This window comes from Jaculus jaculus, chromosome 2 (genome assembly GCF_020740685.1).
Source record: "Jaculus jaculus isolate mJacJac1 chromosome 2, mJacJac1.mat.Y.cur, whole genome shotgun sequence".
NCBI classification, from domain to species: Eukaryota; Metazoa; Chordata; class Mammalia; order Rodentia; family Dipodidae; genus Jaculus; species Jaculus jaculus.
Window position 1 is genome coordinate 7,795,675 of NC_059103.1, and position 285,069 is coordinate 8,080,743.

At 50.7% G+C, this 285,069-nt stretch overlaps 2 protein-coding genes across 9 annotated transcripts; both read left to right on the top strand.

The window, feature by feature from the left end:
• Positions 1-16,808: 16,808 nt before the first annotated feature.
• Prkar1b (protein kinase cAMP-dependent type I regulatory subunit beta) lies at positions 16,809-205,626 on the top strand. 4 transcript variants are annotated; one of them, XM_045144389.1, is made up of 11 exons: positions 16,818-16,952; positions 19,128-19,326; positions 59,203-59,373; positions 70,163-70,254; positions 150,765-150,826; positions 151,961-152,007; positions 163,718-163,876; positions 174,266-174,326; positions 179,900-180,021; positions 201,740-201,821; positions 204,103-205,626. In XM_045144389.1, the coding sequence occupies exons 1-11, from the start codon at positions 16,921-16,923 to the stop codon at positions 204,273-204,275; spliced, it is 1,200 nt and encodes a 399-aa protein (XP_045000324.1). In that variant the 5' UTR covers positions 16,818-16,920; the 3' UTR covers positions 204,276-205,626. The 4 variants fall into 4 exon arrangements, with proteins under 4 accessions (XP_045000326.1, XP_045000327.1, XP_045000324.1 ...); XM_045144390.1 differs by lacking the exon at positions 16,818-16,952 and adding an exon at positions 17,073-17,131; XM_045144391.1 differs by lacking the exons at positions 174,266-174,326; positions 179,900-180,021 and having other exon boundaries at positions 16,809-16,952.
• Positions 205,627-230,098: 24,472 nt separating this feature from the next.
• Positions 230,099-254,289, top strand: Pdgfa (platelet derived growth factor subunit A). 5 transcript variants are annotated; one of them, XM_045144468.1, is made up of 7 exons: positions 230,099-230,145; positions 233,913-234,009; positions 239,345-239,449; positions 242,167-242,354; positions 250,910-251,036; positions 251,440-251,508; positions 253,219-254,289. In XM_045144468.1, the coding sequence occupies exons 1-6, from the start codon at positions 230,128-230,130 to the stop codon at positions 251,493-251,495; spliced, it is 591 nt and encodes a 196-aa protein (XP_045000403.1). In that variant the 5' UTR covers positions 230,099-230,127; the 3' UTR covers positions 251,496-251,508; positions 253,219-254,289. The 5 variants fall into 5 exon arrangements, with proteins under 5 accessions (XP_045000403.1, XP_004666393.1, XP_045000400.1 ...); XM_004666336.3 differs by lacking the exon at positions 230,099-230,145 and adding an exon at positions 231,975-232,581; XM_045144465.1 differs by lacking the exon at positions 230,099-230,145 and adding an exon at positions 233,488-233,617.
• Positions 254,290-285,069: the final 30,780 nt, after the last annotated feature.

The window sequence follows — 285,069 nt, forward strand, 5'->3', positions numbered from 1 at the left end:
GACCATCAATCATAAGAGGAGGAAAAGATCATGATATCAAAATAAAAGAGAGACTGATTTAGATGGGGAGGGGATATAATGGAAAATGGAGTTTCAAGGGGAAAGTGGGGGGAGGGAGGGTGTTACCATGGGATATTTTTTTATAGTCATGGAAGTTCTTGATAAAAATTTGAAAAAAATAAACTCCAAGAAAAGTCCACACACCAAGATATCATCATTACACTTTTCTGTTTATTAATATGGCCTATTTATTTATTAAACAGATGTGGTCTTTTGATCTTTGACCCCCAGATCCACCATTCATAACTCACTCAAACTGATTTTGTGTTGAAAATACAGCACACACCCTATCATCACCTACTGAATTCGTTTATTCATACTTGATAGTTGAAGCAGAAATTTCAACACTGATGTGATGGTTGGTGTTCATGAGGGAAGTACTTAAAAATGAGAAGGATAAAGTGAGGTTTCCACATTGCACTTAAGGTCATTAAACATACTAGGATAATGCTGCATAACTTACTTTTATTCATTGACAATTTCATAAGGTTAAATTATATTTTGATCATATATACCCCCCCCCATTAACCTCTTACTCCCACTGAACTCCTGCTTCCTGCCACACTCCTAGTGGCTACACATGTGAAGAGCATGACTCCCCACCTCTCCATAATTATTAACTGCCATTAACTCTTCAGGGAAGGGTGGGGCCCCATTAGCCCCTTCCCCATTCATGGTGGAATGTTGCTGGGCCCCACTCTTGTGCAAATCTTAGCAGTTAGCCACAGCTGTTTTGAATTCATGCATGCAATGACCATGTGTTGTAGACAGCTCCAAGTCTTATCTGAGAATCAATACTATCTCTTAACTGTGAGTCCTTTAAAATCAAAACAAGTTACATACTTCTAACACATAATGACACAGAGTAAACATTTCCATTGTTATCAGGTGTAACCGTTAGGTAAACATCCTACACCTGCAGTTCAAGTCCAACATCCATAGCCAGTGACAACAGCCTCCAGGTTTTTTTAGGTAGGGTTTCACTCTAGCCCAGGCTGACCTGGAATTCACTATGTGGTCTCAGGGTGGCCTCGATCTCATGGTGATCCTCCTACCTCTGCCTCGCAAGTGGTGGGATTAAAGGCGAGTGTCACCATGCCTGGCTTCTTTTCTCCTTTTTTTTTTTTTTTTTTTGAGCCTCTAGATTTTTGATTCCCATCCCTCCAGCTGGACTGTGTAGGCAGAAAACATACATCTCGATGGAACCACTCCACAGTAGCCCTGGTACAGTCCTGTAATATCCAAAACATCTTTGGGTCTCTATTGCAAACCATGGTCACACATGTGCACAAGGTGACACATGTATCTGGAGTTTGATTGCAATGGCTAAAGGCCTCACTGGCCTCTAATATTGAACATTTCCCTGTTTGACTTGCCTGAACCTCCAGCTACTGCAAACACACTCCAAATGCATGTGCCACCTTGTGCATCTGGCTTTTGTGGTTCCTGGGGAATTGAGCTTGAGTCTTTTGGCTTTGCAGGCAAGCACCTTAACCACTAAGCAAGCAATCTTTTCAGCCCTATAATTATATTTCTTTGTGGTTCAACGATAGGCATTAAGTTAGCAAACATAAAACACGTTCAATGGGGTTTGCAATGCCCTATTAGTACTTTAAGAAAATTATTTTACTGGGCTGGAGAGATGCCTTAGCGGTTAAGCGCTTGCCTGTGAAGCCTAAGGACCCTAGTTCGAGGCTTGATTCCCCAGGACCCACATAAGCCAGATGCACAGGGGGCACACGCATCTGGAGTTCGTTTGCAGTGGCTGGAGGCCCTGGCGTGCCCATTCTCTCTATCTAGCTCTTTCTGTCTCTGTCATTCTCAAATAAATATATAAAAATAATAAAAAAATTTTAAAAAGAAAATTATTTTACTTCCATGAGTACAGATCTTTAAAAAATTGTTTTTTGGTAAGTCTTTAATATTTTATTTTTGGGCTGGAGAGATGGCTTAGCGGTTAAGCGCTTGCCTGTGAAGCCTAAGGACCCCGGTTTGAGGCTCGGTTCCCCAGGTCCCACGTTAGCCAGATGCACAAGGGGGCGCACGCATCTGGAGTTCATTTGCAGAGGCTGGAAGCCCTGGCGCTCCCATTCTCTCTCTCTCCCTCTATCTGTCTTTCTCTCTGTGGCTGTCGCTCTCAAATAAATAAATAAATAAGTTTAAAAAATATTTTATTTTTATTTATTTGAGAGAGATACAGAAGTAGGCTGAAAGAAAGAGAATGGGCATGCCAGGTCCTCTAGCCACTACAAATGAACTCCAGATGCATGCACTCTCTTGTGCATCTGGCTTATGTGGGTTCTGGGGAATCAAACCTGGGTCCTTTGGCTTTGCAGGCAAGCATCTTAACCGCTAAGCCATCTCTCCATCCCAATAATTGGTTTAATTTAAAATATTTAGATTTATTGGGCTTTCAAAAATTAAGTATAATCTTTACATCAAACTACCTGCTAAAATAATGAATGACTTTATAAAACTATTTGCAAACAATATACAAAGTTGCACGGGTAGTTAAAAACAAGAATTATGACAATAAATCCATACTGTTTTCCAGTAACTTAAATTCTTGTCTAATAACAAGAATTGATTTACATGGGCAGTATGATTTATTGCTTATATGTTTAGTACAAAGTCATAGATAAAGCTGTTAATTTGGCCCATCTTTTATTTTTTAAATTTATTTTTTAAATATTTATTTGAGAGAGAGAAAGAGAGAGAGGCAGATACAGAGAGAGACAGAGAGAGAGAGAGAGAGAGAGAGAGGGAGAAAAAGAGAGAGAGAATGGATGTGCCAGGGCCTCCAGCTGCTGCAAACGAACTCTAGATACATGTGCCACTTTGTGCATCTGGCTTATATGGGTCCTGGGAAATCTCAATGAAAGTATATTTCAGACAGGTGTGGCGGTACAATAATCCCAGCACTTGGGAGGCAGAGGTAGGAAGATCTCTGTAAATTCAAGGACAGCCTGAGACTGTATAGTGAATTCCAGGTCAGTCTGAGCTAGAGTGAGACCCTACCTCAAAAAGAAAAAAAAAAAAAAATTTCGCTGAGCATGGTGGCACACGCCTTTAATCCCAGCATTCGGCAGGCTGAAGTAGGAGGATCATTGTGAGTTTGAGGCCAACCTGAGACTACATAGTGAAATGTCAGGTCAGCCTGGGCTAGAGCAAGACCCTACCTCAAAAAACAACAAAAAGTATATGTGATGTGAGGTCTATGCCTTATCTTAGTAAATACACTGAGCCTTAAAAATAATCCTGCGCTCTTACTATACTTAATAAAATAGTTTAATACTTCAACAGACTTAAATGGTTTCTGGTATACTTGTAGTCACTGCTGTTTTTATCTTAGCTGCTTCCATCATGACAGTGACAAAAGTCACCTAATCTACTCTAACAACACACTTTGTATATCAAACTATGTAACTATACAACACGAAATAAACAAAAAACTATTAATCTGAGTACAACTACTGAAATCAATTATAAAACATGTTTAGAACCAAATTTAAGCCACTTGGCTCCAAGCCACTTTAAATTGTGATTGGAGACATAAATCCATATGTATGACCTGATATCTTTACTAACTACACATGGGACAAAGTTAATAAATATCTTCAAGGGTCTCTACTTAATTATATTACTATAAATATTAATTGATTACAGGACCAAATTAGTCAAACAGTACTTGTCTTACAAAGTAATATTAAAAAGATATCTTGACAACAGGATTTTGCCAACAGTTTGCCTTGACTTAATCCATCTTCTTGATTTTCAAATACGTAGATTTCCACTTTAGTAGTCCCTGGGTTAATTTACTTTGTTCTTTGTACAGTTGGAGGGATCAACCTAAAAAATACTTACTCTCCAGCAACTACAATATGACTGGTTCATCAGACCACTTTGTTAAAAATAATATTTTATTTTACTTTTTTAGTTTTAATTTATTTATTTACAGAGAGAAAGAGGGAGAGAGAATGGGTATGCCATAGAATCTATAGCCACTGCAGACAAACTCCAGACTCATGCACCACCATGTGCATCTGGCTTACATGGGTACTGGGGTATTGAACCTTGGTCCCTTGGCTTCGTGGTCAACCACCTTAACCACTAAGCCATCTCTCCAGCCCCAGACCACTTTTGTTTTTATTATTTATTTTTGTCTTTTTGGTTTTTCAAGGTAGGGTTTCGAGTTAGGGCTAACCTGGAATATACTATGTAGTCTCAGGGTGGCTTCAAACTCACAGTGAGCCTGCTACCTTTGCCTCCCAAAGGGATTAAAGGCATGTGCCAGGCTACAGACCACTTTAAAAAGTGTTTATTTTTATTTATTTATTTATGAAAGAAAATGGGCGTGGCAGGGCCTCCAGCCACTGCAAACAAACTCCAGACACATGCACCACCTTGTGCATCTGGCTTACATGGGTCCTGGAGAATCAAACCTGGATCCTTTGGCTTAGTGGGTAAGTGCCTTAACTGCTAAACCATCCCTCCAGCCCTGGGTGAAGCTTCTTGAACACTGGAAACTCACAGCTTTTCCAAGGATTTCCTGGTAAATATAAACAAACAACTGCTGATCTGATCTGGTACAGACTCATGATCTGTCTTATGCTTTAACTCCCACTGGGGTTATAGGCATATGCTGCCATGCCTGGCTTTTTACATGGGTGCTAGGGATTGAACTCAGGCCATCATACCTGCATAGCAAGTGCTCTTGCTCTTGACCCAGCTCCCACCCCACTGGGTGCTTATTGTAACATAATTGTAGATATGCCTGACTGGGAGCTCTTTTTTTTAAATTAAATATTTTATTTATTTGTTTGAAAGATAGAGAGGAAGAAAGAAGCAGAGAGAGAGAGAGAGAAGATGGGTGCACCAGGATCTCTAGTCATTGCACATGAACTCCAGATACTTGTGCCACCTAGTGTATCTGGCTTTACATACCTGGGTGCTGGGGAATTGAACCCAGGTCCTCCCTCAGGCTTTGAAGGAAAGCGCCTTAACTACTGAGCCATCTCTCTAGCCCAGGAGCTGCTGCTGCTGCTGCTTTTAAAAAAATTTTTTTTGGCTTTTTGAGGTAGGGTCTCACTCTAGCCCAGGCTGACCTGGAATTCACTATGTAGTCTCAGAGTGTCCTTGAACTCATGGTGATCCTCCTAACTCTGCCTCCCAAGTGCTGGGATTAAACACATGCGCCATCATGCCCGGCTGCTTTCTTTCTTTTTGGTTTCTTAAGTTTATTGTTTTAAATATAACACAAGGAAGGTGTTAAAACTGGTGTATTAGCTCAATAGAATAAGTATTCCAGGTTTTGGAAGGGATGAAGAGGGAGATATTCAGAACCTTTCACCAGAATCCCCCCAACTTGATCATAGTGGATTAATGATGTGCTTTGTGGATATGGTTAGTCAATGACACCAGCTTGAAGGATCTTTCTTTCTGCACCAAATGCCATTGAGTTATCTGGTCCCCTTGGTTGACGAAGAACCATTAGGCGAGGAGCACTGGCATCATCCAGGGTGATGCTCTTTAAACGATTCACCAACCTGTCAGGTCAAGGAGCTGCAACAGCTTCGGGGCCCTCACAGACTCCCCAAACGTTGCAGGCGGCTTCTTTCTTTGGTTTTTCAAGGTAGGGTCTTACTCTGGACCAGGCTGACCTAGAATTCACTATGTAGTCTGTAGTCTCAGGGTGACCTTGAACTCATGGTGATCCTCCTACCTCTGCCTCCCGAGTGCTAGGATTAAAGGCGTGCACTGCCATGCCTGGCTTTTTTTGTTGTTGTTTTTCGAAGTAGGGTTTCATTCTAGCCCAGGCTGACCTGGAATTCACTCTGTATTCTCAGGGTGGCCTTGAACTCATGGCAATCTTTTTATCTCTGCCTCTTGTGTGCTGGGATTAAAGATGTGTGCCACCATGCCTGGCCTTTTTTTTTTTTTTTTTTTTTTTTTGAGGTAGGGTTTCGCACTAGCCCGGGCTGACATGGAATTCATTATGTAGTTTCAGGCAGGAGCTTTTATTCTATTCTATTTTATTTTATTTTTTCGAAGTAGGGTCTCACCCTAGCCCAGGCTGACCTGGAATTAACTAGGTAGTCTCAGGGTGGCCTCGAACTCACGGCAGTCCTCCTACCTCTGCCTCCCGAGTGCTGGGATTAAAGGGTGCACCACCATACCCGGCAGGAGCTGCTTTTTTTTTTTTTATTAGACTGGCTGACCATGGAACCTCAGTGACCTGTCTCTGCCCCTCACCCCACCACTGGGGTTATAGGCATATGCTGCCATGCCTGGCTTTTTACATGGGTGCTAGGGATTGAACTCAGGCCATCATACCTGCATAGCAAGTGCTCTTGCTCTTGACCCAGCTCCCACCCCACTGGGTGCATATTGTAACATAATTGTGGATATTTTAAATTACATTTGAGCCAAAAATGTAACGGCTGGCTAAATTTCTATCTAGTCAACTCCCTACATCTTTTATTTCATTAGAAAAAATTATTTATTTGAAGCCGGGCGTGGTGGCGCACGCCTTTAATCCCAGCACTCGGGAGGCAGAGGTAGGAGGATCGCCGTGAGTTCGAGGCCACCCTGAGACTCCATAGTGAATTCCAGGTCAGCCTGGGCTAGAGTGAAACCTTACCTCGAAAAACCAAAAAAAAAAAAAAAATAATAATAATAATAATTTACTCGAGAGAGTAAGAGGGAGAGAGAGGAAGAGGCAGATAGAATGGGCACACCAGGGCTTCTAGCCACTGCAAACAAACTCTAGATACATGTGCCACTTTGTGCATCTGGCTTATGTAGAGACTGGGGAATCAAACTTGGGTCCTTGGGCTTTACAGGCAAGTGGCTTAACAGATAAACCATTTCTCCAGTCCCCCTCTTTTAAGGTAGCAGTCTGTAACTACAGAGTGAGTTGCAGGACAACGTCCATATTTTAAAGAGCCACAAAAGGCAAGGAAAATTGGTGTTCAAGTGCCTTCCAGGGGCCTGCCTGTCCAGCATCTTGGTGACACTAGTATAATAAATGGATTCTAGCAAATGGCCCTTCGGTTTCTTCATTCTTTCCCCTGACAAGTGTTTCTCAAGGGGTGGCACTGCTGGGCCTCCTGCAGACACAGTTCCTCCTGCTGGGGAGTTGACTGCCCTGTGGGGAGACAGTTTATCGGTTGATGGGATGATAATGCAGAAATGTGGGGAACCCTGGGACAGGCATGCTTCACCAGGTGGAAACATTGGAAGTGGGTCCTGAGGAATCAGAGGAGCCCCAGCCTGAAAGGAGGGGGTGTTATTCCAGTAGGGGGGTGGCCTTGTGGAAAGGGAGCTGGGCTGAAGGTCACATTCCTTTGGAAAGGTGGGAGCCGTATGAAGCCCTCTGGGGAGGACCAGAGAAGATACATGTTACAGTCAGGTTCATATTGCTGGCAAACACCTAACCAAGAGCAGCTTTTTGGGAAAAAAAAATGTTTATTTTGGCTTATAGATTCGAGAGCAAGCTCCATGATGGCAGGGGAAAACGATGGTATGAGCAGAGGGTGGACATCACCTCCTGCCCAACATCAAATGGACACCAGCAACAGGAGAGTGTACCAAACACTGGCAAGAGGAAGCTGGCTGTAACACCCATATGCCCACCCCTACAATACACTGCCTCCAGAAGGCTTCAATTCCCAAATTGCCATCAACTGAGGACCTAGCATTCAGAATACCTGAGTTTATGTCCTACTCACAGTCTCTGAATCAGACCTCCACAATACATGACTTTGGGTGCTTACCCAGGAAGATGATGCTTAGATACTTGTAGGAGGTATGGGAGAGCTATTTTGTGAGTAGCAGACAGAATCTGGTCACCACCATAGGGCTGAGGGGAAGGTAATGTCACAGAAGAGTCTGGCTTACACCCTGGAACAAAAGGAAAAATCCATCACAGAGAAATACTGGCAAAGGGGGAAGACCACCCCTAGTTTGGGACATCATGAAATTGAAATAGGTTGCTGATTGGCAACTCTGCTTCACAGACCATTACAAAATGCTGCAACTTATGGAAAAGATTTCACCTTGTAAATATGTTAATTCATACAAAACTGTCTTATATTTTTATTTATTTATTTGTGAGCAGAGACAGAAAGGAGACATATAGAGGGGAATGGGAAAAAATATGGGCATGCCAGGGCCTCTGGGCACTTCAAATGAACTCTAGATGCATGTGCCACTTTGTGCATCTGGCTTTACGTAAGTACAGAGGAATCAAGCCAGAGCATTGGGCTTTGCTAGCAAGAACCTTTAATCACTGAGCAATCTCTCCAGCCTCCCCAAACTGTGTTATATTTATATGTAATATATATATATATATAATTTTTAAAAAAGTTTTTCCAGGTAGGACTGATCTCACTCTAGCTCAGGCTGACGCAGTCTCAGGATGGCCTCAAATTCACAGCAATCCTACCTCTGCCTCTGAAGTGCTGGGATTAAAGACATGTGCCACCATGCTGAGCTCTGTGTCATATCCAACTCCAGATACTTGCACCACTTAGTGGGCATGTGCAATCTTGTACTTGGCTCACTGTGCATCTGTCCAGCATGGGATCTGGAGAGTAGAATGTGGGATTGCAGGCAAGTTCCTTAGCCACTAAGCAATCTCTCCAGTCCTTCTTTTTTTTCTTTTTTGGTTTTACAAGGCAGGGTCTCACTCTGGCTCAGGCTGACCTACAATTCACTACGTAGTCTCAGGGTGGCCTCAAACTCACAGCGATCCTCCTACCTCTGCCTCCTGAGTGCTTGGGATTAAAGGCATGTGCCGCCATACCTGGCTTTTTTTTTTCTTTTCTTTTTGAGGTAGGGTTTCACTATAGCTCAGGCTGACCTGGTATTCACTATGTAGTCTCAGGGTGGCCTCGAACTCACAGCGATCTCCCAACCTCTGCCTCCCGAGTGCTGGGATTAAAGGCATGCACCACCACACTCAGCCCTTTTTCTTTTTTAAATTCTTTTTGTTTGTTTATTTATTTATTTATTTTTGAGAGCGACAGACAGAGAGAGAAAGAGGCAGATAGAGAGAGAGAGAGTGGGCGCGCCAGGGCCTCCAGCCACTGCAAACAAACTCCAGACGCGTGTGACCCCTTGTGCATCTGGCTAACGTGGGTCCTGGGGAATCGAGCCTCGAGGCTTCAGAGGCCAGCGCTTAACCGCTAAGCCATCTCTCCAGCCCCCCTTTTTCTTTTTTTGAAAGATACTCCTACAGCCCAGCCTGGCCTTGCACCTACAAATCCCCTGCCTTAGCCCCTCCCCCGCCCCACCCCACATACTAGCTTTACAAGTGTGTACCATCATGCCCTGCTACATTGTTTTGAGGCAAGCCCAACAGACTGGCCCCCTTTTTATGAGACAGAGAGAGAATTGGCACTCCAGGGCCTCCAGCCATTGTAATTAACTCCAGGCATGTGTGCCACCTTGTGCTCATATACAACCTTGGGCATATGTCACCTTGCACGTCTGACTTACATGGGATCTGGGGATTTAAACATGGGTCCTTGGGCTTTGCAGGCAAGTGTCTTAACTGCTAAGCCATCTCTCCAGCCCCAGCTACATATTTTTTAATTGACTTTGGATTTTTTTTTTTCAAGGTAGGGTGTTGCTCTATCCCAAGCTGGTCTGGAAGTTTGTTGCCCAGGCTGACCTCAAATTCATGGTGATCCTCTTCTTACCTCTGCCTGGGATTAAAGATGTGCACCACCATGCCTGGCTTTTAACATTTTATTTTTAAAATATTTTATTTATCATTATTTGTTTATATGAGAAAGAGACAGAGGGGGGAGGGGGGGAGAGAAGAGAATGGACATGCCAGGGCCTCCAGCCACTGCAAACGAACTCCAGATGCGTGCGCCACCTTGTGCATCTGGCTTATATGGATCCTGGTGAATTGAACCTGGGTCCTTTGGCTCTGCAGGCAAGCACTTTAACTGCTAAGCTATCTCTTCAGCCCTATTTTTGTGTGTGTGTGTGTGCTGCAAATATTTTAATGATTATTGCTGAGTATACATTTTGGAAATTTACTTCAAACTGCAACAGGTTAAATAAATGTTTGCAATATACAAAGAAAACACAACCAAACATAAAAGTTGCTTTCAGTGTGCCCTGCACCTAGACTAGTGTTTCCCCTCTCTTAATATATGATTTTTAAAGAGATAATTCTATCGCAGATCTTTTTTCTTTTTTGAGGTAGGGTCTTGCTCTAGCCCAAGTGGACATGGAATTCACTATGTAGTCTCAGGGTGGTCTTGAACTCAAGGTGATCTTCCTACCTGTGCATCCTGAGTTCTGAGATAAAAGGCATGTGCCACCATGCCTGGCCTTTTTTTTTTTTTTTTTTTTTTTTTTTTTTGAGGTAGGGTCTCACTCTAACCCAGATTAACCTGACAATCATTCTGTAGTCCCAGGTTGGCCTCGAACTCATAGTGATCTTCCTACTTCTGTCTACTGAGTGCTGGGATTACAGGCATGCACCACCATACCTGGCTATTGTAGATCTTTTTTTTTTTTTTTAATTTACTTATCAACTGGAGAAATGGCTCAGTGATTAAAGGCACTTGCCTGCAAAGCTTGACAGCCTGGGTTCAATTCCCTAGTACCCAAGTAAAGCTAGAAATACCAAGTAGCACATGCATCTGGAGTTTGTTTGCAGTGGCAGGAGACCCTGGTGTGTCCTACTCACAGGCTCTGCCTCTTTCTCTCTAATACATAAATAAAAATATTTTATTCCAGCCTTTCTTCTCTTCTTTTTAAAAAGGATTTATTTATTTATTTGAGAGAGAGAGAATAGGCATGCCAGGACCTCCAGCCTCTGCAAGTGAATTCCAGATGCATGCGCCACTATGTGCATCTTGCTTATGTGGGACCTGGAGAATATGGGTCCTTAGGCTTCACAGACATGCATTTTAACCGCTAAGCCATCTCTCCAGCCTTTTCTTTTTTTAAAAATAATTTAACATAGGATCTCACTATATAGCCCAGGCTGGTCCTATAATCCTCTTTCTTCTGTCTCCTGAGTGCTGGGATTAAAAGCATATGTCACAATACCCAACTTGGAATTTTTTCTGAGACAGATTCTCACTGTAACCCAGGCTTACCTGGAAATCTCTCTGTAATCCCAGGCATGCCTTGAACTCATAGTGGTCCTCCTGCCTCAGCCTGTCAAGTACTGGGCTTAAAGAAGTGTACCACCATGCAGACATTATTTATTTATTTATTTAGTTAGTTTTTTTTGAGGTAGATAGAGTCTTACACTAGCCCAGGCTAACCTGAAAGTTACTATGTAGTCTCAGGGTGGTCTCAAACTAATGGTGATCCTCCTACCTCTGCCTCCCAAGTGCTGGGATTAAAGGCATGTGCCACCACACCTGGCAAGATATTTTTATTTTTATATTTGCTTTTTATATTTTTACTTATTTGTGAGAGACAGAGAGGGCTTCTTGTTGTTGCAGATGGACTCCAGATGCATGAATCACTTTGTGTATCTGGTTTTATGTAGGTACTGGAAAATCGAACCCAGGCTGGCAGGCTTTGCAAGCAAGTGCCTTCAATCACTGAGCCACCTGCCGAGTCCACATTTATGTATTTATGGCTTATTGATCCTGTATTATGGTTAAAGAACACCCTTCCATTTCAAGTGATGTATTTTCCAGCCACTGTCACTCTTTCTTTTCTTCTTCTTTTTTTTTTTTTTTTTTTTTGAGTGGGGTCTTGCTCTAGCCCAGGCTGATATGGAATTCACAATATAGCCTCACTATGTGGTCTTGAACTCATGATGATCCCTATACCTTTGCCTCCCAAGTGCTGGGATTAAAGGCATGTGCCACCACACCCGGCTTGTTTTTTTTTTAAATATTTATATTATTTATTTATTTATTAGAGAGAGAGACACCACACACAGAGTGGATGGGCGCTCCAGCCACTGCAAATGAACTCCAGATGCATGCACCACCTTGTGCATTTGGCTCACGTGGACCTGGAGAACCGAACCTGGATCCTTAGGCTTCACACGCAAGGATCTTAATTGCTAAGCTATCTCTCCAGCCCTTGGCTTTTGTGTGTGTGTGTGTGTGTGTGTGTGTGTGTGTGTGTGTGTGTTCTTCGAGTTAGAGTCTCACTCTAGCTCAGGCTGACCTGGAATTTACTAGGTAGTCTCAGGGTGGCCTCAAACTCTCAGCGATCCTTCTACCTCTGCCTTCCTAGTGCTGGGATTAAAGATGTACACCACCATGTCTGCTGCTTTTTTTTTTTTTTTTAAATAATGCTGGGGTTGGGACTCAGAGCCTTGCACATGGTGGGCAAATGTTCTACCCCTGATATGCCCCCTGCTCCCAGCCCATCACTGTGGGAGTCTAGGCAAGTACTTCAACATGGAGCCATGGGAATCGAACCTGGGTCCTTTGGCTTTGCAGGCAAACGCCTTAACTGCTAAGCCGTCCCTCCGGCTCAAATAAATAAAATCTTTAAAAGAAAAAACTTTAGCTGGGCAGGGTGGTGCACGCTTTAATTCCAGCTTGGGAGGCAGAGGTAGGAGGAGCGCCATGAGTTCAAGGCCACCCTGAGACTACATAGTAAATTCCAGGTCAACCCCGGCTAGAGCAAGACCATATTTCAAAAAATAGTAAATCCTCTTGCTACTTTGTGGGTGGAATTTCTTACTGGCTCCATAATTCTGTACCCAACTGAGCTTGGCAGCACAAATCTGTCATCTCAGGTATTTGGTAGGCTGAGGAGGAGAATCACAATTTCAAGACCAGACTGGGCAACTTAGTGAGAACCTGTCTCCAACTTAGATGTAGTTCAGTGGTACAGTGCTTGGCTGGAATCCCCCAGTGAGGGGCTGGGGGCGTGGCTCAGTGGTAGAGCTCCTGCCTAGAATCCCCCAGTGAGGGGCTGGGGGCGTGGCTCAGTGGTAGAGCTCCTGCCTAGAATCCCCCAGTGAGGGGCTGGGGCGTGGCTCAGTGGTAGAGCACCTGCCTAGAATCCCCCAGTGAGGGGCTGGGGGTGTGGCTCAGTGGTAGAGCTCCTGCCTAGAATCCCCCAGGGAGGGGCTGGGGGTGTGGCTCAGTAGTGGAGCTCCTGCCTAGAATCCCCAGTGAGGGGCTGGGGGCGTGGCTCAGTGGTAGAGCTCCTGCCTAGAATCCCCCAGTGAGGGGCTGGGGGCGTGGCTCAGTGGTAGAGCTCCTGCCTAGAATCCCCAGTGAGGGGCTGGGGGCGTGGCTCAGTGGTAGAGCTCCTGCCTAGAATCCCCCAGTGAGGGGCTGGGGGCATGGCTCAGTGGTAGAGCTCCTGCCTAGAATCCCCCAGAGTGGGACAGGAGAGTGGTTGGTTTATCAGTAAAGTGCCTGCTATACTTCTCTAGTGAGATGCTGGGGACATAGTTCAATTGGGCAGCACTTGTCTAGAATCCATCAGTGAGGGGTTGGGGGTTGGCTTTGCAGAAGAGTACCTCAAATTGCTCAGTGAGGGGCCCCGAATGTCACTCAGAGGTAGAACATTAGCCTAGAATCCATCAGTGAGGGGCTGGGAGTGTGGATCAGTAGGTAGAACACCTGCCTACAATCCACCAGTGATGACCTGGGGTGAGGCTCAGCGTGGAATGCCTTCCTAGAGTTCCTCAGTGAAGGGCTGGAGGCGTGTCTCAGTAGTAGAATGCTTGTCTAGCATGTCTGAAATCCTTTCCTCTCTCCCCCCTTGCCTGTTCTGTCCTCCCTCAGCTTTTCTCCCTCCCTGTAGCCTCATCTGCATACTCACAGCCAGCCCTATGGCAGGCATCTGGAAAAGGGTCATGTCATTCCCAGCCACAAGGAGTGGTTAAGGTGTTACAACAACACAGAGGCCACTTGACTCCTCCTGACTCAGGTTCTGATACATGGTAAAGTAAAAACTGTATGCAATGCCCCTAGCCTAGCCCACACCACTCACAACAACAACAGCACGCTGTGGGGTGGCAGTGGTCTCCATCCACAGGAAGGTGACAAGGAGCTGTAGATACCATTACTGCCCAGTGTCAGAAAAGCGCTGGTGGCGCATGACTTTAACCCCAGCACTCGGGAGGCAGAGGTAGGAGGATCGCCGTGAGTTCAAGGCCACCTTAGACTCCATAGTAAATTCCAGGTTAGTCTCGGCTAGAGAGAGACAAGGCTGAGGCTGGACAGTTGTGAGCTCAAGGCTGGCCTAGTCTAAATAACAAGACCCCGTCTCAAATTATTAAAACAAAACATAAAGAATTTCACCACAGATAATCCAGGAAGAGGTAACATCTCAGCAAAGAACTATTTCTATTTGACTAACATTGATTTCATCCGGTCACAAAGCCAAAAATCTGATGTGGGAATCTTTGGCCATGCTTTTTTTTTTTTTCCTGAGGTAGGGTCTCACTCTAGCTCAGGCTGACGTGGATTCACTCTGTACTCTCATGGTGGCCTCAAACTCATGGTGATCCTCCCAACTCTATCTCCTGATAGTGCTGGAATTAAGGGCGTGCACCACCAGGCCCAGCCTCTTTGGCCATTCTTGCTCAGTCCACAGATGGCTGTGCTGTGCTCTGCACCTCTCTCGGCTCTGGCCCCTCAGATCCTCATATATTCCGCCTTGATCTGAGCATTAGGTAGCCTCTCCCCTGTGGGGGCTGCAACCCATTGAGCATCAGTCTTCACAAAATCCCCAGCATTTCCTCTTGTTCCTGCTGGGAGAAGTGACATGCCTGGGCTGGAGCTGGGGCTCACACCCATGATGTAGGCAAAGGCAGTTCCATCTCATAGTGTCATACTCTGCAGCGCCCCCTCCCCAACACTGGGATGAATGACTCATCTTTCTCTTTTTCTTTATTTTTACAGAAAGAGAGAGAGAGAGAAAGAGAATTGGTGTGCCAGGGCCTCAGCCACCACAATGGAACTCCAGACGCTTGCACCACGTGTGACCTTGCGCTTGCCTCACCTTTGTGCGTCTGGCTGATGTGGGATCTGAGAGTCAAACATGGGTCCTTAGGGTCCTTAACCGCTAAGCCAGCTCCGCAGGCCCCGTCATTTTGTCTACAGCCCCCAAATATTTGCATGTTCACCTTGCCATGCTGAGTGAATAAAAAAATAAGATTAATGCCACCCGTCTTAATACCCCCATTTTAATATTTTATTTATTTTATTGTTAGTGTATTCGGTGTGTGTGTAAGGTGCACCTGTACATATGTTAGTGTGCATGTGCAGGACAGAAGCTCATGTTGGGCTTCTTACTCTCCACCTTATCTTTTTTTTTGTTTGTTTGTTTATTTTCATTTATTTATTTGAGAGCGACAGACAGAGAAAGAGGGAGAGAGAGATAGAGCGAGAGAGTGAATGGGCACACCAGGGCCTCAAGCCACTGCAAACGAACTCCAGATGCATGCGACCCCTTGTGCATCTGGCTAACTTGGGTCGTGGGGAATCGAGCCTCAAACTGGGGTCCCTAGGCTTCACAGGCAAGTGCTTAACCACTAAGCCATCTCTCCAGCCCATCCACCTTATCTTTTTAAAAAAGAATATCATGTATATGTATGTATACACACACACATATACATATGTGGTTTTTGAGGTAGGGTCTCACTCTAGCCCAGGCTGACCTGGAATTCACTAGGTAGTCTCAGGCTGACCTTGAACTCATAGTGATCCTTCTACCTCTGCCTCCCAAGTGCTGGGATTAAAGGCGTGCGCCACCACATGGCTCACCTTGCCTTCTGCGACAGTCTCTCACTGAACCTAGACCTCACCAGTTTGGCTAGCCAACAACTCTGAGGGATCCTTCCAGCTCTGGAACAGAGGCTATTGCCACACCTGGATTGTTTTTTTTTTTTTCTTTTTCCTTAAAGGTAGGGTCTTGTTGTAGCCCAGGCTGACCTGGAATTCACTAGGTAGTCTCAGGCTGGCCTTGAACCCAGGGCAATCCTCCTACCTCAGCCTCTCTAGTACTGGGATTAAAGGCATACACCACAATGCCCGGCTCATACCTGGCTTTTTGTGTGGGTTTTGAGTTTCAAACTCAGCTTCTCATGCCTGGGGAATGGGAGTTTCTTTTTATTTTATTTATTTTTGTTTTTCGAGACAGGGTCTCACTCTAGCCTAGGCAGTCCTGGAATTCACTATGTAGTCTCAGGGTGGCCTCAAATTCATGGCAATTCTCCTGCCTCTGCCTTCCAAGTGCTGGGGTTAAAGATGTGCACTACCACTTCTGGCTAATTCTTTTTGCTTTTTATTTTTTTTTTAGACAGTTTCATGTAGCCCAGGCTGACCTCAAACTTGGGGTATAGCTGAGGATGATCTTGAACTCCTGATCTTCTGCCTCTACCTCCTGAGTAGTGGAATTACAGGTGTGCACCGCCACACCTGCTCTTCAAGCTTCTAGGCTGCAAGGAAAAGTTGAGGCACAGCCATCCCTGGTGGGAATATGGGCCAGGCCAGTGGCCATGTATTGGGCATGTGTACCCGGTGAATGTGGCAAGAGGCAACTGTGAAACAGGAGGATGTGTGGACAGGTGAGGGGCAGGGAGTGTGGGCAGGTGAGTCGGGGGACAGGTGAATGTAGACAGATGTGTGCAGACATGTAACTTTTGGGAGCGTGGCAAGAACAGGTACGGGGGAGCAGGTTGTGGACAGATGAGCGTGAGCGGGGACACAAGTGAGTGCAGGAGCAGGTAGACAGGTGAGGGGACGAGGACAGGCTAGCGTGGACAGGTGATTGGGGCGCAGGTGGGGCCGGGCCAGGGAAGACCCAGCAGATAGATGCCTTCTTGCCGGCACGAGCGCTCTTCTGGTGCTCTGACGGCTGGGGCAAAGGGAGAAGCGGATTCTGTCCCGGCAGATGGCACACAGCGTGGCGCCGGGCGGCAGAAGGTTGGCGCTGGCTCGGCTGCCCCGGGGGGCGGGCGGGCGGGGCCGGGGCCCGGGCCGGGGGCGGCGCGGCGCGGGGCGGGCGCGCGGAGGGCGGCGCCGCGGCAGTGCGGGTCCCCGCTCGCGCCGTCCCCGCGCCCCGGCTCCGGCCGCCGCCTCGGGCCTGGGCGCCGCGTTTCCAGGTACGCCGGCTGGGCTGGGTCTGCCTGGCCACGCCGCGCCGGCCCGGGCGGGGGCTGCGGGAGGGTCTCGCGGGGAAGGTGGGCTTCGGGGGGGGGGGGAAACCGGCGAGAGAGAGAGAGGACCGCCCCCGAGGAGGGCCGGACGCCCCCCGGGACACCTGCCGGGGAGCCAGGCCTGCGCCCCCCGCCCCGGGCGGCCCCCATCGCGGGCCCCGCGGAGCCTGGGGTCGCCTCGGAGCCGAGGTCGGGCTCAGCTCGCCTCTGGGTGGCCCGAAAGCCCCGGGCTTTGTCCTGTGGCCGCAGGCGGTGCGAGGCCGTGGGAGGGGGGGTTGTGTACGGGGTTGGGGGGTGACCTGGCCGCCGTGACTCAACCCTGAGCAGGTGCACGCTGCTGTGATCCGGAGCATTCTGGGTCCACCCTTCTGCAAGCCCCCCATCCAGCTCGTCCCCATTGTTTCCCTTTCCTTTCCTTTTGTCTTGTCTTGTCTTGTCTGTCTTTCCTTTTCGCTTTTCTAGTGAAGCAAGCCGCCTTTGACAGCGCCCCCCCCCCCCGCCCATCTTCATCTTAGGCCAGGTCGTGACAATATTTACATTTCACACAATTGTGTTTCCTAAAAAAAGGGGAAGGGGGCGTGTGAAAATGAGATCGTCTCAGAGCTTTGGTTTCCATACTGGGAGTGGGAGGGCAAGCATCCCATTTCTTCCACCTCTTGTTTCTCAGAGTGGCAGAAAGGGCTTTGGGGATCACATGCAAATTCTCCTTCATTCTTTCCCATCCCTGCAAGAATATGTTAAGAGGTAAGGCCTTTGATATATGAACCGACTTGTCTGGCCCCTAGTGAAAAACTTTTGACCCAAGCAGAATAAATGAGTTTTTCTGTGTTACACCCTCCAGTGGATTTGATCACCAGCTCCAAGCTTCCATACCTGGCTGGTGGTGCTGCGTGCCTGAGCTACGTCCCCAGCTCTTTTTCTTGGTTTTTATTTTGGGCCAAGATCTGGCTAAGTTGCACTTTGAACTCATCCTTATTTTTATTCTGTGCTTGTGTAGGATGTGTGTGGTATACACGTGCGTGCATGTGTGTGCACACGCAGATGTGCACATGCATGGTGAGGCCAGAGGGTGCTTGGTGCCCTCTCTATTGCTCTTCTGCCTGATTTCCTTGAGAAAGGGAAACCTGGAGCTCGCTTGTTTTTCTTCCTATTTTGTTCTATTTATTTGAGGGGTGAGGAGAGAATGGGTGCACCAGGGTCTCTAGCCTTTGCACACGAACTCCAGATGCGTGCGCCTCCTGTGCGTCAAACTTTATGTGGGTTCTGGGGCATGAAACCTCAGTCCTTTGGCTTTGCTGGCAAGTGCCTTAACCACTAAGCATCTCTCCAGCCCAGGAGCTTGTTTTCTCAGCTAGACTGGCTGATCTGTGCACGCCAGTAATCCTTGTGTCTCCTCCCTGCTTCAGCACAGGTGTGTGTGGTCATGCCCTGTTTTTAAAAATATTTCATTTTTATTTATTTATTTATTTTATGAGAAAGAGAGGGAGGGAGAGGGAGAGAGAGAGAGAGACAATATGAATATGGGCACACCAGGGTCTCTATCCACTGCAAATAAATTCCAGACACACAAGTCACTTTGTGCAACCGGCTTTCACGGGTTCCGGAGAGTTGAACCTGGGTCCTTTGGCTCCATGGGCAGGCGCCTTAACTGCTAAGCCATCTCTCCAGGTCTCATGCCCGGTATTTAATGCGCATGCGACCTCAGGTCTTCTTGTTTGCATAGCGAGTGCTTTTACCTGCTGCACAGACCCCCAGCTTCTTGAACTCCAGCTGTAGCTCGGGCAGGCCTTGAATTTCATGATTTTCCTGCCTCAGTCTCCTGAGTAGCTGGAATGATAGGCCAGTATCACCAAGCTCAGCTCCTGTGCATGTTTATAAAACACAGTGGCATGTCCCTGGCTTGTCCTGTGCTTCCTAAGGCCAGTCCCACTTTCCTCTGCAGGAAGGCAGAGCACAGCCCGATTATGGCCTCGCCATCGCGCTTCCACGCGGAGGACGAGGACAGCCTGAAGGGATGCGAACTGTACGTGCAGAAGCATGGCGTCCAGCAGGTGCTGAAGGAGTGCATCGTGCACCTCTGCATTGCCAAGCCGGACCGGCCGCTGCGCTTTCTCCGCGAGCACTTTGAGAAGCTGGAGAAGGTCAGAGCTGCCCACCCTCTTGCTCCCAGTGCTCTTTTGTAGGTGTCCTGGGCTGAGCTGGTTCAAGCTCCTCCTTGGAATGCAGGGAGAGCCATGTACTGGCATCTGATAAGATGCAGATCAGGGCTGGGAGTGTGGTGGAGCGCTGGCCCAGCATGTGTGAGGTCCTGGTTCCCTCCCTAGCACTTGCACACACACACACACACACACACACACACACACACACACACGGAGCACTGCTGACTTGGGGCTACTTTTTGGCTTTGGGTTTTGGGCTTCAGAATCCGAATTCAGTGAGGTGCATGTGGTGGCACACACCTTTAATACCAGCACTGGGGAGGCAGAGGCAGGACGGTTGCCTTGACTTCAAGGCCTCCTGACTACATAGTGAATTCCAGGTCAGCCTGAGCTAGATGGAGATCCTACCTTGAAAAGCCAAAAACCAAACCAACACAAAAAGAATCCTCTTTTCACTTTGGAGGCTTAAGTCTTTAGAGTGCTCATGGCATCTGTAGTTAGGTGATGAAGTGGAAAGTGGGGCTAACTAGAGGTTTTCAGCTTGGGGTAAAGAGATAGGACAGAGGTCTAATTTATTTATTTATTTATTTTTGGTGTTCTGAGGTCAGGTCTTGCTCCAGCCTAGGCTGACTGAGAATTCACTATGGAGTCTCAGGGTGGCCTTAAACTCATGGTGATCCTTCTAACTTTGTCTCCTGAGTGCTGTATTTTTAAAAATATTTTATTTATTTTATTTGACAGATAAAGAGGGAGGGAGAGAGAGAATGGGTGCGCCAGGGCCTCCAGCCACTGCAAATGAACTCCAGACGCTTGTGCCTCTTTGTTCTTCTGGCTAACGTGGGTCCTGGGGAATCCAATCTGGGTCCTTTGGCTTTGCAGGCAAATGCTTCAACCGCTAAGCCATTCCCCCAGCCCTTCTTAATTTTTTATTTTTTTTTAATTTTTAAGGTTCTCATGTGGTTTAGGCTGGACTCAGACTCATTAAGCATCCAAGGATAACCTTGAACCCTTGATCATCCTGCCTTCACCTCCTGAGTGCTAAGCTGCAGGCATGTCCCTTTCCTTCAGTGCTGAGGATGGAACCCAGGGCTTCATGTATGCTAGGCAAGCACTTATCTACTGAGCTACATCCCCCTCCCCTCCTTTTTTTTAAAGACAAAGTCTTACACTGTAGCCCAAGCTGTCCTTGAGCTTGCAGCAATCTTCTTGCCTCAGTCTCCCCAGTGCTGGGATTACAGACCCACACTGACTGGCTCACTTAGTTATAGATACCATTGGTGCATGGGATAAAAATAAGTAGCTCGGAGCTGGAGAGATGGCTTAGCGGTTAAGTGCTTGCCTGTGAAGCCTAAGGACCCCAGTTCAAGGCTCAATTCCCCAGTACCCATGTTAGCCAGATGCACAAGGGGGCGCATGTGTCTGGAGTTCATTTGCAGCTGCTGGAGGCCCTGGCGCGCCCATTCTCTCTCTGTCTCTCTCTCTGCCTCTTTCTCCCTCTGTCACTCTCAAATAAATAAATTAATTTAAAAAAGGTAAATAGCTCCGATCATGGTCATGCTGATGATGTGGTCCAAGTTCATGTTTACCTGCATCGCTGACTTGGCGTCTTTGATAGAGGCAAATGTCCCATGTGTTTGGTGGGGGGAGGAGCACGCACCTGCGCGCTTCTCTCTTTCTCATCTTACTAAGAACCACAGGCTGGCCTCAAACTCACGATCTCCTGCCTCGGTCTCCTGAGCGGTGGGAATATGAGAGCGAGCCACTCACTCCCCATTTAGCTCTATTCTTGAGGACAGAGCTCCTCACCACTCATTCCTGTGAACGATAGTAAGGGGAAAGGAGGAGGGGAGAGAAAGAAAGACCCTACCTCAAAATGAGCTGGAAGGCGAGGACTGACACCTGACAGTTGTTCGCTGACTTTCCACACACGTATCCACAGCTCACCCACATACGTCACACCCTCCCACAAGGAAAATTTGAAAATTAGAAAGATATAAAGTCCTCTCCAGTCCCCCACCTCCGCCCAAGTGCTGTGCTTTTTAAAACAGCGTCTTTAGTCATGCATGGTGTGCACCAGGGACAGTTTTATATTTGTATTTTTCCATTTGTCACCTGCTCTGCGTGCATGTCCCTTCCAGCGCCTGCCCAGTGTTCCGCAGGGAAGATGAAACTTTCCTCCTTATCCTCAGGATTGCACAAACTGGATTGTTTCCAGCTTTTGCTAATATTAAATGTCATGCATACTGGCCCGTTTCTACTCAAGTCTTCTGTCTGTATGTATGGCTGTTCAGAATCGCCTTTCAGAACGGAATCCCTGGGCCAAAATAATTGTGCTGCTGGTTAGAGCTTTGCAGGTGGACCTCAGCTCACATCGCACCAGCGGACAGTAGGGTTCAGCCTACTCAGCCTCATCAGCGTCGGCTGTTTTAACTAATTAATTAACTAACCTGTTGTGTTGAGGCTGGAATGCAGGGCCATGTGCATGTCAGACAAAGTACTTACCTTGTGTGTGTGTGTGTGAGAGAGAGAGAGAGGTGGAGGGAGGGAGAGGAGTGTGCCAGTGAGCTTGTGGGTGTGGCAGTCAGGTTGCTGGTCTATGTCTTCTGCCTTGTTCAAGGCAGTCTCTCTCGGTTGTCGCATGAACACACGAGCTGGCCCTTGTGCTTCAGGAGTCTCCTCACTCCTCCTCCCATTGCTGTAGACACCTGCTACTTGTGTCCCACTTTACATGGGTTCTGGGGATCCGAACTTGATTGTCAGGCTTGCCCACCAAGGACTTTGAACCACTGAGCCATCTCCGCAGCCCCAGGAGCATACCATGAAGCTACAACCCTCAGACTGGCTGTTTTAATTGTAAAGTGTGTGTGTGTGTGTGTGTGTGTGTGTGTGTGTGTGTGTATAGCTTCAAAAATTTTTAAAAATATTTTATTTATTTGAAAAAGAGAGAGGGAGAAAGAGAGCAAGAGATTGGGGGTCAGAAAGAGAATGGGGCTGGAGAGATGGTTTAGTGTTTAAGATACTTCCCAGCAAAGCCAAAGCACAGAGGTTTAATTTTCCAGTATCCATGTAAAGCCAGATGCGCAAGGAGGCACATTTGCAGTGGCTAGAGGCCCTGGTGCTCCCATTCTCTCTCTCTTTCTATCTGCTTCTCTGTCTCTCTCTCAAATAAATAAATAAACAAACAAACAAATAAAATTTAATTGAGGAGTCATGGTGCCTGTCTTTAATCCCACACTTGAGAGGCAGAGGTAGGAAGACCACCATGAGTTTGAGGCCACCTTGAGACTACATAGTGAATTCCAGATCAGCATGGGCTTACAGTGAAGACCCTACCTTGAAGCCCCCCAAACACACACACACACACATATATAAAGCAAATGGACATGCCAGAGCCTCTAGCCACTGCAAATAAGCTCCAGACACTTGTACCACTGTGTACATCTGGCGTTACGTGGGAACTGGAGAATTGAACTCAGTCCTTAGGTTTGCAAAGTGTCTTAACTGCTGAGCCATCCCTCTAGCTCTAAAGGTTTTTTTTTTAAATTTTATTTTTTATGTTTTTATTTTCTTGTTCATTTGATAGGTGGAAATGATTATGTAATCTTGAGTCATGTTTACTCATATTCTGTCCCAGGCACAGAAAGAAAGACCTGAGAGACAAGAGAGGTGGAGTGTTTCTTGCACGGTAGAGGGGAAGCCAGCAAGTCCTTCTCATCTCAAATCCCATCTTCTACAGAACTTGTTTGGCTTGGTGGTTCAGGCCTTGTACACCAGCTGCTCAGGTGGCTGAGGCAGTAGGTTCTCAAGTTCAAGGCCATCCTCGGCAACTTTTGGACTCTGTCTCAAAATAACAAAGAAAAAAGAGAGGTCTGTGATGTAGCTCAGTGGTAGAGCACCTTCCAAGAATCCCCAGTGAGGAGCAGGGAGCATAGCTCAGCATGAGCACTTGATTGGCCTGTGTGGGCCATGGGTTCAACCTCAAATATGGAAGGAAGAAAAATACTGGTGTTAATTGATTTTTTTTCCACTAATGATCCTGGTCAGGCATCCTGTCCTAGGATGTGTTCTGGGCATGATTGGACCCACAAGTCTGTTTTGGGTTTGTGGCATTGTGGCCTAACCCAGCTCAAGCAGCAGAGGACAGCCTGGCTCCTGATGGGGCATTTTTGGTTGTTACCTTGGGGTGGGTTTTGTCATGTAATTTTTACATACAGGGCCTAGTCTGGGGTGTGCTAAACTTTTTACAGGACGTCCCCCTCCTCAGGGAGTTATCTGCTCTCCTCCCCCAAGTTCCTGTAGTGCTGAGTCTAAGAAAGGGCAGGACCCCCAGATGACTGGGATGCACGGGCAGGACCAGTGGTGGCGGGGTTTGGAGGGATGGTGTAGGTGGCTTGGGCTCTGTGTTTTGGTGACCAGATCTAGGTCTTGCTGACTATGCACATGGGGTGAGGGGAAAAGGGCTTAGAGTGTGAACCCTCACAGAGCAGACAGCTTCAGGTTCACTGAGATGAACTTCCAGACCAGGTATAGTTATGGAGGAAGGGATATTTATTGAAGCTTACAGATCCAGAGGAAGTTGAATAATGGCAGAAAAAGCGGAGAGAGACTGCAAGCCAAAAGCACAGTACCCTTCAGGAACTCCAGGTGGAACTAGGCACTTTGCATATCGCTAGGTTGGAATTTCAAACCCACCACCACACCTTAAGATCCACCCAGTGACTCCTCCTCCAGCCAGGTGGCTGCAGATGCAAATTACAAACTAATAAAACACTCAATACATTGGAGGCCATCTATTCAAACTACCACACCCCTATCAAAAAATATGCGTTTGGGCTGGAGAAATTGCTCAGTGTTTAAGGTGCTCGCCTGGAAAGCCTAAGGACCCAGGTTCGATTCTTCAGGTCTCATGTAAGCCAGATGCACAATGGTGGCACATGCATCTGGAGTTCGTTTGAAGCAGCTGGAGGCCCTGGCATATCCATTCTCTCTCTCCCTCTCTCTGTCTTAAATAAATAAATAAATAAATAAATAAATAAATAAATAAATAAAAAGTACACACCTTTAATCCCAGCACTTGGGAGGCAGAGGTAGGAGGATTGCTGTGAACTCAAGGCCAGCCTGAGACTCCATAGTGAATTCCAGGTCAGCCTGGGCTAGAGTGAGACTCTACCTCGAAAAAACCAAAAATAAAATAAAATAAAAACTTTTTTAAAAAAATATATGTTTGCCAACCCTGTGTTTCCTGAGCACTTGTGGTCTTCCGCACACACATATATACACGTAGGGAATTTCAGCAGATATGCATTTTGTTTGATTTTTCTTTATAGTGGTATTTTGTTTGTTTTTGAGATAGAGGTCTCTCTGTGCAGCCCAGGCAGCTTTGAACTCATTCTCCTGCCTTAACCTGCTGAGTACTGGGGTACAGGAATATACCACCACACCTGTCTAGCAATATTTTTCATAAAGAATTAATTTACTTAACAATTTTTATTTGTGTATAATGTATTTTTATCGTGTTTACTCTCCATTATCCTCTCTCATCCCTCAACCCCTTCCATTGAACCCCTTCTTTTTCCCAATTATTTCCTTCTATCTTCATGTCTATTTTTTTTTTTCAAGGCAGGGTCTCGCTCTAGCCCAGAGTGACCTGGAATTTACTATGTAGTCTCAGGGTGGTCTTGAAGTCACAGAAGTCCTCCTACCTCTGCCTCCTGAGTGCTTGAATTAAAGGCATGTGCTACCACACCTGGCTTCATGTCTTTTTATTTTATTTTATTTTATTTTTATTTACTAATTAGACACAGAGAGAGGGGAGAGAGAGTGAGAATGGGTGCACCAGGGCTTCCAGCCACTGCAAACAAACTCCAGATGCATGCAGCACCATATACACCTGGCTTACATGGGACTTGGACAATTGAACTGGGGTCCTTAGGCTTTGCAGGCAAGTGCCTTAACCATTAAGCCATTTCTCCAGCCCTTCATGTCTTTTTTTTGTTGTTGTTCATTTTTTATTTATTTATTTGAGAGCGACAGACACAGAGAGAAAGACAGATAGAGGGAGAGAGAGAGAATGGGCACGCCAGGGCTTCCAGCCTCTGCAAACGAACTCCAGACGCATGCGCCCCCTTGTGCATCTGGCTAATGTGGGACCTGGGGAACCGAGCCTCGAACCGGGGTCCTTAGGCTTCACAGGCAAGCGCTTAACCGCTAAGCCATCGCTCCAGCCCCCTTCATGTCTTTTTTTAAAATATATTTTTTAAGCTGGGCGTGGTGGTACACACCTTTAATCCCAGTATTTAGGAGGCAGAGGTAGGAGGATTGCCATGAGTTCTAGGCCAACCTGAGGCTACATAATGAATTCCAGGTCAGCATGAGCTAGAGCAAGACACTACCCTGGAAAAACTAAAAAAAAAAAAATTATTCTAGAGATAGTAGGAGAGACAGAGAGAGAATTGGCATGCCAGGGCCTCAGCTGCTGCAGTTGAACTCCAGATGCTTGCGCCACCTAGTGGGCATGTGCCACCTTGTACTCGCCTCACTTTTGTGTGTCTGGCTTATGTGGGATCTGGAGAGCTGAATATGGGTCATTAGGCTTCACAGGTAAGTGCCTTAACTGCTAAGCCATCTCTTTATGTGTTTTTTTAATGACTCATTGAGTTCATTAAGTTTAACATGGATAGGGGTTATTTACCGGCATATGGGCAGCTTACCAGTAGCTACACTGCTGAGGAAAATGTCTCCCTTTCCCAGGGCAGCCATTAACTGCCAGTATCTCTTCAAGAAGGGGTGGGGCTTCACAAGCTCCTCTCCCATCCATAATGGAATGTTGTTGGCCTAATATTGGACATGTTTATGTAGGTAACCACAACTGCTGTGAGTTTATGAGTGAAAAGGCTTTTTTTTTTTTTTTTTTTTTTTTGAGGTAGGGTCTCACTCTAGCCCAGGCTGACCTGGAATTCACTATGGAGTCTCAGGGTGGCCTCGAACTCATGGTGATCCTCTTACCTCTGCCTCCCGAGTGCTGGGATTAAAGGCATGTGCCACCACGCCTGGCGAAATGGCCTTTTTTTTTTTTTTTTATGGGCAGAAGACAGCATTCCTCTTTTTCCTCTAGCTCGTCCATTTTTTTCTGTTCCCTCTGGTGTGCTGTTGAGCCTTGGAGGGGCTGATGTAATTGTCTCATTTAGGGCTGAGCAGCAGTGGTCACTTACTGTCTGTACTTTGGTCAAGTAGGTAGCTCTGTAGTACTTGCTGCCCACTGCAAAAAGAAGCTTCCTGACTCATGCCGAGAGTGGTGGTAATCTGTGGGCATAAACACAGGTACTTAGAAGGAAGTTTGACAACGCATTTGTTTAGAAAAACAATAAACGTAGTAGATCCCCCGGGGCCTGTGGCCTCCCTAGCCATGGGCTTTTGACCTGGTTTACAGGACTGGGCATGGGTTTCCTTCCTAGAATTCCCTCAGATCCAATCAGAAAGCAGTAGGTTGCCCCGTAACAGTGATGTCACTATTGTACCAGTGGGTACACTTTTCTTGGAAGGTGAGTATTATAGTATGCTTGGCCACTGCTGGGTGAGACCCTTGATAGCTTTTCTTCCCAGCAGCCTGCATAGCAACTTCTGACTCTGCGACAGCTAGCTAGCCAGCAGGGAGGCCTCCAAATCAGTTCCTCTGTGATTTCTCTGCAAGAGAAGCATGTGGTGTCTTCAGTGGAGACTTACCATTTGGTTCTGTAGACAACCAGGCATTGTCAATAGCTTGTATTGTTTTGAGGCCTCAGAGGCTTCCCTGACCAACAACTCATAGGGAGATAACCCACTCTTGGCACTGAGATTTTTTTTTTTTTTTTTTGGTTTTTCGAGGTAGGGTCTCACTCTAGCCCAGGCTGACCTGGAATTCACTATAGAGTCTCAGGGTAGCCTGAAACTCACGGCAATCCTCCTACCTCTGCCTCCCGAGAGCTGGGATTAAAGGCGTGCACCACCATGCCCGGCTTGGCACTGAGATTTTTATTTAATAACTCATGGCTTCTGGGAGCAGCGTTATCCACCTGTGCAAGGTATCTCCATTCAAACTCTCATTTTAAAAAATTACAGTTTTTTTGAGCTGGAGAGATGGCTTAGTGGTTAAGACATTTGCCTGCAAAACCAAAGGACCAAGGTTCATTTCCCCAGGACCCACGTAAGCCAGATACACAAGGTGGCACATGCATCTGGAGTTCATTTGCAGTGGTTGAAGACCCTGGTGTGCCCCTTCTCTATCTGTCTCTCTCTCTCTGTCTCTCAAATAAGTGAAGTAAATTTTAAAAAATTAAAAAAGCTTTCATCTTCAAAAAAAAAAAAAAATCACAGGTTTTAGACTGGAGAGATGGCTTAGCAGTTAAGGTGCTTGCAGGCAAAGCCAAAGGACCCAAGTTCTAGTCTCCAGTACCCATGTAAAGGCAGATGCACAAGGTGGTTCATGCTTCTGGAGTTCATTTTCAGTGGCTGGAGGCCCTGGCATGTCCATTCTCTCTCTCTCCCAAATAAATTAGGGGTTTTAGTTAGCTGACATAGTAATAGGTTTCCTTATAACATGAGAAATATTTTTAGGGTTGAAGAGATGGTTAAAGGCATTTGCTTACAAAGCCTGATGACCCAGGTTTGATGCTCCAGTACCCAGGTAAAGCCAGATGCATGAAGTGGCTCATGTTTCTGGAGTTTCTTTGCAGTGGCAGGCGGCCCTGGTGTACCCCCTCTCTCTTTCTCAAATATTTTTTTTTTCCCCGAGATAGGGTCTCACTTCAGCTCAGGCTGATCTGGACTTCACTATGAGCTACAGAGTGAGTTCCAGGTCAGCCTGAGCTAGAGTGAGACCCTGACCTAGAACTCACTATGTCGTCTCAGGCTGGTCTTGAACTCTGTGATCCTCCTACCTCAGCCTCCTGAGTGCTGGGATTAAAGTTGTGTACCACCCACACTCAGCTTAAATTTTTTTTAAAATTTTTATTAACATTTTCCATGATTATAAAAAAATATCCCATGGTAATTCCCTCTCCCCCCCCCCTGCCACACTTTCCCCTTTGAAATTCCATTCTCCATCATATTACCTCCCCATGGCTTAAATTTTTTTAAAAAATATTTTTTATTTATTAGAGAGAGAGAATGAGAATAGGTACGCCAGGTCTTGTTGCCACTGCACACAAACTCCAGATGCGTGTGCAACTTTGTGCATCTGGCTTTTCATGGGTACTGGGGAATCAAACCCAGACCTTTTGCAAACAAGTGACTTCAACCGCTGAGCCATCTCCTCAGCCCTCCATAGAGCATCTTTTCTTTCTTTCTTTTTTTCTGAGGTAGAGTCTCACACTAGCTCAGGCTGACCTGGAATTCACTGTGGAGTCTCAGGGTGGCCTCGAACTCATGGTGATCCTCCTACCCCTGCCTCCCAAGTGCTGAGATTAAAGGTGTGCGCCACTACACCCGGCTGCATTTTTTTATTGTAGGAAAGTATACATAATTTAAAATTTACCATTTTGAGGAGAGTAGCTTGCTGGCACTTAGCTGTCTCCTTAGGAGCATGCTTATGGCATTTTGGGCTCATGGGTCATTGCTACTGTCTTCTGGTCTGTGTTAGATGGCTTTCAGGGTTTTTGTTCTCTCCTCAGAAAACACTTGTATTAGTCACTTGTTTCTGTGACCTTTAAAAACCCACAAGCAGCAGCTTAAGGAAGGGAAGGGTTTGTTTTTGTTTACAGTTCCAGGGGTAGAGTCCAGCATGGCAAGGAAGGTGTGATAGTTTGAATGTTTGGTCCCACAGACTCAGGCATTGTTTTTTTGTTGTTTGTTTGTTTTGTTTTTTTGAGGTAGGGTCTCTCTCTAGTCCATTCTGACCTGGAATACACTATGTAGTCTCAGACTGGCCTCAAACTCATAGTGATCCTTCTACCTCTGCCTCCTGGGTGTTGGGATTAAAGGCGTGCATCACCACGCCAGCTGAGTCATCTTTGATTAAACATCCTACTTGAGCCCCTAACAGGCAGATCCCTGCTGCAAGGGGACATTTTCCTGGGGGTGTATTTTAGAGTCCATCCTAAGGAGTGTTTGGGAGCGGATCTTTATTCCATCCCAAAGGTGTGTGGAGAGCAATTTGAGCTCTGGGAGTAAGTGTTTGTCAATAGTGCTGGCTGTTTGGATGTTTCTCTCTGTTTGGATCTATGAATGGGAGCCAGCTTCTTTTTTTAAATGATTTTCGAGGTAGGATTTTACTCTAGTCCAGGCTGACCTGGAGTTCACTATGTAGTATCAGGCTGGCCTTGAACTCATGGTGATCCTCCTACCTCTGCCCCCTGAGTGCTGGGATTAAAGGCGTGCACCACCACGCTTGGCTTGGGAACTAGATTCTTTGGCCATTGATGGAACTTCCACTTGATGTGTAACTGTGAAATAAACCCTTTAATCCCATAAACTGTGTCTAGTTGGATGCTCACCTCAGCAACATGGAGCTGACTGTGCTACAAGGCACGAGGTATCTGGTTATACTGCATTCAATCAGGAGCAGAGAGTGAACAGGAAGTGGGCTGGGCAACAAAACCTCAAGCTCCTCCCTATTCAATGACCCACTTCCTCCAGTGAGAATCTGCCTCCTGAAGGTTCCACAGTCTTCCCTAAGGTCTCTACCAGCTGGTCACCGAGTGTTCAAACACACGAGCTCATGAGGAGCATTTCACATTTAAACGCTAACATTCTTGCACTAAACAGCTATAAACAAAAGGAGCAGAGGTGTAGAGTTCAGGAATAGACTAGGGAAAGCTTATGAATTTTTTTGTTTTTTTCATTTTTCAAGGTAGGGTTTCACTCTAGCCCAGGCTGGCCTGGAATTTACTATGTAGTCTCAGGGTGGCCTTGAACTTACAGCCATCCTCCAACCTTGGCCTCCTGAGAGCTGGGGTTAAAGGTGTGTGCCACCACAACTCGTAAGTTGCTGAATTTTTTTTTTTCTTTTGATTTTTTAGGGTAGGGTCTCACCCTAGTCTAGACTGACCTGGAATTCACTCTGTAGTCTCAGGCTAGCCTTGAACTCACAGCAATCCTCCTACCTCTGCCTCCTGAGTGTTGGGATTAAAGGCATGCACCACCACACCTGGCTTTGAATTTTTTAAAATATTAATTTTTACATACACACACATACATATATATACATACATATATATATATAGAGAGAGAGGGAGGGGGAGGGGAAGGGGAAGGGGAGGGGAAGGGAAGGGAGGTAGGGAGGGCTTCTAGCCATTGCAAATCAATTCCAGACACATGAGTCACCATGTGCTTACATAGGTCCTGGTGAGTTGAACATGGGTCTTTAGGCTTTGCAGGCGAAACCACGAAGCCATCTCTCTAGCCCAATATTTTTCCTTTTTGTGGTGCTGGAGATTGAATCCAGATCCCCATGTATGTTAGGTAAGAGCTCTTCTGCTGAGCCACACCCCACTCCCTCACTGGGGATTCTAGACAGGTGCTCTACCACTGAGCCACACCCTCAGCCCCTCACTGGCAGTATCTAGAAGGCACTCTACCCTTGAGCCATACCTACATCCCTCTCTGAGAGATTCTAAGTAGGTACTGTACCACTGAGCCATGCCCCCAGCCCCTCACTGGGGGATTCTAGGAAAGTGCTCTACCACTGAGCCATGCCCCCAGCCCCTCACTGGGGGATTCTAGGCAGCAGCTCTACCACTGAGCCCAGGCCCTTAATTCCTCACTCAGGGATTTTGCTGAGCCAAGCCCCCAGCCCCTCACTAGCAGGTTTCTAGGCCATTTCTCTACCACTGAGATATTCTCTAGTTCCTCTCTGGAGAATTCTACGCAGGCATTCCATCATTAAATCACACCCTGCCCCTTACTAGGGAATTCTAACAAGTGCTATACTATCTAACTGTATCCTCAGTTCTTTCCTTTTTTAAAATAATTTTTTCTTATTTATTTTTATTTATTTATTAGATACAGAGAGAAGTAGGAGAGAGAGAGAGAGAGAGAGAGAGAGAGAGGGAGGGAGGGAGGGAGAAGGAGAGGGAGAGAAAGAGAGAAAGAGAAGTGGTTTGATTCAGGTGTCCTCCATAAACTTAGGTGTTCTGAATGCTAGGTTCCCAGCTGATGGAGATTTGGGAATTAATGCCTCTTGGACACAGTGTATTGTTGGGGGCAGGCTTATGGGTGTTATAGCCAGTTTCCACATGCCAGTGTTTGGCACACTCTCCTGTTGGTATTGTCCACATTATGTTGGCCAGGGGGTGATGTCTACCCTCTGCTCATGCCATTGTTTCCCCCTGCCATTGTGGAGCTTCCCCTCAAGTCTGTAAACCAAAATAAACCTCTTTTTCCCAAAAGCTGCTCTTGGTTGGGTGACTTCTGCCAGCAATGCAAATGTGACTGCAACAGTAATGTTGGTACCAAGAGTGGTGTTGCTGCTAGACATCTGACTGTGTGGCTTTGACCTTTTGGAGCTGATTTTCAATAGGAATGTGGAAGGATTTGAAACCTTGGCCTAAGAGATGCCTTGCGGTGCTGTAAGTACAGCTTGATGGACTATTATGGTCAGAGTAGAAAGACCTGGAATGCAGTAAGAACTATGGACTGTGAGGTTTGGCTTATGAGGGTGAGAAGGAGCTTTGCCTGAACTGGACTACAAGCAGTTTGTGTGAGAAGCTTGCTGTTATGCCCATGTCCTGAGAAGTTGTGCAGGGTTACATTGCATAGAAATGGGCTAGTGTGTATAGAGGGATATGGCACAGCAAGAATGAAATCTTTGGACCAAAACTGCTGCCTGTTCAGCTGCAATTATATGAGAGATTACAACCTTCGAGATTGGGCCAGCTGGCTTGCACTGGGGCAACAGGAAGAATGTAGACTCTTTTGAAGGGGCCTGAGTGCTCAAGGAGTGTCCTGTTCTTCAAAGTCTGCTTTATCCCCCCCCGCCCCACCGGATTAACAAATTGTCACCCTACCTGGTGTTGTGGAGTATAAGAAATACAGGAAAGAGACAGTCGTTGAGTTTGCAACACGGTCTTGTGTTTTGGAAACGGCTGTGGGCAGTGTGAAGCAGGTTTGCTGAATGCCTGCATGGAGACCCGATGGAGCTGTGAGGATGGACCGTGGGTTGCAGTGGACACCCAGTGGAGATGCCAGGACCATGAGATGGCTGCTAAGGAAAGCTACTGGCCCTGATGAAGTTTTCCAGAGTTGTGAGTTAGCTTAGCTGGAGGGGCGGAATTGGAACTCCAGAGACTTGTTGCTGGTTAAAATAATCAGACTTGGAGATTGGTCACTGGCTAGAGTTGGTGGACTTGAAGATACAGAGTTTGATGTTTGCCCTGGTTGTTTTAAATCTTGTACTGGTTGAATATTTCTTTGCTAAGCCTAATGCCATCTCTTGCAGTGTGAATGTTTATTCTATGCCATTATGGTTTTTTGTGGGGAGGATTTTTTTTTTTTGTTATTATGGTTCAGTTGAAAGACCTTGGATTATGGGGCTGATTAAACATCACTAGGTTTGATAAAAACTATGGGGACTTGAATGCTTTGAATTTTATATCATGTATGGATATCAGTTTATGAGGGCCAGAGGTGGAATGTGGTGGTTTGATTCAGGTGTTCCCCATAAACTTAGGCGTTCTGAATGCTAGGTTCCCAGCTGATGGAGATTTGGGAATTAAATGCCTCTTGGAGGCAGTTTATTGTTGGAGGTAGGCTTATGGGTATTATAGCCAGTTTCCCCATACCAATGTTTGGCACACTGTTCTGTTGCTATTTTCCACTTTATGTTGGCCAGGGGGTGATGTCCACCCTCTGCTCATATGTTCCCACTCTGGCCCAGGCTGACCTGGAATTCACTATGTGGTCTCAGGGTGGCCTCAAGCTCAAGGCGATCCTTCTACTTCTGCCTCCCAAGTGCTGGGATTAAAGGCGTGCGCCGCCACGCCTGGCTCGGGCCGGATGGTTTTGTGGTCTCCTCACATGCACTGTCACTGCAGTTCTGCCAAGCAAGCGCCGTTAACTGCTGAGCCACCCTCCCTGCTTGCTGTCCTCCCAAAGCCTTGCCAATACTGGCTCTTCTGATGACTGCTTGATGAATCAGTCACTTGTCTCATTGCTATGACAGAATGCCAGACATGGGCAGCTGCGGGGAGGGGTAGGGGAGTTCATTTCTGCTCATGGCTCATGGAGTGCAGTCCCTTAGGGCAGCGATGACACGGCAGCTGGAGCAGGTCTGTCCACAGCGGTAGAGCTTGTGGAGTAACTTGCTGACATCATGGAAGGCCAGGAAGTCAAGAGCCAAGGCTGGAGCAGAGGTGGCTACTACTTTCAAGGTCTGTCTCCACACTTGCTTCAGCAAGGCTCCTGAAGGTTCTGCACTGTCCTAAGATAATACCACTAGCTGGGTTATAGTATTCAAACACATGAGCCTGTGGGGGAATTTTCACATTGAAATCATAACAGCTCGTTGACAGCTCATTGTCCATCCCACTGTTTTCTTTCTGTTTCTATTGGAATTATATTTCCAAACACTGATTCAGTGACAAATTTTCTCTTCAGAAGTGGATGACCCAGGCCGGCTATGTTTTTAAAAATTTTTTAAAATTCATTTCTATTTATTTATTTAAGAGTGACAAACAGAAAAAGAGACAGAGACACACACACACACACACACACACACACACACACACACACAGAGAGAGAGAGAGAGAGAGAGAGAGAGAGAGAGAGAGGGAAAATGGGCACGCCAGGGCCTCCAGCCACTGTAAATGAACTCCAGACGCATGCGCCCCTTGAGCATCTGGCTAACGTGGGTCCTGGGGAGTCGAGCCTCGAACCGGGGTCCTTAGGCTTCAGAGGCAAGTCCCTGGCTATGGTTTTTAAACAATGGACATGTGACGTGGCATCTTACCTTTGGAATGTAGGTACAGTTCCTGAGGGCCGCAGGCTTATAATTGGCTGTCGTATGAGGCTGGTGATAGTGTGAAGTGCGTTGCAGGTCCTGGTTCTTAGTGCAGGAGAGCCCAGGACCCCCGCTCTGGGACGGGTGCAAGCATCATCTGAAGGGAGCGGCTGTGAATTCCCAGCCGTCTTGGAGGGGCTCATTGGTCTGCCATCTCTCCACTGTCAGCTAGAGAAAGTCAGGTGTCTGGGTTCTAAGGTGAGTCTTAGGGATGCAGTGATGGGAGTGCTGGGCAGGGAGACACCGGGCTGCTGGCAACATGACCCTGAACTTGACCTGTGCGTGTGCATGTGTTGTACACGGGGGGGGGGGGAGTGGTTGGCTTTCCCTTGGGAAGGGAGGATGGGGAGATACCAGTCTTGATTTGTACTTTTGAATCTAATTTGATAGACAACTTCTCTTTCGATTGATATGTTTATATCATTTACGTTTAAAAGAAGATATGCCAGGGGATGGAGAGAAGGCGCAGTGTTAAAGGCACTTGCTTGCAGAGCCTGACGGCCTGGGTTCAATTCCCTGGTACTCACATGAAAACAGATGCACAAAGTGGTGCATGTGTCTGGAGTTCATTTGCAGTAGCAAGAGGTTCTGGTGTACCCATTCCCTGTCTCTCATTCTCTTTGCTTGCAAATAAATAAATAAAAATATTTTTGAAAGATAGGCTGTTGGGTGTGGTGGCACATGCCTTAAATCCTAGCACTTGGGAGGCTGAAATTGGAGGGTTGCTGTGAATTTGAGGCCAGCCTGAGGCTACATAGTGAATTCCAGGGGTCAACTTGGGCTAGAGCAAGACCCTACCATGAAAAACCAAAAAAAAAAAAAAAAAAAGAAAGAAAGAAAAAAAATATACTGTTTATTACTATACACACAGAGAAACATTAGCTCATTTGTAGACCTTATGCAGGAAATGTAATTAATGATATAGTTGATTTACGCCTACCATTGAATTATTTTTCTTTGTCTTCTCTGTTTTTGGTAACTTTGATCCTCTTCCTTGCCTTCTTTTAGCTTCTTTATTATCATTATATTACTATTATTATTATTTTGTTTTTCAAGGTAGGGTCTCACTGTAGCCCAGGTTGACCTGGCACTCATTCTGTAGTCCTAGGCTGACCTTGAACTCACAACAATCCTCTTACCTCTGCCTCCTGACTGCTGAGATTAAAGGCATGTGTCACCATGCCTGGATGCCTGGTTTATTGCTTTTTTTTTTTTTTTTTCCTGGCTTCTAGCCACTGCAAACACACTCCAGACACATGTGCCCCCTTGTGCATCTGGCTTACGTGGGTCCTGGGGAATTGAACTGGGATCCTTAGGCTTCACAGGCAAACACCTTAATCACTAAGCCATTTCACCAGCCCCTTTTTGTTTTGTTTTTCAAGGTAGGGTCTCACTCAAGCCCAGGCTGACCTGGAATTCACTATGGAGTCTCAGGGTGGCCTTGAACTCATGGTGATCCTCCTACCTCTGCCTCCTGAGTGCTGGATTAGAAGCGTGCGCCACCATGCCCGACTTCTTTTTTAAATTTCATTTTGTTTGTGTGCATACATGTGTTCAGTATGCACGTGTATATGCATGTTTGCATGCGTGTGCAGGTGAGTGTGCACATGTACACATGCTTGTGAAGGCCAGAAGCTGACATTGGGTGTCTTCCTCAGTCACACTCCACCTTGCTTATTGGGACAGGGTTTCTCACCTGAGCCCAGAGCTCACAGGTGGGCTAGTCTAGCTAGGCAGCGTGCCTGGGAGAGTTCCTTTCTCTGCCTCTGAGTGCCTAGACTGCCGGCGGCCGCCATGCCCACATAGCGTTTACGTGGGCACTAGGAATCTGAATTCCTTTCTTCACCCTGTGCAGTAAATGCTTTATCCATGGAACCATCTCCCCAGCCTGTTTCCCCGTTTCTCCTCTAAGCTTGGTCTCAGTGGTCAGGTACTCTCCCTTTTCCTTAGCTAAGTCCTTTATCCTTTCCAGCCCTCAGTTTCCCTGCGTGTAACAGTTCACTCCCAGCTTTCTGACTGGGATACTCCTCCTCTCCAGGGTGTCAGGATTCCTGCTGGAGCTGGCCCCCATCGCACCGCTGTCCTGGAAGTGCCAGTTCTGGTTCTCAAAGGAAACAGTGTTTCCTTTAGAATTGGGGTAGTATTGGGTTTGGACAGACAGCTGCTCCCGGGAGATGGCCAGCACACGCCCTTCAGGACTGCCTGGCCCTGGGTGGGCGCTCTTCCGTGGAAGTTGTATTCCCTCCCTGGCTCTGTACCACCCGAGGCACAGCGGCAGGCTGCCGTCAGCAGCCCATTCCCTTTGCATGGAAACCTTACCCTCCGAGTCAGAGAAGTGGGTGAATGGTAGGACTGAGGAATTCATCCATCCCCCAAGGGCTGTGGGTTTCTGTCCGGAGGGGAAACTTTTTTTTACTCCTTCCAGAAAACTCTTAAGATTCCAGCCCACTGGAATGTTTTCTTTCCTTTTGAGTTTGTGGTTTGATCTTTATGTTAGGAAAACTAAGGTTAGGGTAAAGGCAGAGAATGTCATTCAGATCCCAGGAAGTTGATAGGCCTCTGGGGACAGAATAGGGACAACCCCCCCCATGATTCCTGGGCAAATTCTGGCAGAGCTTTCTGGGAACTGTTCCCATACTTGTTATGAAGATTCCTTTGGCTCAGAAAGCCTATTCTAACCTTTGACCTTGACCATCCCATTTCAGTGTGAAAACAGGAGACAGGAAGTAGGATTTTTAAAAGCCAGAGGTTTTCCTGGAATCCCTGGAGGGGAATGAGAGGGTCACTATTCCTGAAATGAGGAGTGGCATTTTAAAGTGATTGCCCTGGCTCCTAGCCCCTCCCTGCTTTCTCCTCGAGACTTCTGAGAGGCTTTCGCGTTATGGAAGACCTGTGTCCCGTCCAGCTTGACCTTGTGTCTTCTGAAGATGGAAAATCATTTTCTTTATTCTAAGTAGACACTTTGCATGGGTGCATCATGTGGTGGCGTCATTATTGCCCTCCTCTCTGCCCAGCTCTGCAGGAGACAGACACTGAGGACACTCAAAATGCATCAAAGCAGAAGCCCAGGGGCTGCTGAGAGCTCAACAGTAAAGGAGACTTAATGCATACCTACGAAGGCTCTGGAAAATCATCTTGTGCCAAGATGGGCAATACCCATCCATCTCAGAGTGAGGCCTCCACTGTGGAAGAGAAATGGCGCGTGCGCACACATGCGCACACGCACCTCTGAGGTCCTAACCCACTTGTGTGTCCCGTTTAAGGACACAAAACTACCTATGAAGCTCTAGCTGTTTACAAATAGCTTTCCAGCTGCTACCTCGAAAGCCACTTTGATACCATGAGCTCTGGTCCTGCTAGCCAAGGGCTCTGAAGTGTGCCTGGAAATTCTGGGCCTCCCATGTGAAGATGTCCTTGCCCTCATCACAGAACCCAAGGCCTTGGTGATTTAACTGGTGCCAACAATGTCTTGCTGTGGGGAAGTGCGCTACAGGGTTCTCACATAGACAAGTTATCTCTGTCCTGAAAGCTTTTCAGAGATCCCTCATCTCGGGGCTTCCTGTGACCTCTGCATCTTCATCCCTGTCCCCTGTCACCATGGGGTGGCTTGATATGTTGCAGTGACGGGCTGTTCTCATTCATTCACTCCAATCTTTTCAGTAGTACTTGCAGTGGTCTGGCTGCTGAAATGGGGTGGGGATCACACTCAAGCGGGTATCAGCCAGCTGGGGTCCTTCTGCTGTACCCAGGTAGTCACTGTGGGTAGGAGATGAGAAGGTTCTCCATGGCTGGAGTGCCCAAGGCCTAGGACAGGATGGGCAGACCCATAGTCTTACACCCGCACGCCCTGAGAGCCAGGCTCTGTGACTCCTGCCTTAGGAGACGTTGGCTTGTGGCTCTTGGTGCTCATGTTGGAGGCTCATTGCTCTGGGCTTTAATCACCAGGGAACCTGGCCATGGGCAGCTGCCGTCACCGTGAGCTTACAGCAGCAGGCAGTGGTGGCAGCGGGGGGCAGCGTCTGCTGGCTTCCGGGTGGGCTTTGGATGGCGAGACCCTCAGCTACCTCACCGGCCAGCGCCACGGCTCTCGGGCCCAGGGTGTCGCTCCTCGGTCCTTACTCTCAGTGGCTCTCTAACCTTTCAGTGACAAGGGTTTCCAGTTTGTCACCTCTGCTTGTCCTTGTTTCTCTGGTCCTCAGGTACACTCTCGTCACTATAGCAGCGGCCACTGTCACCTTTGTTGCTGCTGTCTCCTCAGACATCACCAGCTCAGCCCACTCCAACAGTGTTAAACAGCAAAGGTAGGCGAGAGGGCTGGGGAGATGCTCCGTGGTTAAGATGCTTGCCTGTGAAGTCTAAGCACCCAGGTTCGATTCCCCAGTACCAACGGAAGCCAGAAGCACAAGGCGGTGCACACGTCTGGAGTTCGTTGGCAGTGGCTGGAGGCCCTGGGGTGCCCATTCTCTCTCTTATTTTATCTACCTCTTCCTCCCCCCTCTGTCTCGCAAATAAATAAATAAAATATATAAAAGAAAAGTAAGCAAGAAAAGACCATTGGAGGGCTGGAGAGATGGCTTAGCAGTTAAGCACTTGCCTGTGAAGCCTAAGGACCCCGGTTCAAGGCTCGATTCCCCAGGACCCACGTCAGCCAGATGCACAAGGGGGCGCATGCGTCTGGAGTTTGTTTGCAGTGGCTAGAAGCCCTGGTGCACCCATTCTCTCTCTCTCTTCCTCTCTTTCTCTCTCTAGCTCTCACTTTCAAATAAATATAGATAAAACAAAACAAAAAATAAATAAATAAAAGACCATTGGAGCCTGGCATGGTGGTGCACGCCTTTAATCCTAGCACTCAGGAGGCAGAGGCAGGAGGATTGCTGTGAGTTCGAGGCCGCCCTGAGACTCCATAGTGAATTCCAGGTCAGCCTGGGCTAGAGTGAGACCCTACCTCGAAAAACCAAAAAAAAAAAAAAAAAGGAAAAGACCATTGGAGAGAAGCCTTTTGTTGGGACTTTTGTTGGGACTGATGCTGCCACACTGGAAAAGTAGCCAAACAGCCTCCTTATACTGCTAGTAGTAGTGTGTGGTCAGAGTGTCTGCGCCAACCTCAGAAGTGCCCTCCGTGCCCATGAGCTGACTGCATTTACTCCAACAGCAGCTGTGCATCGTGCAAATGAGCCCTACTGACCCCAGTCCAATCGCTGGCCTTCTTCTGGGCGCCAGGGAAGGGGCCTCCCCGCTGGCCTCCGTGAGAATGGCGGCTGAAGTTCACAGGGGCCTGTGATGGCAGAAGGTCTAGTGAAAACTGCTTGGGACTCGCTGTGCTTTGGCCGCAAGTGGCTGCGGTTGCTCTGTAGCTTTCTCACAGGCGGCTGACGAGCGTCCAGAGGGCAGGTGCTGACCATGAGGCCTATGCAGCTCACTACATGCAGCCACCAGGGGAGGCTTTGATAGCTGTCAGTTGGGAGTCAAATCCCTCCCTGAGTTTCCTAACACTTTGTATATGAACAAAGGGGGAAAAATGGGCTGGGCGTGGTGGCGCACGCCTTTAATCCCAGCACTCGGGAGGCAGAGGCAGGAGGATCTATGTGTGTCCAAGGCCACCCTGAGACTACACAGAGAATTCCAGGTCAGCCTGGACTAGATTGGGACCTTACCTCGAAAAATAAAAATATAATTAAAAAAGAAAAATATTTAAAAATATATATATATTTAAAAGGATGGGCTGGGCATAGTGGCACATGCCTTTATTCCCAGCACTTGGGAGGCAGAGGTAGGAAGGTTACCATGAGTTCGCGGCCACCCTGGGGTTACATAGTGAGCTCCAGGCCAGCCTGGGATAGAGCAAGACCGTATCTTGAAAAATAAAATAAAAATATTACAAAAAAAGGTGCTTACAGTAAATGCCTATTGTTGACAAGACCTGTTTTTTAATTTTTTTTGTTTATTTTTATTTATTTATTTAAAAGTGACAGAGAAAGAGGCAGAGAGAGAATGGGTGCACAGGCCTCCAGCCACTGCAAACAAACTCCAGATGTGGGCGCCCCCTTGTGTATCTGGCTAACGTGGGTCCTGGGGAATCGAGCCTCGAACCAGAGTCCTTAGGCTTCACAGGCAAGCGCTTAACTGCTAAGCCATCTCTCCAGCCCTGACAAGACCTGTTTTTAACAGGTTTTACTCTTAGTCACACCCTAGAAACTTAGGTCATTTTTTATGTCTCAGTGTCATAAATTATGTGAATAAGATGCTTTAGAGGTAGTGGAAGAAGAAGAGGGCCATTGAAAAGCTTCTTGCTGGAGATGATACTGAGCTGGGCCTTGAAGTTCGCATAGGAGCTCACCAGATAACACATAATCAGAAGGAAGCCCCATGCTTCCCCCCACGCCCTTCCTTGGTTAGCTCCATTGGCTTCAAAGCAGTAGGCTTGTCCCTGTCCCAGACCATTCCTTTATCTGGATCTCACTGTTGTCACAAAGCCAAACGTGTCCTAAACCAAGCATCTCTTGACCACATTAGAAATAAAAACCAAATAGAAAATGACACATTTGCTGGTGAAGACCATGGAGACATTGGGACCCTCATGGTGGCTGTTGAAAATGGAAAAGGGTTCATGTATCATGGAAGACAGTTGGCCAGTTCCTTAAAAAGTATGGTAAAATAGTTACCATAACTGAACAACTCTGCCTCTGAAAAGGCCCTGAAGATCTGAAGACAGGTGTCCAGACACGTCTATGCACAAAAGTCCACGGCCTGAAGGTGGAGAGCCCTGACTGTCCATCAGAGGACAAAAGACTGAAGCAAAGGCTGGTGCATCTATACAGTGGAGTTTAATTCTCAGTTACAGAGGAAGACACGGATATGTAACCATGGAATGTGATTCGGCCACAGCCAGGGACAAGACATGGATAGGCTACAGTACTTCGGAAATATGATGCTGAGGGAAAGAAGTCAGACACAGACCACACATGTGCAGTTCTGTTGATATGACATGTCCAGAACAGGCGAATTCACAGAAGCAGGAAGCATATCGATGGCAGATTGGCTCCTTGGGAATTTGGGAGATGGCTCAGTGCTTGCCATGCAGTCATGAGGACCTGAGTTCACATGTCCTGCACCCACATAAGAGCCAGGTGTGGTGTGTGTGCCTGTAATCCAGCCCTTAGGAAGGCTGAAGCAGAAGAACCAGGAGTTCAAAGTTATCCTCTGATACATAGCAAGATCAAGACCAGACCTTATCTCAAAAAAAAAAAAAAAAAAACAAAAAATTCTAATGAGCCAGGTGTGGCAGCACAGACCTTTAATCCCAGCATTCAGGAGGCAGAGACAGGAGGATTTCTGTGAGTTCAAGGCCAGCCTGAGACTACAGAGTGAATTCCAGGTCATCCTGGGCAAGAGCGAGATCCTAACATGAAAAACCAAAAAAAAAAAAAAAAAGTCCTCATGGGATTGGCAGCTCAGCTGGTCATCAAACACTTGAATACGTAGCAATTACCTTCTTGTTGCTGAGAAACAGCCCCAGACCAAAAGCAGTTTGTAGGAGGAAAGGGTTCATTTCAGTTTGCAGAGTCCAGGAGCAGTTTCATCATGGCTGGACATCATCACGTCTTGTCATAGCAGCAGGGAGAAGTAGTCCAAGCGAGCTGTGCTCGTTAGTGAGCACCCACCAGGAATGTACGTGTAAACCCCAGGGCCTAGTCCCAGTGACACGCCTCCTGTGGCAAGGCGCGTCTCAGAGGCTCTTGACTGCAAACACATGAGGCCATGGGAGACATTTCACATTTAAACCACTACATCATACCGGAATTTGGATCTACAGCACCCACGTAAATGCGAGGTGTGATGGCACATGCTGGAGAGGCGGAGACGGGTCCTGGGACAAGCTGGGTAGTTAACCTCGCTGAATGGCTGAGTTCTGGTTTCAGCAAGGGGCTCAGGTAAAGACTGATTGAGGAAGACACTGACATTGACCTCTGGCCTCCACACACGTGCTCACACACATGCATGCACAACACACACACACACGCAAAACACCCCCACAAACATACAACATTTCAAGCATTGCTTATCTGTTTTTGGTCTTTAAAAAAAAATTTTTTTTTATTACATCAGGACTTTTTTGGGTGTGTTTCAAGATAGGGTGTCACTCTAGCCCAGTCTGTCCTAGAACTCACTCTGTAATGCAAGCAGGCCTTGAACTCATGGTGATCCTCCTACCTTAGCCTTCTGAGTGCTGGGACCAAGTGTGTGTGCCATCACACCTGGCTTACATCAGAGCTTTTTTTTTTTAGATTTTTTTTTGTTCATTTTTATTTATTGAGAGTGACAGACAGAGAGAGAGAGAGGGAGAGAGGTAGATAGGTAGAGAGAGAGAGAATGGGCACGCCAGGGCTTCTAGCCACTGCAGACGAACTCCAGATGCGTGTGCCCCCTTGTGCATCTGGCTAACGTGGGTCCTGGGGAATCGAGCCTTGAACTGGGGTCCTTAGGCTTCACAGGCAAGCGCTTAACTGCTAAGCCATCTCTCCAGCCCAGAGCTTTTTTTTTTTTAATTTTAGTTTTAATTTCTTTATTTGAGAGGGACAGACAGACAGAGAGAGAAAGAGGCAGAGAGAGAGAATGGGTGTGCCAAGGCCTTCAGCAACTGCAAATGAACTCCAGATGCATGCGCCCCCTTGTGCATCTAGCTAACGTGGGTCCCGGGGAATCAAGCCTTGAACCAGGGTCCTTAGGCTTCATAGGCAAGTGCTTAACCACTAAGCCATCTCTCTAGCCCCTTTTTTGTTTTTTTAAAAATATTTTACTTATTTATTTGCAAGCAGAGAGGGATAGGAGACAGAGAGAATGGGTGTGCCAGGGCCTCCAGCTACTGCAAATAAACTCCAGATGCATATGCCATTTTGTGCATCTAGCTTAACGTGGGAATTGGGGAATCAAACCCAGGTCATTAGGCTTCGTAGGCCAGTGCCTTAACCGCCAAGCCATCTCTTCAGCTCCTGGTTTTTGTTGTGTATGTGTGTGTGTGTGTGTGTGTGTGTGTGTGTGTGTGTGTGTGTGTGTTTGAGGCAGGGTCTCACTCTAGCCCAGGCTGACCTAGAATTCACAATGTAGTCTCAGGGTGGCCTCAAACTCATGGCAGTCCTCCTACCTCTGCCTCCTGAGTGCTGGGACTAAAGGTATGTGCCACTGCACCTGGCACATCAGAGCTTTCTGGGGAAAATTTCTAGTGGATTCCTTTGCCAAAAATAATGATAGATACCGAGGATGGAACATCTCCTGCACTGTGCCCTTTTCTCAGTACTTTATCTGACCAGCTCACTATTCCACAGCAGCTCTGTGAAGCTGGACACATTGTCATCTCATTTTACAGGGAGATGTGGCTCAGCTAAACTAACCCACGCTTGTAATCCCAGATTTGGTGGGTAGAGGCCTGGGTTGGGAGTTCAGGATCAACTCTGGCTACACAGTGAGTGAGGCCATGTTGGTTGTTGACATGCTTTGATGATTCAAGGTGTGGAGGGATTTAAAAAAGTGACTTCACGGCCTTCTCAGAGGTTGTGACTTGGCTGGTTGTCACGGCAACAGGAGTGTTCTGTTGGCCGGCCGGGGGTTCTGGAGCCTGGCGCTCAGAGTGGGGTGAGGCGGCCGATGCTGGCAGAGCGCTCACGGCCTTCATGAGCTCAACCCCGTGTTCGGTGCGGCATCACGCTTCTGCCACGCTTGATGAATGCTGGCCCTTTCTCAAGGAGCCTGCCTTTTGGGTGTGTGGCTGGTGGAGGCGTCGTTTCTGGGACGTGATATTTATGTTAGCGCCGTTTCTGTCTGCACAGTGGCAAACACAGGCTTTATTTTCACGATGGTATGGCGATCCCACCCCATAGATGCTGTGTCAGCAGTGAGGGGGCAGCAGGAGGCCCAAGACCACCCCCCCCCCCAAGGCTGCTGTGAGCCTCAGAAGTCTTTTCTTTCGGGTTCTTTCCTCTACCACCTCTTTTCCCTGTAGCCTTTTGTAGACTTGTGTAATGTAAGTAAGAGAAGGGAACTGTTTCTCATTTTGTATTCTGAGTTACTTTATGACTTTCAAAATAATACTTTCCAAAAGAAAAAAAATGTTTTCCCTCTTATTCATTTTAAAATATTTATTTATTTAGAGAGAGGGAAAGAGATGAGAGAGAGGAGAGAGAGAGAGAAAGAGACAGAGGATGGGCACACCAGGGCCTCCAGACACTGCAGACCATCTCCAGATGCGTGTGCCCCCTTGTGCATCTGGCTTACGTGGGTCCTGGGAAATCGAACCTGGGTCCTATGGCTTTGCAAGCAAACACCTTAACTGCTAAGCCATTCCTGCAGCCCTTCTTTCCTTTCAAAAAAATCGTGTGTGTGTGTGTGTGTGTGTGTGTGTGTGTGTGTGTGTGGAAACATGTCTACCACAGCACATGTGTGGTCTGAGGACAGCCCCAGAGTGTTTGTCATCTACACCTTGCTTGAGACAGGCTTCGCCTTTCTTTCTTTTTCTTTTTGGTGGTGTGTACCTCCATCTGGCTGGCCCTGGAGCTTCTGGACTTTTCTGTCTCCTTCCACTGCCGTAGGTGTGTTGGAATTAGAGGCCTGTGAACTACTTTGTGCCCAGCTTGCTTGCCTGTCTCTCTCCTTCCTTCCTTCCTTCCTTCCTTCCTTCCTTCCTTCCTTCCTTCCCTCCCTCCCTCCCTCCCTCCTTCCTTCCTTCCTTCCTTCCTTCCTTCCTTTCTTTGTTTTTGAGGTAGGGTCTTGTTCTAGTCCAAGCTGACATTGAATTCACTATGTACTCTCAGACTGGCCTTGAACTCATGACAATCCTCTTACCTCAGCCTCCCAAGTGCTGGGCTTAAAGGCATGTGCCACCACGCTTGGCTTCTTTTTTGGTTTTTCAAGGTAGGGTCTCACTGTAGCCCAGGCTGACCTGGAATTCACTATGTAGTGTTAGGGTGGCCTCGAACTCACAGCAACCCTCCTACCTCTGCCCCCCTAGTGCTTGGATTAAAGGCATGCGCCACGATGCCTGGCCCTGTGTCCAGCTTTCTGTGGGTACTAGGGCATATAACTTGGGCCAGCAGGCTTGCAATCAAGTGCCTTTGACTGCTGAACTATCTCCCCAGGTCCACTTATCACTTTAAAAATCATACAAACTGGGAGTGTTGGTGCACACCTTTAATCCCACCACTTGGGAGGCAGAGGTAGGAGGACTGCTGTGAGTTAAAGGCCACTTGGAGACTACAGAGTGAATTCTAGGTCAGCCTGGGCTAGAGCGAGACCTACCTTGAAAACCAAACCAAACCAAACCAAACCAAACCAAACCAAACCAAACCAAACCAAACCAAAACAGTAGCACAAACCATACAAACCAGTTGCTGAAGCTCATTCCTATCATTCATTCCTATAATTCCTATAATCTCAGTACTTAGGAGGTGGAGGCAGATAGATTATGGAGAGTTCAAGGTCAGCCTGGGCTACAAAGTGAAATCATGTTTCAGCAAACCAAGAGCTAGGGTTAGCTCAGCAGTAGTGCACTTGCCTAGAATCAGGGGGCGTGGCTCAGTCGGTGGCAGAGTGCTTGACTGGTATGCATAAGGGCCTGAGTTCCATTCCTAACACCACAAAATACCCACTAAAACCAAAACCAAAAAAGGGCTGGAGAGATGGTTCATTGGTTAAGTGTGCTTCCTGTACAAGCTTGAAGGCCCAAGATTGCCTGAGTTTAAATGTCCAGATCCCATGTAAAACAACTGGGCATAGGGCTGGGCACCTGTCACCCCCGTCCTCTCTCTCTCTCTGCCTTTCCCTCTCTTTCTCTCTCAGAACAAATAAGTAAATAAAGGGAGCAGAGACCTGAGAATCGGGAGCGCTACAGGGTCTGGAATCAGAAAAAGACTGGCTCAAAAAAAAGATGAGGTGGTGCCAGGCGTGGTGGCACACGCCTTTAATCCCAGCACTTGGGAGGCAGAGGTAGGAGGGTCACCTTGAGTTCAAGGCCACCCTGAGACTTCATAGTGAATTCCAGGTCAGCCTGGGCTTGAGTGAGATCCTATCTCAAAAAGCAAGAAAACAAACAAAAAGAACAGGGGCTAGAGAGATGGTTTAGAGGTTAAAGGCACTTGCTTGCAAAGCCTAATGGCCTGAACTTCATACCCTAGTATCCATGTAAAGTCAGATGCACAAAGTGGCACATGCATCTGGATTTTGCAGAGGCAGGAAGCCCTGCCTTTTTTTGTCTCTCTCCTCTTATCTCTGTCAAATAAATAAATAAATAAATAAATAAATAAATAAATAAATAAAGTACTTTAAAAAAAAGTACTTTTAAAAATACAACAAAAGGGGCTGGAGAGATGGCTTAGTGGCTAAGGTACTTGCCTGCGAAGCCTAAAGATCCAGGTTCGATTCCCCAGGCCCCACATAAACCAGATGTACAAGGTGGCACGTGCATCTGGAGTTTGCTTGCAGTGGCTGCAGGCCCATTCTCTCTATATATGCTTCTCTCTCTCTGTCTCTCAAATGACTAAATAAAAAGTAAAATAAAATTAAAAAATACAACAAAAAAATTACCTTTAAAAATGCATTCATAGCTAGGTGTGGTGGCTCACACCATTAATCCCAGCACTCGGGAGGCAGAGGTAGGAGGATCACTGTGAGTTTGAGGCCAGCCTGGGACTACAGAACAAGTTCCAGATCAGTCTGGGGTAGAGTGAGACCTTGCCTTGAAAACAACCAAAAATAAAGAAATACATATATATCTAAACATATGGGCCAGGTGTGGCACAAGCCTTTAATCCCACCACTCAGGAGACAGAGGTATGAAGATCGCCATGAATTTGAGGCCACCCTGAGACTACATAGTGAGTTCCTGGTCAGCCTGAGCTAGAGTGAAACCCTACCTCAAAAAACCAATATCTATCTATATATGTATATGTGTATATACATACATACATACATACACACATACATATATATACATATATATATGCACTTACATACATGCTGGAGAGATGGCTTAGTGGTTAAGGTGCTTGCCTGCAAAGCCTGCTGGCCCAGGTTCGATTCCCCAGCACCCACGTAAAGCCAGATGCACGAAGTGGAGCGTGCCCCTGGAGTTTGTGGCAGAGGCCCCAGCGTACCCATATTCTCACTCTTTCTGACTGCTTGCAAATAAATTAATTAAAATATCTTTTAAAAAAATATAAAAAAGATAAGGGCTGGAGAGATGACTTAGCAGTTAAGGCATTTGCCTGCGAAGCCTAAGGATCCAAATTTGATTCCCCAGTAGCCAAGTGAGCCAAATGCACAAGGCGGCGCATGTGTCTAGAGTTTTGTTTGCAGTGACTTGAGGTGTTGGCACGCCCGTTTTCTCTCTCTCTCTCTCTCTCTGCCTTTCCCTCTCTTTCTCTCTCAGAAATAAGTAAATAAAGTAACACAACACATGAGAATACATTTGTGGGACTGGGGAGATCGATCAATCAGTGGGTGCAATGCTGGCTGCATATGTATGAGCCCCGAGTTAGAATCTCCAGTCCCCACATACAAGACTGGATGAGGTGGCCGGTATATGTCATGGCTGCCACACCCACGGATGCCAAGGGAGGCAGAGACAGGAGAGTCCTCAGGAAGCTTTGGGGCCAGCTCGCCTGGCAAATGCAGTGGCAGCTGAGGACTGACAGCGGAGCTGCACTTCAGCCCTTGTGTTGCGGTTTTTTGTTTTTTTATAATTTTGTTTTGTTTATTTTTATTTATTTATTTGAGAGTGACAGAGAGAGAGAGAGAGAGAGGTTGAGAGAGAGAGAGAGAGAGGGAGAGAGAGAATGGGCACGCCAGGGCTTCCAGCCTCTGCAAACGAACTCCAGATGCGTGCGCCCCCTTGTGCATCTGGCTAACGTGGGTCCTGGGGAATCGAGCCTCGAACCGGGGTCCTTAGGCTTCACAGGGAAGCGCTTAACTGCTACGCCATCTCTCCAGCCCGTGGTTGCGGCTTGAAGAGTCACCTTTCCCACGTTTGCTCTTCCACACGGGGTCCTGGGCCCCATGGTGTATTCTCCCTCTCCCTGGCCTGGCCACTTTCCCTTCCTTCCTCCTTGGTCCTTGAACCCTGGGCCTTTCCTTTCCCTATATCCCTGGTATGTTTGAATAAAAATATGGTGATTTTAAAATTAAATGAGTCACCTTTAAGTATTTAAAATGAAATATATAGCTGGGTGTGGTGGTGCACATCTTTAATCCCAGCACTTGGGATGCAGAGGTAGGAGTATCGTTGTGAGTTCGGGGCCACCCTGAGACTATGGAGTGAATTTCAGGTCAGCCTGAGCTACAGTGAATCCCTACCTTGAAAAATCAGAAAAAAAAAGTGACATCTAATATTTGCTTCAGTCTCACTTGCATGGGTTTTGTTTCTGGATGTGTGAGTGTTTTAGTGAATGTACATTCACATGTGTGCATCTGTTTTGATCATTGGTAGACCACAGCTTTGGGAATCTGGTCTCATCATATTATACTCTCTGCTTTTGCACTTTCTTGAAATTTTTCATAATGAAAGCTAAGCTAGGCTGGAGAGAAGGTTAAGGCACTTGCCAGCAAAGCCTAAGGACCCAGGTTTGATTCCCCAGGACCCATGTAAAGCCAGATGTACAATGTTGCACATGCCTCTGAAGTTCGTTTGCAGTGGCTGCAGGCCCTGGTGTGCCCTTTCTCTCTCTCTCTTTCAATAAACAAGCAAAAATAAAATACATTTTTTTTTTAAAAAGCTAAGCCGAGGGGGCAGTAAGAAGCCATGTAGAGCCAGGAGTGGTGGCGCATGCCTTTAATCTCATCACTCGGGAGGCAGAGGTGAGAGGATCGCTGTGAGTTCGAGGCCATCCTGAGACTATATAGTTAATTCCAGGTCAGCTTGGGCCAGAGTGAGACCCTAACCTGAAAAACCAATAATAATAATAATAATAATAATAATAATAATAATAATAAAGAAGCCATGTAGAGAGCCTGTTAGTGCAGGGCCTCCTGGCCCGTGGTCTTATTCTTGCTTGACCTTTGACCTTCCTCACATGAGGTCCACCTGTGGATTCTGTGAGGCATGGTGCTCTTTTTTCACATCCAGAGAAATCTGGGTCTGTGCCAGATTCAGCATCGGAGTCTTCTGTTCATTTTCCAAGAATATTTTCAGATCTCTTGATGGAGTCTCTCCTGTTCTCCTTGGTGGTGCAGATTTATATATGCACATATTTAATGTTACTATCATTGGAGTGGAGTGTCTGTAGGGATAAGACGCATGTCACCCACCTGCTGTCTTCTGGCTGGAAATTCTGAAAAAAAGATATTTTTAAGCAATGCATGAAACTGTATTGAACAATCATATCCTTGGTAATTTCCTCTTGGGTGTTTAGGATCTGCAGGTGTGAGGTGCTATGAAGGGTGAGGGGCTGTATCTTCTGTTGTGGTGCTGATGGGACTGTGAGAAGGGGTTCTGTACCAGCCCATTGGAAGTGGGTTTCTGTCCTGCTGCATATTGCTGGTCGAGTAGATGAGGAATGGGAGTTCCGGACAGTGTTGACAAGGCCTAGTGGAGTCCTGCCCTGATTGTGGCAGCTGTGTCTGCTCTAGTCTGAGTAGAGTGCTTCCCATGTTCACTAGCTTCAGCACAAGGTTGCATCTTCCACTTACAACCTTCAGTTTTCACAGGCCTGGGAGGCTCTAGGAACCTGGACAGCTGCGTGTTCCCCGAGGTAGCAGGATAGGAACGTGGACAGCTGCGTGTTCCCCGAGGTCGCAGGATAGGAACCTGGACAGCTGCGTGTTCCCCGAGGTCGCAGGATAGGAACATGGACAGCTGTGTGTTCCCTGAGGAGCAGGATAGGAACGTGGACAGCTGCGTGTTCCCTGAGGAGCAGGATAGGAACGTGGACAGCTGTGTGTTCCCCGAGGAGCAGGATAGGAACGTGGACAGCTGCGTGTTCCCCGAGGTAGCAGGACGGGAACGCGGACAGCTGTGAGTTCCCCGAGGTAGCAGGATAGGAACGCGGACAGCTGTGAGTTCCCCGAGGTAGCAGGATAGGAACCTGGACAGCTGTGAGTTCCCTGAGGTAGCAGGATAGGAACGTGGACAGCTGCGTGTTCCCTGAGGTAGCAGGATAGGAACGTGGACAGCTGCGTGTTCTCCGAGGTAGCAGGATAGGAACGTGGACAGCTGCGTGTTCCCTGAGGTAGCAGGATAGGAACCTGGACAGCTGTGTGTTCCCCGAGGTCGCAGGATAGGAACGTGGACAGCTGCGTGTTCCCCGAGGTCGCAGGATAGGAACATGGACAGCTGTGTGTTCCCTGAGGAGCAGGATAGGAACGTGGACAGCTGCGTGTTCCCCGAGGAGCAGGATAGGAACGTGGACAGCTGCGTGTTCCCCGAGGTAGCAGGACGGGAACGCGGACAGCTGTGAGTTCCCCGAGGTCGCAGGATAGGAACCTGACAGCTGTGAGTTCCCTGAGGTAGCAGGATAGGAACCTGGACAGCTGCGTGTTCCCCGAGGTAGCAGGATAGGAACGTGGACAGCTGCGTGTTCCCCGAGGTAGCAGGATAGGAACGTGGACAGCTGCGTGTTCCCCAAGGAGCAGGATAGGAACGTGGACAGCTGCGTGTTCCCCGAGGTAGCAGGATAGGAACGTGGACAGCTGCGTGTTCCCCAAGGAGCAGGATAGGAACGTGGACAGCTGTGTGTTCCCCGAGGTCGCAGGATAGGAACGTGGACAGCTGCGTGTTCCCCGAGGTAGCAGGATAGGAACCTGGACAGTTGTGTGTTCCCCGAGGTAGCAGGATAGGAACGTGGACAGCTGCGTGTTCCCCGAGGTAGCAGGATAGGAACGTGGACAGCTGTGAGTTCCCCGAGGTTGCAGGACGGGAACGCGGACAGCTGTGTGTTCCCCGAGGTCGCAGGATAGGAACCTGGACAGCTGTGAGTTCCCCGAGGTAGCAGGATAGGAACCTGGACAGTTGTGTGTTCCCCGAGGTAGCAGGATAGGAACGTGGACAGCTGCGTGTTCCCCGAGGTAGCAGGATAGGAACGTGGACAGCTGCGTGTTCCCCAAGGAGCAGGATAGGAACGTGGACAGCTGCGTGTTCCCCGAGGTAGCAGGATAGGAACCTGGACAGCTGCGTGTTCCCCAAGGAGCAGGATAGGAACGTGGACAGCTGCGTGTTCCCCGAGGTAGCAGGATAGGAACCTGGACAGCTGTGTGTTCCCCGAGGTCGCAGGATAGGAACCTGGACAGCTGTGTGTTCCCCGAGGTCGCAGGATAGGAACCTGGACAGCTGCGTGTTCCCCGAGGTAGCAGGATAGGAACGTGGACAGCTGCGTGTTCCCCGAGGTAGCAGGATAGGAACGTGGACAGCTGCGTGTTCCCCGAGGTAGCAGGATAGGAACGTGGACAGCTGTGTGTTCCCCGAGGTAGCAGGATAGGAACCTGGACAGCTGCGTGTTCCCCGAGGTAGCAGGATAGGAACGTGGACAGCTGCGTGTTCCCCGAGGTAGCAGGATAGGAACCTGGACAGCTGCGTGTTCCCCGAGGTAGCAGGATAGGAACCTGGACAGCTGCGTGTTCCCCGAGGTAGCAGGATAGGAACCTGGACAGCTGTGTGTTCCCCGAGGTCGCAGGATAGGAACCTGGACAGCTGTGTGTTCCCCGAGGTAGCAGGATAGGAACGTGGACAGCTGCGTGTTCCCCGAGGTAGCAGGATAGGAACCTGGACAGCTGCGTGTTCCCCGAGGTAGCAGGATAGGAACCTGGACAGCTGCGTGTTCCCCGAGGTAGCAGGATAGGAACCTGGACAGCTGTGTGTTCCCCGAGGTAGCAGGATAGGAACGTGGACAGCTGCGTGTTCCCCGAGGTAGCAGGATAGGAACGTGGACAGCTGCGTGTTCCCCAAGGAGCAGGTAGGGAACGTGGACAGCTGTGTGTTCCCCGAGGTAGCAGGACAGGAACGTGGACAGCTGCGTGTTCCCCGAGGTGCAGGATAGGAACATGGACAGCTGCGTGTTCCCCGAGGTAGCAGGATAGGAACGTGGACAGCTGCGTGTTCCCCAAGGAGCAGGATAGGAACGTGGACAGCTGTGTGTTCCCCGAGGTAGCAGGATAGGAACCTGGACACCTATGTGTTCCCCAAGGTAGCAGGATAGGAACGTGGACAGCTGCGTGTTCCCTGAGGTAGCAGGATAGGAACTTGGACAGCTGTGAGTTCCCCGAGGTAGCAGGATGGGAACGTGGACAGCTGTGTGTTCCCCGAGGTCGCAGGATAGGAACGTGGACAGCTGTGTGTTCCCCGAGGTCGCAGGACGGGAACCTGGACAGCTGTGAGTTCCCCGAGGTCGCAGGATGGGAACGTGGACAGCTGTGAGTTCCCCGAGGTCGCAGGACAGGAACGCGGACAGCTGTGTGTTCCCCGAGGTTGCAGGATAGGAACGTGGACAGCTGTGTGTTCCCCGAGGTCGCAGGACGGGAACGTGGACAGCTGTGAGTTCCCTGAGGTAGCAGGATAGGAACGTGGACAGCTGTGAGTTCCCTGAGGTCGCAGGACAGGAACGCGGACAGCTGTGAGTTCCCCGAGATCGCAGGACGGGAACGTGGACAGCTGTGAGTTCCCTGAGGTCGCAGGATAGGAACGTGGACAGCTGTGTGTTCCCCGAGGTCGCAGGACGGGAACCTGGACAGCTGTGAGTTCCCTGAGGTCGCAGGACAGGAACCTCGACAGCTGTGAGTTCCCCGAGATCGCAGGACAGGAACGCGGACAGCTGTGAGTTCCCCGAGGTCGCAGGACGGGAACGCAGACAGCTGCGTGTTCCCTGAGGTTGCGGGAAGCCAGGGCTCCGTGAGGACTCCAAGCCTGCTGTACTTCCTCCACCTGGCTGTGCTATGTGACCTCTTCCCTTGAGTTTTCACACTTGGACGGCTGATTTGAAGTGGGTCAAATGTTTGAAAGGGCAACGTTTGAAGTCAAGGCAGGAGAGTCATGTTCAAGGGAAGGGTGTCCAGTCTTGGCCTCACTTGGTGTTGCATTATTCTTCTCCAGGACCCTAGATGCATGTGCATCTGGAGGTGGGCACCTTGAAGCCAGGATCTTAGTTGCAGTGGCCTGGGTTCTGTCTGGAGCCATCAGAAAGCGCAGATGGAGAAGTAGACAATCTACCTGAATGCACCCATCTCCTGACCCATAAGGACGGTCACAAACCCAGCCTGTTGCAAGACTTCCTCCGCTCTGATGGTCACGGAGGACTCAGGCAGAGGTGTCCTGAGTGCTGACCGGAGTTGAAGGGCGAGTGGAGGAGGGCGGGAAGTCTGTAACTCCAGCAACTTGGAGGCTGAAGCAGTAGGATTTTGAGTTCAAAGCCAACCTGAGTTACAGATTGAGTTCAGGCCTAGTCTTGGCAACTTAGTCAGAACTTATCACAAATGAAAAGTAAAAGAGGACCAGGGCCAGGTGTGGTGGCGCACGCCTTTTATCCCAGCTCTTGGGAGGCTGAGGTAGGAGTATCGCCATGAGTTCGAGGCCACCCTGGGACTACATAGTGAATTCCAGGTCAGTCTGGACTAGAGTGAAACCCTACCTCGAAAAACAAAAAACAAACAAACAAACAAACAAAAAAAGAGGCCTGGGATATAGCCCACAGGTAGAGCACTGGTTTAACATCCTCTAGTGAGGGTCTGGGGCTTGGCTCAGTAGTTTGAGTGCTTGATTAGCTTGTTTGAAGCCTGGATTCCACTGGCATCACTGCAAAAACAAACAAAAGACAATGATAAAAACAGAATAAATCAATGTGACTTAGTGGTTAAAGCACTTGCCTGCAAAGTCAGAGGATCCAGGTTCAATTCCCCAGGACCCACATTGCCCAGATGCACAAGGTAATGCACACATCTGGAGTTCGTTTGCAGCAGCTGGAGGCCCTGGTGCACCCATTCTCTCTCTCTCATTCTATCTGCCTCTTTCTCTCTCTCCCTCCGTCTCTCAAATAAATGAATACATAAATAAAATCTTTTTTAAAAATAAAATAAACCAATGCCTTATGAACTATCTTGTGTGTCTGGAAAAATGATCAACTTATATTTTCAGTTTTGTATGAATAAATTTATTAGGGATATAGCAAACAAAAGTAGAAGAAGAAAAATGATCAACATATATTTTCAGTTTTGTATGAATAAATTTATTAGGGATATAGCAAACAAAAGTAGAAGGATGGGCTAAAGAGATGGCTTAGTGGTTAAGCGCTTGCCTGTGAAGCCTAAGGACCCTGGTTCGAGGCTCGGTTCCCCAGGACCCACGTTAGCCAGATGCACAAGGGGGCACACGCATCTGGAGTTTGTTTGCAGTGGCTGAAGGTCCTGGCGTGCCCATTCTCTCTCTGTCTCTCTGCCTCTTTGTCTGTCACTCTCAAATAAATAAAAAGAAACAAAAATTTTTTTTTTGTTGTTGTTGTTCATTATTTATTTATTTATTTGAGAGCTATAGACACAGAGAGAAAGACACATTGAGGGAGAGAGAGAGAATGGGCGCGCCAGGGCTTCCAGCCACTGCAAACGAACTCCAGACGCGTGCGCCCCCTTGTGCATCTGGCTAACGTGGGACCTGGGGAACCGAGCCTTGAACCAGGGTCCTTAGGCTTCACAGGCAAGCGCTTAACCGCTAAGCCATCTCTCCAGCCCAACAAAAAATTTTTTTAAAAAGTAGAAGGAATGGTAAGGTGCAGATAAAGAAGAGAACATCAAGCTGGGCACTGAGCAACATCCGACAGAAAGTACTGGAGCAGTCATACGGAAAAGTGTAAGAACTGATGGCAAGCAGCAGATCCGTAACAGACATTAGATCAGGTGCTTACAACATCCAGCAGACACGACTGGGGAAGCCTGGAATAGCCGGAGTTCATGATGGATCAGCAGTGCCAGGCCGCGGCTTCTCCTCTGGTGAAGCAGTTCTCACAACAGGCATTTTTACACCACGGGACAAAGGGCTCAAGTCTTTGTCCTTTATTTAAGTCTTAATGTTTAGGGGCTGGGAAGATGGCTCAGCAGTTAAAGGTGCTTGCTGTACAAGCCTATTGATCCAGTTTAATCTCCAGCATCCATGTAAACCTGGATGCAAGGTGATGCATGCGTCTGTAATCCCGTCATGTCTAGGGCAGTGGGAGGTAGAGCCAGGAGAGTCCCAGACTCACAGGGCAGGTAGACTAGCTTTCCCATTGCCCCCCCCAAAAAAAACACAAAAATTAGAAAAGAAAAGGAAAACAGGGGCTAGGGATATGGCTCAGTAGTGAAAAGCACTTGCCTGTAGTGCCTGCTGGCCCAGGTTCAATCTCCCAGCTACCCGAATGCGCGCGTACAGTACATAAATAAAAATTTAAAAATAAGAAAGACAGCTGGGCGTAGTGGCACATGCCTTTAATCCCAGCACTTGGGAGGCAGAGATAGGAGGACTGACGTGAGTTTGAGGCCACCCTGAGACTACATAGTGAATTCCAGGTCAGCCTGGGCTAGTGTGGGACCCTATTTCAAAGGAAAAGAGAGAGAGAGAGAGAGAGAGAGAGAGAGAGAGAGAGAGAGATACCTTGTCTCAAACAAGGTGAGAGGAGAGGATCAATACCCCGAGGTTATCTTTGACCTCCACACTTGCATCATGCATGCACATGTGATCTCACACATATATATACATACATACACTTACAAGTTACAAAGATTTAGTGTGGGGTGCCAGATAACCTGGGAAATGGTTTTCCTCCTAGATTCTCAAGGGCATTTTGTTTTCAGTTCTTGTAAACATGCAGGGGAGGAGGGGGCTTACCACTTTCCCAGAGCCATCAAGCTTCAACAGCACATAACAGTTTACCAATATAACTTATTTATCGGGAGCTAGGGAAATGGCTCAGCGGTTAAAGGCAATTGCTTGCAAAGCCCGCTTGCCCAGGTTCAACTCCCCAGCACCCACACACAACTAGACACACACAAAAATGGCACAACCATATAGCATATGGTGGCAAGAGACCCTGATGCACCCCCCTCACACATACACATAAAAATATGTTTAGGTGCTGGAGAGATGGCTCAGCAGTTAAAGGTACTTGCTTGCAGTGCCTGTTGGTCTGGGTTTAATTTCCCAGTACCCATTTAAGCTAGAAGCTTGAAGTGGTGTGTGTGTCTGGAGCTCATTTTCCGTGGTAGAAGGTCTTGGTATGCCCATACTCTTTTTTCCATCTCTTTGTCTTGCTGTTATTTTATTTTATTTATTTGAGAGAGAGAGAGTGAGGAAGTGAGAAAGAGGCTGGGGGGGGGGGAGAGAGAGAGAGGGAGGGAGGAAGAAATTGGACGCATCAGGGCCTCTAGCCACTGCAATGAATTCCAGACACATGCGCCACTTTGTGCATCTGGCTTACATGGGTACTGGTGAATCGAACCTGGGTCCTTAGGCTTTGCAGGCAAGTGCCTTAACTGCTAAGTCATCTCTCCAGCCTTTTCTGTCCCTCTTAAATAAATGAATATAATTATAAAACATTTCTTTTAGAATGTGTTATTTCTGGAATTTTCCATTTAATATCTTCTGACTGCCATTGACCAAGAATGACTGACACTGGGAAGTGATGCTGTGGCCTGGGGGAGGAGGGAGAGGAGGGATGAACTCCAGTGGAGGCGTGCACGGCTCCTCCTGTAGCCTGTCTCTTCCTGCAGGGTTGGTCTCAGGGTAGACAGCTTCTGCAGCCAGGGAGCCGCTACTGTAGACTGAACAGGACAGATCTGCATGCTTGAGCAGAAACTATCCCCCTTGGCTTCCCTTCACGTCCTTTCCCTTCTCTTCTCATTTCTCTTCTTCTTTCTTCTTTCTTCTTTCTTCTTTCTTCTTTCTTCTTTCTTCTTTCTTCTTTCTTCTTTCTTCTTTCTTCTTTCTTCTTTCTTCTTTCTTCTTTCTTCTTTCTTCTTTCTTCTTTCTCCTTTCTCCTTTCTCCCCTCCCCTCCCCTCCCCTCCCCTCCCCTCCCCTCCCCTCCCCTCCCCTCCCCTCCCCTCCCCTCCCCTCCCCTCCTCTCATGTCTTGGGCTTCTTGTTTTTTCTGGGGACTTAGGGCGGAGGCTCTGGGCATGCGAGGCAGGCAGAGCTGCCAGTTCAAAGGACCCGGTGCGGGAGTGGGATCAAGGGGAGCGCCGAGTGGCTCTGTGGCTGGAGGACAGAGAGCACTGCTGGTAGGTCTCCCTGCTGGCTCCCCGTCAACAGGACCCAGGGAGAGCAGAACCGTTCCTGGACCGTAGATGGCCAGTGCTGGTCTCAACCTGAGGCCTTGAGGTCTGGCACCCAGAATAGGCCCTGAAATAAACTTTGCTCAATATATCAATGAGAAGAGAATCAGGAGTGAGGGCACTGAGGTCAGCAGAGCTGTCCAGCAGGGAGCAGGGGGATGTAGAGATGCCCGGGACCTGGTGGGTAATGGCCCGATGTCTGGAGGGAAGGTAGAGACATGAGCTGACTATAAAGCTATCTCTAATAAGAAGATCTTCATGATGAGCGGTTGGCAGGCAAGACGATCCCCTAGGAGTGATGGTGACTGGAAAATGTAGGATGAATTGTGAGTCCCTTGCCTTGTCCTGTGTGGGGATGCCTCCTCCAGCCACAAGGACTCTCAGGCTAGGCTCTGCTCTGTCAGTCTACCCCACTCCTCTCTCTCATGTGTGTGCCTTCCCCTTCTCTTCCTCCTCCTCTTGTAGTAGGGCTAGAGCTAAGGGCCTGGAAAATACTAGGCAAGTGCTCTACCACAGAGCCACACCCCCAGCTACTCACTGGTTTCTAGACAAGCACTCATCATTGAACCACACCCCCCTAGCTCTTTATTGGGGAGTTCTAGCAAGCTCTCTACCCACTGAGCCATGCCCCCACCCGCCTCACTGGAGTATTCAGGGAAAGGGCTGTACCACTAAGCCACACCCAAGCCCCTCGCTGGGGATTCTAGGCAGCAGCTCTGCCACTGAGCCATGCCCCCAGCCCCTCACTGGGGGATTCTAGGCAGGAGCTCTACCACTGAGCCACGCCCCCAGCCCCTCACTGGGGGATTCTAGGCAGGAGCTCTACCACTGAGCCACATCCCCAGTCCTTCACTGGGGGATTCTAGGCAGGTGCTCTACCACTGAGCCACACCCCCAGCCCCTCACTGGGGGATTCTAGGCAGGTGCTCTACCACTGAGCCATACCTCAGCCCCACACTGGGGGATTCTAGACAGGAGCTCTACCACTGAGCCACACCCCAGCCCCTCACTGGGGGATTCTAGGCAGGAGCTCTACCACTGAGCCACACCTCCAGTGCCTGAGTGGAGGATTCTAGGCAGCTATTCTACCACTGAGCCACGCCCCCAGCCCCTCATTCCAGGCAGTGTTCTCACTGAGCCACACCCCCAGCCTCTTATTAGGGAATTTTAGGTCTGGGCTTTACTGCTGAGCTCCATCCCCAGCTTCCTTTTGACTTGAGACAAAGTCTTACTAAGTTGTGCAAAATAGCTTTGAATTAACTCTATAGCCCAGATAGAACTTTGGTTTTTTTTGTTTTATTTATTTATATTTGTTTTAAAAAATATTTATTTATCTATGAGCGGGGTCACATAGAGAAAATGGGCTTTCTTGGGTCTCCAGCCACTACCAACAAACTCCAGATGCATGTGCCACTTTATGCATCTGGCTTGTGTTGGTCCTGGAGATTGAACCTGGGTCCTTAGACTTCCCAGGCAAGTGTCTTAATCACTAAGCCATCACTGCAGCCACAGACTGAATTTTTGATTTTTCTGCTTCAGCCTCCTGAGTAGCTGGGATTACAGGCCTGTGCTGCCTGACACAGATGGCAGCTGATTTGTTTGTCCTTTTCCTTCCCTTTCAGGAAGAAAACAGGCAGATTCTGGCATGGCAGAAGTCGAACTCACAGTCGGATTCCCATGATGAGGAGGTGTCACCGACGCCACCAAACCCTGTGGTGAAGGTGCGGTGCCGGCGTGGGGGTGTCAGTGCTGAGGTCTACACAGAAGAGGATGCTGTCTCCTACGTGAGGAAGGTGAGGGACCCTTGGCTTCTGCACAAGGCCCAGCATGTGGCCAAACATACTCAGGCTGTCCCTACCACTCCTGAAGATCTTGGTTTCCTTTCCCACCAGAGCTTGGAGCCACATGGGATGGGAGCTATGGTTATGGGTGGGATTTGGGTCTCCATCATCTTTCTCAGACCACCAGGACCCAAGCATATGCTTAGCAAACAAATTCTACTAGAACTATGGTCACAGATTGCACCAAACACAGTTGTAGTGGGTGACTTTAACACCCCACTCTCATCAATTGACAGGTTATCCCAGCAAAAAATAAGCAGAGATGCATCTGGATTAAATGAGATCATAGAACGAATGGACCTAACAGGTATATACAGGGCATTTCATCCAAATGCTGTAGAATACACATTCTGTTCAGCAGCACATGGAACATTCTCTAAAACAGACCATATATTAGGACACAAAACAAATCTTAACAAGTACAGGAAAACTGAAATAATTCCTTACACTCTATCTGATCACAATGGGATCAAACTTACAAATCAATAGTAAGAAAAGCTATAGAGCATACACAGAATCATGGAAACTAAACAATACACTACTAAATAATGGGTCAATGAAGAAATCAAGAAGGAAATCACAAAATTCATAGGGTCAAATGATAGTGAGAATACAACATACCAAAAACTTTGGGATACAATGAAAGCAGTCCTAAGAGGGAAACTTATAGCTTTAAGTGCCTATACTAAGAAATTAGAAATTAGAAAGGTTGCAAGTAAACAACTTAATGGTTCACCTTAAAGCCTTGGAAAAAGAAGAACAAGGCAAACCCAAACTCAGTAGACAGGAAGAAATAATAAAGATTAGGGCAGAAATTAATGAAATAGAAACAAACAAACAAACAAAAAACAATCCAAAGAATCAATGAAACAAAGAGTTCATTCTTTGGAAAGATAAACGAGATTGATAAACTTTTAGCACATCTAACCAAAAGAAAGAGAAGAGACACAAATTAATAAAATTAGAGATGAAAAAGTCACTATCACAATAGATACCAGAGAAATTAAAAAAATCATAGGAACTTACTGTAAGAACATATACTCCACTAAATTTGAAAATCTGAAAGAAATGAATGATTTCCTTGATTTATATGACCTACCTAATTTAAATCAAGATGAGATTAACCACTTAAACAGACCTATAACAAGTATATGGAGATTCAAGTGGTTATCAAAAATCTCCCAACTAAAAAAAGTCCAGGCCCAGATGGATTCACTGGTGAATTTTACCAGACCTTCCTGGAAGAACTAACACTAATACTTAAACTTTTCCATAAAATAGAAAAAGAAGGAATCCTGCCAAACTCCTTCTATGAAGCCAGCATCACCCTGATACCAAAACCAGGCAAAGATAGAACAAAAAAGAAAATTACAGACCAATCTCCCTCATGAACATAGATGCAAAATTTCTCAACAAAATATTGGCAAACAGAATACAAGAATATATCAGAAAGATCATTCATCCCAACCAAATAGGCTTTATCCCAGAGATGCAGGGATGGTTCAACATACACAAATCAATAAATGCAATATATTATATAAATGGACTGAAGGACAAAAATCACATGATCATGTCATTAGATGCAGAAAAAGCATTTGCCAAGATCCAACATCCCTTCATGATAAAAGTCCTACAGAGACTGGGAATAGAAGGAACATATCTCAACATAACAAAGGCTTTTTATGACAAGCCTATAGCCAACATAATACTAAATGGTGGAAAACGTGAGGCTTTTCCACTAAAATCAGAAAGAAGACAAGGGTGTCCACTGTCCCCACTATTATTTAGTATAGTACTGGAAGTCTTAGCCATAGCAATAAAGCAAGAGACACATAAAAAGGATACAAATTGGAAAGGAAGAGATCAAGTTGTCATTATTTGCAGATGACATGATTCTATATATAAAAGACCCTAAAGACTCTATCAGCAAACTGTTAGAGCTGATAAACACCTATAGCCATGTAGCAGGATAAAAAATAACCACAAAGAAATCAATAGCCTTCCTGTATGCTAACAACAAGCACACAGAGGATGAAATCAGAGAATCACTCCCATTCACAACTGTATCAAAATAAATAAATAAATAAATAAATAAATAAAGTACCTTGGAATAAACCTAACTAAGGAAAGGAAGGATCTCTACAGTGTAAACTTTAAAACACTCAAGCAAGAAATTGCAGAAGACACTAGAAAATGGAAAGACATCCCTTGTTCTTGGATCAGAAGAATCAATATCGTGAAAATGGCAACCTTTCCAAAAGCAATCTACACATTTAATGCAATCCCCATCAAAATTCCAATGGCGTTCTTCATGGAAATAGAAAAAACAACCCAAAAATTCATTTGGAAGCACAAAAAACCCTCAAATATCTAAAACAATTTTGGGCAACAAAAATAAGGCTGGTGGTATCACCATATCTGATTTTAACCTATATTACAGAGCCATAGTAACAAAAACAGCATGGTACTGGCACAAAAGCAGGTATGTAGATTAATGGAACAGAATAGAGGACCCAGATGTAAGTCTGGGTAGGTAAAGCTACCTGATCTTTGACAAAAATGCTAAAAATACTCATTGGAGAAAAGACAGCCTCTTCAGCAAATGGTCCTGGGAAAACTGGATATGTACCTGTAGAAGGATGAAAATAGATCCTTCTCTCTCTCCATGCACAAGAATTAAGTCCAAATGGATCAAAGGCCTTAATATACGATCTGGAACTCTGAAACTGCTAGAGGAAAAAGTAGGGGAAATCCTTCAACATATTGGTCTTGGCAAAGACTTTCTGAATATAACCCCAATTGCTCAGGCAATAAAGCCACAGATTATTCACTGGGACCTAATGAAATTACAAGCCTTTTTTTTTTTAATGGCAAAAGACACTGTGAATAAAGCAAAGAGGCAACTTACCGAATGGGAGAAAATCTTTGCCAGCTATATATCTGATAAAGGCTTTAATATCTAGAATATACAAAGAACTCATAAAATTAAATAATAAGAAATCAAACAACCCAATTAAAAATGGGCTATGGGACTAAATAGAGAGTTCTTAGTAGAAGAAATACAGATGGCATATAAGCATCTAAAAAAAAAAAGTTCTATATCCCTAGTCATCAGGGAAATGCAGATTAAAACTACATTGAGATTCTATCTCACTCCTGTCAGATTGGCTACCATCATGAAAACAAATGACCATAAATGTTGGTGAGGATATGGAAAAAGGAACCCTTCTACACTGTTGGTGGGTGTGCAATCTGGTCCAGCTATTGTGTAAATCAGTGTGGAGGTTCCTAAGACATCTAGAAATAGATCTACCATATGACCCAGCTATGGCACTCCTAGGCATATATCCTAAGGACGCATCTCACTACCTTACAGATCCTTGCTTAACCATGTTTAATACTGCTCTATTCACAATAGTTAGGAAATGGAACCAGCCTAGATGTCCCTCAACTGATGAGTGGATAATGAAGATATGGCACATTTATACAATGTAGTTCTACTCAGTGGTAAGGAAAAATGAAGTTATGAAATTTTCAGGAAAATGGATGGATCTGGAAAGGATTATATTAAGTGAGGTAACCCAGGCCCAGAAAACCACAATGGTTGGACCAGTTTACATTCCCACCAACAGTGTAGAAGGGTTCCCTCTTTTTCTGCATCCTCACCAGCAATAATTGTCATTTGTTTTCTTGATGATAGCCATTCTGACAAGAGCTAGATGGAATCTCAGAGTAGTTTTAATTTGAATTTCTCTGATGGGTAAGGATGTAGAACATTTCAGTAGATGTTTATATGCCATCTGTATTTCTTCTTTTGAGAACTCTCTATTTATTTCCATAGGCTCCCCCCTTTTTTTGTTTTGTTTTTTGAGGTAGTGTCTCACTCTAGCTCAGCCTGATCTGGAATTCACTATGTCGTCTTAGGGTGGCCTCAAATTGGTGGCGATCCTCCTGCCTCTGCCTTCCGAGTGCTGGGATTAAAGGTGTGCGCCACCACACCTGGCTCCATAGCCCTTTTTTTTTTTTTTTTTAAGCACCGCTTTCTTATGGCTTTAGTTCCTTTCTTTCTTTCTTTTTTATTAAAAACTTCCATGATTGTAAACAATATCCCATGGTAATGCCCTCCCTCCCTCCACTTTCCCCTTTGAAACTCCATTCTCCATCATAGCCCCTCCCCCTCTCAAGCAGTCTCTCTTGTTTTGATGTCATGATCTTTTCCTCCTATTATGATGGTCTTGTGTAGGTAGTGTCAGGCACTGTGAGATCATGGATATCCAGCCCATAGCCTATTATTTAATTGGATTGTTTTATTTCTTATTATTTAGTTTTTTTAGTTCTTTTTATATTTGGATATTTATCCTCTGTCAGATGTATAGCTAGGAAAGATTTTCTTCCATTCTGTAGGTTGCCTCTTTGTTCTATTCACAGTGTCCTTTGTCATACAGAAGAGTTTGAATTTCATGAAGTCCCAGAGGTTATTACTGGTTTTATTTCCTGAGCAACTGGTGTTATATTCAGAAAGTTGTTGCCTATACCAATATGTTGAATTCCCTACTTTTCCCCTAGAGCAGTTTAAGGGTTTCAGGCATGATATAAGGTCTTTGATCCATTTAGATTTGATTCTTGTGCATAGAGACAGATAAGGATCTATTTGCATCCTTCTACATATAGATATCCAATTTTCCTAGCACCATTTATTAAAGAGGGTATCTTTTCTCCAATGGATCTTTTTGGCATTTTTGTCAAAAATCAGATGGCTGTAGCTGCCAGGATTTACATCTGGGTCCTCTGTTTGGCTTCACTGATCTACGCGTCTGTTTTTGTGCCAATACTATGCTGCTTTTGTTACAATGGCTCTGTAATATTATTTAAAATAAGGCATGGTGATACTGCCAGCCTTATTTTTGTTGCTCAACATGTGTTGTCTATTTGAGTTTTTTTGTGCTTCCAAATGAATTTTAGGATTTTTTTTCTCTTTCAGTGAAGAATGCCATTGAAATTTTGATGGGGATTGCATTAAATGTGTAAATTGCTTTTTAGTAAGATAGACATTTTCACAATATTGATTCTTCCAAACCAGGAATGTAGGATGTCTTTCCATTTCCTGTTGTCTTCTTCAATTTATATCTTGAATGTTTTAAAGTTCTCATTGTAGAGATCCTTGACTTCCTTGGTTAGGTTTATGTCAAAGTACTTTATTTATTTATTTATTTTGGTGCAATTGTGAATGGGAGTGATTCCCTGATTTCATCCTCAGCATGTTTGTTGTTAGTATACTTGAAGGCTACTGATTTATTGTTTGTTTATTTTGTACTCTGCTACATTGCTAAAAAGTGTTTATCAGCTCTACTAGTTTGCTGGTAGAGTCTTTAGGGTCCTTTTTGTGTAGACTCATATCATCTGCAGACAGTGATAATTTGATTTCTTCCTTTCTAATTTGTATCCCTTTTATGAGTGTCTCTTGCCTTATTGCTATAGCTAAGATTTCTAGGACCATATTAAATAAAAGTGGGGACAGTGGGCATCCTTGTCTTACTCCTCATTTTAGTGGAAGAGTTTCAAGTTTTTCCCGATTTAGTAATATGTTGGCTGTAGGCTTGTCATAAATAGCCTTTATTATATTGAGATATGTTCCTTCTATTCCCAGTCTCTGTAGGACTTTGTTCTTCAAGGACCCATTCAGTGGTCTACCGTTTAGTTTCCATGATTTTGCTTATGCTGTATCACTTTTCTTGCTGGTGATTTGTAGTTTAATTCCATTGTGATCACATAGAGTACAAGGGATATTTCAACTTTCCTGTATTTGTAAGGATTTGCTTTGTGTCCTAATACATGGTCTATTTTAGAGAATGTTCCATGTGCTGCTGAAAAGAATGTGTATTCTATAGCATTTGGATGGAATGTTTTGTAGATATGTTAGGTCTATTTGTTCTATGACATCATTTACTCCATATGTTTCTCCCTTTATTTTTTGCCGGGATCACCTGTCAATAGATGAAAGTGGGGTATTGAAGTTTCCCACTGCAATTGTGCTTGGTGTTATCTGTGACCTGAAGTCTATTAGTGTTTGTTTGATGAAAGTGGGAGTCTCCATTATAGGTGCATCTATGTTTAGAATTGTAATATCCTCCTGTTGAATTGTTCCTTTAATCAATATAAAGTGCCCTTCTTTATCTTTCCTCACTAATGTTTGTCTGAAGTCTGTCCTGTCAGATATTATTATATCAATACCTTCTTGTTTTCTAGGCCCATTTACCTGAAATACCATTTTCTACCCTTTCATCCTAAGCTAGTGTCTGTCTTTTATAGAGTGATGAGTTTCTTGGAGGCAAAAACAGAAGGGTCCTGCCTTTTAATCCAGTCTGTAAGCCTGTGTCTTTTGCTTGGGTTGTTGACATCCTTGATACTGAGTTATTATTGAAAGGAGGATGCTGTGAGTGAAAACAATCTCTTCGCTTGCTTCTGCTCCGGCGGCGCAGGCAGGACTGGTCCTGTGGATTGGGACCGCCAGCGCCATGGCGGGAGCTGATTCGGGCTGCTTGTGTGGCGGCTAGAAGCTCTGGCTCTGGATCTCTCCTGCTTCTATACTGTGGTGGATAAATCTGCATACACCTTCACTTTTTGGTAGGAGAGTGTATTGTGGTGTTTTTCTGCTCATTTGTCCTCCTAGCCTTCTTTGGCATGGTTACTACACCACCATCTTAACTGGAAGTTCCCTCTGTGTGTGTGTTTTTTTGTTTTAATTTTTTATTACTGACAACTTCTGTAATTATAGACAATAAACCGTGATAGTTCCCTCCCCATTCACCTTCCCCTTCACAACTCCACTCTCCATCATATCCCTTCCTCCTTTCACTTTGTCTTTTATTTTGATGTCATCATCTTTTCCTCCTATTATAATGGTTGGTGTAGGTAGTGCCAGGCACTGTGAGGTCATGGATATCCAGGCCACTTTGTGTCTGGAAGAGTGCATTGTAAGGAGCCCTGTCCTTCCTTTGGCTCTTACATTCTTTCCATCACCTCTTCTGCAACGGACCCTGAGCCTTGGAAGGTGTGATAGAAATGTCTTAGTGCTGAACACTCCTCTGTCACTTCTCAGTGCTATGGTGCCTTTTGCTGTTTTTCCTTAATTTATTTACTTGAGAGAGAGGAAGAGAGAAAGAGAGATGGGGAGGGGGAGAGAGAATGTGTGCACCAGGGCCTTCTTGCCACTGCAAACAAACTCCAGACACATGAGCCACCTTGTGTAACTGGCTTATGTGGGTCCTGGGGAATCGAGCCTGGGTCCTTAGGTTTCACAGGCAAGCACTTAACCGCTAAGCTATCTCTCCAGCCCTTGCTGTGTGTTGTTTAAAGGCCCTGTGTTTTTTTTTAGTATTTAATTAAATTAATTTATTTGCAAGCAGAGATAGAGAGAGAATAGAGAGAAGAGAAATGGAAAGAGAGAAAATGGCGTGCCAGGGCCTTTGGCCACTGCAAATGAATTCCAGATGCATGCAACCCATGTGCATCTGGCTTATATAAGTCCTGGGTAATCAAACCTGGGTTCTTTAGCTTTGAAGGCCAACAGCCTTAACTGCTAAGCCATCTCTCCAACTTATTTTTATTTATTATTTATTTATTTAGTTTTGTTTTTCAAGGTAGGGTTTTACTCTAGTCCAAGCTGGCCAGGAATTCACTATGTAGTCGCAGGGTGGCCTTGAACTCATGGTGATCCTCCTGCCTCTGCCTCCCAAGTGCTGGGATTAAAGGGGTGTGCCACCATGCCCCTTTATTTTTATTTTTATTTATTAACAACTTCCATGATTATAAAAATATCCCATGGTAATACCCTCCCTACCCCCACTTTCCCCATTCTCCATTCTCCATTCTCCATCATATCCCCTCCCCCTCTCAATCAGTCTCTCTTTTATTTTGATGTCATGATCTTTTCCTCCTCTTATGATGGTCTTGTGTAGGTAGTGTCAGGCACTGTGAGGTCATGGATATCCAGGCCATTTTATGTCTGGAGGGAGCATGTTGTAAGGAGTCCTACCCTTCCTTTGGCTCTTACATTCTTTCTGCCACCTTTTCCACATTAAACCCTGAGCCTTGGAAGGTGTGATCAAGATGTTACTCAGTACACCAGTTCTTCTTTCCAGCACTATGATACCTTCTGAGTCATCCCAAGGTCACTGCCATCTGAAAAGAGAAGATTCTCTACCCATTGAACTACATGTAGAATGACTTCTTCCAGCTTTCTGTCAGCTGGTCTATGTAGAGGAGGTTATCAGCTCAGTTCCAGCAGGATTTCTCAGTGGCCTTGCAGCCCAAATATGTGGAGTCTTCAGCAATAGGGTCTTACCATCTATTCGTGGTTGGAAACCAAGGGCCCCTTCAATGGCCTGTAATGTTTTGGGGGCATCAGGGACCTCCCTGGCCAAAAACTCACTAGAGTTATCCCATCCATGGCACTGAAAATTTTCTAACAACGATCTATGGCTCCTGAGGGTTCCATTGTCCAATACTGGAGGATTCCATATGATTTATTTATATCCTCTTAGATTTTGATTAGCCCTCCCTCCACCTTTCCTTTACTCAATCTCTTCCCGTTTTCAATCATTTAAAAAATATTATTATTATGAGAGAGACAGAGAGAGAGAGAGAGAGAGAGAGAGAGAGAGAATATGGGCATGCCAAGGCCTCTCAGCTGCTGTGAATGAACTCCAGGGACATGCGCCCCCTTGTGCACATGTGTGACATCGCATGATTGTGTTACTTTTGTGTCTGGTTATGTAGATTTGAACATTATTAGGCTTCACAGGCAAGCGCCTTAACTGCTAAGCCAGGCCCTGTGTTTCATTCTCATACCAGATTAAAAAGAAAAAGTCAATTTGACCCACATTTGAGATTATTTCCAAGGAACAGAGGCTGGAGAGGGTGGGTGTGCGCACTGCTAAGGATCAGGAGTGTAGTTGGGGTGTCCAGTGTGGAGCTGCTGCTTGAGCTTCAGCTCTTATGGGGAGCCAGGCCCTGCCTTAGTGGAGCTTGCGATGAGTGTGTGTGTTAAATGGGGATTCTCTGAATACAAATGAAAAATGCCAAGACTACTCTTGAGGTGTCGACAAGAGTCATAGACAACGTGCACAGCTTGCCCTGGCTGCCTAGATGCAGTGGTAGACCTCAGAACCTGGGCATATAACCCTTCAAGGGGATACCTGGAAGGACAGACTGAATTCCTTAAAAGCCACTGCAATCCAGCTGACTTACAGGCTGTTTAAGAGTACCTCCTATTGCAGAATGGTGTGTAGACAGTAGCAGACGCCTGTACTGCTTGTTGCCCCTGGGGCTGGCCTCTTATGTTGCTTGGGTCGTATTCACTACAGTTCTAGTTTGTTTTATATTGCTTAATTTTTGTTGTGCTGGGATGGAACCGAAGACCCTGTGTACGCTAAGGTGCGGTGCCTCTGAGTCACACCCAAGTCTTTCACTGCTGAACAGGTGTGCTACTGCTGAGCCCCACCTTAGCCCCTCCCCTGAGGTTTCTAGACAAGTGCTGTGAGGTGAAGTACCACTCACTGGGCCTCAATCTTTTATTTTATTTTTAATTTTTTAGCATTTTCCATGATTATAAAAAAAATCCCATGGTAATTCCCTCCCTCCCCTCCCCACACTTTCCCCTTTGAATCTCCATTCTCCATCATATTACCTCCCCATCTCAATCATTGTAATTACATATATACAGTATCAACCTATTAGGTACCCTCCTCCCTTCCTTTCTCTTCCCTTTATGTCTCCTTTTTAACTTACTGGCCTCTGCTACTAGGTATTTTCCTTCTCACGCAGAAGCCCAATCATCTGTAGCTAGGATCCACATATGAGAGAGAACATGTGGTGCTTGGCTTTCTGGGCCTGGGTTACCTCACAATCTTTTATTTTATTATTTATTTATTTGAGGGAGGGAGGGTGAGAGAGAGAGACAGGGAGAGGATGGGTGCGCCAGGGCCTTTAGCCAGTGCAAACGAACTCCAGATGCGTGTGCCACCTTGTGCATCTGGCTTATGTGGGTTCTGGGAAATCGAACCTGGGTCCTTAGGCTTTGCAGGCAAGTGCCTTAATTGCTAAGCCATCTCTACAGCCCTTATTTATTTGTTTGAGTGAAAGAGGGGGGGGGGCGGAGAATGGGGGTCTCAACCTTTTAAGCAACTGCTAATTACCTTTTTAAAATTCAGTGAAATTAAGAAATCAAGGAGCTGGGCATGGTGGTGCACGCCTTTAATTCTAGCACTCAGGAAGCTGTGGTAGGAGGATTGCTGTGAGTTTGAGGCCAGCCAGAGACTACATTGTGAATTCTAGGTTAGCCTGGGCTAGAGCGAGACCCTACCTTGAAAAAAAAAAAAAAGAAAGAAAGAAAGAAGGAAGGAAAAAGAAATCAAGGAAAGAAGCCCCAAGGTCTTGCTCTTTTCTAGCAACTTCTAGGCAACTCTGAAGGCTGGTAGAGCCAGCAGCAGGGATCCCAACTCTAGCCTGGACAGTGCCCACCCTGCTTGTCAGCCTGTACCAGATGAAAAATCCATGAAGCTTCACCCCAAGTCTTTAGCATCCCGTGGTATCAGCACCATGGGGAAGATAGATTAGTTTCATTTCAGGCCATGTCATGGTCTCCAGTGTCAAGCACAAACCTAGGAAGCCAGCTCTGGCCCCAGGACTCATGCTGTGCCCTGTGTGACCTGCTGTCTAATGTCCTTTGGCTTCCCCACAGGTCATTCCCAAGGACTATAAAACCATGACTGCCCTGGCCAAAGCCATCTCCAGGAATGTCCTCTTTGCTCACCTGGATGACAATGAGAGGAGGTAAGCATGCTTGGTGGCATGAGTCACCTTTCCTAGCTTCAAATGTGAATCATGAGGCAAGTCGTAGGAGTGCTAAGCTCCAGGTAAAGCGGGGTCCCCCTTTTCTGGAATTGTAGTTTGCCAAGTAGGGGCGGCTTCCAGAATTAAGTTCTGGGGCTGCAGAGATGTCTTAGTGCCTAAGGACCCAAGTTTACTTCCCCAGTACCCACATAAGCCAGATGCACAAAGTGGTGCATGCATGTGAAGTTCGTTTGCAGTGGCTGGAGACCCTGGTGCGCCCGTTCTCTCCCTCCGCCTCTTCCTCTCTTTCAAATAAATAAGATATAAAAAGGAAAAAAAAGAAAAAGAAATTAAGTTCTGTGTGTGTATGTGGCCTGGCTCAGGAGAGGCATCCCTGGTCCTGGAGGAGCCAGGCTGTTTCTCTTCAGTACCTGGTCTGGATCTGCAGCTCCCACATGCTAAACTGTCCTAGAAAGATGTTGTGGTACCACCTTTTGCTTTGATCATGTGGTGTGAATGTTCCAGTAGGATACTCTACCTCACCCTGGCTGGCACTGGCAGAAAGGCACACCCAGCTTTTCCTGGATGCCTGGCATCTCTACATGTCCTGAACTCCTAGGCTCTGAGGCAGGGCAACAAAGTCTCATGAAGTGGGCAGGAAGCCATTATTCCAGGGAGAGGAGCCTGGGTGGTATGAAGGGGTCCAATTCCATACTTGGAGAGTCAATCATAAATATCTAGAAAAATAAGGGCTGGAGAGACTGCTCAGTGGTTAAGGGACTTGCCTGCAAAGCCTACTGACCTTGGTTCACCTCCCCAGTACCCACGTAAAGCCAGATGTGCAAAGTGGCACATATATCTAGAGATCATTTGCAGTGGCTAGAGACCCTGGCATGCCCATTCTGTCTTTTTCTGCTTGCAAGTAAATAAATAAGTAAAAGAAAAGAAAAAAAAAGGGGGGGAAATCAGAAAATTTTAGCTGGGTATGGTGGCACATACCTGTACTTCTGAGGCAGGAGGATGGCTAAAAGTGCTAGGTGAGCCACATAGGCAGGACTCTGTCTCAAAAACAAACAAACAAAAAACAAACCAAAAAGACCCAGAAGGTGCTGATAAGGCGATGACCTTGTCACCTGATTCCCAGAGAGCCCAGCAGCATTTGGGTCCATCCTTCAGGTTTATTTCATATAAGAATCTTAACTTCATATATTTTCACTTAACAAAATCTCACTTTGCATACTGTCTATCACATTTAGGTTGTCCCAAACCTCTTTCTCTGCCAGCAACAAGTCTTTTGTCTTTTTTTTTTTCTTAAGTTTTTGTTCTTATTTATTTATTTATTGGTTTTTTGTTTTTGTTTTTGTTTTTCGAGGTAGGGTCTCACTCTGTTCCAGGCTAACCTGGAATTAACTCTGTCATCTCAGGGTGGTCTTGAACTCATGGCAGTCCTCCTACCTCTGCCTCCCAAGTGCTGGGATTAAAGGCGTGTGCCACCACGCCCGGCTTATTTATTGGTTTTTTGAGGTAAGGTCAATGTAGCTCAGGCTGACCAGGAATTTATTCTGTATTCTCAGGGTGGCCTTGAACTCAAGGTGATCCTCCTACTTCTGCCTCCCTAGTACTGGGATTAAAGGCGTGCACCACCACACCTGACTTTTCTTAAATTTTCTACAGAGTTAATGCAGGTTCACTGCTTCCCTCCAGTGGCTGTTTACATTAAAAATTTTTTTTTCATTTTTATTTATTTATTTGAGAGTGACAGACAGAGAGAGAAAGAGGCAGTTAGAGAGAGAGAATGGGCATGCCAGGGCATCCAGCCACTGCAGACGAACTCCAGACACGTGCGTCCCCTTGTGCATCTGGCTAACATGGGTTCTGGGGAATTGAGCCTCGAACTGGGGTCCTTAGGCTTCACAGGCAAGCACTTAACCGCTAAGCCATTTCTCCAGCCCAGGCTGTTTACATTTTTATATTATAAACGCCAATTTGATGATCTTCAGTTTCTTTCCTTGTCTGATCATCTTTGAGTTCTTATCCATTTATTTTTAAGATAATTTCTTTAATGCACAAAAAAGGTGTGTGGCAGTTTAAATTCAATTTCTTTTGAAATTTTAAAAATATTTTCATTCAGTTTATTTATTTGAGAGAGAGAAGAAAGCATTTCCAGAGGCTTGCATCACCTTGAACATCTGACTTATGTGGGTCCTAGGGAATCAAATCTGGGTCCTTTGGCCTTGTGGACAAGCACCTTAACTGCTAAGCCATCTCTCCAGCCCATCTTTTAAAATATTTTTGGAAATTTATATTTCTTCATTAGGTTAACTGAGCATATCCCATAGATAGTCCTACAAAATCCCAGTGCTGGGCTGGAGGGATGGCTTAGTGGTTAAGGCATTTGCCTGTTAGGCCACAGGACCCAGGTTCGATTCCCCAGGACCCACCTTAGCCAGATGCACAAGGGGGTGCACGCATCTGGAGTTCATTTGCTCTGGCTGGAGGCTCTGGTGTGCCCATTCTGTCACTCTCTCTCCCACTTTCTCTGTCAAATAGATAAAAGTAAAATATTTTTTAAAATCCCAGTGCCATGCACTATAAAAGACAGAGAAGGCTCTGTTTTCCCAGTCCCCAAGTTAATATTAATAGTGGGTTGACACAGGCCTTCCAGATCATTCTCTAGATTGGTGTGCATGTGGGCACGCAGGCACACATAGGGCTTCATCACATGGATATTGAGGGTGTGCTGGATGCAATGTTCCAAGAGATTTGCCTTTCCCAGGATGAGGATGGAGCTAATTTTCTTCCAGTGTAAGAATGAATCAGAATTTATTCATCTTCTGCTTCACCCGGGTTTGGCTGGAGTCTTCTGATGCTTGGAGTCACCTTGTTTCTACAATGAGTCAAGCAGTGTTTGTGCTACAGTAATTCCAGGGGTGCATCTGGACCAGGAAACCACATGGTTAAAACCATGATGGTTGTGGTATGTGAAGTGTTGAGAGACTGTTGCAAAAAGGCCAGTAGTCAGTCATCAATAGGAACCGTCTGGGGCTGAGGGTCCTGATTGCTCATGTTGGCACGGCATAATCCACCTTACTCTGTCTATTCTGCCTCTCTGGTCTGGGGTGCTCGGTGGTTTCTGTGGAGGCAGGCAGCTGGTGCTCTTGTGGTTGAGTGGTATCTGGGAGAGCTGAGCATTTGAGTTATTCTTGTCTCATCTGTGATGGCCAGGACCCTAGGCAGGTGTCCTGCAGGAGTGGACCAAGGGATACCCTTGTTCTGTGTGGCTCACCCGTGGTTCAAACGACCCCATATGTGGTGGACGTTCATGGCATGCCTCGTGCCAGAGCCCTCTCAGCTGGGGTAACTTCTCTACACTCCCGAGGTTCTGGGTGTTGGCGCAGGATTTGAGCTTCCCTTCCTGTCAGAGCTCGCTGCTTCCTGATCTGCCAACATGTGAACAAGTTCACCACAGGCTCCCACCTTCATGGATAGAACTATTCCAGGCATCACACCTTTCCCACTAGGGTGGAATGAATCCCAGAAACTGGGTGCCAAAAAAAAAAAAAAAAAAAAAAAAACACCTTCTCCCTTAAGTTGCTTCTGTCAGGCATTTGAACCTAGCTGTGAGGGTCTGAGAATCACTGAAGAAAGACCCCAGACTCAAATAGTATGTAAAAACAGAGTGTTTATTCTGCATGCTCCTCTCATACAAAATGGTGACCCTGAGAGGAGCACGCAGTCTCCTTTTAAGCACAGCTAGAGGAATTTTGGCCAGCTTAGTCTTTTCTAACATGATTGGCTATTTGAACAGTAACTGTACTTGTATTCTTTTGATTGGTCCTAAGGTGTTGGCGGGCTAGGTCTAGGGGAATTTCAGATGGGTTAGGTAATCTTTAAAATGATTGGCTAGTCCAGCAGCAGTTACAGTTGTGCATCTCTGATTGGTTGGGGCAGAAGGCACGAAAGGGGCATGTCTAGGCATGTCCAGGAACTGACTCATCCTCTGGGCGGCTATCTTCCCGGCCACATGTCAGAGCAGGCTCTTTCCAGAAGTCCTGCCTGTCTCTCTGGGAAACTGAATCTTAGGCCTAGTTAGAGTGGCGCCTTAGTGAAGCCTGTCATGGTGTCAGTTTGGTCCCTTCATTCATAGCAATGAGAAAAGTAACTCACATACTCTCCACAGCAAGGGATGGTGGAATGTAAACCCCCAAAGATACTTGTGATACAATCCCCGCTACCTGGGAATGTTCTCATATACCTAATTTGACAATTTGGATGAGATAGAACTCTGGATTACCTGGGGGCCTCTAAATGGCAGGACACACACACACACACACACACACACACACACACACATGGAGAAGGCTATGTGACCACACAGGGGAAGACCAGTGCACTGGGAACCAGCCAAGGGTTTCCTGGCATCAGAGGAAGCTGGAGAGGCAGGAGGGGCCTCCCCTGGAGCCATTTTGAGGGGAAGGAGCTTGTGCACCTTTATCTCCACCTCCTGTCTCCTAGAATTGCTAAAAAATGAACTATTGTCTCAGGCCCCAGTTCATGGCATTTGGCTACTCTGGTCTTGGGATTCTTTTTTGTAAATTTTTTAAAAAATTTTTATTGATTTATTTGAGAACAACAGACAGAGAAAGAGGCAGAGAGAGAGAGAGAGAGAGAGAGAGAGAGAGAGAATATGGATGCGCCAGGGCCTTCAGCCACTGCAAACGAACTCCAGACACGTTCGCCCCCTTGTGCATCTGGCCAATGTGGGTTCTGGGGAATTGAGCCCTGAACTGGGGTCCTTAGGCATCACAGGCAAGTGGTTAACCACTAAGCCATCTCTCCAGCCCTCTTTTTTTAGTTAAAAAAATTTTTATTGACAACTTCCATGATTGTAAACAGTATCTCATGGTAATGTCCTCCTTCCCCCCACTTTCCCCTTTGAAACTCCATTCTCCCCATCTCAATCAGTCTCTCTTTTATTTTGATGTCATGATCTTTTCCTCCTCTTATGATGGTCTTGTGTAGGTAGTGTCAGGCACCATGAGGTCATGGATATCCAGGCCATTTTGTGTCTGGGGGAGCATGTTGTAAGCAGTCATACCCTTCCTTTGGCTCTTACATTCTTTGTGCCACCTCTTCCACAATAGACCCTGAGCCTTGGAAGGTGTGAGAGAGATATTGCAGTACTGAGCACTCTGGTCACTTCTTTCTAGCACCATGATGCCTTCTGAGTCATCCCAAGGTCACTGCCATCTGAAAAGAGAAGATTCTCTACCAAAAGTCAGAGTAGCATTAATATTTGGGTATGAACATTAAGAGAAGTCCTTACTGGGCAGTTTGATGAACATAGTATATACATTTAGCCAGACAGCAGCAGACGTTATACCCCTAGAGCTCATGACTACCTCTGTTTTAGATTTTCACTATCAGGGATGTATTCCCTCCCATGGGGTGGGCCTCCAGTCCAATTAGAGGGCATTTGGTTTCCACCATGACAGACATGCCACTATTGTGCTTGTTGGCTCATCTGGCCTGGTTGACCAAATATAAGGCTTGCAGTGTCTAGTATTGAGTATCTTCACTGGTGATTGCTCTCTCTTCCATTGAATTGCATGTAGAATGGCTTTTTCCAGCTTTCTGTCAGCTGCTCTACATGGTGGAGGTTATCAGCTCAGTTCTAGCAGGATTTCTCAGTGGCCTTGTAGCCCAAATATGTGGAGTTTTCAGCAATAGGGTCTCATCTATTCCTGGTGGGAAGCCAAGGGCCTTGGCAATGGCTGTAATGTTTTGGGGGCATCAGGGACCTCCCTGGCCACCAACTCACTGGAAGGTATCACATCCCTAGTGCTGAAAATTTTCTAGTAAAATCTATGGCTCCTGAGTGTCCCATTGTCCAAAAAAAGTAGGTTTCCATGATTTATTTATATCCTCTTGGATTTTGACTAGCCCTCTCTCCACTTTTCCTTTACTCAATCTCTTCCCCTGACCTCACTTAGGCGTTTTCACTCCCGTTAATCTATTCTTCTACTTACATATATACAATATCATTCTATTAAGTACAACCCCCCGTAGTCTCAGGGTAGCCTTGAACTGTCAGCGATCCTCCTATCTCTGCCTTTTTCCCCCAAGGTAGGGTCTCAGTCTAGCCCAGGCTGACCTGGAATTCACTATCCCACATGCGTCACCTCGTTTTTTTTTTTTTAAATTTATTTTTATTTATTTGACAGAGAAATAGGGGAGGAGAGAGAGGGAGAGAGAGAGAGAGAGAGAGAGAGAGAGAGAGAGAGAGAGAGAATGGACACGCCAAGGCCTCCAACCACTGGAATCGAACTCCAGACGCATACGCCCCCTTGTGCATCTGGCTAATGTGGGTCCTGGGGAATCAAACCTGGGTCCTTTGGCTCTTCAGGCAAACACCTTAATCACTTAGCCATCGCTTTGGCCTCTGGCCTTGGTATTCTTATGTCTACCCAGTAGACTATTGAAAGAATGGACTCCTGCTGTCTGAGAACAGGTTCATGGTACTTGACTACGGCAACCCCAGGATGCTTACATCCACCCAGCAGCAGCATCTTCTTGGGGAAGTAGCTTTGGTCTCCAGGTGATTAAAGTGTTGTATCGATTTTGATTTGGATTTAAGAATCAATTTATAGTGTTATTTAAATGCAGACTGAATGAATGATGCAGTCATATGGTTAAACCTTCAGCACATGCAAAAGATTCAGAGTGAGAGGTCTCCATCTAGAGACTGCCCTTGGACCCTGATTCAGACCCTGGCTGGGCCTTCTTATGAATTTATCTAGACTAGCCTGTGAATCACAGGGGTTCTCCTGTCAGCCTTTCCTGTGCTCGGATTAGACATATGCTGCTGCACCTGCGTGTCACATGGGTGCTGGGGGTCCAGACTCGAGGCCTCACTCTTGCACAGCAAACATTTTACCCACGGAGCCGACACCTCAGCTCCTCTTTTAAATTTTTTTTTAAAGATTTATTTATTTAAGAGTGACAGAAAGAGGCAGATCTCTCTCTCTCTCTCTCTTTCTCTCTCTCTCTCTCTCTCTATATATATATATAGAGAGAGAGAGAGAGAGAGAGAGAATGGGCGCGCCAGGACCTCCAGCCACTGCAAATTAACTCCAGACGCATGCTTCCCCTTATGCATCTGGCTAACGTGGGTCCTGAGGAATTGAGCCTCGAACTGGGGTCCTTAGGCTTCACAGGCAAGCGTTTAACCTCTAAGCCATCTCTCCAGCCTCAGCTCCTCTTTTTTTATCCCCCCTTTTCTGCCTTTCTGGAGACAAGGGCTAAGTATGTAGCCTAGACAGGCATGTCTTGAGCTTGTGATCCTCTTGCCTCAGCCTCCTGAGCACTGGGATTATAGTTGGAAGCCACCACACTTGGCCTGACTCACTCTTTTGTGCCAAGTAGAAGGAAGAGCTCCTGTACAGACCAAGCACTGTGGGCACAGGACTAATTTCAGTTGGCTCGGCATCTTGGGCATCATGCCTCTCTCATACAACTATGAGGAGAATAGAGTGGAATATGCCTTTATGATCCATGGGTGAGGTAAGCATGCCTTTTTTCAAAAGAAGCCATTTATTGACAATTTTGAAACATGTGCACAATGTATGTTGATCCTAAGCCCCTCCCATTTGTCCCTCTTTCCTTGTCTCCCTTCCACAGGACCACTTCCTCTTTACATCTAGTCCCTCTTCTATTTTGGTGTCTTTTTTAATTTGTTTTTTTTTTTTCCTTCTTACATCATTTATGAGAAATGTTGACGAGTCCAATATTATACAGGTCTTGTGCAGGTCATGACAGTTGCTGTGGGGTCATAAATATGATGGCCACTTCATGTCTGGAATATAGCATTACAAAGCACTCCTCCCCATCCTTTGGTTCTTCCATTCTTTCAGCTCCCTCTTCCACACTGTTCCTTGAGTCTTGGAGGGTATGACAGAGACATCTTATCTACTACTGAACGCTCAGCAGTCACTTATTCTCAGCTCTTTGATGAGGCTTGTGTCTCCTGAGTCATCACCACCATCTGCCAAAAGAAGCTTCTCTGACAAAAGATAAGAGCAGCACTAATCTCTGGGCATAGACATAAATATTTAGAGGGTAATTTGATAGAGCACCATATCCATTTGGCCAAACAACAGTAGTAGTTTTCTCCCTTATCCCCCCTCCCCCGTATTAGTCAGGGTTCTTTAGAGCAACAGAACTGCTAGAATGAGTTACTTTAAAAAGGGGATTCATTGGATTAGCTCATGGTAGGCCAATAGCAGTTTCAGGCCCGAGAATGAAGGAACCCAGTAGCTGCTCAGTCCACATGGCCAGGTATCTCAGCAGTCCCGACCCGGCACTGAAGGCCTGCAGGCGTCCTGAGGAGCCGCTGGGTTTCGACCTACGCAGGTCTGCAGTTCATGGCGCTCTTCATCCACGTTGGCAGGAACCAAGCAGCTCAGGCAGCCAAGTGGAAGGAAGGAAGGAGCTCTTTTCACCCAGAGCTTCCTTATATAAAGTCGCCCACTGAGAAAGATCGCCTGCTCTGGGGAAGGACTCACTCTGGGGGAGGGACTTCCTCCTTCAGTTAATCCTACCTGGACCCACCCAAAAGGGATTTCTGTGGATTACTAAACAGATCAAGTTGGTAACACCTTAACTATCACACCTCCAGAACCTATGACCTTCCCAGACATAGGCTTATGACCAGGTTTTCATTCAGTACCAAACATGAATTCCTTCCCATAGAGTGGGCCTCAAATCTAACCAGAGAATAGTTGGTTATTCCCATAACAGTCATGCTCTATTGAACTGATGGGCATGTCTTGTCTGGCCAGTTGCGTAGCTTACAGAGTCCACTGCTGGTTAAGACTGTTGATGACTTTTCTCCCCGAGCAGGAGACACAGCATTTTCTAACACTAGGACTGCTAGCCAGCAGAGAGGAGGCTTCCAGCTCAGTTCCAGCTTGAGTTTTCAGTGTCCTGCAATTGAAGCATGGGGAATGTCTTTAGCAATAGGGTCTTACCATTTAGTTGTGCTGGGCAACCAAGAGTAATAGCAATTACCTTTTTTTTTTTTTTTTTTCCGAGGTAGGGTCTCACTCTAGCCCAGGCTGACCTGGAATTCACTATGTAGTCTCAGGGTGGCCTCAAACTCATGGCAATCCTCCTACCTGTGCCTCCCAAGTGCTGGGATTAAAGGTGTGCAGCCACCACACCCAGATAATTACCTCTGTTCTTTTGGGGGCTTCAGAGGTCTCCCTGACCAACAGCTCATGAGGTGGTAACCCACTCCTGGCACTGAAATTTTTAAAAATATATTTTATTTATTTATTTATGAGCAAGAGAGGGAGAGCGAAGGAGGGAGAGAATGGGTGCGCCAGGGCCTATAGCCACTGGAAATGAACTCCAGATGCATGAGGCACCAGGTACATCTGGCTTATGTGGGTTCTGGGGAATCAAATCAGGGTCCTTAGGCTTTGCAGGCAAATGCCTTAACCACTCAGCCATCTCTTCAGCCCTGGTTTTCTTATAACAACCTATGGTTTCTGAGAGCCATAGGGAGACTTCTGCCCAAACTCTCCCTCTCTTTTGTTTAATTCTACTTTTCAATTAGCTAGCAAAAAATAAGTTTTTGTTTTTGTTTTTGTGTTTGTTTTTGTTTTTCAAGATAGGGCCTCACTCTAGTCAAGACTGACTTGGAATTCACTGTGTAGTCTCAGGGTGGTCTTGAACTCACAGTGATCCTTCTGTCTTTGCCTCCCAAGTGCTGGAATTAAAGGCGTGTGCCCCCATGCCCGGCTAAAGAATAGATTTCTGTATGATTTTTTCACAATACTTTTAAGTTTTGATTAACCTTCCCCAGTCCCCTCCTCCCTTTCATCCCCCTGACCCCACTTAAACCTCTTCACTCTGAGTATTCAAACTCTACTTACCTATCTACCATCCCCTCCCATAAATCCCTCTCCATCCTCCCTCATGACCCCCTTTAAATCTATTCGTTTTAAAATTTTATTTTATATATATTATTAACATTTATACTCTTTTTCTTGTTTGGTTTTTCAAGGTAGGGTCTCACTCTAGCCCAGGCTGACCTGGAATTCACTATGTAGTCTCAGGGTGTCCTTGAACTCACGGCGATCCACCTACCTCTGCCTCCCAAGTGCTGGGATTAAAGGTGTGTGCCACCACGCCTGGCTTGATTATACTTTTTTTATCCCTTCACCCCTGCTGCGGTCACACTGGGGCCCCTCCTCAGTGAGGTTGTATATTCTCTGCGAGGTCATGAAGGCCTCAGTGAGTCCCTATGGGGTAGCAGGAGTGAGCATATATTTTTTTAACTTTTTTGACTGACAACTTCCATAATTATAGACAATAAACTATGAAAATTCCCTCTCTTCCCCCACTTTTCCCTTCACAAATCCACTCTCCATCATACCCCCCACCTCAGTCAGTCTCTCTTATTTTGACGTCATCATCTTTTCCTCCTCTTATGAGGGTCTTGTGTAGGTAGCGCCAGGCACTGTGAGTTCATGGATATTGAGGTCGATTTCTGTCTGAACGATTGCATTGTAAGCAGTCCTACCCTTCCTTTGGCTCTTACATTCTCTCTGCCACCTCTTCTGCAATGGACCCTGAGTCTTGGAGGGTGTGATAGAGGTGTCTCAGTGCTGAGCACTCCTCTGTCACTTCTCAGCACTGTGGTACCTTTGGAGTCATTCCAGTGGTCACAGCCATCTGAAAAGAAAAGCTTCTCTAACCAAAAGTGAGAGTAGCATTAATGTATGGGTATGAATGTTAAGAAAAGTGCTTACGAGGCAGTTTGGTGAATATAATATATGTATTTAATATGTATTTAACCAGACAACAGTAGGTATTACAGCCCTAGGGCTCATGACCTCCTTGCCATAGGCTTTTGACTAGGTTTTCAGTACCAGGCATGTATTGCTACCAGTGGAGTGGGCCACCAGTCCAATTAGAGAGCGGTTGCTTTCCCTCATAACAGACACTGTCACTGTTGCACCCACTGACTCATTTGGCATGGCTGGCCAAACTTGAGACTTGCAGTGTCCACTGTAGTTTATCTCCACTGGTGAACTCACTCTCTCCCACGGAGCTGCGTGCGGCACAGCTTTCTCCAGCTTTCTGTTGGCTGGTCTACAGGGAGGAGGTTTCAGCTCAGCTTGGGCTTCATTTCTCAGAGACCCTGCCCTGCCGCTAAAGCATGTAGAGCTTTCAGCAATAGGGCCTTACCATCTATTCCTGGTAGGGAACCAAGAGGGTTGCAATGGCCTGTAATGTTTTGGGGGCATCAGGAACCTCTCTGGCCAACAACTCACTGGAACATATCCCATCCCTAGCACTGAAATTTTTCTAGTAACAGTCTATGGCTTCTGGGTGTGCCATTGTCCAAAAAGTAGATTTCCTTATGGCTTATTCGTAACATCTTAAATGCTGATTGGCCCTCCCCCACCCCTTCCTTTACTCCCCTGACCTCACTTAGGCCTTTCCATCCCCAGCAATGTGTTCATCTCCTTACATATATACAATATCATCCCCTTACGTACTTCTCCCTCCCTGATAGCCACTTTCTAGCTTACTGGCCTTTGCTACCAATGTTACTCCAAGTCACACACAAGTCTAAACGTGTAGCTAGGATCCACACATGAGAGAGAGCATGCAGCCGGCCGTGGTGGCGCACACCTTTAATGCCAGTACTCAGGAGCAGAGGTAGGAGGATCGCCATGAGTTCGAGGCCACCTGGGACTACATAGTGAATTCCAGGTCAGCCTGAACTGAGACCCTACCTTGAAAAACCAAAAAAGAAAACCAAACCAAGCCAAACCAAACAACAACAACAACAAAAACCAAAAAACAAGAGAGAACATGCAACGTTTGGCTTTCTGAGCCTGGGTTACCTCACTTAGTACAATTCTTTCCAGATCCTAACATTTCCCTGAAAATTTCATTTTTCTTTACCGCTGAGTAGAACTCCATTGTATAAATGTACCACATCATTATCCATTCATCAGTTGAGGAACATCTAGGCTGGTTTCATTTCCTAGCTATTGTGAATAGAGCAGCAGTAAACATGGTTGAGCAAGTATCTCTAAGGTAGTGAGATGAGTCCTTAGGCTATGTGCCTAGGAGTACTATAGCTGGATCATATGCTAAATCTGTTTTCTGCTGTCTCAGGAACCTCCACACTGATTTCCACAATGGCTGGACCAGTTTACATTCCCACAAACAGTGTAGAAGGATTCCTCTTCTTCCACATCCTCACCAGCATTTATTGTCATTTGTTTTCTTGGTGATAGCCATTCTGACAAGAGTGAGATGGAATCTCAAAGTAGTTTTAATTTGCATTTCCCTGATGGCTAAGGATGTAGAACAGGTTTTTTTTTAGATGTTTATAGGCCATCTGTATTTCTTCTTTTGAGAACTCTCTATTTAGTTCCATAGCCCAATTTTTGGTTAGGTTGTTTGATTTCTTATTATTTAGTTTTTCTAAGTTCTTTGTATATCCTGGATATTAATCCTTTGTCAGATGTATACCTGGCAAAGATTTTCTCCCATTCTGCAGGTTGCTTCTTTGCTTTATTCACAGTGCCTTTTGCTGTACAAAAGCATTTTAATTTCTTGAGGTTCCATTGGTTGATTAGTGATTTTATTTCCTGAGCAACTGTTTCCCTTACTTTTCCCTCTGCAGTTTCAGAGTTTCAGGTCTGATATTAAGGTATTTAGTTTATTTGGACTTGATTCTGTTTTTTCCTAAGAGGCAGAGAGAGAGAGGGAGAGGGAGAGGGAGGGAGAGAAATTGGTGCATCAGGGCCTCAGCCACTGTAATCAAACTACAGATGCTTGCACCATCTAGTGGGCATATGTGACTTTGTGCTTGGTCCTTAGGCTTCACAAGCCCTGGACTTGATTCTTGTGTGTGAAGAGTGATAAAGAGGGCTGGAGAGATGGCTTAGCGGTAAAGGTGCTTGCCTGTGAAGCCTAAGGACCCATGTTCAACTTTCCAGGTCCTATGTAGGCCAGATGCACAGTGACAGAAGCATGCAATGTTGCACATGTGCACAAGGGGGCGCACACATCTGGCATTCGTTTGTAATTGTTGAAGGCCCTGGTGGCCCATTCTCTCTCTCCCTCTCTCTTTCTGCCTTTTTTTTCTGTCTCTCTCAAATAAATTAAAAAAAAAAAAAGAATGATAAGGGTCTATTTTCATTCTCCTACATATAGATATCCAGTTTTCCCAGGACCATTCGTTAAATAGGCTGTCTTTTCTCCAATGAATATTTTTGTCAAAAATCAGATGGCTATAGCTGCCTAGATTTACATATGAGTCCTGTATTCTGTTTGATCGATCTACATATCTGTTTTTGTGCCAATACCATGCTGTTTTTTGTTACTATGGCTCTGTAACATAGGTTAAAATCAGTATGGTGATACTGCCAGCCTCATTTTTGTTGCTCAACATTGTTTTGGATATTTGAAGTTTTTTGTGCATCCAAATGAATTTTAGGATTGCTTTTTTCTATTTCCATGAAGAATGCCATTGGACTTTTGATGGAAATTGAATTAAATGTGTAGATGGGTTTTTGGTAAGTTTGACATTTTCATAATATTGGTTCTTCCAATCCAAGAACATAGGATGTCTTTTCCTAGTGGTTTCTGCAATTTCTTGCTTGAGTATTTTTAAGTTTTCATTGTAGAGATCCTTGACTTCCTTGGTTAGGTTATTCAAAGGTACTTTATTTATTTTTATTTTGAGGCAATTGTGAATGGGAGTGATTCTCAGACTTCATCTTCAGCACATTTGTTGTTAGTTTATAGGAAGGCTGCTGATTTCTGTGTGTTTATTTTGTATCCTGCTATGTTGCTAAAAGTGTTTATCAGCTCTAACAGTTTGCTGGTAGAGTCTTTAAGGTCCTTTATCTATAGAATCATGTCATCTGCAAATACTGATAATTTGATTTCTTCTTTTCCAATATGTATCCCTTTTATGTCTCTTATCTTATTGCTATAGCTAAGACTTCCCCTACTATGTTAAATAAAAGTGGAGACAGTGGGCACCCTTGTCTAGAGTCAGAGAGAGGGAGGGAGAGAGGGAGGAAGAGAGAGAGAGAGAGAGAGAGAGAGGGAGGGACGGAGGGAGGGAGGGAGGGGAGGGGGAGGGAGGGAGGGAGGGAGAGAGAGAGAGAGAGAGAGAGAGAGAGAGAGAGAGAGAGAAAGAGAGAGAGAGAATGGGTGTGCCAGGGCTTCTAGCCACTGCAGACAAACTCCAGATGCATGGGCCACCGTGTGCTTATGTCTCTTATGTGGGACCTAGAGAAATCTGGGTCCTGAGGCTTTGTAGGAATGCGCCTTAACCACTAAGCCATCTCTCCAGCTGTGTGTTACATTTATTGATTTGTGCATGGTGAACCATCCCCGCATCTCTGGGATAAAGCCTACTTTGTTGGGGTGAATGATCATTTTGCTATATTCTTGTATTCTGTTTGCCAGTATTTTGTTGAGAATATTTGCCTCTATGTTCATGAGGGAAATTGGTCTGTAATTTTCTTTTTTTGTTCTGTCTTTGTCTGGTTTGGGTAATACTGGTTTCATAGGAGTTTGGTAGTGGTACTTCCTTTTCTATTTCATGGAAAAGTTTGAGAAGCATTGGTGCTAGTTCTGGTAAAATTCACCAGTGAATCCGACTGGGCCTGGACTTTTTCAGTTTTCAGATTTTTCTTATAAGTTCTTTGGTCTCCATGTTTGTTATAGGTCTTCTTGAATTGTTTATTTCATCTTGATTTAATTTTGGTAGGTCATATAAATCTAGGAAATCATCCATTTCTTTCAGATTTTTCCAACTAGTGGAGCATATGTTCTTAAAGTATGTCCTTATGATTTCCTGAATTTTCTTGGTATCTGTTATAATGGTCCCTTTTTCATCTCTAATTTTATTAATTTGGGTCTCTTCTCTTTCTTTTGGTTAGATTTGCCAGTGACTTTTCAATCTTGTTTATCCTTTCAAAGAACCAAGTCTTCATTGATCCTTTGTATTGTTGTTATTCTGAGACCCTCCTCAGTGGGAATATGCCATTCACTCTGGGGTCATGAATGCCTCAGTGGTGTGTTTTCTTTCTCCTTTCTCTCTCTCTCTCTCTTTTGCTTGGTTTTTGAGGCAGGGTCTCACTCTAGCCCAGGCTGACCTGGAATTTACTATGGAGTCTCAGGGTGGCCTTGAATTCATGGCGATCCTTCTACCTCTGCCTCCCGAGTGCTGGGATTAAAGGCGAGCGCCCCCACACCTGGAACTGTGTTGTTTTTTGAAGCAGAGTCTCTCTGTAGTCCAGGCTGACCTGGAACTCACTCTGTAGTCCAGGCTGGTTCAAACTCACAAACCTCATAAGTTAGCCCAGTGTGCCTTCTTGCCTGATGGCCTCTTCCTGCAGATTCAGATTCAGGACAGGCCAGTGCATCACCAGCGCTGATTTGTTCTTTTTAATTTGTCGTGGTGTCCTTCTAGGCTGTGCCAGAGATGCCCAAGTCTGATAGTGCTGGATTAAATGGTTTGTTTTTGTTTGTTTTTCTATTGCATGTACGTGTATATGGTGTGTTTGTATTAAGGTGAGGGCACATATGTGTGAAAGTTAGTGGGCATGTGTGTGCAGGTGGTGGCCTGAGGTCAGTGTTGCCTTCCTCTGTTGCTTGTGTCTTTGAGTCTGTCCTCAACCTAGACCTCACTGGTTTGGCTAGAAGGGCTGGTATCACAGGTGTGCACCACTGTGCCTGGATGCTGGGGATCTGAATTCGGCTCCTCATGCTTCCCCAGCAAGCTGTTTCTTGAATGAGCCATCTCTTCAGTCCTAAATCAGCATGGCTGTGGGGGCAAACTAACTCCCCTCCTTCCTACTTGCCCTTCCAGAAAGGTGGCATTTCCAGCTGGCTCCTGGCAAAAGCTCGGGGTGGAGGGGTAGCCTCGGTGTCTTCCCCTTTTCCTTGCTCAAGCCCACACAGAAGCAGTGCCAGCATTCCCGCTTGCCCGCCTCCTTTCTCCTGAGCATGTCCTGCAGGGGAAGAAATGGCCTGCGGGCGCGCAGGGAGCTGGCTCCGCCCTTGCGGATGTCAGAGGCGTGGGACACAGGAGTGGGCTGGAGCCGCCTCGCGCCTGGTCACACACGCAGCATCACCATCGCCACCATTCCTGTCTTCATCACCATCATCATCATCGTCGTCTGTTGCCCTCGCCACCTTCAAGTCATTACTACTGTAGTGCCATCGTCTCCACCGCCCTTCTTGCGGTTTTCTGGCTGTGGGCTAATTTGGCATTCGTCGTTGGGGTCTCCGTGGACTCTCTCTTCTGCTCCTCAGAGGCCGGCCCACCACCAGACAAGACCATACTGTGACTTAGTGCTCAGTTTGAGGAAAGCATTGTTGTCACCCTGAGACCACCCATGAGCTCATTCTCTGCCTCCCTCTGGGCCACAGTTAGTAGGTGGGCTGCTGTGGGCCTCGGGACAGAGGCTGCTGCGAGCTGAGATCACCAAGGCTCAGTGAGGGGAAGGGCCTGCCCCTTGCTCCTGGCCAGGCTGCATGTGTCCAAGTTAGGGCTGGAGCTGAACTCGCCTTTCCCTCGCGGCATCCCTGCACGGCCCCTCTGCGGAGCAGAGCGCCCCCTGGTGAGGGCTGCAGGTGGCAGCAGGTGCAGCCTTCTGCTTAGTGATCTGTGCGCAGCTAAGTAGACCCTTGCCCCGCCCTGGGAGGTCAGAGCAGGCTGGCTAGGGCCCTGCAGGCTCACAGGGCTGCCCTCTGGAGCGCTCTGAGCATTGGGCTGCTCTGCCAGGGTGTGCTCAGGCCTCGGGGAGGGCGGTAGAGGCCTCGGGACTTCATCCGGTCCCTTTCCGGTTGCTTAATGAGGGCACCTTGAGAGAGGGAATAGTGAGGTGCCCTGGGGCCAAGCAGAGAGATAATGAGAGCTGCTTGTATTTGTGGTGTGTGTTGGGCCCTTGGCTGTTCCTCATCCAGCAGCAGCTCCTGCTTTCTGTTGCTCTAATTAAAACCCCAGCCTCTGGCCCGAGCATGGCACACATAGCTGTCTCCTGTTATCTGTGCGGTCTTGCTTCCTCCCGCCCGCCTATCTCTGCTGTCTGTTTTTCCACAAATTGGCGCCGGGCCTCAGGTGATGGGAAAAACACACTGTCTGCCGAGTCACATGCTGCCGAGGGAGCTGGCCCTGGCGGTGCTGAGCGTTCTAGACCCTTTCTCCCTGGCCTGGCCGGCTCTGGACTGTGCGTCCCTTTAGGGCAGTGTTGAAAAACAAAGCTAGCATTTTTTTTTTTAAAAGTATACTCCTCTGAAGAGATATTTAATTGGCCTGGTCAAGCAGAGGATTTGATTCCTCTGTATACAAAGTCACACACATGCCTGGGCTGAGGTTGGAGAGCCCTTGACTTTATGGTCTGACTTCTGTGGGAGCCTGTAATCTGAGTTCTAAAGCTTGCCTCGAATGACACATTTCTGTCAGCAGCCCTGAGCTACCAGTTTTGTGTATGCCATCTTTTTTTTTTTTCCAACAGTGTTGGAAATTGAAACCAGGTCCTTGCACATGTTGAATAAGTGCTCTACCATTGAGCTACATTCTTACTTTATTCATGTATGTATGTATGTATGTATGTATGTATGTATTGAGACAGAGTCCTTCCTCACCTATGGCTCGCCTTGAATTCACTGTGCCATCTACCTCTCAAGTGCTGGAATTATAGGCATGCACCATAGCAACCCAGTTTATGTGGTGCTGGAATGGAACCTAGGACCCTGTGCGTGCTAGGCAATCTCTCTACCAGCTGGGCTAAGTGTCTCCCACCAACCTGACCTCCTTCTGCCTCAGCCTCCCTCGTAGCTGGAGTGCCTGGCCTGGGTCACCAGACCCAGCAGTGGTCTTGATCTTACCAGAGCTGCCGTGTTAATAGTCACTTGGCAGACAAGGCACAGAGAGGTTTAGCAAGCTGCTCAAGGCCACTCAGCAAAAGAGTGGGATTTGAGCCCTGCCTGGCTGCTCAGGGCTGACCCGGTGCCCTGTGAATGCGAGCCTGGCCTGTTTGTTACCCTTTCAGGGTGTAGCAACAGCCTGTTGAAGAGAACAGGTTTCCATGCGTCCGGAATTCTTCAGCTTGATAGACGTGTGGGTGCTAAGGTCTACTGCAGGGCAGTTCTGCTGTTTGTGGAGGCTTTGTCTGAGAGCTCACCAAGGGCTGCGTTATGTCAGAGCATGAGACATGGCGGCATTGTGATCAGGCACTCTTGCTGGCCACAGTCGTCCATGTTTGTTGTGGATCTTGCCCGTGTCCTTGCTTATTTGTGCCTAACATTTTTTGGGGGCATATATGTCTGTGTGTGGTGTGTATGCATCCATATGTGTGTGGATGCACGTGTGTGTGTGCACAAGAAGGGCAGTGTCAAGAGTCCTCCTTAGTCAGTGTCCACCTTTCTTTTTGAGACAGGGTCTTTCACTGAACCGGGAACTCACCAGTCCGGCTAGGTGGGCTCGTCCGTGAGCCCTGGGGATGTTCCCCATCCCAGCTCCCCAGCAGTGGCCTTGCAGGTGTGCCCCCCATGCCGGCATTTTATGTGGGTGCTAGAGACCCAGGCTCAGGTCCTCACCCCTGCATATCAAACACTTCACTCACTGACTCCCTGTTCCCAGCCTTGACTTAAAGTTTTAGTGCTCCTGGCATTTCAGTTTGTGTTCGCTTCAAGCCCCAGTGCTCGCTGGTCACATTCTTTTGGCACTGACCAGTCCTTGGGGACCGCCAGGAGGCTCTGGTCTCAGAACACCCCTTGTGTTCAGGAGGTACTGGGCGTCCCCTGCCCTGGCATGCGGGGCCAGGAGGTAGGACTTTTGTTTTGAAAGGGCCACAGAGCCCATCACGTGCTTAGCTGTAGGGTCTGCAGTGTAGGTGCGGTGCATGCGCACGCTGCAAGATGCTTCCTGGTTAGTGGGCTGGATCCACGCGTGCTTTCCTATCTTCCTAGTGATCTGGTTGGAGTAGAAAGATTTGTCTGCTTTCAGATTCCTCCAGGTATCTTAGGAATTGGTTTGGCACCATCCTTGAGCCTCCATTCCTAAAAATATCCTAGAAACTGCCATTGGGATATGAGGGATTCACCAGTTGACCGGGGCTGGGAGAGGGGCTAGAGAGAGATGCTGGGTGAGAGGTGGCAGTGTGGGATGGGACAGACATGTGCTGTTTCTGGGGGACCCCCAAGCCATAGACAGCATTTCACTATCAGTGTCGGGGACCCTGGCCCACGAAGGCTGTTCTGTCTCCTGTGGCCTGTGAGTCTTCCCTGCAGGGTGAGGCCCTGGTGCCTGTACCTAACATGGTGCTGAATGGTGCCACCGGGCTGGGTGCTGTGCTCACCAGCTTCCTGGTGACTTGGGAATATGGGCGACGTTTTCTCTCCTCCAAGGAAGAGGAGTCTAATGCAGATAGCTGGTGTCCCTTGTCCAGGGGCCTGCAGCTTAGAAGCGGCCTGGAGTATAGACTCTGGCTTGATGGCTTTGTACTCATCCATATGACATCTTGGACATAATTGTCACCTTCTCTCCTGTCCAAGGGCCCCTCAAGAAGGCACTAGAATTTAAGGAGTGAATCATTGTCTCTGGAGTGATTACACATGTCTGTAATCCCAGTGCTGGAGAAGAAGAAACAGAAGGATTCCTGGGGTTCACTGGCTGGCTCATCTAGCTGAACTGATGGGGTCCAGGTGACCCTATCTCCCATGATAAAGTGGGAAGCGCCTGGAGGCTGTCACACAGGCTGAGTCTCTTGGATGTTGTGGGACCATCAAGGAGGAAATGCCTGAGTCTTGGCCTCTGGTCAGAGAAGGAGCCCCCCCCCCCCCCCCAGGGGCGGCAGAGTTGACGGGAGCTGAGCAGATCCTGTTGCCTGGTGAACATGGGCTGCTCAGCAGCAAGCTGCTGCTTCTGCACGTGAAACTGCCCAGCACGGCCGGAAAACCACAGCGACGCCCTGCGTGTGGCATTTCTGGCGCACCCTTCGCAAACAAGTCTCGTGTCAGCCCCACATCCTCACCTTGTTTTTTGTTTATAAATTTTTTTTTTTGTTTATTTTTATTTATTTATTTGAGAGCGACAGACAGAGAGAAAGAGGCAGATAGAGAGAATGGGCACGCCAGGGCCTCCAGACACTGCAAATGAACTCCAGATGCATGCGCCCCCTTCTGTATCTGGCTAACGTGGGACCTGGTGAATCGAACCTTGAACCAGGGTCCTTAGGCTTCACAGGCCAGTGCTTAACCGCTAAGCCATCTCTCCAGCCCTACCTTGTTTGTTTTGTAGGCAGCTACACTCTGGGCACATGTGGGTCCAAGGTACAGGTTTCATTTGTGCATCTTAGTGGGTTTGGCTTTATGTGGGTACTGGGGAATCAAACTTGGGCTGGGCAATTGAACCTGGGCTGGCAGGCTTGGCAAACAAGAGCTTTTAACCACTGGGTCATTTCCCCAGCCCTCATTTTTTGGGGTGTTTTTTGCATGTATGTATGTGTGTTTGTATGCGTGTATGCACATACATGTGAAGGCCAGATGTAGATATTGAGTGTGTTCCTCAGTTGCTCCCCATGTTATCATGTGATATGGGGGCACTCGCTGAAACTGGACCTCACTAGTTCAGCAAGATGAGCTACACAGTGAAACCCAGAAATCCTTCTGTTTCTGCTTCCCCAGCACTGGGATTACAGGCATGTGCCACCATACCTGAAATGTTATGTGGGTGTTGGGGATCCAAACTCAGGCCCTCATGCTTACTCAAACAGCACTTTACCCACCAACTCCCCATCCCATTGTTTTAAAATCTCTACAGCACCCAGTATTTGTAGGTGGTCTTCCACCCAAGGACTTCCCAAGCCCAACTTTGTTTAGCTTCCAAGATGAGACAGTGGATCCTTTTTGGAGACGGCATCTTTCTGTGCAGTCCAGGCTGCCTTGAAATTGTCAATCCTCCTGCCTCACCTCCTGAGTGCTGCGTTATCAGGTGTGTGCACCACTGTGCCTGGAACCTCTCTGTCCTCCTGCCTCACCTCCTGAGTGCTGCGTTATCAGGTGTGCACCACTGTTCCTGGAACCTCTCTGTCCTCCTGCCTCACCTCCTGAGTGCTGGGTTATCAGGTGTGCACCACTGTTCCTGGAACCTCTCTGTCCTCCTGCCTCACCTCCTGAGTGCTGGGTTATCAGGCGTGCACCACTGTTCCTGGAACCTCTCTGTCCTCCTGCCTCACCTCCTGAGTGCTGGGTTATCAGGTGTGTGCACCACTGTTCCTGGAACCTCTCTGTCCTCCTGCCTCACCTCCTGAGTGCTGGGTTATCAGGTGTGCACCGCTGTGCCTGGAACCTCTCTGTCCTCCTGCCTCACCTCCTGAGTGCTGCGTTATCAGGTGTGTGCACCACTGTTCCTGGAACCTCTCTGTCCTCCTGCCTCACCTCCTGAGTGCTGGGTTATCAGGTGTGCACCACTGTTCCTGGAACCTCTCTGTCCTCCTGCCTCACCTCCTGAGTGCTGGGTTATCAGGTGTGCACCACTGTGCCTGGAACCTCTCTGTCCTCCTGCCTCACCTCCTGAGTGCTGGGTTATCAGGTGTGCGCCACTGTTCCTGGAACCTCTCTGTCCTCCTGCCTCACCTCCTGATTGCTGGGTTATCAGGTGTGTGCACCACTGTGCCTGGAACCTCTCTGTCCTCCTGCCTCACCTCCTGAGTGCTGGGTTATCAGGTGTGCGCCACTGTTCCTGGAACCTCTCTGTCCTCCTGCCTCACCTCCTGAGTGCTGGGTTATCAGGTGTGCACCACTGTTCCTGGAACCTCTCTGTCCTCCTGCCTCACCTCCTGAGTGCTGGGTTATCAGGTGTGCACCACTGTGCCTGGAACCTCTCTGTCCTCCTGCCTCACCTCCTGAGTGCTGGGTTATCAGGTGTGTGCACCACTGTGCCTGGAACCTCTCTGTCCTCCTGCCTCACCTCCTGAGTGCTGGGTTATCAGGTGTGCACCACTGTGCCTGGAACCTCTCTGTCCTCCTGCCTCACCTCCTGAGTGCTGGGTTATCAGGTGTGTGCACCACTGTGCCTGGAACCTCTCTGTCCTCCTGCCTCACCTCCTGAGTGCTGGGTTATCAGGCGTGCACCACTGTGCCTGGAACCTCTCTGTCCTCCTGCCTCACCTCCTGAGTGCTGGGTTATCAGGTGTGTGCACCACTGTGCCTGGAACCTCTCTGTCCTCCTGCCTCACCTCCTGAGTTCTGGGTTATCAGGTGTGCACCACTGTGCCTGGAACCTCTCTGTCCTCCTGCCTCACCTCCTGAGTGCTGGGTTATCAGGTGTGCACCACTGTGCCTGGAACCTCTCTGTCCTCCTGCCTCACCTCCTGAGTGCTGGGTTATCAGGTGTGTGCGCCACTGTGCCTGGAACCTCTCTGTCCTCCTGCCTCACCTCCTGAGTGCTGGGTTATCAGGTGTGCACCACTGTTCCTGGAACCTCTCAGTCCTCCTGCCTCACCTCCTGAGTGCTGGGTTATCAGGTGTGCACCACTGTGCCTGGAACCTCTCTGTCCTCCTGCCTCACCTCCTGAGTGCTGGGTTATCAGGTGTGCACCACTGTTCCTGGAACCTCTCTGTCCTCCTGCCTCACCTCCTGAGTGCTGGGTTATCAGGTGTGCACCACTGTGCCTGGAACCTCTCTGTCCTCCTGCCTCACCTCCTGAGTGCTGGGTTATCAGGTGTGCACCACTGTTCCTGGAACCTCTCTGTCCTCCTGCCTCACCTCCTGAGTGCTGGGTTATCAGGTGTGTGCGCCACTGTTCCTGGAACCTCTCTGTCCTCCTGCCTCACCTCCTGAGTGCTGGGTTATCAGGTGTGCGCCACTGTTCCTGGAACCTCTCTGTCCTCCTGCCTCACCTCCTGAGTGCTGGGTTATCAGGTGTGCACCACTGTTCCTGGAACCTCTCTGTCCTCCTGCCTCACCTCCTGAGTGCTGGGTTATCAGGTGTGTGCGCCACTGTGCCTGGAACCTCTCTGTCCTCCTGCCTCACCTCCTGAGTGCTGGGTTATCAGGTGTGCACCACTGTTCCTGGAACCTCTCTGTCCTCCTGCCTCACCTCCTGATTGCTGGGTTATCAGGTGTGCGCCACTGTGCCTGGAACCTCTCTGTCCTCCTGCCTCACCTCCTGAGTGCTGGGTTATCAGGTGTGTGCACCACTGTTCCTGGAACCTCTCTGTCCTCCTGCCTCACCTCCTGAGTGCTGGGTTATCAGGTGTGCACCACTGTGCCTGGAACCTCTCTGTTCTCCTGCCTCACCTCCTGAGTGCTGGGTTATCAGGTGTGCACCACTGTTCCTGGAACCTCTCTGTCCTCCTGCCTCACCTCCTGAGTGCTGGGTTATCAGGTGTGCACCACTGTTCCTGGAACCTCTCTGTCCTCCTGCCTCACCTCCTGAGTGCTGGGTTATCAGGTGTGCACCACTGTTCCTGGAACCTCTCTGTTCTCCTGCCTCACCTCCTGAGTGCTGGGTTATCAGGTGTGCACCACTGTGCCTGGAACCTCTCTGTTCTCCTGCCTCACCTCCTGAGTGCTGGGTTATCAGGTGTGCACCACTGTTCCTGGAACCTCTCTGTCCTCCTGCCTCACCTCCTGAGTGCTGGGTTATCAGGTGTACACCACTGTGCCTGGAACCTCTCTGTTCTCCTGCCTCACCTCCTGAGTGCTGGGTTATCAGGTGTGTGCACCACTGTGCCTGGAACCTCTCTGTCCTCCTGCCTCACCTCCTGAGTGCTGGGTTATCAGGTGTGTGCACCACTGTTCCTGGAACCTCTCTGTCCTCCTGCCTCACCTCCTGAGTGCTGGGTTATCAGGTGTGTGCACCACTGTGCCTGGAACCTCTCAGTCCTCCTGCCTCACCTCCTGAGTGCTGGGTTATCAGGTGTGCACCACTGTTCCTGGAACCTCTCTGTTCTCCTGCCTCACCTCCTGAGTGCTGGGTTATCAGGTGTGCACCACTGTGCCTGGAACCTCTCTGTTCTCCTGCCTCACCTCCTGAGTGCTGGGTTATCAGGTGTGTGCACCACTGTGCCTGGAACCTCTCAGTCCTCCTGCCTCACCTCCTGAGTGCTGGGTTATCAGGTGTGTGCACCACTGTTCCTGGAACCTCTCTGTCCTCCTGCCTCACCTCCTGAGTGCTGGGTTATCAGGTGTGTGCACCACTGTGCCTGGAACCTCTCTGTCCTCCTGCCTCACCTCCTGAGTGCTGGGTTATCAGGTGTGCACCGCGGTGCCTGGAACCTCTCTGTCCTCCTGCCTCACCTCCTGAGTGCTGGGTTATCAGGTGTGCGCCACTGTGCCTGGAACCTCTCTGTCCTCCTGCCTCACCTCCTGAGTGCTGGGTTATCAGGTGTGCACCACTGTTCCTGGAACCTCTCTGTTCTCCTGCCTCACCTCCTGAGTGCTGGGTTATCAGGTGTGCACCGCGGTGCCTGGAACCTCTCTGTCCTCCTGCCTCACCTCCTGAGTGCTGGGTTATCAGGTGTGCACCGCGGTGCCTGGAACCTCTCTGTTCTCCTGCCTCACCTCCTGAGTGCTGGGTTATCAGGTGTGTGCACCACTGTGCCTGGAACCTCTCTGTCCTCCTGCCTCACCTCCTGAGTGCTGGGTTATCAGGTGTGCACCGCGGTGCCTGGAACCTCTCTGTCCTCCTGCCTCACCTCCTGAGTGCTGGGTTATCAGGTGTGCACCACTGTTCCTGGAACCTCTCTGTCCTCCTGCCTCACCTCCTGAGTGCTGGGTTATCAGGTGTGTGCACCACTGTTCCTGGAACCTCTCTGTCCTCCTGCCTCACCTCCTGAGTGCTGGGTTATCAGGTGTGCACCACTGTGCCTGGAACCTCTCTGTCCTCCTGCCTCACCTCCTGAGTGCTGGGTTATCAGGTGTGCACCACTGTGCCTGGAACCTCTCTGTCCTCCTGCCTCACCTCCTGAGTGCTGGGTTATCAGGTGTGCACCACTGTGCCTGGAACCTCTCTGTTCTCCTGCCTCACCTCCTGAGTGCTGGGTTATCAGGTGTGTGCACCACTGTGCCTGGTGACTTTACCTTCCTTTTCTTGGACATTGCTGGTCTTTCTGTGGCTTCCTTCAGCCAAACTGCCTCTCTTGTTGTTTATTTGCAGGAGTTATTTCTAAATTGCAAAGTCAGGCTACTGATTATTAAATACATCATGCTTTGGTTCCCCAGCTAACCACTGGTCTCCTGGCTTTGTCTTCGACATGTTTTTGTCATGTGGACATTTTAAATGTTCTATATGTCATAATTTTTAATGGTAAAATCTAAATACCATGACTAGTTTTAAAGAAATTGTCCAGTTACTCCGTGTTGTGCAGCCATCACCAACATTCGTCTGCAGAACTGTCTTCTTTCTTTTCTTCCTCTTCCTCTTTTTCTTCCTTCTCCTTCTCTCTCCTTCTTTTGGTCTCATTTCTCACTGTGTATTTTAGGCAGGCCTGAAACCTCACAATATGCCTCAGAAGGCTGAGGCGGGGAGATGGTGAGTTTGAGCGCCGCTAGGCCCACATAGTGAGCAGCCTTCTAGGTACTGGGAATAGAATGTAGGAGCAGGAACTTTTTCATATCTTCGAAGGGAAGCTCTGAATTCATTAAACCCTAACTCCTTCTCCTGTCTCCTAGCCCTGGGCTCCATCATTTTGCTTTTGTCTCTGTGAAGCTGAGGGTTTAAAAGGAAGGTGGAGCCACCAGGCCCAGTGGTGCACACTGTCGGGTCTTAGCATGCAGGGTGGCCTGGGCGTAGGCCTGGGTGCGGGGTGTGAGGAGCTGGTGGCCTGCATCCCTCCCAGTGCTGATGCCGTCTTCCCCCTTCACACTCCCTCAGGCACCCCTGTAGACCGCGCAGTCCACAGGGACTTCTGTGCGTTGGAACTGCATCTTGTAGGCAGGCTTGTAGACCGCAACTAGAGAGAATTTGGCTGCGGACCGGAGGGCAAGGGTTGGTGGCTGTAGCATGACGGTGACGCTTTGGAGAGTGTTAGATGTTTTTGAGGCGCTGTGGATAATTACTGTCTTTTGTCCATCTGGATGTCCCGGGGGGGGGGGGGACCCAGAGGCACAAGGCAGAGAAGCCAGACATGTCCTGTCCACCCTTCAGGGTTCTGTCAGTGTGAGCCTGAGCGATGCGGGGGTCTGTCTCAGCCTGCGTCGAGCAGTGGACAGCCGAGGCTTGGCCAGGTGTTCCCACTCAGTGCTGACAGCAGCGTCTGCCCTGGGTGTGCCTCGCCGCGTCCAGGACGGCCAGCCTCGTGGCGGCTCTTCGCTGATGACCCTGTGCTCTCTCTCCCTTCTGACAGTCGCTGCAGAGCAAGCGGCTTTCACGCTGAAGACCGGCGCTTTTACATCTTGTCATTCTAGTGACTTTTAAAACAATCCTACCAAGGTCCATAGGTGCAGTTTTGTGTGTCTCTTTTATAGTGTGCGTATGTATGTGTAGTATGTGTGCATGCACATGTCTGTGCACATGTATGTGTACGCTTTTCACATCCGTGTGAAGATCAGAGGATAATACCAAGTGAGCGCCTTTGTCGCTCTTCTGTTTTGTTTTTCTTAAGAGATAGAGTCTCTCACTGAACCTAGAGCTCCCCCTTTTTAAAAATGTATTTATTTATTAGACAGAGAGAATGGGCATACCACACTTGTCCTCTTGTGCATCTTGCTTACATGGGTTCTGGGAAGTCGAACCTAGGTCCCTAGGCTTCACAGGCAAGCGCCTTAGCCACTAAGCTGTCTCTCCAACACCAGAGCTATCATTTTTTTTTTCTGTCAGACTGGCTGAGCAGTGAGCCCCAGAGATTCTCCTGTCTCCACCCTGCACAGAACTGGGTTTACAGATGTGCATGGCCAGCTCTGGATTTTTATGTGGGTTTTGAATAGGGATTGAGTTCAGGTCCTCTCAAAGCATTCTTCCCACTGAGACAGCTCCCCAGCCCAGCCTTGGTGTGTGTTTCTCTTGGTGATTCTGTGTGTGTGTGTGTTTTGGTCACTGGGGTTTGAACCCAGGACCTTGCCCATGCTAGACAAATGCTCTACCACTGAGCCATGCCCCAGCCCCTTACTGAAGGATTCTAGGTAGATGCTGTACCTCTGACTACATGCAGTAGAGACCTGTCTAATTTTTCCTTGTTATCTTTAGACAGGTTCTCACTAAGTTGCTCGCGCTGACCTGGAACTCATTCTGTAGCCTAGGCTGGCCTCAAACTTGTAGTCTGTCTGCCTCCATCTCCCAAGTACCTGGGAGAATGGGTTTGTACTACAGGCCCAGCTATGGTGACTGAAGTTGACAACGACTCTAACATATACAGTGTTTTAATTTTATTTCTTATTCATCTATCTATCATCTATCTGTGTACAAGTGAGGGCATATCTAGGTTTACATGGGTGGTTGGGGAATTGAACCCTGGCTGGTAGGCTTTGCAAGCAAGTGCTTTTATCTGCTGAACCCAGCCCTGGTATTGTGACTAACAAACAAACAAACAATCAAGAAACCCGCAAACATTTCGTCCCAGGACATCTCAGAGGCACATGAAGTAGGGGATGGTTGGCAGCTGCACTGGCTACAGCCTTTCAGCTTGCGTTCAGCAGGGTCTTGCCGTGTTCCCAGCCACTTCCTCCTGACCCTGGAAGCAAACCTCAGCTATCAGACGGCGTCATCCATCAACGTGGCACTGTCAGGTGGTCATCTCCATTGATCGTGCCACACCGTACGCGTGGTCAGGTAGCACCGTTGTCTTCTGTGTGCACCGTGCAGGGCTGCTGCACAGGAAGATGGCTCTGAAATGGGACCCTAGCCTGGCTGGCATTCCTTGGCAGTCATTGCTGGCTTAGAAGGCAGCCCTGTTCCCAGCCCTGAGCCCCGGGCTGCTCTGAGGCAGGACGAGGGCCTTAGGCATGCGGCCCGTGAGGAGGGAGCCATGCGAGAAGACATGAAGGGCCTGCCAGACCAGACACTGAGTTTCCTCTGCCTCACAAGCCGCTCGCTCACTGCCGAGCTGACCGTCCCTGCTTTTCATCTTGTGGGGTGACAGCTGGCTCATGCTTGTCTTTCATAAAAAGCAACAGTTGCTAAGAACTGGACAAAGAGGTGCTCTGACTCCCAGGAACAGCTGGAGGAGGAACAGCCAGCGTCAGCTGCTGGATTGGGATATTCAGGCCGCCAGAAACAGAGAGATTGAACTCTTTGGCGTCATTAGGAACTCACTTGACTCTGTCTTCTTGCTTTAATAACTTCTTATTTCCCACTTTTTTGTTTTGTTTTGTTTCTTTTGAGGGAGGGTTTCCCTGTAGTTTAGGCTGACTTGGAATTCATTATGTAGTCTCAGGGCGTAGAACTCATGGTGATGCTCCTACCTCTGCCTCCTAAGTGCTGGGATTAAAGGTCACCATGTGCCACCATGCCCGGCTAAGGCTTTCTCACTTTTAACTCAGATACAAATTATTCTGACTTAATTCAGGTTAAATCTGGGTTATTGAGGTCAGGACAAGCCCTCCATTTCTTTCTTTCTTTCTTTTCTTCCCCCTGAGGTAGGGTCTCACTCTAGCCCAGGCTGACCTGGAATTCACTATGTAGTCTCAGAATGATCTCGAACTCTTGGCGATCCTCCTACCTGTGCCTCCCAAGTGCTGTGATTAAAGGCGCGCGCCACCATGCCTGGCAAGCCCTCCATTTATCTGTCCACTATCGATTCACATACACCCATCCATCATTCACCCATCATTCCTGTCCATCCATCCATTCATGTTATGTGAACATCTCCTTCAGGTCAGACGTGCTCTAAGGGCTGCAGGTGCAGCATGAGGCACGCGGACAGCCCTTTGGCTTCGTGGAGCTTTGGTCTAGTGGGAGAGATGAAATTACTTGCCTATATGATACGTGAGGTGGTAGGAAGTGCCAGGGAGAAGCGGACAGTGAGAAAGGGAGGAATGAGGAAAAGCCCAGGGGGCAAAAGGAGTGAACTGGCCGGAACCTGAGGCCAGAACATTCCTGACAACAGGGGCACTTCCAAGATGGAGTGGTAAAGACTGTGATGGTGGTGCTGCTGGCGATGAAGATGGTAGCGAGAGTGACAGGGACATGATAGTTGGGATGATGGTGGTTAGTGGTGGTGATGATGGTGGTGGTGATGATGAGGGTCGTGCTGATGAGGTGAGAGTGACGATGGTGGTGAGCATGATGGTGATGGTGAAGTGGCGGTGGTGATGAACAGGGGATGGTGATGACAAGGACGATAGTGAATATGGTGAGGATGAGGATGGTGGTGGAAAGTTGTAGCGAGGATGATAACTATGGTGATGGTGGTGATATGATGGTGGTGATGATAGCAATGCTGGCATGGTGCTTGTGATGATGGAGGTCCTGATGCAGGTGGCGACAGTGATAGTCGTGACAGTAGTGATGTCAAAGTAGTGATAGCAAAGTTGTACTGATTGGGCTGGAGAGATGGCTTGGCAGTTCAGGTACTTGCCTGCAAAACCAAAGGACCCAGATTCGGTTCCCCAGGACTCATGTAAGCCACATGCACAAGGTGGCGCACGCATCTGGAGTCCTGGTGCTGAAGGTCCTGGTGCGCCCCATTCTCTCTCTCTGCCTCTTTATCTCTTGCTCTCTCTCAAACAAACAAGCAGTTCTAGAAGAAGGTGTAATGATACAGCTGACGGTGCTGAGGGTGATGGGGTTGACGGTGGTGGTGTGAACGATGGTGATGGCGATGGTGGGTGTCGTGGTGGACTTGACGATGATCTGACAACCACCACAGTGGTAACGGTGGTCACGCTGACAGAGGCGACGATGCAGATAGTGGCAGGCTATAACAGCTGTGACAGTGAAGATGATACTAATCACCTCTTGCAAGGCGGATGCAGCCCATTTGCCCTCTTAACAGTCACCCATAATGCATGCTGTGTGGCTTTCCACCTCACTCCCTCCTCTCTGTGTGGCTGTCCGTGGTTTGGATGAGGCTGATTCCACTGTGAGCCTTAGGAGCAAACCTCCAAACCTCAGCCAGTCTGTTCAGAGCGAGAGGCCCGAGACCAGGCCCAGAAGTCCAGAAGCCTGGCTTCGCAGCACACGCTCTTGTGAGAGCGAAGGCAGTTTTCCCGAGGTTCTGTGAGTACGTCTTGTTCTTCATGCCCTCAGAAAGCAGCCCTTGCTTTCTTCTGGACAGTGGTGTGGGTGGATGAGGCCATCATTGCTGAGTATAGAATGAAGCAAAAACTGGGTGTTAGAGGCACCGCTGAACCCCCTGAAGTAAATTTACCCCTCTGGAAGGTCTGGTTTTGGTGGTCCCCAAAGAGCTGTACAATTTATGTAGACCCCTGCCACAGTGACCGAGCTCAGTCATATAACTAGGCTTTCTTTGTGGGGCATCAGCAAGTGTGGCTCATGAGGAGGCCTGGCCACTGCCCCCTTTCTGGGTGCAACCTTCCTGCTTGGAGGAGCCTCAGATGGTGACATCCTATGGTGCAGAGTCCAGGCTGATCCTGAGCTCCAGGTCAGAGGCAGCCACCAACTTTCATGGAAACAAACCATCATGGCCACCAGCCATGGCCCCGGGAGAGAGGAGGCTGCTCAGTGAACCCATGGACTCCTGCAGAACAAACGGTTTTGCTGAATTGCTGCTTTGAGTGGTTTGTTTAATTACAATAGAGAACCAAAGCACCCTTGGAGCAGTTTCTGGAGCCAAGAAACCCTCGTTGAATGGGGTTTTCTCTGGCTTGAAACTCGTGCTGCACAGCAATGCTGGGCAGTGAGCTGGGCTGACGAGATCTTCCCACATCACAAGCGGGAGACTGAGGCAAGTTGCTAGCCTCTCCACTGAGTTTCATGGGGAACAAGAGCTGCTCACTTCTTGGGCCAAAACTCCATATTTACACAGCAATCTTCAGTGTGGGTGTGAATTATCCTGAGAGCAAGTGTCCTCATTTCTTATGCATGGGTGTTTTGTAGGACAGAAGTCTGTAGTGTATGGGGCCAGGGAGACACTGTTGGAGTGACTTTTTTCTCCTTCCTTCCCTCCCTCCATCCATCCTTCCTCCCTCCATTCCTCCCTTTTTTCCTTCTCTCCTTCTTTCTTTTCCTCCCCACCCCACGTTTCTTTTTGTTTTCTTTTGTGAGACAGCATATCACTAGCCCAGGCTGGTCTTAAACTCTTGGCCTCAGAAGTTCCCTTTCCCTCGGCCTCCCTACAGCTGGGACGGCCGGCATGTGCTGCCAGCTTGGCTGTTGCCAAAATTTTCTAGAGACTTATGCCTGTGAGGCACTGGGCACTATGCCACACACCTATGGCCCTAGCCTTCGGGAAGCTGAGGCAGAAGCACTGCAAGGTGAAGGACGACCCTGTCTCACAGCTCGGACAAGGCTGGGGAGATGCTCAGGGTGAGGTGCGCATGAGGACCTCACTGTGATCCCCAGAACCCACGTACAGTGCTGTATGTGGTGGGGCAAAAGGCAGGGACAGGAGGATCCCTGGAGCTCACTGACCAGCTAGTCTACCCTAACTGGTGGACTCCAGGCCAATCAGAGATTCCTTCTTAAAACAGTGGAAGGGCTGGAGAGACAGCTCAGTGATTAAGGTGCTTGCCTGCAAGGCCTAACAACTTGGGTTTGATTCCCCAGTACCCACGTAAAACCAGATGTGCAAAGTAGCATCTGGAGTCTGTTTGTAATGGCTATAGGCCTTGGCATGCCCATTCTCTCTCTCTCTCCTTGCAAATAAATATAAATATGTATGTGTATATGAATATATATATATATTATTTTAGAGAGAATGAAAGAGAGAGACAGAGGGAGCAAGAGAATTGGTGCATTGGTGCACCAGGGCCTCAGTCAGTGAAATTGAGCACCCGATGCTTGCGCCACCTAGTGGGCATGTGTGACCTTGCGCTTGCCTCACCTTTGTGAGTCTGGCTTATGTGGGATCTGGAGAGTAGAACATGGGTCCTTAGGCTTCACAGGGAAGCACCTTAACCGCTAAGCCATCTCTCTATCCATATATATATGTGATATTTATTATATATTATAATACTATATTTACATATTATATTTTAAAAATATATATTTTAAAAAAGACAGTGGACAGCATTTCTGAGGAACCACACTGGTCTCCACACCTACACATGTGTATGATGAAAGGACACTGGTATCAGCACTGTGGTCATAGGCATGCATAGCCATAGCTTTTTATGTGGGTGCTGATTGAACTTAGGGCCTCATGCTTGCATAGCAAGTGGTTTTACTCACCGACCCATCTCTCCAGCCTCATTTTCTTTTTACAGGAAAAAGTTCAATAAAATACTTGGAGGCATAGTTTTACATTAGGATAAATTCTGTGGGAGGTCGCGTTAGGAAGCACTGCCTGAGCACCTTCCCGCCTCACACCTCATGTCAAGAGGCGGTTCAACCACTGTGAACTTGGATGTCATGGCTTTCTTTCTTTCTTTTTCCTTCTTGAGGTGGGGTCTTGCTCTAGCCCAGGAATTCACTGTCTGGCCTCAGACTGGCCTCAAACTCAAGGTGATCCTCCTACCTCTGCCTCCCAAGTGCTAGGATTAAAGGCATGTGCTACCACGCCCGTTTTTATTTTTTTTTAAATTTTTTTTTTGTCACTGGCTTTTTAAAGGGAGCAATATAGCAGTTAAAATGTCAACTTTTACAATAACCAGTTATTTTCCTTTGCAATTATGCGACTTTATAATGGAATGTTTTAGGTTATCTTAAAAAGTGAGAGGGGTGCTGGACAAGATGGCTTAGCAGTTAAGGCATTTTGCCTACAAAGCCAAAGGACCTTGGTTCAATTCCCCAGGACCCACATAAGCCAGATGCACAAGGGGGCGCATTTGTCTGAAGTTTATTTGTTTGCAGTGGCTGGAGGCTCTGGTGCACCCATTCTCTCTGTATCTGCCTCTCTCCCTCTTTGTCTCTCTTAAATAAATAAATAAATAAATGAATAAATAAATAAATTTAAAAAATGAGAGGGGGCACAGAGTTTAAGAAAAAAAAATATTGTTTATCCAGCCCTGTAGAAATGGCTTAATGGTTAAGTTGTTTGCCTGTGAAGCCTAAGGACTCAGGTTTGATTCCCCAGCACCCAAGTAAGCCAGATACACAAAGTGGTGCATGTGTCTGGAGTTTATTTGCAGTGGCTAGAGGCCCTGTCACACCCATTCTCTCTCTTTCTCTACCTCTCTCAAATAGATAAAATATTTTTATTTATTTGCAAGCAGAGAGAAATAGACATACACACACATACACGACAGGGAGGGAAGGAGGGAGGAAGAGGGGAAGGAGAGAGAAAGAGAATGGGCGCACCAGGGCCTCTGGCCACTGCAAACCAATTCCAGATGCACGCACCACTTTGTGCATTTGGCTTTATGTGGGTGCTGATGAATCGAACCAGGGTCTTTAGGCTTTGCAGGCAAGTGCCTTAACTGCTGAGCCATCTCTCCAGCCCTAAGAAAAAAAACTAACAGTGGGGCATAATAACCCATGACTATAATCTCAGTACTGGGGAAATTTAGACAGAAGGATTGCTCCAAGTTTGAGGCCAGTCTCAGGTACATATAAATTCTGTGCTAGGAACATGCCTGAGCTATTAGGGGTGATCGTTTGTAAAGTTTGCTGGTCCGGATTTGATTCCCCAGTACCCATTTAAAGCCAGTTGCCCAACATGGTGCATGTACCTGGAGCTTGTTTGCAGTGACCAGAGGCCCTGGTACGCTCAAACTCACCCACTCCTTACAAATAAATAGATAAAAATTTAAAAATGAAAAAAAGTTTTAAAGTAGCTCCTTAGTAATATTCATGGTGCAAGATTGTATGTTGCAGATAAAAAGTGAGGGATTAAAAATCAGTCACTGGAAGCCATGGAGGGTCTCAGGTGATGGAGGACATGGATGGAGGATGGATGGGAGAGGGCTGGGGCCACTGGGGTATCTAAGGAGGCCAGGCCAGTCTCCCTGATCAGAGGTGGTGGCTCCAGTGGCTGAGTGTGCACAGCGTACAGCTGTGTGGCACACCTGGGCCGGGAACGGGGTTCTGCTGGTGAAGTGGCATTGGCAGGGAAGGACGAGAGAGGAAGAGTCGGCCTGGGGCACGAGGCCCTCCAGAACCCGTGTGGGTTTTAGCCACATGAATGAGGATAGCCATCATCAGACCAGATAGTCAGGTGTGTGGCCCTCATGCCGTCAGGCTCGGGGTTTCTTGCCCTTGCCTTGGTTGTCCCTGGCTCTGTCCCTCTTTAGTCTCCTATCCTGCTTCGGGTGCTGAGAGCACAGAGTCACCTGCCCATTCATGTCCCCAGCCAAGGGTCTGCCACCTCCCTTCCTTGCTCAGACCCCGGACTCTAACCTCCGGTCGGCACTGGTGGCGAGAGTTCAGCTCTTCCTGTTACGGTTGGGCTGATGACGGGCTTGAGCGTTAAGTCTGGGTCCTAATTGACTTTGCCCAGCACGGCTCAGTCTCAGTTACCTGTGCAGCGCCAGGCCACGGCGCAGAGCAAAGAGCTCTCAGCTCTGCGGGCTTCCTGCACCGCAGCGTCACCTAGCCCGCCGTGGCCTCGGGGGGGGGGGGGGGGGGGCTGAGTGGGGAAGAAGGCAGACATTTCTAGTGACACTTTCATGGAAAACAAGGTTTAATTGTGTGGAAATAACGGCGCATTGGCAGACAGCTCTGTGGGGGAAATGTGGTTTTGTTTCTCCTCGCAGTTATTTCATGAAGGGAGGCACGCGGCTTCCTGTCTTCCGCTGCCCTGAGCCCGCTCAGCGCTCGGGCCTGCAGGCCGGGCATCGCCTGCGCCCGCTGTGGCTCCGCCGGCTCGGCTCGGGGATGTACACCGTGCCGGCGCTGGCGTGGGAGGTCGGGCAGACGGTGACGGGCAGACACGCGGCCGCATTCAGCACAGACGCGCGTTCACGTCAGCGTGTCGCCGGGCTGCGTGAGTTCTGGAGACTCGGCCCAGCCTTTGGGCCATCGAAGCGGCTTCTGCTCTGTGTCAGTGTAAGACACAGCTTGCCTGCCTTTCAAAGGGAGCAGAAGTCGTGCCTCAAACACGCGTGCCCGTGGCCCGGGAACACACATTCAGGTTGCTCTGAGCAACATGTTCCAACGCGGAAATAGGTCCCTGAAGTTTCTGTAGCCGTAGAGCAAAGGAAAGGCATTGTCCCAGCACACCTGTGGGGATCTCACGGCTCTGCTATCACTCGGATGCTATCTGATGACATTGTTGACTTTTATTCTGTTAATCCATCCAGGCTTTTAAAAAACATTTTTATTTATTTATTTGAGAGTGGGAAAGAGCCAGAGTAAGAGAGATGGAGAGAGAGAGAGGATGATGATGGGCGCGCCAGGGCCTCCAGCCACTGCAAACGAACTCCAGACGCGTGCGCCCCCTTGTGCATCTGGCTAACGTGGGTCCTGGGGAATTGAACCGACATCCTCTGGCTTTGCAGGCAAGTGCCTTAACCGCTAAGCCATCCCTCCAGCCCTCATCCAGGTTTTATCTGACAGTCACAAGGATGTTAGGGCAGACACAGACATTGCTCATAAGTGGCTGTGAAGGGACCTAAGTAACCTAAGGTAATTTTGGCTCTCAATCTGCAACATTTCAGCGCTTAGTAATTATGACATTCTTCTCTCTCCAGACTTTAGAATCCCTTCTGTATGTGCACATGTTTATATGTATGCATATGCACATGCACATGTGTGTACATGCTTGTGGAGGCTAGAGGACAACCTTGGGTGCCAATTCGCTCATGTACCATCCACTTTTTTTTTTTTTTTTTTTTTTTTTGAGACATGGCCTCCCATTGCCCTGGAACTAGCCAATTATGATAGCCTGGCTGGCCGGCTTCTGCCTCCCGACACTGGGATTACAGGCATGGCTTTTACTGGGTGCGAGGCCCAGACTCAGGCCTCTGTGCTTATCCATGCACCTACATGAGCGCCTGCTTTATCCCGCGGGTCTTCTCCCCAGCCCACGTGTGGCTTGTTTTTGGGAAACTTCAGTTCACACCTGCTTCCCATAAGATGTCTATCAGTGGGCCACTCTTGAGCATGATCAGAGACCCTGTCTTTCAGTCCCGTGAAACCTGATGGGAAGCCACAATATCGCTGTTTGTTTTGCCTTTTCGTTTTTTTAGACAAGGTCTCATTCTGTAGCTCAGGCTGGCCTGGAACTCCTGATCCTCCTGCTTCAGGCTCCAGAGTGATGAAATAACAGGCCTGTGCCACCATACTCAGCTCAACAGTGCCTTTCTTCCTTCCTTCCTTTTTATTTATTTATTTTTTTTTTTTTGAGGTAGGGTCTCACTCTAGCCCAGGCTGACCTGGAATTCACTATGGAGTCTTGAACTCACTGTGATCCTCCTACCTCTGCCTCCCGAGTGCTCTCAACATTGCATTTCTTAAGAAGAATAGAGAATTCTGACAACAGAAGAGGCTAGGCTGAGTTTCTTTCACGATGTTTGCATAGCTAAGCTCTTTAAAGGCATTCATGGGGGCTGGGAGATGTCTGATCAATGAAGTGCCTGCCTTGAAACCATGAGGGCCTGAGTTGTATCCTTAGCACCCATGTAAAAGCTAGGTGTGCCTTTGATCACAAGCAGAGGTAGAGAGGATTCCTAGGCCTTGTTGACTAGGTAGTCTAGCTCAATGGGTGAGCTCTAGGTTCAACCAATAAAGTAGACGCTGATGATGAAGATACCAGTGTTGACTTCTGGCCTTCACATGCATGTATGAATAGTGTATGGACACCCACGTGCCACAAACATACAAACATGCATGCATACCACACATATACATGCAAAAACAAAAGCATCTGTGGCACTCTCTCTCTCCTTGTAAATAAATACTTTTTTTCAAAAGGGTTGGAGAAGCCCAGGGTGGTGGTACATGCCTTTAATTCCATCATTTAGGAGATAGGAGGATCACTGTGAGTTTGAGATCAGCCTGGGACTACAGAATGAATTCCAGTTCAGCCTTGGCTAAAGCAAGACCCTACCTGGACAAACAAACAAAGGCTGAAGATATGGCTCAGTGGCTAAAGGCACTTGCTTGCAAAGCCTGATGGCCCAGTTTCCATTCTCCAGTACTCATGTAAAGCCAGATGCACAAAGTGGCACATAAATCTGGAGTTCATTTACAGTGGCAGGAGGCCCTGGTGTGCCCATTCTCTCTCTCTTTGCAAATGAAAAAAGCATTCATGGATTTTCATCTGGTGTAATTGCTTGACCTCACCTGTGCAGCTCTGTCCTCTCCGTGGTGGGAGAGCCTATGCCTGAGTCTGAAGGCCTGGCTGCTCTCCCAGCTCCTTGACAGTGACCTTGGGCAGAAATGTGAGAGATGCGGGGGTGGAGGTGTGGGAGGAAGGAGCTGTCTGGAGGAAGTCCCTGCCAGGTTTCTCATCTGCATTCCCAAATTAGGGACGTGTGGTGCGTCACAGGGCCTTTATCCCTCATTTGCCCAAACCACACCTTATTTATAGAGGTTGGAAGATGAGATCCTGTTCCCAGTCACCTCCACAGGGTCACATATCTGTGTCAGGGATCAAGAATTCTTGGGTCCCTCTGCAGGCCCAGGCTCTTTAGTGTCTTGCTGCCCTTTAGTCAGTGGCACCTGCTCCTTCCGGCCTCTTTGTAGACTGGCTTCTTGAAAGTGTTGAAGGCCATCCTGGCCTTGTGTTGGAGCTGGGGTTGGGCCCAAGTCCCAGTTCTGGTGGGTTGAGCCCTTCCTCAGGCACCCTCCCTTCCTCAGCTGTCCCCTCCTGAGGTCTGGAGTAGAGCTTACACCCTTCTAGGGTGGAGGCTCTCCACTGGGCAACAGACTGGGCCTGGGGAGGGGACACTGAGTCCCAGAGGTGGGACCTCACTGAGCTCCATGCACAAGAATAGTGCGGGACTTGGGATGTAGCTCAGTCAGTAAAGTGGTTCAATCCCCAGGACCCATATGAAATGCTGGGTTGGGTGGTACACGCCCACAATCCCAGTGCTGAGAGATGAAGGCCAGCAAATCCCTGAGGCTCACTGGTCAGCTAGCCCAGTTGAATTGGTACGCTCTAGGGTCAGTGAGAGACCCTCTCATGAAGAATAAAGTGCAGGGCAATTAAGTAAGATACTTGACACTGACCTCTGGCCTCCACACACACACATGCATACACGTGCACCCACATACATACACGCATGCATGAGTACCATACATACATACATACATACAACAAAATGCCATGGTAATGCATGCTTGAGATGGAGACAGAGGCTACCTTGGGCTTGTGGGCCAGCCAGCCTAACCTAACTGGAGAGATCCTGTCTAAAAAGACAAAAAAGTGGGGCTGGAGGGATGACCTAGCAGTTAAGGTGCTTGCCTATAAGGCCAAAGGACCCAGGTTCAGTTCCCCAGGACTCATGTAAGCCAGTTGCACAAAGTAGTGCACGCACCTGGAGTTCGTTTCCAGTGGCTGGAGGCCCTGCTATGTCCATTCTTTTTATCTGCCTCTCTTTGTCTCTGTCTCTCAAATATAAAAACACGTAAAATTCTTTAGAAAAAAAGAAAAATGAAAAAGTGAGCAACATTTCTGAAGAAGGACATCTGAGGTTGTCCTCTGACCTGCACATATACATGCACATGTGCACATACCTACACGTGAACATGCACGCACATGCGTGCGTGTACACACACACACACACACACACAAGAACACTGCTGTTAGCCAGCTTCCTTTAGAGGATTGTCAGCGTGAGTGGGGGTGGCATACACATGGAGAGTGTGGCTCAGTTTCCACCCCTTGGTGCGCATTGACACTTCACAGTGGTGCGTCCGGTGTGGCGTGGGGCAGGAAGGGAGCGTGCACGTGGACGGCAGTGCTGTCTGAAGGGTGCCGCGCTTCACACGAAGGTCCACTCAGGTAAACACGGCGCAGGCGTCCTGCCTGGCTACAGCTGTCCGAGGAGGGAGTTGGTACCTGCACAGCCGACGAGGCCAGGAGCTCAGTGCGGCCGGGCTGGGTGGCGGAGGGCAGCGGCCACCTCCCGTGCTTCCCGGCTTGCCAGAGGAAGTCCAGGAAGGGCTGCTGAAGTCGGCTGCCTCCACCCCCATCTAGGACTCCAGCTGAGAAGGCCCTTGTGGCAGAGTGGCAGAATGGCATGGTTATTGAGGGTGTTTGGGCCTGGCTGGGATGTTGGGCATGCTGGGCTCAGCTGTGCCCCGTGGACAGGCCCATTGAGGGTTCTTGGTGAACTGAGGCATCTGTGGGGCGACTCCCAGCCAGAGAGGCGTCCAGCGCGCCGCGGAGGGAGCCACATGTGACGCGTCGCGGGGTTGTCCCGTATTGTCCTCCCCGGGGCCTGGGGGACCAGGTCTTCTCCACTCAGGACCCCATGCCCAGCTCCACGAGAGTTCCCAGTAAGACCTTTCCTGGGAGATGAAGAGGTGAATAAACCCTGCAGAACTTCAGGTCCAAAACTGTAAATGTAAACATGGGCAAGAAGGAGTTAGGAGTCAATGACCGAAGGTAGTACCGGGAAGTTTAAAATAAGTCTCTTTTCTCTCTTCTGCTTTGCTACGGGGTTCAGTTGCTTTGAAACTAATTATAATAACATTCACAGAACGGAGCAGCCGAAGTTCTTTACTGAGGCTAAGCCATGTGCCTGATGCCTCATGCGGTTTTTGTACACGTTATCTCATGTGACTCAGTGCTAGGGTTGTCTCTGCCCACCTTCCGTCGAAGGGGAAACCGAGGCTCAGCGTGGCCGTGTGACTGTGCGGAACAGAGTGTGACGGGACGGGGATTTGAGCCTGGGACCGTGTAGCTCCGAGGCACAGCTGGGCCATCGTCCTGCTTGTTGTGGTTCCCTAGGGCTCTGCTGTCCAAGAGACTGGTCCTCATCTAACAGGGGCGGAGTGGACACTTTGTTTCTTTTATCGTTTTCTTTTGCTTGTAAGACAGAGCTCCCTGTTGCCCCAGACTGGCCTCAAATTTGCTGTGTAGCCAAAGAATGACCTTGAACTTCTGATCCTCCTGCCTCTACTTCTTGAGTTGCTGGTGTGAGAGTCGAGCGCCACCATGCCTGGTTTCTGTGGTCCTGGGATTAAACACAGGGCTTTGTGCATGCTAGGCAACACGCTCCGAACCGAGCTGCACCCCAGTGACACTTTGTTTCTTACACAGCTTTCTTGAGGCCTAATTCACGTGTCATGTAATCTATCCACCGCAACACGCGAGTCAGCCACTCCCAGTGACGCTACAAAATTGTGCCACATGCACAGTGGCCACCACGTTCCTCACTCTACAGGAGTCCTCACCCTCACCCCACCCACCTCTGACCTGCTTGTGTTTTTTGGACGCTTGAAAAAAGTGGAACACGGCTGGAGAGATTGGCTTAGTGGTCAAGGCACTTCCTGCAAAGTTTAAGGACCCAGGTTCGATTCCCCAGGACCCACATAAGCCAGATGCACAAGGTGTCGCATGCATCTGGAGTTTGTTTTGCAGTGGCTGGAGGCCCTGGTCCACCAGTTGTCTCTATACATCTGCCCCCCTCCCCGACAAATAAATAAATAAAGTATTTTTTACAAAAGCAGAACATCCTGGGCATGGTGGTGCAGGCCTGTAGCACTTAAGAGGGTTAGGCAGGAGAGTAAAAAGCTCAAGGCTCGGGCTGGAGAGATGGCTTAGCGGTTAAGCGCTTGCCTGTGAAGCCTAAGGACCCCGGTTCGAGGCTCGGTTCCCCAGGTCCCACGTTAGCCAGATGCACAAGGGGGCGCACGCGTCTGGAGTTCGTTTGCAGAGGCTGGAAGCCCTGGCGCGCCCATTCTCTCTCTCTCCCTCTATCTGTCTTTCTCTCTGTGTCTGTCGCTCTCAAATAAATTAAAAAAAAAAAAAAAAAAAGCTCAAGGCTCTCCTGGGACACAGAGTGAGGTTTTGTATCGCCCACCTCCCAGAAAAGGAGAGAAGGGGAGCAAGCCCACACGGGGTCTGTTCCCGGACCCCACTGCTGTGAGTAATGTTCCCTGGCACGGATCCACATCGTCAGGCTGCCGTGAGTAATACTGCCACCGACTTCCCTGTACGTGTCTCAGTGACTGTGGCTTCATTTCTCATGGGTAAATTCTAGGACTGGAACTGCTAGGTCATATGCCAACTCTATTTTTTATATTTATTTTATTTTTATTTATTTACTTAACAGAGAAAGAGGGAGGGAGAGAGAGAGAATGGGCGTGCCAGGGCCTCCAGCCACTGCAAACGAACTCCAGACGCGTGCGCCCCTTTGTGAATCTGGCTAACATGGGTCCTGGGAATCGAGCCTCAAACCAGGGTCCTTAGGCTTCACAAGCAAGCGCTTAACCACTAAGCCACCTCTCCAGCCCCAGGCAGGTATTTTTTAACTTTTCATTTAGTTTTATTTTTGTGAAGCAAGCCCAAAAGACTGCCTTTTTTTTTTTTTTTTTTTTTTTTTTTTAATGTGAGAGTGAGTGGGTGGAGAAAGACTGAGAGAAAGAGAATTGGTGTGCCAGGGCCTCCAGCTACTGCAATCAAACTCCAGATGTGTGCGCCCTCATGCCACCTTGCGCACTTGCATCACCGTGTGTCTGGCTTACATGGGACCTGGGGAGTCGAACATGAGTCCTTAAGCTTTGCGGGCAAGCACCTTAATTGCTAAGCCATCTCTCCAACCCAGCCCTGGTATTCTTTTTCTTTTTTTTTTTTCTTTTTTGAGGTAGGGTCTCACTCTGTTCCAGGCTGACCTGGAATTCACTCTGTAGTCTCAGGGTGGCCTTGAACTCATGGCGACCCTCCTACCTCTGCCTCCCGAGTGCTGGGATTAAAGGCGTGCGCCACCACGCCCGGCTCCAGCCCTGGTATTTTTTAACTTTATATATATATATATGTTGGTTTTTTTCGAGGTAGGGTCTCACTCTAGCTTAGGCTGACCTGGAATTAACTATGTAGTCTCAGGGTGGCCTCAAACTCATGGTGATCCTCCTACCTCTGCCTCCCAAGTGTTGGGGTTAAAGGTGTGTACCACCATGCCTGGCCTTTAAAAAATATTTTTATTTCTTTATTTGAGGGGGGAGGACAGGGGAGAAGAGAGACAGAGAGTACGGGCATGTCAGGGCCTCCTGCCACTGAAAATGAATTTCACATACATGCCTCTGGCTTTACGTGGGTACTGGGGAATTGAACCCAGGGTGTCAGCCTTTACAAGCATGTGCCTTTAACCATGGAGCAATCTCTCCAGTCCTATTTTTAACTTTTTTAAAAAAGAAATTGCGTGCTTTCCAATGTGGCTGCATTATTTTGCATTCCTCTTGCAGTATAAGGTTCTCTGTGTCCTCACTGGCATTTGCATTGTCTTCCCCTCCTCCTCCTCCCTCACTGGCATTTGGAATTGTCTCCCTTAGTCTCCTTTCCATCCTCCTCCTCTCTTCCTCTTTTCCTCTTTTTTTTTTTTTTGCCTTTTCTCCTCTTTTTCTCTCCCTCCTCTTCCCCTTTCTTCCTTCCTCCTCCTCTTTTTCTTCTTGTCAAACCCAGGGCATCAAGCATGCCACATGAGCTCTCCATCACTGAACCTTGCCAGCCCTCCATCTTCTGAGCGCAGCCATCCTAGTAGGCGTGGGTGGGAGATCTCAGGCGGCTTTGGTTGGCATGTCCCTAATGACTAATGAGGCTGAGTACGCAGCTTTGTCATTTGTTTAACGTCATTGGTAAAATGTCTGTTCGTATCATCTGCCCATTTGGTGGAGAGCTCTGAGACAAGGTCTCACTCTGTAACCCAGGCTGGCTTCAAACTCACCTTCTCCAGTGCTAGGATTAGTGGTGTACACCACCATGTCTGATGTATAAGATTCTTTTTTAAGGGCTGGAGAGATGGTTTAGCGGTTAAGCGCTTGCCTGTGAAGCCTAAGGACCACGGTTCAAGGCTCGGTTCCCCAGGTCCCACATTAGCCAGATGCACAAGGGGGCGCACGCGTCTGGAGTTTGTCTGCAGAGGCTGGAAGCCCTGGCACGCCCGTTCTCTCTCTCTCCCTCTATCTGTCTTTCTCTCTGTGCCTGTCGCTCTCAAATAAATAAAAAATAAATTTAAAAAAAATTAAAAAAAAATTCTTTTTTAACCATCCGTCTCAGCACCACATTGCATACACTACTCTTTCCCCATCGAGGTGTCTTCTTATCTTGGTCCACAGGTAGAGGACCTCGCATATGAGGTGGTTGGTATTCCTGAACTCTCAATCCCTCCCGTTCTTCCATTTCCTCTCATTGCTCCAGCCTCGTCTCTGCAGCAAGTTGAAAAGCTGGTGAAGGTCCTCTCTTGTTCTTTTTCAGAAGTGCCCCATATCTGCAGTCGCCTCACATTTCCAGATGACTTTCAGTATCTGTGTGATTTCTATTTTAAGAGCCTGCGCTGGATTCACGGGTCACTTTGGTGTGGAACTGCTATCCTGTCGGTGTGCGGCCCTGTGAGCTGTGAGCGTGACCTTCTCTCCATTTACCTAGCTCTTCAGCTGTGTCAGTGGTACTTCATGGCTCCAGGGAGACAAGTTCCGGCCTTCTAGGAAATGTGTCTCATCCCGATGCCGTCTTCAAGAAGAGTCTCGTGGCATGGGCCGGCCGTGGCCGCTTGGGGTCCTGACTCAGGTCTAGGGCTGCTGCCTTGTGAGGCAGCAGCGGCCATGTGCAGGGGGTCAGCCAGCTCCTGCTGTGCTTGTATCCCGCCCCAGGCCCTTGAGGGGACAGTGTCAGTCACACTGAGCACGTTCTGTCCAGCCGCAGAGCTGGGTGAGGTCTCCATCCTGGATTTTAATCACCTGAGGTGTGTTTGGGGACTTGAGCAGATGCCACTGGGGCTCAGGGAGGGAGGGGGGAGCAGCAGTTTCATGGCAAAACATTAGCCACGCTGTTGGTCTAGGTGTGGGGCTGGCACTTAAATTAAAATGTGCCAAGTGAAGCCAGGAGCCACCGGGATTTCTGGAGGTATTTGAGGCTTTCGTTCACAGGCTTATTCGGAGGCATTTATTGAGTGTGTGCAGCGTGCCCACGCTGGTGGGCTGCGCTGCACACCCACACCAGGGTCAGTCTTGCCTGGGCTTCTGCAGGGGCACGATGGGATGTAGAGCAGAGCCTGACAGGGACAAGGCACAGCAAACTTGCCAAACACACCGCAGAGGCTTCCAACTACCGTGTTTGGGAGTAACAACATCCCATGTGTGAGTTATGCTTCCTGACTTGATGCCCCTCTTTTCAAACTGTACATGACTCCCTCAAAGGTGCACTCAAGGTATATAAACAGCAAGCAGCATCAATGTTTTTAATAGTTTGAAAGAGTGTATAGCTGGGCTGGATGATATTAGCCTTGAATCCCAGCGACTTGGGAGGCTGAGGCAGGAGATTGCAAGTTCAAGGCCAGCCTGAGCTACAGAGTTCAAAGTCAACCTTGGCAATTGAGTAAGACCCTGTCTTAAAAGGGATAAAGAGGGCTGAGAATGTGTGTAGTTCAGTGGCAGAGCCCTTGCTTAGCATTTGTGAAGCACTCGGTCTGATCCCAAACACCACAAAGTAAATAAACAAAAATTTAAAAGATGATACCTCCTCATGACCCCACTGAACTTGTTCCTCATCCTGTCCTCTCCCAGACACTTGCCACCCACATGTGATTTCTTTTTTCTTAATTAAAAATTTTTAGGGGCTGGAGAGATGGCTTAGCGGTTAAGCGCTTGCCTGTGAAGCCTAAGGACCCCGGTTTGAGGCTCGGTTCCCCAGGTCCCACGTTAGCCAGATGCACAAGGGGGCGCACGCGTCTGGAGTTTGTTTGCAGAGGCTGGAAGCCCTGGCGCGCCCATTCTCTCTCTCTCCCTCTACCTGTCTTTCTCTCTGTGTCTGTCGCTCTCAAATAAATAAATAAAAAATGAACAAAAAAAAAATTAAAAAAAAAATTTTATTAACATTTTCCATGATTATAAAATATATCCCATGGTAATTCCCTCCCTCCCCACCCCCACATGTGATTTCTGAGATTCCCCTTTCTGCAGTTCAGCTCAGGAGTCATACAGCCTTCTACGGCTCTGCCTGTGCCTCCTTATTACTGGCTTCCCCCACTTGGCATGACCTTTGCAAGGTTCACCATGCTGCCCCAGATAGAAGTACTTAAGTGCCACGACTTACTATTGTCTGCTTTTGTGTGATAACCATCCTAGTGGGGCTTAATTTAACTAACATATAATAGTTGTACATATTATGCAGCACAGTGACACGGTGTGGCTCATGTGCACATATCAGGAGGAGTTAGCATTTCCACGTTCTGAAACATTCACCATTTCCTTGTGTTTACAAGCATTTTTTTTAAATTTTTTTTTTTAATTTATTTGAGAGCGACAGACACAGAGAGAAAGACAGATAGAGGGGGAGAGAGAGAATGGGCGCGCCAGGGCTTCCAGCCTCTGCAAACGAACTCCAGACGCGTGCGCCCCCTTGTGCATCTGGCTAACGTGGGTCCTGGGGAACCGAGCCTCGAACCGGGGTCCTTAGGCTTCACAGGCAAGCGCTTAACCGCTAGGCCATCTCTCCAGCCCACAAGCATTTTTTTGATTTTCAAATAAAGTTAGTGCTGAGTTTAAAATCTGTCTACAATCCGGCCTCCCTCAGTGACCTATTCCACAAGTGGCTTCATGGGAGATGTCACAGTGGAGACAATGCCCTTCCCTTTTGTGTGGGCCCCTGTCGGCCTGCACAGGACGGGCTGGTTTCCAGCTGTACTAAGTGAATTGTCTAGACCTCCCAGGAATCCGTTACTTGTGTGTGAAATCATTTATTTCTATTAAATCCATTTTCCCCTAATATAGGCATGTTCCTTTTCTCCTACTCTGCAATTCTACTGAAACTTCGCAATAAATTTTTAAATCAAAAAACAAATTTAAAAGATTAAATAAGCCCACAGTTCACATTCTTTGTGGTGAAGAGCAGGAAGTCATCATTTTCTGACACTGGGAATGAAGCAAGAAAGCTTTTCATCACGAGTAGCCATCACCGTATTACTAAGGGACTGCACATAGCAATAAAGCAAGAAAAAAAAAAAAAAAAGAAGAAGAAGTGTTCAGTTCCTGGCTCTTGACTAGATCTCTCCGAGGCGGGGTCTGGGAACTTAAGATTTCTCTTCCTCAAGGTGGGTCATAGCAGCTGCACTCTTCCCTTAACCCTAACAAGTTTTGGTGCTGGGGATGGCACCTGGCACATGCCACGCAAGGGCTGCACTGCTGAGCTACATCGCCGCCTCCTGTCCTTGCTCCTTTTCCGTGACAGGGAAAAACAAAGTGTCACACTGCAGCACAGCCTGCTTCTGACCCCGGTGGGGGGGGGCAGAGAGCAAAGCGGGAGATCCAGACTGCACAACAGCCTGCTCTGGTGGCGGCCGCGGAGGCCCAGGGCAGGGACGCCGCACAGCGTGTCAAGCTCCTGACTCTGGAAGCTGGGTCTGCTTGAGCCCTCCTCCAGCCCTGGCATCGGAAGGCGTTTGTACGACCCCACCTGCGCCTGCGCATCCGTGTGATCGCCATAGCTGTACTAGGAACACACGCTGGGGAGGGCCTGTGTACATCAGGAGTAGTGACGTGGTGATGTCTATTCCAACACCAGAAGACAGACTGACAGCAGGTAGATAGACAGACAGCCAGGGTTCTACCCGTACCCTGCACCTCAGAGCTGCCTTGTCTAGTAGTACTAGACTCTGAGGATGAAGGACATGTTTGTATCTGTTGTCATGACAGCAGCCACCTGTGGGTAGGTCCCATCACCTGCGGTCGCTGTGCTCCGTTTATTAGGAAAGGTGAGAGGGGAGACGGGTCGAGAGAAGGAGCCAGTCTGACCAGGGCAGGAGAGCTCCTTGCCCCGCCCTGCTGCGGTGGGCATCCGTGAGCGTGGTGTCTGTACTCTGGGCCGGGGGTGTTGAGAGGGCCACGGCTGACGGAAACACCATACTGTGGTTGTTGCTGTCACAGCACTCGTGGACTTGCCATTAGTAGCTCCATGTCTCAGGTGAGGAGCCGAGGCTCGGTGGCTGAGTGAGTTGTCTGTCGCCCAGCTGGGAAGTCCCAAAGCCGTGATTTGGATCCGGCTTCCGGGTTGCAGAGCCTGACTCTCTTTATGCTTCCGTAGGCTCCTGGAAACCCAAGGGCCCCGGCTCCCTTCCGATTGCTTCTCCACCAGCTCAGAGCCAGCTCTGCTGCCCAATGTAAGGGAGGATGTGTCTCTGAGGCTATTTTGGGGGTCCTGAGCAGTAAGGGACACTTCTGAGCCTCAGGCTCCAGGTCTGTATTTTAGCATCTTGTGGAGAAGCCTGTGCCCCTCCCCCAAAGGGCTATGTTTGCCTGCTGGGATGGACTATGGAGTCAGCATGAAGATGTTCTCCAACTCTCACAGCCAGCAAGGTGCATTGCTGTTCAGAATCCTGCTGGTCCCTTAAAGATGCCGGCTTGTCCTGTCCTCAGCCAGCTGGCTGGGCATCAATGTAACATTTGGCCCAGAATCTGGGTCACTTGGGGTCAGTCCTGGGTAGGGGACCCTGGCTGGACTCTCAGAGGTAGGGAGCAACCCAGAGCTTCCATCCTGGAGCCAACCTTGGATTCGTGACGCAGCCAAGGCTACATTGGAACTGGTGACCGTCCTTTAGTTCCTGAGTGCCGTGGTCAGACACGGCCATGGTTTGGGGCGGGGTTTTGGCACATCTGCTCTGCAGATGCTTTTGATGTTTTTGTAACTCGTTCTTATCGAGCTACTCGAGAGCTTCCGGGTCGGCTGGACTCCTCCGCTCAGACCCTTGACTGTGTGTCTTCCCAGATCAGGCACATCACCCAGAGGGAGCTCAGAGCTGAGCTGCCCGCTGGCTCAGATGCTGCCCCATTCTCAAAGGGCAGGTGCAGAACCACCCCAAAGCTGCCTGTCACTGCTTCACTCAGGGAGGGGAAGGGGGTGACGCAGGCCTCTGTGGGTACATCTCGGGCCTGTGAAGCGGCCAGCCAGGATGTGGCTGCGTGACCTAAGGGTCACCCTGCCTCCAGAAAGGCACAATGCTTTGCACCTGCTTAGGTCAGGCACTTGGGGAATCTGGAGGTCACCTGGACTCAGCATTCTGTTCCTACCTGTGGGACATCTGCTTGTAGCCACTTCCTTGCCTTGCTTGAGACGGATGGCCACAGCTGACTGCTGGGCAGAGCCTCCTCAATGCTATGGCCTAGGGACTGTGGGCATAACTGGGCACCATCACGGTGGGAACCATGAGTCACATGGCTCCATTCCAGCTTCCGTGGCTCTAGGAAATGCTGCTGTCAAAATGGTGCAGATAGCATGAAGAGACTGCCCATGGCTAGGAAGCAGGGCAGGAGCAGCTCTGGGCACATGTGCAGGGTGGTGGGGGACCGGTCACTGCAGAGGCATGGTGTATACTTGGCCCTCTCTAACCTCAGGAGCTGACTTCTTCTTCAGCGAGCCCCTCTCCTTCCTGGTGACCTTCCCTCCTCCTCCTCCCTGTCCCTTTGTGGCAAAACACACACACACACACACACACACACACACACGTTCCTTTCTCTCTCTCTCCCTGGCGCACACAAACACAAACACACGCGCACAAACACACGCACGCACACACACGTGCTTGTGCCTCTGCTCTACATCTCCTGCCCAGACCACACTTGGAACTTGGTCTGTATTCAGGGAAGTGAGGGTTACCTCCTGTCATTAGGTTTTCCTGGGCTGTGTGGGCTGAGGGCTTGCCTGGGTAGACTAGCTCAGTGGTAGAGCTCCTGCCTGGAATCCCCCAGTGAGGGGCTGGGGGCGTGGCTCAGAGGTAGAGCTCCTGCCTAGAATCCCCCAGTGAGAGGCTGGGGCGTGGCTCAGGGGTAGAGCTCCTGCCTAGAATCCCCCAGTGAGAGGCTGGGGCGTGGCTCAGGGGTAGAGCTCCTGCCTAGAATCCCCCAGTGAGAGGCTGGGGCGTGGCTCAGGGGTAGAGCTCCTGCCTAGAATCCCCAGTGAGCTCCTGCCTAGAATCCCCCAGTGAGAGGCTGGGGCGTGGCTCAGGGGTAGAGCTCCTGCCTAGAATCCCCCAGTGAGAGGCTGGGGCGTGGCTCAGGGGTAGAGCTCCTGCCTAGAATCCCCCAGTGAGGGGCTGGGGGCATGGCTCAGGGGTAGAGCTCCTGCCTAGAATCCCCCAGTGAGGGGCTGGGGTGAGGCTCAGTGGTAGAGCTCCTGCCTAGAATCCTCCAGTGAGGGGCTGGGGGCGTGGCTCAGTGGTAGAGCTCCTGCCTAGAATCCCCCAGTGAGGGTCTGGGGGCGTGGCTCAGTGGTAGAGCACTGGAGAGAGAAGGAAGAAAGGAGAAAAGGAGGAAGAAAGGGATGGAAGAAGGAAGAATAGAAGAACATACAGCATCTCTTAAAGAAATCTAAAAAGGGGCTGGAGAGATGGCTTAGCGGTTAAGCGCTTGCCTGTGAGGCCTAAGGACCTCGGTTCGAGGTTCGGTTCCCCAGGTCCCACGTTAGCCAGATGCACAAGGGGGCGCATGCGTCTGGAGTTCGTTTGCGGAGGCTGGAAGCCCTGGCGCGCCCATTCTCTCTCTCTCCCTCTATCTGTCTTTCTTTCTGTCTGTCACTCTCAAATAAATAAATAAAAAATGAACAAAAAAAATCAAATAAATAAATAAAATAAATAAAAAGAAAAATTTGAAAGAAATCTAAAAAGTACATGGAGCTATGGATGTAGCTCAGTTGGTAGAGTGATTGCCTGGGATGCATGCAAGCCCTGGGTTCGATGCCAGCACCACGCAGCTTACGTGGTGGCGCACACCTATGACACCAACACTTGGGAATGTGGAGGCAGGAGGATTACAAGTTCCAGGTCATGGTTGGCTACATAGTAGTACATATACACAGTGGAATTCTACTCAGCAGTATGGAAAAATAAAATTTACAGAAATAATGGTTGGATTTCGAAAGAATCACATTAAGTGAACTGGTTCAAATTCAGAAAGATCAAAATTTCATGTTCTCTGTGACATGTGGGTCTTAGCTTGTAATATCTATAAGTATATATATAGGGGAACAAGTATGGGTAAAGCCTATAAACAGAACTGTTAACGAAATGTAAATGCAAAGAGATGAGCTGAAAGAGAGGAAAGGGACAGGCAAAAGGGTATTTGTAAACAGAAGGAAGAAAAATACAGTGGAGAGGGAAGAGGGGAGGAGGGGAGGAAGAGGGACAGGAATCCACAGAAACAAATTGTGTTTGAAAAATGCCATAAATAAAAACAATTTTTAAAAAGGCCAGGCTGGAGAGATGGCTTAGTGGTTAATTATATAAAATATTGGTATGGCTCCAAAGCTGTGTCCACAGCCTTATGGGTATCCAGTTTTTCTCAGGTTCTTCTTTTTTTTTTTTTTTTTTTTAAAAAAAATTATTTGACAGAGAGAAAGAGGGAGAGAGAGAATGGGCACACCAGGGCCTCTGGCCACTGCAAATGAACTCTAGACGCATGTGCCCCCTTCTGCATCTGGCTAACATGGGTCCTGGGGAATTGAACTAGGGTCTTTTGGCTTTGCAGGCAAGTGCAGTGACCGCTAAGCAATCTCTCCAGCCCCCCAGGTTTCTTGAACAGAACCCCCACATGCTCTTTTCTCTTAGACCCTCTGAGGCATGGTTGAAATTTTAAAATGCATGGAAAGATTTGCTTTTCAACCGTGTGTGGTGAAAAGCACATCCTAGCACTTACAAACAAGGCTGAGGCAGGAGGATTGCAAGTCTGAAGCTAGCCTGTGCTACCGAGTGAGTCCTAGTCTCAATAAGACAAAACTCTTGGCTTGAATCTTTCTTCCTTTTTGAGACCCACCCTTTGCTATAGTCCCCATTACCGCATTTCCTTTGACGTTATATTGGCAAGCAGGTCCACAGATGATGGAAGGTGGATGTTGCCACCTTAGTGGACTCTGGAGCCTTTTAGACAGAGCACAGGTGGTGGAAAAGATGGCACACCTCAATCTATTGACACACTGTAGTGTTCCGTACAAGGATTCCTCTTGCCCATCTTACGTAGGAGGAAAGTGAGGCTTTCCCAAGAGCCTTCCCATGGGCCTGGGTGCAGAACTGGAGGCTGACATCTGCTTTCAGGGTGGACACAGTCCTGAGTCTCTGGAGCGAGGGTGGCTGACAGGTGGTATTGGAGATCTGATGTGGATCTACTTGCAGCTGATCCATGTCACAGAGCCCTGTCCCCCTTGCAGCATGACCTGTGACATGCTGTTGCTCCGTGGTCGGTGCAAAAGGGTGTGGCCTTATAGCTCTGTGGGAAATGAAGCTGGTATGAATTTAATCGCATCTTTCACCGTAATGTTGCCACCCAGTTCTCATCAGAGAGAAAGCCCTGTTTGTGTCCCAAGACAGCGGAGTCACCCGTAAAGCAACGAGACCCTGCTGACATGTTGTCCTGATTTGGAGCTCCTTGGGTCCCTGACCATAGACGAGAATCATTCCTCAAAAAGCAGCGTCCAGGTGCAACTGGAGTGTGGGGCCACTGAGCATTCAGTCAGGGGGACAGGAAGGGCCTCCCTGGGGTGGAGCTGGCTGGTCAGGGGCACTGGATGTGAGGGCAGCTGCTGGGCCGATGACTGCCAGAGGATGTGTCTGGAAGGTGTGTGAGCTGCAGCCAAGTGGGTGGTCTCCCACCGCCCCTCATAACAGGAGGGGCGTCTCTGCAGGGCGGTGCTCAAGTTGGGCATCGGCAAGAATGCGAGGTTGTTTAAAGGAATAGTTTTTAATTAGGCAGAAGATATACATGGTGTGTATGGATGTGAGCGTGGAGGATAAACCGAGCCCAGCCAGCACATGCTTGCTCATGACGCTGCATCACCATGTGCACAAAGGGGCCGCTCTCGAGGTTCCATTCTCACACGCAAGCAGGGAGCTCCGTGCGCTCCGCTCCACTGTCACCTGTCCACTTTACAGCCCCTCACGAGGGCAGCTCTACGCCAGGACAAAAGGAGATGGCAGTCGGGTGTGGTGGCACACGCCTTTAAATCCCAGCACCCAGGAGGCAGAGGTAGGAGGATCACGGTGAGTTTGAGGCCAGCCTGAGACTCCATAGTGAATTCCAGGTTAGCCTGGGCTAGAGCGAGACCCTACCTCAAAAAAAGACAATAGCGCATGCTCACACATTGTGCAGGACTCTCTGGTATGTGGAGAGGGTAGCTTGGCCTGGGTGGTTCCTGCAAGGGGTCTTTAGGGGGTGGTGTGGTTTCTGCTTACAAGTCTTGCTCAGATCCATGCCCATCCGTTGGCGCATCTGCTGGCCGTGCCGCCCTCCATGGGGCCCATGTGCAGGGATGGGAGGAACCTGGCCAGCAGGGCCATGGGCTGGCTTCCAGCCAAGTCTTCATTGTTCCTGCCACTCACCTGGCCAAGGAGGCTTTAGGTCAGTGGCTGCCAGGATGGGCCCGAGGCTCCTTACCTGTAAGGTGTGCCACGTGGGAGACAGTGGGCTCTTTTTGATTCACAATCATACTCCGTCCATCTTGGCCAGCAAGCCATCCTGACAAACCACTGGAATTGCTATCCACTGTGGGAAGCCAGGAGATGGGGACATTTCTGAGCTTCTGTCTTTTGAAAATTGTCGTGTTATGCCTCCACGCCCTCATTCTACAAAGTGATGAATGGCTACCCCCCACCCACCTAGGCTACACTGCATTTGTGAGGCTTTGATTTCTGTCTGTCTCTCTGCAGTGCAGATGCCTTTGTCCGTGAGCCTGGGTGGTGACACTCAGTGATCTCATTCCTGAGTGCCTTAGCGCAAAGCTTTGGCGGTGAGGCCAGCGAATAGGCAAGGGTCTCCTGCCTTGCCCAGAACCTGCCTTACATATCAACCTTTAACAGTGGTATGTGCCAGCTGGAGAGATGGCTTAGCAGTTAAGGTGCTTGCCTGCAAAGCCAAAGGACCTCGGTTCGATTTCCCAGGACCCACGTAAGCCAGATGCACAAGATGGTGCATGCATCTGGAGTTTGTTTGCAGCGGCTGGAAGCCCTGGTGCGCCCAATCTCTATCTCTCTGCCTCTTTCCCTCTCTCAAAGAAATTGAAAGAAAAAAAGTGGTATGTGCTCACTTAGGGCAAGGTTCCACAGCAAATTAAAATAACAATCAGATGGACCTGAGTTTGCTGTGGTTTTCAAAATGGAGCCTAGAACCCAGAAGCCATCATCTAGATCTCCTCCTGGTATCCACAGGCCTTACCAGCACACTTACTAGCCATATCACACATGATCTTGGAGGGTCATCAAGATCCTACCTATTTCCTAACAGGGACCTTGGCGTCTCTGTTCTTCAGCAACCCCCTTCCCTGTACTTCTCACAATAGAGTCGCCTGACTCGGGTGTCCCCTGAAGACTGGGATTGTCTCCCACAGGCAGAGGCCTACCCCTGCAGACTGGAGTCTCCCCCTCTCCACCTCAGCCTCCTCCACAGACTGAGGTCTCTCAGCCCACTGTTCTTCTCAGCCTTGCACCTGTTGGGAGCCAGGCTTACCTTCCTCTGAACGGGCCCTTGTTTTGCCCCAGCACCTGCCGCGGGCTGCAGAGGACTGCAATCCTCCAGTCCTGCCTGCAGGGGGTTCACGTGGCCTGCTGGGAGGGTGGCGTGCCTGACTTCTTTTCCAAGGCCTGGGCTGGCACTTTGAAGTTGTTGATTGGTTTCACAGTTGTGGAAAAAAGCCTATGTATCCAGTGCCTAGAGCCAGGCCAGCTATCCCCAGGGCTGCTGCTAAGTTTCCCAGCCCACGCATTGGGAGCCTGTCTAGCAACTACGGTGACCCGGCTTCTGGGGTCCTGTGGCATCACCAGGTTCCTGTGTGGTGCTTTTGCTTGAGTGATGACAGACACAGACAGCCAGACACAGACAGCAGCTGGGCTAAAGAGACCTAGAGATCTCTGTCCTGATGGACACCCTTCTTGGATAGGACCTATACAGTGGAGGTCCCCTGCCCACTGTGACCAAGGTCACACCTCACTGCAATGACCACATCTATAGTGACCAGGTAGTTTGGATCTTGCAGCACACCATGTCTCCCTTGGGCTGGCAATCTGGACACCCGTCATGAGCTGCAGTGAGCAGTGAGCCTCCAGCGTAATTGCCCGTGCGGATTCAGGTGGGTCGCCGGGGAGTCTGGGTGATGGTGACATGGCCATGGCCGTAAGGCTATCGGGAAGAGTAAGGGACAAGGCCAGCACCCATGAACCTGATTGAGTCCAGAGAGTGGATCCTGGAGAGGATGGGGATCGGTCAGGGAGTGACCAGGACAGAAGCTGTCCCCTGTTTTACCTGAGGATCAAGACATGGTGTGTGGGGGAGTCAACTTTGCCCCCATCACCAGCTGACCACTTGGGCCCGACTTCAGATGGAGGTGCTGTGGTGTCTGGTGCTCTTGACCTGGGTTGGTGGCCCTGGGTTTGCTGACTCTCACTGTCCCAGGGTGGCTGCCAGCCCCTACCCCCACCCCAGTCAGCCTTGTCTGACCAAGGCCAGCTGGTGTTCTCTTTCTCAAAGAATGACATCCTGGAAGAAAGATCCTTGGGAGGTGACCCCGCCTGACCTCTGCTGAGGCCTGCAGCGGGCTGCTGGTGGCCTCCCACCTTGCTGGCCACGCGGGCCCTTTTCTCCTTGGCACAGTATCTGTTATCTCCATTCCCTCAGTGAGAGGAAGCAGTGAGGTTTTCAGCCCCGGCTGGGCTCCAGTGTGTGGGATGCTGAACTCCGGCGCCTTTAGCGCTCCTGCTGTTGCCTCTGGTAGACCAAATGCTGAGATGCAGGCTCTGCTCCAAAGGAGGCCATGTGATGCTGACCACTGTTCACAAAACAGCCCTAATCCCTTTCACAAAAGGAGTCAGGGACCAGGCTGCTTTCTGCCTCGTGATGGAGCCCAGGACGTGTTTGTTGGGTGAACGAATGACAACCGTGAAGGCCCTATTATTTGGCGTCTGCTGTTTTGCAGTTGTCTTTACATGGTGGGGACTACGTGTGCTTCATTCCCTCACCCCCATGCCCAGCATGATGCCTGGCACGTAGCAGGCACTCTGAAAATACTGCTGAGCACCAAGTCTGAGGTGGGCACAGTACCCCCTGGTGGTAGAGCTTGAATCCCTTCGAGTTGTCCTGCCATGGCTGTACTCTTTGGGCTCTTGCCCACCCTGGGGACGCTGTTGCCCTTCTTAGGAAGGGACCTTTGGGAAGGTCCTGTGCAGTAGCGGGAAGCTAGGTCCTGGAAGTGCTGGGCAGTGCGTGGGTCCTCCCCTCCTGTGGGTGGCCATGCAGTGAGCAGGATGGTTTGATCTTCGCAGTCTTTCAAGTGGGTCCCAGCTTGTCTGTGTCGCTGACACATTGCATGATCTTGGGGGACTCAACACTGAATCTCAGCCTCAGTTTCCTCCTCTATTAAGGGCCAAGATAGTGGCGCCTGTGAGCTCTCCTCACATGCCAGCGCCCACTGGCCGCCACTCTGCTCAAGCCAAGGAAGAAATTCACTGTCCTTTGTGGTTCAAGATCACGAAAGCAATACATGCTAACGAGAAGAACTCCCGAGGAACGTAAGAGCACTGAAAGATGGGAAATGTGCCCGGGATCCATGTGCTGGTACCCCCATCTCTGCCGCAGGCCACACCTGCTGCCTGGAGCGCTATCTGCCATGGTGATGTATTTAGCATATTTCATCACATGTCGCCACCTGGGTATGTGACAACATATGTTTTTTGCCCAGGTTGGCCTTGAACTTACAATCTTCATGTCTCAGTCTCCTGAGTGCTGGGAGTATAGGTATGCACCACCATTCTCTGCTCCTCTCTCCCTCCATCTTTCTTATTTCATAGATAAACCATGCCTCACTCCCTTATCAACCCTGAATCCACAGGGTCTTCTGTTGTTACCATCTTGAGTTAGAATGCTGTTGTGATTGATGAACCAATGTCGCAAGTACATTGACTGAAACCTGTCATTTGAATTGGGATTCGTGCTTAGTGTGGTGCATTCTGTGGGTTTAATTTTTTTTTTTATTATTATTTCTTCATGCGGGGGGCACTCATGCCACAGTACGCAAGTGGAGGTCAGAGGACGTCAAAGTGTCTGTGCTCCGCCTTCTTTTTTAAAAATATATAATGTCTGAGCACACGCAGGCGTGTGTGTGCATGCGTCACCCTGAGGGTCCTCCTCGGTAGAGCCCTTGGTGTTCGCTGTGGGTAATTAGGGCCTCCGTCAGTCTTGGTTAAGCTGTGCCTCAAGATCTTTCTGCCCATTCCGTGGCTGTTAAAAGTCCTCACGCCCCTCTTCTGCAACAGTCCCTGATCCTTGGCAGGAGTGTTAGCACTTTGCTTTTAGTGCTGAGCTCTCTGTAGACTCTATCTCTGTCGTGATGTGTTTTAGTATTCCGCCACGTTTGTTGCTGTCTCCCTGGGGGTGATTGTCAGGCTAGCGCCGGGAACAACGCGCAGCACTGCTTCCTCTGCGGTTTCTTCTGGACTCTGGGGAATGTGGTAGAGGTGGCATATCTCATGGGGAGCAGTCGACTGTCTTTTCTTGCCAAATTTAAGGATCTTGGATCTCCCCAGTGTTCTCTGCCATCTGTAAAATCAAGCAGACTTTCTAACCAACCCACCTCCTCTGAGGCAGAGCCTGTTGCTGTTGCAAACTGCCAAATTGAAACCATCGTATTAGCTGGCCCATGAGCTGCAGCCGCCCCTAGCTCCGCCTCCTGCTGTCGCAGGTGCATTAGGATCGCAGATGCGGGGGCTGTTTGGCAGCCAGCTTGCACAGGTGCTTGGAAATTGAGCCCCGGCTGACAGACTTTGTAAGCCACTGCCTTTAACCACTGAGCAATCTCCCCAGCATCAATCTGTGGATTTTGACAAATGTACAATGACATGTGTTCACCACGACAGTGTCATGCTATCATAAAAAAATAATGCCAGGGCTGGAGAGATGGCTTAGTGGCTAAGCGCTTGCCTGTGAAGCCTAAGGACCCCGGTTCGAGGCTCGGTTCCCCAGGTCCCACGTTAGCCTGATGCGCAAGGGGGCGCACGTGTCTGGAGTTTGTTTGTAGCGGCTGGAAGCCCTGGCGCGCCCATTCTCAATCTCTCTCTCTCTCTCTCTCTCTGCCTATTTCTCTCTCTGTCACTCTCAAATAAATAAATAAAAATGAACAAAAAAAATTTAAAAAAAAATGCCAGAGCTCAAAAAAGTCCTTAGTGTGCATGTAGAGGCCAGTTATCGATACTGAGTGTCTTTCTCAATCTCCATCTCCGTTTTTGAACAGAGTCTTTCGCTGTTCCTGGAGCTCGCTAGTTTGGCCAGTCTAGCTAATCAGCCCGTCCCCTGGGATCCTCGTGTCCGCCTCCCGAGTGCATGAATTACAGCTGCTTGCTTGGCTTTTATGTGGGTCCTGGGGCTCTGAACTCAGGTCCTTGTGCTTGGGTAGCAAGCACTTACTGAGCCATCTCCCCAGTCCCCCAGTTCGCTTTTTTTTTTTTTTTTTTTTTTTTGATATTTCAAGGCAGGGTCTCATTCTGGCCCAGGCTGACCTGGAATTCACTCTGTAGTCTCAGCGTGGCTTCAAACTCATGGTGATCCTCCTACCTCTGCCTCTCAAGTGATGGGAGCCACGCCCGGCTCACTTCATTTTTTTTTTTTTTTTGACACTCTATGAGGCTGGCCTCAGTCTCCTGACAGTCTTCTTGTCCTAGACCTCCTGATTGCTGGGTTTCCAGGCCTGAGTTCTTTGGAACCTTCTTTGACCCTGTGTTATTGAGAAGTGCCAATACTTGGGGGTTTTCCCAGCTGTCTTCTGTTACTGTTTAATTCCTGTGGCCTGACAGCACACATGGTCTGCCTTGCACCTGGCATTTGCTCAGGTGTGTTTTATGGCCCTAGATATGGCCCGGCGTGGTGATTATTTCACGGGAGCGTGAGAAGTGCTCTGCTATTGTTTGATGAAATACTCCATAAATGTCCATTAGAGCCAGTTAATGGACGGTGACGTCCTGCTCACCTGTGTCCTCACTTCTGCAGATTTCTACCCCCCCATTTTGTTTTTCTTTCTTTTTTTTTTCAAGGTAGGGTCTCACTCTAGCCCAGGCTGACCTGGAATTCACTATGGAGTCTCAGGGTGGCCTCGAACTCACGGCGATCCGCCTACCTCTGCCTCCTGAGTGCTGGGATTAAAGGCGTGCGCCACCACGCCCGGCTTGCCCCCCCCCCCATTTTTATCTACTAGACTTACGCCAGTCTCCACAGAGGTGGCTCAGCAGCCCACCCTTCTTTTGTTGCATGAGTATGTGTGTGTAGTGTACATACCTATGTATATGCATGTTCATGTGTGTCCAGATGCACATGGGTCTGTGTGTTTATGTAGCCAGATGTCAACACTGGGTATCATCCTCAATTGCTCTTCCACCTTTATTTATTTATTTATTTTGGTGTTTGTGTTCGTGTGTGTGTGTGTGTGTGTGTGTGTGCGCGTGCAGATATGCGTGCGCTGCGCCACACCTGTGGAGATCTGAGGACAGCCTGAGATTCAAGTCCTTGTCTCCTGCCTTGTTTGAGGCAGAGTATTTGTTCGCTGCTGTGCTCACCGGGCTTGCTGCCCCCAGGCTTCCGGGAGAGCCTCCTGTTTCTGCCTTCTTTCTCACGGTCGGTATATTGGCATGACAGATGTTAGCACTGCAGCATCTGGCTTTGTGTGGACACTGGGGATCTGAGCTCAGGTCTCCGTGCGTGTGTGGCAAGCACTTGACCCCGTGAACGACCCCGCCAGCCCTGGAAGCACTGCCTTACAACGCCGCTTCTCCCTTCTGCCATAACCGCCACACGCAGTCACCTGAGTAACACTGTCGAGTATCTGTCCGTTCTGCATCGCTGAGCCAGACATCTGAAAAGAACGAGGAAAACAGGGAAGGTTTATCTGGGCTCCCGGTTTCAGAGGCTTCAGTTGTGGCTGGCTTGGCTGCCTTGCGTTGCGCCTGTGATGAGGGAGAAGATCCCGGTGGAGAAAAGTTGCTTACCTCACGGCCGCCAGGAAGTAGAAAGAAGGGAGTGGCTGGGGGCATGGCATATCTTTGCAAGTCACATTCCCAGAGAACTGCTTCCTCCAACAGGTCCCTACCTCCCAATCGATGTGATCATAGTGTGAACCCATTAGCACAGTTATCCCTTGATGAAGGCAGATACCTCATGAGCCAATCACCTCTCAATGACTGGATCCAGCAGCTGGGCACAAGCCTTCAACACGGGAGCATTTGGGGTGGGGGGAACCTTTGTGTTCCAAGTGTAATAGGATGTTTTGAATTTCCATGGTTACCGCTGTGTCACGGTAAGCCTCCTTGCTTCTGGGGGAAAGGCTGCTGTGTCCAAAGTGGGTGAAATTCATCTTCAGCAACCTCAGTCTTAATGCTCTGATGGCGACTGAAGGTTGGCTGGGGATGCGGCTGAGTGGTGGAATGCTTGCCTCTCATTCGTGAACCTCTGGGTTTTACCCCCAGAACTGTATAAGCTGGGTGTACTGGTCCCTGCCTGTAATCCCAGCACTGAGGAGGAGGAGGCAAGAGGATCAGAAGTTCAAGGTCATCCTTGGCTACATAGTGAGGTTTTGTTTTTGTTACTTTTTATTTATTTATTTGAGAGTGACAGAGAGAGAAAGAAGCAGAGAGAGAGAGAGAGAGAGAGAGCGAGAGCGAGCGAGCACGGGCACGCCAGGGCCTCTGGCCACTGCAAACGAACTCCAGACGCATGCTCCCCCCCCCCTCCCTTGTGCATCTGGCTAACGTGGGTCCTGGGGAATCAAACCTTGAACTGTGGTCCTTAGGCTTCACAGGCAAGCACTTAACCGCTAAGCCATCTCTCCAGCCCTACATAGTGAGTTTGAGTGCAGTCTGGCCTAAATGAACCACTGTCTCAAAACTAATTAAAAAACAACCACAACAAAACAACATAAAGCCAAACAAACAGGGCAGGTGGTCCTAGGCATGTGTGGGTGCCCTGAACACCCACAGCCTTCACGGGTCAGGACCCAGACCCGAGACCCAGTGGGGCGGCCCCAGGATGCGTGCACAGGGAGGCGCGGCAAGGCCGGGGAGCACCTTGTTAAGCAGGCAGCCCTGCTCTCCACTTTGTATACAGCTAGTCTTGAGTTATCGCTGTCTCCAGAGAATTATTTAGAAACGTGCAGTCAACAGAGAAACAGTGAGCTTTCACCCAAACAGTGGAAGAGCCTGAATATAAGCCAGGGACGCTGTGACTGGGGTGCTGGCCAGTGGCAGAGGGCCCCTCTGTCCCTTGGTCCCAGATGGCCTTAAGACAGACCGACGCCACAGTGCCCCGGAGTCTGGGTGCTTCCTGTCTAAATAACATTGACTGAAAGTCTGGATCATCTCTGGAGAGAGACTCTTCCCTGCGCGGATCTTTGGAACCGTTGCCAAGGAGACGGGGCTAGTAGCTGGCTCTTTCCTCCTTTGCAGCCTCACTGTGAATCAGAAGAAGGATCAGCAAGGAGATGAGAATGAATTTTCTGCAGAGTGGGGTCTTTTAAAGCATTTTTAAAAAAGTTATTTTTATGTACTTATTTGAGAGAGAGAGACAGAGAAAGAGGGAGAGAGAGGGGCAGAGAGAGAGAGAGAGAGAGAGAATGGGCGCGCCAGGGCCTCCAGCCACTGCAGATGAACTCCAGACACATGCGCCCCTTGTGCATCTGGCTTACCTAGGTCCTGGGGAATCAAACCTGGGTCCTTCAGTTTCTCAGGCAAGTGCCTTAACCACTAAGCCAGCTCTCCAGCCCAGGGTCTTTGTTTTTAAGCATTCTGTTTTTCTTACCCTTAATTCCATCATGCTACTGTCGATACACATAGGTACATTTCTGCACTTTTGGATGCATACGTGCTGTTTATGTCCTGCTCTCTGAACAAGGAGGTGCGTGCATTCTCACTGTGACTTCACCCCCACCTTATGAAAGTGTTAACACTTTTTATTAGCTGTACTGGAGGCTGAACCTAGGACCTTGCACATGCTAGGTAAGGGTATTCTACAGCTGAGCCCCGAGGCTTGAACTGGCTCTGAAGCTCATGCAGGCCTCAAGCTCACAGCCACCCTCTTGCCTCAGCCTCTTTGCAATAGTTGTGATTACCAGCTTGAGCCACAGGTTGGGCTTAGCTTAAGTTGTTCGTTGTTCTTTTTAAAAATATTTTATTTTTATTTTTATTTATTCATTTGACAGAGAGAGAGAAAGAGAGAGGAAGAGAGAGAGAGAGAGAGAGAGAGAGAATGGGTGTGCCAGGGTCTCCAGCCACTACAAACAAACTCCAGACCTGTGCGCCCCCTTGTGCATCTGGCTAATGTGGGTCCTGGGGAATCAAACCTGGGTCCTTTGGTTTTGCAGGCAAGCACCTTACCTGCTCAGCCACCCCTCCAGCCCTGTTGTTGTTCTTTGTTGACTACATGTTTAATCTAATTTAACATATTAGGCTAAATAATGTTAAGTGCATTCTGTTTCCTTTAACTTTTTTTTTTTAAATCTTTTACTGACAGCTTCCAAGTATATAATAAAACCATGATAATTCCCTCCCTCCACTCCCATTCTCCCCTCTCAAGTCCACCTTCCATCGACTCTCCTCTCCTTTTTAGCCAGTGTCTCTTTTATTTTGATGTTACCATCTTTTTCTCCCTATTATGAAGGTATTGTGTAGGTAGTGTCAGGCACTGTGAGGTCATGGATATCCAGGCCATTTTGTGTCTGGAGGAGCACGTTGTAAAGATTCCTGCCCTTCCTTTGGCTCTTACATTCGTTCCGCCACCTCTTCCGCAATGGACCCTGAGCCTTGGAAGGTGTGATAGAGATGTCTCAGTGCTGAACACTGCTCTGTCGCTCTTAGCACTGTGCTGACTTTTGAGTCATCCCAGTGGTCACCACCATTTGAAAAGAGAAGCTTCTCTAACCAAAAGGGAGAGTTGGCTTAAATTTTGAAAAAATAACTTGTTTTTTTTTTTAAACAGTGGTATAGAAATGCCATATTGCCGAGTTCACGTTATTGCAGGCTGTTCTGGCATATCCGTTTTCTCACCACCCAATGTCATGGTGCTTTTATTTGAAATCCTTTATTCCCTTTTCACCCCAAGGGATGTTTCTGCAATGCAGCAATGCAGTATTGATGGATTTCAGGGCCTCTCCTTCCCAATCCCTGCATTTTCCTTTGGCTCCAGCCTCCCTGGGGAGTCAGGGCCTTGGGAACTGGCTGGACCTGTTTTCAGGTGGGGTTGTAGGGTGGGTGGGGGTGTTTACCTGTCCCACCTCCACCTGCTGTTCTGCAGGCTATCAGGAATGTGAACTGATGGAACCTCAGCGGCTTGGAAGCCATGTGGGTACTAAAGCCCCTCTGCATTGTTAGGCACCCACAGCTCTCTGGGCAGCTGCCAAGGCATGTTCATTATCTTAATTATGGGCGCCTCCCAGCACAGTCTCTAGGATTCTACACATGTGTCCCAAGAAAGACCTTTCATTAGTTCCTCTTACAGATTCCCCTGGGCTCCTGAGTTTAGAAGCAATACGGGGTGGGGGGGGGTGCGCTAAAGGAAAGTATTTATCCCAGGAATGGCTGCCCCCCGCCCCAGCCCATTGCAGGTCACCTCTGAATAGGAACTTCTAGTAGGGCTGGAAACCTAGAGCTGGGAGGGGTCAAGAGTTAAGTGCTGCTTTACCCTGGGGATTTCAATCAATTGAGGTCGTCGGGCACCTACTAGTGCCGGGTAGGGGGGAGGAATTCTTTCTTCATGAGACCCCAAACCATGTGTTGCCAGATCTTCCACTTTGCTTCAAAGAAAAGCCAAAATTCTTTATTTCAATAATTTTATAGGTATTCTCAGCAGAGCTATTATGGTTTGGCTATGAAATGCCCCCACAGGCTCATGTGTTTGAACATCTGTTACCCAGCAGGTGGCGCTGTTCAGGGAGGTTGTGGAACCTTTGGGAGGAAGGGCTTAGAAGGAACAAGCAAGTCACTCATTAATGGTAGTTCGGCTTTTGGGTCCCTTGAACTCTCTACTTCCTGATCAACCATGATGCAACCAGCAATTGCTAAAAGTCCCCACAGCCACAGACACAACCACTCAGCTGTGATGGAGTGAAACTATGAGCTAAAACAAATACTTCCTATGCTTCTTGTCAGGCATTTGGCCATAGCAGTGAGGAAAGTAACTAATATGCCCCATGCCAAATTTTCCTTTCTTTTTCTTTCAAATTTTTACTAACAACTTCCATGATTATAAAAAATATCCCATGGTAATACCCTCCCTACCCCCACTTTCCCCTTTGAAACTCCATTCTCCATCATATCCCCTCCCCCTCTCAATCAGTCTCTCTTTTATTTTGATGTCATGATCTTTTTTCCTCCTCTTATGATGGTCTTGTGTAGGTAGTGTCAGGCACTGTGAGGCCATGGATATCTAGGCCATTTTGTGTCTGGGGGGAGCACGTTGTAAGGAGTCCTACCCTTCCTTTGGCTCTTACATTCTTTCTGCCACCTCTTCCGCATTAGGCCCTGAGTCTTGGAAGGTGTGATAGAGATATTGCTCAGCACTCTGGTCACTTCTTCCCAGCACCATGATGCCTTCTGAGTCATCCCAAGGTCACTGCCATCTTAGCACACCAAATTTTCATGTGTTGAAGCCTGATTCCCCACGTGATCGCATCTGGAAATAGGACTTTGGGAGATCATGAGGGTGGGGCCTTGCGACATGGTTAGTTCCCTAATGAGAGGTGCAGGGACCAGGGGTTCTCCTGCCACATAAGGCCACAATGAGGCCGTGACCACTGTCTTCCAGCACTTGATCTTGGACTCTGGCCTTACGACCATGAGGAATAATGCCTAACGGAGAAAATTGTCACAGTGGTCCCAGCTAACCTATGTGGGACTGTAGGAGAGTGTTTGGCGACGTGGTTGTGGGACTGGAGACCATGCTCAGCAAAGAGAAGAGGACTCAGCCCAGGACCTGCAGTGCAACACTGTTTTTGGGTCAATGCACACATTTCATGATTCTGATTTGAGAGGAAACATATAATAGGAGATACTGCGGATTCAACCTCCGCGGACAGAGGATGAATGAATGTAGGCATGAAACAAGACTAGTCAGTGAGCGTCATGAGCTCTGTGCTTGCACCTGAGGAAAAGGTGTCAAGGGTGTGACATCGCACGAAACTTGGGCCTGGCCAGATGGTATGTGGCTCTGAGGGGAATAGTGGAGACTCAGCATGAGGGTTCACCTGTGCTCAGCAAATGACCTGCTGTGCTGGGGGGTGGCCGTGTTTCCTGGGCCTGCCAATCACTCTCCTCTACACACCTTCACTCACCCACAGCTGCATATGGTCAACGGGCAGTTCTACTGCTGTCCATGGCTCCATGGCCAGTTCCAGGCCTTCCCGACGTGTCGTCTTGCTGGTGAGAGGTAGGGGCGTGTATTAGTTACCTTTCTCATTGCTCTGACAGGAAGCAGTTTAGGAGGGCTAAGGAGATGGCCCAGCAGGAGAAGTGTTTGCTGCTTAAGCATGAAGGCCTGAGAGGACTTGAGACTAGCTGAGTTCCACTCCCCAGCACCTGCATAAAGAGCTAGGCAAGGTCATGCATGTCTGTAACCCCAGGCCTAGGGGAGGCGGAGATGGAAAAGCCACGGGGGCTTGCTGACTGAACCCAACAGCAGCTCCAGGTTGAGGGAAAGACTCCATCTCAAGGAAGTGCATGAACGAGTGATGGGGAGGACACACGTGTCACATCACCTACCACACCACGCCACATACCACACAAACCCTATAAAACACACATGGAAAGGAAAAAGCAATTTAGGGAAGGAAGGGCTTATTTCAGCTTTGATTTCGAGATTTAAAGCTCATCATAGGGGGCTGGAGAGATGGCTTAGCGGAGCCCGGTTCGAGGCTCGGGTCCCCAGGTCCCACGTTAGCCAGATGCACAAGGGGGCGCACGCGTCTGGAGTTCGTTTGCAGAGGCTGGAAGCCCTGGCGCGCCCATTCTCTCTCTCTCCCTCTATCTGTCTTTCTCTCTGTGTCTGTTGCTCTCAAATAAATAAATAAAATTTAAAAAAAAAAAAAAAAGCTCATCACAGGGGCTGGAGAGATGGCTCAGCAGTTAAGGCACTTGCTTGCAATGCCTGATGGCCCGGGGTTCAGTTCCCCAGTATCCACAAAAACCCAGATGCACAGAGTGGTACATGCGTCTGGAGTTTGTCTGTCTCCCTGCCTGCCTGCCTGCCTGTGCCTGCACATAAATGAATGGACGTGAAGTCCGTCACAGCGGGGAAGGCGTGGCAGCAGGACGCAGCAGGACGCACTGCGACGGCAAAGATGCAGGAGGTGGAGGTGGTGGTGCTGGCACGCAGCCTGCTCCCCTTGCTGCTGCTCGCTTGGTTATACTGAGGCAGGGTCTCACTCGATTCGGGGCTGACTTGAGACTCGGGCTGGCCTCCAGCTCACGGGGAGTCCTCCTGCCTCCGCCCCCGGGGCGCTGGGGTCGACTGTGCGCCCCCGTCATGCCACCACACCACCACACGTGGCCCGCTCTCCTTCTCACGCAGTCCGGAACCCCGGCCCAGAGCGTGGTGCTGCCGCGGTTTGAGTGGTCTTCCCGTCACAACTAGCCTGATCAAGACCACCCCTCACAGGCACGCCCAGGGTCCTCACAGGTGACGCAGGGTCCTGTCAAACAGATGATGTAAACCCAGCATAGGGGCTGGGGGACGCTGGGATCCTCAGCGTAGACCCACCACACCAGGACGTCTGAGTTGCCGTCTGGTCTACAAAGAGGTCAGGCCTTCCATCCGACATGGTCTTGGGTGTGCTCTGTCAGGCAGGCGTGGGGTTCGCAACGGCTCTCCTGTAGCTTCACAGTGGGATCTGGAGCTGCCATCTGGGCCCAGTCTCAGTGGCACCCTCACAGACTTCTGAGCCTCGATTTCCCCATCTGTAAAGTCCTGAGGCCCTAGCAGTGAAGATAAGTGATTGTCATGAGGGTCCCTTGGGTTGGAGGTAGCAGACACAGGTCAAGGACAGATGGCTGCTGCCATTGTAACAGAACGTCTCAGGAAGTGGGACCCAGATATCCCCCAAGTCTTAGCTAATTCTTCACTGTCTGTAAGGCAGACTGACTCTGTTCCATGCAGATTGCTGTGTGACTTGCACTTCTTAGACGTGTGTGGCCTGTCAGTGCGCCCGGCTTTCTACCTGTATGTTCCCAGAGGGACAGAGCCCTGTCCATGTGGTTAGGAATGTCCCCCTCCCTGTGCCCTCAGCTCAGGCTCCCTGGAATCTCACAGTCATATGTCCTGGTTCTGTGGCCCAGTGTCCTCCAGCCCTCCATCACCCCATGAGAGGACCTCATGCCCTGGCCTCCCCTTCTGAGAGTTAGGAGAAAACCCAAAGGCTTGGAGCAGTGCAGGAAGGGGCTTTGGTATGTATCCTCAGGCAGCCCTCCTCCTCCCCCAAGGCCTTTCTGCGAGAGAGGGGAAATGGCAGTTCTGGGAAGTCTAAAGAAAGACAGTATTCAGTCGGCTGTTGGATCTAGTGAGCCATGTGGCTGGGACCCTGCCTAGGAGATGCTGCGCGCGCCCCTTCTGCGCGCCCTGCAGAATACGTCGGTTAGGAAGGGAGGACTCTGCCGGGTTGCTCACTTCCAGCAGCTCCGAGAACAGGCAACAGGTTTAGCTTATGCAGATTTTGGAGGCAGGGCTGGCACGCTGGACAAGTGTGAGTGTGTCTGCCTGCGGAAAAGCTGTTGGCTTCTGTCCTGTGAGCCCAAGTGAAGGGTTTGGATTCCGTGCTACATTCAGATAAGCACGTTCTAACATTTTAAGGTTTAGATTTTGCTTTTTTATATGCTTTTAAAATGTTGGCTGGGGAGGTGGCTCCGTTGGCGATGCATACGTGTCGTGTAAGCTTGCGGGCCTGAATTTGGGTCCTGAGCACGCAAGTAACAATGCAGGGCGTGGCGGCGTGCGCCTTTAATCCCGTTGCCAGGGATGCAGAGCTGGGAGGATCCCAGGTAATTTCTGGCTACCTAGTCTAGCCAAAGAGATGATCTCTAGGTTCCATGAGAGCCTCGATTCAGAAAATAGGGTGTGATAGCCGGGCTTGGTGGTGCACACCTTTAGTCCCAGCACTTAGGAGGAGGATCACCATGAGTTCGAGGCCACCCTGAGAATTCCAGGTCAGACTGGGCTAGAGTGAGACCCTACCTAAAAAAAAAAAAAAAAAAAAAAGGAGGTAGGAGGACCAGGGGAAAAAAGCACTTCCTACTTAAGCTGAAGGGGCTGGGTTAACCCCCCCACCCCACCCCACCCCCGCTCCACATAAAAAGCTGGAAGCTGTGGTAGACCTCTGTAATCCCAGTACACTGATGCTGATGTTGACAGCAAGGTGGGAGGTAGAGACAGAAGTTCCTGGAAGCCCATGGTGAGCTCAACAAAGAGCAACAGCAGAGTGAGATCCACAGTGAGGAACCCCGCCTCAAAGGAGGTGGATAGGCAGAGGGCCACCCCAAAGTTCTCCTATGACCTCTGCTCCTGTGCCATGGTACGCATGCGCTCTCAGTGACACAAACACACACACACACACACAAATGAATAAATGAATAAGGGCTAGAGTCATGGCTTGGTGGCTAAGTGTGCTTCCTGTGCAAGTGTGAAGGTCTGAGGAGGCCTGAGACCACCTGAGGTCAAATCTCTAGAACCCACTTAGAAAGCTGGGTGTGACCACACACATCTGCGACCCCAGTCATGTGGGCAGTAGAGACTGGAGAATCGCTGGGGCTGGCAAACAGCAAACTCTGGAATCAGTAAAGAGCCCTTTGCAAGGAAAAGAAAAACCAAACAGGTGGGTGGATCATAGAGGGGGCCCTCTGTTCTCCAGCTGCAGCAGCCCAGTGTATAGGCTGCTATATCAACGTGTGTGCATACACCACACATCACCCATGCTGTACACATGCTAAATAAATAAAAATAGTAATTAATAAAGATGAGCTGGGCATGGTGATGTGTAAACCTTTAATCTCAACACTTGGGAGGCTGAAGTAAGAGGATTGCTGTGAGTTTGAGGCCACCCCAGGCTACAGACTGAGTTTCAGGTCACCCTGGGCTAGAGTGAGATCCTGCTTCAAAAAACAAAACAAAAACCAATCAATAAATAAGTGAAGTAAGATGGAGAACAGCAAAGGAAGACACCCAGTGTTATCTCTGGCCTCCACATGCATGTGCACGCATGCATGTGCACACTTGCATGTGCACCTGCACACGTGTGTGTCTACATACCTACACACACACACACACACGTATACCTACACACAAAATAAAGGTTACGTGGGCCTAGTAGTACAGTCTTGCAGTCCCAGCACGTGGTTTAGGTGGAAGGATGGCCAAAAGTTCAAGGTCAGAGTGGGCTCATATAGTAAGACCATGTCTCAAGACAAAAACAATGAAAACAACAAAAACAAAATGTTGAGCCTCTAGTGAGCCTGAAAGGGTAGGCATGAGGACTCTCCAGGTGAGGAACTGTGTCATCTTAATGAAAAATATATAGATGCATAAACTAAACATGGAGCATCAACAATGGAGGTAAGTTCACGCCATCAAACAAGAGGAAGCTCAGGACAGAGGAGAGTGGCTCAGCCTTCAGCCCCTCTCCAGTGTTTTGAGGTTGATTATTTCATTTAAAAAAAGAAAAAAAAAACATTTTTAAGGCTGGAGAGATGGTTTAGTGGTAAAGGTGCTTACCTGTGAATCCCAAGGTCCTAGGTTCAATTCCCCAGAACCCACATAAGCCAGATGCACATGGTAGTGCATGTGTCTGGAGTTGGTTTGCAGTGGCTAGAGGCCCTGGTGTGCCCATTCTCTTCCTCTCTCTGTAAATTATTTAGTTATTTATTAAAGAGGTGCGGGGGGCGGGGAAGAGAGGCAGATAGAAAGAATGGGTGTGACAGGGCCTCCAGCCACTGAAATGAAATTCAGACACGTGGGCTACCTTATGAATCTGGCTTACGTGGGTATGGGGGAATCAAACCTGGGTTCTTAGCCGGGTGTGGTGGCGCACGCCTTTAATCCCAGCACTCAGGAGGCAGAGGTAGGAGGATTGCCATGAGTTCAAGGCCACCCTGAGATGACAGAGTTAATTCCAGGTCAGCCTGGACCAGAGTGAGACCCTACCTCAAAAACAAACAAACAAACAAACAAAAACCTGGGTTCTTAAGCTTTGCAGGGAAGCATCTTAACCATTAAGACATTACTTCAGCCATACATCTTATTTTTTCAAATTGTATTGTTTAGTCAACCACTTTTATCACTGACGGCAACATAAACATTTTCCTCCTTACATGGTAATGACCACAATGTTATACTTTTTGGAAGTATTATGGTTAACTTAATAAACCTTCATTATTCATTTGAGGGGTGTCTAATGTAGTTCTTCAGTGAGTATTATCATGCATACACTTTATCATGTTCATTGAATCACTTCTTTAGGATAAGATCCTAAACGTGGAACTGACAATCCTAAGGCAGGCCATGCCAAAGCTTTTTCTGTTTCTTGCAAATCTTCCCAAAATGACTGTGTGCCATCCTTCCATCCACCCACCAGGCACCTGTCCTTCCACTTATTTTCATTTTTCCCTTAGCTCCATCCCTCCCTCTTATCCACCCATATATCCACCCTCTTGCACATCCATTCATCTTCCACACACTCCTCCACCTGCCCATCTGCCTGGGCATCATTCATTCATGAACTGTTCTGTCCACACACCCATCTATCACCTGTCCATCCTCTACTTATCCACTACTTATCCATTCATTCACCACCCATCTGACTATTAACCGTCCATCCATTATTCCATCCACTTTGTCCATTTATCCACCCATCCATCCCAGTCCATTCATTTATCCACCTATCTGTCTATTCCATCCATTCTTCCACCTGACCACCCCCAGCCAGCCACTCATCATCCATCTCTTCCCTCACCCATCAGTCCACCTATCCTTCCATCTGTCCATACATCCATCCTCCTCAGGGTGAGTGAGAAGCTCAGAGCTGAGTCACTTCAGGATGGAAAGACATCACTGGGGAGGTCCTGAATGGGGACTTCCAATAGGCATATGTTTTCTTAGTCACAAGCAAGTGGACGTTAGGTCCAACCACAATGGCTCCATTTGCCTCCAGACTAGGGCATGGCAGACTTAAGATGGTTTGCCCCCTTAAAACCACCCTGACCTAGTACTTAAGGCCAGCCCTGGCCTTGTCAGCTAGGGTTCCTTTCTGGGTGCTTGTCTGGAGAGAGCTGAGGAAATCCACCCCAACTTCTCAGGTCCCCAGCTCACGGTCAGAGCAGGCGCAGGTGTTAGAATAAGAGAGAGAGGGAGAGAGTCCGGCAGGGAGAGGAGGGAAGGCAAATGGCTCTGTCAGGGAGCATGCTTGGAGTTCTGCACCCAAGGGAAGCCCAGACCACTGGGGAGAACAGATGAGAACCAGAGTTTAACATTGCCATGCAAAGGGGTTGGCAGCCAGGATCACCCGCCCCAGCTGTTTGACCTTGGACAAAGTTACTTAGTGCCCAGTTTTGCCTTTTTTATTTTTGTTACTGTTATTGTTTGTTTGGTGTGGTTTTTTGAGGTAGGGTCTCACTCTAGCTCAGGCTGACCTGGAATTCACTTTGTAGTCTCAGGGTAGCCTCGAACTCACAGCGATCCTCCTACCTCTGCCTCCCAAGTGCTGGGATTAAAGTCATGAGCCACCACACCTGGCTAAATATTTTTTCCTATCTTTAAAAAATATATTTTATGTATTTGAGAAAGAGATAGAGAATGGGCACGCCAGGGCCTCCAGCCACTGCAAACGAGTTTCAGATGCACGTGCCTCCTTGTGCATCTGGCTTACGTGGGTCCCGGAGAATCAAACGGGGCAAACGCCTTAACCACTAAGCAATGTCTCCAGCCCGAGTTTTGCCATTTTTTTAAAGGATGGGACTAGTGTGGAAGACTAAGGGAGCCGTGCAAGGAGGTGTGAAGCCCCCGGTGCTTGCAGGAGTGCTGTCTGGGTTGTGTCGCACGCACTGGCGTTCACAGGCACGGCTGGAGCTCAGCCCAGTCCCTGATGCACACCAGGGTGTGGGTACCAGTGGTGCTGGCACAGACAGCGAGGCAAAAGGCAGTTGGGCCTGAATGTAAGACTACTTATGATCTCTGCCCACAGCTCCAGGTGAACCTCCCACAGGTAGGTGACTTCCAGATTGAAATAGGAAATTATTTTTCTTTTTATGGATCAAGGAGGCTAGTGCCTTTTAATGCCATTAAGTGCTTAGAGAAAGAAAGGGATCAGGTTTATTTGGAATTGGAAAAGGCTATGAGTCCATAGCCTGGAAACTCACTTGGCCTTTGTGGACTAAGAGCTGAGAAGTGTCAGGTTTCTCTGGATGGAGACCAGGCTCTCAGGCCACTTTGGTAAGTGAGACCAGGCTCTCTAAGCCTTGTAGCTTTGTTGGTATGCTTGGCTTCTCCATCTCCCCAGGTTGCTTCTGTGGTGGCCATGCCCCCAGGGACAGGAGGAGATGTCTGTTTGGTCACCTTGTGCTCATGGGGACATGTGGGTTCATTCAGAGATGCTCCTCAGATGGGCTGCTTTTTGCAGGGCTAGGAGGTAACCAGGACAAATCCACACTGGTGCATGTCCAGGAACATCTGTGATCAAAGTGAAGGGCTGGACTTCTTAATTGAGGGATCCTAGTTACCCAGACAATGGTTTCAGCCCATCCTTGCCTTGGCCCAGGCCCAGACAGCAGCACAATTGGAAGCACGTGCGTGTGTACATGTGTGTGTGTGCACGCGCACACACGTCTGGGAGATGCATTCTTACTTGTCTGCCCCTCATCTTGGATTGCTCTGGAATGTTCCTTGTGGCCCACGTCGGGATTACATATACGTGGAAATTTCCAGAAAGTCCTTGGGGACGGGGAGGGATGAATAAAAGGAGTCTAGACAGGCTGGAGGGATGGCTTAGTGGTTAAGGCCTACAAAGCCAAAGGACCCTGTTTCAGTTCTCCAGGACCCACGTAAGCCAGATGCACAAGGTGGTTCCTGCCTCTGGAGGTTGTTTGCAGTGACTGGAGGCCCTAGTGCGCCCATTCGCTTTCTTTCTCTCTCATAATAAAATAAATAAAATAAAATAAAGGAGGCTAGGCAGGCTATGAGTTACTGGGATGGTGTCACTGTGCTTCCCAGGCCTGACAATGTCACAGAGGACGGTGTCCACCACAAAGCTGATGTAGCAGACACATGTCCAAGGTGGCCAGTGGCTGTATAGTGTCTGTTTGACCATTTGTGGCATTGAAGGTATTTTGGGGGCTGGGGAGACGGCTCAGTCAGCAATGCGCTTGTTGCACAAGCAGAAGGACCAGCATTCAGGAGGGGGAAACAGGATCCTTAGGACAAGCTGGCCAGCTAGACTAGCTGAATTGGTGAACTCTGGGCTCAGTGAGAGTTTGTCTCAATAAACAGGGTAAAGAGCGCAATTGAGGAAGACACCTGAGATCAACTTCTGGCTTTCTCTCTCTCTCTCTTTCTTTCTCACTCTCTCTCTCTCTCTCTCTCTCACACACACACACACACAAGTGTGCTCATGTACATGGGAACATGTATGCACACACATGCATACCACACGCATATACACATAAAATATTTTACCATTATGAATTGTCAGTTTTTTTTAATTTGAAAAGGATTGTAAATTCATTTCTTAAAGAGCCATTCTTTTTAAGATCCTTTTTTTTTGTTTAGAAGAAGTGCAGTTTGAAGAGCCAAGCTGGCTGGTCTGGCGCCTGCAGATGCATTGGGCACACTGTGGCCAAAAACATCCTGCCAGGGCATAGATGTCCTAGGCTGGCCTGAGACGTGTCCGTAGCCCCTTGTGGGGCACTGTGAGTCAGGAACAGAATACCAAAATGCTAGTGCAGACAGATGGCATGCAGAGCTGTAAAAAAGTATGTCTTGAATAGAGAGAATAGCCTTCTTTTAAGAATTGCCTATTTCTATTTTCTGGATGCAGAGATCAGGGTATGGTGCTCTCTGGGTCTTTTCTTTTGCATTCATTCCTTAAATGACTTTTCACCTTCTGGGGTGAACAGGGATCCACTGAGGCTCGCCTCCACTTTCCAGTCCTGTGGAAACATCCAAGAGTCTCCTTTTGCAGAGATTCAGGGCAGGGAGAAACACAGTGCGCTTTCTACCTGGGCTCTTCGTGTCCCTGACCTTGGCCTCCACAGCTGCAGAGCCTCTCTTTTGGGGAGCAAAGTCCTGCAACAGACAGGTTTCTGGTGGTGGGAAGAGAGTGGGGCCAACATTTCTCCTGCTTTTTTTTTTTTTTTTTTTTTTTTTTTGGGTTTTCAAGGTAAGGCATCACCAGGCTGACCTGAAATGAAATTCACTCTGTAGTCTCAGGTGGCCTCTAACTCACAACAGTCCTCCTACCTCTGCCTCCCGAGTGATGGGATTAAAGGCGTGCACCACCATGCCTGGCTTTCCCCTGCCCCCATTTTTTTTTTTATCATATGTTGTGTGTGTGTGTGTGTGTGTGTGTGTGTGTGTGTGTGTGTGTGTGTGTGTTGCATACACATGTGGGCTCAGAAGTGGTCATCTGTGGACAGAAGCCAGAGGAAAACAGCAGATGTCCTGCTCTGTCACTCATCTGTGTTCCTTGAGATGAGTCTCTCTGAACACAGAGCTGTGGTCTCTCATGAGCTCCATGATTCTTCAGTCTGTGCTCCCCACAGGACAGGAGTCACAGTGCTGCAGAGCCACACTCAGCTGCATATGTGGGTCCTGGGAAACCCAACTCAAGTGGTTTCAGAACCTTTCGGGCCCTCTTGTTTGCAGCAAGAGGTCCCACCCGTTGAGCTATCTCTCCAGTCTAGGGCTGACTTTGTTGTTGTTTTTTTTAATTTTTTTTTAATTTTTTGAGGTAGGGTCTCACTATAGCCCAGGCTGACTTGGAATTCACTATGCTGTCTCAGGGTGGCCTTGAACACACGGCGATCCTCCTACCACTGCCTCTGGAGTGCTGGGATTAAAGGCATGCGCCACATTTTTTACTGTGTTCTGGTGATTATCCTGGTGAGGTGGAGGATCAGGGGACAGGTGTCTTCCTAAGGCTGATCTGTGTGTCCCCACTATTCCCAGGGACTCCACCAGCCTCAGCCCTGGCTCATTCTCCTTGACATCTGTTTACAAGGTCCAGTTCACGTCTATGATTAGAAGATTAAGTGTACAGGCTGCCATCTTGGTTCAGACCCTCGCCTGCCTTGTTAGCTTCACGTAGTCACCCATGGGGTCCTTACGTGGTAGGAGGTCTCTGTCCTCCACACAGAGGCACCGACTTACACCCATGGGGTCCTTACGTGGTAGAGGTCTCTGTCCTTCACACACTGACTTACACCCATGGGGTCCTTACGTGGTAGAGGTCTCTGTCCTCCACACACTGACTTACACCCATGGGGTCCTTACGTGGTAGGAGGTCTCTGTCCTCCACACACTGACTTACACCATGGGGTCCTTACGTGGTAGAGGTCTCTGTCCTCCACATACCGACTTACACCCATGGGGCCCTTACGTGGTAGAGGTCTCTGTCCTCCACACACCGACTTACACCCATGGGGTACTTACGTGGTAGAGGTCTCTGTCCTCCACGCACCGACTTACACCCATGGGGTCCTTATGTGGTAGAGGTCTCTGTCCTCCACACACTGACTTATACCCATGGGGTCCTTACGTGGTAGAGGTCTCTGTCCTCCACACACTGACTTATACCCATGGGGTCCTTACATGGTAGAGGTCTCTGTCCTCCACACACCGACTTACACCCATGGGGTCCTTACGTGGTAGAGGTCTCTGTCGTCCACACACTGACTTACACCCATGGGGTCCTTTCGTGGTAGAGGTCTCTGTCCTCCACACACGGACTTACACCCATGGGGTCCTTACGTGGTAGAGGTCTCTGTCCTCCACACACTGACTTACACCCATGGGGTCCTTACGTGGTAGAGGTCTCTGTCCTCCACACACTGACTTACACCATGGGGTCCTTACGTGGTAGAGGTCTCTGTCGTCCACACACTGACTTACACCATGGGGTCCTTATGTGGTAGAGGTCTCTGTCCTCCACACACCGACTTACACCCATGGGGTCCTTACATGGTAGAGGTCTCTGTCGTCCACACACTGACTTACACCCATGGGGTCCTTACGTGGTAGAGGTCTCTGTCCTCCACACACTGACTTACACCATGGGGTCCTTATGTGGTAGAGGTCTCTGTCCTCCACACACTGACTTATACCCATGGGGTCCTTATGTGGTAGAGGTCTCTGTCCTCCACACACCGACTTACACCCATGGGGTCCTTACATGGTAGAGGTCTCTGTCCTCCACACACTGACTTACACCATGGGGTCCTTATGTGGTAGAGGTCTCTGTCGTCCACACACTGACTTACACCCATGGGGTCCTTACGTGGTAGAGGTCTCGGTCCTCCACACACTGACTTACACCATGGGGTCCTTACGTGGTAGAGGTCTCTGTCGTCCACACACTGACTTACACCCATGGGGTCCTTATGTGGTAGAGGTCTCTGTCCTCCACACACCGACTTACACCCATGGGGTCCTTACGTGGTAGAGGTCTCTGTCCTCCACACACTGACTTACACCATGGGGTCCTTACGTGGTAGAGGTCTCTGTCCTCCACACACTGACTTACACCCATGGGGTCCTTACGTGGTAGAGGTCTCTGTCCTCCGCACACTGACTTACACCCATGGGGTCCTTACGTGGTAGAGGTCTCTGTCCTCCACACACCGACTTACACCCATGGGGTCCTTACGTGGTAGAGGTCTCTGTCCTCCACACACTGACTTACACCATGGGGTCCTTACGTGGTAGAGGTCTCTGTCCTCCACACACTGACTTACACCATGGGGTCCTTACGTGGTAGAGGTCTCTGTCCTCCACACACTGACTTACACCATGGGGTCCTTACGTGGTAGAGGTCTCTGTCCTCCACACACTGACTTACACCATGGGGTCCTTATGTGGTAGAGGTCTCTGTCCTCCACACACTGACTTATACCCATGGGGTCCTTATGTGGTAGAGGTCTCTGTCCTCCACACACCGACTTACACCCATGGGGTCCTTACATGGTAGAGGTCTCTGTCGTCCACACACTGACTTACACCCATGGGGTCCTTACGTGGTAGAGGTCTCTGTCCTCCACACACTGACTTACACCATGGGGTCCTTATGTGGTAGAGGTCTCTCTCGTCCACACACTGACTTACACCCATGGGGTCCTTACGTGGTAGGAGGTCTCTGTCCTCCGCACACTGACTTACACCCATGGGGTCCTTACGTGGTAGAGGTCTCTGTCCTCCACTCATTGACTTACACCCATGGGGTCCTTATGTGGTAGAGGTCTCTGTCCTCCACACACTGACTTACACCATGGGGTCCTTACGTGGTAGAGGTCTCTGTCCTCCACACACCGACTTACACCCATGGGGTCCTTACGTGGTAGAGGTCTCTGTCCTCCACACACTGACTTACACCATGGGGTCCTTACGTGGTAGAGGTCTCTGTCCTCCACACACTGACTTATACCATGGGGGTCCTTACGTGGTAGAGGTCTCTGTCCTCCACACACTGACTTACACCATGGGGTCCTTACGTGGTAGAGGTCTCTGTCCTCCACACACTGACTTACACCATGGGGTCCTTATGTGGTAGAGGTCTCTGTCCTCCACACACTGACTTATACCATGGGGTCCTTACGTGGTAGAGGTGTCTGTCCTCCACACACCGACTTACACCCATGGGGTCCTTACGTGGTAGAGGTCTCTGTCCTCCACACACTGACTTACACCATGGGGTCCTTACGTGGTAGAGGTCTCTGTCCTCCACACACTGACTCACACCATGGGGTCCTTATGTGGTAGAGGTCTCTGTCCTCCACACACTGACTTATACCCATGGGGTCCTTATGTGGTAGAGGTCTCTGTCCTCCACACACCGACTTACACCCATGGGGTCCTTACATGGTAGAGGTCTCTGTCGTCCACACACTGACTTACACCCATGGGGTCCTTACGTGGTAGAGGTCTCTGTCCTCCACACAGAGGCACCGACTTACACCAATGAGGTCCTTACATGGTAGAGGTCTCTGTCCTCCACACACTGACTTACACCCATGGGGTCCTTACGTGGTAGGAGGTCTCTGTCCTCCACACAGAGGCACCGACTTACACCCATGGGGTCCTTACGTGGTAGAGGTCTCTGTCCTCCACACACTGACTTACACCCATGGGGTCCTTACGTGGTAGGAGGTCTCTGTCCTCCACACACTGACTTACACCATGGGGTCCTTACGTGGTAGAGGTCTCTGTCCTCCACACACTGACTTACACCCATGGGGTCCTTACGTGGTAGGAGGTCTCTGTCCTCCACACACTGACTTACACCCATGGGGTCCTTACGTGGTAGGAGGTCTCTGTCCTCCACACACTGACTTACACCCATGGGGTCCTTACGTGGTAGGAGGTCTCTGTCCTTCACACACTGACTTACACCCATGGGGTCCTTACGTGGTAGGAGGTCTCTGTCCTCCACACACTGACTTACACCATGGGGTCCTTACGTGGTAGAGGTCTCTGTCCTCCACATACCGACTTACACCCATGGGGTCCTTACGTGGTAGAGGTCTCTGTCCTCCACACACTGACTTACACCCATGGGGTCCTTACGTGGTAGGAGGTCTCTGTCCTCCACACACTGACTTACACCCATGGGGTCCTTACGTGGTAGGAGGTCTCTGTCCTCCACACACTGACTTACACCATGGGGTCCTTATGTGGTAGAGGTCTCTGTCCTCCACACACTGACTTACACCATGGGGTCCTTACGTGGTAGAGGTCTCTGTCCTCCACACACTGACTTACACCCATGGGGTCCTTACGTGGTAGAGGTCTCTGTCCTCCACACACTGACTTACACCATGGGGTCCTTACGTGGTAGAGGTCTCTGTCCTCCACACACTGACTTACACCATGGGGTCCTTACGTGGTAGAGGTCTCTGTCCTCCACACACTGACTTACACCCATGGGGTCCTTACGTGGTAGAGGTCTCTGTCCTCCACACACTGACTTACACCCATGGGGTCCTTACGTGGTAGAGGTCTCTGTCCTCCACACACTGACTTATACCATGGGGTCCTTATGTGGTAGAGGTCTCTGTCCTCCGCACACTGACTTACACCATGGGGTCCTTACGTGGTAGAGGTCTCTGTCCTCCGCACACTGACTTACACCCATGGGGTCCTTACGTGGTAGAGGTCTCTGTCCTCCACACACTGACTTACACCCATGGGGTCCTTACGTGGTAGAGGTCTCTGTCCTCCACACACTGACTTACACCCATGGGGTCCTTACGTGGTAGGAGGTCTCTGTCCTCCACACACTGACTTACACCATGGGGTCCTTACGTGGTAGAGGTCTCTGTCCTCCACACACTGACTTACACCATGGGGTCCTTACAGTGGTAGGAGGTCTCTGTCCTCCACACACTGACTTACACCATGGGGTCCTTACGTGGTAGAGGTCTCTGTCCTCCACACACTGACTTACACCCATGGGGTCCTTATGTGGTAGAGGTCTCTGTCCTCCACACACCGACTTACACCCATGGGGTCCTTACGTGGTAGAGGTCTCTGTCCTCCACACACTGACTTACACCCATGGGGTCCTTACGTGGTAGAGGTCTCTGTCCTCCACACACTGACTTACACCATGGGGTCCTTACGTGGTAGAGGTCTCTGTCCTCCACACACTGACTTACACCATGGGGTCCTTATGTGGTAGGGGTCTCTGTCCTCCACACACCGACTTACACCCATGGGGTCCTTACGTGGTAGAGGTCTCTGTCCTCCACACACTGACTTACACCATGGGGTCCTTACGTGGTAGAGGTCTCTGTCCTCCACACACTGACTTACACCCATGGGGTCCTTACGTGGTAGAGGTCTCTGTCCTCCACACACTGACTTACACCATGGGGTCCTTACGTGGTAGAGGTCTCTGTCCTCCACACACCGACTTACACCCATGGGGTCCTTACGTGGTAGAGGTCTCTGTCCTCCACACACTGACTTACACCATGGGGTCCTTACGTGGTAGAGGTCTCTGTCCTCCACACACTGACTTACACCATGGGGTCCTTACGTGGTAGAGGTCTCTGTCCTCCACACACCGACTTACACCATGGGGTTCCTTACGTGGTAGAGGTCTCTGTCCTCCACACACTGACTTACACCATGGGGTCCTTACGTGGTAGAGGTCTCTGTCCTCCACACACTGACTTACACCATGGGGTTCCTTACGTGGTAGAGGTCTCTGTCCTCCACACACTGACTTACACCATGGGGTTCCTTACGTGGTAGAGGTCTCTGTCCTCCACACACTGACTTACACCATGGGGTCCTTACGTGGTAGAGGTCTCTGTCCGTCCACACACTGACTTACACCATGGGGTCCTTACGTGGTAGAGGTCTCTGTCCTCCACACACTGACTTACACCCATGGGGTCCTTACGTGGTAGAGGTCTCTGTCCTCCACACACTGACTTACACCATGGGGTCCTTACGTGGTAGAGGTCTCTGTCCTCCACACACTGACTTACACCATGGGGTCCTTACATGGTAGAGGTCTCTGTCCTCCACACACTGACTTACACCATGGGGTCCTTACGTGGTAGAGGTCTCTGTCCTCCACACACTGACTTACACCATGGGGTCCTTACGTGGTAGAGGTCTCTGTCCTCCACACACTGACTTACACCATGGGGTCCTTACGTGGTAGAGGTCTCTGTCTTTGGAAGCCTGGATGCTCCTGTGAATGGAAGTGTTTTCCCCAAGAAGCAAAAACAATGCAAGACCCAACAAGCTTGATGGTCAGCCTCCAGTAGAACATATTTACTGGCCTGAGAAATGTTTGTAGTCTATTGTGACTTTTATTTTCTTAAGCAGAGTCCAAAACAGTGTGTGTGATATGAAGCCAGACGGTAGATCCTATTGGCACAGAAGCGGGCCTGAGGGGCTGTCGAGCGTCCACTTGGCTCTCCTCTTTTAGCTTAGGAAGATTAAGGGTCCGTTTTTAATTTGCACAGGTTCTCTCACTTTCCCCATGCACACAAACTGGCCAGTGTGCAGGGGCTTTTTAAGTGTCCTGGGAGGCGGGACTTGCCTCAGCCAGTACCACCAGCCGCCCCCAATGTGCTGTGCTTTGTTTTTCAGTGACATATTCGATGCCATGTTCCCTGTCACTCACATCGCTGGGGAGACAGTCATACAGCAAGGTACGTTCCTCTGCCTCGGAGGCATAGCCCATGCCCTGGAAATGGACTCAGTGCTGGAAATACATATGGGCACGACAGACTTACCTGTGCTGTGCCAGGTGTGGCGTCATACCTGTCGTCCCTGCGCTTGGGAGACCGGGCACCACCTTGTGGGTCTGGCTTTCATAGGTCCTGGGGAATTGAACTGAGGTCATTTGGCTTTGCAGGCAAACGCCTTAACTGCTAAGCCATCTCTGAAAACAATGTTTTAAGAAGACAAAGGAACTTGTTTACTTTCGTAGTACTAGGGATTGAACCCGGGGCTTTGTGCATGCCAGGCGGGTGTTCCACCACTGAGCGATGGCCCCAGCCTGAGAGAAAGAAACTCACAGAACGAAGGAAGCACAGCCAGACCTGGTGGCCCAGGCTCATTATCCCAGTTGTTCAGGAGGCTGAGGCAGAAAGGATCTTAAGTTCAAGACCAACCTGGCTGCCAAATGAGCTCGAGGCTAGTCTGGGCAAGTCAGTGAGACCTTGCTGAAAAGTGAAAAGAGGGCCAGGGCTGCGGCTCAACAGGAGTGCTGCTGCCTAGAACCCCGGAGCGAGGGGCTGAGCTGCAGCTCAGGGCACTGCACTTGCTTAGCGTGTGTGAGACCTCAGAGTCCGTCTTCAGCGCCACAGAAAAAGAAAAAAAGAATAATAAAACTATTAAAACTCAAGTTATGTTTTCTTTTCTTTTCTCTTTCTTTCTTTGGTCTTTTTTGAGGCAAGGTCTCATTCTACCGCAGGCATACTTGAAACTCACTGACCCCAAACTCATGGCAATGCTCCTACCTCAGCTTCCCAAGTGCTGGGACTGAAGGCATATGCTACCACACCCGAGTTCAAGTTATATCTTCATAATCTTCTTGCTAATAAAGGGGAGGGGAGGCATATCTGTAATCTCAGCATTGCCGATGTTAGATAAATCCAAGGCTAGCGTGGGCTACAGAGTGAGTGACACCCAAAGAGAGAGCGAGAGGGAACACAAACCCGCTTAACAAAACCTTACAGACAGTTATAAAGGTGGTTTATCAGGAAAACAAGCGACTGTAACTCCTGTGTGTCTTGGTGCATTTTGTATTTTACATCTGTTGTCGCTTTCTCTTGTTGTAGGGAATGAAGGAGATAATTTTTACGTGCTTGATCAAGGAGAAGTAGACGTGAGTAGCGCTTACTGTTTTTGGAAAACAGCCCCTCTCCATGCTGCTTAGCACCAGGTCCCGATAACCACAAGCCTGAGAGCATTTCTTTCTGGGTAATATATTCCAATGCTTTATTTATTTTAAATTTATTTCTGGTGGCTAAGGATGAAATTGAGAACCTCCAGGACCCTGGGCAAGCTCTCTGCCACTGAGTCACCCCCAGCCCCTCAGTGCAGGACTCTAGGCAAGTGCTCTCCACTGCGCCACACTCCCAGCCCCTCACTGGGGAAATTCTAGGCGCTCTACTACTGACCCACATTCCCAGACGAGATGTTTTATTCAAGAACAGTAACACCTTTTATTTAAGAAGACGTAAGAATACAAAAGCACAGCTTGGAATGAGGGCTGTGGGGCAGGTGCCAGGGGCAGCTGGGTTCTTTGTTGCTGTTATCCTGCTAAGGTTCAGGGCGGAGGGCAGTCTTCCGTGTTGTGTTTGGCTTCGCGCTGCTCCTGAATCCGCAGCCAGCGAACCGTCCAGGTTTACACTGGTTGGCCATGCCTGTTCATTGGCAGAGACCTGCATGTCTGAAGACCCTGAAAGTACTGGCGTCCCATAGAGCCACGGTCACCTTTTCTGTAAGAACACTGCGTGTCCCCAGGCACCTGCATTGTGAGGTGCATAGTGGGATTCACAATACCCATTATTTTTCACATTTTCAGTATCTGACAGGTAAAGAGCTACCCCAACCTTCATTAGAATCATTCTTCCAGGAGCCTCCACTTCATTCTCTCAAATGGGTCCTTTCGTCCACCTTCCCCTCCCCACCACCTGCTCAGCCTCTTCTGTCCACGCCTCCAATGCCCTGACTTGAAAGGTTTCAGGGTCTCCTCCCCTGACACTTATCCCCCAGATACTGCTCTCATGGGGGAGCCTGTTTCTTGCTGAAACCCACTGTAGGTTTGTCTCTTTTAAAACAAAATCTTGGGCTGGAGAGTTGGCTTAGCGGTTAAGGTTAAGGTGCTTGCCTGCGAAGCCCAAGGACCCATGTTTGACTCCTCAGATCCCACATCAGCCAGATGCACAAAGGTGAGGCAAGCACAAGGCCGTGCATGCCCACCCGGCGGTGCAGGTGTCTGGAGTTCCGTTGCATTGGCTGAGGCCCTGGAGTGCCAGTTCTCTCTCTCTCACACACACACCCTCTCCCTCTCTCTGAAATCAAATCAAATCAAATCTTGCTGTGGTCCAGGGTGCCCTGGAATTCACTATATAGCCTAGGTTTACCTTGAACTTTGGGCAGCCATCCTGCCTCAACTTACTGAGAGCTGCGCTTACATGTGCATGAGCTACTGTACCCCCTGTGTGTCTTCTGGAATCAAGCTGGTCCCTAAGATGTGGTCACAGGGCAGTGCCTGAGGGACACTGATTTCCCCAGCTCCTTGCCTGGTGCTGGGCTTCCAAAGGGCCCAAGCTGGTGCTCTGCCTCTTCTTCCTTACTACCTGAGCATCTGCTTCTCCCTGTGGTATCCTGTCATGTTGTGTGTCACATCCTTGGGCGTCCTCCCCCATTCTCTGAGATGTCCTGTCACGATACATGTGGCATCCTCTGCTTGGGCGCCTTCTCCGGTTCTCTGAGATACCACGTGCCCTCTGTCTACAGTTCACCTTGTGATTTGGGGATGTTTACTGTGGCAATTTCTTGAAGGCCTGGCTCCATGAATGGACCAGAAGACAGGGACGGAGTCTCTCCTGGACATCGCAGGGTTCTTGAGTCCCAATACACTGGTTAATTCTCAGGCCACTTCCGTGGTCACTGCTGGGCTCAACCATACCCTCCCGTTTTCCATAGCTATCCTACCTTCCTGAGGGGACCACCCTGCCCTTGGTGCCCTCTGAGATATCAGGGCCTCGCCCTGCCCAGTGACCCAGGCGGGTCAAGTATTTCAGGACTAGCCTGTGCTTCCTGAGCCGGTGTGCAGTTGGGGTATTTCTGGGAAAGGCATTTTCTGAGTTCTCCATCAGCTCGTGTCTGTCCCTCATGGTGTTTCTGGGAACCATGAAGGTCCTCCTGTTTCTGGGGCTGCCACATAGGAAGTGACTCACCCTGGCGTGTCATGCGGGGAAGGGGTGGCGCACACCCTCACAGACCTGCTGTTGTGTCAGGAATTGTGTCTGACCGATTGGCCCCTGAACAAGGTGTGTGTGGGGGGGAGAACTTTGTATCAGACAGGAATTCTGTCTCCTTCCCAAACAGGGAAACTGAGTCAGGGGCTGACCACCCCAGGAGTGGTCCACGTGGAGGAAGTGTGAGTGGGGAAAGTAAGAAGGTGGTTCTAGCCATGTGTGGTGGCACACACCTTTAACCCCAGCAGTGGGGAGACAGGAGATCACTATGAGTTCAAGGTCAGCCTGAGACTACATAGTGAATCCAGGTCAGCTTGGGCTAGAGTGAGACCCTACTTCAACCCCTCTGCCCAAAAAAAGATGGTTCTGACACTGAGCTCTGCTGTGAGCACAGTTACCTCCTGCTTTGCTTAAAGTTCCAAAACAAACAAGCAAGCCGAGAAAACCGACGAGATGGGAAGGGATCAAGTGAGTTAGGGACAGTAGGAGTGGACTCAGCCTACAGCAGGTGTGCAAGAAGATCCCAAGGACCAGCGTCTCCAGCCCCTGTGAGAAGCACCATGACTGTGTAGAGCTGGGTTTTTGAGGAAGGCTCTCGCTCTAGCCCAGGCTGACCTGGAGTTCACTATGTAGTCTCAGGATGTCCTCAAACTCACAGCGATCTTCCTACTTCTGCCGAGTGTTGAGATTAAAAGCGTGTGCCACTATGCCCAGCACTTTATACTTTTTAAAAACCTTTAAAAACATTATTCATTTATGAGAGAGAAAAAGGCAGTAGAGCGAAAGAGAATGGGCGCACCAGGGGCTCCAGCCACTGCACACGGAATCCAGACACACGCTCCACCTTGTGCATCTGGCTTACGTGGATCCTAGAGAAGTGAACATGGGCCCTTTGGCTTTGCAGACAAGTGCCTTAATCACTAAGCCATCTCTCCAACTCCCCATTTTATATCTTATTTGGTTTATTTAATTTATATGTTGCAGGGCTTTGATAAATGCTGACTTGGCAGACACTGAGGGCTAGATGCCCTGCTGGGCTAGGATCCCATGTGGGCTCTGATCCCGGTTCATGATTTTCCTTCCTCTGGAATATGCTGTCCTCCATGTCCACTGAAGTCATAGGAATCTTCCGATGACACCTTCAACTTGGGACAGAGGAGAGGTTGAGGTACCCCAGAGAAATCGACATCACACCTTCTTGGGTTTCCCCGGAATGAATGAATGAATGAATGAATGTGGGAAAGGCAAATGCTGCCCCAGAGGTTCTTTCATGGAGCCCCAGGGGCCCAATATCGGTCTCATGAGGTGTTTCCCACAACGTGTACCTGCAGGAAGGCCCCGGGTAGGTCAAAAGCTTGTGCAGGCATTGTGAAGACGTTTGGCTCTGCCCATCCCTCCCTAGCTGGGCCTCCTTGACTGAGGTGGGCTTCATCATTGTGCTTCCTGACAGAGAAGTTAACACTGACGCCATGCCCATATGCATGAGCCCCTTGAATATGGAGTGTGTCGTGGCCCTGGCCTGGCAGGGTCCTATTTTCCCCTGATCCTTTCAAAGCAGTGCTGAGTTTCCCCAAAGCCACAGCTCATGCTTTCTAATCCTGCCCAGGGATGCCCGGGCCCAGTGAGCTAGGACAGTTCAGAATTGGACCCCAGGTCTGGGAGGTTTCCTGGCCTTCTTGTCAGTTTCCTGCCTCCACAACCCTATTATGATGCTAGCCCCTGTAGCTGACTCCTTCCAGCCCGGGGACATGTGGAGGCAATTTTGTGAAGGAAAAAGTGAGATCACCTTCACATATAACTGCAGTTCCCCAAATATATTGTCTCGGCAAATCTGGGCCTTTTCCCTCCTCCTCCTTCCTCCCCAGCCCAGAAGTTCAGTTTCAAAGGTTCTTCCTGGACCCTGGCTAGCCAAGCCAGGATGTCTGGGCACTGTAGGTGGATGCCTGCTTCCTGGCTAACTGCCTGGAGTTTTGGGACATCCAGGCGCAAGGCCATGACCCATGAGTGAGTGAGCGCCTGGCCTCGCTGCCCCACCATGCTTAACTATAGTCCCTGGCACCTTCATCAATCTCTCAGATTTTCCAGTGGGGACAGGGGTGGGCGGCGGGAGTGCCTGACCAAGCTCAGCTGTGATGTGGAGGATACTTCCCGCGCTGGGTAAACATGCGGAGGCCGTCAGCAAAGGCCACATTTAAAGGAATCAAAAGATGGTCAGTAAGGAATCTGCAGTGAACAGCTGGTGGTTGGGTCACTGCGCCTCACTGGGGCATATATTATGATAATTATTGTGATTACTCTTTGGACAAACTGCCGTAGTGTGGCCTCCAGCCTCGCTTCTTCAGTCTGGTTGCTTCTGTCAAGTGCCTCCTGGGCCACTTTCAGGGCTACAGAAATCCGTCTTATCAGGGTTGGAACATGAGGTCACATCACCAGCATCACCCCCTCCCACCAGTCTGGATTGTGCTCCACTCCCACAGAAGGGACGCTGTTTCTGACCAGTAATGCCCCAGGGTACCAGGTGTCCAATCACCAGGGGCACCGTCTTGGTTAAAATTATGGTTTTCCATAGAGATTCCAAGAATGCCAGGCAATGTGTGTATGTTTGCCAAAAGCTATAATCCATTTTTCTAAGTACAAAAATACCTTCCAATTTATTTTATTCGTGGAACATAGTATTTCTACTTAAAAGGACACTCAGCTGCTGGCCCTATAAGCTTGGGAGCACAGCTCCATCTGAATCCCACGGAGGCGTGGACCTTCCCTCACTGTTACTAGATCTCCTCCTCGCCGTTCTTTAGAATGTGTGGCATGTGCACGTGTGTGGGTGTGTGCTTGCACATGGGAAGGGCAGAGTGATGTTAGACACTTTCCACAGGGTCTCCCATTGAGCTGGAGCTCACTGGTGCAGCTAGACTGGCCAGCTCGTCCCAGGGGCCTCCTGTCTCCACCGCCCGCCCCCCCCCCCCCCCAGTTCCAGGTTTGCAGGCACGCTCCGCCATGCTTGGCTCTCATGTGGGTGCTGGGATTTGAGCTCAGGTCCTCACGCTGGCACAGCAGGCACTTCATCTCCCCTTCTGACAGGCCTGTTATTTAGAGGTCCCTTCCCACACTGTCCCCTGTGGGCCGCAGCATTTTCCTGCTTGTTTTTGGAGGAGATACCTCCTTTCCTCCCTGTTCCCCAGTAACTGGAGCCCCTGAGCATTGTTATCTGGTCTCACAGCCATGCTAGGGGCTGTTTAGTGTTTGTTGGGGCTCTTTTGTGAGCCTGCATGTTTAAATTGGTAAAGTGCATCAAGCATGAAATTGGCTTTACTATCAAGTTGCAGCCATCACCATCATCCGTCCATAGAACTCTCTTCTCAGCCTACCCCTCTCTAACCCCAGGCTCCCCAGCCCAACTCTGTTTTCTGTTACCATAAACCTGACTCTTCTGTGGGCTGTGCAAAAGTAGAAGCCACTGCATTTGTCCTTCCGTGACGGCGTTCTTCACTGATGATCAGTTCCTCCACGTCCATCCGCACTGGAGCAGGTGCCAGAGCTCCCCAAGTCACTGAAGCACTTACAGTATTTTCTTCCTTTGTCATCTTCTACCTTTGGGCTGTTGTGATGCTGCAGTGAATGTGTGTGTGTGTGTTTTGTGGAGACCTGCTTTTGATCAGCATGTTACATTTTGGTCACTTTTTATTGAGCATAGATCTGGTTGTGACTTTTTTTCTGAGACTGTCAAACATATTTGACCCATAAAGCATGTTCAGGAGCCTAATACAGCCTGGTTCTCTTAGATCCTGAGTGGCCCCGTGTGAGGTCCTGGTGAGCGAGCTTAGGGCAGTGACTGGGTGTGGAGACTCTGGACGCCCAGCCATGCCATACACAGTGGCATTCCTGTGCGGGCATGTGCATGCCAACCCCACAGGGACCCCATTTAGAAGGAGAACCCTAGTTTACATAGGCTAAGAAGTCAACAGCAAACAAGATTTGAGGTCTTGACCCGACCTGCCTTCTGAGGCTCTTGGATTGTGAGCAGTCATGAAGGAAAACAGAGGAGGGACATACCTGGGGACGCCATGTGAGACCCTTGCTGGACAGCTGACCACCCAGCAACGCAGTTTACATTTTTGTTCCACATGGTCCAACTGTGGCAGATGGAAACATCAGGCAGGGCACTGCACCATGAGCAAAACCCAGTGCCTGGGGCATATGCAGGTGATGGAGTGTTGGACTGAGTGGTACAGGGAGGGAGCCAGAACATGTCCACACTGAGACAGACACGCCACTCATGTTCCACGCATCCCAGGGGACTTGAAGCCATGTATTCCCTTTGCTTAAATTGGTGACCCCCTTCCTCCCTCCATCATTCTTTCCTTTGAATTGAACCCAGAGCTGATGAGTGCCAGGCAAGTGCTCTAACCACTGCCTCCTCCTGCCCCTCACTGGGGGAGTCTAGACAGGAGCTCTACCACTGAGCCACACCCCCAGCCCCTCACTGGGGAGTCTAGACAGGAGCTCCACCACTGAGCCACGCCCCCTGCCCCTCACTGGGGAGTCTAGACAGGAGCTCTACCACTAAGCCATGCCCCCAGCCCCTCACTGGGGATTCTAGGCAGGAGCTCCACCACTGAGCCATACCCCAGCCCCTCCCTGGGGGATTCTAGGCAGGAGCTCTACCACTGAGCCACGCCCCCTGCCCCTCACTGGGGATTTTAGACAGTAGCTCTACCACTAAGCCTCACCCCCAGTCCCTCACTGGGGGATTCTAGGCAGGAGCTCTACCACTGAGCCATGCCCCCAGCCCCTCACTGGGGATTCTAGGCAGGAGCTCTACCACTGAGCCATGCCCCCAACCCTTCACTGGGGGATTCTAGGCAGGAGCTCTACCACTGAGCCACGCCCCAGTCCTTCACTGGGGGATTCTAGGCAGGAGCTCCACCACTGAGCCACACCCCAGCCCCTCCCTGGGGGATTCTAGGCAGGAGCTCTACCACTGAGCCACACCCCAGCCCCTCGCTGGGGGATTCTGGGCAGGAGCTCTACCACTGAGCCACGCCCCAGTCCTTCACTGGGGGATTCTAGGCAGGAGCTCTACCACTGAGCCACGCCCCCTGCCCCTCACTGGGGATTTTAGACAGGAGCTCTACCACTAAGCCTCACCCCCAGTCCCTCACTGGGGGATTCTAGGCAGGAGCTCTACCACTGAGCCACGCCCCCTGCCCCTCACTGGGGGATTCTAGGCAGGAGCTCTACCACTGAACTATGTCCCAGCCATTCACAAGGGATTCTCGGCTTGGGTGCTCTACCATTTATCACTGAACTACATCCCCAGCTCTCTTTTTACTTTTTATTTTGAGATAGGGCATTGCTAAGATGTCCAACTGGCCTTGAACTCTTTTTGTAGCCCAGACAGGCCTTGAATTTGTAATCATGTGCCTCTTGAGTAGCTGGAATGTAGGGCCAGGCTTTAAGTAGCTGTTTTTGTTTCTACTTATATGCAGCTATTTTGCTCGCTTTGCGTTTCTGTGGAGTTAAATTTGACCTGAAGTGCCAAATGGGCAATCTGGCCTTACCCAAGGCTGGGCACCCTCTGTCTCCCAGTAGCCTTACTCTGTCTGCACCAGGAGGGTGCTGCTCAGTGGCTGTGGAATCCCGGAACTGACAGCAATCCAGTGGCCCCTGAGGACCCCACCTAGGACTTAATTACACAGATTAACTTCTCCTGCCAACCAGCCCCTGTGGCTACCTCCAGTCCCTTTGTAGCCTGAACAGGGCTGTGGACAGGAACCCTTGACCACCTCAGGCTGTGGACTGAATAGTGTCTAAACGGGACCTGGATTCTACATTCTCTCCTTCCCTTCCTCCCTCCCCTTCTTCCTTCCCTCCCTCCCTCCCTCCTTCCTTCCTTCCTTATTTTTATTTATTTATTTATTTTTAGACAGGGACTTGCTCCCACTTTAGCCTCACTAGTACTGGAGTCACAGGCTTGGGCCCCCACATATAGCTTGTCCTCACGTATTTATTTTCCTGTGGTTGAGTTCCTGCTGGAGTGAAAGTCCTCTGTGAAGGAGAATCTGTCTTGTCACCCACAGCCCAGTTCTTAGCGGTGAGAAGGCTGAGCCAGGGCTGAGAGATGGCACAACAGGAAGGAGGGAAGCACTGCCACTGAGCCAGCCCTCCCAACCCTCACTGGAAGATTCTAGGCGGGCACTTACCACTGAGCCACAGCCACAGCCCCTCGCTGGGGATTCTGGGGTGGGGGTAGGTATGGCCTGTGCTCAGCTGGAAGAACCTCAGGTCCTAGTGTGTCACAGTGTAGCTCAGTGGAGCCTCCCACCATTTTCTCTTAAATGAAACAAAAAAATAAAACAAAACAAAAAGAAACCAAACAAGAGTAGCCCCTTTGCGTACCAGCCGGGTGGGGCCCGCGAGCTCTGGGCGCTGTGACAGAGGCCAGTGTGCACAGAAGGATGGCCTCTTTGTCCTCTGGGTGGCCCTCAGCCGGCCTGCAGATACACAAAGTGCTTTTCTCCGACACCGTGGAGGCTTCTCCAAGGCTTCGGGCTTCTGGGTGAGGAAGGGTCATCACAAGAGAGGGCCTGGTTTCCCTTGGCCATGCGCCCATGCAGCTGCCCTCACCCTGTCTTTGGGGATAGGCCCCAGTAAAAGTTGATGGGTGCATTAACCAAAGTGGCTTAAGTGGGACACTGTTTCTCGGGACCTTGTGCTGGGTGGTAGGTGATTGCCTGCCTCCCACTGGGACCACCATTGAGGGCGTCACTCTGCACAGGGTAAGGGTAAAGCAGCCTGTTGACCACACACCTGTCTGGGACTGGTGTCCGGTACACCTCTCCCGAGGTTATGCATGGGGACAGAGTGGGTGGGGCAGGCGTGGAGGAGGGCCCTGTGGACCAGCCTCTGAGCGTCTGCTTTCAGCAACACCTGCTGCTGTGCGGCGGGCGTCCCTGTCACAGCGAGCTGGCTCCGCCTCCCAGTATGGTCAAGTTTAAGAACGTGCCCGATGAGGCTGGGGAACTGACGCTCGCGGCACGGAGCAGCCCCAGGTTCACCACTCCTTCATCCCTGTGATCTCAGCAGTTGGAAATGGAGGCAGAAGGGTCAGAAGTTCAAGGTCATCCGTGTTTATGTAGTAAGTTTAAGGCCGCCCTAGAGTATATGAGACCCTGTCTCAATAAAAAAAGAAAGAAAGAAAGAGAGAAAGCAAGCTGAGGCTGTAGCTCAGCGGTAAAGCACTTGTGTAGCCTACAAGGAGCTGGGTTCTCTCGCCAGCACTGCATAAAGCAGCACAACAAACACAGAGGGGCAGAGGCCCCAGGAGTGTTCCCTGGGGTCACCCTTAAGCTCACCTCTAGACACCAGGACTGCTGCTCCTCCTCCTGCGCTTCCTACAGCACGGGTGGTGGTTGTCTTTCAGTTCTTTGAGGGGAGTTTGTTTTTCGTCTGTGTATATGGTGTATATGGTGTATGTGTGTGTGTGTGTGTGTGTGTGTCTTTGTATGGGTGAACTTTTATATACAGTTGTGCATAGACATATGTGTGTATAAAAGCCAGAGATCAAGCCAGGTGTGGTGGCTCACACCTTTAATCCCAGCACCCGGGAGGCAGAGGTAGGGGGATCACTGTGAGTTCGAGGCCACCCTGAGACTCCATAGTGAATTCCAGCTCAGCCTGGGCTAGGGTAAGACCCTACCTCAAAATTTTTTTTTAAAAAGGGGGACCTGGAGAGATGGCTTAGCGGTGAAGCACTTGCCTGTGAAGCCTAAGGACCCTGGTTCGAGGCTCGATTCCCCAGGACCCATGCTAGCCAGATGCACAAGGGGGCGCACACGTCTGGAGTTTGTTTGCAGTGGCTGGAGGCCCTGGTGCGCCCATTCTCTCTCTCTCTGCCTCCTTCTCTCTGTCTGTCGCTCTCCAATAAATAAATAAAAATAAACAAAAAATATATATATAAAAAGTTTTTTTTAAGCCAGAGATTGATATCAGATATCTTCCTCCATTACTCATGACGTTTGCTTCTTTTGTTTTTTTGAGGTAGGGTCTCACTCTAGCCCAGGCTGACCTGGAATTCACTGTCTTAGAGTGGCCTAGGACTCATGGTGATTCCCTACCTCTGCCTCCCGGGTGCTGGGATTAAAGGCGTGGGCCGCCACGCCGGGCCTCTACCTTAGTTTTAAGACAAGATCTCTCCTGAACCTGGTGGTCACTGACTCAACGGGGAGCTAGCCAGCAAGCCTCCGGCTTCGCCTTCTCCGCCTCCCCAGTACTGGAATGGCAGAGGGGCCCCAGGCCCTCCATCTTGTGTGGGTCCTGACGATCCAAATGTGGGTCCTCATGCTGTGTGACAAACACTACTGACGATCTCCCTGGCCTCTGTGGCCTCAAACTTGCCATCCTCCTGCCGTTGCCGACCAAGTGCTGGGATGATAGGCATATACCACAGTGCCTGGCCCTCACTGACGGCTTCGTAATGAGAAGCTGCACCATCCTCACATTTCCTCCCAGCACCCCAGCTTAGCCCCTTGAGGTTTGGGGTGCTCATTGGGCAAGGTAGGGGGAACATAGACCCTGCCAGGTGTTGTGCCGTCTTCTTTGGACCCACCTTCATCCTTGCATTCCAGGATCTATGTGGTTGGCCGGCCGCCCTCCCTCCTGCTCACACTTCATTGTGGAGTTATCTATCACCTGCGAGGCATTTTCTTTCAGACAGAAATCTCTGTGCCTCAGTTATTATCAGATAATGAGTCATTGATTTCAGTAAGAATGGCTTCCATGAATCATCACACTCCACTCTGCGTGTGCGTACCCATTTTGGCATGGGGAACTGCTCTGTACGCTCATTGACATGCTGTGGGGATAAAGCCTACATTGTATCAATTTATAGTAACCGATCTACATAACTGCGGCAGAGTGAACAATCTGCTCATTCTGCATCCTGCCTGGGTGTGGGCCGCGTGGTCAATGCATAGTACGCACACTGTGCAGGGTGCAGCGCCCACGGGGTCTGAAAGGGAATCTTGTCCCGGCCCCCTCTCGTCGTAGCTCAGCAGCAATGCCCCACCAGGGGCTCCACTGGGCTCCAGGCCAAAGGACTTGGGTGCTTGCCTTGGTGGACAAGGCCCAGGGGAGAAAGGGATGAATGGCATGTGCCCCCATAGGTGTAGAAGCAGGGCCAGTCAGGTGATCACTGCGTGGCAGAACAGGATGGGCAGTGTAGGAATGGGGAAGGCAAGAGGTGGGCTGTCCGCCTGGATCTCAACATACCTGTGATGGTCAAAACAACCCGTTACTGGGAAGTTGGGGAAACTGAGGCCCAGAGAAACCGAGAGGTAAAAAAGAATTGAATAGGAAGCCCTGGTACTCTGAGCCTGAGGATTCTTTGGGGCTTGGGCACTGCCCAGATGTGGCGCTGAGCAGGTTGGGATGTTGTGGGCACCTGTCTCCCGGGACATACCATCCCAGGACCACCTCCAAGGCAGGTGGGGAGCCTGACAAGGCATCAGTCCCACCCCTGGAGAAGAGCTACGGAGATTCCTCCGCAAAGAGCAGCCTTGTGACCCAGATATTCTGCTGACGTTTTTCTCCTTCTGTTCCCTGAAGGTGTATGTGAATGGAGAGTGGGTGACCAGCATCAGCGAGGGGGGCAGCTTCGGGGAGCTGGCACTCATCTATGGGACCCCCAGGGCTGCCACTGTGAAGGCCAAGACAGACCTTAAGCTCTGGGGCATCGACCGTGACAGCTACCGGCGCATTCTCATGGTGAGTGGCACTCTGGCCAGGGAGGTTCTTTCAGAGAAGGGGAACAGTAGTGGCGTCTGACACTCACCAAGAACCCGGGTCCAAGGTGGGGGTGGGCCTCCCGGGCAGACATAGCTTGTGCCATGAGTGCAGAGAGTCAGAAGGGATTCTGGAAGTTCCTTAGAAAATCGGCAGGTGGCCAAGGGAATCTCTCTTGCTTCCCTCTGTCTCCTTTCAACCGTCGGGGGCACAGTTGTAATGGCTGGAGTTCCAGATGCCATTTTAGACCATGAGGCGGCGGGACAGAGCCACGAGGAGTCTCTCCCTGCTGACCGCACACGGCGCCTCTTCCCTGCCAGGCGTTCTTCATGTGGGGTTGGCCCTGCGGGGTTTGGGCCACTGTTGTTTTAGGGTTGCTCTTATTGCAGGCAGTGTGATGTGTTTGTGCACCCAGGTGTGCATGTCCCAGCCTGGATGCAGCCTCGTTTGGGGCAGTGAGGTCTGGAGTGGTTCACTCAGCAGAGACCCCTCCCAGGAGAGGAGGCCCATTGTACCCATCTCTGCTCTGCCATCTCGGTGCTACTGTGGGGCTGGCACATCAGGGAACATGAGGCCTAAGGGCACAGCATCATTATGCAGATAAGAGGGAAGAGCAGGCGTGGAGGGGACAAGAGCTGCGGAGGGGCTGCTGTCTTATCAAGAGACCTCAGGGTCCCTCCAATGTGACATTAGAACACAGGCCTTGGGGAGGAAGCCATGGCCACAAGGCTTCTCTGGGGACGTATAGGCCACGCAGCAGTGAGGGCAAAGGCCTGGGGTTGGAGCTTCTTGGAGTGCATGGGCCAGTTTTGTGGGAAGGGCATAAGGGCTTTGCCCATCGAGGAGTCAGGAGGGTCTCATCCCAAGCACCTGTATCTTCTTCGAGGTGTGCCCCTGGACTGTCACACAGTGTGCCCAGAAGCAATGAGGGACCTGGAGTCTACCCGGGCCGAGTTTGCTCTAAGCTGGAGCGGGTACTCCCGTGAAAGCAGAGAATGCCATGGAGAGAGCGCCTTGGCCATCTGCCTAGTTGCAGTGACTCTGGAGTCCCCTCATGGTCAGACCTTGCTCTCTAGCATCTTTCCCATTGCCCAGCAAAGACCATCAAGAGCCCAGTGCTCCATCCCCCTGGCAGCCTCCCTAGCTCTCTCTGTTGATTTAGAATAGTTGGCTGGCTGGACAGAGCATCCCTAAGCCAGTCAGACACTACTGAAGAGGGCCTGGCTCTGTGTGGGGGGCAGGGGCCTCCTGATGAAGAGGTGTGCCCCCAGCACTGGCTCATGGCCCTTTCTGCATGCCAGCTATATGCTTGGCAGGAAGACGCAGCCTGCCCTCTGCTTACCATCTGGGGAGCACCATGCTGAAGGGGCCAAGGAGCTCCAACCACGGGGTCTGTGCGCCATGCCCAGAACTAGCCCGGTGCCCGCAGCATTTGTCCCTGGAAGGCTGACTTGGGTGGCGGCACTTTCATTTTCAGGAGGTGTGGTTGGGGGCCATGTGAAGAGGAGGCGGGAAGTCCCCCGGGATGGCTCGGGATGCAGGTCAGGGGTTAGGTCACAGAGACTTAGAGGTCATGTCCTGCCCCAATGTCCTTTGGTGAGCCCTCTGCCATGCCAGAGGCACTTCCACAGGGCTCATGGGGTCAGCTTGGTTTTCAAGACGGCTGTCCTCAGGAGCTACACTCATTGAGCCCCTATTGATGGAGTCGCCAGGCAGCAAATATATGCCCAGCCAGTCAGGGGTCCTAGACACTGTGGGCCTAAGGGCACAGCACAAAGATGGCAGGGCTCCAGGTCAACACATTTTCCACCTCTGGGGAACCGGCATGTCCCGGTGGCAGTGTGCTTTGGGAAGCCTGCATGTCCCGGAGAGAGGGTGCTGTGGGGAACCTGCATGTCCTAGTGGGAGGGTGCTTTGAGGCCTCCTCCCTCGCAGGACTTCTCATCCCTCTTGGGCGCACCTGGCCGGAGGATGCATAAAGCTCTGTGTCATTCTCGGTTGTGGGATTTTTGTGGTTGGAATCTTATATTCTTGGAAATTCTCAAAGCACCAAAGGAGCTGGCACTTCCTCTGTGTTAATTTCGGATCCCTGTGCACTAACAATAGCTCAGCTGGGGCTGCTGAGTCCAGGGAGCTCATGTGTCTGGGAATCAAAATGACAGAGTGGACTGTTTGGGCAGTGTCTGTGTTTGCACTGGTCCTCCATCCCTCAAGATTCCAATGTGTCCACATCATGCAGTGAGTGTCTGCACCTAACCTGGAATGTGCGGTGGGGGCGTGGGAGATGAGGAGCCACCAGTGTCTTCAGGGAGTTGTTTGGGTCTCAGGATGTCAGCTCAGACTCCAGGTTCCGGCAGCTGGAATCCTGTGATGTCTGACCTGGGAGGTTTCTGACTGTCACCTCTCCTTCCTGCTGCTCAGTACCTTACTGAGGGATAAGCAGCTCAGCATCAGGCATGACTGCGGGTCAGCCCCCACCCCCGGCTCCCAGGAGGGACCCAGCGAAGAGCACAATTCTGGATTTTCTTTCTTTTTATGCCCATGTCTGTGTGGCATGTGTGTCCGCGCTTAAGTGAGGGTGTACATGGGTGTGTGTGTGTGTGTGTGTGGAGGCCACAAGTTGATGGGGCCGTCTTCCTCCATTGCTTTTCCCTACTTAGTGACGGAGGGTCTTTAGTTGAATGCAGAGCTCATCAAGTTAGCTGGAGCGGCCGGCCAGCTTGTCTGAGCAGCTCCCCCCATCCTCTGCTGACCCAGCGCTGAGGCTGTCGGCGGGCGACCGTGCGCTTACAGCGGTGCCTACATGGGTGCTGGGCAATCCCAGCTCAGTCTTTGTGCTTGCGTAACAAGAGCTGTACCCACCGAGCCAGTCCCTCAATCTCCCCTCTTCCTGTTTAAATTTTGGGCCCTCTCTTTTCGGTCCTCCCGTTGTGGGAGGACCCTGTGTCTGGAGCTAGTGAGCGTACACCTGCAGTAGAGGCCATTCTGGGGTCTCCTGAGATCCCCTACCTGGGCATCGTGAGGCCTTGGGATCCGGTTCCCTTGGCAGATGCAGAGCCCTCTTCCTCTGGTGCCTGCTGACCAGTGAAGCTCCCCCAGGACCCATGTTGGCAGTGGAAGCGCAGCCACCAGCCCGGCAGATGTGGGTCCTCAGCACACACAGTTTGGCAGCTACCTCCTTGGTTTCTGGATCGTCTCTGGTGTGGGCTTAGCGTCCCCCAGTGCCTCACAGGGGGTCACATAGCCTGGGAGCAAGCTCTTTCTCCCCCCCCCGCCCCCAGCAATGACGCTGAAGCTTCCCGGTGGTGGCGTGCACTGTGTCCATGCACATGAGTGGCTGAGAAGTTTCTGTAGAGAAGTTGTTTGAGGAGTGGAGGGAGGACCTTGCATGATAGGAAACTTCAGTTGGGACCAGAGCCCCCTGACCTAGGTCTGTCCCCAAAATCCTGGGCAGCTTAGGGTCCTCTGACCCATTCTCATGTTGGGTCAGGTATCCTCTGCTCACAGTGGGAGAGGCAGGCCAGACCCTGGGAGATCCCACAAGCTAAGTCCTCCTCCTTCCCCTCCGGTCTGGTTTTTGAAGTTTCCTTGGTATCTGACACCCTGTTGTTGAAATCTTGGAATGGAGGCCCGAGGCAGGTTGCAATGGGGCGGGCAGAGCAGAGGCGGGACCCAGGCAGGCCTCTTGACCGTGGGGCTGGACTAGCACATGCAGGCCGGCTCCAGGCCCTGCTGGACTCTTTCTATATAGCGAGGCTGTGGTGAATCCATCTGAACCCACCTACGGTTGCTGGCCAGTGTGCTGCAGAGTCTCCAAAGCTGGGCATCTCCCAGATAGATCATTGGCAGGCCTCTGAGTGCTTGCTTACTATGAGAACAAGTAGCAGGCCCTGCCTCGCCTCGACAGCCGCCTCGGGGGAGGAAGCAACCTGAGCCTGGGCCCCTTCCCCAGGCCCCACGGGGCCTTCAGTGTTATCTTGCAGTGAGACTGATGTTAACATCTGAGGTTTCTAGGTCACAACCCCCCTGCATTCCACAGGCAGGGCTTAATTGCTGGGTGGTCAGCGGGGATTGTAAATTATTTTTCAAAAGAAATGCCTTTTTTTTTTTTTAGGGCTGCCGGGGATAAAATAGCTTGGGCCAGGTCACTCAGCAGGCATCCACCACCGAAATGCCCGACGAGTAGACAGGACACATCCTGCCATCCCGATCCTGGAGGCTGTGTTTCCAGTAGTGCCCTTGTGTTGCCATGGAAACAGGTTGTTCAAGTCTCTTGACCTTACTGTCATGGTCCAGATGGTTGGAGGCAACTTAACGAAGTTCTTTTGGGCTTCACTGGGCTCTGAGTCCTTAACCAGGGCTTTTCCTGAGAGGCAGGGAGCTTGGGAGGAATGGGGTGTCTCTGGACTTGCTGGATTGCCAGTAAGTGACTGACCCAAAGCTGATGAGGAAGCTGTGGCCTGGGGTCTGGAGTGAGGCATGGGGACCCTTTTGGGCAGGTGCTCATATTCCGGTTGCACAGACGAGGAAACTGAGACTCAGAAAGCAAGTGACAGCCCGTGAGAGCGGGGGTGTGATGCAGGTGTGAAGCAGGTGTGATGCAGGCAGCCTGACGGCAGCTCATGCTCAGAGTCACTCACCAGTGCAGTCACGTGACGAGGACGCCGGGCATGCTGCTGGCGTCCTGCACACCTGCCCTGTGGGTGCCCCTGTACTAACCCACAACCATCTACTGCTCCTGGAAGCCTCGGAGTCTTAGAAATGGTGACCTTGGTCTGCTCTCCAGAACCCTGCCCTGGCTGTACCCTGTGCTCTTGCCAGCCCTCCTCCATCTGCCCTCTATGTGGGAGACATAAGCCACCTCCAGGATGGCACAGAGCATGATGTGTGGGCATTAATACCAGAAAGAGACCCTCCATGCCTGGAATTTCAGCATTTGGAACTCTGTGGCAGGAGGATTATGGATTCTAGGCCAGCCTGGCCTAGAGTGACTTTCAGACCAGCCTGGGCTACAAAGTTAGACCCTCCTCATGAGAAGAGAAGAGAGGAGAGGATAGGGAGAGGAGAAGAGGGAAGAGGGGAGAGGGAGAGGAGTCCTGGACTCCCCATGGGGTAGGGATATAATTGTGGCGCCTCATGGGACTGTTGGAGAACATTAAAGAGATGTTGGGGATAAGATCTTAGCTGTGCCTCTCCTTATGTCTTGAGAGGAGAGGGCTCTTGGGAGTGACACATGTTCAGGGCTTGCGCTTAATCATTACTCATCTACAAAGGTCCCTCATCCATTTCTGACGATCAGGTGGTTGTCTGGGACCCATGTCCTCTGCATCAGAACAGGAAACAGACAGCCCTCTGGGCTGAGGTGGAGATGGTATTGGCTGAGAAGTGGTAGAGGACAGAGGGAAGGTCCAGGTCAGAGACAGTAGCCAGATTGCTTCTGGATGGTAAATCCAAGACATGCAAGAGACAAGAACACGGGATGTTCAGCTTTGCCTGGAAATGCATTGTGTCCACTCTCGCTGGCATGCCTCCTCCACCGTTCTCGGTGAGGACCACCCTCACCATCCTCACTGCCATAGTCACCACCACCATCAATATCATAGCCCAGCGTCACCACCGCCATCCTCACCGCCGTCATCTTTACTACCATCGTCAGCTCCATCCCTACCACCACCACCGCCAGCAACGCCAGCGTCTCCATCACGGTCATCGTCACCCCCACCACGGCCATCATCACTGTCCCTTCATCCTCCTCACTACCACCGTGGCTCACCGTCACCACCGTCCAGTCACTCCTCACCACTCCCATCGTCATCATTAACGTCATCGCCACCTCCCCACATGTTTCAGCAGCTACAGCCTAAGGAGTTAAGGAGTTTTCGTTGGGACTTGATCCTTGCAACAGCAGATTTTTAGTTTTACACATTTCAAACTTTTTTTCTTTTCTTTTTTTTTTTTTTTTGGTTTTTCGAGGTAGGGTCTCACTCTGGTCCAGGCTGACCTGGAATTAACTCTGTAGTCTCAGGGTGGCCTCGAACTCACGGCGATTCCCCTACCTCTGCCTCCCGAGTGCTGGGATTAAAGGCGTGCGCCACCACGCCCGGCTCAAACTTTTTATTGACAGTTTTCATATGTGTATGTTGGTCATAATTCCCTCCCATGACCTTCTTTTGTCCTCCTCCCACCACCCCTTTTCCACTGAACCCCTTCTTTCCAATTAGTCCTTGTTCTATTTAAATGTCTCTCTGTTTTGTTGCCCTCCTCCGTAGTACGTGATGGAGTGTTGATGGGCCTGACACTGTGCACATCTTTTTTTTTTTTTTAATTTTTATTTATTTATTTGAGAGCGACAGACACAGAGAGAAAGACAGATAGAGGGGGAGAGAGAGAATGGGCGCGCCAGGGCTTCCAGCCTCTGCAAACGAACTCCAGACGCGTGCGCCCCCTTGTGCATCTGGCTAACGTGGGACCTGGGGAACCGAGCCTCGAACCGGGGTCCTTAGGCTTCACAGGCAAGCGCTTAACCGCTAAGCCATCTCTCCAGCCCCACTGTGCACATCTTGTGCAGGTAATGGCAGCAGGCGTCAAGTCACGGTGGCCACTTCATGTCTGAAAGATAGTGTTCCAGTGCATTCTTTCACATCCCCCGACTCCCGAGTCTTTTTCACCCCTGTCCCACAGCGTTCTCTGAGTCTTGAAAAGGGTGCTGAAGGGGGTCTTACTTCGTGCAGAGCACTCTGCAGTCACTTATGCCCGGTCCTTGGACAAGTTTGAGTCTCCTCAGCAGTCACTGACATCTGCAGGAGATGAAGCTTCTCTGACCGAAGGTGGGAGCAGCGGTAATCTGCGGGCACAAACACAACTATTCAGAGGGCGATTCGATGGCCACGGCATATCAATTTAGCCGGACAACAGTGCCAGGTATGAGCTCCCTCTCGTGGAGAGGGTGTCAAATCTAATCCGAGAGCAGGTGGTCCCCCGCTCATTGCGGGCATGCCGCTGTGGCACTAGCGGGTGCGTCGCCCGGCTGGCCTGCGGTGTCGCTCTCACGCTGCGCTGCTAGGGAAAACTGTGAGTGACTTTCTTCCCCAGCAGAGCGCTTTCCAGCACGGTGAGAACCAGCCAGAAGGAAGGAGGCTTCCAGCTCCATCGCAGCTTGGCTTTTCAGTGCCGCGCACAGGAGCACGGGGCGTCTTCAGCAATGTGGTCTTACCGTCTAGCTCCGATGGGCAACAGCCTATATTGTTTTGGGGCCTTCAAAGGCCTCCTTGACCAACACCTGAGAGGCATATCACACCTGGTACTGGGGTTCTCCTCTAACAGTCTGCGGCTTCCGGGCACAGCATTATCCACCCCCAAAGAGAACAGAGGTTTTTAAATGTGAGGGAGGCACATCCAAGTCTACCCTTGTCCCAGTGTAGTGGAGTGTCCTTCCCTCAGACACGCAACCTGGCTAGTCTTGTATGTCCCTAGGGGGCACAAAGGAGTGGACATCGTCAGGCCCTCACCCTCACGGTAGTTGGGGCTCAGGTGGCAACCTTCACAGGGCTCAATCCTCTGCCTGAGAGTGTGTGTGACCCAGCTGGGCTCTTGGAGTCTGTATTTAGGAGGTGAGTAGAGAATGAGCCTGGGGAAAGGTGGGAAAGCTTGGCCTTAAGAGCAGTTGTGAAGAAACCTGTAGTCCGGCCCCATGAAAGCTGCTGCTGGCCCCTGGGGGCTTAAGCACCATTCCTCTCCACTTCACTGCCACTTACATTTTTGTTGTAGCTTTCCAGGGATGGGCACTTAGTGTTACATGCCTTCTGCCCAGCCGTTCCTTAAAGAGCCCCTTTCCCCTTCACCGATCTCGCACACCTCCTGCCGGGTCTCCACTGGTGCCCTGTGGTTCACGGCTCTGAGTTCGACTCCGTGGGTCTTCTCCCCAGCTGTGGAAGAGCCTGCAGCAACCTGTATTTTCCTGTGACAGAGCCACCTGCAAGGAGCCTCGTTGAAGGAGACACAAATATTCTTTTTTTAATTGTTTGTTTGTTTGTTTTGAGGTAGGGTTTCACTGTAGCCCAGGCTCACCTGGAACTCACTCTGTAGTTCCAGGCTGACCTTGAACTCACTGTGATCCTCCTACCTCTGCCTCCCAAGTGCTGAGATTAAAGGAGTATACTACCACCCAGCATGAATATTCTTTGTTTTTATTTAAAAGAGAGAGAGAGCGCCGGGCATGGTGGCATACACCCAGCACTTGGGAGGCAGAGGTAGGTGGATCACCATGAGTTTGAGGCCACCCTGAGACTATATAGTGAGTTCCAGGTCAGCCTGGACCAGAGTGAGACCCTACCTCAGAAAAAAAAAAAAAAAAGATAAAGAGATAGAGGCAGATAGATGAGAGAGAGAGAAAGGGCACGCCAGGGTCTTCAGTCGGCTGCACATGAACTCCAGATGTATGTGCCACCTTGTGCGTCTGGCTTACGTGGGTACTAGGGAATCAAACCCGGGTCCTTCAGCTTTGCAGGCAAGTGCCTTAACTGCTGAGCCACCCTTCCAGCCCTGGCATGAAATATTTACACCAACAGAACCTGCTTCCAGAGTGAGAAGCAAATTTCTGTCTGCTGAGTGATGTGGTGAGAAGTGAGGGAGGCTCGCTCCCTTTCACCCTTGTAACGAGTACTTTTAGAGGTGTGCCTTGAACGCACTCTTCTCCCCACTTCTCCCTGGGCTGCTGCGAGCCACACCCATGTGCCCAGAGCTTATGAAGGGCCCCATGCAGGGAGCTCGTCAACACCACCCCACACTGTGTGGGACTGAAATTACAGCTCTCTGATGAGGCTATAGACAAGATCCAGCAGATACTTTGAGCCACATCCCTCTAAAATGTAGCTTGGGGAGTTCCTGAGCATTGTGCGGGCAGAGGCAGGCTGGATGTGGGTGTCACCCTCGCATCTCTCTCCTGATCCATCTCTCCCACCCGGACATCTTCTAATGTCCCATCTGAGTTGGCCGACAGTGGCAGGGCTGTAGTTCCTGAGGGTTGGTCCCAGGGACAGGGGCGTCTAGCTCCGCTGTGGGAAGCAGGGTAGAAACCTTGGGGGCTCTGGTGCCATCTCACTAACGACCAGGGAGACCACATGCGCCCCCTTGTCCACCGTTGCCGACACGTGAGGCAGCGGGGACCCACTGGGGGGCAGAAGTCACGCCAACCGGCGAAAGCCTCAGGAGCCCTTAAGATGGCCAAGCCTGGTGGCACAAGCCTGTAGTCGCAGTCTGAAGTCTCCGGCCGGAGGACTACACGTTGTTTGTTTCTAGATCTCCGCGGTGTGTGTGTGTGGGGGGGGGGGCTCACATGCCGGGCACGTGGAGGTCAGAGGACAGCCTTGGGTGTCGTATCACCTCCCACCTTGTTTGAGGCAGGGTCTTCCTCTGTTCACCACAGAGAGTCCTCCAGGGACTCTCCTGCCTCCACCTCCCGCCTCAGCACAGGCGTGCTGCAGTTACAGGCGCTGCCGGTGCCGGGGGCAGCTCTGCGAGCTCCGAGGGTCCGAACTCGGGCGCTACGCTTTCACGGCAGCTCTCGCCCCGCGGCCCCACTGCCCCGGCCCAGAATGGCGAGGTGGAGGCCAGAAGGAGCTGCGCGGAGAGATCCTAAATCGGAAAACAGGATTTAGAAACCGGGGAGATGGCTCAGCAGTTAAAGGCACGTCCTTGTAAGACCTGCCAACCTGGTTTCAGTTTCCCAGCCGCCCACGTAAGGCTAGATGGGCAGTCATTTGCATCAGCTAGAAACCCTGCTGCACACATCTGCAAATGAATAAAATTTAAAACAAATGAATTTATATCATCTTCTGTTGGTTACAATAAACTGGATGCACTGGTGAGCTGTTGCCTAGCCATAGTAGCCTGTGGTAACAAGGTAGCGTTGAAGATAGCTTGTAGGTCCCAGGGAGCAGTTCTGCTGGGCGGCTGTGGCCTGGAACTCCCCAGAGTTGGAGTCATCTGACAGGAAGGTTTCTGCAGTAGCCCACGCCTCCCCACTCCCACTCACGGCCCACTCTTCCTCGGAACCTAGCAGGGAGCAGGGCAGGACTACGGTGCCTTTTGGTCACCCTGGCTGGTCCTATTTGGTGTTGGATGACATGCACGGAGGTGGGTACCCTGAGGACCCCTGTGGAAGCCACAGGAGGAGCCACAGGAGGAGGACCATGCGTAGGAGGTGGTAGTGGCTCACACAGGTGTGTGACCACCAGGGAGGCTTTAGCATTTCACATGCTTACAGGGCTTCTCCCGAAGAGCTCGATCCCTTGGGGAAGTCTGAGGACATCAAAACAATCCAGGCCCGGGGACTCAACCTTCTCTGTCTCTGTTCTCCTTCCTCTCAAACAGGGCAGCACGCTGAGGAAGCGCAAGATGTATGAGGAGTTTCTCAGCAAGGTCTCCATCCTAGGTCAGTGTCCCTGCCCGCCGTGCCTTCTCTGTGGCCCCTTTGCACACCTGCTGACAGTCTCACGTGCCCTTCCTCTCCCTGCGTGGCCACCGGCTCATCTTCTTGGCCTCGTGTAGATCGGGGAGACTTGCTCACACAGGAACGAACACACGTGTCCCCATGCATGACATGCAGTCCTGGTGCATGCTCACACATGCATGTGTGCGTGTGTGTAGTGCACGTTGCATATGCTCCCACACATGCATCCCTACCCGGTACACACACATCCACGGTCCACGCTCGTACGCGTGCGCACATGTACGCCCCGCCCCATGTACACGAGCGTCCTCGTGAGCATCCCTGCCGCCTCCGCCTCCGCGCTGTGCGTCTCTCCTGCTCGCCTGGAGGCCGCCAAGCCAGCTCCCTCAGTTCCCAGCAGAGCGCCTGACGTGCCCCCGTGGTAGCCTGTGGGTTGTTCTGAGCGCCTTCCCCCCGCCCGTCTGTCTCACCCCGAGAATGACTCTCCAGTGACTGTCCCTGGGCACATGGCGGCTGGCAGGGTGGAAGGTGCGCCCCAGGCTGGCACACACAGGAGCGCATGCTCGGAGCGCTTTCTGGGGCCCTGGCGCTGGGAGGCGAGGCTGCTGCTCAGCTCCTGCTCCTCTTGGTGCCTGCCACTCTCCCTATCTGTTTCCCCAGGACCTGACGACCTGCGTGTGCATGTGAGTGTGCAGCGTGACAATACCACCCGTTCCCGAGCCCGTGCTCTCCGTGACCCTTTAGTAAAATGCTTCACTTACTGTGCAGAGATTCTTGCAGTGCAAAAGCCACCATCGTCAGCGTTTTAAGAAGCGTGGCTGTGGGCTGGAGAGATGGCTTAGCGGTTAAGCGCTTGCCTGGTTCAAGGCTCGGTTCCCCAGGTCCCACGTTAGCCAGATGCACAAGGGGGCGCACGCGTCTGGAGTTCGTTTGCAGTGGCTGGAAGCCCTGGCGCACCCATTCTCTCTCTCTCCCTCTGTCTTTCTCCCTGTGTCTGTCGCTCTCAAATAAATAAATAAAATATGAACAAAAAATATTTTAAAAAAAAAAAGAAGAAGTGTGGCTGGTGCGCCTATCTTCCTGTGCATTTGCATGGTTCGGATGCTCTCAAATGTTTACTGTTTCTTCTTAAACCCCGAGGCCAAACCCTTGCCATCTCTCTTACAGTTTCCACTGACAGTTTCCACCCAAGATTTATGCTGCTGGGAGATAAAGCTATTACAAGTCTTGATTTCCAAATTTGAGAATACTGCATGCTTCAAATGCCATGGGGAAAAAAAATATCTGCTACTTAAGTGTGTGGAAATGAGCATCGTCTTTGTGGTGTGTGTGGTGGTGCTATGGATGGAGCAGGAGGCTTCATATGCTGGTCAGGCGCTCTACCACGTCGCCACGTGCCCAGCCTCTCCTCGGGAGGGTCTAGGCAGGTGCTTTACTGCTGAGTTACGCCCCCAGCCCAGAGTTGAAATGAAATACTAACTAGCTGACTTTGAAAGCCAGACACCTCTTAGTGTGCAAGACATTCCCCAGCCACACCAGCCCAATTCTACCCCTATTTTTTTTTTTCCCTAACATGGTATTAAAGACAGCTTCACATCGCTGGCATGAACATCCAAACCAGACACAGTTGATGGGAGAGGAAGGGTTATTTCAGGCTCACAGATCCAGGGGAGTTCCACCAGTGGGCAAAAGCATCAAACAGCCAAAACAAGACCCACAGCCAGCAAGCAGGGCTCCAGCCAGAGTTCAGACTGCTCTCTCTATACCTTTGGGCTGGAGTTCAAATCCACCTCCCAGAGACACCTCCTCCAACCAGAAGGCTAGTGATCCAAATTACAAAGTTTAATAAAACTGAGTCTATGAGGACATACATTCAAACCAACACACATGGACTATAACTTTGCTCAGAATTGATCCCATTCTCCAGCAAAGGGGGCGTATTACATCACAGCCCCAATTCTGAGCGGCTAGGCAGCTTCTGCTCAGGACAGGCCTTCTTTGTAGATGGGTCTTACGTAATCCAGGCTAGGCTTGAACTCCTGATCTTCTTGCTATGCATCCCAAGTTCTAATAGTATAGGTATGCCTCACCACTTTTGACCATCTTTTTTAGGAAAGCCTCTAGCTAGCCACATATGATAGAGTTCAGGTCTGTAATTCTGGCACTCAGGAGGCTGAGACAGGAGAACTGTGAGTTCCAGGCCCAAGTCTGGGCAACATAGCAAGATCCAGAGAGAAAAAGAGAGATTAAAAGAAAACAAACTGGGTGTGGTGGTATGTGCCTTTAATCACAGCACTCAGGAGGCTGAGGTAGAACGATTGCTATGAGTTCAAGGCTAGTCTGAGACTGTGGTGAATTACAAGCCAGCCTGGGCTAGAGAGACCCTGCCTCAAAAAAAAAAAAAAAAAAAAAAAAAAAGAAAAAGAAAAGAAAAAAGAAAGAAAGAAAAAGAAAAAAAAGGGCTGGAGGGATTGCTTAGTGGTTAAGGCATTTGCCTGTGAAACCAAAGGACACTGGTTCGATTCTCCAGGACCCACATAGGCCAGATGCACAAGGGGGTGCATGCGTTTGCAGTGGCTGGAGGCCCTGGTGTGCCCATTCTCTCTTTCTCCCTCTCTCTCTCCTTAAAACACAAACAAACGAACAAAAAAACAAGTTACATAGCTTGGCTAGAGTGCCTTATGCCATACAGTTAAATTCATTTCGGGGTTAGTAGGGAACATAGTCCTTTATGTATGGGCAGGGGATTTTAGGGAGAGAAATCTTCTTGCTAACCTAGATCTAAAATAAATGCCTTTAAAAAATTATTTTTAGTAGCTGGCCTACATATATAGCATCTAAGTGTAGGCCAGAAAGGTTTCTTCTGCTGAAAAAAAAAAAGAGAGATAATTAATCTGGTGACCATGATTTTCTCATACAACTCTCACGTTATTTTTTAGTTCTTACCTAAGGGATAGGGCTGAACACATCAGGGCAGGGAAGGTGTGAGGAGGACGCAGAGACCTTCCAAGTGTGCATTCATTTACAGATAACTTGGCATTAGAATTAAGCATTTTGGCCTAAAACTAATGTCAGTTATGTCCCACCTAAGGACTATAACGTCAGTGCTGGTCATGGTAGCACACACCTAACAAACAGCATCCAAGAGGCTGATGGAGAAGGGTTGTGAGTCTGAGTCTAACGCACACGGTGGGTTCAAGGCCAGCCTGGGATACTTAGGGACAAGCAAACAACAAGAATGGTAATATCTGTGAGGCCTCAGGCCCTTGACTGGCCCAGGGGAGTGGGCCACTTTGAATGGGTCAGCCCCGCCCCAATCTGAAGCCCAGCAGCTGTGGAACTCAGTTGTGATTCCACGGTTTACAAAACTGGACTTGGCCTGTTCTTTCTTTAAAATTGTGTTGACAGCTTTCATGTGGATAGACAATATACTGTGATCGTAACCCTCTCCCACAATCTCCTTAAATTTTTTTTTTTTTGATTTATGTGAAGAGAAACACACACACACACACACACACACACACACACACACACAGAGTATGGGTGTGGTGCCAGGGCCTACTGCTACTGAAGACAAACTCCAGACACATACACCACTTGTGGATTTGGCTTTACATGGATTGTGGGGAATTGAACCCAGGCAACAAGCTTTGCATGTAAGTACCTTTATATGCTGAGCCATCTCTCCAGCCCTTCCCTTTTCCTTCTCCTAAATCCCCCCTCCACTGAATTCCTTCTTCTTTTCAAGTAGTCTCTCTTCTGTTTTGATGTCTTCCTTACAATAGACCCTGAGCACTGGAGGGTGTGATAGAGATATCACACTTAGTGCTGAACACTCCACTGTCAGTTCTTCTCAGCACCATGGTGACTTTTGAGTCACCCCAGTGGTCACTGCTGTCAGAAAAGAGAAGCTTCTCTGACCAAAAGTGAAAGTAGCATTAACAGATGGCCATAAGCTTCAAGGCCACCCTGAGACTACATAGTGAAATCCAGGTCAGCCTGGACTAGAGAGAAACTCTACCACAAAAAAACCAAAAATAAATAAATAAATAAATAAAGCCGGATGTGGTAGTGCATGCCTTTAATCCCAGCACTTGGGAGGCATAGGTAGGAGGATCACTGTGAGTTCAAGGCCAGCCTGAGACTACATAATGAATTCCGTCAGCCTGAACTAGAGTGAGACCATACCTTGGAAAAAACAAACAAAAACGGCCATAAGCATAAACATTTTTTTAAAAAGTATTGGGCTGGGGAGATGGCTTGGGCGGTTAAGGAACTTGCCTATGAAGCCTAAGGACTCAGGTTTGATTCCCCAGTACCCACATAAACCGGCTGCACAAAGTGGCACATGTGTCTAGAGTTTGCAGTGGCTGGAGTCTCTGGCATGCCCATTCTCTCTCTATCCATCTCTTCCTCTCTCTCAATCTCCCTCTTTCTCAATAAATAAATAAAATATATTAAAAATTACTTACATGACAGTTTTCAGCCCTGTTCTTTAGGAGAGAAAGCATTTTCCAGGTGAATGTAAGTGGTCTGCAATAAGTGCTTTCAAGCCACATCTCCCTGCAAAGGTGAGGTGGGAGCCAAACGTTTCCTTCGTGAAAACATGTAGATATAGACATATGTGATTAAATTGGAGGCCTTCTTTATGTCAAGTAAGTGTACTGCTGAGCCACACACCTTGCTCCTCACTGAGAGACCGTAGGCTGGTACTCTACTGCTGAACCACACCCACAGCCTCTCGCTGGGGGATTCTAAGCTAGTGCTTTACCCCACCACAAGCTCCAGTCCCAGCCCACCTTTTGCTTTTTTATTTTTATTTATTTGTTCATTTGGTTTTTCAAAGTAGGGTCTCACTCTAGCTCAGGCTGACCTGGAATTCACTATGTAGTCTCAGGATGGCCTCGAACTCACGGCGATCCTCCTATCTGCCTCCTGTGCGCCACCATACCCGGCTTGCTTTTTTGTTTGTTTGTTTTGTTTATTTTTATTTATTTATTTGAAAGCAACAGACACACAGAAAGAAAGAGGCAGGCAGAGAGAGAGAGAGAGAGAGAATGGGCGCGCCAGGGCCTCCAGCCACTGCAAAACGACCTCCAGACGCATGCACCCCCTTGTGCATCTGGCTAACGTGGGACCTGGGGAACCGAGCCTTGAACCGGGGTCCTTAGGCTTCACAGGCAAGCGCTTCACCGCTAAGCCATCTCTCCAGCCTGCGGCTTGCTTTTTATCTTGAGATCAGGTCTCACTAAGTTGCTCAGGCTGGCCTTGAATTCACAGTCTTCCTCCCTCAGCCTCCCGAGTAGCTGACATGACAGGCTCGAGTCATCAGACCTGGCTTGCTCGGTGCACCTTGGCTTTACTCTAGCAGTAGACCCAGACCCCAGCGTGGAAGCACGGAGAGCTGGCGTCCGAGGCCCCTGCCGTGCCGTTGAACCTGCGCCGTGTTCCTCGAGCTCAGCTGAGACAGGGCTGAGGACGTGTCTGGAAGAGATTCCGCGCTGGGCCCCGTGACAGTGAGGTGCTGCCCTTGACCCTTTGTCCTCCCCTGACAGAGTCCCTGGAGAAGTGGGAGCGCCTGACTGTGGCGGATGCCCTGGAGCCTGTGCAGTTTGAAGACGGAGAGAAAATCGTGGTTCAGGGGGAGCCTGGGGATGACTTCTACCTCATCACGGAGGTGAGTCCGCGCACACCTCTGGCTCCCTGGGCTCGCGTGGAGCCTTGGTTGCAGGCCGCCGCCGCTTTTGCTTTCTGTCTGCCCCCCCTGACCCCCACACCTCGGCCTCGTGTGTGTCCTCCCCCAGGCAGATGCCCATGTGGGGCAGGTGTGCTTATGGCTTCTCAACCCCTGCCAGTGACATGTCTGTTCTTCCTTGAGATCAAAAAGGCCTCTCCTCAAGCTGGAGAGATGACTCCACAGTAAAGGCGCTTGCCTGCAAAGCCTAACGACCTGAGTTTAATTCCCCAGTACCCACGTACAGGCAGATGCACAAAGTGGCGCATGCCTCTGGGGTTTGTTTGCAGGGGCTAGAGGCTCTCGCTGTCCCTCCCTGTCCACCCCCCACCAGTGTGGTGGTGTATGCTTTTTAATCCCAGCACTCAGAAGGCTGAGCGAGGAGAATCCCTGTGAGTTTGAGGCCAGCCTGGGACTGCGTAGCGAATTTCAGGTCAGCCGGGGCTACAGCGAGAGACCCTACCTTGAAAAACAAAAAAAGAAGGTTGGTCTGGAGATACGGCTTACTGGTTAAGGTGCTTGCCAGCAAAGCCAAAGGACCCAGGTCTGTTCCTCAGTACCCATGTAAAGCCAAAAGCACAAGGTGGTGCATGTGTCTGGAGTTCACTTGCAGTGGCTGGAGGCCCTGGTACACTCATATTCTCTCTCTCTCTTCCTCTTTTAAATGAAGCAATAGATAATATTTTTTTAAAGAAAGGTTTCTTCTTAAAAATTGTGGCATGTGGGTTGGAGAGATGGCTTAGTGGTTAAAGCACTTGCCTGCAAAGCCTAAGGGCCCAGATTTGATTCCTCAGTGTCCACGTAAGCCAGATGTACAAGGTGGTGCCTGGATCTGGAGTTCGTTTGCAGTGGCTGGAGGCCCTGGTGCTCCTGTTCTTTCGCTCATTTGCCTCTCTCTCTCTCTCTCTCAAATAAATAAAATCGTTTTTTAAAATGGTGGCACATGTGAGGGCATTTCTTAGCATGTGCACATACAGGCCGAATAAAATAGGGAGATAGAGTAATGTAGGTGCGGGTGCTGACAGTGGAGCCATGGTTACGTGTGCTGTGTGCACACGTTTGCAACAAGTTACCGTTGGGGCAGTGCGTATGTTTTAGGGTGCCCCAGATCTTCCTGTGTGTTTACCAGCATGCCCTTGCTTTGACAAAACACCTGACATCAACACGGTCAAAGGAGGCAAGGTTTCTTTGGCTCACGGTTCCGGAGGTTTTAGCTGTGCTCTTCCTGTTCCTCTGGCTGAGGTGTGAGATGTCATTTCATAGTGCACCCAACAGGTTTGCTATTTGAGGGCAGTGTGTTCTGTGTCCGGACCGCTCCTTCCCCTGTGGGATCTCAGGCAGTGGGGCTGGATCGAGCCCAACCCTTGCAGGCGCTTCGGATGCCCTACGGTGATAGGACGTGGCCGCTTTTCAGCAAAGCGAGTCCTGTGCAGCTCTGCATGGGTGCGCCCTGCCCTCCACTGACTAGGGCATGAGAGAGAGGGTTGAGTTTACACCAACAGGGTTTTGGCTGGGTCTCTGAGATGCAGCCCAACCCCAGGGGAAGGTGGACTCTCCACAGCCTTGTAAAATGCGTTAGCAGTGGTCTCTGCGGCAACACGGAATTTCCCCCCTTTCCTCCTCGGTGATCAGCCAAATCTGGCAAGTCACCCAGGGACCCTAGTCCCATGGGAATCCAAGATGCCCAAAGCTAAATGTGCCCTAAAAGGCTTTGCAGTTTGGCTGTATGGCTAAAGGTTGGCCACATCTGAGCCAGACCCACGTTAGGGACCCCGCCTGGCTCCCTCACGGGGTCTGCGGGTGCCCCGGGAAGTCAGCCGAGTGTCTGTCCTTTCCAGTGCTGGCTCCTCCAGGCATCCTGTGAAGTCTCTTGTTTCCCGGTTCGGGTGCCGTGTCCCCCTCTGTCTTGCAGCTGCACCTCTCACTTGTAGCTGTCACATTTTCTCGGTGTGGATTTTCTGAAGTTGTTTTGTAAACTGTGTCCTTGGCAGCTTTCAGACGCCCTCAGCCTGGATGGCCTGGATGCCGACCCAGCATTATTCCTCCTGCCTTCCATTTTCCCAACCTGGCCTGGAGAATTTCTCCCTGACCCTAGACCTCAGGTTCTGAGGGCCATATAATGTGTGTGTGTGTGTGTGTGTGTGTGTGTGTGTGTGTGTGTGTGTGTGTTTTCCTGGAGCTGATTTCCATACCACATGTGGGAACATCCACAGGGGATCAACATTCCTGGGAGCCTAACTACTAACTCAAGGGAGTAGGAGCCCCCAGCCTAAGTGCCCGCAGAGGTCTCGGCAGGGTGGAGCCCTCCCACATGGATCTGCCTCCATCTCCCGGCTGTGTCCACCAGCTGCTCCTGGGCTGTGAGAACCAGCAGTCGTTCAGAAACTCTGTCCCCAGAGCCACTGGAAAACGTGCTGGGCAGGCAGGACATGAAGAGAGGGGTCTTCCTGGAGGCCTGCCCACTCATGGGGACCACGAGCTACAGACGCAGAGACACAGAGCGCAGTGCGGAGGTGTGGGTCCCACAACCCTCCACCCGAGTTTGTCGCACACGGTACCTTCCTCCTTCACCATGTCCATGTGGCCCGGGGTGGGCCGCCCTGTGCTGCTGGGAGCCCTCGTGGTAAGGACAAAGTCCTACAGGGAGGCGAGGGGTGGGGCTGCTTTGTGACCTCATTGGGATTCCAGCTCCCCAACGTTCTCCAGGAAAACCAAGGAGGAGGTGGCAAGGGCTGAGCGGATGAGCTCTGTTCTCAGCAGCTCGTGTTCCACTGCGCATTCCTTGATTTGAGCCGCCACACCCTCCTTTCCGAGACCCTGAGCAGGCAGCTGGACCCGAACACTAACTCCCCATAAAATCGTAAGACTGAAAATTCGGCCTGGGAGGCATTGCCATGGGAACGCTGGATCAGATGGATCTCTTCACTTAGCCAGTGAATTTTATGAATGTCCACAATGTTGAAGCGACTACAAAACAACACATTGCACAGCCACCCCCAGCCTGGGAATGCAGTGCCTCCATCAGCTCCTGCCCCCATTCCGATGTGCTCACTGCTGAGGACTTGCAGGGAGGAGGTCCGACGCACACGGGGTCCGGGCACTCCTGAGACATCGGCCGGCGGGCAGCGCAAGTTCGGTGAAACGCGTTCGTGCCTCGGGAACCTTGCGGCTCAGTCACTTGCCACCATCCACGTTTCTCGTGACTCCTTGGGTTGTTTCTAGGGTCATTTTGTCAGCTCTTGTGCTCCCCTTTCAGGGGTGATGTCTAGAGAAGCGTGGAGGGGGGGTTCCAGGGATTTTGTGAGGCCATGCCACAGGCAAGCAGGGCTGCTGGGACCGCAAGTACCAGGGAAAACCGTCCAGGGGCCGGTTCTAGAGGGAGCTAGACACCTTGGAAAGACATGAAAGAAGCGGAGCAGGGGATTCTGGGACACATGCTGTGTACCTGGAGGGCAGAAACCCTTGGGGACCCTGCCTAGGACTGAAGCTAGGGAGTGAGAGCCTTGGGGCTGCCGGCCTTTTGTGCGGTTTCATTTGGGTCGGAGGTGGTTGTGGAGAGGGTGATGCGTACTTGTGGAGGAATCACACTGGGTCCTTCACAGAGAATAAATTGTAGAAGGGTCATGACAGGGGCTGGGGAGATGGCTCCACAGTTAAAGATACTTGCTTGCAAAGCCTGCCATCCTTGGTTATATTTCCCAGTCCCCATGTAAAAGCCAGATGCACCATGTGGTACATACAACTGGAGTTTGCTTGCAGTAGCAAGAAACCTTGATGCACCCATTCTCACTCTCTCTTTCTAATAAGTAAATAAAAAAATACTTCAAAAAGAAAGAAAAGGGCTGGAGAGATGGTTCAGCAGTTAAGGTGCTTGCCTACGAAGCCTGAGGGCCCACATTCAATTCCCCAATGCCCATGTAAAGCCAGATGCACAAAATGACACATGTCTGCAGCAGCAAGAGGCCCTGGTATGCCCATTCTCTCCCTCTCTCTCTCTCTCTCTCTCTCTGTCATAAAAATATTTTTAAAAAGGAAGAAAGAAAAGGTCAGGACAAAAGCAGGTCAGCCAGTAAGATGGGCAGTTGCCCTCAGGTGATAGCATGGGCCAGGGAAGCAGACGGGGAACATGCGGGCAGGTGAGGGAGTCGAGGTATTGAAGTGTAAGTAAACGTTTTCCACCTGGAGAAGGTAAAAGCAGAAAAGCTTCATATAAGCAGCCCATGCAGAAGCAAAGGCACAATGTGTTAGAGGGCAGGACTCCCAGTCACATGGGAAAGGAGCTAGGTAGAGGTGAGGGGTGGAGCCCTTGACAAGGAGTCAAAGATCACTGTGATGTTCCATGTGTGAGTTGTGAGCTGCAGCCATCATTAGAGGCGTGCATTGCCTGCTAAGGAAGAACAGATCTGTGTACCAAATGCTCCACCCAAATTCCTTCATCTTGACCTTACCGCTCTCAGGGAGCCTCCTTGTCACCCTTCCTTCCATTTGTCCCTGTGCCGGGAGGCACACTGAGCCCTGCTGTATGTCCATCAGCTATCTGGGCTGTGTCTGAACTGCAGAAGACCCACCTCTCAGCCGGGAGGGAGGGAGTCAGCACCCCTGGTCTTATCCCTGCCTCAGAACCATGAGGGTGACCTCTTTTCCAACCCAGGGGGAAATCCCAGCATCATCTCAGGAGGTACTTGGCTGCAACCCTAGCTGCGTTGTGGATCTGTCTCTGGGCTGAGCAGGAGGGAGCATCCTGTAGTTCACGCGAGGCTAAGAGCTTAACAGCACTTACTGATCTCACAGGACCGGCATGTTTGTGTACATCTGGCCCCATCCATGGATGTTTTCTGTCCTCTTGGTCTGAATCACTATGATCAGCTGTTAAGATACCAGGAGAGGCAGGTGTGATGCACACCTTTAATCCCCGTACTCAGGAGGCAGAAGTAGGAGGGTCACCTTGAGTTCAAGGCCACAGAGTGAGTTCCAGGTCAGCTGGGCTAGAGCGAAACCCTACCATGAAAAGCACCCCCCCAAAAAAAAAAAGACACCAGGAGAGGTCTGGCTTCATCATAACTGGTCAGCTTGGTGTCCATAAGTATCCACTGCTCAGACACCGGTGAGTGTGCAGGGGAAGTGTGCAGAAGCAGAGGCCGCCGAGAGGGCGATGAAGGAGCACGAGCCGACCTTTTACTTCTCATCGAAGGATAGCCCATCACTCCGGGCAGATCCGGTTGGGCCCTCTGAGCCTAGGGTGAGAGCACCTAGGGCCCATTCATAGCCGCCCTCTCCCAGTGGACAGGATGCTGGCTGCAGCCGCTTGTGGGGAGCAGAGGACCCCCATCATGGCTGAGGTGCTGTGCTGTGCTGACTCAAGGTGAGCAAACCAGTCTCCCCAACTCGTCTGGCCTTAGGCTCCAGTGAGTTCTTGGAATCAGGGCTGGTGCAGCAGACAGTTCTTTAAGAACTAGACTGATGCATTGCCAAGTGGGCTCAGTTAGGCACCTGCCTGCACAGCCCAACAACCCTAGTTCGATTCCTCAGTACCCACAGAAAAACCACATGTGCAAAGTGATGCATCCATCTGGGGTTTGTTTGCAGTGGCTGGAAACCCTGGTGCACCCTTTCTCTATCTCTTCTCTCTCTCTCTCTCTCTCCTGCTTGCAAATAAATAAAAATTAAAGAACTAGACTCATGGAAGGACGCAGGCCCCAGTGGAGGCTGCAGAGCTCAGTGGCTGGGCTAATGGGATGAGCACCTTAAAAATGTACCAGGTGGGCTGGAGAGATGGCTTGGCGGTTAAGCACTTGCCTGTGAAGCCTAAGGACCCCGGTTCGAGGCGTGGTTCCCCAGGTCCCACGTTAGCCAGATGCACAAGGGGGCGCACGCGTCTGGAGTTCGTTTGCAGAGGCTGGAAGCCCTGGCGCGCCCATTCTCTCTCTCTCCCTCTATCTGTCTTGCTCTCTGTGTCTGTCACTCTCAAATAAATAAATTAAAAAAAAAATGTACCAGGTATGCAGAGATGGCTTAGCAGTTAAAGTGCTTGTCTGCAAAGCCTAAAAACCCAGGTTTGATTTCCTGGTACCCATATAAGCCAGAGGCACAAAGTGGCACATGCATCTGGAATTTGTTTGCAATGGCTGGAGGTCTTGGCATGCCCATTCTCTCTATCCACTCCTCTTTTCTCTCTCAAATAAATAAATAAGTAAAAATAAAAAATAATTTTTAAAAAAGTTATAGCAGCCAAGTTTGGTGACAGATAGACCTGTTATCTCAGGAACTAGGGGAGGATAAGGAAGGAGGATCTCAAGTTCAACGCCATCCTGGGCTATACAATGAGTCTGGACATCCTAGGCAATTTAGTGAGATCCTGTCTAAGGATTCAGTGGTAGAGTGCCTGCCTAGAATTCCTCCGAGGAGCTGGGAGTGCAGCTCAGGAATCTGTAGAGCTCCTGCCCAGAATCCCCCAGTGAGAGGCTGGGGCTGTGGCTCAGTGGTAGAGCTCCTGCCTACAACCCCCAGTGAGAGGCTGGGGGCGTGGCTCAGTGGTAGAGCTCCTGCCTAGAATCCCCCAGTGAGGGGCTGTGGATGTGGCTCAGTGGTAGAGCTCCTGCCTAGAATCCCCAGTGAGGGGCTGGGGTGTGGCTCAGTGGTAGAGCACCTGCCTAGAATCCCCCAGTGAGGGTCTGGGGGCGTGGCTCAGTGGTAGAGCTCCTGCCTAGAATCTCCAGTGAGGGGCTGGGGTGTGGCTCAGGGGTAGAGCTCCTGCCTAGAATCCCCCGGTGAGGGGCTGAGGGCATGGCTCAGTGGTAGAGCTCCTGCCTAGAATCCCCCAGTGAGGGGCTGGGGGCATGGCTCAGTGGTAGAGCTCCTGCCTAGAGTCCCCCGGTGAGGGGCTGAGGGCGTGGCTCAGTGGTAGAGCTCCTGCCTAGAATCCCCCGGTGAGGGGCTGAGGGCATGGCTCAGTGGTAGAGCTCCTGCCTAGAATCCCCCAGTGAGGGGCTGGGGGCGTGGCTCAGTGGTAGAGCTCCTGCCTAGAATCCCCCAGTGAGGGGCTGGGGTGTGGCTCAGTGGTAGAGCTCCTGCCTAGAATCCCCCAGTGAGGGGCTGGGGTGTGGCTCAGTGATAGAGCCTCTGCCTAGAATCCCTCAGTGAGGGGCTGGGGACTCAGTGGTAGAACGTAGCATGCTCAAGGCATTGGGTTCAATTTCCAGAACCTCACAGAAAGGTGAGGAAATGGCTCAGTGAGTAAAGGGACTTGCTCGCTAAGTCTGATGACCCAAAGTGACAAAGTGGTGCGTGTGTCTGGAGTTTGTTTAGCACCCATACTCCCTGTTTCTCTCTCTCTTCCATACACATGCATAAATAAAATAATAGAATTAGATTTGTAAAAGCTTCTGTGGGTCAAAAATAGCAAATCAGGGGCTAGAGAGATGGCTTAGTGGTTAAGGCACTTGCTGGCAAAGCCAAAGGACCCAGGTTCAGTTCCCCAGTGCCCACGTAAAGCCAGACGCACAAGGAGGCATATGCATCTGGAGTTTGTTTGCAGTGGCTAGGAGGTCCTGGCACACCCATTCTCCCTCTCATAAATAATAAATAAATAAAATCTTTTTTAAAAGATAGTAAATCACCATCCCAGAAAGCTAGTACATCCCACTCCCTATGACAGTTTGTGATTTCTGTGGCAAGTACCTTCACCTTGATACCCTCTGATTTTTTTTTTTCAATTTTGAGGTAGGGTTTCGCTCTAGCTCAGGCTGACCCGGAATTCACTATGTAGTCTCAGGGTGGCCTTGAACTCATGGTGATCCTTATACCTCTGCCTCCTGATTGCTGGGATTAAAGGCGTGTGCCACCATGCCCGGCTGATTCTTTTTTAACTTAAGAATAATTATAAAACAGGGAACATGCTCCCCCAAACAGCAGCAGCAGCACCGTTTTCCTATTCCCTCCACTCTCAGATACCCAGTGGCCCTGTTGCCAGGCTCCCATTGCAGGCGTTGGGATCCTGTTTCCCACCATCCTTGCCCCGCCCGCAGGCGTCCCCAACCAGACAGATGTGGAATGTGCCCGCTGGCTTCCACGGTCATTCCGGGATTACCCGGCTGAGACGCCTGGCTCCACAGAGAGGCACGTTAAGCACCACACAGAGGTTGTTTGCCATGGAGATGGATGTTTTGCTGGGGAAAAACTGAACAGATGAGCCATTCTGGACAAGTCAGTCTACAGGGCCTTGAACCGCTGCATCTCACGGCTGCCCATTACGCACTTTGCGGCCATCATGCTGGGCACAGACCTTCTGCTGCCCTGCCCAGGAGTCTGGGGGCATAAGGAAACAGGTCTGGGCTCCTTATACTAAGAAACCACGTGTATGCAGCACAGGGGTCATCGGAGAGCCCATGGAGGAGTTCCCTGCCTCCCGTGACTCTGGTTCCCTAGCACCCCAACCCTACTGCCCTTTCTGGCATCGGCTGCTGAGGCTGAGCTACAAAGGCTCCTAATGAGGCAGGACTTCACTAGCAGAGTGCAGCTGCTGCACCCCGAGATGCTGGCCTGGACCCCCTGAGGGAAAGCCGAGGCCACGGGAGCCGTGAGTCTGTCTGGCAGCATGAGGGGCCGTGGTGCTGCCGGAGCAGGGAGATAAAAGTGAACCTGTGGCAGGACCCTGGGGTGGGCAAGACTGTGGTCAGGGTGAGCTGGGGCTGGTGGCAGTCAGTCAGCGCTCATGGGATACTTTTGGTTTCTAATATTTCATTTATTTACTTATGAGGGAGAGAGAGAATGGGTGCGCCAGGGCCTCCAGACACTGCAAGTGAACTCCAGAAGCAGACTCTGAAGTTTATGAGTCCAGCCCGCTGGGTGTTCAGAGCTAGCTCATGCTTGCTTCTTCCTCCCTGCTGTTGATAGGTGACAACGTGAGACCACTTCCTGCTCGTGCCGTGCTTCCCTACCACGATAAAACTTCCCCTCGAACCGAACGCTGAATAAACCCTTGCTTCCTGCAAGCTGCTTCTGGTTGAATGTTCTTTGTCCCAGCAACAAGAATGTGACTGCCGTGCAGCTGTCTGGGATGTTGAGGCAGGAATATTGCTCGAGCCCAGGGGTTTAAGACTGGCCTGAGCAACATAAGAGGACTGTAAAACAAACAAACAAAAAGAAAACAAAACAAAACACTCACTACTCACCTCCTCAAGCCCTTGGTAACTCCACTCTATTACTGACTATTTTAGGGACCTCCTGTGAATGGGTCATGCAGCGTCGTGTCTGGTACCCGAATATGGGGGCACATCACCTGGGAGCAGGTGCCAAGATCTTTCCTTTTGAGGCTGCGTAGTATTCCATTGTGTGGCTGGGCCACGTTGCGTAGCTGGCCAAGCCCTGTTCCAGTCCGCTGCTCTTGCTGATGGCGACAGTGACGGGGTGCCCCAGGGGAGGTGACGGTTAACGCTCTTGGGGTTTTCATTCTGAGTGGAGCACTTCCATGGAAGCTGAGCCCATCCTTCCAAGCATCTTGAGTTGGTGACCTGCCTCTCTAATTGCATGGACTGAAGCGTAGGACTGCGTGGTGCCGTCCTGCCCAGAGGCTCTGTGGCCCCAGGTACCTCTGTTTTCTTTGTCTGGTGCTGCTTCTAGGCAAAATGGTGATCCAATGAGAAACTGGATGTGGTGGTGTGTGTGCCTGTGATACCAACACCAAGGAAGTGGAGGCAGGAAGACGGCCGGCCCGAGGCCATCCTGCCCTTCACTGCGAGTTCCGGTCGGCTGTGCTGAAGACGTGCAGAGCGTCTCGAGCGCTGGGTGCTGTTGGGCAGGAGGGCCTGGGTCTGGGCATCCCTGCAGGCCGGGGAAGTGAGAAGGGCAAGCCACGCTTGCCTGAGTCTCTTTGCGGGAAGTTGTACCCAAGTACCTGCCCTCCTTTGGTGGCAAGATGCTCAAGCTGAATGCCACTCCCGGCCACTGTGTCGCCTGGCCATTCCCTCCAGTGCCTGAGAGCACAGACCAGCCCTGAGGGATACCGGCTTTGCCTAGAATTCTCCCTGTGCCCTCTTTCTAAACTATAAGAAGAGCCAGGCGTGGTGGCAGAGGTAGAAGGATCACCTTGAGTTCAAGGCCACTCTGAGACTACATAGTGAATTCCAGGTCAGCCTGGGCTAGAGTGAGACCCTACCTCAGGAAAAAAAAAAAAGAAAAAGGAATTGCATATAATTATGGGCTGGAGAGCTGGCTCAGCGATAAAGGCACTTGCCTACAAAGCCTAACAACTCTGGTTCTATTCCCCAGTACCCACGAAAGCCAGATGCACAATCTGGTGCATGCATCTGGAGTTCATTTGCAGCAGCTGGAGGCCCTGGTGCGCCCATTCTCTCTCCCTCCCTCTCTGTCTCCTGTTTTCTTTTTTTTTTTTTCTTTTCTCACTTTAGCCTTTATTGTGACTACTTCCATCGCCCTGTTTTCAAAGAAATATATATATATGTGTGTGTGTGTGTGTGTGTGTGTGTGTGTATTGAAAAAAATACAAAAACTAGGAAGTCCGTTGTTGGGGGTCCCCCACCACAGCTGGGCCAGCTCCTAACTACCTGCCTACTGGGCAGGGGGCACCGGTGTGGGAACTGTCACTTGTCAGCTGCTTCCCATACACCAGCCCGTGGGCAGCTGGACGAATCATGCTCAAGCAGAGCACAGGGGCCGTGGGGCTTCTTCCGGGGAGGGTGGGTAGTGTGCGTTCTGCTTCCGCTGGCCTCTGTGGAAACACTTTCTGGTGGTCAGAGATGTCCACCTCCCTGACCTGTGACTAGCCGCCCTGCCCCTAGGGGGACTCAGTGCCACACCTTTTTTTTTTTTTGGAAGGGTAGGGAGCTGCAGGAAGAGGGAATAGCACGGAGGCAGGCTGTTGAGGGGGCCTGAGTCAGGAGAGGACAGGATCTTGCACAGAGGTAAGGTAGGACTGTTCAGTGGGGTCTTCCTGGGAGGAGTTGGGGGGTGCAGGTAGACTGGGCAGAGGGGCTGCTTCGTGGCGGTGGGGAGACCGGCACCTGGCCAGCACAGATGCTGCCTTGTTCTTGCTTTCCTACTCCTTTAAAGCAACTAAAGGCTAAGAAGGTGGCTCAGTAGTAAAGGTGCTTGCTTGCAAGCCTGCCGTCCCAGTTAAAGACACTCGCTTGCAAAGCCTGCCAGCCTGGTTAAAGGTGCTTGTTTGTAAAGCCTGCCGGCCTGACTTTGTTTCTTCAGTACCCATGTAAAGCCAGATGCACAAAGTGGCACATGGGGAGTCTGGAGTTTGTTTGCAGCAGCAAGAGGCCCTGGTGTTCCCATTATCTTTCATAAATAAATAAAAATATTTTAAAAAGAGATATTTGAAAAACAACATAATTACATGTGTGTGCATGCATACTTTCATAAACACATATACATACACACTGACACATGCCACACCAATTTGTACATCTACCTGCATAGATAGTACACACATCTATGTGTGTGTGTGTGCGCGCGCACACACACACACACACACACACACACACACAGAGAGAGAGAGAAAAGAACCTATCTACCATTCACAAAACTATACACTCATGCACTAGAGAGATGGCTCAGCGGTTAAGGTGCTTGCATGCAATGCGTAATGATCCAGGTTCAGTTCCCCAGTTTGCACATAAAGCCAGGTATACAAGGTGGTGCATGCCTCTGGAATTCATTTGCAGTGGCTAGAGGCTCTGGCATGCCCATTCTCTCTCTCTCCCTGCAAATAAATAAATAAGAATATTTTTTTTTAATTTTATTTATTTATTTATTTGAGAGAGCGACAGACACAGAGAGAAAGGCAGATAGAGGGAGAGAGAGAGAGTGGGCGCGCCAGGGCTTCCAGCCTCTGCAAACGAACTCCAGACGCATGCGCCCCCTTGTGCATCTGGCTAACGTGGGACCTGGGGAACCGAGCCTCGAACCGGGGTCCTTAGGCTTCACAGGCAAGCGCTTAACCGCTAAGCCATCTCTCCAGCCCAATAAATAAGAATATTTTTAAAGTAGTTCTCTTTCTCTCTCTGCCTCTTTCTCAAATGTACATATACACATACATGAGCCAGGTGTGGTGGCATACATCTTTAATCCCTGCACTCAAGGGGCTGAGATCACTGTGAGTTTGAGACCACCCTAAGACTACAGAGTGAATTTCAGGTCAGCCTGGGCTACAGTGAGACTCTACCTTAGAAAACCAAAGAGAGAGAGAGAGAAAGAAAACATGTACCACTCACACAAATGATACACATTCACGCACCTGCCATGGCACATACATACATTAACACTGCACACATGTTTACGTGTGCAGTGCACATTTGCACACATAGAACATAGACTCATGCACACACACTCCAGCAGACGGGGTCACAGGCTGTAGCGGCTGGTGAGATGCTGCCGGGCCTGGGGGACGTGAACCGGCACATGACAGCTGCAGCTGGAGTGTGCAGTGAACAGCCAGCGCTGACAAAGCTCCGTTTGCTTCCCTCCTCCCCACAGCCCCTCAGTTGTGCATAGAGACAGCCAGTGGAGGAGTTTCAGGTCCCCTCAGCCCTAAGTGGAAAAAAACTGGGATTCAGTGGAGGCAGGGAGCTGCACCAGCCTGGTCCCCGGCATACTCAGGGACTCATGGAGTGGACCAAGTGTGGGGCATAAGCCCAGGTGTGTCAGAAGCCAGACCACCCACATCTACTCTGCCCGGCTACCTGGTGGGACATGTTGGCTCCCCCAGAGAAGGCTTGTATTGCTGGGGCCCAGGTTCTCCTGGGGTTGAGAGCTGGTGTAGAGCAGGTTACCTCAGAGGGGATGCCTTGGCTGTAGGACAAGGTGCCACAGGACTGCAGACATCTTGCCCAGGGGACATGCCTGCAACAGCTGGTATGGAAGGGCAAGGTTAGTTGTCACTGAGCACCTTCGGATGGTCCCTCTAAGATTGCAGAGAGCTGATGGAAGGTGATCCATGGGTGATGGAGACCCTTTTAGAGCAATTCTAGAACCTTTTATGAGCTTCTGATGACAGGGCAGATGAGGTGACTGGAGGCCAGTAAAGAGTGTGCACTGTGGTGGGCAGAGGGGGAGGGGCAGAACCTCGGGGCCCAGTGACTCCGTGTAGTCAGGTGTTGATGAGTGTGTGGCCAGCCAGAACGGAGTTCAGTGGTGGGGGTCATGAGTATGGGGGACCACCAGTGAAGGTCAGTAAAATGGGAGCAATAATAGCAAGGATGAGGGGTCATTGATGAGGGTCAGCCAGGGTGAGGAGCCTTCGGTTGGGAGTGGTCCTACGGACATAGGCTAGATAGTCCAAAGATGAGCTAGGAACTCTCCAGAAGCAGGTGCAGAGGCATAAGACTTCTGAGGTTGAGCCATGACCAGCCATCTCCACCACCTTAAGGTCTTATTTATGCTTTTTTTTTTTTTTTTTTTTTGCCCCGTAACAAGCAACAGGAGTGTTCATGGTTACACCTGCCTTTGCACGTTTCTGAACAGATGGCACTTTGGGGAACTGGACCGCAGAAGAGCATTGGGAACAGGGGCCTGTGCGACAGGTGATGCCTACACACCCTCTGACATTGCTGTCCCTCATTGTCTCACTGGCCCCGTGCCCACCCTGGAGTCACACAGCTTCATTAGAGCCAGTACCTGTCCACCCGCTAGACAGACCCAACCGTAGCGAGTGTGAGGGGCAGACTGGCTCTGCAGGAGGGCCAGCCCCCCACCCCCCGCCCCAGGGCTTTGACTGCCTGGTTATCCCCGGCCCTGTTTAGGCACCTGCCCCCTCCTGCAAGCTGTGGCGCCCGGACCCACATTAATGGCCTATTTTCACACAAGAGCTGCTGGGCCGTGCTGCCGCCAGAGCCCAGACCTCACGGGCGACCCATTAAACGTTGGCACCAAAGCTGACCTCTGCTGCCCACCAGCCTCGTGTGTTTTCTCAGTTGTTGCAAGGACAGTCTGCAGCAGGCTGTGTGACACGCACTCTTGCCTGTCTCAGGTGGCTGAGAGAGGTGGGTGCAGGACGTTGAGCTGGCGAAGCAGAGCCCAGGCTCCGCAAACCTGAGAACCCGCTCAGCTAGGGAGTTCTTGGAAAAGTCACCAAGTCACTGTGTGTGGGGTGGGGGCGGGGGGGCAGAAAATGGATTTGTATGGAGGGAATTGTGACTGCAATCACCTTCCATGGGGAAAACCATTTTAGCTGTGATAATTGTTTTTATAAAAAGCAGAGGGGGGTTGCTGGAGAGATGGCTTAGTGGCTAAGAGCTCGCCTGGGAAGCCTAAGGACCCCGGTTTGAGGCTCGATTCCACAGGACCCACGTTAGCCAGATACACAAGGGGGTACACGTGTCTGGATTTCATTTGCAGTGGCTGGAGGCCCTAGTGTGCCTGTTCTCTCTCTTTCTCTTTCTCTGCCTCTTTCTCTGTCTGGCACTTTCAAATAAATAATAAAGAAAAATAAATTTAAGAAAAATTTTAAAAAATATCAGAGGGGAAGCTGGGCATGGTGGTGCACGACTTTAATCCCAGCACTTGGGAGGCAGAGGTAGGAGGACTGCCATGAGTTCGAAGCCACCCTGAGAATACAGAATGAATTCCAGGTCAGTCTGGACTAGAGTAAAACTCTACCTTGGGGGAAAAAAAAAAAACAAAAAACAATCAGAGGGGGCTGGGAGTGTTGGTAGAATATTTGCCTAACATACAAAGCCCTGTGTTCTGTCCCAGTACCTCACACAGCCATGATGGTGTACACCTACAATTTTAACACTCAGGAGACAGAGGCCGGAGGATCGGGAGTCCAATGTCTTTGTTGGCTGGGTAGTCATTTTGAGGCTATCCAGGGATATGTGAAACCCTGTCTCAAAATAAACAAACAAAAACCCTGGGCTGGAGAGATGGCTCAGCAATTAAGGTACTACAGGGCCAAAGAACCTAGGTCCAATTCCCCAGGACCCGCGTAAGCCAGATGCACACGGTGGCACACACATTTGCTGTGGCTGGAGGCCCTGGCGTGCCCATTCTCTCTATCTGCATCTCTCTCAAATAAATAAATATTTATTTATTTAAAAAAAAATCCAAGGGGGGCTGGAGAGATGGCTTAGTGGTTAAGCGCTTGCCTGTGAAGCCTAAGGACCCCGGTTCGAGGCTCGGTTCCCCAGGTCCCACGTTAGCCAGATGCACAAGGGGGCGCACGCATCTGGAGTTCGTTTGCAGTGGCTGGAAGCCCTGGCGTGCCCATTCTCTCTCTCTCCCTCTATCTGTCTTTCTCTCTATGTCTGTCGCTCTCAAATAAATAAATAAATAATGAACAAAAAAAAAATTAAAAAAAAAAAAATCCAAGGGCCTGGAGATGTAGTTTAGCTCAGCCATAGAGAACTTGCCCAGCAAGTACAAGGCCCCAGGTTTTATCCTCAATGTGGGAAAAAAAAAAAAGAAAATCAAGCCTTAAATATTTAGACCAGGTGAGGTGGCACATGGCTGCTATTCCAGTACTTGAGAGGCCAAGGCAGAAGGATTGCAATTTTAAGGTCAGACCTGGCTCAAAGGATATAAAATAAAATCTCAGGGCCAGGTATGGTTACGCACACCTTTAATCCCAGCACTCGGGAGGCTGAGGTAGGAAGATCGCTGTGAGTTCGAAGCCACCCTGAGACTGCATAGTGAATTCCAGGTCAGCCTGGGCTAGAGTGAGACCCTACCTCGAAACAAAACCATAATAATAACAACAATAATAGCCGGGCGTGGTGGCACACACCTTTAATCCCAGCACTCGGGAGGCCGAGGTAGGAAGATCGCTGTGAGTTCGAGGCCACCCTGAGACTACATAGTGAATTCCAGATCATCCTGAGCTAGAGTGAGACCTTACCTCAAAACAAAACCAAAAAAAGAATAAATAAATTAATTAATTAAACAGGGTATAGCAGCGTTTGCCTATAATCTTAGCACTTGGGAGGTGGAGGCAGGAGGATCAGAAGTTTAAGATCATCATCAGCTAATAGGGAGTTTGAGACCAGCCTGGGCTATCTGAGACCCTGCCTTAAAACCTAACACACACACACACACATACACACACATACACAGGCCAGGAGTGGTGCACACACATGTGCCCCTGGGACTTCCACAGGCAGAGGTTCCCTCCATGCCGCGTGCTAACGTTAGTGCTCAGTCAGCATCAGCGCACAGGCACGCAGAGGCTGACGGCTCACACTCCTGTGCGGCTGCACGTCACGTCTGCCCCTGCAGACTCAGCCTGCTTCATGACAGCTGGCAGTCGGTCACGGCTGCCGTGACCCTGAGGATAAGCGTGTGTTCTCCCCTGTCCCCATCACTCAGGCCCGCTGCCCCTGCCCCGCCACCCATGTTACCTCTCCATCACTTCATTGGGGGTGTGCGTGCCGTCGGTCCGTGGGAGGGTTGGGGGTGCCAAAAAGAAGCCCCAGGCATGTCTGCAGCATGCCCCCAACCTGTCTCCTCATTTGCTTTTCGCTTTTCATTTGTAGAGCAGGAGACGGGTTTCCATGTATGGAAGCGAAACTAAGTTTCTTTTAAAATATATTTCTTTAAATAAAACAAATAGTTTCCCCTCTGCCAGAGCTCGGGCTGGTGGCTTCGTGGATGGGGTTTGGCTCCCCGCAGTCCCTGGCTCAGTTCTCTTCTCTTCACGTGCGGGCTGCTCATACTTCCTCACACTCCTCTGCTGATTGTCACTGTTTTTTTTTTTTTTTGGCTCTGAGGGACTTGGCCTCTTGTGTTATTTTCAGTGTGGGTCCCAGGAAGGGGGTTCTGTGTTAGGAATTATCCCTGTTCTCTCAGGGTGTATACCAGGCACTGAGGAGCTATGGCCATCTGCTTGTGGTCCTGCTGACACCCTGAGCTTCCCCCATAGGCCTTGCTTTCTCTCCTTCACCCTGGTCTGCCCCCCACCCCACCCCCAGTCCTGTCCTGGCAGCTTCTCTTTGCTGTCTGAGAGGTTTCCTGGGGCTCTACCTGACTCCTCGTCTCTGGAGCTAGCTCCGTGGTCACTTTGTGGCTGGGTCTTTCTGACCATCCCCTAACCTGCTTCTCTGTGTCACCAGTGTCTGAAGCTTGACTGTCAGTGGTCACTGATGCTGAGTGGCAGGGACAGGCTCCCGTCCCTGCTCCGCACGCCCTGGGTTGATGGAGGCAGCTGGAACAGAGAAAAGAGTCAAGAGGCCCGGTGAGGGCTCTTACAGCTTAAGTAGAAAAAATGTCGAGCCAGGCGTAGTGGCATGAGTTCAAGGCCACCCTGAGTGAATTCCAAGTCAGCCTGGACTAGAGTGAGACCCTACCTCGAAAAACCAAAAAGAAAAATGCCTCTGGGGGCTGGAGAGATGGCTTAGCGGTTAAGTACTCGCCTGTGAAGCCTATGGACCCCGGTTCGAGGCTCGGTTCCCCAGGTCCCACGTTAGCCAGGTGCACAAGGGGGCGCACGCGTCTGGAGTTCGTTTGCAGAGGCTGGAAGCCCTGGTGCGCCCATTCTCTCTCTCTCCCTCTGTCTTTCTCTCTGTGTCTGTCGCTCTCAAATAAATAAATAAAAATTGAACAAAAAATATTTAAAAAAAGAAAAATGCCTCTGGATCCTATTGTGGTTGAACAGGTCTATAATCTCAGTACTGGAGGAGTTGAGTCAGGAGAATTTTGAGTTTGTGGCTAGCTTGGGCAAATATCTTGTCTTTTTTAGGAAAGAAAAGGATGGGAGGCAGAGATACTATGAAAGGAAGGAGGGAGTGAAGGGAAACAAAAGGAAAGGAGAAGCTAAAACTGTCCCCCAAAGGTACCTGGTGGGGTCACTGAGAGGAGCAGATGGGCCTGACCTCAATGGGTGAGCCCTGCGTGAGCTCCCTGAAGATCTGTCAGGAAGGGGGGCCAGTTGAAGGAAGTGGGGCAGTGGGGACTTACTTGCCTTTGAAGGGTATGTCTTTACCTCAGACTCTTGATCTCTCTCCTGCCTGGCCACCATGATGTAAGCAGGCTCTTCCACATGCTCCTTCTGCCACGATGCCTTACCACAGCCCTAAAGCCTCTGAAATGATGAGCCAAAACAAATCTTCCCTCATGCAAATTGTGTTTCTGGATGGTCTCTCTTGTCTCTGGAGCACCGTAGTTACTGTGTGGCTTTGCCTCCCGAGTGCCCAGATTACCCCTTTGCCCGTCTCCTGGTTCCGTGGCAGATCAAAGGCCTGTTAGGCTATAGTAACCCCAGGTTGGCTTTCTGTGTAGTTTCTTGTTTGGGGGGACAGGGTCTTGCTATGTAACCTTAACGGACAGGCCTCAAAGTCAAGAACTTCCAGCCCCAGCCCCCTGAATGCCGGGATTTCAGGCAGCGGCTATCATACGGCACTCCCGTGTCTAAAGGACCCCCAGGAATGAGGTGCTGGGTGTACAGAGCAGCTGCAGTTTACAGGCAGGAAGTCCAAGTCCTGACCCCTGCCCAGCTGCCTGCTGAGCGGCTGTGGAATCCAGATGTGGGTAGAGGGTGGACTGTTCTGGCAGGTCAACACCCCCCCCCGACTCTTCCAGTGCCTCTGGAGACTGAGAGCTCGCTGCCCTCTCCCCACCTGCTCTGGTGGTCAGCGGGGTAGTCTCAAGTTTACACATCTCACTCCATCCATCAGCCAGATTCATAAACATGCAGAGGCCTGGAAGCCAAGTGGCATCAGGGCCAAGGGGAGTCGGGGGGATACACTGTAAGAGCTGAAGAGGGTTCCTGGGGACTCCAGACAGAGAGCTCTGGAGGGCTGACCTGTGTCTCCCAGACTGCAGAGCAAAACAGTTACTCATTAAGCCGCCACAATCTGGCTCTAGGCACTGGCAAGACTGACTGGTGAGCCAGGGTGCTGAAGCCGTCCTGCAGTGAAGGACCGATGGCGACTGGTCGGAGGACCGAGGCCGTCTCGCAGTGAAGGACCAATGACGGCTGGTCGGAGGACCGAGGCCGTGTCGCGGTGAAGGACCGATGACAACTGGTCGGAGGACCGAGGCCGTCCTGCAGTGAAGGACCGATGACAACTGGTCGGAGGACCGAGGCCGTCTCGCAGTGAAGGACCAATGACGGCTGGTCGGAGGACGGAGGCCGTGTCGCGGTGAAGGACCGATGACGGCTGGTCGGAGGACCGAGGCCGTGTCGCGGTGAAGGACCGATGACGGCTGGTCGGAGGACGGAGGCCGTGTCGCGGTGAAGGACCGATGACGCTGGTCGGAGGACCGAGGCCGTGTCGCGGTGAAGGACCAATGACGGCTGGTCGGAGGACCGAGGCCATGTCGCAGTGAAGGACCGATGACGGCTGGTTGGAGGACCGAGACTGTGTCGCGGTGAAGGACCGATGACGACTGGTCGGAGGACCGAGACTGTGTCGCGGTGAAGGACCGATGACAACTGGTCGGAGGACTGAGGCTGTCCTGCAGTGAAGGACCGATGACGACTGGTCGGAGGACTGAGGCCGTCCTGCAGTGAAGGACCGATGACGCTGGTCGGAGGACGGAGGCCGTGTCGCGGTGAAGGACCGATGACGCTGGTCGGAGGACCGAGGCCATCCTGCAGTGAAGGACCGATGACGCTGGTCGGAGGACGGAGGCCGTGTCGCGGTGAAGGACCGATGACGGCTGGTCAGTGGGCGGAGAAGGAACCTCTCAGCCTTTGTGGCCCAGAGCAGTATACACACCAGGCTCCAGGAGCTTTAGTGTCTCTGAGCCTCAGTTTCCCCTAGTGTACCATGGGACATGACAGCCCTTATGTGAGTTCATGCCTGAAGGACAAGGAACTAGTCAGAGAACTCAGCAGGCTCTATGGGGATTTTCTTAGTCTAGGTATGTTCAGTGGTAAATTGTTGATTTTAGTGTTGTTTTACTTGCTTTTTCTTATCTTTATTAGTTATTTAGATTATGCTTTAGAAATTTCTGTATTAAATTTATTTTTGAGACAGTGGATAATGTATCCCGGGTGGCCTTGAAATCTCTCTGTGGTCAAGGATGACCTTGAGCCGTGGTCCTCGTGCCTTCCCCTCCCCCTCCCAGTGCTAGGATTATAGGCATGCACCAGCCATCGTGGTTTATTTTTGTGGAATTTCTGTTTTGTTCATCTTATTTATTTGCCTGCTTGAGGTGGGCATACCAGGGTCTCTTGCCACTGCAGTGGATACCAGATTCATGAGCCACTTTGCATCTGGTTTACATGGGTCCTGGGGAATCAAACCCAGGCCATTGGGCTTTGCCTTTAACCTCTGAGCCATCTCTCCAGCCCCTGTTTTTGTTTCTGTTTATTTTTGAGACAATCTCAGTATATAGCTCAGGCTGACCTCCAACTCACAGTGATCCACTTGCCTGAGCTTCCAAAGTGCTGTGATTACAGGTGTAGCCACCATGCCCAGTTTATTTATTGTTTGTTTGTTTGGGTTTTTTTTTTTTTTTTGAGATGGGGTCTTTTAAAAAAGAACATATTTTATTTATGTATTTATTTGAGAGCGAGAGAATGGGTGCCCTGGGGCCTCCACTCACTGCAAACGAACTCCAGACGCATGCGCCCTCCTGTGCAGCTGGCTAACGTGGGTCCTGGGCAATTGAACCGGGATCCTTTGGCTTTGCAGGCAAACGTTTTTAATTGCTAAGCTGTCTCTCTAGCCCCGGAACACGGTCTTACTGTGTAGCCCAGTCTATCTTCTGACTCAGCCTGGGCACCTGCCTCATATTCTAGAGTGCTGGGATGAAGGGCCTGAGCTGCCACACCTGGCTAAGCTGGGCTGCTCTTGCTATGGTTTGTGAGCAAAGTGAAGGCTGCCCTCAACCTTCACAAGCCCCAAGGCGGGGAGCGCTGACAGACAGGAGGGCCATGCCCTGAGCGGGCAGTGGTCTGCCACTAGAGTCCTCGTGGCTTGTTCTAGCCACGGTCTGCCCACCCTGGGCAGTGGGGCACGTGAGCGTGGGAAACATTCAGCTGCCCAGACAGCCCTGGTGCCCGCCCTGAATCTTTAATGTGTGCCGTGTTCCCAGTGGCCCGTGATCTGCTACAGCCGCTCTCTCTCTGTTAATCATTGAGTCAGCCAAGTCTGCAGACCCACTGCCTCTTGGGGAGTCAGGAGGGGCTGCATAGCTCAGCAGGTGTGTGACCCTGAGACTGTGCTCCTCCCTGCCTCCCTGGAGCCCATGGCATGGCTGGGCACTCCCTGTCCTTGAGCTCCAAGGTCGGTTCCAAGCATGGTGACAAAACACTGGCCCACTGGGAGATCCGGCCCTGCTGACATCTCGGGGTGGGGGTGGGGGGGACTGGGCTGGTCTCCATTTCGGTGTGTCAGTGAAAATAGGGTTCTAACGGGGTAGGACACAGCAGCCTGCACCTCAGATCTCCTGGGTCTCCCATACTCCAAGGCCCAGTGCGCCGAGGAACAGGAGGAAGACACAAGAGACATAAACAGTAAAAGTGGCTATGGCCGTGCACAGCCAGAAGGAGCTGGAATTTGGGGCAATGGCTCCCACTGTAGGTCCCCCATGTTAGCCTCCCCAACAACTGATCCCCAACATATGTGCCCCCAACACATGCCCATCTGATCAGCAAGTGACCCTCAACGTGGAAGGCACCTCAGCAAACAGACTCCAATGAATGACACTCCCCCCACACACACACCTGGCTGATTCTCACATGTCCTCCTCCCCACAGGGCACGGCCTCCGTCCTCCAGCGTCGGTCCCCTAATGAGGAGTACGTGGAGGTGGGGCGCCTTGGGCCCTCTGACTACTTCGGTGAGTTGGGGTCCCCTGCTTGTGCTGTGGCATGTTATTTGGGCCCTTGGGTTGGGAGCTACGTGGGGCTCCTTAGGACTCAGGTGGAGTCATCTCAGACTAAGGCACAGGGCTGGCCTGACCCCCCAGCATGGTCTGTCCCAGAGGCCAGCGCTGAGCTTGAAGAGGGCAGGGCCTAGGTGATGGTTGTAGGAATCGTGGGCTACCATTGTTCCTGTGGCTGTCAGCGAAGGGGTTCCTGAGGGAAACTGAGCACCTCTGGGCATTCCCACAGCTGAGGCTAGGTCAGGGGGAGGCCTCAGCCCTATCACAGTGTCCCCTGCATGTGGGGATACCCAACAAATCACAGCACAATGCCTAGCTACACTTGAATTTCAGATAAACAACAAAAAACTAGTAGTTTATAAAAAGATATTTCAATTGTTGATTTTACATGACATCACTAAAAAATATTAGTTTGAGGCTGGGGAGATGGTTCAGTGGGTAAAATGCTTGCCACACATGTATAAGAACCAAAGTTTGGATCCCAACACCCATGTAAAATGCCAGGGATAGTGCAGGCCTGTAATCCCAGTGCTGGAGAGCTAGAGATAGGAGGATCCCCTAGAGCTGGCCAGCCTGCTTGCCTAGCTGAGTTGGTGAGCTCCAGGCTCAGTGAGAGACCCTGTCTGAAAAGGTAATGCAGCCGGGCGTGGTGGCACACACCTTTAATCCTCCCACTCGGGAGGCAGAAGCAGGAGGATCACCATGAGTTCGAGGCCACCCTGAGACTACATAGTGAATTCCAGGTCAGCCTGGGCCAGAGTGAGACCCTACCTCGAAAAACAAAATAGTAATGCAGAAGGACAGATGAGGAAGACCCCTGAGGCCAAGCCCTGGCTTCTACACATATGCACATGTACCTGCACACACGAGTGTACCTCCATACATCTAAGCCCACATATCTACATGTGCACATGCGTGTGTGTACTCCCATAACTTTCACTTGGGCCAGACCTAGTGATGCAGCCTGTTATCTCAGTGATAAGGGTGGCTGAAGCAGGAGGATCAAAAGTTCAAGGCCAGCCTTGGCAACTTAGCAAGAGTCTCTCAAAATAAAAGTAAAATATTCCAGGTGTGGTGGTGTACACTTTTAATCCCAGCATCCAGGAAGCAGAGGTAGGAGGATTACTATGAGTTTGAGGCCAGCCTGAGACTACACAGTGAATTTCAGGTCAGTCTGGGCTAGTGTGTGACCCTACCTTGAAAAAAAAATAAATAAAAGATAAAATAATAATAAAGTAAACATTTTTAAAAGGCCATGGGGAGGGTGCTGAGGATGTAGCTCAGTTGGTGGGATGCTTGTCTGGCCTGCAGGAAAACCTGGGTTCCATCCCCAGCACTGAGTAAACCCAATGTGCCATGCTTGTAATGTCAGCACTCAGCAAGCAGAGGCAGGAGGGTCAGAAGTTCAAGATCAGGTCTGGAGAGATGGCTTAGTGGTTAAGGCACTTGCCTGCGATGCCTAAGGACCCAAGTTCGATTCTCCAGGTCCCATTTAAGCCAGATGCACAAGGTGGTGCATGTGTCTGAAGTTCGTTTGCAGTGGCTAGAGGCCCTAGCACGCCCATTCTCATTCTGTCTGTCTCTCTCTCTCAAATAAATATAAATTTTTTTAAAAAAAAAGAAGTTCAAGATCATCCTCAGCTACATGGCAAGTTAAATGATTCTGGGCTACATGAGGTCCTATCTCAGAAAAGTTTGGGGCTATGGAGATGGCTCAGTGGTTAAAGGTTCTGCTTTCAAAGCCCATTGGTCTTGAATCAGTTCCTCGGCACCCACTTAAAGCTGGAAACAAAGTGGCCCAGGCTTCTGTGAGCCCAAGAACCTGTCATGATGGAGATGGAGGTGGAGCCAGGAGAATCTAAAGCCCCAGGACCAGCTAGTCCGATAATTCATTTGCAATGAGAAGAAACAGTTGCTCAAAAAAGGTGGAATAGACACCTCCAAGTTGTCCTTTGACCTCCGCATGCTTGCCATCATGGCACATTGCCCAAACACACACACACACACACACACACACACACACACACACACACACGTACATATAAATAAATAAATAAATAAATAACTTTAAAGGCCGTGGAGTCCATCCCAGCATCTCAACAAACAAAATTTGTGCATTTGAAATTCAAGTCTATCTGGCCTCTTGTGGTGGTGGCGTTTCCCTGAAGAAGCTCGTTCAGGGCCCTGGGGCCAGCGTCTCTCCAGGCAGCCCCCTGACCCTCCTTCTTCCCTCTAGGCGAGATCGCACTGATGCTGAACCGACCACGCGCAGCCACTGTGGTGGCCCGGGGCCCCCTCAAGTGCGTGAAGCTGGACCGGCCCCGCTTTGAGCGTGTGCTGGGGCCCTGCTCTGAGATCCTCAAACGAAACATTCAGCGTTACAATAGCTTTATCTCCCTCACTGTCTGAGCCTGCTCCCGCCGCCTGCGCCTGCAGGGCTCCCACGCTGCCCGCGACCTGCTCCCTATGTCCAGGGCCTGGGAACCATTTGGGGATCCACTGGGTGGGGCTGGCATCCAGCACGAGACCTCCCTCTGCTCCAGACTCATTTTTGGAACAAATAATCACCTTGTGCATTTCAAAATCAAAGGGCAAACAACAAAAATGCATCCCCAGCCTAGGGACAGGAGAGCCAGCACGTCCATGCCTCCTCGGTGGCCCTATAGCCTTGTCTTGGCCACCTCATCCCCTCTCCAAGTCTTAAGGGGACTCTTCTTAGCCCCCCACTTCCAGGGTGGGCCTGGGTCCTACTGGGTCCCATCCTATAGCTCTCTTTCCCCCAGAACCAGCAGTGTGCTGCCCTTGGGCCCTGTCAGATTCCCTAGGTCTAGGCCCAAGTATGCAACAGTTTGTGTTAAATGGGGGTGTCCCACAAATGGACACTCAGACTGAGAGGAGACATTAACACTGAGGAAAATAAAAAACATTCAAGGTCCCTACCCTCCACCCCCAAACCCCAGAGAGGCTCCTGGGTACCAGAGTAGATTCCAGCCTTCTGGCTTGGGGATCAACTGAGTCGAGCCCCTTACCCTTACCTGTCTTGGAAAGCCTGTTTCTGGCGGGCCAGGCACACTGACCACCCCCTGGGGCGGCTGACCAAGCATGTGGCCCCTTCCCTGGCCAGATGCCAAGATCAGGCAGGAAACAAAGCTGATGATGGGGCTTTCCAACCTGCCCGGGTCCCTGCCTCCTGCCGTCTGGGAGCCGCCGTGTCTGGTTCCCTGGCTCTACCAACCAGTCTCTTGAAGACCTGAAAGGACAGCAGGATAGTCTGCTACTTGCTGGAAGAAACTATGAACACTGAGACCCTTCCCCAGATTCCTGTGTGGAGCCCGGGTCCCTATCTTGGGAGACAGTGTGTTACATACCCAAGTCCGCTCCACGTCCCCACATGAGGGAGAAACGTAAGTGAGGACAGCCTAGGACCGCCACCCTTTGAACCTTCACCAGAACGGGGTGGTACTAGCCAGCCAGGCCCAAGGGGCCATGTGAGTGAGTGCTCAGAGCTGCTTGGTGGCGCCGGTGTGACCTGCACACAATGAGACAAGGTGACCGACCCAATCTTACCCCCACTGCTCATGTCCAGGGAAGAGACCCTCCTGGCTGACCCATCAGCTCCTCCCTGTGCGGCCCTGCCACACCCTGTCCTGCCTGCACCACCGACTGTCTGTGGCTTCTGTGGACCCGCTCAGCCTGCCCCTATTTATGTCCCCAAGTGTTGCATGAAGTATTAAACGTGCAATGAAGAACCTCATCCCAACCCGGGAAGTCTCTGTCTGAAACTTTTTGTACATAAGGGATTTTCCTTTCGTGTTGTGGCACTTAGAAAAATGGGGTGCTTGCCTAGCATTCAAGACACCCTGGGTTTTATTCCTGATACCACGTTGACTCATATGGTGGTGTATGCCTATGATCCCAACACCTGGGAAGTGGTGGCAAAAGAATCAGAAGTTCAAGGCCATCCTTGGCTACATGAGAACCTGTCTTAAAGAAACAAAACGTAAAGAGTAGAAGGCGAGCCTGGCGGCGCACAGAGTGCTGAGATGAGAGGGTAGCAAGTTCGGGGCCAGTCCAGGCAGCTCAGTGATATGAGCCCGGCCTCCGGTTGATGGTAACCCTCCTGTCTCAGCCTCCAGAGTGCTGGGATTACAGACCCACCCTAGCTAAGTGTTAGTGCAAATGTGCACCTGGCCGGGCTGATCCTCTCTCCAGAGGTGTCCTGGGGGAGTCCAGGCAGATGGGGCCCAACCTTGACTTTGCATAACCATGGCGGAGTCTCTGCCATCTGGGTATGAGACCTTGCTGTCCTCACGTGGAAGAGACGAAGGGTTAAACTGAGGCTTGGTGAGGAGGAGGTGGCAACGGCAGATGGGATCCAGGAAGGAAAGCTCATCTCTCTTTCACTCCGGCCTGGGCTGCTCGGTGCACATGTAAGTCACACAGGCTCTCTGCTTGCCCGGGGTCAGCGCCGCGAGGACCTGCCCGTCCCTCGGGCTCACTTGTTCATAAAGTCCATGCATCTGTGAGTTCATGTGTGTCCGTTTGTTCCTTAGTTGTTGCTTCCTTTCTGAAGTTCTAAGCCCCTGCCACATGCCCCCAGCCATTGAAAGGGAGCCAGCTTCCAGAAACCATTTCCTAGAGACTGGGGCTGTGGCTGAGGGCTGTGCAAACAGAGGCTTCTTGTGGCCGGAAGCCAGCAGGTGGGGCCCAGTTCTGCTGGGATGATGGCCTTGGCTGGCCCGTCCAGACAGTGGACAGTCCCGACCTTGGTTAGTGGCTGCAGTCCCTGATGGTCCGTCCCAGCCTCACTCCTCCAGCTCTGCTGAACCAGCCAGGCTGGCATGGTGGCTCACTGTGAGGCCAGGCAGTTCCCCTCCAGGCCCTGTCTCCATGCTGGGAAGACCAGCAGGCCTCCCCTCTGGTAGAGTGGTCTCATGTCAGGGGACCTGGGTGCTCCTGATGATTGACGCTTCTGTGGTCACCAGATCTTTGGCCTTAGATTCAAGAGACAGCCCAGAGTAAGTTCACACTTCCTCAGAATTCAGCTGGCCCTGGGCTTGCCTTTGCCTGGGAGGCCTTTCATACCCCCAGCCCTGTTACCCTCTGTTGCTTTCTTGGCCTGAGATGCCCCCCAGAGCCAGTGCCGAGCCCTTCCGCCCAGCTCTAGCCTCAGCTGGTTAGTCGTTTCCCTGCTTCATTTAGTTTGTGGCCAGCCTATACTCTGCAGGCAGGGAGGCCTTCCTTTAGTCCCAGCTTGGGCCTAGAAACCTGAGGCTCACGGTGTGCTTGTGGGCCACCAAAGCCCTCAGAACATTTTCAAGGGAAAAGCTTAACAAAGTGATGGGTCCTGCATGGATACAGTGGGCTTTTTTTTTTCCCCCCCTCAGTACTGGGGATGGAACCTAGTGCCAGAGGCATGCTAAGAAATTACCACTGAGCCACACCCCCCGCCCTTCACTGGGGGATTCTAGACAGGTGTTCTACACCTGAGCCACACCCCTAATCCTTCACTGGGAGTTTCTAAGGGCTCTATCATTAAGACCTTTTTTTAATGTTTTTTTTTAAAGATTTATTTATTTTATTTTTTTTATTTTTAAGATAGAGTTTCACTCTAGTCCAGGCTGACCTGGAATTCATGGCCTTGAACTCACAGTGATCCTCCTACCTTAGCCTCCCATGTGCTGGGATTAAAGGCGTGCGCCACCACACCCAGCTTTCAAATTTTTACCAACAATTTAAGAACTTTTTTTGGGCTGGAGAGATGGCTTAGCGGTTAAGTGCTTGCCTGTGAAGCCTAAGGACCCCGGTTTGAGGCTCGATTCCCCAGGACCCTCGTTAGCCAGATGCACAAGGGGGCGCATGCATCTGGAGTTCATTTGCAATGGCTGGAGGCCCTGGCGCACCCATTCTCTCTCTCTCTCTCTCTCTCTCTGCCTCTTTCTCTCTATGCCTGTCACTCTCAAATAAATAAATAAAAATAAACACATTTTTTTTAAAAAAAGACCTCTTTATTTTTTAATCTGGAGGGTTTGAGAGAAAGGGTCTCACTAAATTGCCCAGGCTGTCCTTGAGCTCGCAATCCTCCTGCCTCAGCCTCGCTTGTAGCTGGGATAATAGGCCTCTGCCACCAGCCTGGTTATAGTGGATGGTTTTGTTTGCTTGTTTTCGAGGTAGGGTCTCACTCTAGCCCAGGCTGACCTGGAACTCTGTAGTCCCAGGCTGGTCTCAAACTCACAGCAATCCTCCTATCTCTGCCTCCTGAGTGCTGGGATTAAAGGTGTGCACCGCCACGCCCGGCGACAGTGGATTTTTAAGTGTATACTAGGGCTTTTATTCAACCAGGCAGAAGGTCACTCTGTTGGTTTCCCAATCTGCTTCCACTGGAGCTCGCAGGTTTCTGCTCTTGGCCAGGCCTTCCTCTCGTGGACCTCTTCTCCAGGGCAGAGCCTGGGTCACTCCACTCACCAGATAGACGCTTCTCCGTGGGCAGTCAGTCCCTCACCAGCCACTTCGAGTAAACATTCTTTTTGGCTTCTGCAGGTAGAGAAGACAGCCTGGGCTGGGTGTGATGGCACACGCCTTTCATCCTTGCCCTGGGGAGGCAGAGGTAGGAGGGTCGCTATGAGTTCGAGGCCAGCCTGAGACTACATAGTGTATTATTCCAGGTCAGTCTGGACTAGAGGGAGACCCTACCTAGAGGAAAAGAGAAGGAGGGAGAGAGGGAGAATGAAGACAGTCTGGGACGTTCTAGAAAAGCACTTGAGGAGCTCTGTGGTGGGCACGTGGGCCATGGCTTCCATCTCCAGTGTCACAAAGATCAAAGCGCTCGGCGTGCACCTGGTGGTTGCTGCCTCCACCTGTAGCTCAGGCATGGCTGATGTGTCTTTCACTGGTTGAAACTTTTTAAATATTTATTTATTTATTTGATACAGAGAAAGAGGCAGAGAGGGTGGGGGAGAGAGTGGGAGAAAATGGGCATGCCAGGGCCTTCAGCCACTGCAAACGAACTCCAGATGCATGCGCCCCCTTGTGCATCTGGCTTGCGTGGGTCCTGGGGAATCGAACTCGGATCTTTTGGCTTTGCAGTCAAATGCCTTAACCGTCAAGCCATCTCTCTATCCCTGGTTGAAGTTTTGTTACTGGTTTTTCTCACTGGGGGTGTGGTAAAGCCCAGGCTGACCTTGAACTTGAAATCCTCCTGCATCAGTCTCTTGAGTGCCAGGATTACAGGTGTGCATCACCATGCTTGGCTCCTCTCACCCACTGTGTAGCCCCTGGCTCCTAATTCTTTTTTTTTTTTTTAACTTTTACTTATGTATTAATTTGAGAGGAAGATATATATATAGAGAGAGGATGTGTATACCAGGGCCTCCAGCCACTACAGAAGAACTCTAGACACATGTGCCACTTTGTGCATCTGGTTTACATGGGTACTGACGAATGGAACCCGGGTCCTTAGGCTACACAAGCAAGTGTCTTAACCACTAAGCCATTTCTCCAGCCCTCTGACTCCTAAATTCTTACTAGCTGGGAGGCATAAGGCAAGTTCTTTAACTTCTTCTCAAAGCCATTTCTCCAGCCCTCTGACTCCTAAATTCTTACTAGCTGGGAGGCATAAGGCAAGTTCTTTAACTTCTTCTCTGAGACTCAAAGTTACATCTCTTAAGTGGGTATAGTTTTTGTCTCTTGTGGTTAGATTTTTTTTTTATGTTTACATGATGATTTTATTTGCTTAAAAATTTTTAATTGATAATTTCCATAATTATAGACAACGAACCATGATAATTACCTTCCCTACCTCACTTTCCCCTTCACAAATCCACTCTGCTAAATGATGATTTTAAGTCCCATCAAGTCAATAATGAAGATGAACTTTCGCATCTCCACCCCTTGTCAACTTGACACCCAAGCATATCACTGTAAATCACAACATTCCACCCCAACCACTAAAGTTTCATTTTCATCTCATATTTCAACATGATTTTAGGCCATCTCTAAAAGGTCCCATAGACTTTAACAGTCCCAACACTGTGAAAGTCTCTTCTGAGAGTCAAGGCCATCTCTTAACTATGAGCCTTTATAAAGTCCTCAAAGAAGCATGCTTGAGACATACAATGGAACAACATAAGCATTTCCAGTCTGAGAGGAATGGGGACAAAGGAAGAAAATGAAGATCGAAAGCAAGACCAAAACGCTAGAAGGGTGAATGCCAAACCCTGCATCCCTGTGTTGTATGCCCAGGCTGATGAGAGGCTCACCCAGGTGTAAAGGGGCTTGGGTAGCCCCACCAACCCAGCTGTGACACTTGTAGCACATACAACATCTCCCATGGGCTGGATGCGTTCTACCTATAGCTTTTCTTGGCACATGCTCCATGTCCCTGACATCTCCAACATGCTGGGGTCTCCACTTCACTTGGGTTTCACCTTCTCAGATCTATGCAATGGACTCTCAGGTCCTCTTTGCAAGGACCCCAGCCCTGTCAAGCTTGGCCTGGCCTCAGTGGCTCTTAGAACCATGGCACAAGACTTCCAAAACTTTTACCTGTGAAGTCACAGGAAAACCAGGCAACAGGGTGGTTCTATTTGAATTAAAAGAGAGAAGAGGGTTTCAGGGTAACTCAGAGTTCTGGGTTACTTCCCTGCAAGGTGAGAGAGCCATCCTTCTCATGAAGAGGAGAGAGGGGCCCCCGATGTGACACACAGTGCTTTTTTAAAAAAATTTTTAAATTTTTTTTTCCTCAAATTTTTTTCAAATTTTTATTAGCATTTTCCATGATTATAAAAAAAATCCCATGTTAATTCCCCCCCCTTTCTCCTTTGAAATTCCATTCTCTATCATATTACCTCCCCATCACAATCATTGTACTTACATATATACAATTTCAACCTATTAAGTACCCTCCTCCCTTCCTTTCTCTTCTTTTTTTTTTTTAATTTTTATTAACATTTTCCATGATTATAAAATATATCCCATGGTAATTCCCTCCCTCCCCACCCCCACACTTTCCCATTTGAAATTCCGTTCTCCATCATATTACCTCCCCATTACAATCATTGTAATTACATATATACAATATCAACCTATTAAGTATCCTCCTCCCTTCCTTTCTCCACCCTTTATGTCTCCTTTTCAACTTACTGGCCTCTGCTACTAAGTATTTTCATTCTCACGCAGAAGCCCAGTCATCTGTAGCTAGGATCCACATATGAGAGAGAACATGTGGTGCTTGGCTTTCTGGGCCTGGGTTACCTGACTTAGTATAATACTTTCCAGGTCCATCCATTTTTCTGCAAATTTCATAACTTCATTTTTCTTTACCGCTGAGTAGAACTCCATTGTATAAATGTGCCACATCTTCATTATCCACTCATCTGTTGAGGGACATCTAGGCTGGTTCCATTTCCCAGCTATTATAAATTGAGCAGCAATAAACATGGTTGAGCATGTACTTCTAAGGAAATGAGATGAGTCCTTTGGATATATGCCTAGGAGCGCTATAGCTGGGTCATATGGTAGATCAATCTCTAGCTGTTTTAGGAACCTCCACACTGGTTTTTGTGGTTAGATTTTTTTAAATGCGTTTATGTATTTATTGTGTGTTCATGTGTGTAAACACATGTGTGTGCAGGTACACATGCATGTGTGTGGAGGCCAGAGCAAATATCACTTGTCTTCTTTGATCTAGTGCCTTAGACCACTTGGCCACACCACCCAGCTACTTATCTTCTGTTCTCACTGTCCACCTTTTTTTTTTTTTAGCTTTTTATTGGCAGCTTTCACAAATATAGACAGTATACCATGATCGTAATCCCCTCCTAGTACCCCTTTGCCCCCTCCCCAAATGCCCGTCTACTGAACCCCTTCTTCTGTCCAACTAATCTCCCTTCTATTTTGCAAGCAAGTATTTTGTTTGTTTGTTGGTTGGTTTGTTTATTTATGAGACAGCATGAGTATGGGTATACCAGAGCCTCCTGCCACTGCAAAGAACTCCAGATGCCTGTGCATCTGGCTTTATGTGGATACTGGGGAATTGGACCCGGGCCATCAGGCTTTATAAATAAGTGCCTTTAACCAGTGAGTAATCTCTGCAGCCCCTCTCTTCTATGTGGATGTCATCATTGTGTTTTTTTTTTTTTTTTTAGGTAGGGTCTCTCTCTAACCCAGGCTGACCTGGAAGGTCACCATGTAGTCTCTGGCTAGCCTCAAACTCACAGCAACCCTCCTGCCCCTGCCTCCCAGGTGCTGGAATTAAAGGTGTGTGCCGCCACCATGTTATGCAGGTCTTGGGTAGGTAGTGTCCGGCACAGTGAGGTCGTGAATTTCAAGGCCGCTTTGTGTCGGCGCTGTCAGCACTGTTCCTCCTCCTCCTCCTCCTCCTCCTCCTCCTCCTCCTCCTCCTCCTCCTCCTCCTCCTCCGGCGCTCGCATTCTTCCTGCCGCCTTCTCCACAGCAGTCCCTGAGCTTTGCGGGGCGGTGGGGGGGGGGAGTTGACAGAGATGTCTCAGTGCCAGACACCTCACTGCCACTTCTTCTCAGCACTATGGGGAGTTTTGAGTCACCCCACTGGTCACCACCATCTGAAAAGAGAAGCTTCTTTAACCAAAAGTGAGAATAGGGGCTGGAGGGATGGCTTAGCGGTTAAGCGCTTGCCTGTGAAGCCTAAGGACCCCGGTTCGAGGCTCGGTTCCCCAGGTCCCACGTTAGCCAGATGCACAAGGTGGCGCACGCGTCTGGAGTTCGTTTGCAGAGGCTGGAGGCCCTGGCGCGCCTATTCTCTGTCTCTCTGTCTTTCTCTCTCTCCCTGTCGCTCTCCAACAAATAAATAAAAATAAACAAAAATATTTTTTTTGGTTCATTTATTTATTTATTTATTCATTGGAGAGCGACAGAGAGAGAGAGAGAGAGGTAGGTAGAGGCAGAGACAGAATGGGCGCGCCAGGGCTTCCAGCCACTGCAAATGAACTCCAGACGCGTGCGCCCCCTTGTGCATCTGGCTAACGTGGGTCCTGGAGAATCGAGCCTCGAACGGGGGGTCCTTAGGCTTCACAGTCAAGCGCTTAACCACTAAGCCATCTCTCCAGCCCAACAAAAATAATTTTTAAAAAAGTGAGAGTAGTATTAACATATGAACATAAACATCAGTGTTTATAGAGGGCGGTTTGTCTATCTTAATTTTGGAGGGGAGTGAGGTGGGATCTCACTTTAGCCCAGGCTCTCCTGGAACTCACTCTGTACCTCTAGGCTGGCCTTGAACTCACAGCAGTCCTGCTACTTTAGCCTCCTGAGTGCTGGGATTAAAGGCATATGCTGCCATGCCTGGCCTACACACTTTATTTTTTGAGATAGGGTCTGGAGTGTACTGATTTGGCTAGACTAGCTAACCACCAAGCCCCGAGGAGCCTCCTGTCTCTGTCCCCTAACACCGGGATTATAGGTGTGTGCTGCCACACTTAGCTTTTGGCATAGGTTCTGGGGGTTCGAATTCAGGTCCTCATGCTTGTATGGCAAGTACTTTACCAACTGAGTTATCTCCCCAGCCCTTGGGGTTAGATTTTAGTGTGAAATGAGACCATATATGCAGAGCACCAATGTAGTGGGAGAAGTTCAAAGACTTTAAGCTGCTATTAACGTGAAATATTAAACTGCATCCTACCAGTCCACGGCCCTTAGGCCCGAAGTGGCTTCTTCTTGCTGATACATGGCTTGGACAGGGTGCTGGCCTTCCTCTCTCTCTCTCTCTCTGTTGCCCCTCCTCCCGGGGCTGGTTATCCCATACACCCCATGGGGATGGGGTGCTGCTTCATCTCTTCCTCTGCTGGAGTCCCCTTCCCAGGATCCTCCTGGATAGAACCATCATGGATAAGGGTACCCAGACCTGCCTAGGGTCCTTTTGTGGTGCAGACCACTGTCTCAAGGGAGGTAATCTGCCCTGAGTCTGGTTAGTAACTGCTGTGAAGGTCACTCCACCACCTTGTGGCATAATCCTCCTACGGTGTGACCAGGCAGATTTCATGGGGAATGCTTTAGACTAGCCCTTGAGGGTGGGCTATCTGTTCTGCGAGGTATGGGGGTCTGCAATTAGGGCTCAGCAGGGCTCCGAGCAGTCTATGGCGGTCCCCATGCTGTGGGCTTTCCATATGGTGGCCCATAGTGGGCCAGCTTACACAGGATGGGGAAGACTCAGGGATTCTGGCTCCGCCACCTAGTTCTGGGCTGTGGTATTTTTAGGGCCAGGCCTCAGAGCTGGGGACCACACAACCCCTGGGCATGGAGGGGCTCAGGATACCTTGTTGAGAATCACCTGTTTAAACTGAGAGTAGGAAAGAGCGAGTCAGGCCCTCCCTTAGGGAGGAGCTCCCCCATCAGTGTCAGGCATTTTGAGGGACCCCGTACTGTCTGCACTTTCACGCAGCAGCAATGCTACCCAGAGCCCCACGTGGCGCTGCTAGCCTTGAAGGCACATTCCCATGTCATGCTCACTCATGCATTCAGCTATGAGTTTGTTCACTCACTGGGCAAGCCCTTCCTCCTGAGCACGCTGGAGGAAGGGGCCCTGCCCATCGTCTCTCCTTCCACTCTGTCTCTTTGTCTCGTCTTAGCTCTTGGCTCTCTCGTATCGCTGCCTGTCTCGGTTTCTCCGTCTCTTCCTGTCTTTGCCTCCCCGTCCCCACGTGCCTCTCTCTTTTTGTCTCGGTCTTCCTCCATCTCCCTCCATCTCTGTCTCTCCCTATCTCTCTCCTTGTCTGATTTTGACTCTGCCCTCAGTCTTTTGGTTTTCATGTCTGTTTTTAAATTTTATTTTATTTTATTTATTTATTTTTATTTTTATTTATTTATTTGAGAGCGACAGACACAGAGAGAAAGACAGATAGAGGGAGAGAGAGAGAATGGGCACGCCAGGGCTTCCAGCCTCTGCAAACGAACTCCAGACGCGTGCGCCCCCTTGTGCATCTGGCTAACGTGGGACCTGGGGAACCGAGCCTCGAACCGGGGTCCTTAGGCTTCACAGGCAAGCGCTTAACAGCTAAGCCGTCTCTCCAGCCCTTATTTTATTTTTGACACGTGCGTACATATTATGCACACGTGTGATAATGGATCCTGATCATACTCACTTCCCAGTACCTTCTCTTGCCCTCCAACTAATCCCCCAACTACTTGCATGTATTTTATTTTATTTTATTTTATTTTATTTTATTTTATTTTATTTTATTTTGTGTTTTACTTTCGACCCACTAAGCTTAATGAGGATGGCTTACATGAGCGTGGGCCACATCCCAGTGGCTGCACCGCTGAAGAAAAGTGTCTCCCCCATGTCTGTTTCTTTTTCCTTTCTCTCTCTGTCCTAATGTGTGCCAGCCTATGTCCAGCACCATGAGGCTCTGTCCCACCAAATCCTAACAGTGGCCCTGTGGGGCTCATTTTACATGCCAGGTGGCTGAGCAGGTCACATAGCAGAGGGGCCCTTAGGGTGTGTGGCCTGGGCCTCTTCTGCTGAGCCCAGGCTTGTCCCAGCCAGCTTTGCCTGCCCCGGGGTCATAAAACTGTTTGCAGCTGGGCCCCACCCCCTGGAATCCAGCCAGGCTCCTCTTCAGAAGCTAGCAGGCCACCTTGGACAATGAGACCGTGTGGGGGCAGTGATGGGCACCAAAGGAACGCCGTGCTGGCCACGTGAGCTGGACTGGACACGGTCGGGCTTCCTAGGCTCGGTCTCTTTTACCTAACTGCCCAGGCCAGGCATCTATCTGTTCTTGCAGTTACTTGCCTGCCCACTTCCACCTCTGTGCCCAGTGCCCACCAAAGTGCTCAGAACCCATCGGATAGCCATGCCAACAAGCTCCTTACACCCCTGTCCAGGTCTGAGTGGCAGATAGGGTAGTGGCCCTGCCTCGAGGCCTAGGGCCAGTAGGCCATTTATCAGTGCTGACATGAAGACTCCAGAGCTTCTGAGGAAATGTCCCAGGACAGTCCTGGGCTGCCCTGGAGGGGCCTAAGGCCAGGTAGACAGGTGAGCAGGTGAAGAGGGTCACTGGAACTAGGAATATTGGTGGGCAGGGGCACATGGGGCTCTGAAATGCCCTTTGGAGCTGGTATACTGTCCCCGGGGCATCCACCCTAGCTAGGAACAGAACAGAGCCTTCACTCATATCCCTGTGTTCAGACTAGCAGAGTCACCTGCGCAGGCCACAGGGGCTCTGAGGGGCCATCAAAAGAGATGGGTCAGTTGGGCGTGGTGGCACCTGCACTTGGGAGAAAGAAGGAGGAGGATCACTATGAGCTCCAGACCACCTTGAGACTCCATAGTGAATTCCAGGTCAGCCTGGGCTAGAGTGAAAAATAAACAGGGGGCTGGAGAGATGGCTTAGCGGTTAAGCACTTGCCTGTGAAGCCTAAGGACCCCAGTTCGAGGCTCAATTCCCCAGGACCCATGTAAGCCAGATGCACAAGGTGGAGCATGCCTCTGAAATTCGTTTGCCATGGCTGGAGGCCCTGACACGCCCGTTCTCTCTCTCTCTCTCTCTCTCTCTCTCTCTTGTCTGTTGCTCTCAAATAAATAAATAAAAATAAACAAAAATTAAAAAGAGTGAGATGGGTCAAGGAGCCTCAGGCAACCATTGAGGCTGAGGCTGGCAACAGCAGGGTGTGGGGTCCTCCTGCTGCAGAAGAAATTGAGCTCCAGGCCCCAGCAGACCTCCAGGGAAGCGGCCAGAAAGAGCTGGAGGGGCAGAGGAAGGCCCTGAGGGTGCCTAGGACACATCTGGGCATCTGCTGCAGCCCCTCACTGAACCCAGAGTGGCTGACACTGAAAGGCACCCTCCTCTTCCATCCCACCTTCAGGGGACAGCAAGTCCCAGGGGCTCCTAGATCCCCCCTCTGGGTAGGGAAGTGATGGGCTGACTTGGAGGGGGAGGGGAAGACTGGGGGGGGGCAGGGGAATTGAAAGTGCATTCCAGACTGGTGACACAGCTCAGTTGCCTAAGGGCAGGGAGGGCACCAGCTCAGCTGCTGCTCTAGAAGGACCCTGGGATCTGCCTCCCTGAAGAGGGAGGTGAGATGGCAGCAAGAGGCAAAGTTTCCCCCCACCAGCTGCCAGGTTCAGATGCTGCCTTTACCAGAAGCCTTCTCAGATCTCCCCTGCCTTTGACTTAGGCTCACGACTTCAGCCTAGCTCAGGCCTGAGGTCCTTCCGCATTCACCTAAGCTGCACCCAGGGTGGATGGGGTGGGTTGCCCGCACCGTCCTGGGGAAAACCTGGTTGTCTTTTCTGACCAGGCATGTGTTTCTGCAGGAAGGCAGGGGGGTGCAGGTGAGGAGACTCTGGGTTTGCCATTTTCCACCAGCTACGCTCAGTCGTAACCTGCACCAGGAACTGCCCTAGAAGCTTTCCTGACATCCGCTCCCCACCTGGGATCTTGTCAGATCTCAGAGCTGACAAGTGAGGCCCAGGTCCCACAGGTAGATCCCTTTTCCCCCTGGGCCAGGCTGGAGGAGCAGCAGGGATTCCCTTCCCCCAACTCTGGAGGTGGAGGGCCCTCTTGGAATTCCAGGAAGCCCAGTGATGGGAGCCCTTTGGCAGGAGGCCCCTGGGAGGGGAACAAGGCAGATTTTGCTACAGGAGGCCATCCCTCCACCCACAGGGCCCTTGCCCTCCTTGTGCCTCTGAAAGGGAGAGCATCCTGTCATCCCAGTTACTTTGGCAGTTGAAGCAGGAGGATTGAGGCCGGCTTGGGTTACCCAGTGAGGCCTTGCCTCAAAATAGAAGGCCGGTGTGGCTCTCAGGGGTAGAGTACCTGCCTAGAATCCCCAGATTTGGTGGGATGTACCAACAAGCTTTCCCTGGAACCCCATGTGCCTGTGGAGAACATGGGCCCACGATTAACTGTGTGTGTCACAGGTCTGAGCTGTTAAGAGGTAGCCCAGCACCCTCTGACTTACGAGGTAGATTGTCAGTTGGAAACCAGGCAGAGGTGTAGGGTAGTCAGCCTGACCTCTGACTTTGGGACTTGGGGTGAAGATTCAAAATGGTCCATACGCAGGCTGCTTCTGCCTAGGAGCTGACTGCCGGACCTTGGACTGCCCAGTGCGAAGGGGAGAAGCAGCCAGGGAGGGCTCAGGGAAGGGGGGATCTGAAGAGCCCGAGGGGAGATAGCATGCAGAGGGGTGTCTCACAGGCTGAGCACAGGGCCTGACGCTGTGAGCTGCTCTGGCAAGGCCAAGGAGTTCTTGGCTGAGGGCAGGGGGCAGATGGCGGGAGGTTGAGGTCTGGTGATGGGCAGGGCAGGCCAGGGCTTCCTGTCACCCAGGGATGGGGGTCCTGTGCTGCAGAAGGAACCACTTCTGTAAATCGAGTGCCTGCATATGCCAGGCACTGTGTCTGCCCACTCCCCATGGCACTGAGCCCTCTCTGCCACAGGGTGCTCACAGTGCTTGCTGCCTTTGGGCCACATGCCAGGCATCAGTATGAGCCGGGCATCAGTATGTGGTGAAACGGCCCTCATGAGCAGCTGTTTCTGCTTCATTATTCTCTTATCATTGCGGAGGCCACTAAGGCTCACCGAGGTGTAGCAACAGGTAAAGGATAACACATCCAGCACTGGCTGCCTCCCCGGCCCCGAGCACTTTCTCACCGTGAGACCAGTGCCCTGGGAGCAAGGCATCTGCTCAGTGACACGGGCTGCTGGCATTTCCGTGGAGGGGATCTGTGTGGCTCATGTTGCTGTGTCGTCGCGCCAGAGAGGCAGCTGCCTTAGGGGTGCTGGGACCCTCCCCACCCTTGAGTGGGCAGAGGATGAGACTCCTCACTGGGCTTTGCTCTCTACCGTGGAGCCATCAGGTAATCAGGTCTCTTCAGCAGTCAGGAAGGTGAGGGGGATCAAAAGCCAGCCATGGCCCTGTCCACAGGGCAGGTATGAATCTCTCAGGCAGACAGCAGCACACACCCACGGTCACTCAGAAGGGAGATGTGAATCCCAAATCCCCCCCCCCCCACTGCAGCATTACATCGGGCAGGGGCAGAGGTCACCCAGCCACGAGAGAGCAGGACACACAGCTGGTGAGGGCAGAGAAGCTGGTGGCAGCTCTGGAGCAATGAGGAGCCGTTGTGGCAGCCTCACTACCTGAGGGCCATTTCTGTTTGGTGATCAGGCCAGCTGGATCACTGGTCAGTCCCTTCTCAGCCACAGCGGCAGTATCACAGCCCAGAGATGGCTAGTGAGATGCGGCTGGACCGAAGCAGGAAGAGGCTGGGCGCTGGTTCTGCCAGTGGCTGAGTGCCCTGATGCAGCCATGCCCAGACCAGCATGGCGCTCCGGCTTCCTTGGGCTTGTTTCGTTGAATGAGGTGTCTTGATGTCTGTAAAGGAGGTGGGGATGAGCTGTGGCTTCTCTCTTCCTGCTTGGGAAGTATTACAAATGGGGAATGGGAACCCTGTTTCTTTGGGTTATCTTCTTGTTTTCTTTCTTCTTATTTACTTGTTGATTTTGGTTTTTCAAGGTAGGGTCTCGCGCTAGCCCAGGCTGACCTGGAATTCACTATGTAGTCTCAGGGTGGCCTCGAACTGACAGTCCTTCCTACCTCTGCCTCCTGAGTGCTGGGATTAAAGATGTGCACCACCATGCCTGGCTCCTCTCTCTCTCTCTCTCTCTCTCTTTCATTCTTTTTCTTTGAATCAAGGACTCACCAAGTTGCCCAAGCTGCCCTCAAACTTCCGCTCCTCCAGTCCTCCAGCCTCCTGACCTGAATGCGAGGCTGACAGGCCCAGCTTCATTTTCTCTCACGCTTCCTTCTTGGCATTCTCTCTCTGTACCCATTTCTTGACTCCCCACCTGGTTGACCCCTGACAGAGTGTGTGACCAGCCTGACCTCTCCCACCAGCCCAAAGGCATCACCACAGACAGCTGTCCCCACACTGAAATGTAGCCTTGGACGTCCCCGTCCGCCTGGCTGTGCTCCCAGGACCCAGGGAAGCAGCCCAGGGGGCAGAGTGGCAGCGGTGGCCAGAGTCAGTGTGTCCAGTGGGGACATACTGGGACATGTTGGGAGCATGTCTGTTGAACAGAAGTGGCTGCGTTCCTGATAGTTGGTGTGAAGAAAGATAGAGTATTTGAATAGTGGGTGACACATGAAGCAGACCAGCAGCCTACTGTGGAGATGCCCCGGTCCCCCCCAAGCGAGCCAAGAGCAGGCAGGCCAGCATGTGTTGTTTCCACACAGGGTTCCCCAAGCCAGTGACCTTTTCTAGGCTGGAGCTCAGGTCTGTGGTCACAGGGTCAAGGTCACAGCTGATGTGATATGTGGCACCCTGTATCAGTTGTGTCTGACCACATGCGCTGAGGACAGAAAATGGCTGCATCTTCCAGGACCCTTTGGGGCTCTCCATTGTGTCCCAGGCAACAAACACATCCTTCACCCCCTGGCCTCAGTTGAAACACTTCCTCCATGTGAGTCAGTAAAGAATGCATCTTAAAATTTGGCTTACGCCATTAGGGCCTGAGGGTCCTGGTCTGTCACTCTAGGAGGCTGAGGCAGGAGGATGGAGAGCTTAAGGCCAGCCTGGCCAATTGGGTGAGACCCTGTCAATAAGTAAAAAGTAACAGGGTGAGCCGGAGAGACAGCTCAGTGGTAAAAGGTGCTTGTTACAAAGCCTGTCAGTCCGAGTTCAATTTCCCAGTACCCATGTAAAACCAGCTGTACAATTGATACATCTGGTATGCACATCTCTCCCTCTCTTTCTTAAATAAATAAAAAATATTGGGCTGGAGAGATGGCTTAGCGGTTAAGCGCTTGCCTATGAAGCTTAAGGACCTGGTTCAAGGCTCATTTCCCCAGGACCCACGTTAGCCAGATGCACAAGGGGGCGCACGCATCTGGAGATCGTTTGTGGTGGCTAGAGGCCCTGGCGCACCCATTCAGTCTCTCTCTCTCTCTGTCATTCTTAAATAAATAAATAAATAACATAAACAAAAAAAAAATTTAAATAGTTATTTATGGGCCAGGAGTGATGGTGCACAACTTTAATCCCAGCACTCTGGAGGCAGAGGCAGGAGGATCGCCGTGAGTTCGAGGCCACCCGGAGACTACACAGTGAATTCCGGGTCAGCCTGGGCTAGAGTGAGACCCTACCTCAGAAAAACAAAACAAAACAAAACAAAACAAAATTAAAAAATAAAAGGAAGATTGGGGTGTGGTTCTGTGGTAGAGCTCCTGCCTAGAATCCCCGGTGAGGTGAGAGGCCGAGGCGAGGCTCCGTGGTAGCAGGTCTGCTCAGCATGCAGAGATCCTGACCAGGTCTCGCTTGTTACCATGCACTGGCAGCTGTAACACACGCGGGCACTTTATAGGGCTCTGCAGCACGGCTCAGAGGTCCTGTGGTTCAGGCTTCGACTCTCTTAGATATCTGCCCATAAGGTTGAGCCCAGGGCTTTTACTTATTTTATTCACTTGTTTAGTTTTTATTACATGGCCCAGGACGGCCTGATACTTTTGCAATCCTTCCAGCTCCGCCTTCAGAATTGCTAGGACTGCAGACATGCCCTGCTACACCCAGCCAGGTCTTCTTGTAATTTAAAAAGTGTGAGCCAGGGGCTGGGAAGACGCCTCAGCAGTTAAAGGTGCTTGCTTGCAAAGCCTGCCTCCCCAAGTTCAATTGCGCGCGCACATACAAATTGTTTTACAAATGCAAACGCAGCACTTGCGAGGCAGAGGTAGAAGGATCACCGTGAGTTTGAGGCCACCCTGAGACTACATAATGAATTCCAGGTCAGCCTGGGCTAGAATGAGACCCTACCTTGAAACTCCCCCCAAAATAATAATAAAATTAAATAATAATAAAGTAAATAATAAAATAAAATAAAATAAAAGTCCGAACAAGGATTGTCTTGCTAGCTTGCTGTTGGTGATATGCTTTGAGTTGTCCTGGAAGCCATTGACCTTCGAGAAAACATAAACTAAGAAAACAGGAATAATATTTGATTACCACTTTTTTTTTTTTTTTTTTTTTTGAGGTAGGGTCTCACTGTAGCCCAAGCTGACCTGGAATTCACTCTGTAGTCTCGGGCTGGCCTTGAACTCACACTGATCCTTCTACCTCTGCCTCCGTGTGGGATTAAAGGTGTGTACCACCACACCTGGCTTGATTACCACTATTTTTTTTTTTGACAAAGTTCAATTTTATAGAAAATAGGACAATGAAAAACTAGTACACCTATTGTTTCAATTTATCTGTTTTCTATCATCTACCCCTATTTTTCTATCATCTGTTTGTGTATGTATTTTATCATCTGTGCGCTAATGTATCTCTATATATCTGTCAAGTGTCAGTAATCTCGGTTCCTATCCTTTCTCTTCCTCTCTCTCTTCCCTCCTTCTCACCTCACTCTTCCTACCTAAGCTATACCTATCAGGACCTGAGTTCCCAGGAGTTCCTAAGGGTGCCCGTGAGTTACACCATTGACACCCTCCAGGGACTTGGTGCCCTTGATACAGTGGAATAGCCCAGCACCTCTGGAGGTCTTGAGAAGCTCTGTGCTGATTGTTAGATTGGGTTTGAAGCAGGTCACGGGGTCCAGCTCCCCACCTCCTGCTGCTCTCTCCCTGTCTAAGCAGCCCTGCCTGGCACCGCAACTCCTTAGGGCCGTGCTTAGGACCTTACCTTGACACCCCTACATCCAGCCCAGAGGGATGGTTTGTACCACGGCAAGTGGCAAACACCAAGAGCGTGGGTCTGCGCCTTTCACCTACATCCTCCTGTGCACCCCATATCTTCACTGGGGTCTTATACTGCCAGCCACGTTAGCGCCAGTTGCTGTACCCCCTAAAACCGCCGGAGTTCCTGGGATCTGCTCTCAACTACGTACAAGTACCCGTGTAGAACGTTGCTGCGCCTTCTGCCCAGGGGCAGGTCTGCTGGCGCCTAGGGGCACTCGCTTAGTCCTGTGACACTGTGTGACGTGGAGGCTAGCTTCGAAGGGCTGTAGTTTCCATCTCCGATGTTGTTGTGCCCTGGGATCCTCCGGGGACCACGGGAGCAGTCCAGCTCTGAGGAAGCCCACACTAGCCTGCCTGAGGAGTGGGGTCCCTGCCCACCTTCACTGCGACCACTCAGCACCCCTCTGAGTGTGAATGCAGGGCCACCTGGAGCCGACTCTCTTGTTGACTCTTCCTTGTTCAGTCCCTGTGTAGGACTCTTCAGGATCAATGACTGTTTACCTTTATTTTCATTTATTTTATTTTATTTTTGGCTTTTCAAGGTAGGGTCTCACCGTAGCCCAGACAGACCTGGAATTCACAATGTAGTCTCAGGATGGCCTTAAACTCAAGGCAAAATCCTCGTACCTCTGCCTCGCGAGTGCTGGGATGGAAGGTGTGCGCCACCACGCCAAGCTCCTGTTTACCTTTGGGTGCTATATTTTGTGCTCCCTTCCATGGATTCATCTTCACTGGGGTGGGGGCGAGTGAGCTGCGGGGTGGCACGCCCCTGTCATCTTGGGAGCGCTTGTGAGGCAGGAGGCAGGGCGATTGAGAGTTTGAGGCCAGCATGGGCTACATAGTCAGTCAGTGTTTTTCTTTTTAATGTTTTTATATTTTATTTTTATTTATTTGTTTAAGAGAGAGTGGAGGGAGAGAGAGAGAGAGGGAAAATGGGCATACGAGGGCCTCTAGCCAGTGCAAACAAACTGCAGACACATGCGCCACCTTGTGCATCTGGTTTTCGTGGGTCCTGGGGAATTGAACCTGGGTCCTTTGGCTTTGCAGACAAGCACCTTAAATGATAAGCCATCTCTCCAGCCTCTCTTTTTTTTAAAAAAATATTTAATTTTAATTAATTTATTTGACAGAGAAAGAGGGAGAGCGAGAGCGAGAGAGGGAGAGAGGGAGAGAATGGACACGCCAGGGCCTCCTGCCACTGCAATCGAACTCTAGACACATGCGCTCCCTTGTGCATCTCAGCCCCCCCTTTTTTTTGAGGTAGGGTCTTGCTGTAGCCTCAGGCTGGACTCGAAGTCACAGTGATCCTCTTAAAGACATGCACCACCATATGTGGCCAGCCAATGTCTTAATAATAACAAAAGAATAATAATACAATATTCAAATCGTTTACTTTTGTCTTGATGGCCCAGTGGTCGTCCCCAGCTGCCTCCTGACTGTCTCCTCCCCTCCTGGCTGATCCTTGAACCTGTTAAGCCAGTTTCTGCCCCAGGGCCTTAGCACTTGTAGTTGTTATCTCTGCCTGGAGTGCTTGGCCTGGATCTTCTCACAGTGTTTCCTTCTCTGATCTACCTCAATGACAGCTACTTGTTGTTTCGTTTATTTTAGTTTATTACTTCCTAGAGAGATCCTGGGCTCCATGAAAGCCTGGTGCCCTCACCCCCCCCCCGCCCCTCCTTGTTTAGCCCTATGGCTGGCATATAGTTGTTGAATGAATGAGTAAATAATTCCCAAGACCAGCTTCTGGGCTGGACTCAAAGAAGGAAATTGACCCTCTGAGAGGCAAACAGCTTGCTCCGAGCTGCCTGGCCGACAAGACGGGGAATGGGAGCTGGGCCGTCTGGTTGCTGGCCCTTAGCCCTTTCCTCCACCAGCATCCATACCGGATGGGCTCTACCAGGCAACTTGGAGATACGGGCGTCAGGACTACCTTTGTCCAGCAGAAAATACCATGCAAGCTGCAGGGCCCACTTTTTCTTTCTTTCTTCTTCTTCTTCTCCCCTCCCCCAAGGTAGGGTCTCCCTCTAGCTCAGGCTGACCTGGAATTCACTATGTAGTCTCAGACTGGCCTTAAGCTCACTCACAGCGACCCTCCTCCCTCTGCCTCTTGAGTGTGGAGATTAAAGGTGTGAGCTAGCACGCCTGGCATCTTTTTTCTTTTTTAATTTTATATGTTTGAGATTAGAATCTCACACTGTAGTTCAGGCTGGTGGCTAGGAACTCACTAGGTAGCCCAGGCTGACCTGGAACTCTCAATCTTCCCTCCTTAGCCTTGAGGGCGGATATTGTTGGCATAACTCATCACCAAGGGCTCCATCTATCATTCAACATATCATATCCTTGTTCTACCCTTTTCTCTCTTAGGTCTTATATGTCCCAGACTGGTCCTGGACTACATATGCAGGTGAGGACTTGAACTCCTGATCCTCCTGTCTTCACCTCCTGAGTGCTGGGGTCATAGGCTCATCACTCCACGTTGGGTTTATGTGGTGGTGGGGCTGGAACCCAAGGCTCTGTGCATGCTAGGCAGCACTCCAGCAACTGAGCCACACCCCCAGCCCTACCTTCCTTTTTCCCTCTCCCTTCTTTCTTCCCTCCCTCCTTCTCTTTCTTTCTTCTCTCTCTTTTTCATAGGGCCATACTACATAGCCCAGGCTAGCTTGGAACTTTTTTTTCTTCAAATTTTTATTCCATGATTATAAAAAATATCCCATGGTAATACCCTCTCCCCATTTTCCCCTTTGAAACTCCACTCTCCATCATATTCCCTTCCCTTCTCAGTCAGTCTCTTTTATTTTGATGTCATGATCTTTTCCTCCTCTTATGATGGTCTTGTGTAGGTAGTGTCAGGCACTGTGAGGTCATGGATATCCAGGCCATTTTGTGTCTGAGGGGAGCACGTTGTAAGGAGTCCTACCCTTCCTTTGGCTCTTACATTCTTTTTGCCACCTCTTTTGCATTAGACCCTGAGCCTTGGAAGGGGTGATAGAGATGTTACAGTACTCCTGCCTCAGTTTCCAGAGTTCTGGGATGACAGGCCTAAACTACCACACCTGGCTTCTACATGCCATTTGCAACTTTTGTAGCCACATTAAACAAAGGAACCACCAGCAGGTGAAATAAGTTGTAATATACTATTTATTTAACTTTATTTTTTTTATTATGTATTTAACTTGTGAGAGAGGTTACCAGCGACTGCAAACAAATCCAGATTACATGGGTACTGAGGCATTGAACCTGGGTCCTTAGGCTTTGTAGGCAAGTCCCTTAGCCATTAAGCCATCTCTCCGGCAATGAGCATTTTTACATTCTCTGTCTTTGTACTATGTTTCTTAAGCCTTTATATCTTGCAGATAATACAATCCTGAGCAGCCAGCCACATTCACATGCTTGATGACTATGCCTAGCTGGCGGTCCTAGATTTGGACTTCCACTTTTTTTTAAAACTTTTATATTTGTATTTATTAGGGAGGGAGGTGGATATGGGTGTGCCAGGGCCTCTAACCACTACAAATGAACTCCAGACCTGTGTGTCACCTTGTGCAGCAAGCACCTTAACTGTTAAGCCATCTCTCCACCCCACCTTTTAAAAAATATTTTACTTATTTATTTGAGAGAGAGAGAGAGAGAGAGGGAGAGGGAGAGAATGGGCATTCCAGAACCTCTAGCCACTGCAAATGAACTCCAGACACATGTGCCACCTTGCACATCTGGCTTTATATGGGTCCTAGGGAGTCGAACCAGGCTTTGCGGGCAAGCGCCTTAATTGCTAAGCCATGGATTCAGCTCTTTTTTTTTTTGTTTTGGATACAAGGTCTTATTATGAAGCCCAGGCTGGCCTTGAACTCAAGGCAGTCTTCTTGCCTTGGCCTCCCAAATGCTGGCACTACAGGTGTGCACCACTGTAGGGGGCTGGGCTTTTGTTTCTGAAGCTACCATGTACAGTTTTATACGGGGCTTCATTCACCCAAACATTCATAGGACTATTGTGGGCCTATGTGCTATTTTAAACTTCACTTTTCTTTGCATATTTAAAAGTGAAAATAAGAATGCTTAGCAGAGGGCTGGAGAGATGGCTTAGTGGTTAGGGTACTTGCTTGCAAAGCCAAAGTACCCTGGTTCGACTCCCTAGGACCCATGAAAGCCTGGAGTTCTTTCACAGTGGCTAGAGGTCCCGGAGTGCCCATTCTCTCTCTCAAATAAATAAATGAAGTATTTTAAGAAAGCACTTAATAGAGAGTGGCAGGCAAGGCCTCCCACCCCAGCACAGGCTTATCTGGCTTTCTGGGAGACTGAACTGGAAAGGCCCGCTCCTTAGCGGGAGGGGGGCCCAAGATAATGACTTAATTAACACCTGCGCCTGCACTTTTGATCTTCAAGGGCCCCGAGCCCACATGGCTGAGGCTGCTTCTGGCTTAATTGCCCAGAACCAAGAAAGCCTTTACCCAAAGATAAAGGGAAACTGGTGTTTCAACATTACAAATTGTTCTGGGATGGCTCTGGCACTGGCCTGGAGATGCTGGGACCCAACTGGCCCCGCCTGCACAGCCGGGAGACTGTGGGCTGCTGGGGGTTTACGGTGGCTTCGGGCTGTGGAGCCACCTACAAGCTTCCACAGTGTCTCCCGTCTCCCAGATAAAGGAACTGAGCTCAGGACAAGCCAGGGGCAAATCACACTAAGGTTAAGGGACAGAAGAAGGGACTTACATGTGCCTCCTTCTTGGGACTGGGAAGGGTGTGGGTCCGGAGGACATGGTTCCAGTCCCAAGGCCACTCACCCATATTGGTGGATAGTCACAGCAGCCTTCACATTCTTGACTAGTACAAGTGCCACCAGGGTTATTCTGGTTGTGTGTTCTTGGAGAATTCCAGTACTTGGGAGGCAAAGGTAGAAGGATCCCTGAGTGAATTCCAGGTCAGTAGGAAGACCATACCTCAAAGAAGTAGAAGGAGAAGAAAGAAGAAAGAAGAAGCCGGGCATGGTGGTGTATGCCTTTAATCCCAGCACTCGGGAGGCAGAGGTAGGAAGATCGCCTTGAGTTCGAGGCCACCCTGAGACTGCATAGTGAATTCCAGGTCAGCCTGAGCTAGAGACCCTACCTCAAAAAAAAAAAAAAAAAAAAAAGAAAGACAGTAGGGTGGTGGTGGGGGAAGAAAATCACCTGTCCAGGGTTGCACTCACCAGAGTTGACTACTGCTGTGCAACTCTTTCTTTTATTTTCTTTCTTTTTCTGGTTTTTCCAGGCAGGGTTTCACTGCAGCTCAGGCTGACCTGAAATTCACTATGTAGTCTCAGGGCAGCCTCGAACTCACAGCCATCCTCCTACGTCTGCCTCCCCGGTGCTGGGATTAAAGGCGTGTGCCACCACGCCCGACTTCACTTTAAAAAAAAATATTTTGGTGCTGGGCATCGCCATGGCGTTTGGCTTTAATCCCAGCACTTGGGAGGCAGAGGTAGGTAGGAGGATAGCTGTGAGTTGGAGGCCAGCCTGAGACTACATAGTGAGTTCTAAGTCAGCCTGGGCTAGAGGGAGACCCTACTTCAAAAACCAAAGGAGGGGGAGGGGGGAAAGATCAATGCTGGGTGTTCCTGGAGCTCCCGTGGAATTTATAGCCTCATCTGTCCTTTGTAGAATGGGAGGGGCTCAGAGACCCTCTGCTTCAGAGTGGCTGTGTAACTGCGGGCATGCATTTTACAGAAAGAGAGCCTGACACATTCGATGCCCTCAGTGCCAGCCGTTGTTTCTAATAATGACAGCTATAACTGAATGCGTGAGAGTGCCAAGCCTTTGAAGGGCACTGGCGAGGTGGGCGAGTGCGGCCTGGTGGGGTGGGCGTCTGGGTGAAAGGAGGCTGCCTGCACACTGCGCGCCGGGTCTTGCTCCAGCCTCGTGGGTGCCCAGGGTCTCAGGTGATGAGGAAAGCGCACCAGCAAGGGATAGACGCCAGCTAGTCACCCTGGCTGCACAGCCCCCTCTCTAGGTCTATTTGGAGCACCTGGCACCTTAATTATGGGCCCGCGGGCACGTTGGGGCGCGCTGCGGACGCTAGAGACAGGCTGGAAGCACAGGCTCCGGGGGCGACCGGACATCCTGGGCTGCCGCCAAGTGCACCTTCTTGTCCCCTCCCCTCCCCTCCCCACAAACACTTCTTCCCCCGGAGCTTCCCACTGCGTCCCCTCTTCCTGCAGGGACCGCCTGGCTGACCTTGGTCGCCCACAGTTACTCCAATGCTAGATTTGGCTGGGGTCAGACTTTTTTTGTTTTTGGTGTGGGGGTGGCGGGCGGGCAGAGCGCGTCTTCCTCCTGCCTGAGGACTGCAGCTGTCCCCAGGCTCCGGCGGGGATGCCCTGGCAGCCTGGAGCGCCGCACCCACGCGCTCGGGCAGCGGTCGCCCACGCCTCCTCCAACTCCAAAGTATATTTAGCCTCATTATCAAATGTTTGCAGTGAACCGCCTAATAGCGGCTGGAAGTGAAACTCGAATCCCAGCCAGAAGGAAGCACGTGATCGCTCCCACCGGCAGGGATCTCCGACAGCGCGGGCGGGACAGGTGCTGTGGCCCCGCGCTCGGGCCCCGCCAGCCTGGCTCCGGGCTCGCTGTCTCCTGAATGCCTGGCACCTGAATGCCACCCCCTCACGCAGCTCCCTTCCCGAGGGCCAACGTGGGGTTTGGAGTCTTGAGGAAGCAGGAGTTGGAGGAGGACCCAAGGCGGGGGAGGCGTGTGCGCGGGCTGCTTCTGCTCCAGGCTGCTAGTCTCTTGGCTAAGCCAGCTCCGGTTTTGGAAACCAGACGTCCAAGTCTTAAAGAGTGTCTCCCGAGGACGTCGGTGCGGGGCGCTGGGACGGAGCAAGGGTCCCTGCCTTACACTGAAGTGCGCCGTGGGTTTGCGTGCGCCCCACTCCCCCCACCCCCCTCGGGCGGCTGGCGCGCGGCTGCGCAAGTTCTTACCACCCTCGCGCTGCCGCTGTTGTTGTGGTCGCTATGACGACGGGCCGCGGTTTTATTTTTAATAGCGGTCGGCGATTAGGGAGGTGGTTGTGCCCGGCTACCCGAAGCTCCCGCGTCCGGGGCGATGCATCCCGGCCTTGCTTCACCTTGGCCTCACACGCCGGTCCTAGGTGTCCCCTCCGGCGCCCCCAGACTTCCTCCCGCCTTGCTCTGAATTCTAGATGGGTGGCCCTGTTTTTCAAGAAGGGAAAGGGGAACAGAGAAAAGCACCGCCTTAAGCAGGGTACCCGGGAACCCGAGGCCTTCATGCGGGGGTGGTGACCGGACTGGAGCAGCAGCCCCTGCATCATGCAACACAAGACCTGCCTTCTGGATTCCAACACTGTCAAACCAGGTTATTGAACCGCAAAAAGGTGTCCTCGGGTCCCCTCTGCCCGCGAGGAGCCCAAGGGCTTAGCGGAACAAGATGCACACCACTTTCGGGATAAGAAGGTGAGGGCTCGGCCCAAGTCCACCTCGGTCCTGGCGGTGGGCACAGGGCAGCCCTCCGGAAGCCATTCAGTGCGTCTCCCTCTCCAAAGCGACTGAAGGCTCCACGTGGACGGATGGGGCTTAGCTTTCAGGTGCTTCTCAACGCCTCAGTTCCTTGTTTTGTCAAGGTCCTCTTTTCTCCTGACCACCTGAGGGGTCGGGGCAGGGACGTAATGGTTGGGGGCTGCGGGCATGTGTGCCTGTGGAATCTCGGGCCACTGCGATCCGCAGGGGAGGCTCCGCCCCCAGGCATTTGTGGGAATGCGAGCGCCCCCCCCCCAACTCAACCTTTGAAATGCGGGATCGCGCGAAATTAAGGATGAAAGGGTCCCGGAGGGCTGCGCCTTTGTTGGGTGTGTGTGGGGGGGTGTGTGTGTGTCACCGTGGCACGGAGGGTGCCGGTTAACACCCAGGATGAGAAGTGGATGGACGGGACAGGCAGAATTCTCCACAACTCACCCACCCACGGGGCGTCTCCCAGCCTCCAGGGGCCTAGGCTGTCTTAACTTTTGGGGTGCGCAAAGGCCGCCACCCTGTAGCCCTTATACCACGGCAGTATGTCCCCTCCAGGCAGGGCACTGGCAGTATCGGGCCTGCCAGTCCCGGGTACAATACCACCTGCATTGGCAGGCGGAATCCCTCTTTTGGGTGTGAGGGGTGTGTGTTGGTACGGGGAGCTCCAGCCCAGCTCAGATCTTGGCGGAATTCCTCTTCTGGGTTGTGTGTGTTGGTGGGGGAGCTCCAGCCTAGTTCAGCTCTTGCTCCTCGAACCCCTCCCCCGTTAGGCGCTCTGTGCTGCACCTTGGCTAAAGATGGCACTCTGCGTCCTCGGACCCTGGCACTGAATCCAGGGAGTTCTCACCAGTGGCTTTCTCCTTCTTTCCTTCCACCCCAGTTCCCTGTTCAGGGCGCGGCTGGACCTTCTATTAGATAGTGGGGACATCAGGGTGCGGGGTGTCGAGGTGGAGACGAGGCAGGCCCCGATTCAGGCTCTCTCCCACCTCGTTATACGGGTAGAAGTTCCCTTTACGTATCCCGGGCTTCTGCTCCAGGGTAGGGGAGCGTGGCAGCCGTCAGGTGAGTGTCCTAGACGCGCCCCTAAACCCGCCCTCACTCTGCAGAGACGCACTCCCCCGCCTTTTATGGAAAGGGTAAGGCAGGGGCCTTGGAACCGAACGGTGGGAAGCGGCCCGAGCGCCAGGCGGGGGCCGGGCCGACTCTCGGGTCCTTCTTGGCGCTGCAGCTCTGGGCGCTGCCCTCTGCCGCCGCTGGGGCCCGAGAGAGGCGAGCCGGAGACGGCTGTGCTTCTGCGGCGGCCTCCTCCCCTCCCCGCCCGGTGCGGCAGGATTGCAGCTGGCACTGGAGGGTGGACAAGCTCGAGGGAGGGGCGCGCAGGGAGCCCCGGCTCCTGGGCTCCCAGCTGGGCGCGGTGCTCGGATGGATTTAGCTGTCTGCGTGAGCGCGTGTGTGGTCACTGCAGTGGCCGTGGTGGCCAGGCCCGTAAGACCCGGGAGCGCTTCCGAGGTGCGGGTCCCGGGCCCGGAATCCGGGGGAGGCGGGGGGCGGGGGCGGGGGAGGAGCGCGACGGCGGCGCTATAACCCCCTCCCTGCGGCCGGCAGGCTCCACACGCGCGTCCTGCAGAGCCCGCACAACTCCCGGAGCCGGGCCTGCCTGCACCTCCTCCACCTTCTCTTCCTCTTTCCCCGCGGCTGCTCCGGCGGCGGCGGCGGCGCCTGCTCGGCCCTACGCCCGCCCTCAGACCCGCGCGGGCGGTGCAGCGAGGCCCCGGGGCGGGCGGCGGCTGCCAGGCTGCTCAGCCGCGGGCACTGCCCGGCCCCGGCCGGCGGAGGGCGGAGCGCTGTGCCGTAGCCGAGGGCGCGCCGCGGAGGGGCGCACGCAGGCCACCGGCGGCGCGGTGTGGTGCCGTGCCGTGCCAGGCCAGGCGGCAGCGGCCAGAGGAGAGCTGGAGGCGAGCGCCGGTCTGCCCGTATCCCGCAGGGAGAGGCGAGCCTTCAGCTAGTGATCGGCCCCGCTTCTGGACAGGTGATCTGTGGCGCTGCAGCGTCTGCAGCCACGCTCAGGGGTCTCGTGCCTGCAAATATGCGGATTTACCGGTCGGCTCGCTCCTAGAGCCAGCGCCGGGGAGCGAGCACGGCGGCGGCGCCCAGCACCGGGAACGCACCAAGGAAGAAGCCCAGCCCCCGCCCTCCGCCCCTTCCGTTCCCACCCCCTACCCGGCGGCCCAGGAGGCTCCCGGCGCGACTCTGTTCCTCCTCCTCCTCGCTGGCTCTGCACTCGCAGCTCGCGCCGGGCGCGCTCCGCCTGCTGCCTGCTCTCCGCGCCACCCTCCTCCGGGCCGCGCTCCCTGAGGGATGGTACTGAATTTCGCCGCCACAGGAGCCCGGCTGGAGCGCCCGCCCCGCGGCCTCGCCTCCCTGCCCAGCCTCCAGTGCCTCGGGACGCGATGAGGACCTGGGCTTGCCTGCTGCTCCTCGGCTGCGGATACCTAGCCCATGCCCTGGCCGAGGTGGGTGACACCCCCGGGTCCCCGACCCTTCTTGCCTTCCCCCGGCGCACGCCCCCTTGGCTGCCCGCTTCAGGTTCAGCACAGAACGTTTCGATTTTGCCATGATGGTCGGGTTTTTTTTTTTTCCTCTTAATTTTCCCAATCGGGTTCTATTTTCTGTCATGCTCAAGTGTGTCTGGTGAGTTTCCAGCGTGTTGCGTCGCTCTGCCTTGCAGAAGGACTGGGGAAGCGGCGAGAGAAGGAGTGGGGAGAAACTTCGGGGGGCGCGCTCTCCTTTTCAGGAGGGGTAGCCTGGGTGCAGCGGGGCGTTGCGGTACCAGGGTGCGGACAGCGGGAAAGGAGGGTGTGTGTGTGAACTGGCAGAGTCCTGGGAGGGGAGTAGAGCGGCCGGTAAACAGGTAGAGGAGGCTGCGGCGTAAACACTGGGCTGGGCAGAGTGGTGCAGCCCCCAGTTCCCGGTCTCCGAGCCCAGCCCGACGCCGGCCTGGGGCAGTCCCGCCCGCCCAAGGCCTGCTTACAGGTGGCTGAAAGAAGCAGCTGGGGCCGGGACCGGCGCGGGCGCCCTCCCGCCGCGGGCGACCCCCTCCCCCCGTAAGTCCCCGGGAGCTTTGCAGTGATGAATGACTTTCTGCAGCCTCTGTCGTGGGAACTTCGTGGTTGAGTCGCCCCCCCCCACCCCCAGCGACCCCTACTCCCTTTAAAAACCTGGAAGGAGAGTGGGGGAAGCTGAGAGGTGGGGGTGGCCTGGGTAGGGTCCAGGGAACCTTGAGGTGGATATTTAACCCTTTGCCTTCCCCGTCGCCTCTCCTAGCCCGCTAGCTTGGGGCGTCTTAGTCGGCGCTAGGGCCGCGGCTGGGCCGAAGCCGGGTGGGGCGAGCGCGCGCGTGCGTGCGGGGCACGCAGAGACCCTCTCCCCCGCGGGCTCGGCCCAGGATTCCAGGGAATGAAATTTAAGCCTCTGGCTAGATTAAAGTGTTGGTGCTGCTGCGACTGTAGTAGTCGATCCCTGACGCATTTCGACCCGCTCTTTCTGCATGTCGGTTTTACTATTAAACCAGAAACTCCCCGGCCCCTAAGCTGCCTGCCCCAGACACCCCACCCGGGCAGGGTTGGAGCATGGCGCTTTTGTCTGAGCTTGTCAAGGCGGTAGTGGGGTCGTTTCTGTCTTTTTTTTTTTTTTAAACCAAGGTCAGACAAGAATGGGGGCGTAGTCCTTGGGGGTTCCACCTAGCCCCGCCCTAGCCTCCCGTTCCAGGGCCGGGCGGGGTCGGGCGGGCCTCGGGCCGAGCTGGAGCCCCTGGACGCTCATTGACGGTACGTTCTCCTTGCAGGAAGCCGAGATCCCCCGCGAGCTGATCGAACGTCTGGCTCGAAGTCAGATCCACAGCATCCGGGACCTCCAGCGGCTCTTGGAGATAGACTCCGTAGGTAAATCGCGCCCCTGCCCTTGGCGCGGGGAGGGCGCGGGTGGCAGGCGGGGAGTCTGCGGTCACCCGTGCTCGGCCGGGCCAGGAGCCGCTCAGGATCGCACCGAAAGGTCAGAATCCACTCCCCGGCCATAAACGCCCAGGCGCATGAGTCAGGCGTTTCTCTTCCAGTCGTCACTTTCTCTTCCAGCGGTAGCCTAGGGCCGCCTCGCCGGTCCCGGATTGTTTTCACCTTTAGGGAAAATGCTGCGAGTGTCACAGAAAGTTCAACTTATTGAGGGCTTCGGCGACCCAGCCAGGTGTGCCAGATCTCGTGCCCACATCTGGCCCAGGAACGCGGGAGCCGCCCAAATAGGCGTGCGTCCCGGCTGCTGCTTGTGGACAAGCCCTCTGCTTGTCCAGGCCCCGGGGCGCAGGAGGAGCCGGTCGGTCAGGGCCCCTTTGTAAGTCCTATTGCCCTGATCGCCAGGGGCTGGACCTCTGTGGCTGCTGGAGGCTCATGTTTTTCTGTTTTACCACCCAGTAAAAATGCGCCCCTTGGACACATGTACTTGGGGCTATTTTTGAAGCCTTACTGTCTGGGGCTGGAGCCAAGCCACTTTTGAAAACAGTTTATTTGTAAATATAGGGTTGGATTTGACTCGTCGGAGAGGGCTACCCAGGTCTTGGTGGGGACAGTTTAGTGGTGCAGGATAAGATCCCCTGGATGTCTTTGTGGCGCCCTTTTCGAAATGAACACTTGGCCTGGGCACTCTTCTGTGACATAGAAAACTTTAAGTGAGCCGCTTAAAAAGTGGCCCCGGAGACTTCTAGGGAGATTCATTGAAGGGCGCTAAAGTAACGAATTTTACGTGAAGACTTTTTTTTTTTTCCCTCCCTTCAAACTTCTCAGAAAGGAGGGTGGTGGGGGAATTAAGTAAAATCACATGGTCTAGTCATTTGGAAATTTGTACCTAATTATGGTGGTGAAGAAACCCAAACTGTTCCCTGCCAAAACCATGCTCTAACCAGACTGCTGATTTATGTAGTCTCTTGACCCAGGAAATCCTTCCCCTGATCCTTATCAAGTGTGGTGCTGGGGCAGGGGGGTTTGATCTGCTCCCTTGATGTGCAAGCCTGGGGCAAGGAGTTGTCCTGGGAATGCTCCAGTGTTTTTTGTTGTTGTTGTTGTTGTTGTTCCCCAAAGGCTTTTGGGGACTTGGGAGACCCTTTTACAGACCAGGTCTCAAGGCTTTGCTTTCCTGTCCTTCCTGCCTGAACTGGGCTGGGCCCCCTGGGGTAGGCCGCAGGGGTGGGGGTTGGCCCATTCACTTTCTGTTGGAGGCTTTCTTATGCTGGCCCTCCCCACCCCACCCCCTGCCCATTAAGGCTTTTAGAATTGAAGTTCCTCAGTGTGGTGTTTTGCTGTTGGCGTCCTAACCTGGGGCCTCCTTTGGAGGGTCCAAACTGCAAAAGCAGGGATCCTCCACCCCTAGTCCCTGCCGGTCTCAAATTTCAGCTGTAAGAATGTTCATGCCTCTGGGGATGCAGGCTGTAGCTACTGGCCCTTTTCCACCTGTCAGACATTTGGAATAGAAATGGAAAACTCCCCCCCCCCCCCACTGTGTGCACTTTTCTGCTGCCCTCCTAGCCCTTTAGCCTTATCTGGGGGTGGGGAACCTCAGGTAGTGGGTCTCCCTGTTATACAATCTCCCTTTTCCTGCATCTAGTATAGAAACTACCTGCAGTCTAAACTGTTGCTTGAGGATGGGTGACTGGTTTGCTCCTGAGCTTGTGTCTCCCTCTCCATCTTTTTCCCCCCCTCAATCTTTTTTCCCTCCTGAATTGTTTGTGGTAGTTTTTGTTGTTGTTTTAAATTAAGTTAAATTTATTTGAGGTTGTGGGGGGGGGGGAAGAATGGGTGTGTCAGAGCCTCTAGCCACTGCAAACTTAGCAGGCTATGCAGGTGCTAAAGAAATGAACCCACTGGTACCGTGGCACTGCTGTGGCCTGCCATAGCTGAGGTCCCTTCTGTGTGTATTAAGCTCAGCCAAGAACCTGGGGTTTGTGCGTCTGGCTTACGTGGGTTCTGGGGAATCGAACCTAGGTCCCTTTGCTTTGAAGGCAAATGCCTTAATTGCTAAGCCATCCCTCCTGCCTGACAGTCAGTTCTTGAGTCAGCTGCCCTTCTTGCCCTGATCTCCCCATTGTGTTTGGGTTAGTTACCTTGATGTAGCGGGAGCCAGTGACCATGCAGTGCACCGGCGAGGAATGGGCCAAGGTGCTTAGAGAAATCCAGGTTGATCTCCCCCACCCCCTAAGGATAGCCCCTTTAATTACATGCTTGGTGTCTCTGAATCTAGGTTGCAGGGAGTAGCAAAGAGGCTTTAGGATGTGTAGGGCTCCCCAGCCAACTCCTCATCCAAGTGGGCAGAGCTTTGTGATTGGCACATGGCTCCTCCAGTGGGCTGGCAGCATCCCCATTTTACAGATGGGGAAACCCCAAGGCATTTCCTTCCAACCTTGAAGCTCCCTGGCTGTGTGGCTCAGCTCCAGAGATGGCGGGATTCCTGTGCAATGCCAAGAATGTTGCTGAGCCCAGAGCATTCCTTGGCGTGTAGGGGAACAAAGTCAAGGAGGTCTAAGTGGCCTCTCCATGTGGCTTTTGGGTTCAGAGATTGGCATATGGCCTTGCTGTGAGCCACAGCAAGTAGCTTGGGATGAGAGAGGGAGGGAGAGAAGGAGGGAAGGAGGAAGGAAGGAAAGGGAAACGAAAGTATGTGTCTCTGTTTGGAAGTATGTTCTCCAGAGTGGCCGGCCCAGTGTCTGTGATCATTGAGTAATTCCATCACAAACTGTGGCCAGGACAGAGCTAAAGGATTCTGTCTGTTCTCCAGTTGTTTAGTGTCATCATACAGACATCTGTACAGGACAGAGGAAGACCACTTGACCCCTTTCCACTCTGTGGAGAGGCAGAGTTAGGGAATGATTTATGCTGGACTTTGGATCATGCAGGACCCCGTCCCCATAGTTACTTCTAAGCTGGTGCAAATCGAAATGGTCATATAAGTGGGTTGACTCTTAGCTTGTGACCACCATTTTGTTGTTGTTGTTTTGGGAGACAGAATCTTGCCGAGTTGCCCAGGGTGGCCTTGGACTTGAACTTGAGATCCTTCTGCCTCAGCCTCTGGAGTGCTGGGATTACAGGCTATTGTCACTCATCTTGATCAGGGACAGGGGTGGGCCTGTCTCATTAGGCACTGTTAACAGGCTGTATTGGCACTGGAGAAATGAACCCACTGGTACCGTAGCCCTGTAGTGGCCTGCCAGAGCTGAGGTCCCTTCTGTGAATATTAAGCTCACTTAAAAACCTGGGCTTTGGGCATTGAACACTCCAGGTACTAGCCCCGGAGTGTCCCATCCAGTGGCTTGTCCTTGCGTTTTCAATATTTATTTATTTATTTATTTATTTATTTATTTTTTGAGGTAAGGTCTCGCTGTAGCACAGGCTGACCTGGAATTCACGCTATAGTCTCAGGCTGGCCTTGAACTCACGGCGCTCTTCCTCCCTCTGCCTCCTGAGTGCTGGGACTAAAGGCGTGCGCCACCACACCCATTGTCCTTGCCTTTTTGTTTTGTCACTTTCCGCTTGACTTTAAAAAAACTATTTATTTATTTAAGAGGGGGAGGGGAATGTGACTGGGTACTCCAGGGCCTCGAACCACTGTAAAAGAACTAGTGCATCTGAATCTGGGTCCTTAGACTCTGCAGGCAGGTGCCTTACCGTTGAGCCCTCTCTCCAGCCCGGCTTTTTAAAGATAGCCCCAGCTAGACTTAAGTCCAGTATTTAGCCAAGGATGACTTGGAACTTCTGATCTTTCTGCTTCCACCTTCTGAGTGCTAGGGTGACAGACGTGCCACCTTGCCCATCTGACAGACTTTTGTCTTCCATTTGTTGGGGTCCCGGTGTTCTTGGCTGCAAAGAGCTGGTGGTCCTTACTGTGTGCGGACAGAGGTCACTGGACAGCTGTAGCTGGTACCTCTGCTAACCCTCCTAGACCTCGAGAGTAGACAGCTACCATCCAGGCCGTGACTCATAATGTCACTTTTTGGTAAAAAAAAAAAAAATGCTTCTTGTAACAGTTGGGTTGATGGGAAATTTTTATTGCATGAGTAGTTCTGATCTTATTTTGGGTCTCAAAAAAAAAAAAAAAAAACAGTGGCATTGGAACATTGAGTCATTTTAAGTAGAAAGTCGGTCTCAACCCAGACTTCATTGCTGCCATTCACACCTTAGGCGAGTCTTTGATTTTCTAAATGTGTGGGTTGAAGATGTCTCAGGGTGGAGGAAACTGACATGTCTCCTTTTGATTTGTGCTGGTGTAACGCCCTCTGGACTCTATTCCTGCCGGAAGGGTCTTCACTTTGGGCAAGTAGCTGGATGGCGCTGCATGTCAGGGAAGCTGCAGTGTGTTCCCTGGGGTGCAGGGGGGAGGGAGGCGGGTATGTGCGGCCTGGGATGCCTGGGATAGCTTATACTAGGGACTGGTCTGTGCACATGGCGGGTAGGGGGTTAGGGAGAGCTCTGCGTCCTTCTGTCCCCAGGAATTGCAGAGACCCCGGGGCTGTGGGCCATGTGGCAGCCTCCCTTCTGCATGGGCTAGTGGTGTGTCCTGGGAACTGGGGTCTCAGGGCTGCTCTAGGCTTCTCTTCTGTGGGCAGAATCCATTGTCTCCCTGCCCAGCACCTGGTGGCCTTAGCTGTGTGAGCATGTCTGCAGGCCCTGGGCCTTTCCCCTCTCATCTGCCAGGCTTTAGGACGACAGCCTGTGGCCACTCCTCACTTCATGCTCTGGCGGGAGTGGCCATGCCCCTTGCCTTTTTCTCATGGCCTCTGGCCCTCAGAGCAGGCTTATTTCAGGAACAAGTGGAGGTTGGCTTGAAGCCCAGTCTGGAGTTGCTTCCGATGCCCCTCAGAAGTTAGGACTTCATCATTAAGAGAGGGAGGCACTGCATACATATAAACAGGAAAGGCAGTGGCTTTGCCTGCCTATCTGCAGTGTGCTCCAGCTGGCCCTTTGTCCTCAGAGGGTGCCCTGTAGGGAAGAGAGCCTGAGCACCTGTCCCCAAAGGGACTCGTCTCTGCTGCAGGGCTGCTGCATTTTGAGGACCTTCATACTGACATGGTTTTGGCCTGGTTAGGAATGCTTTGTGCTATATGTGGGAACTGTGGGTCTGGGGTAGGGGCTGAGCCTCTGTCCCCCAGGTGGCTCTGAAAGTGGATCTACAAGTCATGGCCATTCAGGACACAAGACACAGGTGTGGGAGCTGGTTACCATAGTCTCTCTCTACCTGTAGGGGCTGATGATGCCTTGGAGACAAGTCTGAGAGTCCACGGGGCCCACGCCACCAAGCATGCGCCTGAGAAGCGGCCAGTGCCCATTCGGAGGAAGAGAAGCATTGGTAAGTGCGTGGAGGTTGGAGGGGCAGGTCCCCTAGAAGAGAGCACTGTGAGCTATGAGCATTCCTTCTCACTGCTGATTCGGTGGCTTCCAGCCACGCTGGTCCTGGCCTCCCTGTGGAGGCTGCCCTGCTCCTCTGCCTCATCCACGGAGCGTCTTTACAGTCGCACCCAGGCCAAGAGTTTCCAGAAGAGGAACATCATAAATTCCTTAAGTGCCCGGTCTTGTCGGGGCCTGTCTGCAAGGAAGCCTCACAGGAAAATGTGGCTGAGCTTAAGCTTTCATTCCTAATGTGAGCTCTAGCATGCTCCCAGGCTCCAGCTCCAGAGCTGGGTACACTGGGGTGTGCTGGGGCTGCCTGGCTACTTTTGGGAACTCCTCATGACCCCATCTTGCTTATCCTTGGCTCTAGGGTTCCACTTGGACTTTACTTAGGGAATGTTTTTTTTTTTTTCTTTAAATATTTATTTGAGAACAAAAGAGGCAGAGAGGGAGGGGGGGAGAGAGAATGGGTGCACTGGACACACGAGCTATTGCAAACAAACTCTAGATACACTCGCCACCTTGTCCACCTTGTGCATCTGGCTTACGTGGGTCCTAGGGAATCGGACCTGGGTCCTTTGGCTTTGCAGACAAGCACCTTAACCGCTAAGCCATCTCTCCAGCCCTGGGGGATGTTTCAGTTCTCTCCAGACCTGGCCTGCGGTTTCTGTTTGTGGGGTGGGTTGCATGCAGTGTGACCCATTTCATCCCCGCCCATCTGAAGGAGCAGCCTTCTTAACTGTCTTGCGGCTCCTTGCTGAATAGCTTTAAATTTAAGGGTTTCCCTCTCTTAGATTTACCAAAAAGATGGTGGATTTTATGTCTTCCACCTCTGGATGTGGTGTAAGAGTAAATGATTCCTAGGAGACACTAGTAGGGGATAACATTCCCAGAGTAAGCGTCGGTATTTGGGGTTCAGGCCCAGCAGCAACATCCAGCTAGTGCTATAGAGTCCTAGCTCTGGCTGCAGTAGCAGGGCAGGGGCCCGTCTCTGACTCCATCCTCTAGCCCACCCACCAGGTACCCCAGATCTAGCCCATCCGGAGGACCCTGCACTAGGGCTGTGGAGGAATGTGGCCCTGGGCCCTTGGGGCTCCTCTGTTGAAGGCCTTCTCCACAGAGGGCCCGTCTTATCCCAGGGCTGCAACTGCTTTTACCTGCCGGCTTCAGACCCTCCACAGGTCTTCTTGCCCCTGTGGACAGGTTGGGATCAGGTCCCTTTTCTTTTCCATTTAGGCTTTGCTCTGTTGCCCCCCGGAAGTTTGTGGCCTGCCTGGAGTTCCCTTGAGACTCGTGTGCATAGGTCAATGGTGTGTGGGCCGGACCTCTGCCACCCTGCCGAGCCTGGCCCCCAGCTCGCTCCAGGTCCATTTGCCCCAAGTGGGTCTGTGGGTGGCTCCCAGAACCTTCCTGGCCACTCCCCTTTTATATTTTTATTTTTTGTTTCGAGGCAGGGTCTTGTTCTAGCCCAGGCTGATCTGGAATTCACTGTGTAGTCTCATCTTGGCCTTGAATTCAAGGCAGTCCTCCTACCTCTGCCTCCTGAGTGCTCTAGTTCAGGCTGACCTGGAATTCATTATGTAGTATCATGTCAGCCTCGAACTTCTGCCTCCTGGGTGCTGGGATTAAAGGCATTAAAGGTGTGTGCCACCATGCCCGGCTTCTTTATTTATTTATTTTTTTGTGGTACCAGGTATGGAGCCTGCACTCTGCTCCATGCCCGCCCCTCACTGGGGAACTCGGTTCTATCAGAGACATGCTCTCAGCCTTACTGGCTGACTCAAAGCAGGTGCTCTACTGTTGAACCATCATTGGGGGATTTTAGGCAGGCGACATACCACCATACCCATCCCTTTTTTAGTTTTTTTAAAAATGTTTTATTTATTTGAGAGAAAGGGAGAAAGAGGAAGAGACAGAGAGTGAGAAGGGGTGCACCAGGGCCTCCAGCCACTGCAAACAACCTGCAGATGCATGCATCACCTGTGCAGCTCGCTAACCTGGGTCCTGGGGAATTGCACCTGGGTCCTTTAGCTTTCCAGGAAAGTGTCTTAACCGCTAAGCCATCTCTCTAGTCCCCCATTTTTACTTAAAAAATTTTGTTTTTACTTATTTAATTGGTGGGGGGGGGCAGAGAGAATGGGCCCATCAGGGCCTCCAGCCATTGCAAACGAACTCCAGACACATGTGCCACCTTGTGCATCTGGCTTACATAGGTTCTGGGGAGTCGAGCCTGGGTCCTTAGGCTTTGTGGGCAAGTGCCTTAACTGCTAAGCCATCTCTCCAGCCCTCTTTCCTATGTTGTACTTTGAGACAGAGTCTCCCTGTGTTGCCCCTGCTGGTCTTGACCTCTCTGTGTCGCTTGGGCCTGCTTTGATGGATGTTTTGCCCTGCACACTCATTCTCTGCCAGCTTCGCTGAGCTATGCCTCGGGGCATAGCTCCTTTGACCCTGTTTTTGGGGTCAGGCAGGCAGTACTGTGCTCTGTCTGGCCCCCTGGGCTTCTGTCACAAATCAGTGGTATGAGTACCTAACCTTTCTGGGGGGGTCACAGCAGCAGTGTGAGATCACAGGGAAGGGTCTGCACTGGGTTGAGGAGAGAGGGCCAAGGGGACATGTTTGCATGCTGACAGAGAGATGCCCACGATGTCTGCATTCACAGCCCTCTCTCCTCTGCAGAGGAAGCCATTCCTGCAGTCTGCAAGACCAGGACTGTTATTTATGAGATACCTCGGAGCCAGGTGGACCCCACATCGGCCAACTTCCTGATCTGGCCCCCGTGCGTGGAGGTCAAGCGCTGCACCGGCTGCTGCAATACCAGCAGCGTCAGGTGCCAGCCCTCACGAGTCCACCACCGCAGCGTCAAGGTGAGCGTGGCTCCTGCCCAGCACCTGCCCTCTGCTTGGCTATGACATCCTTTTGGTGCAATGGGAGCAGTTGTTGGAAAGGGAAGGGTAGAGCTGGGGCTGTCTCCGATCACTAGCCTGCCTCAGTGGCCAGTAGTACATAGCTTGTCCCAGGTTGCTGGCCAGCTATAGTGACCTCCAACAGTGGCAGTGGGACATTCAGCAGTCATGGTTCTATTTTCTCCACTTTTGAATTGTGGTTGGTACTTTAGGGTCCTGTCACTTCCCGGGGAGATGTAAACAAATGTCTGTTCACCTTAGATGGGGCACCAGTGACCAACCAAAGAATTCCATCCAAGCCTTGCTTTGTGAACCAGCAAATTTACTGGGGTTACTACTTACAGAGCATGGATGGGGGGGTATTTAACTGGGAATGAATGACTCAGTGGCAGCTCTATCACTGGAATGCCCTCCCCCTGGCATGGGTGCCATCCCTGGAGCTCCACGCGCAGCTTGTGGTTCCATTGGAGGGTCTCCTGTCCCCAGTGGTAGTTACTGCCTATGTAACTTTGATCAGGGACCTTGTCACTCTTCTAACTTCCTGAGCCTTCTAAGTGTCATTAGAATCATCTGAGCTTCTTTGGGGAGGGACCATCTCAATTCAGGAGAAAGGGCTTCCCAATGTCTTCAGGGCGGCTGCAGAGGGGGCCGTCGTCTTTAGCTGGATACACGGTCATCCAGCCTGGCTCTATTCCCCCTGAGCCACGGGAGGTTCCAGTTGCCGGGCCTTAATTCCTTCTTGGGCACCAGTCTAAGAATATCGATGAAGGCAGGTTCCTGCTCCTCTGTGAGGTATGGCTGAGGCTGGGCCCTGCAGGGTCCTGTCAGCCAGTTGCTCTTAGGGCTCTAGAGGCTCTGTGGCTAACCTGTGTGACCTTCAGGGGAAGTGATGGTTGCCAGCAGTGGGGTGTGGGCAGCATGGCACCCATCTAGTTAGATGAGGGGCTAGAGTTGCCCAATATAGCATCTGTCTCTTTCTCTGCCCAGCTTCCAAGGCTGTGGCTGCTTCTCGTGGGTAAAGGATCCACAGAATTATCAGACTCCATCCTTCTACCCTAATAAACCCATCTCACCTCCCCTGCTAAGACTCCTGGCCTCAGAAGACAGTGCCAGGAGCACTTTGTTATGAGAGTCTGTTATGTGACCCACAGCTGGGCAGGCACTTTACCACCATAGACTTATCTTGACCCTTGGGGTTTTGAGTGAGCTGGGAACCCCAAGGCTGAGTACTCCTAAGACCGGGCTGGCTTACTGAAGGTAGGCGCCCTCTGAGAGGCTGGGCATGGGTAGGGGATCCGGGAACTGACTCATGCCCCAATCTCAGGCACTGTGGTACTGGCACCTTTGCCCCTCCCCTACCCCTGCCAGCCTGTGCCACCCAGCCAGCTTCAGTGAGCCCAGCTTCACTCTTCCTCGAGGTTTGCTCCTCCCAGCGCAGCTGTTTCCCTTTTTAAAAATTTTTATTTATTAAATGTTTATTTATTTACTAGAGAGAAAATAGACTTGCCAGGGCCTCCAGCCACTGCAAGTGAACACTAGTCACATACCAGATGCATGCGCCACCATGTGCGTCTGGCTTATGTAGGTTCCGGATAGTCAAAACCTAGGTCATCGTTAGGCTTTACAAGCAAGCACTTTAATCACTAAGCCATCCCTCCAGCCTGTAAGGTGTTTCTTTTTTTAATTTAAGGCGGAGTCTTATTATATAGCTGAGGTTGGCTTAGAAATATGTAGTTCAGAGCTAGTGTGATGGCTTAGTGGTTCAGGTGCTTGCCTGCAAAGCCAAGTGACCCAGGTTCAATTCCTCAGGACCCACGTAGGCCAGATGCATCAGGTGGTGCATGTGTCTGGAGTTTGTTTGCAGGAGCTAGAGGCCCCGGAGCACCCGTTTTCTTTCTTTCTGTCTGTCTGTCTCTTTCTCTCTCTCTCTCTCTCTCAAAAAATAAAATATTAAAAAAAGAGAAAGATGTAGCTTAGTCTGATCTTATGCTCTCAGCTCAAGGCAGTTCCCCTGCCTCAGCTTCCTGAGCGCTGAGATTACAGGTGTTAGCCAGCACACAGCTAGCTGAGTTGTTTCCATGTGGACACAGGGTGGCTCTTCCATGACTAATACAGGCTTGGAAGGATGAGCATTGTGACGGGATGACTCAGAAGTTCTCAGTGCCTGAGCTCCAGTCTTGGACCCCCCGCATCCCACCTTTGCTTCCCCTGGGGAAGGACAGGGAGCATCCCTGTCACTAACAGTGGTGCCACCCAGAGGGTGGGCCACCTCTTCTGCACTGTGCTAGACCACTCTACCATGCAGGTCTCATCAGCCCAAGAGGGGTGGGGTTCGGAGGCTGGAAGCAAGCTCTCCCAGATTCTCTCCAGAGGGTGCTTCCTCTGCCACCCACCCAGGGCTGGGAGGGGGTATCCGGTCTGGACCACTGGGGGCTCTGGCAGAAGGGACACGAGGTCCGGGAACAGGAGGCCCATTGTGGAGGCTATCCGGCTCTGTTTGGGTGGACATAGGGAGACGAGCCGAGTTCTAGACTCGGTGAAAGCCCAGCCCAAGCAGTGAACGCAGGGTCAGCAGGGGTGAGGCCGCAGCAGCCCCAGCCGCCCTGCTGTGATGGCATCTGTCCTGGAGTCAGTGTCTATGGCCATTTTTACCTCTACCCTTCCCTCCCTCTGTCCTTCCTTCTCTTTCTGTTAGTCCCCAAAGTGGTAGTGCTTGAACCCAGGACATTCCCCATCATAGGCAAGTGCTCTGAACTGTGCCCCACAGCCTCTGGTGTGTGTGTGTGTGGGCGGGGGGGCGGCAGGGGAGAATTCTAGGCAGGTGTTCTTACCACTGAGCCACATCCCTAGCCCTCATTACTTATTTATTTATTTATTTAGGTTCCTTGAGGTAAGGTCTCGCTCGAGCCCAGGCTGACCTGGAATTCACTATGTAGTCTCAGGATGGCCTCGAACTCACTGTGATCCTCCTACCTCTGCCTCCTGAGTCCTGGGATTAAAGGCCTGTGCCACCACACCTGGCCTACTTTTTATTTTGAGATGGGATCTCATTAAGTTTCCCATGCTGATCTTGAACTCACAGCCCTCCTGTCTCAGCGCCCAAGTGACTGGGAAGAGAGGCCTGTGCGCTTTGGGGAGCACGTATTGGCTTCGTATCATGACAAGCAGTGGCAGGTTAGGAAGTGGCCCCTGGTGGGGAGGGGCTTGGGCTGGTGAACAGTCCAGTGAAGGCTCAGCTGGGGCCTCCCTGGTGGTCCATCGGGTTCTGTGCATCTGGCCAATGTGATAGGGTCAAGGACAACTTGACCACTGTCTCGTGTCAACACCCAGGGCCTGGTGTGGGCTCTGAACAGGGACACCCGCTCTGGAAACACGGCCTTATTTGGATCTATACTCTGCACCCACCTTGCCTGGGTCATGAGACCACCATTGACGGTCTGCCTTAGGGAAGGGCAGCCAGGGCCTTGACCTCCTGGCCTCCTGTGCTTTGACTGTCAGGCTGAGCGCGTGATAGCGGATCCTGGGTGCCCACTGTGCCCTCCAGACTCCACTGCCGAGGCTGGAGAGGGGCCTGGGGAAGCTGTGGCCAGCTGAGGGTGGTTTTGTCTTTCGGAGCTACTTGGGATGTTTTGCCTGGACAGAGCTGAGGCCTCACTGGGTGGGGCCACCATGAGATCAAGGGTCAGGGAGGCCCTGAGCCACCACCTGACCCAGCCATTCCGCTGCATATAGACGTTTTGTTGCTCAGTTCCCAGCTCCACTGCCGCTTAGGCTGGGGATTGGCTGGAATGGACCTCAGGCTTCTAGAAGGTATTCAGGGTGGGCCTCCCTGTGGGTGAGGCTGGAAGTGATAGCCTCAGGGAGAGAGAGGCCCAGCTGGGCTTCATCTGTTGTGCCCAAATGAGGCCTGTGGAGGAGGTAGCCAGGGTAGCCTTTGTCCTAGAAGAGCGAGTCTCATGGCACTCCTCTGGCGAGGATCTCCGGGGGCTGAGGCTGGGATGGTACGGTGCTAAGGACACCCTCCAGACATGGTTGGCACCCAGGTGGCTGTGAGTCCTGCACTGTGAGGAAACCTTCCTAATTCTGTTGTGGGCCTTTAGCCAGCACTGCCCTCCCATTCTTACCTGTGCTATTTAGGCATTGGCACGGGCTTACCTCTTCAGTGGACATGGATGCAGCATTTGGGACTCAGCTGCCAGGCATCGTCAGTCAAAGGGGTGCCTGCCCTGAAAAGGTCCCTGAGCTGAGCAGCAGCCTCAGAGCCTCTGAGGGTTGTGATGTGTTCTTCCAAGCCCAGGGTGCCCGGAGATCGAAAGAAGTGCCCAGGGTTCAAAGCTGGCCCCCTGTTGTGCATGGTGTTCAGATGGCAAAGTGCTTGCCTCATGGGCATAAAGACCTGCGTCTTATCCCCAGCACCCATGTAAAATATTGGACATGGTGGCACACACCTGTAATCTAGGTCTGGGGAAGTGGAGAAGGGATCCCTGGAGCTCCCTGACCAGCCAGTCTCGCCTCATTTGTGAGCTCCAGGCTAATGAGATGCACTGTCTCAAGAGAGGTTGTCCTCTAGCCTTGACATGCACACACGCACTTTTTTTCTTTTCTGTAGTCCTAAACTGTACTGGAACTCACAGCGATCCTCCTACCTCTGCCTCCTGAGTGCTGGGACTAAAGGCATTGTGTCACAACTGACCTGCACATTTTTTGTTCTTGTTTTTTTTTTCCTCTTTCCTCCAGGTAGGGTCTCACTCTAGTCCACGCTGACCTGGAATTCACTCTATAGTCAGGCTGGCCTTGAACTCATAGGGGTCCTTCTACCTCTGCCTCCTGAGTGCTGGGATTAAAGGCGTATGCTACCATGCCATGCCTTACAAAAGAGATTTTTTTTTCCTCACTTTAGCCCAGGCTGACCTGGAACTTTGTAGTTCCAGGTTGGCTTCAGACTCACAAATTCCTGCCTCTGCCTCACAAAGTGCTGGAATTAAAGCATTTGCCACCATACCTAGCAACACATACTGTTTTTTTTTTTTTTTTTTTTTTTAATGAGAGAGAAAGAGAGCATTGGCATGGAAGGGCCTCCAGCCAGCGCAATCCCATTCCAGATCAGGTGTGTGCGCCACCTTGTGCACATGTGTGACCTTGTGTTTGTGTCACATTGTATGTCTGGCTTATGTGGGATATGAAGAGTCGAACATGGGTCCTTAGGCTTCGCAGGCAATCTCTTCAGCCCGACACATGCTTTTGGAGTTTTTGTTTTTCCAGGTAGGGTCTCACTCTAGTCCAGGCTGACCTGGAATTCACTATAGAGTCTCAGGGTGGCCTTGGATTCACGGCGATCCTCCTACCTCTGCCTCCCCAGGTGCTGGGATTAAAGGCGTGTGTCCCCACACCCGGCTTCTTTGCATAGTTTTAATGGGGCAGGAGAGATGGCTTAGCAGTTAAGGTGCTTACCTGTGAGGAATAAGGACCCAAGTTTGACTCTCCAGGCCCCACGTAAGCCAGGTGCACTGTGACGCAAGTGTGTAAGGTCGCACATGCGCACAAGGGAGGCGTGTGTCTGGAGTTCTGGTGCAGTGGCTGGAGGCCCTAGCACACCAATTCTGTCTCTCTCATTCTAAGTCTTGTTCTCTCACATTAAAAAAAAAAAAAACAAGGAAAGAGCCGGCCTTTAACGGGGGTCCTTACGGTTGGCTTGTACGGGTGATTGTGCCTAACTAAGCCAATAGTGGCTTTTGTTGCGTGACACCACCCTCAGGTTCTGGACTGCTCAGGACAAGACTCCCGGGGGCATCCAAAAGAAACATCTGGTCTGGCTGTGTGATGCTCTGGGATGAACTTGGGAGCGTGCAGCCAGAAAGCTCACAGCCCGAGTGAAATGCCTGGGATGGTATAGCTCTCACCGAGAGGGCTTTTGGGAAGTTAACATTCATAACATATCCTCGGGGAGAAAATGTAGCCATTTCCTGGCCAGACATAGGTGGCGGAGCATCCGGAATCCTCACATTCCAGCAGCAGGTGCCATCATAAACGTCTGTTTGCTTTTCTCTGATAAACATGAGCCTGTCTGGGAGAACTAGGGTTTCCTGGCTGGAGTGGCTCATCTGGTATCTTTTCTGTGGGGAACCACTGGGCTTTGCAGGGAAGGTGAAACCTGCCCTTGAGCTCTGGTATGGATTCCACAGGAGTTACTGGTGTTGCTCTCCCATCCCTGGCTCAGTTGTGGGACCTTCCACAAAGGTGACCTTCCTTATTGCTTGGATAGGTGTGATCAGTGTCACCATTTTCACTGGTCATATCAGAGGTGGTTAACAGCATAGCCTTACAGACCCCTCACTCTCTTGGCCCCTGACCTGGAAGGGCGGGCTTGGATCAGCGCTTGTCTGGTGCCCACTCCTGCCTAGTGCAGGAGCCCCGCCCACACTTCCTCTTCCAGGAAGTACTCACAAGGCGAGCCTGCTCTCTGGTCCCTCCCTCCCTGCCTCCTGACATAGTGAAACCTCTTGGGGTGACCCCTGACCCCGGGCCCCACGCCCTACACTCTGAGCTCATACTTGGCAGGTTGTGTTCACACCTGAGGCAGCCCATGCCCGCTGGGTACCTGGCACCCTTTGCACCCATGTTAACCATTAATTCAGCCAAGCAATGGCAGGGTCCAGCCAAGCCTGGCTTTCGGCACCGTGGGCTAACCTGCCTGATCTAGGAGCAGAGCTCACCCCTCTCTGCTTGGGTCCTCCTGGCTTTGGACTCCAGACATGATGGAAAGGTCTGTTTCCACCTCCCCCTCCCCTCCCGCCAAGGCTGCAGCTAGGGCTTAGACTGGGTGTCTGGTCCCTGCTGCTGGACACCCAAGATGCCCCACCTCTGGGTGCTCTGGGCAGCCCAGGATGCGCTCCACACTCTTCACTGCCTGTTTCCCAAGTGAGCAGTGAGTGAGATGTGTCATGGGAGCCAACTGTATACAGCTCCATGCATAGGACTGGAGAGGGGCTTGCTGTGCCTCAGTTTTCTTTTCTCTTTTTGTTTTTTTAAATATATTTTATTTATTTACTTGAGAGAGAGAGGTAGAGAGAGAGGGAGAGAATGGCTGTGCCAGGGCCTCTAGCCACTGCAAACGAACTCCAGACGCATGTGCCCCCTTGTGCATCTGGCTTACGTGGGTGCTGGAGAATCGAACTGGGGTCCTTTGGCTTCGCAGGCAAGTGCCTTAACCACTAAGCCATCCCTGAAGCCCCGATTTTGTTTTTTTGAGGTAGGGTCTCGCTCTAGACTAGGCTGACCTGGAATTCACTGTGTCGTCTCAGGGTGGCTTTGGACTAACAGCAGTCCTACCTCTGCTGAGATTAAAGGTGTGCACCACCATACCCAACTCGGTTTCCTTTATTCTCCACAGAGGTTATCATCCCACCCCACTGAGTGGCTGGAAGGTTTCTAACCTAACCTCATCAGGGCTCGTTGCTTCTGGTACAGCGCACCCTATTGGTGGGTTAAGTGACTGCTGGCTACTATAAGTGTGGGGTAGAGTTGCATGCCCATGACGGGGCCTGTGTATATCACGTATGTGTGTGGCATGAGTGGAGTTACATGGTTATGATACAGTTCACATCCTGAGTTACAATGTTGGGATCCCTGCCCCTTAGGACTAGAGACAGGTCCCCATGGCCCTCCCGTTCTTGTTCACGTGAAGGTTAGGTCTGAGACCCTCTTGGTCCTAGGCTGAATTGAATTAATTCATTCATTCAATTAATTAATTAATTGAATTAAGCTCCCAGGAGAGGGTCTGGGAAGGTAGGTCTGTGGAAATGGAGTTGGGGGGTGGGGGGAGATTCTGACTGACTATTTGAGGAGGCTCCCTTCTGAGCCTTGAGTCACTCTCCTGTAGCCCAAAGCCTCAGACCCACAACCTGTGCCTCCTGGGCCCCCACCTTGCATAGATCCTGGGATGTCTGGGGTCCACTGGGACAAGTGGCGTACAGGGTCATTGTCTGGGCTCTAGAGTCCAGTCAGCTCCTCGGGTGGTTCGGGGCTGTGCAGTGTTACTGAAGGGATCATGGCAGCGTTTGGGTACCTCCCGGAGGAAAGTCTTCCCACAGCAGGCTTCACGATCACCTGGTCCCTCCCGCGGCACCTTTTCTGCAGTGATGGCCCATGGGAGAAGCTTCTTCGTGGCCTTCTGCCCAGGCCCACCACTGCTGTGCTAACACTGCCTGACCTCCGGGCGCTTGGGAGCCTCTGGTGCTTTCTGCTGTATTTGTAGACAGGGCTTAGTCTAGGCTGCCTGGAACTCATGACCCTCTGAGTGCTGAGGTTACAGCTGTGTGCCACCACGTCCGGTGCTACGTTTGGCTATGTTTTCAATGGAGATGGGACTGAGGTCATATTTTCACTTGGCATTGGTGGAGGTCCAGTTGTTCTTGTGCCCTCCTGGCCCGAAGTAGGCCAGGCAGGTTCCCCCATAGCGCACGGGGCCACCTGAAGGCCCACCGTGGTGCTGATGGCTGTCTCTGCTCCCTCGGTAGGTGGCCAAGGTGGAGTATGTCAGGAAGAAGCCGAAGTTGAAAGAGGTCCAGGTGAAGCTAGAGGAGCACCTGGAGTGCGCGTGTGCCACTTCCAGCCCCAGTCCAGACCATCGGGAGCAGGAGACGGGTGAGTGCTGCCGCTGTGTGGCTCTGGAACCCAGGCCTTACCTGGGGACGTCGGGGCAGCAGCCTGTCACTGCAGGCCAAGCCAACCAAGCCCCAGAGCTGAAGAAGCCGCCTCACAGGGGGACGAGGCAGGCCTGGCGTCAGGGCCCCGCCCAGGTGGGAAGGGGGTCAGTGGGCGCAGGCCTCGGCCATGCTGTCTGGGGTCTTGCCCTTCTCCCTGCCCTGTGCCCAGGGCACTTTGTTGGCAGCCCATGTGCAGAGAGGCACCCGGAAGCATCTCTTGACCAGGGTGGACGGGGTTTTCTGTCTGAAAGGCAAAGACCTCTCCGGTATTTATTTTTTTGTGGCTTTGCACCTGATGGCCCTCCCCGCGGCCACCCACCTTCCTGCCCTTTTCTTAACAGGAAGACGTAGAGAGTCAGGTAAAAAGCGGAAAAGGAAAAGGTTAAAACCCACCTAAGGCGGCCAACCAGGTAGGCCCTGCCCACCAGGCGCGTGGGTGACCCCGCAGGGCTGGTGGCATACCAATCAGCTGGCTGCAGCAGCAAATCGGCTTCCGCGAGCCCTGATTGGCTCGAGGTTCTTCGCTTCACTGTCTGCTCGGCTGTGGGTCTCCCTGCTGCCCCCATTCCTGCAGCTTTACCCTTGTCTTTGATTGGGCAGCAAGACGCCACACAGCCAGAGGGGGCGGGGTCTGGGGCTTAGCAGCAGAGATGCTGCTGGGGTAACTTTGGGCTGGCTGTCCACCCCTTTGACAGGTGAACAAACTGAGGCTTTAACAGTTCACAAAAGTGAGGTTGACCCGGGCGTGGTGGCGCACGCCTTTAATCCCAGCACTTGGGAGGCAGAGGTAGGAGGATCGCCATGAGTTCGAGGCCACCCTGAGACTCCATAGTGAATTCCAGGTCAGCCTGGGCCAGAGTGAGAGCCTACCTCGAAAAACAAAAAAGAAAAAAAAAAGTGAGGTTTGTGGAAGATGAGTGGATGTACAAGACAATTGGCTTATATGCTAGGCACTAACAGAGACTGAGAGTAAAAGAGAAAGTTTATGACCCATGGTAAGGGAGTGAGGCAGGTATAGCATTTCACAGTGTCATTGGTGACTGCTCTTTGGGGCTAGTGGCTTCTGTCTTAAGAGTTGCCTCGTGGCCCATGGTCACAGGAATGCTCTAGGCTTGAGTCAGGTGAGGAGAAAAGGACTTCATCAAACCTACTCAGTGACATCTATTTTGTCACCTGCCCTCCCCAGAAGTGCAGGGAATGTAGAGGTGGTGTGTCACTTCCCACATCTACCCCCTAAGTGCCCTGAGGGTCAGCCCATCTGGCCCGGGAGGGCTGGAGCCTGTCTGACCGGGTGCTTCCTCCTGGCACGTGAGACTCTGGGTCGCCCAAGACAAACAATTGTTCTGGGCAGGAGAAGAGCCCTTAGAGACACAGTGTCTGAGAGCCCTGGCTCCCACAGGAGTGTGGCTGGGGATGCCTGCCCAGGGCAGGTGACTCCTTGAGCCAGCTCTGTGTGGCTGTGACGGGTGGACTGTTGATAGAGGCTGTCCCCACCCCCGGGCACCAAGTGAGAGCCTGGGGTTCCTTTGCAGCTTGTTCCCGGCCAACATTCCAGCTTCAGGCTCTGGGTGTCACAAGTGTTGGAATGTGCATTGGCTAGGGGTAGCAAGGAGAGTATTTAAAGGCATCAGTATAGGGCTGGGGCATAGCTCCATGCTAGAGTGTTTGCCTAGCACATACAAGGCCCCTGGGTTCAATTTCCAGCACTATAAAACCATAGGAAAAGCTCAGTATGGAGCTGTCTGCTCACAGGTGTTTTCCGTTGTCTAGCCGATGGCATCTATCCCCCAATTGCTTCACGGCCTACAGTGGCTGCCAAAGCTGTCATGTTCATGCTCTAGGCTGGACGAAGGATAGGTAATGCACCTTTCTACGCCTCAGTTCCTCCATCTGTACAATGGGGTGTGGGTTCTGTGAAACATCATAACCCTAGTCCAGTTCCTTTAGGGTTTTGTAACACGTTTAACATGGAAAGTTTGATTTTTTTTTTCTTTTTTTTTTTAAAAAAAGTTACACAGCAAATTCAAATCCTATCACTTACATTGTGCTCCCCCATAGGGCCAAGTACCTTGGCATTTCCCATCTGTGGTCATACTCAACCTCCTTCCCTCTTCCTGCAGATGTGAGGTGAGATGAGCCGGCCACCCTCTCCCGGGACACGGATGTACGTGGCGTGTGACATTCCTGAACATACTATGTACGGTGCTTTATTGCCAGTGTGCGGTCTTTGTTCTCCCCCGTGAAAAACTGTGTCCGAGAACACTTTGGAGAACAAAGGGACAGTGTCTGTTTGTTCAGTGTGACATCAAAGCAAGTATTGTAGCACTCAGAGAGACAGTGAGAAGCCTCCTTGTCAGAGAGAGTGAAAACAAAACCACAAAACACACAAACAAAACCGGACTCGCAAAAAACGCCGCCGCGGCCACTGGTGGCAGGGCCGCCCCGAAGGATGGAGCCTGGTGGCCAGGGCTGGATGCTGCCTTGGATCCTGCCCACAGGCCCAGGTGCTTTCTACTGAGGAAGCCTATTGGCTCGTGGTGCACAGGAAGCCGAGTGACTGGGAGCCACCCACGAGCCTAGAAGCCAGCGCCTCGCTGTTGCGCTTGAGTCTGCACGGGACCTTCCCGAGAGCCTTAAGTGGTTTTTTTTTCTTTGTTTTTTGTTTTTTTTTTTTGTTTTTGTTTTTACACCATAAAGTGATTAAGCTTTCCTTTTTACTCTGCCTAGCATTTTTTTTTTTTTTAATCCTTGGATGACATTTTCGCCGATAACACAAGGCTGCTGTAACTGTTGGGACGGCGAGACGGTATTTTTCCTAGCAAACTAATGAGGTGTATTAAAATAAACACGGTATACCTACCTATGCAGCATTGCCTACACGCTTCTGGCTTCCTGTGTTTCTCCTCAGCCTGTTTAATGTTACGTTCTGGTTTAAGCCATTCGAGAGGACTATGTAGGAGCCATTTGGATGCTGGTCCCCATGAGCCGTGTGGTCACCCCGAGCCCAGAGGGGTGGCTTGCACACTGCCCATGTATTGCTAATGGCTCCTGTGGCAGTGTGGGGATGTGGCTGAGATTATTTTTGGTAAGATGTTGATCTTGTTAATAGAATTGTGTGTGTGGTTTCCTTGTTGTTTTGTTTTTGTAAAGGTGAACTTTGTATTTTTAATATTATCAGTTTATATACCTGAGAGCCTGCTATATTTTTTTTTATTTTGAACTAAAAGGAGAAAAAAAAAAAAAAAAAACATCGACAAAACATGCACGTGAGAAGCATTTTGTGGTCATGTTTTTCTAGTGTCTTCCCGGAATCTCCCCGTCCCTTCCGCTCTGCCATGGGTGTTTACTGGGTGAAAAGGGTGGGAAGTGGATTGAGGCCAGAGCACCAACATGCCTCGGTTTCCAGAACCAACTAGGAGCAGGCCAGAGGGGTCCTGACTGTGGACTGTGGATTCCAGGCTACTGCCCACCACACCAGTAGCAAGGGATGGTCAGCTGTGAGCCGACATGGCTGTCACTCGCTGGCCTGGTCAGTGTGGCCAGCTGCCTCCTGTGTCTCTGTGGCTTCGGGCACCTTTGGGTTCTGGTTGCCTGTGGGCTTGTGGAAGGTCCTGGCCTCCTCACCATTGACCAACAGTGTGTCAGGGATCTGCCAAGGCCCAGCTCAGGTCCCTCTGCTATTCCCCATGCTGCCTCAGTGGGGTGACTGACCCATCAGGTATGAAAACTGATGCACTTTGCCCATTTCCCTGAAAGTCCTGCTGTTTGTAAAGCCAAGTGGTGTGTTAAAGCGACAGAGTGTGAAGCCTAGTGAGTGCTTGTGGGAAATTCCACAAGTCAAGGCCTCCACGCCCCCAGTGGCTGATGGGAATTAGCCTGTGGACTGCTTTTGTGTTGTTACCTGTTTATTCATCCCCATGGATGATGGCCCAGGCTTTGCCTTCGCACCCAAGTGAGGTGTGCTGGGTACAGGTGCCCCGCAGCCCTAGCTGTATTGACGCTGTTACTGGTCCTTCCGTTCTGCTTTCCCTGCCCGTGCTGGCCCTGATGCACCTGAGTGTGGGCTCATGGCCATGAGCTGTCTTTCTGTGACCTTGGCATTTCTTGTGACCTTGACTTTTTTATTTTTTTGCCCTCGTTTTTGTGACTGATCTTTCCTCCTAAGCTGTGACCCTGTGCTTCTTGTGACTTTGGGATTTCCTCTAAGGACCTTGTGTTTTCCTTCTGAGCAGCAATGTTGGTATTTATTCCTGTGACCTTGATCTTTTCTGCTGCCTCGATGTCCATCTATACTCTTAGTATATCCTATGGCCTTGTCCTTTCCTCCTGAGTTGTGACCTTGACATGAATCTCAATGACTTTTCCTCCTATGACCTTGTTTCTTCCTATTGCCTTGACATTTCCCCCTGTGACTTTGAGCTTTCTTCTACTGGCCATGGCATTGATTCCGGTGACTGTGAGCTTTCTTCTTTCTTCTTTTTTTTTTTTTTTTGTGGTTTTTCAAAGTAGGGTCTCACTCTGGTCCAGGTTGACCTGGAATTCACTGTGTAGTCTCAGGATGGCCTCGTATTCACGGTGATCCTCCTACCTCTGCCTCCCGAGTGCTGGGATTAAAGAAAGGAGTGTACCATGATACCCAGATTTTTTTTTTTTTGGTTTTTCAAGGTAAGGTCTCACTCTAGCTCAGGCTTCACTGTGTAGTGTCAGGGTGGCCTTGAACTCACAGTGATCCTCCTACCTCTGCCTCCCAAATGCTGGGATTAATGGTGTACGTCACCACAACCTTGCAACCTTGAATTTCCTGCAACTTTGAAATTTCCCACCATGACCTTGACATTCCCTCCCGTGACCTTGAGTTTTCCTCCTATTAGCTTGATACTTCCTCTTGAGACCTTGGGTTTTTCTCCCAGGCATGGCTTTGCTGTCACCTCATGTGATCTGAGCTTCCCTCATGAGGCTTTGACCTTGGCATGTCCTTCCATGTGCCAGGGGTCTTAATGCCACCTCTGTGTAGGGTGCAGCTCCAGGCAGGGCAGTGCTGACTAGCTTGTGTTCCTAATTCTTGGGAGGATCTGGTGTCTTTGCCTGCTTCTGCTTGGGGTGCGCCACACTGGACCCCTGGATTTGAGCCATGTTTGTCGTCCTTGGAGACAAGCCCCCCCCCTGCCCGTAGACCCTATGTTCTGCCCTTACTCCACCCCCACTTGTGCTGGTCTGTGATGGCCTCTTTCAGTGGGTCAGACTGCTGCTGAACTCAAAGGTACATTTGGGCCACTGCCCAGGTCTCCCAGAAGAGTTATGTAGCCCAGGCTAGCTCAGGAGACTCCGGTGCAGGAGGTCCTAAGCCTTATTCTTCTCTGGCAGGAGAAGCAGAGCATAGGTGATCTGCCCTACCCTTGGCTTTGGGTCCCTCCAAGCATTCTGAATAGGGTTTTGGCCCTCCTTTAGGCTGGCCCTCTGGGCAGGATCCTGAAGGGATAGCATCTAGACAGTCCTGGGCGGCAGGAGAGGGAGTTTGCTGAGGCCAGTGTGTCAGGGAGCCTGATCTCCCTGGGCCCAGGTGATAGCGGAGCTGGGAATGCCCCAGGTGACATTGAGGTCCTGGCAGCGCAGACATCTCTGAGCATTTCAGGCAGGTGCCAGAGGCAAGCCCAGAGCTTGCAGGCCCCTTACTAAAACCATCTGGTTCACGTTCTTAGCAAGAGGAACCTGAGAGACATGCTATGTAAGGTCAGAGAGCAGGCAGAACCCCTGTGTATCTCTTCATTGTAAGTGGGATCATTTGGATCTGCTGCTCTGCGCCCGTGAGAGAGAGAGAGAGAGAGAGAGAGAGAGAGAGAGAGAGAGAGAGAGAGAGAGACACTGAGGCACTCATGGCTCTGGGGCTGCCGCAGAGCTCAGTCTTTCCATCCAGGAATGCTAGTTAATGTGCAATGTCCTTTAGCCAGGGCTATGGCTTCTCCACCTCCCCAAAATGCCCAGTCCCCAGGACTCACTGAGGTCCTCCTCACTGTGAGGACACGGGATGGGGGAAAAGCAGCATCCTGGGATGCTGAGGTGGGATTTGAGTCCAGCCTGGCCACTTTTGGTGCACAGTACCCAACTCCTAGAGGCTCTGGGCTACTGTGACTTCAAACCTTTTGGGGCCATTTGTGCCTCAGCTATAGGCCAGATGGTCTGAAATAGTTCTCTAAGGGGACCTAGCCCCCCAATTTTTTTTTTTTTTTTTTAGCTGCTTCTTTCTGTTTTTTGACAGCATCTATAATTATAGACAAGAAATCATGATGATTCCCTTCCCTCTCACTTTCCCCTTTGTGACTCCAAATCTTGAAAGAATGATAAAATAATAAGATCACCAGTGCTGGGGTGTTGTGCCTGGTTCCCCACTGTAATGTATCTCACGTCTGCCTGTGGGGCTGTGTCCCAGACTCTGTGTGAGGCAGGTCTTGGTGTTAAACTGAGTTTGACTAGCAATGACGCTGTGATATTTCATTTTGGCTTTCACATGAAGTTTAAAATAGTTTCGTTTTTAAAACGAATGTTGATTTAATTTAAATATGAATTCAGATGGCACTAGGTGAAGGCAAGCTCAGGAGGCTGTGAGTGTGGCCAGTGTCCTGTCAATTGCTGGGCATGCCGTGGCCTCTAGGGCACCTCCCATGGTTGTGGACATGTGGCCCCCTGCAAATACTGGCAGATGAGCAGGTCACGGGGCTGGGAGAACCTATCTATCTGGATGTGTTGCCTGAACAGATGCATTTTCATCAGCGTGCCATGACTCAAAGCCTTACTTTTCCAACTTGCCATCCATGACAACGTCGGCTGCGGAGGCCACGTGGGCCTGTGGGAAACTCCCTGACAGGCAGTGAGGGTGTTCCTTGTCAGGCCCTCTTTCTTCCCTGGCAGCTTGAGGCCTTGGGCCTAGTCCCATGGCCCTATACTTGGTGTCATGGGCACTGTGGGCCCAAATTGGCACTCCATGGTGTGAAGTCCCTGGGGGATGCCATCGGACAGAGGTGGGGGGGGGGCACTGTGTCTGCTGCCATCCCTGGCTGGCGTTGCCTGAAAGAGTGCCTTCCTAGCCCCCGCTCTCCCTCCAGCCCCCCTAGTTGCTCCACAGTCCCGCACCTGCCAGCCAGACCCTTACGCAGTCTCTCTTCACCCGGGCCCCTCTACTGCTTGCTCCCAGTATTTCCCCGCAGGTGCCCCGGTGCCTCTGACATGGCTCAGCGCCTCCGACTGACTGCACCATTCTCGGCGGCTTGAAAGCCTAGCTCAGACCACAGAAGCAGAAGCGGCCTTAGCTTGACATGAGGCTTCCACTCACCCTGAAGTGCCAAGACTGCCTCTCACCCTCAACTCCAGGGACCACCCCCCCACCAAGTGGCCTACTGAGCACACCTGCAGACCAAGCCAGCCCGCGTCTGCTGCAGCACAGTCACTCCAAGAGACGGCCAAGGCTAAAGGCGCTTGCGAAGCCTGACGGCCCAGAAAGTGGGGCTCTCCGGTGCCCACGTAAAGCCAGGTGCCTAAAGTAGCACATGCGGCTGGGTTTGTTCCGTGGCAAGAGGTGATCCCATGCCCACTATCTCTGTGTCTGCCTTTGTGTCTCTCAAATAAATAAAAGTATATTTAAAAAAAAAATCACTCCAGAAGAGCTGGGTGAGGTGGGGAAGGATGAGGGATCCCCATGCAGAGATGGGGCTCCTTTGTGGGCCACTGGGGAAACCATGACTCTGGAGTTCCCAAAGCAGAGCCGGAAGGGTGGGAAGATGGCTCACTGGGGGCAAATCCCAGTGAGGATGGAGGCCAAGGTGGGGAGACCGAGTCAGCCTCTGAGGAGCCTCGGAGCCTCCGGGGGCCAAGGCCATGTTTACGTCGCCCTCTTCCCGCAGACCGTGTTAGCTTCCTCGCAGTCAGCTCCGCAGAATCCCCAAGCCTGGGGCCCTTCTGAGGCAGCAGACAGGAAGCTGGGGAAACCCTGTGGGCATCTCCTCTTAGCTGTGGCAAGGCTGGCCAGATGTGTGTGGGGCAAGTGCCATGGGACCCAGGAGCTGCCCAGGGGGTAGCCAGTACCACCGGTGTGCAGACACTTGGACAGGCCCTGTGTGAGCCTCCGTGTTGTACTGTCCACTCTTCAGTCCCTATTCTGAGGACTGTGGCCCACCCTTCACAGAGAAGCCAGACTATTTGTTCCACTGGCCACGCCCCACGCGCCTAACCTTCTCATCCCTATTGTTTTTTTGAGCAAAAGAAAAGAGAGGTGGGAGAGAGACTACGGGCATGCCGGGGTCCTCCTGCTGCTGCGCGTGAACTCAAGACACACTCGCCACTCTGCACCTGGACTTGCATGGGTACCGGGGAATGGAACCCGTGCCGTCAGGCTTTGCAAGCAAGTGCCTTTGGCAGAATCATCTGTTCAGTCCCCCGTTGCCATTTTCTGCCTCTTAGATCAAATGTGAGACACAAGGGACCAGCCTCACAGTTGAGCCATGTGGGCTGTCTACGGGGTTAGAGTCAGCGGGGAAGCGGGCATCTAGAGCTGCGGCTTTCGAGGCAGGAGGTCAGGCCGGCAGGGTTCTGAGCCTCCAGCCAACTCTTCCTTCGCAAGACCCATCTGCACCACAGAATGTTACCACCCGGGGAGTTGTTCCCACACCCCTGCTTGCCCTGTGTCTGCCCAGGGACGCTTGCATGAGCTGAGCTCACCTTTGAATGTCTGGGCAGGTCTGGCTGGAGCAGGGACCAGCAATCAATAGCTCAAAGGTCTGACGGTGGGTCAAACCGTAGGGAACCTGGGAGGCACAGGCTCACCTCAACTCCTGTCTACCCTGAGGACGAGGCTTGAGAACATGTGCTGCCAGAAGTATCATGTGTGACCTTTGGCCACTTTACTGTGACCTTAAGTAAACTCAACTATAACCCTGGGCGGCATTGTGACTTTGGGTGACTTTAATATACGACCTTGGGCTACCTCATTGTGACCTTATGTAATCCCACTGTGACCTTGGGTTACCTTGCTATGACTGGGGTAGATGCTGGCCCAGTCAGCCGTGGGGAGCATTGTGGCCTTGGCCCACAGGGGATGCTGGGACACGGTCTTAGGGTCCCAGCCGCAAGGGGGCAGGAGGACAGCTGATGAGGTCCTAATTCTCACCGGGCACTCTGGGATGTAGTTTCTTTCCCAAAGCACAGGGATGTAGGCTGACTCCGGGCCAGATGGCCTCTAGATGAGAGGCTTTGGAAGCTTCTCTGCACAGCATCCCTCAGTGTCCTGAGCCTTTATCAACATCAGCGCCCTCGGGGCAGGACATAGGTCCCCCGGTGTCTCCAAAGAGACCCTGGCCTGAAGTGTCAAACGCGGGCTGTTTGCTCAGAGCTGTGCCCTCATGTCCTGAGTCTTGCCCTCAGCATGCCTGGTGTGGTGGTTGGATTCAGGTGTCCTCCATCAACAGGTGCTCTGCATGCTAGGATCCCAGCCGAGGGAGATTCGGGGATTAACGCCTCCTGGAGGCAGGGTATTATTGGGGCAGGCCTATGGGTGTAACAGCCAGTGTTCTCTTGCCAGTGTTGGGCACACTCTCCTGTTGCTCTATGTTCCACCTGATGATGGATAGGTGGTGATGTCTACCCTCTGCTCATGCCATTGTGGAGCTTCCCCTTGAGTCTGTAAGCCAAAATAAACCTCCCCCCCACCCACAAGCTGCTGTTGGTCGGGTGATTTCTGCCAGCAATGTGAACCTGACTGCAATACCTGGTGACCCTGATTGGCCCTGGTGGTGGTGGTGGTGGGGGTGATTGGGACTAGCCTGGGAGGTGGCCACGGTGTGCAGGAATCATAAGCCCTCTTCTGAATTCGCCCGAGGCCACTCCTTCCTGCAGCGTCTCAGACAGAAAGCGGGTAATTTCTGCAGAATACAACAGTGACTGTTTGTAGCCAAGCCTTTGAGTCTCCAAAAAATGTGGAGTATTTGTGACCTGGCCCTCAGCCTGCCCATTAGTGGGCAGCGTTCCTTGGAGGGTTGATCCAAGGGCTGCCCTGCCATGCCCTGGACGTCCGTCCCCATGGAGCCAGCGGCCTGCGACCCCTACTCTCACAAGGGCTGCAGAAGCATTCCCCCACACCCGCCTCTTCTGGCTCCTGAGCCGGAGCCAGGTACACTGGGTCCCTGGGTGTGGGGTTCCGCGAGGACTGCGCTGCCTGGGGCCAGACACATGGAAACATCTCTGTCCTACACCTGCCCACCTGGGCAGAAAAGGGACATTCCACTCCTCTGCTGTGGGGTTTGGGGCTGGTTGGGACGGCTTCCTGCTGGCCAGATCCAGTGGGGACCTTGGCCCAGTTACTTAGGAGCCTCGTTTCCTGGCCCCAGGCTTCCTCCTCCTCACCGCGCTCTGCAGGTCCAGTGATGCTTTGAGCAGGCAGTTCTCACACAGCCTGCAACGCCTGCCCAGTGGTTTGGGAGCTCACTGGGCTCCTAGGGCCTTTCTCTGTAGCTGCATTTCTTTTTTTTAAGACATATTTTACTTATTTATCTAAGAGAGAGAAAGGCAGATAAAGAGAGAGAATGGGCCCTCCAGGGCCTCTAGCCAAGGCAAACAAATTCCAGACACATGCACCATCTTGTGCATCTGGCTTTACGTGGGGACTGGGGAATTGAACCCAGGTCCTTACATTTTGCAGGCGAGTGCCTTAAATACTGAGCCATCTCTCCAGCCCCTGTAGCTGCATTTCTATAGAGAAAGAAGAAGAAGCAGTCACTGCAAACTTGCTGGGACTCGATCCCACAAAGATGCAGCCACCTGGAGAGGAAGGACCACAGTGAAATCTGAGATCTCAGATCTACTTGCATCTTCCTTCGCTAAGCCTGACCCTCTCTGCTGTTTCTTAGGCTTCCTAGACAACCATAACCCATTCCTGGGGCCACTCAAAGGTGACCACCACCATCTACTAGAAGACAAGAGCCAGGAGCCATCCACATAGCAACACTCTCAGGAACCCCAAGGCTGATGTAGTTCCCTACATCATGATGGATGGGTCACAAGAAGTTCAGCCACTACGCACCATTCACCAATACATCATCTGGCCAATCATTCATCATCTACCACATGGATCCATCCATCCACTATCTCCTCAGAGTTCTTATATATTTACTTGCAAGGGGAGAGAAAGAGAGACCCAGGTTCTCTTGCCCCTGCAAATGAACTCCAGATACATGGAGCCACTCTATGCATCTGGCTTTATGTGGGTACTGGGGAATTGAACCTGGGCCTTTAGGCTTTGCAAAAAAACACCTTAACCACTGAGTCATCTCTTAGCCTCATCCATCATTATCAACCCACTTTCCATCCACCAAACCACCCATTCACTCCTACCCCAACCATCCATCCATCTACCAACCCACCCACCCACCCATCCATCCATTCATCCACCTACCCATCCATTCATCCATCCACTCATCTACCATACACAAGTGAGTTCTAATACCATTGCATTATGACTGGAGGACACATTTGTATAATTTTGATTCTTTTTTGGTGGGGGAGAGGGTTTGAGGTAGGGTCTCACTCTAGCCCAGGCTGGCCTGAAATTCACTATGTAGTCCCAGGGTGGCCCCAAACTCATAGTGATCCTCCTAACTCTGCTTCCCGAGTGCTGGGATTAAAGGTGTGCACCACCAAGCTCAGCCTTCTTTTGACTATATTGAGGCTTGTTTATGGCCTAACCTATGGTCCATCGTAGAGAAAGTTCCATGCACCTCTGGGAAGAATGTACGTTCTTTCATGCATGGCTGAAGATTCTACAGATGTCTTCCACATCCAGTTTGCTTATAATGACACACAGGACTTAGGTGATGCCATTGTCTGTCTAGTTCTGTTCCAACTTCTACCTTGCTAAATTCTCTATTGTAGTAAAATGTTAAAAAATTATGTACTAAGCAGGGTGTGGTGAGGCACTGCACTCAGGAGGCAGAGGTAGGAGGATCGCCATGAGTTCGAGACCACCCTGAGACTACATAGTGGATTCCAGGTCAGTCTGGGCTACAGGGAGACCCTACCTTGAAGAACCCCCACCAAAAAAATCGTACATACTCCTTTGAGTGTGTATGTGTGAGTGCATGCATGCCATGTAGGTACCCCTTTGCATGCAGCTGTACTTGGGTGCCAGGATTCAACCCTGGGCTGACAGGTTCTGCATGCAAGCCATCACCAGCCATCTCCCCATCGGGCAGGTAATTTGGGTTTTCTCCACATGCTGCATGTTATCTGGAGATTAGGACAGTTTTGCTCTGCCTCGCCATCTGTGCGCCTTTTCCTTCTGTTTCTTGCCCTGCTGTTTTGCTAAGATCTCCAGGACCAATGGAAGTGGCCATAGAATGGACAACTGTTTTCGTTTTATTTTTGATTTGTTTTGGAACCTGGAATGGAACCCAGGGTCTCACACATGCTAAGCATGTGCTGCCCCACTGACCTACACCAAACTTTCTTTGGTGTTTTTCATTTGTTTTCTTAGATACCATCTCCCTATGCGGCCCAGATCGGCCTCGACCCCTCTTATCCTCCTGCGTTGGCCTCCGGAGAGCTGTGATTCCTCGCTCACACCACACCCCAGCGCATGAGTCTTATTACGTCACTAATTCTCTCTGCTCATCGTCGGTTGAGACTTTTGTGTCTGTGTTCAAGAGGGACATTGGTCTGCAGTTCTCCCCCATGATGCCTTTGAGTTTTGAATCAAGGTCCTATTCAGAGAAACACACAGAGCTATATCCATAGACACAGAGGGGTAAACACACAGGCAGACAGACACGCAGAGCGTCACCTGTGGACACACGAGTGCACACGGATGCACAGGATCAGAGGCAAACACACAGACACGCAGACAAGGACTCACATGTATGCATACAGAGACAGAGACATAGGCATATACACACGAGCTTTCACATGCATTCATAACCAGAATTGAGCTTCCATAGGAGCCTGGATTGGGAATCTCCACAGCCTCGAGGGCAGCCTGCGGTGACCCACGTCCATCTCCGCTCTCAGCGTGAGCCCTAGGTGCTTTGGTGTGCTGCCCCCCTTCCTCCTGTTGGTGGGAACAGCACCTTCCCTGGCTGTTACTAGGCCCTGGCTAAAGGGACACCAGAAGCCCTGCACTGGCCTGGCCGTGCGTCTGGCCCTAATCCCTCCTCTGCTGATGCCATGGTTACACAAGACCCTACCTGGGGTGCTCAGGGAAGGCTCTGGGGCATGCCCGTCCCTGCCTCTGGGGCGCCGGTTCTCTTCCACAGGACAAGGAGCCTGTGCTCCCCACGGCAGTGGGGTATGTGTTCGGCATCTTTGCACACAGCTGTAATAGTCTCCCTGACCCTGGGTGGGGCCTGCTCCTCAGCAAAGGATTTAAGCAACTAAAAGGTGACCCTAGGAGGTAAAGGACCCAGTTGGAAGCAGGGGTAGGGGGCTGGGTCTAGGCCTTGCCGAGGTGTAAGTGAAAGGGGCTTTCTCCATTTTGCACCCTTGGAAGCCTCCTTAGCTGGAGGAAGGGTGCCAGAACAGGGGGCAGAAATGGGGCCCCCAGTGGGTCTATGTTCCAGAGGGATCCCCCATAGGAGCTCTACTACCCCTCCTTCCTCGTGTTCCTCACATCCATTGTTTTGGGGTGATGGAGACGTACCTGGATCCCCTTTGGGGAAGCAGGAGGCCTGACAACTTTCGTGCAAGGCTGGCCCTGCCTGGGGCCTAAGGAGGGCTCTGCTTACCGAAGGGGGGGCGGTACAGGCAAACAGCCTTTGGTTACAGGCTGCCACTGGGGCCTGAGTGCTGTCTAGGGTCCCCTCAGACCTGCATACCTACTTCCCAGGGCGCCTCCCCTCCCCCCTTCTTAAACACTGACTTGTGGTGACCCTGAGCAGAAGGAAATCCCTAAAGTCAACTTCTAAGAGCCCTGTGGAGGGGGGGGGGGGAGCGAGGTGGTGGTGGTGTTGCGCCTCCGAGGTGACCGGCTTGCCAGCCAGAGGGTTCCTTGCCCTGCTCCAGGCTCATTCCTGGGCACTCCCGGCGGCTGGAGAGGAGGCCAGGAATGCGCCAAGCATCTCGCACCAAGCGCTCTGCTCCAGGCAGAGTGTGGGGCCAGAGACAGGCAGGGACTTGTCGGAAGACACACAGCATGATCACAGGGAATTCTGGGGGGACTCTTCTTTGGTGTCCCTATAGATCTCACCCAACAATGGAATCTGGATCCAAACCTCAGATCCTGTGCAAGTGGAGGAGGGGAGGGGGGCAGGCTGCCATCAGGGGGTTGGGAAGGGACAAAGTCCGTGTCACATTCACAGCACACTGACGGATGCCCTTGAGGAATTGCTGCCGGCCTCATCCTCTGATGTGTCTCAGAATTCTGGCATTTTCCCCTCAAAAATCTGGCCTAGTTATGCTTGAGAGCTCCTGACCCCAGAACACTTTTATTTATGACAGAAAATCTGTTTCCATGGCAACGCCTTAGGAAGTGGCAGCCTCAGATCATAACTTCCCAAGCAGAGAAGACAATTGGGATTTTTTTCTCTCTCTCTCAAAACAGCTGAGAGCAAGTATTGTCTCTCTGCAGTGTGGAGGGGGGGTGGAACACAGGAGGGGTCAGGGGACATGGGAGGGATGGGGGTGCAAGGCCCACCAACAGGGTGAGTCTTGTGAAGGTCTTAAGTCTCGTGTGAGTGTGTGTGCATTTGTGTCGGGCGGGGCAAACTGTGTGTGTGTGTGTGTGTGTGCACAAGTGTGTGCATGTGGGTAGGTGTCAGAGGAGATCAGGTGTCACCCTCAGGAACACAGTCCACATCTTTTGAGACAGGGCTTTCATTGGCCTAGGCACTTTGAAGCAGTTAGGCGAGGCTGGCCAGAAAACTCCAAGACTCCTCCTGCAATGGGATTAATGGGATTATAGGCTCATGCTGTCATGCCTGATTCTTTATTTTTGGAGATATAGTCTCACTCTAGCCCAGGCTAACCTGGAATTCACTACGTAGTCTCAGGGTGGCCTCGAACTCACAGAAATCCACCTGCCTCGGCCTCCCAGGTGTTGGGATTAAAGGCATACGCCACCACGCCCGGCTCATGCATGATTTTTGTTTTGTTTTGTTTTTAAATATTTTTATTTCTTTACTTGCAAGCAGAGAGAAAGAGAGAGAGGCAGAGATGAGGGTGGAAATGGGTGTTCCAGGGCCAGTAGCTGCTGCAAATGAACTCCAGATGCATGTGCCACTTTGTGGCATGCATGATTTTTACATGGGTTCTAGGGATTGAACTCAAGTTTTCATGCCTGCAAAACAAGCACTTGAACCATCTCCTCAGCTCTACAAGTCTGGCCTTTAAGGAGGGAGCCCCTTTATCCCGACCAACAGTGTGGCTACAGAACAGGGTCCTGAAAAGCACCTTGACAAGCCTAGGCACCTCGCATGCGCTATAAAGCTGCCCCTCCCGGCTGCCTGCCACGCGCACTGGCGCCTTTTGCCCTCCTTGCTTGGAATGGTTGTGGGGTGTGGAGGAGTCAGCCCGCCCTAGAGAACCATGGCACTGTGCTCTGTGACAGTCCCGAGGAAGCCAAGGCTAGACGTCCTTTCCACAGAACAGACCCCAATTCCATGTAGGTAGGGGAAGGGAGCAAGCCTGGCTCTTGCACAGAGAGGGTCCTTTGTCAGGCACAAGCTAGGCGCCTTGAAGGTCTTCAGTTGGGCATCAGAGTGGAAAGGCACCTCTGGGCCCATGAGCCTCTCATTAATCTACCCTCACAGCTTTGTAACCATCCATCCTTCTATTATCCATTGGCACATCTGTCCATCGCCCCAACCATCCATCCACCTGTTCACTGATCCATCAAATCATCCACTTATCCTTCCAATCCTAAATTTCTCCAGCATCTCCCATGGGCTGATCATTATGCTGAATGTGGTACAGTTACTTTCTTCTTGGACTAGCCACCATAAGGGGAGCTGGTACTCATCAAATCTTTACTGAAATGAGCACCCCAGTGCGGACTATGGAAGAAGGCTGCAACATCTTGAATGGCTTGGGTCCATCTGTTGTGTAAGATGCTGTTTTAATTCTCACAGCCACCCCGTGGCGTAGGTATAGCAAACAGTCACTGTGTTACAAACAGGAAACCAAGACAAGTATTTAGTAAGTGTGGTGGTTTGATACAGGTGCACCCATAAACTTAGGTGTTCTGAATGCTAGGTTCCCAGCTAATGGAGATTTGGGAATTAATGCCTGCTGGAGGTGGTGTATCGTTGGGGGCGGGCTTATGGGCTTTATAGCCGGTTTCCCCATGCCAGTGTTTGGCACACTCTCCTGTTGCTATTGTCAACCTGATGTTGGCCAGGGGGTGATGTCCACCCTCTGCTCATGCCATTGTTTTCCCTGCCATCGTGGAACTTCCCCTCAAGCCTGTAAATCAAAACAAACCTCTTTTTCCCACAAACTATCCTGGGTTGGGTGATTTGTACCAGCAATGTGAACCTGACTGCAACAGTAAAGTGGTACCGAGGAGTGGGATTGCCGCTAGACACCTGACTGTGTGGCTTTGGCCTTTTGGAGCTGATTTTCAAGAGGAATGTGGAAGGATTTGAAACCTTGGCCCAAGAGCTGCCTTGCAGTGCTATAAGTACAGCTTGATGGACTGTTCTGGTCAGAGTTGAAAGACTTGAATGCAGTAAGCACTATGGACTATGAGGGTGAGAAAGAGCTTTGCTTGAACTGGGCTAGCAGTTTGTATGAGAAGCTTGCTATTATGCCTGTGTCCTGAGAAGTTCTGCAGGGTTGCTTTGTGTACAAATGAACTGGTGTGAGCACAGGGATATGCATACACACAAAAAAATCTTTGGGTGAACTACTGTCCGTTCAGCTGCAATTGAGAGATTCCAACCTTTGAGATTGGGCCAGCTGACCTGCACTGGAGCAATAGAAAGAATGTAGACTCTTTTGAAGGGGCCTGAGTGCTCAAGAAGTGTTTTTCAAAGTCTGCTTTATTCCCCCCTGGATTAACAAATTGACACCCTATCTGGTATTGCTAAATATAAGAAATTCAGGACAAAGGGGGTCATTGAGTTTGCAATATGGCCTTGTGTTTTGGAAATGGCCATGGGCAATGTGAAGCAGGTTTGCTGGATGCCTGCATGGAGACCCCATGGGGCCATGAGGATGAACCGTGGCTTGCAGTGGAGACCCAGTGGAGATGCCGGGACCATGAGATGGCTGTCAGGGAGAGCTGCCGGCCTGGATTAAGTTTTCCAGGACTGTGAGTAGCCTAGCTAGAGGGGCGGAATTGGAATTGGAACTCCAGAGGCATGTTGCTGGTTAGAATCACTGGACTTGGAGATTTGTTACTGGCTAGAGTTGTTGGACTTGGATGCTCTATTTATTTATTTTTTTTAAATTTTATTTGAGAGTGACAGAGAGAGAAAGAGGTAGAGAAAGAGGTAGAGAGAGAGGAGAATGGGCGCACCAGGGCTTCCAGCCACTGCAAAGGAACTCCAGACGCGTGCGCCCCCTTGTGCATCTGGCTAACGTGGGTCCTGGGGAGTCGAGCCTTGAACCGGGGTCCTTAGGCTTCACAGGCAAGTGCTCAACCGCTAAGCCATCTCTCCAGCCCTGCTCTGTTTAAATCTTGTATTGGTTGAACGTTTCTTTGCTATGCACACTGCCACCTTTTGCAGTGTGAATGTTATTTCTGTGCCATTATGTTTTTGTGGGGGGACTTTTTGTTATATGGCTCAGTTAGAAGATCTTGGACTATGGGGATGTATGAACATTGGAGATTGATTAAAAACTATGGGGACTTTTGAAGTTGGATGAATGTACTGCATAATCATGTATGGTTATCTATTTATGGGGGCCAGGGCAGAATGTGGTGGTTTGATTCAGGTGTCCCCCATAAACTTAGGTGTTCTGAATGCCAGGTTCCCAGCTGATGGAGATTTGGGAATTAATGCCTCCTGAAGGGAGTGTATTGTTGGGGGAGGGCTTATGGGCGTTATAGCCAGCTTCCCCATGCCAGTGTTTGGCACTCTCTCCTATTGCTATTGTCCACCTGATGATGGCCAGGGGGTGATGCTCACCTTCTGCTTATGACATCGTTTTCCCCTGCTATCGTGGAGCTTCCCCTTGAGCCTATAAACCAAAATAAACCCCTTTTTTCCCCACAAGCTGCCCTTGGTTACATGATTTCTACCAGCAATGCAAACCTGACTGCAAGAGTAAGGAACTTGCTCCATTCTTGTAAGTGGAAAGGTTAGAATTTGAACTTAGGCTGCCTAGGCTTTGGTATCCAGGATGCTTCTCTTCTGGCATGGCCAGGGTCTTACTGAAGGGTGCTTGGCGTGGTCTGGTAATCAGCAGAGACTTCCACAGTGTGGCTGAATGAAATCCCTAGAACAAGCAGGGGGATGGGAGTGAAGTTTCAAGAATGTGTTCAGGGCATAGAGAACTGTGTGGGGGTCACCCTATTTTGTGCAGGAGGTGTCCAGCTGGGGGAAGTTATCCATACAGCTCCCACTGATGTCAGGAGTTAGTAATGAGCTCCCAGACAGTGATGGAGAGATAAGGAGGTTGGTCTTTGGTTCCCAAAATTTAAACCACAAGGCAAAGACTGTCCCTAGGGAAGACACTGCTGTTGAGAGGCTAGATGTTTCTGGCTAGGCTGCTCTTCAGCACCCGGGTGATGCAATTAGTAGGTCAGGTACTGGCCTCATGGGGTCCAGCCCCATCTCTGGCTTCTTGCTCCTTTATGGCTAAGTGTGTGAGAAGCTCTTATGGAGACTGGCCAGTACCCACTGCTCACAAAGGCCTGCTCTCAGTTGTTCAGTTGGCAGGGATGCACATGTAAGCTACGATGGCACCTTCCCTGCCTGGGCATCTTACTTTCACTTATGACACCCTGTCCAGGGCACCCTTCCTGACCTTCCTTATGCACTAGACAATGAACTAGGGTTGGAGTCAGAGGAGAGGGGAGTCTGGCACCTCCTTCACTGTGTGTGGGGCCCTAGCCAACCTTGTGACAGCTGAAAGTAGATCCTGCAGCGTCTTCATCTTGAACATCCGGGGTTCTGCCCACACAGATGGAAGTATTGGGGCAGGAGCCTGGGCCAGGGGTTCAGGCCTATGTACTGGCTACATGGCAGGCTAAGGCTGAAGGATTGAACATTCAAGGCTTGCCTGGGCTACAGAATGAGTTCAAAGCCAGCAAGTTCAACCCAGAAATATCCTGACTCAAAATAAAAAAGTAAAAAGAAGCCAGGCATGGTGGCACAAGCCTTTAATCCCAGCACTCAGGAGGTAGAGGTAGGAGGATTGCTGTGAATTCAAGGCCACCTTGAGACTACATAAAGACCTCACCTTGACGAACCTCCCCCCCCAAAAAAAAGTAAAAAGTAAAAAGTAAAAAGAGGGGCCTGGAGAGATTGCTTAATGGTTAAGGTGCTTGCCTGCAAAGACAAAAGACTTTGGTTCGATTTCCTAGGACCCACATAAGCACAAGGAGGCATATGTATCTGGAGTTCATTTGCAGTGGCTGGAGTCTGGCATGCCAATCAATTCTCTCTCTCAAATAAATAAAATAAAATAAAATTTTTAAAAAAGTAAAAAGAGGGTTGGGGAATGTGGCTCAATAGTAGAATACTTGCCTATAATCCCCCAGTGAGTGAGGGGCTGGGATGTACTCAGGAACAGAGCACAGCTCATCACCTTCCTAGAATTCCCTACTGAAGGGCTCAGGAGATAGGTTGGTGGCAGAGCACTTGAACCCAGTGGCAGCACCTGGGTTCCATCCCCAGTGCTGAAAAAAAAAGAAAAAAGAAAAGCAAAAAGAAAGAAAGAAACCGGGCGTGGTGGTGCACACCTTTAATCCCAGTACTTTGGAGGCAGAGGTAGGAGGATCACTGTGAGTTCAAGGCCACCCTGAGACTACATAGTGAATTCCAGGTCAGCCTGGGCTAGAGTAAGACCTGCCTCAAAAAAACAAAAACAAACAAACAAACAAAAAAAAAATGGAAAGGAAAGGAAAGGAAATAATGAAAGCAAGGCAGCGTGAGGATCTCCTGTGGCCTGCAGCATAGGCAGGCGGTCTCTGTGGCTGCAACCACGCAGTGTTCAACTCCCAGGAAGCCCATGACATGAGCATACAATCCCTGCCCCTGGATTCACAGCCCTCAGGTGATACAGCCCTGATTCAGGAGGAAAACCCAATTTATTTTTGCATGTTTGGGAGGATAGATTCCAAAGATATGAATAATTCACTTCTGAATATTCATCAGACATTTTGGGGTCAGGAGAAAAAGCTGAATTAATTTTGTGTTTTAATCTGACAAAGATAGCAACAACCGAGCCACGCTTTAATTCTCCAGAATCTCCCAGTCACGCTAGACGCCTGACAGCGACCATGGGCTCTTACGCAAAGGTCGCACTCAGAGCCCGGTGTGTAGGACCCAAAGGTCCTCCGCTGAGATTTGCAGCCCGAGAAAGAAGGCTGACTCTGAGGGCCTGAGTGACCCAGACCCCACGTGACTAGCTCCCCGAGGTCCTTGGTTCTACAAACCCGGGGCAGCCACTGGTGTTATTCTGAAAAGCACGCATGGTTTGGCTACCTTCTGAGTGCTGGGGCCCCAACTCCCCAAGCTTCTCTTTCCATTACTCAGTGTCCTCAGGGCTGCTGGGCTGTTGAGCCACCGAGGCCTCTGCTGGGCCAGCTGAGGGTTACAGGGTCAGAGGCCCCGAAAGAACAATCTTCCTGGGGCTGTCAGGCCAAGGACAGGTAGCATCCATAGCTAAGTCCGCAGTCACAGGGTGGGCTCGGTGGGTCCTCTCTGGGCTGACTGAAGAAGGGGTGGGGTATAGTCCTGCCTCGCTTATCTCCTTGTCCCTTCACACCCCTGGTCTCTGGCTGTTCCTGAGTCCAAATCCCTCCATTTTTTACTGAATCTGTTCTCTTTGGTTCAGGCCTTGCCAGCTACCCTGCTTTGGTGCCTTCCTCTGGCCTGCAGACAAATCCTTGGTCAGCTGTGCTGAGGCTCATGGTGGACACAATAGCAGCCTGCCTACGTGTGTCTTCAGGGATAAACTTGCTACCCAGCTGTAGGGAAGCGTTATCCCCTCTCTGTTCAGAGTGATGCATGGCCCATAGCCTGGCCCTCCTCAGGGCAGCCAAACCTGCTGCAGTATTGTTGCATGCATGGGCTCCTCCACCCATCTGCTCCCTTTTCTTTTCTTTCTTTTATTTATTTATTTTGGTTTTTCAATGTAGGGCCTCACTCTAGCTCAGGCTGACCTGGAAGTCACTATGGAGTCTCAGGGTGGCCTTGAGCTCATGGCGATCCTCCTACCTCTGCCTCCCGAGTGCTGGGATGAAAGGCATGCACCACCACACCCACTTTTCTCTTTTCTTATAATTAATTTATTAAGTTATGAGATAAAGAGAGGGAGAGAGAATGAGTGTACCAGGGCCTCCAGCCATTGCAAATGAATTCCAGACACATGTGCCAGCTATGTATCTGGCTTACATGGGTTCTAGGGAATCGAACCTGGGTCCTTAGGCTTCATAGGCAAGTGCCTCAACCACTATGCCACCCCTCCAGCCCATGATAAACATCTTGGAGTTAGCTTCTTGGGCCCAGGAATTTGGTTCAGGTAACCTGGACCCTGGAGGAGCCCTGAGGAGTAAAGGCCGAGCAACCCCAATACCATCCACCAGCTTGATGCTGACTAGAAGCCCGTCCAGCTACAGAGCAACACCGAAGACCACCAAGGGCTCAAGCATGGCCTCCCAGATCCTTAGAAGAAACGCATGGCCCTTTAGAGCTGATACCGACTTGGAGCTGTGGCTGTGAGGAAAGGCCAGAAAAGGCAGTTTCAGGGGAGGAGGTGCCAGTAAAGAGGTGGGGGCTCCATGAATCAGACACTGCGGCAAGGTTTGGGAGCTGGTTCCCCACCTGACACCCAAGACCCCTCCAGGGCTGGGCCTCATGGCTGCTTCCAGCTGGAGGGACTTGACCACTGGGCTTCCTCATGATTTTTTGGCCTAAGCTATGGCTGAGTTAGCATGAAGCCTGAGGGGTCAACCCCCCAGCCCATAGCACTTTCCCCCAAGACCCTGAGCAGGGCTTGAGTCAGCAGAGCCATTTCTGACATTTGCGCTTTCTGGAGCCACTCTCTGACTTTGTAAGACGTAGTTCGTGCTCCTTAGAACCTACAGTCTGCCCAGGAGCCTCTAGGAGCTGTGAGCCCCTGGCTTTGTCTTCTTTTGGACCTGGCCTGGACCAGGCTGTGAGGAAGTCCCAGCCAAAGCCCCCAGGTGACCAGGCTGTGAGGAGGTCCCAGCCAAAGCCCCCAGGTGACCAGGCTGGGAGGAGGTCCCAGCCATCGCTCCCAGGTGACAGCTTCCTAGCAGCTTCCCAGGTGTCAGCCTCCTCCCCCATGCCTCCAAAGGGAGCCTAGAGGAACAGGAAGACCTTAGCCCAATACAGAGTCAGGTGAGGGTGAGGAGGATTCTGAGCTCCAGTCTCCCAATTTTTGATACTACCCTCTCCTGAGGTTACTTTGGAGACCCATATGACCCCACTGGCTCACCCAGCCTCACCCAGGTCAACCGGGAAAGACGAAGAAAAGAGAAGGCAGCAGATGAGCTCACACTGTGGGGTGAGAATCCATGAGTGACCATGCTGTCCCTGAGCAGTTCCTGTCCACGCCATTGTCCTAGATTCAGAACTTCCCTGCCAGGTGGACACACGCGAGGGATCTGGAAATTAGACTCATTGTGGCCACTGTCATTCACTTGCTTATTCATCTATCTGTACATCCCTTTATCCACCCATCCATCCATCCACCCATCCTGCCCACTCACTCATCCATCGATCCATCCATTCATTTGTCCTCTCATTAGTTTCATCCATCCATCAGTTAGTCTGCCCATCCACCCATACGCCCGTCTACCTGTTCATCTGCCATCTATCCACCCATCGTCAAGAGCGTGTGCCGTGCGCCTCACAGGCCAGACCTCGGGACCAGTGGTGAGCAAGGCCATGCTAGCCCTTGGAGTTGATGTTCTGACCGTGGAGTCAGAAGGTCAGTAAATAGCTCAGATGCCCATAAGGAACAGGACAGAACTGTGGTGAGAAGTATGTACATACTGTGCCGCTGTGTCTACTGGACACTTGAAATGTGGCTGGTGCAACACTGAATTAATTGAATTTAAACTTAAGTGCCCACTAGTGGCTAGTGAACAGACAGCTTGACTTTTCCTTCAGAGCTGCAGAGTCCCCGGTGAGTCATTGTTCTAAGATGCAACATTAGCCCAGGAGTTTGTGCCACATCTCATGGGTGGAGCAGAGCTCTGCGTTGGACTCTTAGCGGCTTTAACAGTGCTCCTCCCGGCCCCTCTGACCCTGCTTTTAACCCGAGTGTTGCCGTGGCAGTTGCCACATGAGCTGCATTAAAGTAAATTGATTCTCTTGAAGTCCAGCTGTTCCTCAGTTTACCATGCACCAGTGAGCTGCTGAAAACTCTGATTTTCAAGGTAAATGGCTCAGATTCTCCCAAGAAGGACTGGTAGGATTATTTATAATGTAGACTTATTGGTCCGATAAAAATCTTTACATCCAATACCTTGAAAAACAACAACAACAAAATCTTTACATCCTGACCAGCTGAAGTCATCTAGGGTCTCTGTTAAGGCTACATAAGCAGTAGGATGGAGAAGGGTCCAGTTGGCTCTGGGGAGCCAGGGGACTGTTCCGCTAAATGATTACCACAAAGTTGGCACCTTTGAAGTCACTGCGAGGAAGAAAACGCCTCCCCATACAGAGAGCCTAGGTAGAAGGTTGGAACCTTGTCTTGTCTGGACTTCCAGTGTTCAGATGTGAGCAGCTTGGGACAGGGCTTTATGCTGGGCCATGGCCAGTGAGTCTCAAGTAAGAGAAGAGCTATCAGGCATGTCTGAAAATGGGTCAAGGTTACCCTTTATGACTCTCACCTTATTATTATTATTATTATTAGTTTGGTTTTCCGAGGTAGAGTCTCATTCTAGTTCAGGCTGACCTGGAATTCACTATGTAGTCTCAGGGTGGCCTTGAGCTCGTGACGTTCCTCTGCCTCCCGAGTGTTGGGATTAAAGGTGTGCGCCACCATGCCCAGTCTCACCTTATTTTTCAAAAATATTTTATTTTATTTATCTATTTGAGAGAGAGGGAGAGAGAATGGGCGCACCAGGGCCTCCGGCCACTGCAAACGAACTCCAGATGCGTGCGCCCCCTTGTGCATCTGGCTTACGCGGGTCCTGGGGAATCGAACCTGGGTCCTTTGGCTTTGCAGGTAAGTGCCTTAACCTCTAGGCCATCTCTCCAACCTGACTCTCGCCTTATTAATAAGCAGGTTTACAGGCATTACAATAGTGGCATGACAGTGACACAGATAAGGAGGTGACGACAGTGGAGGATATGGTGGTCGTGAGTGAGTAGAGGCTTTGTGGGCTGATGTTCGTGCGGGGGTGATCATCATGAGTGGTCATGAGGAGGTTGTGACTGTGAGGTGGCTGTGAGGAGGTAATCATCAATAAGGAGGTGATATCTGTAAGGAGGTGACAATTGTGAGGAAGTGGTAGTTGTGAGGAGTTGAGGTCTAAGGAGGCTCCTAGGAAGCGATGGTTGTGTTGGAGCAATAGTCACGAGGAGGTGGCAGTCGTGAGGATGCGGGCATCAGGAGGTGGTAGTGAGATGATGGCGTGAGGAGATGATAGGATGAGGAGGGGCAGCCCCAGGGAGGCGGCGGTTGTGAGGAGATGGTGATTCTGTGGTGGTCATGAGATGGCTGTGAGGAGGTGATGGCTGTGAGGAAGTGGCGGTTGTGAGGGGGTGCTGATTGTAAGGGGGCGGCTGACGTGAGGTAGTCGTGGGCGCTTACTGTGAGGAGGTAACAGTTGTGAGGGATTACAGCCACGAGGCAGTGCCAGGAACGAGGAGGCAGCGGTGCTAAGGCTGTGGTCACGAGGCACTGACATTTTCTTGCACACAGTAGGTGCTCAAGGGTAGTGCACTGAACTGACCTGTGAGATGTATGTGACAATGTGGGCACGCTCCGGGGTCCTCGGCTCTGCTCACTGCGATCCAGGCCACGCTTCCGTCAGAAAACGGACAGGCATCCAGAATTCCCCAGAAGTGGAGCAGGCAAACTGTGAGAAGGGTGTAGAAACACGTGTTCATGCCAGCAACGCACAGCTGCTTCCTCTTGTGGCTTCACAGCCTCAGATAATTTGTTTTATTAGAGGAGAGTTGTGTTTGCTACCGACCGGCAGCCTAGGAGGCCCTGGGGAGACAAACAGATGCTGTGCATAGGCTGGGACATAAACTGGTTTATTCCTTCTCTGCATGGGGATGAGTGGGCCCCTGACCACTGGCACAATGCAACGGACAGCTTGCACTCCCAGAGAGGCTGCCCTGCCCCGTTCAGCTTCACAGGGGGCTCTAGGAGACCTTGTTGACCACAGGCAGAGTCAGGCCCACTTGTGCCCACCCCCTCTGCACCCTGGGGCAGAGGATGAGCCATTTGGCACTTCAGGGGCCATGAGCGGAGAAGCTGGCCCAGGGCTTCCTCCCGTTGGGTCATTGGTTGGTTCTCAGCCCTGTGTCCCCCTTTCCAGCTGGGAGGCCTTGGGCAAACCCTATCACTGCTTCTTAGCCTTCAGTGCCTTCAACTGACGAAGGAAAGGGTCACTCATGCCTAATGGCACAGGGTGAGCCTTGGTGTGTGGTGGGTTGTGAGAAGAGGGTACCCCTAGAGCTAGTGTTGCCCCTGTGAGCCTGGCTGGCCAGAGGCAAGGGCCCCTCCAGAGCTATCAGTGAATCTTCAGGCCCCCATATGCAGCTCCATAGAGGATGTCTTCTTGTGCCTCTGACACTGCCAGCCCTTTGGGTTGTCTCCCCTGGTAAATTGGAGTGAAGCTGGGTGGAATAGGTGCAACGGGGGTGAGTGAGATGAAATTAGCACGGTCTGCTATTTCACCAGGGCTAAGGCAGGTTTTAAGCCGGGCGTGGCGGCGCACGCCTTTCATCCCAGCACTCGGGAGGCCAAGGTAGGAAGATCGCCGTGAGTTCGAGGCCACCCTGAGACTACATAGTGAATTCCAGGTCAGCCAGGGCTAGTGTGAAACCCTACCTCAAAAGACAAAAAAAAACAAAACAAAACAGAAAGCAGGTTTTAAGTTTTCCTGGGGCTGAGGAAATGGCTCAGTGGGTAAGCGTGCTTGCTGCACAGACATGAGGGCCTGATAGGGCCGATTTGTCCTGAATTTGATTCCAAAGCACTCATTGAGCAGCTGGGTATGGCCATGCATGCCTGTGACTCCAGCCCTGTGGGAAAGGAGACCAGAGAATCGCTGGGACTTGTCAAAACAGCAGCTTCAGGTTAAGAGAGTAAGACTCTGTCTCAAAGAAATAGATGGATGAGTGATAGAGGAAGACAATTGACACTCTTCCCTGACCTCCACATTTGCACACACACATGCATACATCACCAACACCACATATCTCATGCACCATGCACACACACACACGAGAGAGAGAGAGAGAGAGAGAGAGAGAGGGAGGGAGGGAGAGAGAAAGCTGGGCTTTCTGGCTCAGGCATGTCATTCCAACTACCAGGGAGGCTAAGACCAGCCTAGGCTACAGAATGAGTTCAAGATCAGCCTGAACAATTTTGTGAGACCCTGCCTCATAATAAAAAGTAGGGGCTTGTAGCTTAGAATTCCGCCGCGAGGACCAGGGAGGCATGGCTCAGTGGTGGAGCTCCTGCCTGGCATGTGCCGGGCCTTGGTTTCCACCTATAGTACCACAAACCAAGCAGGAACCAGTTTTCCCCAGGCATCTTCGTCACGGCTGCGTGGATGCTACCAGGCAGGCTGAGTCCTGTGTCTTCTGGGCAGGGTCTGGCCTGAGTCCTAGGTGGCGGATGCGTTTCTCTACTACGGGGCCAGAGAGTGTGTGGGAGCTCTGCTCGGTTCCTGGGACCTGAGAACTACCCCCGCCTCTGGAGGCAGCAGCCACGCTGCGATGGTCTCCATTTCACTCTTTTTCTTTTTTTTTCTTTCTTTTTTTTGCCCACAGAATCGCTCCCGCCACGCATGCCGCAGCTGCCGTGCACCTGGTTTTATGGGAAACTGTGAAATAAGATTTTCTCAGGATTCTTCGTCTGGGGGATGGGACGGGGTGGGGCTGGGAGGTACCTCTTGTGACACATTAACCCTCCCGGCCGCGGAGAGGTTTATCACATGAACATGGCATGGATGCTTAGGCTGGTAAATCTTTAGAGAGCTCGCTCATGGTGCCATTCAGAGCCAACGCCAGAGCTCGCTGACTTTTCGTCCACCATCTGACTGCTTGGACACGGGGCCTGGACACTGGGCAGTTTTCGTTGGAGGGTATCCATCCCAGGGTGGCTGTGATGAACGTGTCCTTTATGTGTAAAGGGACCCCATATTTTGCCCTGGCCCCCCTACAGTGGAGCCAAGACACTCTCTGCCTTCCTGAAGCCCCACATTGCTGGATGCTAGGGCATCAAAAGGGGCACAGCCACATGGGGCAGAAGAACAGAGCCCAGGCTTGCCTTGGGGTGGCTATCAGGGTGATCTCGGGCTTCCTTTTCCCTCGGGGGAAGGAGATGTAGGGTGGTGGTCAGACATTTTCCTACATCTCAACAAGTCTTCCTTGTCTCCCTCATGGAGGCATCCTGATGTCCCTGGGTCGGAACAAGTTCTTCCCATAGACAGAGTCACAGGTGGGTGGCAAGGAGGTAAATTCCAGTCATCACATGAAAGATCGCGGCACCTGTTTTATTCTGCGTGTGTGTGGGCGGCATGTGCACATTGAATACGCAGCTCGTGCGTGTGGAGGTCAGGGCTGACATTAGGCGCCATCCTTTACTGCTCTCCATTGTGTTTTGTGAGACAGACTCTTGCTGAACCTGGAGCTCACTAATTCAGCTACACAGACTAGCCAGTGAGCCCCGTGGAGCTTCCTCGCTGTCTCTCCAGCACCGGAATTATAGGAACGTGCTTCCATGCTCAACTTTTCTAAAAAAAATTCTTTTTTAATATTTTATTTTTATTTATTTATTTGAGAGAGAGAGATACAGAAATGGGCAGGTAGAGAGAAGGAGAGAGAGAATGGATGCACCAGGGCCTCCAGCCACCGCAAACGAACTCCAGACGCATGCGCCCCCTTGTGCATCTGGCTTATGTAGGTTCTGGGAAATCGAACCTGAGTTCTTTGGCTTTGCAGGCAAGTGCTTTAACCACTAAGCCATCTCTCCAGCTTTTCCATACTCAACTTTTTTATGTGAGTGCTTGGGATCTGAACTCAGGCCTTTATGATTGTGCAACCAGCACTTCATCCTTTGGAACCTATTTTAAAGGCCACACCTTATTCCATGACCCTCAGGGCTGCATGTGTAAACTCTAATATGGGACTAAGCCTCCCCCAGGAGCAGTCAGGACCCTGGCCACACGGGGCCCAGCTCAGCAGGCTAGATCTTCTGACACGCTCTGGAAGCTAACTAGTGGGCATGGCTATCCTGGAGGAGGTGATCCAGGGCTGTGTTGAGGGAACCCCTTGTGAGACACTGGCAAGCTCCTGTGCTTTCTGAGAGTGTGGGAGCAGAAGCCTGACTCTATCCATTCCCCGGGCTCTGCAAAGTTCCCACCACCCATGGCAGATACCCACCCTATCTGGGCATCAGGAAAGTTCTTACTGATGCTTATAGGCTGAGCCAGCACCTCGCCTTCTGAACTAAGCAGGAGGTCCCCAGGCCAGATGGGCATTGCATACAGCTCTCTACCCATTGAGGTCTGTGGCCGTCAGGCATGGCTTCCTCCCAAGCACCAGCCTTAGTTGAAAGCAGCAGATCTCCTAGGTGCATGGCCCATGCACAGGTGCCCAGTGCCTGCTGGGTCTAGGTGCACGGCCAGGATGTGGGGTGGAGACATGGATTTCTTCTCCACGGTGTCCAGCACCCGTTTCCAGCACCCCAAGGCTTCTTGGCAGATGCTGGGTTGAAGGCAGTGCTGCTTCTAAACTTGGAGCTTGGCAGGACAAGACTGTCCTCTGTCCCCCAGGGTCAGCACAGGGCCAGGCAGCGGGCAGAGGCCGGAGGCGGCTGAGAAGGAAATGGTTGAGATTTGCAGCCAGGGCAGGAAACGGACAAAGTGTCGAGGAGGAGTTGGAATGCCAGCTGGAATGTCGCCCCCAGACCCCCGCAGCCCCCCTAAACCCGGGCCAAGGCAGGAAGTGCCTGGTGTCTTGGCTGAGGCATTTTGCCCCTGCTGGGTAGGAGCCTGCCCAGTGATACCTCCAGTACCAGCTAGAGCCTTTTAGGGGGAAGTTCTGAAATAGACACAGAGGCCAAGAGCAGTAGAGTTAGGGTTAGCTGGGAGACACATTGTCCACATGAGGCTCCCTGCTGGGCACACAAGGCCCTGGAACACCCACCTCTTTCTAAACTTGGGGTTCAGCATGCTGTTCGGACTGTCGCACTTTTGCATAGTCTTCTGCACTTGTAATTCTTTTCCCAGTGGAAAACTCCTATGTGGTCTTCAAAAGCCCTTCTGGAGGTGGTTCCTGGATCACACATTCCTGAAGCATCCTATCCTCACAGAGGCCAGGCCCCTTCCCCAGGTTTACTGCTCAGACTTTCTATACCAGGGTTGTCTGCCCTGTCCCCGATTATTTCTACTGACCACGGAATCCTTGGAAACAGTCCCGCAATGTCCTAACACACCTTAGCACTCAGCAGGACACACAGTTTTACCCCTCAGGCTTTCTACCTCAGGGGCTCCAGTTGTTCCTACTGACCATGGAATCCTTGGAAACAGTCCTGCAATGTCCCTAACACACCTCAGCACTCAGCAGGACATGCAGTTGGCGCTCACTGCTTGCTAGGTTTTCAAATGTGGCTCTTGTCATTTTAGACGCTTGATCCTCAGCTTCCTAGGAGGGACTGCTGGCAAAGAGGATGTTCTGCCCCAGATGTCACTTGTCCAAGGAGCAAGGAAACCTGCAGGTCCCCATTTTGCCACATGAGCCCCTGAAATCAAGGAGCATGTTTCTAATTCCTGGTGTCCCTATGGCATATAGCAATCTGTGGGGTGAGCAGAACCAGCAAGACTCCACGTCTGAAGGAGTTGGTAGAGGCTCCAAGTGGGGGAGGCCCAAGAGGGGACTGAGGCCAGTGGAGGGAAAGCGAGGAGCTAGCCACATGCTGAGGAGCCAGGTCAGATGCTGGATCCTTCTAGGTGGAAGGTCACCTGACTAGATGAGAAACTGAGTCTTAGCAAGCCCCCAGGGCAGACGCAGGCTAAAGTGGAGATGGCTGCCCCAGTAAGGTGTGTCCACCGCCTGGCAACTGCTCAGGCCTCAGTGTCCAGCAGGGAGGTCTTGCTTCAGTCTCTGAGCCTGTCCTCACAGGTGCCCAATCCCAAGTTCACTGCCAGCAATCAGACACGAGTTAAGGAAACATTTATTTTAGGTGTAAACAGATCTCAGAGGAATTCCTTCACAGGCTGTGGGGAAGCTGGTTGATATAAATAGGGCACAGTTGTTCTTGCCCTGAACCAAAGGGCCAAGGGAGGCCTGCCAGGGTGGGTCAGAGCCCACCTGGCCCTCATAGCTCACCCTCTTGCAGCTGGAGTGACTAGGGACACCTCCACGGTGGAGCAGGAGGAAGCCTCCTGTTGGCTCTTTCAGCAGCTGCGTCCGGGCAGCCTGAAGCTGATGAACACCCTTGCTTCCTTTGTCCCACTTTCCCTGTCCCTGTTGGGCCCCTGTGGGCTGGCTTATCACACGCACACTAAATGGCAACATAGGTGCCCGTCTGCTTCCTGCCTCCTTGAGGCCCGACTCTCCCTTCCTACTGGAAACCACACGTGTGCGATTCTCCCTCTTGAGGCAAGGGTGGGGGGCCCAGGGTCCTGCCACTGCAACGGAGATTCTGAGCGATTTCCTGGGCCTCTTCTTCTCCCTACACTCTCCCTTCCCAGAGTACCCCACGTCATCAGAAACAAAGCCAAGAATGCTGAGGGGCCCCTGGGGCGTGTGACAGCTTCTGGCCTGTCTCCAGGAATCACCACAGGCCTGTCAGGGAGTTGGCAGGAGGCCGGGATGGGTCCCTGTGGTTGCCTATGGGGTGCGGGAGGCAGGGGAGCCACAGAGCACACTCCTTTCTGGGAGCCCATGTAGGAGTTTTTATCTCCCGCCAAGAGGATGGTTGGCCCTTTGACCTCAACCCAACCTCTGCCCCAGGAAAACAGTTCATCGGTTCCCATTAGAGAGGGCATAGGGAGCAGGGCTAGACATGTCAGCAGGCATCTTTAGCCTCCAGTGTAGTTTCCACTTGATTGAGGAAACTGAAGCTCAGGTAGGAGCCAAGATCGTATCTGTATTCACAGTGACACATGTGCTTCAGGTCCCCAAAGCCCATCCTGGAACCGGCTCCTCCGGAGAGTAAAGCAAAGCTTGCTGGGTGAATATATGCATATATAGATTTCCCCGAGACCGTCTGGCTTCTTTTTCACTTGGGCTCTGGCTGGCCCCGAGGCCTGGAGGTCCTATGGCTCCCTTCCAACATGGCCTCGAGGCCAGGCTCTGGGCTGGAAGTCCATGGCCCAGAATCTGCTGGGTCACCTTTCAAGGTTTGGGAGCATCATTAGGCAACTGGTGGCCCGGGTGGTTAGAATTAGCTTAGGTGTCTATGAGAGTGTCAAGTTGAGGCTGAAATATGCGCTCAGGGACGTTGTCAGTTTCAGTCTTTTAGCTCACTCAGCTACTGAGAAGCTGAATACACCCTTAGGTCACAGCACCACAAAGGACTAGTGGATATCCAAGATCTGTATCAGGAGAGGCTAACTGCTGCCTTTTTGCAGCTTCTGTCCCCACCAAGATCTATACAAGGTCTCTGCTAACTCTATCTCTTATCCATATATTACACACACCGAATTGGTGCAGAGCAAGTACCACGTCGTTGATGCAAAATCTGAGACACGAACACGCTCACCCAAGATCCTTGGCCCGAAAGTCCCCGTCCTGGGTGGCTGGGACGGACTTTGGACATGTTGTAAGCTTAGTGTTCCTGACTCTTAACAGCAGTGGTAATAATCTTTCCCTTGTGGGGTATGGACCCTGGTGGCAGGGATCCCTCCTGCGTAGACCAGGGCTCCGAGATGACTGCGCTTCCTACTGTTGCAAGGACACAGACTCAGGAATTCAGCCTCTCCCATTGGGAGGCCTGGAAGCCCCATCAAAGCGTCCTAGGGCCTGCCTCCCTCTGGGGCTCCAGGAAAGAATCCTCCACACATCCATTCATTTGTTCATCCATTCATTCCCCAAGCACATATTTCTCACGGGGCCAGGCCTCAAGGTTCCCTGACCTCATGACCCTTCCGGAAGTTTCTTTAAGTCCCTCTGGAACATCAAAGGCCTCGGGGTTGCGTGACCTCTGTCCTCATGGGTGTGGCTTCCGAGCAGTTCTAGGTGGCAGGCGGCCCTTGGTACTATTCTGGGATTACCACAAAGCTTGTCCTCCTGTGAGCAGGGGCTTTTCTCTAGACACTGCCAGTGATGTCATCCCAAATTACAGGGCCTCTGCTGGGCGAGGCAAAAGGCAAGTCCTCAGGGTCTGCTGGGTCCCAATGCTGCCACTTGCTGCTGGAGATCCCCTAGACTTGTCAATCTCTGCTGGGCTCTGAGTAGCCAACTCCCTCAGAGACGTTGTGGCCATGGTGCCACGCTCCCCTAGGAAAACCAGGAATTCTGGGCAAGAGCTGTGTTTGTTTGTCTAGGACCAGGAAGCTGGACTTCACAAATCACCATTTCTTCTGAGAGGCCCTAGAGCAGCTCCTCAGAGGACAGGAAGCCCCAGCAAGCACAGGACCCCTGGCCCACCAACCAACCAGGTGGCCTAAATGCTCAATGAACCCCCATCACAGTGTGACCAACTCCACTGCTTCCTGAGGAACGATGGCAGATACAGTCTGGTGGCCCAGAGACCCGGCCCCTACCACACAAGACAGAGTGGACAGCATGGGCTTGAAAATCTCAGTGGAGCCGGTCTTTGGGGAGGAGCCAGGCCCCCAAAAGCCAAATTTTTGTTTTCCTAGATGAATGAAATGGTGGGTAGAGGAGAGAGACAGCGAGCAGGAGAGAGAGAGAGAGGGAGAGAGAGAGAGAGAGAGAGAGAGAGAGAGAGAAGAGACAAGAAGTTTTGAACTGATAGATATGTGATTTCAATTGTCTCATTCAAAATATGAAAAAATAAGCCAGGTATGGTGGTGCACGCCTTTAATCCCAGCACTCAGGAGGCAGAGGTAGGAGGGTTGCCTTGAGTTCAAGGCCAGCCAGAAACAACATAGTGCATTCCATATCAACCTGGGCTAAAGCAACACCCTACCTCAAAAATCCAGAAAAAGAAAGATAACCCCTCAAAATGGTGATGTTAATCTTAGTAATATACTTCATTAACTGAATATAGCCCAAACATTACCATTGGAACATAATTAATTCAAAACTGTTAGTGATATACTTAAGTACCTTTTGTACAATTTCGTCTTTGGTATGTGGAACAGTTTGGTACTTTTTTTTTTTCTCCTTCTGCAGTGGTAGGAGTAGAACCCAGGGCCATACCTATGCTAGGCAAGTGCTCTACCACTGAGCCACGACCCCACCAAGCTCCTCACTGGAGCATTTTATCCCTAACACTGAGGCATTACCCATTTCAATTTGGGAAACTCTTTGCATGTATGTTGATTTCACAAAATTTACAGTTGAGAACTGGATCACTTAGCTGGCACCCCAAGCCACACTTAACAGTTTCTAATTGCTTAGAATACCAAGACATCTTATTTTTATTCACAGCAACATTCTCATAGACAAAAATGCTTTAGTATTAAATTTTTCCACTGG

What these genes read in the sequence shown, in the direction of transcription:
- Prkar1b (XM_045144389.1), top strand. Translation starts at nt 16,921, where the DNA reads ATGGCACACAGCGTGGCGCCGGGCGGCAGAAG. An exon ending in GTGGCGCCGGGCGGCAGAAG is followed by an intron (nt 16,953 to 19,127) that starts GTTGGCGCTGGC and finishes TTTCCTCTGCAG; the next exon opens with GAAGGCAGAGCACAGCCCGA. An exon ending in GCTACCGGCGCATTCTCATG is followed by an intron (nt 163,877 to 174,265) that starts GTGAGTGGCACT and finishes CCTCTCAAACAG; the next exon opens with GGCAGCACGCTGAGGAAGCG.
- Pdgfa (XM_045144465.1), top strand. Translation starts at nt 233,525, where the DNA reads ATGAAATTTAAGCCTCTGGCTAGATTAAAGTGTTGGTGCTGCTGCGAC. An exon ending in TCGGAGGAAGAGAAGCATTG is followed by an intron (nt 239,450 to 242,166) that starts GTAAGTGCGTGG and finishes TCTCCTCTGCAG; the next exon opens with AGGAAGCCATTCCTGCAGTC. An exon ending in CCATCGGGAGCAGGAGACGG is followed by an intron (nt 251,037 to 251,439) that starts GTGAGTGCTGCC and finishes TTTTCTTAACAG; the next exon opens with GAAGACGTAGAGAGTCAGGT.